The sequence below is a fragment of the Cynocephalus volans genome, chromosome 3 (genome assembly GCF_027409185.1).
Source record: "Cynocephalus volans isolate mCynVol1 chromosome 3, mCynVol1.pri, whole genome shotgun sequence".
Lineage (NCBI taxonomy): Eukaryota > Metazoa > Chordata > Mammalia > Dermoptera > Cynocephalidae > Cynocephalus > Cynocephalus volans.
The window spans coordinates 146,407,025-146,695,382 of record NC_084462.1 but is presented as its reverse complement, the minus strand read 5'-3'; the positions used below and the strand labels follow the sequence as shown (position 1 = coordinate 146,695,382).

General features: G+C 39.6%; 7 protein-coding genes across 10 annotated transcripts; 2 read left to right on the top strand and 5 right to left on the bottom strand.

Annotated features, from left to right (window-relative positions):
• Window positions 1-51,659: 51,659 nt before the first annotated feature.
• PPP1R36 (protein phosphatase 1 regulatory subunit 36) lies at window positions 51,660-82,206 on the bottom strand. The gene is made up of 11 exons (XM_063088420.1): window positions 82,135-82,206; window positions 81,231-81,295; window positions 74,760-74,846; window positions 74,134-74,231; window positions 73,971-74,037; window positions 72,019-72,117; window positions 69,661-69,795; window positions 53,171-53,213; window positions 52,671-52,849; window positions 52,391-52,582; window positions 51,660-51,846 (listed from the first exon to the last, which is right to left on the bottom strand). Exons 1-11 carry the CDS (start codon window positions 82,204-82,206, stop codon window positions 51,660-51,662), a joined length of 1,224 nt encoding a protein of 407 aa, XP_062944490.1.
• A 5,362-nt stretch (window positions 82,207-87,568) lies between these two features.
• On the bottom strand, window positions 87,569-90,101 carry HSPA2 (heat shock protein family A (Hsp70) member 2). The gene has a single exon (XM_063088984.1). The coding sequence runs from the start codon at window positions 89,964-89,966 to the stop codon at window positions 88,044-88,046; it is 1,923 nt and encodes a 640-aa protein (XP_062945054.1). The 5' UTR covers window positions 89,967-90,101; the 3' UTR covers window positions 87,569-88,043.
• A 6,559-nt stretch (window positions 90,102-96,660) lies between these two features.
• ZBTB1 (zinc finger and BTB domain containing 1) lies at window positions 96,661-120,182 on the bottom strand. Of its 2 annotated transcripts, XM_063090620.1 has the most exons (3): window positions 119,980-120,182; window positions 104,716-106,631; window positions 96,661-97,300 (listed from the first exon to the last, which is right to left on the bottom strand). In XM_063090620.1, exons 2-3 carry the CDS (start codon window positions 106,611-106,613, stop codon window positions 97,264-97,266), a joined length of 1,935 nt encoding a protein of 644 aa, XP_062946690.1. In that variant the 5' UTR covers window positions 106,614-106,631; window positions 119,980-120,182; the 3' UTR covers window positions 96,661-97,263. The 2 variants fall into 2 exon arrangements, with proteins under 2 accessions (XP_062946690.1, XP_062946689.1); XM_063090619.1 differs by lacking the exon at window positions 96,661-97,300 and having other exon boundaries at window positions 104,314-106,631.
• A 658-nt stretch (window positions 120,183-120,840) lies between these two features.
• ZBTB25 (zinc finger and BTB domain containing 25) lies at window positions 120,841-136,775 on the top strand. Of its 3 annotated transcripts, none has more exons than XM_063088849.1 (3): window positions 120,841-121,068; window positions 133,263-133,442; window positions 135,292-136,775. In XM_063088849.1, the coding sequence occupies exons 2-3, from the start codon at window positions 133,270-133,272 to the stop codon at window positions 136,424-136,426; spliced, it is 1,308 nt and encodes a 435-aa protein (XP_062944919.1). In that variant the 5' UTR covers window positions 120,841-121,068; window positions 133,263-133,269; the 3' UTR covers window positions 136,427-136,775. The 3 variants fall into 3 exon arrangements, with proteins under 3 accessions (XP_062944919.1, XP_062944921.1, XP_062944920.1); XM_063088851.1 differs by lacking the exon at window positions 120,841-121,068 and adding an exon at window positions 121,121-121,238; XM_063088850.1 differs by lacking the exon at window positions 120,841-121,068 and adding an exon at window positions 133,833-133,980 and having other exon boundaries at window positions 133,357-133,442.
• Window positions 136,776-154,634: 17,859 nt separating this feature from the next.
• Window positions 154,635-158,938, bottom strand: AKAP5 (A-kinase anchoring protein 5). Its single transcript, XM_063091698.1, has 2 exons — window positions 158,805-158,938; window positions 154,635-156,241 (listed from the first exon to the last, which is right to left on the bottom strand). The coding sequence occupies exon 2, from the start codon at window positions 155,968-155,970 to the stop codon at window positions 154,684-154,686; it is 1,287 nt and encodes a 428-aa protein (XP_062947768.1). The 5' UTR covers window positions 155,971-156,241; window positions 158,805-158,938; the 3' UTR covers window positions 154,635-154,683.
• A 4,276-nt stretch (window positions 158,939-163,214) lies between these two features.
• Window positions 163,215-221,694, bottom strand: MTHFD1 (methylenetetrahydrofolate dehydrogenase, cyclohydrolase and formyltetrahydrofolate synthetase 1). The gene is made up of 28 exons (XM_063088848.1): window positions 221,397-221,694; window positions 207,985-208,069; window positions 202,583-202,642; window positions 202,054-202,107; window positions 200,996-201,132; window positions 200,746-200,846; window positions 198,743-198,879; window positions 197,678-197,789; window positions 193,209-193,336; window positions 192,618-192,715; window positions 192,270-192,443; window positions 191,470-191,606; window positions 189,858-189,904; window positions 188,921-189,028; window positions 188,696-188,770; window positions 185,286-185,388; window positions 182,585-182,661; window positions 181,829-181,969; window positions 180,391-180,459; window positions 178,260-178,371; window positions 177,879-178,018; window positions 175,130-175,171; window positions 172,670-172,770; window positions 171,659-171,836; window positions 168,379-168,486; window positions 167,692-167,844; window positions 164,823-164,916; window positions 163,215-163,473 (listed from the first exon to the last, which is right to left on the bottom strand). The coding sequence occupies exons 1-27, from the start codon at window positions 221,435-221,437 to the stop codon at window positions 164,827-164,829; spliced, it is 2,808 nt and encodes a 935-aa protein (XP_062944918.1). The 5' UTR covers window positions 221,438-221,694; the 3' UTR covers window positions 163,215-163,473; window positions 164,823-164,826.
• A 729-nt stretch (window positions 221,695-222,423) lies between these two features.
• On the top strand, window positions 222,424-267,446 carry LOC134372765 (uncharacterized). The gene is made up of 9 exons (XM_063090139.1): window positions 222,424-222,657; window positions 228,105-228,243; window positions 236,241-236,369; window positions 254,220-254,476; window positions 255,664-255,799; window positions 258,497-258,724; window positions 259,539-259,757; window positions 262,528-262,663; window positions 267,292-267,446. Exons 2-9 carry the CDS (start codon window positions 228,106-228,108, stop codon window positions 267,444-267,446), a joined length of 1,398 nt encoding a protein of 465 aa, XP_062946209.1. The 5' UTR covers window positions 222,424-222,657; window position 228,105.
• Window positions 267,447-288,358: the final 20,912 nt, after the last annotated feature.

Sequence of the window (288,358 nt, the reverse complement as noted above, 5' to 3'; positions counted from 1 at the left end):
AATCTAGGGACCCACCTGTCCTCAGTGATTTCCTGAACAAGTGCTACAGGTCATGAGGCAGAGTAGGCCCCAAACCACACCCTCCAACATCTGGCTTGGACAGACGTCACTCCCCCTCTAAGTGGCAACGTACCCAGCCCCCCAGGGGTCTGGTCTTCCACATGCACCTCCAATCCTGGCCTGCCCACATTTTGAGGGAAACTGAAGACCAGCTTTGAGGAAGAAGATGGCCAGGCCTGGCTGCTTTCCAGGTCTTCCGAAGTGAGGAGATTTAACTGGGCCACCTCCGGATCCTGAGTCATGCCCTCTGGAGGCTGAGAGGAAATTCAATCAAGCCCCAGGCTGTTCAGGAAGAGATAGAAGCTAGTCCCAGCATGCCGCCACAAGTGACAGGAAGCCCAGACAGAGAAGCAAGGGCTCGGAGCCGGAGCTGTCCTTCATACTCAACGCTTTAACTCAGGAATCTGAATGCAGGCCAAAGAAAAGAATTCTGACCAGTGGCCGTTCCCAAAGACAACAGTACCCATGATGATGGTGACATGTTCTCAAAGCAGAGCAGCCAGAAGGGGACCTAGGAGGGTCCTAGTCATGAAGCTGGACAGCCAGCATTTTATACAATGAAAGTTGCTTATCCCCTTTAGACCATATGCGGGCAATGAAGGTGGCTGGATTCATGGACGGCTCACTACACGCTGGGCACCAGGCTGAGCTCCTTACGCACATTCATTACTTCATCCAATTCTTCTTTTTTTTGATGGCTGGCTGGTATGGGGGATCTGAGCCCTTGACCTTAGTGTTACAAGGCTGTACTCCAACCAACTGACCTAACCAGCCAACACCTCATCAAATTCTTTCTTTATTTATTTTTTTACAAAAAAATTATTTTAATCTAACAGACTGCAGTCAGGGTACTTTTTTCTCTTCAAAATTTAAAGCAGTGGACTCAGATAAGTCAATCCTTTCTTTTAAGCCAAAAGCACCTGAGAAACACAATTTGTTTCCAAATCCTCTGAAGTAGGTACATTGTTAGCTCCACTTTATAGATGAGGAAACTGAAACTTGGCCTTTGATGCCAGTCCAAGTATGTTGGATTTCAATGCCCATCCTCTTACCCACTTCCTTGTTATCCTGCATTCAAAGGCAGAGGGACTTTCTTCCACTTAATATTTGAGTGTGTCTTCCCCAAGCACAAAGACACACTCCTACATAACCACGGCACAACCATGACAATTAGAAAATTGACACCGATTCAATAATACTGTCTAATCCACAGACCCCATCCCAGTTTCATTGATTGCCTCAATTACATCGTTTACAGGTCCAGTGTCCAAACTGGGATCACAGGTTGCATTTAGTTGTCATGTCCCTTTAGTCTCCTTCAATCTACAATAGTTGCTCAGGCTTTCCTTTCCTTTTATGACCTTAACATTTCGAAGAGCTCAGGGATGTCCCTCAATTTGGATTGGTCTGATGCTTCCTTGCAGTTTACATATTTTTGGCAGGGGCACCTCAGGAGTGATGCTGTGCTTTTTTTCAGTACATCATACTAGGAGGCTCACGACAGTGATTTGTGTCATTACTGGTAGACACAGAGGGACTTTTAACCAAAGACTTGGAATCAGGAATCATTTATTGAGAAGAAAGACTGCAACAACTGGGAATTCTGGCCAGTTCAACATACCCTTTAATACACCATGACCAGTGGGCCAGCCCAGCAGATATCGGAGCCCAGTCTGCACGGGAGCAATGACATCCCTGGAAGTGTCTAAGGACAGAACAGGCTATGTTGCCAGAACTCCTCCCAGGGAGAGAACTGGAGTGGTTGGAAGGAATTCTTCAACAAGCACTTGGAGAGGAGGGTAAGACCCCACAGAGCACTCTCAAATAGGTGGGAGAGCAAGGAGCTGGATGCTGGGTTAGAAAAAAATTAAGCTGACATAGAAGAGGGAAGGAGAACAGGTAAGGTGTGAAAAAATGGGCCGGAGGACTTGAGAATAATGGGAGAAAGCAGCATCAAAGAGCTGAAAGTATTTGCTTCATGTACCTTTGTAGGTGTTTAAAAAATAAGTTTATTTACAATGTATTTTTCCACTGGACTTGGAGCCAAATAGCCCATGTTCATCCTTGATCATTGGGTTAATTCCTCAGTCTTGCTTGCTAATTTTCTCATCTGTAAAAAGAGGAGAAAAATACCTCACATTACAGCTGTAATGACTGGGTAAGACACCTAGCCATAAAGTCAGCTAATATTGATGGTAGGTCTGCTGCGTGGCACCACTGTTCTTCATGTTGGGGACACAGCAGAGAACAAAACAGAAAAGACTCCCTTTCCCCAGGGAGTTGAAATCCTGTGGAGCAGCCTTCCAGAGTGTTCTCTAAGCTGTCAGCACTGTGCACATTAGGAATTACTCTTATCCAAAGACAATGGTGAGTGTGACCCGTGTAGTACAGACAGGGAAACTAAGTCACGTAACTTACATAGTAAGAGGTTATGTAAGCAATGGTAGCACTGAGAAGAGAAGGAAGGCCATCTCCTAATTCTGTTCCGAGTCTGTCATCTGCGGAAGAAATGTGCCCATTTGAAAACCTACCATGGCTGATAAGAACAGAAAAGCTCTGGAAGAATATTCACCAGGCTTTTCAGGGGGCACTTTCACTTACAGGTGAATTTTGCACTTTTCCGTACTGTTTGCATATTTAACAGTCAACATTTATTATTAGTGTAATGATTTTTGTGATTTGAAAAAAGATAAGACTTATGGATTCAAATAGATCCACCGCAGGTGAGTCAGGAGCAGAGTCTGTGTAGTTTTGGGAGTGTGGGAGACAGCGTTCCTGTTGGGGAAACTTGCTCCCTGCACTTGGTCGTCAGCTCCCCTTTACCTGCTGACTGTCTCAGTCTCTTGCTGAAACCCACACCTTCCTTGCGTCTTCCCAAACACACACAAATGCTGGTGCATTCAAACAGGTACGTTTCAGTCCATCACGACTTCCAGTCGGATTTCTTTTTTTTTTTTCTTTGTTTCTTTTATTTTTATTTTTTGGCAGCTGGCTGGTACAGGGATCAAACCCTGGACCTTGGTGTTGTTATCAGCACCACACTCTACAAATTTCATTATTATTATTATTTTTTTTTTTTTAAAGATTATCGGTGAGGGGATCTTACCCCTTGACTTGGTGTTGTCAGCACCACGCTCTCCCAAGTGAGCCATGGGCCGGCCCTACAAATTTCATTATTAAGCAGCTACTTCCCTTCTCATTTTCTCATCTATCTCTTGCACTTTACGAGAGCCAATTTAACATGCCAAAAAAAATTAAAAAAATAAAATAAAATAAAAGTTTTTAACAGAAGCACAAAAAGCAAGCAACCTGCTTTAAAAAATTTTTTATTGCGGCAAAATACATATTTATCATTTTAACCATTCATAAGTGTACAATTCGGTGGCATTAAATGCATTCAAAATGTCTATAAATTGGCCTATTCTAGGTACCTCATATAAGTGGAATTACATAATATTTGTCCTTTTGTGTCTGGATTATTCCATTAAGCATAATGTCCATGTTTTAGCATATATCAAAGTTTCATTTTTTTTTTATGGCTGAATAATATTCCATTGTATGGATATACCACATTTTATCTATTCATCTGTTGATGGACATTTGGGTTGTTTCCATCATTTAGCTATTACAAATAATGCTGCTATGAACATTCGAGTACAAATATCTGTTCAAATCCCAGCTTTCATTTCTCTTGGGTATATACCCAGAAGTGGAATTTCTGGATCATACAGTAGTTCTATAATAAACCTTTTGAAGTAACTCGCTTCTGAGGATTAAAAAAAACCAATGAATATATTCTCTCACTTTATTCTGTGAAGGATTTGAGGTGCTTAGAAAAATACACACAATCAAAAGAGAGGAAGAGTTAAAGGAATCGGGGTAACAGGAAACAAAGGGAGCCTTCGGGTTAGTGCTTGGGCAGGGCAGATCTGCTCCATCAGCAAACAAGCTCATCCTTCTCTCCTCCTGGGGCACACTGCTAGCACTTTCCAAGGTCTGCTTCCTCTGCAGCTGATTCAGATTGCACCCGTTGGCTGAGCTGCCTCTCCAAGGGGACACTTCACGTGGGCTTCACTGCACCATGAACTTTGCAGAAGTTGGTTCCGTATCCTTAACCACACCATGTTTCTCATGGATTCACAGACCTCCGGCTGGGTGAGTCCTTAGAATGGTCTAGGGCGACCCTTTCAATTTCCAGATAAGGAAAGAAAGACTCAAAGGGGTTAAGTGTCCTGTGGAAAGACACAGAGCGTGTAAGTTAGCAGACCTGAAATTCAAACCCACGTGTCCTGCCAGCCTGGTTCCTCCGGGTTACCACCCCACCTCTTGTTCCCACATCTTGGCTTTCCTTGGCTTCAGCTGTGCAAATTTTTCTTATGTGGAAACATGCTGGCTGTACGAAATCATTATTTTTTCCTTCTTTTAAAACTGTTTCAATAATTATGCAGTTTCAAAATTCTGAAGGTTAAAAGTCCTGTTATGTGGTACTAAACAAGGTGGACATTAACTATGACATGGGAGAGATGTCACAAATCCTACTGCTGAAGCTTGAGCTGGTATTTATTTTAGAAAACTTTCCATTAGTTGGTTCCCCAAACAGGAGTGTTGCTTCCTGGTTTCTCTTGGTGGTTTTTAAATTTTTCCTTAAACGCTAGTATCCAGGTGAGACTATACACAATTCCAGCATAACTCGGCTTGGTGTTGACCAGATCTATTAACAAGCTATGATGGACCATGCAGCAGCCAAATGTTCACCCAGCTGTGGTCACGTCCAATGGCTCCCACTCCAGCTGGGTTCCTGTTTTGATGTTAACATGAACAGGGCTGATTGGTTTTATTTCTGTTCATTGATTTTTCTGACATATTTCAACCTTTCCTAAACTAACCACCCTCAAAGGCATTGCGACTTCCTCTCTTCTCTCCATGAGTCACCTAAAAGCACACTGGTGGTTTCCAGGACTTCCTCAGTGTCTCTCTACATGTGTCTGCTGTGCACTTCAGGCTTTCCATGGAAGAAGTCTGACAGATCTCTTCCCTTGACTTTAATTCAGTTCCATGAACGCTGGAGATGTGGTAGGGAGAGTGGTCGTGGACTCCAGACCGAGACTGGCCTGGTCCAAATCCCGGCTCTCACTTTGTAACCTCCAACAACTCACCTAACCTCTTTGTGACTCATTTTCTCATCTGAAAAATGGAGATGATAATCATATAACCAATCTCATAAGGTTACCGTGAGAATCATATAACCAATCTCATTAGGTTACCTATACCATGAGTTATAGGTATCAGCCCTGGGTTGTACTCAATAAATTATTGGCAAAATTCCTCCCTACTCCAAGACAGGCATTGCCAGGCTTTGGGGACATAAGGATAAATAAAGGACAGATCCTTCTTTCAAGAAGCTTACTCAGAGGAGAACATGCAAAAATACATGTAAAATAGTAGCAACATTACATAGTATTATCATGAACATTTTTATTCCAGATAGTACCATATCACTTTTGTGTTCCACAGGGAAACTTGTTGCTACAGTATTACCACTTACCACTGAACAGCAACATTATCCTCTAGAATTTGTTAAATGTCACCATTCATTAATTCACCAATATTTACTGAGCACCTGCCATATTCTAGTCACCATACTAGGCACTTAGGGTATTAATGCGATACAGACACAAAATGTTAATATGTCATTCTTCACAGCCTTCCCTCTCCCTACCCTTTCTGTGCCCCACTCAGGAGTGTCTGTGATTGCCCACCCGGTTCCTAGGGCTCCAAGGTAAAGAGGAGAGTTAAGACTTGAGAGAGTTCGACTGGATCTACGTAATTGAGGTAGAGAGTGGGTAACAGGAGAGATCTGAAGATTTGAGTAAGTTTGGAAGAAGAGAGATTTGGGGAAGCAGTTGCTGTGATGAGTGGGACTTTGGAGAAATTGATGAGTGAAGAGAAACTTTAGAACTTTTACTAGGCACTCGGCAGTGTAATTCCTTCCTCCTGTGCCTCTTCTAGAGACTTCAGTTTCTTCTCAGTGCTTTTGGATGTCACACTGGTGCTTCTTTTGCATATGTGGCCATGCTAAGGCTGGCTGTAGTGGCTTCCAAGAAGGCCCCCAATGACCTGGCTTCTTGGCATTCATGCTCTTATGTCATCACCTCCCACACTAAATAGGAATGAACAGTGTCATACTAGGATATTGCAGAAAGGAAATTGTGGAACTTCTGAGACTGTAATTTTCATTGTGGCTTCTACCTTGCTCTGTTGGATCACATGCTCTCAATAAGTCTGCTGCCATGCAGGGATGATACTCAAGCAGCCTTGTGCAGAAGTCCGTGTGGGCAAGAACTGAGCACAGCCACCCCCCCCACCCCCCGCCCCAACAGCCGGCCTCATTTGCCAGCCATGCGAGGGAGCCTTCTTAGGAGTAGACTCTGTAGCCCCTATCAAGAAGTGGATTCCTGAGCCAGAACTGCTCAATTAAGCCACTCCCAAATTCTTGAACTATGTGAAATTTAAAAAAAAAGAAAATGTTTGCTGTTATTTTAAATCTCTAAGTTTTGGAGTAATTTGTTATGCAGCAAAAGATTACTGAAACACTTGCCTTTAGGTGGCCAACTTTACTGAGGTCACCCAAATGTAATCTCAGTTTCCCAGGCCACCTCAGCTCATGGGCACAAAAGGGACACAACAAGAATAATACTCAGATTTCCCTGGCTCTTGCCTCTTCTGCAGAAGCGAGACCTGTACCTGCAATCTTGTGTGAATTTACCATTTTCTTCACCCCTGCAGGAAAAAAAAAGTGTGTTTGTGGGCTGGGAGAACGGGGATAGGTCTCACATGTTTATGAACCAGGCTGTTCTCCCCGGGTGCTGTTTTGCTGTCTCTCACTGGGTACTGCCTGTGCATTTCTAGATTCTACCATCTCCTGCCATGCACTAAGGTCTCCTGGGGCAAGACTTTCCCAATATTGCCTCTACAGAACTCACTGGATCAAAGCTGGGAGCTAATCTGTGATGAAGTGGCAGGAAGATGCTTCTCTCCTCTTCAGTGTGCTGCCCTTGCCCTAGAGGTTTACAGAGACTTTACTGATATGATTCAGTCTTTACTCACAACCATCTCTCCCCTTAGATCTTACCCATGTGTGCATGGGTTGGGCAGGGACAGAACTGAGTGACTTACATGTTGCTGTCAGGATTCTCACTCTCCTTTAGTGACCTAGACTTTGTTGCTAGGCCAGGCTCAATCTGGCTACAGGCAGCTCTAGGCTCACTTCACATCAGTCGGACCCCCCTAAGGAGGGAGAAAACTTCCTGCTCTAGAAGACATAACTCCCAGGGCAGAGCTCTAACTGGCTGGGCTTGGGTCTTATACCCACCTCCTGGGCCATAGTGAGGAGGAAGACAAGGGACTATGATAGGCAGCCCCACTAGGATCACACAGATTTCCCTGAAGGAAGGAGGCATGTGCTAACCCTCAAAGGTGGGTGGGTGGCTCGGGGTGGGGGATGCTGGCAGCAACAACAGCTTTCTGCTGCACTGCAGTTTCTAGGCCTGCCTCCAGCACTGGACCCCACAATCCTGGCCACTTGAGCCCATGGTCCCTGCCCGAGGAGCCTGCCGTCTCAGAGTCAGGTTCACATGCACCACCTTCTTTGACTCATCCCATGTGCCCCTTCCTCAGACTCTAGTTCCAGGGTTCAACTGTCATGACTTTTACACCTTCTTCATCATCTTCCTTCTAACTGTCCCCAAATGTTCCCCTCTGAGTTGCCTTTCCCTGTACCCCAATGTCTGTCCCTACTCTCGAAAAATAGGAAAAGGCATGCACAGATTCATCACCTGCAGCCTATTCCTCAGCTCTGTAAGTCAGCTGTAGTCATTTTAGGGCAAGATGCTCTGGAGCTCATGTTATCATTTTACATAAGGCAGGTATGGCAGCCTCGCCCTTCCTACCTCATCCCTTGACTTTGAGGTTAGCAGAAAATTGCTCTTTTCATGACCAGGGGAATCTTCTCTGCTGACAGCGACCTGTCTGCCACTGCTAATAATGCCTGATGATCGAATCTAGAAACCAACCCATCCTCGTGGGTTGTGACACTTCACTAGTGAGTGTCCCCACAGGATGCCTGACGACGTCCTTTGTGTGCAACAAGCCCTGCCATCTTCCTCAGGATGCCGAGGAGATGCATATCAATCTTGTGTGGGGGTCAGGTGGTTCTTCCAAGAGCAGGATGCCACAGGAGGAACTGAGCTTCTGACTGGGCAATGTTGTCATCGCCTCAAACAACATGAGGGAAGAGTGTGGCTGTATTAATGTGCTAGGGCTGCAATGACAATGTACCACCAATTGGGTGGCTTAGAACAACAGAAATTTATCACCTCACAGTTCTAAAGGCAAGAAGTTCAAAACCAAGGTGTCAGCAGGCCGGGCTCCCTCTGAAGGCTCTAGGGCAGGATCTGTTCCACGTGAACCAAATGTAATGTGTGGACCTTATTTAGATCTTGATACGAAAAGGTCAAACATAAAAAGATATTTTTTAAAAGTGATAGGGAAATTTTAAACACAGACTGGATATTAGACAAGATTATGGAGTTATTAATTTTATTAGCTATAATTCTATCAATGATATGGTATTTCTAAAGTTCTTATTTGTTAGAGATTGATATTGAAGTCTTTACAGGTGAAATGATATGCTATATAGTATTTGCTTTAAGACTCTACCATAGGGGTTGGCAAGCTTTTTCTGTAAAGGGCCAGACAGCAAATATGTTAGCCTTTGAAGGCCACGTGGTCTCTGTCACAATTACTCAGCCTTGCTGTTGTGAAGTGAAAACAGGTATAGACAATACATAAATAAATGGGCATGTCTATTGTCAAGGACAAAATAACAACAAATTTAAAGATCTCAATTGGCTTTATTGCAATTCTAGAATTGGACAACACTTCATTCCATAAAATAGAATAAGGGTTCCAATGAGCCGAACAGAGGAAGTTGGTTTTACAGACAGAAAAAAGCTGAAGAAGGCAGAAACAAAGAGCAAAATGCAAATGGGTCATTTCAAAGTTACTTTCCTTGTAAGGTGAGGACAGGGAGACAAAGCAATAGAAAAACAACTGATTGTTGAACACCAGGTTACTTCAGGCTGTCCTTGTGTGAGGATTAAAGCCGAGGGAACTTTGTCATCAGCCTGCTGAAGACTCAAACTGGCCTGTTTGGAAAATTGGCTGATCTCTCTTTCCTGATTTTGCAGAACATCAGACCACAACTTAGTTTAGGTTTGGTGATATGGAACTTAGCAGGGGTGACTCCATTTTGATTTTTATCTTTTTTTTTTTTTTTTGATGGCTGATCGGTTACAGGGACCATTTTGATTTTTAGTTTGGTTTTTTGGGGCTTAGTGCAGGATCTTAGTCCAAAACAATGGCCTCCTATAATTTTTACTTAACACTGTGTCCCAATAAAACTTTACTTACAGGAGGCAGGCTGAATTTGGCCTTTGGGGTTGTCATTTGCCAGCTCTACTGCAAAGAAAGAAAAGGGGCAGATAGGTGAAAAAGAAGGACAAAACGTTGACAGCTGTTGAAGCTGGATTGCAGGCACATCATGGTTCATTTCACTATTTTCTCTATTTTTGTGTATGTTTGAGTATTTCCATAATTAAAAAATTCAAGTTCTCTGAAGAGCTCTTTTTGCAGGAAAAGAGAACTCTTGGCCTTTGATCTCTCTCTTCATTGCCCTCACCTCTTTCACGACTGCCTGTCTTTTCTCAGGTCTGTTTCAGACGCCCGCTCACACGCACACTTTCACTTCAATATGCTTTCAATCAGAGTAAACTTCCTAGAATGCAGCAAAATTCTGCAGCAAATCTTTATGGTGCGGTCTCATATCACCTCCCAGGAGACTCAGGAGACTCACAGGCCCATTTCCTTTCAGGGTTTTATTCTCTTGTAAACACTTTTCCTAAAATGGAGATTCCAGTCTTCAGGGCTAAAGCACACCACGCTCAGGAAAGCACTGTTGTTTTCTTATTTCTTAGCAGGAAACAGGAATGTCCTAGGGAAGATGAGAAAATTACCAGAAAGCTCTGGTGAAGGGCTGGGAACATCGGCTGGAAGTTGGAATCTGGTCAGAACATCTGGGAGTTCAAAGAATAAAAATGTTAAGCTATTCATCAGACTCCATAAATTCTCTTAAAAGTAGATAATTATGAAACAGAGAGAAGACAACAGGGCATGTTGTCAGAGGAAAGGAATTGCATGCATCTCGCATAAAACTGCCCTGAGCGTGTAGGCTGACATAGGTCATATGTCATTTCAGATCCCGGGTGGAAGATGAACTAAAGAAAGAATAGCAATTGACCCTTCCTTTCCAGGTCCTTTGGGGTATGACAGGGGCAGCTGCAAAAGCTGGCCCTAACTTACCTTCCCCCTACAGGAACTGGATACTCTGTCTCTCCTCCATCAGCGTCAGCTCCGGTGCCTCTGTCCCTGCCTGGAAGGATCTAGCTCTTTCCTGTGACTTACTCAAGCTCCACCCTTCATTTGAGTTCCAGCTCTTGTCAAGGAAAAGAGGCCTTTCCTGACCACGCCAGCTCCTGGTAGCCACTCCTTATGAGCTTCTCCAGCACACTCTGAAGGGACCAGTCACTATCACATAATTGTGTATTCCCCTGTGTACCACCTAGGATAACTAATGCTGGCTGTTATAACAGGTGACCCCAAATTCTCAGTTGCATAACACAATAAAAGTTATTTTCACTCATGCACAATACAAAGTGGCCAGATAAACATTCCACATGCTCATTCAGGGTCCCCCAAGCTCTCTCCACTTTGCAGCTCCACCCTCTTCTAGGTCCTTGGAGTCCTTGTGATTTAGGTGGTAGACAAGGAAAGATAGCATGAGGAAAGTATACCCACTTCTTTTGTACAAAGTTATGTCTATGAGATTCATCCATATTGTGGTGTGGAGCAGTAGTTCATTCCCTTTCAATGCTTTTTAATTTTCTTTTGCATAACAGAAAGGACATTGTTGGGTGGGAGGTGGGCGAGGGAGGAGGGAGGGAGGTTTCGGTAATGGGCCACAATAATCAACCACATTGTATATCGACAAAATAAAATTTTAAAAAAAATTTTTTTCTTTTGCATGAGTATACTATGATTTATTTATCCATTCTACTGCTAAAGGGCATTGGGTTGTATTCAATGTTGGGCTATTATCAATAAAGCTATTATGAACCAGTCTTTTGGTGCACATATGTGTATGTTTCTGTTAGGTATGTACCTAGGAGTAAAACTGCTGGGTCAAAGGGCATACATATGTAAAGCTTTAGTAGATGTTGCCAAATAGTTTTCCAAAGTGATTATACAAAATAACATGCCCACAGCATTGTGTGAGACTTCCAGTTGTTCTATATCCTTGTTGACACTTGGTATTGTCTGTCTTTTTCATTTAGCCACTTGGTGTGGGTGAAGTAGTATCTGCTTGTGGTTTTAATTTGCATTTTCCTAATGACTAATGTTAGTGAGCATGCTTTTAATAGGCTCATTGACCACTTTGGTATTCTCTTTCGAGAATTTCCTTTCCAAATCTTTGGACTATTTTTCTATTGGGCAGTCTGTCTTTTTCTTATTGATTTGAAGAAGTTATTTATATATTCTAGATACAAATTCTTTGTCAATTATATGCATTGCAACTATATTCTGACACTCTGTAGCTTTCCTTTTTACTCTCTTCATGGTATTTTTGATAAACAGAAGTTTTAAATTTTAATGAAATATGTAGGATCAATCTTTTCCTTTACAGTTAGTACTTTCCATTTACTGTTAAACAAATCTTCGCCTACCCTAGGGTCATGAAGATATTCTGTGTTACCTTTTAAAAACTTTATTCTTTTGCCTTTTACATTTAGGTCTATGATTTATCTGTAACTTATTTTTATGTTTGGTATGATGTAGGGGTCAAGGTTCATTTCTTCCCGTTTGAATATCCAGTGGATCAGCACCACTTACTGAAAAGACCATCGTTTTCCCACAGCATTGCAATGGGACCTTTGTTACAAATCAGATGACTATATATGTGTAGGTCTATTTGGGGATTCTATTTTATTATTTCAGTCTATTTGACTATGCTTTTACTGATATCACATACTTTTAATTATGGTAGCTTAAAAATTAGTAATTTACATCCTCTATATTTGTTCTTCCTCTAGATTGTCTTTGCTATTCCTGGCACTTTGCATTTCAAAATTTGCATGTCAGTTTCTACATGTACATATGTAAGTCTGCTGGGATTTTGACTGTGATTGAACTGAATCTATAGATAAATTTTAGGAGTGTTAACAGCTTCACGGTATTCTTTCAACCACAGACATGGTATTTGTCTTTTTTTTTCTCCCTTCTGTAATTTTTCTTGGTAATGTTTTGAAGTTTTCTGTATAAAGGCCTTACCCATCTTTCCTTGTCTACTCCTATGTGGTGTGTTTTGGTGTTACTGATAATGGAATTGTTTTTTGAAATTTCACTTTCAAATTGCTTACTGTTGGTAAAAATAAATAGAATTGATTTTTATATACTCACCTTCTATCCAGTGATCTTGACACATGCATTTCTTAACCATTTTGACCACTTCCACAGTTTATTAGCCAGAACTAGTCACATGGCCAAACTGAAGTGAATACGAGGCTGGAAAGTTGAGTCTAAGTACATAGGAAGAAAACAAAAGGAATTTTAGTGGACACAGCAGATTCTTCTGACACTCTTCATTGAGATTTTAATGCCTATGGGTTTACCCTGTCACTTTGCTGTGCTATAAGGAGTTCTAAAGCTTTCCAGGGGTTTTTTTGTTTGTTTTTTTTGGTGGCTGGCCAATATGTGGATACGAATTCTTGCCCTTGGTGTTACAACACCACACTCTAACCAACTGAGCTAACTAGCTGGCCAGCCTTAAAGTTTTCCAGGTCTTAAGCCAGTGTTTAGCAAATTTATAATTTGAGGAGTCTTTCAGAATACTTCAATTTGAAAAAGATTGCATTTAAAGTTAAACTCTGGCGAACTGTGAGTCTAAAACTGCTCTAGGGCTGGCCAGTTGCTCACTTGGTTAGAGCATGGAGTTAGTCACACCAAGATCAAGGGTTTGGATCCCTGTATCAGCCAGCTACCAAAAAATAAAATAAAATAAAACTGCTCTAAAAAATGAATTCTATTAAAAATTTAAATTCCATCTTTGGATAATCATATGGTCCCAAGGTGATCATAAACACACAGGCAAAACATTGCCTTGAAACTACACGGTGGAATTCTGTCCACGGTGGACATAAAAATGATCCAAATTATGCTTGTTTCTGATTTTAGATAAGCATTGAAATAAAACACACACCGCACACATCCTAAAGAACAGGCAGGCCATACTCACGCCCCACCCCACCCCTCACTTAAATCATAACTACCCAAGCTGAAGTCACACATAAGCAAGCTATAACCTGCCAAAGCCAGTTGCTTTATCTTTTGGATGACCCAATTAAAATTTTTTGTTCTTGTAATGTTGCAATCTCGTATTTTGTTTAATTGCTGTTACAAAACACAAATAACTTACTTTCTTAATTAATCTAATTTGCTTATAAAATTACACAGCAGCTAAGCCCATGGTTCAGCCACTGAACTCTGATGGTCAGTGCTGGGCACTGATGAGTTCTGATTGGTTGAATTTGAAGGTGGACTTTAGTCTATCAACAATGCCCATTCATGAGAATACAAGAAACAATTAACTGCTTTTATAGTGATCAGATGTTCTCTTGTTTTGTGTTTTACATAGAACATAACTTTGCTTGTTTTGAGTAGATACCCGCAATGTTCAGTTCAATGGAGTCCAAAGATGGGATACTCTAAAACACGTCTCCCCCTAAACAACAGCTAAAACCACGTGCATACATCTTCACAGCATGTTTTGTGTAGATCACGCTTCTGTGAACAAAGGAGAGACTTGAGTGTGAATGTAGAGTTGCCCGTTCTCACATCAGGCTGGGAGGGTATTTGATGAAACCTATCAAGCTCTGAGGCTCAGGTACAATCCTGCAAGGGCTGGAACCTCAAAGGGGCAGTCATGGGCCCTGTGTTTCCGTCCAGAGGAGCTGCAGCCGGCTATGCTTCCTGCTCACTCCAAGTCTAACACCGAGAGGAAGCATGGGGACTGTCTGCGGAGTGACGATGGGAGTGACGATGGGCTCAGGAGGTCATTTCCTGGCTCTGCAGAACCTCATTCTCACTTCCTTTCACCTTCCCTCTTTTCTTCTGTCTCACTGCCTTGGCAGCTGTTTAGCTAAATGAGTTTCCTAACAGAGGCTCTTCTCACCTCTCACAGCCCCTCCTCCACTCCCCCCCCAACCCCCCAGCAGACAGGGCTTTTCCCTTAGACAGCCTTTCTAATTTTTGTTTGTTTTGTTTTGTTTCAATGTATTTCTTTCATGGTTTTTTTCCATGCACTGCTGAATCACATCGGTGGCTTCAGTTAAAATTCTAAGGCCAGGGCCGGCCCATGGCTCACTCGGGAGAGTGTGGTGCTGATAACACCAAGGCCACGGGTTCGGATCCCATATAGGGATGGCCGGTTAGCTCACTGGCTGAGCGTGGTGCTGACAACACCAAGTCAGTGGTTAAGATCCCCTTACCAGTCATCTTTCAAATAAATAAATAAATAAAATTCTAAGGCCAGAAATGGAAGTGCTGAAGGCAAGGGGTCCAGAAAAAACAAAAACAAACAAAAACCTTGCAGCCTTTCTCCTTCTCCAGTGTCAATTGTAGTTCTTCTGGGCACGTTCTGGTTAGTGGTATGCGGGGGTGTGTGTGTGATTTTGTTTGTTTGTGTGTGTGCTTTTGTTTTTCAGGAAAACTAGGATGGTCAAGCAGGATAAGCCTGGTAGAATGGAGAGAGTAGAGCTGGTACAGAATTTTCCCATGATCTGTGTCTCACTGAGGACTGAACCCCAGCCAAGAACAAAGAGGCTTATCTAGAAAACACTCTCTGACAAAGCATTAGGTTAATAATGAGTTAATGTGTTACTGCTTTTTTAGATTTCATTGAATTTTAGAACCAAATTAAGAATAGTAAGAGCCACTTTTTATTGAGCATTTACTATGTGCCAGATATTTTAATCCTTACAACAATCCTATGGGGTAGATATATTGAATCTAGGCTTGCCCCATGTCTCATAACTGGTAAGGGTGAAGCTAGGAAAAAGGACAGTTTTGCTCATCTGATCTAATGTTCTTTGGTTGTTCTTATTTCTACAGAGGCAATATAATCGTAGGACAAAATAGATCATTTCAGTAGGCAAGTACTGGAATTTTCATGTGATACAATTCTCTTAAAGGTTAAAAACAAGGTCTGGGTGGTTATCTCTATATTCTGGTCAGTTGAGTGACTCCTCCCTGGGGACCCTGGAAAAGGCAGCCACAGACCGTAGATCCTGTGTGCCTCTGCTCTGGTAGCTGAGGGAAGGTTTGAAATTGGTTTTGGCAGGCAGGGTCCGTTGACATTCTCAAAATGACCAGCAGGTGGCAGTGTTTCCCACACTGGCAGAGCCAACCAGCGTCTGCCGAGAGTCCTAGAGGAGATGAGAAGACAAATTTGATGGGGGCAGAAAGACCATACCGCCTGCCAGACATAATTTTTTTTTTTTTTTTTTTTTTTTTGTTTGTTTTTTTTTTTTTTTTTTTTTTTTTTTTCGTGACCGGCACTCAGCCAGTGAGTGCACCAGTCATTCTTATATAGGATCCGAACCCGCGGCGGGAGCGTTGCCGCGCTCCCAGCGCAGCACTCTACCAAGTGCTCCACGGGCTCGGCCCCAGACATAATTTTTAAAATTTGCCTTTTTATGCACTTTATTTTTGGAACATTTTAGTAAAAATAAGCAGGGCGGGCTTTAGTGAGAATGGTAGAAATAGGAGCAGGTGCCTCTTTCCCCACATGACACCACCTGCCCTTGGCTGCCCACGCCCCTCACTGTGATGCTCCCCACAGTTCTGTCCTTCCAGAAACACTCCCGGAAGGATTATTTCCAATCCCCAACTTCACCACTTGTCCCACCACTCTCCTCACCTACCTGTCAGTTTGCTGCCCCTTTTCTGGGAAGGCCAGCTCTGTGCACATCTGGTGAGCCTGCACAGCCTTGCAGCTCTGTCATTCTCAGCTGTGATTGTCCTGGAGAGCCAAGCACACTTCCAGGGAGACCGTGAGAAAGGCTGTCTGGCAGCAATTCTGGTACCCAAATGAGTAACTAAAAGCGGTGGCTGTTCGCTGTGAGGAAGACATCTCAGGACCAATGGAGACTCTGCCAGGTTTGTGCCTGCCTGTCCACTAGGCAGCTACTGCAAGTTCAACTATAAACAACAGTGAAAAGTGACTCCCCTCCCACCACAGCCTTCATGTAAATATTTTTCTACCATCTGTCACACAGCCTGAAGTTCTGGTATGGGCAATACACTTCTTTTGATCTTGAAAATTTTGAAAATTTTCAGAAGCTTCTTATTGAGAATGTAAATGTCTTGGCTTGGATGGGCATCAAACTGGGGTATAGGTACTGTGGAAATGGAGGAGGTTTGGTTCAGGAGATAAACATTGTTAAAACACTTTGGTAATTTTCCTAATGATAATCTAAAACATTTTTACCTGCAAAAATTGTATCAATTTTTAAGTTAATTAGAAAATTAAACATTCTTAGAAATTTTGTTTTTAGAGAAAGTCATTTTAAATAACATCTCCAAGTTTTAGTTGGAGGGGCAGGCATCAGGCAGGCAGGTGATATTACGAATTTGGGAAAAATTTTAAATATATCCAGACTTTAATCTGTTATCAGCTAACTTTAATCGGGATTATTAAATGCCTTTTGTGTGTTGTGTGGCATAATGGACACTATGTATATTGTTTAGTATAGGGCCATTTTATGAATAGAAAACTGACAGTGCAGTTAACTTGCCCCAGGTCACCAAACTTATAAGCAATAGCCAGGATTCAAGAACTTTCTGCTCATTACACTTGACCGCACTGCAGTTATTGCCAGAGTAAACCAACCTAACAAAACTTGGGTAACTGACTGGTTACTAGAACTCTCCAAAAGTCTCCTAATCTTTGTCCCTGGTCTTTATTGAAATGCAAAGACAGAATTCTTGTAGCCATTCCCCTGACTTCCTGACTTCACAAATGTTCCCATGGGAGAAATGCTGTACTTACGAGGATGTCATATCTCAGGACTGGTGTTCCAAGGTGGGGACTTCCACATGGCTTAGCAATGCAACACACTATTCACAAGGGGATTTGCTCAACCCTTGGGACACACAGTCACTACAGTTTAGCCCTGATTTGGACTGCATGGCCCTATTCTAGTTCTGCACATAGAACTCAGCAGTCTTTGCCGTGTTCTGCATGCATCTCCACAGCTCCTCCTACAAAATTGGGTACCCACTCACTTCTCCTGCTGACAGGAAGAGCACTCGAACTGTCCTGTGGCTCCAACTAGTGTAGGGGATGACAGGCATCAGCATGCTGGGTTTCATGTGATGACAAAGGAAATGTTGTTGTGCACTGCAAAGAGGCAGCTTGTCTGCGCTCAGGCCTCGGTGGTCAGGGTCAGCTCATTGCATTTGGATTCCATGGAATGGCAATGATACTTTTGAATATATATATAAAACTGCTGTGTTTTTCTTTATTAAATTATGATGCTCTGTGGCTCTCCACCCATTAATCAACAGGTTTCTATGCTTCAGGGAAAGGGAGATGCCTTTGAGAACAACCAGGTGATTGCTCAGCTTTAGCTGAACGTGTTTTTTGTTGTTGTTAATGCCTTGCAAGACAATAACAGTGAACACTGGTCTCTACTGCAGTGGGGTGAGCCCAAGACCATACAGTGGGGGGCAGCAAGAAAATATTAAAACTTCCATTTTCCCTTTTTATCTTATCCTTTAAAATGTTTATTTTGGATTGTGTTTCATAAAGCATAAAATAAATCAGTACAATATTAAATGTATATAGTTTTGAGGCTATACCATATATACATATATGTTACCATAAATATACATGGTATACAAATATATCAAACATATAATATGTACATGCTCAAAATTTTTTTATCATTAGGGATGATCAAACAATTGAGGCCACTGGGGCTGGCCCATTAGCTCATTTGGTTAGAGTGTGGTGCTGATGACATCAAGGTCAAGGGTTCAGATCCCCATACCAGCCAGCTGCCGTCCCCTCCCCCCGCCAAAAAATGAGGCCATTGATCTTGAAAGCAAGACTTTGTTTTAGGAGAAATTTTTTTTTACTAAATTCTAAAAGCTCCCTTTAACTACCAAAAGTATAGCTTAGGGCTAGCCCGTGGCTCTCTTGGGAGAGCGTGGTGCTAACGACACCAAGTCAAGGGTGGATCCCCTTACCAGTCATCCAATCAATCAATCAATCAATCAATCAATAATAAAATAAAATAAAAACAAAAGTTTAGCTTAGAGTTCTCTACACTGACTTTTACTACAAGCCATAGGTAGAAGATAACTTAAGGACCCCCTCCTCTAGGGAAAAACTAGTCCGCACGCATGTCCAGTGCGGGAAACTGGGAGAGAGAGGAAAAGAGAGACAAACACTGAGGGGACAAGTCCCACCTCCCGCAGGGGTAGGTTTAGGACACGCCTGTCAGGTAAGTTTAGGAGACTCCCAGAGCAGTGAGGCTCTTCCTTCTTTCCTCGGGCACCTCAGGAAAGGTCCATGTCCAACATGGGCACCTAGGTGGAAGGTGGGCTGCAGGGTGGTCTCCCAGAGCCTGAGCCCTGCTGTGGGAGTGCAGAGGCGGCTGAGGGTCCCCAGCCCCCAGGGAGGTGAGTCCTCAGAACCAGTGGATTGAAGAACATGGAGGGAGAATGAGAGGCCACAAAATGTGAACACCAAATGACCAGAGGGACCACGGATGCAGGGGCCAAGAGAGGTGAGACCAGCTTCACTCAGGTGAGCACTTGGCAGTACAGGATGTTCAGAGGCCAGACCAGACCAGCCACTGTGCAGTGAAGACAAGATGGACAGGCAGGAGGGTCCCAGACCCCCCACCCCTATGAGGACAGTGCACATCCCTTTCCATCCAGATGCTTCTACAGCTCGATACTATCTACTATGGGTTGAATTGTGCACCCTCCCCAGTTTATATGTTGAATTATTAACCTCCAGTACCTCAGAAGGTGACGTATTTGGAAACAGCGTCTTTGCAGATATAATTAGTTAAGATGAGATCATACTGGAGTAGGGCGAGCCCCTGATCCAATATGACTGGCGTCCTTATAAAAAGGAGAAATTTGGAGACAGATGCAAACAGGGAGAGCGCCCTGTGAAGAGTCACAGGAGGAAGATCGCCCTCTACAAGCCAACGAGAAAGACCTGGAACAGATCCTTTCCTCTCAGCCCTCAGAAGGAACCAATCCCACTGACACCTTAAACTCGAGTCTCTAGCCTCCAGAATTGTGAGACAATAAGTGTCTGTTGTCTAAGCCACGCAGTGTGTGGTCCTTTGTTACAGCAGCACTAGCAAACTCTTACACCATCTGAGCAAGGGCGGTGGGGAAACATCTAAAAGATTAGATCATTATTCAGGAGGGGCTGAGATAACCAGAAAGAGACTGTTCTAAACTAAACTAACATTAGCTCTCCTGAGTTACCCTTTGCCCCCACCAGAGGAAATAGAGGCTTAGAAGAATAGGCACAGACCAGCAAGGAAGGCTGCCCCCTCCTGCACAGCTGAGTGTACTGAATAAAATCTCAGCCCAGCTCTACTCAAATCTCACAGAGACATAGGGCCTACCCGGGCCTGCTGTCTCAGTGTGACCAGAGCCCACCCTCCTGGATATTTTATGGTTTCCAGGCTGGTCACTATCTTATAGTACTCATAGGTACTAGCTTCCTCAACTTCGCCTTAGTTCTAGTAGCAGGTTCCTAAGTTGTACACAGGAGCGGTGGCTGGTTTGTACCAGCCCACAAGAGCTGGCTGTTAAATTATCAGGAATTTTGTGAGCCCATTGTTAAACACAGCCATTATGGAAAATTGAATTATAAATACTTACAATCAAATAAATTATATATTTTTAAAAAGTCATTAATACTATCACTTCCTAATTATTTCACTATCACCTATTTTTTTAGGTTTTTTATATCTACCACATCTGTATGATGGAAATATATTTTTTTTTTTTTTGTCTTTTTGTGACCAGTAAGGGGATTGCAACCCTTGGTGTGGTGTCACCCACACTGCACTCAGCCAGTGAGCGCACTGGCCATCCCTATATAGGATCCGAACCCGCGGCAAGAGCACTGCTGTGCTCCCAAGCGCTGCACTCTCCCGAGTGCGCCACGGGCCGGCGCTGTGATGGAAATATTTTATAACGAATGGCTACTGTGTTTCTCTTCCCAATTCCATGTTCTCTGAAGTCAGGTTGGTAGCTTGAAATCGACAATAGTGGGAGTATTTACACTATGGAAATTGGTAACTGCTACATATCAGTCTCTCACCGCAAGGAGATACCAAGCAGAGCCAGTTGTTAAACGTTTATCAGCACACCACTGTGTATGTGCTGACTATGCTCTTTGTTCTGATAAAAGAGTAGATCAACTGAAAAAGCTTGAGAAACAACTACTGTCAGCTGTGCCCAGGTCTGGGATTTAAACCCTCAAGGACTGATAAGAACAAATCCAGTCTTTCACAGTTCCACAGAGGGAGACACCAGCAAGGCCTCTCACGTCTTCCCAGAGTTGGGGCAGGACACTAAGCAAACAGTTACTCACCTGGATACCTTTGTTTTCTCCCAATGCTGTTGAGTGACAGTGCTGAACAGGGAACCTCCAGCAGGTTTCCACCAACCATCTTTATTGCTGCAAAATACCCTGGAGTAACTCTTCATCCTGCTTCTGGAGCAAGAGAATGTGGGAATTCAAATGGGTCCTAGACCTCCAGGACTGAATCGTGGTACTCTGCGATCCATGGTGTGAATACCCCTCCTCCGCTAGCTAACGTGAGCAGAACTGAGTCCTTGGGGAGACTGCTCTCTATGTGTAGTGACAGGTGTAGAAATAGCAGGTGACCCTACTTCAGTGATAGGTGCCAGGCAAAAGTGTTTCAGGGACCACAGCGGTTAGAGTTTGGGGGCCTGAGGGCTGACCTGGGCTTGTTTCCTGCTCTACCAGTCACCAACTGTGTGGGGATCGTCTTTCCATGCCTGCATTTTCTCGTCTGTACAGTAGGCAAACAAGAGAGATTGTCAAAGGTTGAATGAGCAAGAGATAAAGATTTGAGTACTGTATGTATATTTCAGAGTTACAATGTTAACCAATGCAATACAGGGGAAAATAACAATTTAAATGTAAAGAAATGGGGTGGTCCACAGGGGTACTGACATATCTAAACCTTGGTCTATCAGAGCAGAACAGAAGTTAAGCACATTATTTAGAGGTGAAGAGGTAGCCCCCAAGAGCAGTAAAAACAGAACAAGTAAAAGTAGTTACCTTTAGGGTTTGGGACTCAAGGTGGGGAGACATGCTGCTGTTGGTTTTCATCGCTGGACTTTCCAAATTTTTTACTTTTTAATCCTGTTTATGTATTACCTTGATTCAATTTTTAAAAAAGAAAATAGCCGTGCATTATTTTAGCTAGATTTCTAACCTCTCTACCTCTTGAAAAGTTAGTTGATTGTATTTTGCTCCTTTCTCTGGGGCTGAGTTTACATGCCTTGCCATGGGGACGTTGGAAATAGTTTATTTTTACAGCTCCTGTGTTTCTGTATGTTTCTGTATCTTCTTTAAGTCTGTTTTGATTTATAAGATGTTGGCAAATCATTCCAAATAAAGCCTTCTTTTCTTGCAAAACATGGTAAAGAAATAGCAACGGCTGAGTCAGAGTTCGCAGCAAGTGCTTTCGACTCCGAAGTGCTAAGGTGGGCGGCAGGCAGTGTGGCCAGCCTGAGCGGCGCGTCGCCCACACTCAGCTGCGCCCGGCCCTGGCCTCAGAACCACACTGCCTCTCTCTTAGTCTCTTCTAGCAAACCCACCTCCCTCCCCTATTCCCACCTCAAGGCCAAACTGGCAATTTTAGACCCATTAACCTCAAGTTCACAGGCCTCTAATGGGTCTACAGCTAGGCTTTAGGGTACCCACAGACCCCCACAATTACATTTGCAATCAACCATGTGTTTTTCTGGGAGGAGTATCCAGACAGTGAAATAGGCCAGACACCATATTTCCTCTAGTCTTGCCTATCACCCCCAGCCAGAGCAGGCCTCGGCTGGGGACGCAAAGTAGCTAACAATGAGATAATAATAAAGTTAGACATATATCTCCCTACGGCTAAACAAGATCTCAGGGCCATCAGATGTTTGTCCCTCAATAAATGGCTTAAAATAATGTCAGTAACTACAATCTTGAGTTGTTTTGCAGAATGCTATTGTTACCAAACTCAGGTCCAGCTGCCCGCCCCAGAAGTCAAGTGGTTGGTGTTAGGAAAGCAGATGTATTCAGCTGAAGGAGATGGTAGGCTATCCCATCTCAAAGACTCAGGTTTACTGAGGGCTTTTATAAGGGGGCGCTGAGGAAATGGAATGTGGGAACTGAAAAGCAGGAGAGAAGGAGACGTGAGCTATGGGGGGTTTATGTCTTTGGGTCAGGTACGAAATCTGATCAAGGCCTCATCTGGTTTCTGTTCTCATCTTCGCTGTTATCTCAGGACCCTGCAAGATTTTGATTTGCCCCGGAGTAGAATCAGCTCAGCAGTCTTTTGCGTAGTTTTGCTTCGCAGAGCTCTGGTTGACTTGGCTGGTGCCCAAGGTCAGCTTCGAGTCATTTGGCCTCGATCACTTCTCAAAACTCTGCAAGTCTCAAAGAAAGAATTGTTAGCTTTGCAAAGTACTGCTTAGCTTCTCAGCCTTGTTTTTCTATTTAGCAAGCAAGATAAAGTCGGGATGGGAAGAAAGAGTGGAGAGAAAAAAAAATGTCCTTTTAAAAATCCCCCACCCCACCCCGCAGCCCAGGCGGTTTTAGGTCCCAACGCAGCTTCAGTCCTGCTCACTCGAATACTATCAACTAGGAGCTTGCTGTGAGGCATACATCCTCCAGACCTGAAGGAGTCAAGGAGAACATCGGTCAGGATGCCAGGGGTAATTGTGCTGACCTCACCCCAAACCGATCAACCAATCAGAGTTCCACAGAATTCCTGGGACACCCCCCACCCCACCCCAGGATCTTGCTCTATAAATGTTTGTGATTTTAAGCTACCAAGAGTACGAAGTCTTGACGCTCCTTTAGCTGCTTCATGCTCCTTTGATTGGCCACTCAAATAAATGCTGATCTTTATCATTGTAAACTTTGGCATGAGACATGTCTTAGTCATTTTGGTGACGGATGACAGTACCCTTTCAGTTCGGTAACAAGAGTCTTCAGATTTTCAGTCTCTAGGACCCTACAACTGAAAAGGTTTAGCTGTACGTAGGTCTCCAATACTCTTGACAAAGTGAATTAAGGTGGTTTTTAGACCTGTAGAAACAGCAGAGGCTGTGATTTTCTCCCTCTTATCATGCTTGTAATGTAGCATGGTGGCTAGGAACACCAACTCTGCTCAAACTACCTGGGTTTGAAGCCTTCCTTCCACACTAGCTGTGTGACCTTAGGCAAATGACTTAACTTCTCTGTGCCCTTGTTTTTCCAATTATAAAATGGGACAAATAACACTACCTACCTCACTGGCTTGTTGTGAGGTTTAAATGAGTTAATATAGGGAAACAGAACCTGGCACCAAGGCAGTTTTAGGTGGACTTTGACCCCTCCCTGGTGTAGACTGACAACTCGCAGTGGTCACGCTCAATGGCTAACTGTTTGGGTAACTTCTGTGTGCTTGGGGATGTTGCTGAACCACATCCTGAGGTCAGTGCAGTGCCTTAGGGGGCCCAAAATGCATAGATGACACCACAGAGATCCCCTGGAGAACAGCAGAACCTACCAAGGGTTGTGTGTGTGTAGGGGGACGTGATCGTGCCAGCTTCTGCACTGAGCACTGCCTCAGTTAGCCTCCTGGGGCTCCTTCCTCTGTTAAGCCTAGAAGGACTGTGCATCACTCTTCCCATCGTCATCTGTCTAACACACCGTCCTCTGCCCACTTGGCCAACATCCACTCATCTTTGTGACCACGGCCTCCCCATGTGACACACACTGCTCTTCCTTTGGGACCCCCTAGTGTTTACTGTTTACTGCAGGCCATGAGTGAGCTTCATGCATTAGTTCATTTATTCCACACAACAACCCCTATAATAAGCAGCAATGATTACAGACAAGGAAATTTAGGCTTAGAGAAATATTTAGAACTTGATCTGTCTGAGGCCAGCACCCACGCTTTTATCGACTTCTCTAGACTTCCTCTCTCTCTGATTCTGCCCAATTCCTGCAGCACTTTTTGGCCTTTCATTTGTTTAAAGTCTCCTATGACCTTCTTGAAGAAAGGGATATCTGATTCATTTCTGTATCCAAAGCCTCTATCACTGTGCCTGGCATATCGTGGGTGCTCGATAAATGCTAAATGGATGGTGTGATCTTGAATTCAGGCTTTGCAAAATTTTGTCATGGCTCTCCCCAGATTGCAAGGCTTCTAGCCTTGATCAGATGATTTGTAAACACTTAATGAATTCAATAAACAAATTATTTAGAGCCTACTATGTGGCAAGAACTGAGGACACAGCAGTGAACAAAACAGCAAAACCACCTGCCCTCTTGGAGCTTATATTCTCTTTTCCTTGAAGAAAGCTCCCCCTGGGAGTGCCATTCTGATGTCTCCTGCTGGGGAGTTACTGGTAAAGAGGATAGACATGTCCTCTTAGAGTTACAATCCAGATGAATAAATACATGAATATAAGTAGAAAGCTACTCCCATACTAAAATCAAAATGCAGCAGCTCCAGGCTCCCAGGCAGGTTGACAGCACAGGGCCTCTGTTTCAGGTGCACATTTTCCTGAGCAGCCCTTTTGGTCCGTGCTCCTCTGGGTTCACCATTCCCATATGCTGGGCTGCTGCTTCCTTCTCCTCCCTGCTCCTGAGCTGGGGGAAACGCCTGGGCAGGACCCATGACTCTCCTGTCTTGCCTGGGCTGTTGTTAACATGAGGATCAAAGAGGGAAAGTGCAGCCAGGGAGTGCAGGGCAGCAACGCCAGTGAGCTCAGGTGAGAGCTGGCTCTGTGTGGGCAGCAACTAGGACAGCCCAGGTCAAGTGCAAGGAAACACTGTAGAGGCTCTGACACTGACCAGGTACCACACATGTCCTTTGTGTTATTTTCCCTCCACGTACAGATTTTTAACCATGAAATCCCTCGTAGCTGTGGAAGGGTGGGAAGGTATAGTAAGTTACTTCAAAGACAATCTTGCTGTTGGATTATGAAGGATGCACACCAAAATTAGAGGGTGGGCCAATTCAGATCGTGACTCTCTCCTTCCAGTTGCCTCTCTGCCCACATCTACAGACGAAACAGAGCAGTCTGTTCATCTGACCTCGCACAACCCAAGAGAGTCTTGGTACCAATCTTCGGCATTTTCAGTAGCCCTTTCTGGGCTCTCTCCCACCCCCTCACCTTCCACACTGACTAGCCTTGGGTACACAGTGTGTCTACCTCTGTCGACCCCCCTCCCCCTCTCCCACCACCCCAGCCTCTGAAATTAGCAATTCTTACTTGAGTGACTATGAATGCTTGCTTTGGGTTACTTGGGTGGTCGTCGGGAGCTTCTTCACCCTCGGGAGTCCAGATGATCTTTTGATTTAGGGGTAGTCCTATAGCCTAACAGGGTTCTCTTACTTGTTCAAACCAGTTGAAGCATAAACTCCAGAAGAATTTCAGAGTAAAGGAGCAGCCCACAGCATCAATCCCTGAAAGTGCTCAGCTCACCCTTATTTTTATGCCGTGTGGATCGACTAGCTATGTCGTGCTTCCTCCCCACCTAGATAACTCTTCCTCGGTTTCTAAGATTTGGTTCAAATAGCTCCTCGTCTAGTTCTTCTTGGAGCCCTCCAGTCCACAGTGACCTCACATTGCTCTGACTTTGCAGAACTGTCACTATATACACGACAAATCTAGTTCTGTGCTGCTGTGTGTCTTCTCCTGGGTTGAGTACTGATGGGTTCTTTATTAGCTACATGGGTCTGTGCCGAGAATATGCTCGGAGAACATAGTATAGATGGTGAACTTCTTGGGGGCAGAAGGCAGGCCTCCACCTCTGTGAACCTCCACAGCCTCTAGGCATCTTGATGGGTGCTTGGTAGGTATGTACTTCCTTGTTGAGTGATGGATGATTAAAGGTGGAAACCGGCTCTGTCCTTTGATTCACTTTCCTGATAAGACAGGAAGGTAGGTGGCACTTTGGGGAGGGGCCTACACCTTGTCTACTCTTTGCCTGATGTGCTATTTCAGCCCAAACATAGGCTGAATAGAACCCCAGAAGAGTGGAAATTGCAGGGAAGGTCGTGCTTTTCTAGGCCCCATATAAAACATCCAACTACACTTCCATTCCTAGCTCGGAAACCACAACAGATGGAAGTCAGCGTGAGCAGTAATTAGAGGCTGAGGTAAGTGAACAGAGTCACCCATCAGTCCTGGGAAAACCTCATCAAAGGAAATCAGCCCAGAGAATAAAGGCTCCCTGGGTTTGTTTTGGAAGAAAGAATGGGGAATTGTGTCCTGGCTCCTACAAGTACAAGAGACTTGGCACTGGGTTGGCCCATCCGAATATTAAAACCAGTAATTATGTGTTGTGGGCAGGGCCAGCCTGGTACCTCAGTGCCACATTCATTTCCTGTGGTGGGTGGCAGGTCTGCAAGGAGCAGCGATGCCAAGTTTTCTCAGCTCTCTTCTCAGTGTGGGGTAGTTAGAATAAAGCCAAAGAGCACGGTCTGGAAACACAAAGCCAGCTACTGTGAAGACTGCTTGAGCAAGATGGGCCAGGTTTCAACCAAAAGGGCAAGTTCTTTAGGAGCAGTTAGCCAAGCCATGGAACATGCTCCAATGGTGGAACCAGTCCGGGTGAAAATGGACCTCCTGGATGAAGAGGCACTGAAGGCAGGGGAGGGTGAGGAAGCCTCCACTCAGAACTGGGACAGAGAACGGTTTGGCCGACTCCACTACCTATCCCAAGGACTACACAGGGACATCCAGGGATTTCTGAGCCCTGTGAAAGGTTCAGGGTCTTGATCCTGCCCTCTCCAGTGGCGTTGGCATCAGTGCCCTCCATCAAGAGAGATGGCTGCTTTCCCTTTGCCCCACCAAATCAACTAAAAAAATTAAAGACCTAATTCAGTAAAATTAGTCATTGGCTACCTTCACATATAGGAACTGTGGAAGTGGGAGGTACCAGGAGGATGTTGGGGTCCTCACCATTTTGGAGCTCAAGGAGGAAGATAACATTGGGGAGGTTTATATGTATACCTGTGTGTGTATATATGTACATACGCAGACATATGTATGCACAAAAAGAGTATATGTCACTTATTTAGTCATATTGTAAACAGTGGCAACAAGTATTTGTTTATACTCATAGAACCACTACCACAGTCAAGATACAGAATATTTCCATGACCCCAGATAATTCCTGACACCTTTTCTCAGTCAAGTCCCTCAATCTCCAGCTCTAGGAAACTGCCGATCGGCTTCCCAACACCATAGATTAGATTTGTTTTTCTAGTGTTTCAAATAAATGGAATCAAACAGTATGCATTACTTTTGTGTCTGTGTTTTTAAGGTCCGTCCATACTGTTTAGGTGTAAGTAGTTCATTCTCCTTGATTACTCAGTAGTATTTCATGGTATGGCTATACCACAGTTTATCCATTTACCTGCTGGTAGACATTTGGGTTGTTTCCAGTTTGGGGCAATTGTGAATAAAGCTACTATGAACAGGTCTTTGTATGTACATATGTCTTTATTTCTCTTGAGTAAATACCTAGGAATTGAGTTGCTAGATCATAAGGCATGTCTATGCTTAAATTTTTTTATATGTATGTATATAAAGTTAAAGTGTTTTTCAAAGTAGTTGTACCTTACTGGCCAGCCGCCAAACAAAACAAAACAAACACAAAGTGTTTGTCCCATTTTATGGTCCCATCAGTCATGTATGAGCATTCCAGTTCCTCCATACATTCACCAACACTTGCTATATCTAGTCTTTTTCATTTTAGCCATTCTGTTGGGTGTGTCATTATATAGAGTTCTAAATTCTGTTTTTTATTTAACATTAGATCATGAGTGTTCCCTGTGATATTAAATATTCTTTGTGAATGTCATTTTTTGCAGGTGCATTAACGATGCATTATATGGATGCACCATTCTTCAGTTAAGTAATTCCCTATGGTTGAGCACTTGGGTTGTTTGTAGTTTTCTCCATAAATAATGCTGTTAAAACATCTTTGTCAGAATAAGCAGTTATTTACTTAGGATAAATTACCCAAGTAATTCTTTCTTTTGGTATGAAAAATTATAAAAATACAGATAAGCAAAAAGAATAAAACCACCTATAATTTTACTACCTCGAGAAAACCATCACTAACATTTTGGGATATGTCCTTCCAGCCAACTAGATAATTAGCTAGTCATCTACAGTTTTTAGAGTCCATGTTCTTGTTCACTATGCTAAATTGCACATCAAAATAAGGTGTACATATGTGTGTGTGTATATATATATGCTATCTTCACACATACATACACACATGGATCGTAGTGGAATAAGAATATTTTTAAGGCTCTTGATACATATTACCCAGAGCTTATTTTTGGCATTTGGGTTCAGGGAGAAGGGCTTCTATCATTTCAATCTGTTCGGTGGCAGCTTTGGATGTTTCCAGTGGCAGGGGTCAGAACCTTGAGGATAATCCCCTGCAGATCTCAGGGAAGACTCTAGAGATGCTGTCTCTAAAATGGAGCCACAAGTGTCCCTAGGAGAAGCTGAATGTACAAAACTAGAAAGGGAGAAAACAAGCTGCCTCTTTCACAAACTCGCCTCCACAGAATTCTCTATAGAATACGCTATGGAATTCTTCCATTTCTGAGCTTTAGAAAGAATGTATCACTAGACACACTCTCTCTGGATCCAGGGAGGAATTTCCTAGATGCTGGGTGTGTTAAAAGTGAAGAACTGGATTGTGGGGACAGGCCCTGTATTAATCTGTTTCCATTGCTTATAACAAAATACATGGAACTGGGTGGTTTATAAGAAAAATGAAATTTATTGCTTACAGTTTCTGAGGCTAGGAAGTCCAAAGTCCAGGAAACATATCTGATGAAGGCTTTTTTTTTTTTTTTTTTTTTTTTTGTCGTTTTTTTTTCGTGACCGGCACTCAGCCAGTGAGTGCACTGGCCATTCCTATATAGGATCCGAACCCGCGGCGGGAGCGTCGCCACGCTCCCAGCGCAGCACTCTACCGAGTGCGCCACGGCTCGGCCCTGAAGGCTTTCTTTGACGGTGGCTTCAGTGACGGCAGGGAATCACACTGCAAAAAAAGGTGGAGCAGAGTAAGCAAGAGAGAGAAAGACAGACTCTCCTCTTCTTTTAAAGCCCTCAGAACCACGCCCCTGACCACCGTTATCAATCCATGCAGTTTGGCTCGGTCCTGCAATCCAATCACTTCTTCAAGGCTCCACCTTTCAATTACCGTAACAGGATTTCCCACCCTCTTAACAGTCACAGTGGGGGCTAAGTTTCTAATAGAAAAAACTTGGGGGACACACTCAAGCTTCAGTGAGCTTTGGGGGGACATAATTCAATCCACTAGGTCCCAACAGGCAAATGTCTCCAAGCCCCAGGCTGTTGGGACCTGGTAAATATATAAGGGTAGAAACCACCACTCTCAAGAGGGTAAAGAAGGAAAGAGAAAAACTTGGTTTTATGTTCATCTAGAAGTTGTAGGAGTGTACACTCAAGCACTTACTCTCTCGGCAAATGGGAGCCAAAATGTTGCTTTTATGCTTCCTATGCTCCAGAGACTGGATTAGGTGCTTTACGTGCAGTAGCCCCTTCAGTACTCACAGTGACCTTATGAAGTTGTTAGTATTAATACCCCAATTTTGTAGATGAGGAAATAAGAGACTGAGAGAGGTTAAATTACTTACTTGAGGTCACGCAGCTCATATGTGTGACCAGAGCCTCTCTGACCAGATCTATATTATGTGGACCCACAGAGCCTAGTAATTCCCAGTCCCTTCCCCTTCCCCCCATGTCACACAGCTCTCAGAACTTTGTTAATACTGTGCCCAGTAATTATACCTCTGCTCTCATTATATGCACATTTGCATCTACGGCTGATCACACAGGTGCTTTGGAAAGTATATGCACCGGGGTGTAAGGAATATGAGTGATTCTGCTGAGGCAACCAGGTGAGGGAGACAGCACTGTGTTGAGAAGAGAGCACTGGCCTGGGGATTCAAAGGGATGATTTCCAGCTTGAGATCTGCTGTCGAATGTCTAATGACCACGGGCAAGTCACTTAACCTCTCCGGGCCTCTGTTAGCTCACTGTGCAGGCACTGGCAGACCTTCTGCACTCACTTCCCTATTTGATCATGATTCACTGAGACCATGTATTGGAATATGGAGTCACTAAAGCCACTCAGCTGCTAGAGCAGACTGCCTGGATGGAATCCCAGCTCTACTTGCTGTCTGTGGGACCATAATAATTTCTTTAATTTTCTGTGCCTCAGTCCCTCCTTTGCAGAATGGATCTACCTCATACGGTTGCTGCAAGGATTAAAAAGATAATGTCTGGAACAGAAGAAGCAGTACACAAATATTATTATTACTATTAATAGCATGTAATCTATAATCATCATACCTAGGTTAGTTTTCCCTGTTGTCTAAACCCTGTTATGGCTGTCTCATCCATGATAATGGAATGAATTTCACGCATGTCTCTGGCTGTCTTCAGAAGTTTGCAACAGGGACAAGATACATGCTTGGTGCTGTTATTTGAAGGTGTTTAAACCCAGGGCCAGTGCAGCTGACTCCTGCTCATTGAGGAGAGAACTTTCTGCCTCTGGGTTCACTGAAAGGTGATTGAGTCACGGGCAAGATGCTCTCCCATAAATACCCAACATCAATATGATGTCTGGAATGAGATTCCATTGTGTGTGTGATTACAAAAATGCACCTGTGGTCTGAAACCAGGACAGAACCAGTGATGAAGGAAGCGGGCGAGAAGAAGGGGAAAGTGTCCTACAGACATTACCCATCTGCTCTTCATTTTAGAGACTGATGAGGGCACAGTGTCCTTGCTCTCGTATTTTAATAAAATCTCTCCAGTGGAACATTGCTTTATAACCTGCAGACAAACCACATGAATTGAAACCTGGTGGACTTTGTAAAATGTTAGCATTTTAGACTATTTTATTCAATTCAAAATATTTTCTAATTTCCCTTGTGATTTCTTCTTTGACCCATGAGATATTTAGAAGTGAGTTGCTTAATTTCCAACTATTAAGGGATTTTTCCAATATCTTTATTTTATTGATTTGTAGTTTAATTCCATTGTGGTCAAAGAAGATACTTTGATTTTAATTATTTTAAATTTGCTAAGGCTTGTTTATGGCCCAAATTATAGTGGGCAATATTCCATGTGCACTTGAAAAGAACGGGTATCTACTGTTGTGGGGTAGAATGTCCTATAAGCGTCATTTAGGTTAAGTTGGTTGATAGTTCCGTACAGGTCTTCTCTATGCTTACTATTTTTCTGTCTGCTTTGTCCATTTTTTCTATTGAAATCTCCATCTATAATTATGGATTTTTCTTTTTCTTCTTTCATCACTTTTTGTTTTATGTATTTTGAAGCTCTGTTGTTGGATACATATACATTTAGGATTGTTATGTCTTCTTGATAAATCTACTCCTTTATCCTTCTGTAATGTACCTCTTTTTACCCCTGGTAATATTCTTTGTTTTGACATCCACTCCAGCATTCTTTTGTTCAGAGTTAGCATGGTTTGTTCTTCTCCATCCTCTTACTTTTAATTTATGTGTCTTTAAAGTGTGTTTTTTATAGGCAGCTATATTTGGGTCAAGCTTTTTTATATTCAACTGGACAACCTCTGTCTTTTAATTTGGGTAGTTTAGACTATTTACATTTAATATAATTATTGGTATGTTGGATTTCAAGCTACCATTTTGCTAGTTGTTTTCATTTGTCATGTCTTTTCTTTGTTCTTTTTTTGTCTTCCCCTCTCTTCTTTTTTTTTAAATTGAGTGTTTTTATTATTCCATTTTAGTTCCACTTAAACCATTTTAACTGAAGGTGTTCCCATATATGATGAACCCAAATTAAAGATTCTTTTAACATATTGCCAGTTAGAAATCCATTTTTTTAAAATAAAAGAGTGTGAACTTTGAAGCCAATCAAACCTGTATTTGAAACCTGACTCTATCACTGACTGGTTGTGTGGCCTTTATCAACTAAACCTCTATAGGATTCAATTACCCCACTTGTAAAATTGGGATGGTCACTACTACTTTTTAAGAGTACCATGAGAATAAAAGGAAAAGTTTACTTAAAGCACTTAGCAAAGATCCAGAACATAATAAATGCTTAATTAATATTAGTTACTTTCATTTTAGTTATTTGTTTTCTATACAGCTCTGTTTCTTTTAAAAGGGCTTTGAACACTATCGAGGAGGCAAATGCTTGGCCTATTTATTATCACAGCTGTATCTTCACTCCTGAGCCTAGAGAAGATATTGCTAATCAATTATAGTGCTATTTCTAAATAAACTCAGATTTAATCTTTCATTCTTTTCCTTACTGTATTAGTTCGTTTGTGTTGCTATAACAGAAATATCTGAGACTGGCTTATTTATAAGGAAAAGAGGTTTATTTGGCTTATGATTCTGGGACAGCTGCATCTGGCATGGGCCTCAGGCTGCTTCTACTCATGGTGGAAAGTGGCAGGCTGCCAGTGGGTACAAGCAGATCACATGGCAAGAGGAAGCGAGAGAGAATGAGAGAGAGGAGGTGCCAGGGTCTTTTAAACAATCAGCTCTCACAGGAACTAATAGTGAGAACTCACTCACTACCCCTCCTCCCCCAGGGACAGCATTAATCCATTCATGAGGGATCTGCCTCCATGACTCAAACAGCTTCCAACACTGTCACATTGGAAATCAGATTTCCACATGAGTTTTGGGGGTACAGCACATCCAGACTCTGTCATTTACCTTTCCTTTCCTTCCTTCCTTCTTTTTTTGTCTTTTCTTTTTTTCTTTTTAGATGTTTAATCTTTCCCAGCATTGTGCGAATCAGTTGGAAATTGACCATAATATTAAACCTAGCTACCGCTAAGGGCTAACATATTAACCTACTTAAAGACTTTTTAATACATTCATCATTTTAATTGGGCTAAATCCCCTCTTCTTCTAACAACTTTTTACCGTATTCACTTATTTACCAAACTCTTCTCTAAAGACATTACAAAGGAAAACTTCAGTTTGTTCAGCTCCAATGATCCCAAATGCTGAATCAGTGAGGTTTTTATTTGGCATCTGTGAAACCAGACACCAAAGAAGAGAAGGGGATGAAAGAAGGGGAGTAGGCCAGAGGTCAGGGGCAGGGCCACAGGGCTGTCTCATCACATTCTCATTTTAGAACCTGACTCAAGCATGTAATGAGGGTGTGGTGCCTTGTGACAGGTACCAATATTCTTCCTGGGGCCTTGGGTATCACTTAGCTGTGGATGGACAAAGGACGATCTGTCCTTTGCTTTGAAAAAAAGCCTTGACTTTGTTCATAGGAAAGCCCTGAACACCATTCAGCTGCCTCTCCCCTCCTGTTAATAACACTGGGGCTGTTTGCCATTTCCAGAGGCTTGCTGGCGCCCAGGAACATACACGCAGCTTTGTGCCCTTGGGATCCTGAGCTTGCTGGGCCAGGACTAGCTTTGTCAGTGGCAGTGCTGTTACCCTCCTTGTAAGCCTGGCAGAGGCTGATTTACAATAGGATTCACTTCTCATTATTTATCAGCAAGAGAACAAACACTCTGCCTGAAGGGAAATTCAAAGAGATCCCCTAACCACTGCTCAGCCTGAATCTGCAGGGACACCTGGTGTCCTTAGCCTGCAGCTCGTCCTCCTCTGCCACCCTCCTTGTTCTCATTTCTTCCTATCATTCTGTCCAAATGTGTGAGAATGGTTATGCATACATACCTACACACACTCATCCCCAGACACCTTAGGATTCTCACTCACCGTTGTCACTGGGGCTTCTGAAATCTCTCTGCAAGGCAGAGGTACAACTTAAACCCACGGTCTCCAAGATCTTGTTGCCTCAAATACTGCCTCATGTTAATGTTCATCTGGGAATGTCATAGCTCTATGACAATATTATTTAGTTTAAAAAGTAATGGCAACAATAGCAGAAATTCCTCAAACATTAATGGAGCACCTACTTGCTACCTGCTTTCATACGTGGTCTCTCATTTCATCCTTACCACAGTCCTCCCAGCTGGGCATTATCAAGCCTTTCTTCAGAAAACATGAGTGCCAGTGAATGGTCCGCCCAGGGTAATGCAGATACCAAGTGGCCAAGCTCGGATTTGAACTCAGCCCTAGAATCTGACTCCAAATCCAGTGCTTGTTCAGCTATTGCTGATGCATAAAGAGGTACATTACTCCCCTAAGACCACAATTATAAAATGTGGATTTTTTTTGTATTGGAAGATGGAGTCATAACTTACATGAATAACCTCCTGACATAGAGAGCAGGAGAGGAACTGGAAGAGATCACCTAGTCCATCCCCAGCTTGCTTACTGACTGACACCAAGGCAGGACTGGGCCCTAGCAGAGCCAGGAAGCGTAGCTGGTGCAATCAGCCCCTGGAATGATGACCCCTGACCCCTCAGTGAGCTCCTGTTCCCTGTGCTACCACACTCTGCACTCCTGCCATCCTGAGTGCTGGTCCCTGGAAGACATTCTCACTCCCTGGACCACCTCAAAGCTCCACCTCCAGACCTGCTCTCCACTCTCCTGCCTTCTTTGAGGCTCACATCAGTGTTTGGGTTTCTGTGAGCCTTTGATGATTTCCCCAGGCAAAAATCTTCCATCAAGCTCTATGCTTCATAGCAATTTGCACCTGAAACATGGCATCCATCACATGGTATTAAAATGAACTATTTTGGGCCGGCCCGTTGCTCACTTGGGAGAGCATGGTGCTGATAACACCAAGGCCACTGGTTCGGATCCCTATATAGGGATGGCCGGTTAGCTCACTGGGTGAGCGTGGTGCTGACAACAAGTCAAGGGTTAAGATCCCATTACCAGTCATCTTTTTAAAAAAATAAAGATAAAATGAACTATTTTTGTCTCTTCTTTTTCTAGTTAGACTGTGAGGTCTCTTCTGGCACAGAACAAGAGTTGTTTGTCTTTCTAAGGGACTAACACAGGTCCTCAATAATGGTTAAACTGAATGGAATTTTATTTGAATTGAATTAAACTGGCTCACTGCCACAAAAATCAGGCATGAATATGTTCCATGGTATGTCATGAAGAATATTGGATAATATCTCTGTAATATCAAGAGGCCAAGAAACAAATATTCCCATGAGTCTAGTTCAGGTTCAAAATCCATGTGATTCAATGTGTGTACTTTGTGCAAGACAGCCACAGCTGGGTGCACATGATTTATAATTTTGTGATATAAAAATGTCATAGAATGAGGCAATTTTGAAATTATGACTAAAATATTGTGTCAGTGAGATGTTAAAAACACAGACACCATGTGTTGTTGACAGAGTTGACTCAAATTAGAACTATAAATTTAACCATAAGTTTGAGACAGCCTTTTAAATGTCTAGGAATAGACTACTCAAAGATCCTCTCCAGGGACCTATTGCAGAAGTTTTACCATCCTCAGTGATCAGCCAATAATCACACACTCCTTGGTGCTTTACATACATCATCTCATACCATCCTCCCCACAACCTTACAGACACTATTGAACTTTCTACGTCTCAGATGGGGAAACTGAGGCAGCTCGAGTTAAGTAAACTATCCAAGGCCTCATAGGTGGTAAGTGGGCGGAGCTGGGGTCTGAACCCAGGTAGACTGGCTCCGGAGCCCATACTCTGTATACCACCACGTAGCGTATACTAAGTACACCAGTCTGCCTCAAGCAAATACAACTTTAGATCTGGTGTAATCTAAATTATCACATATTTAGCTCTTGATTACCAGTCATGTCCTCTGTGGAAGAGAGAAAAAGATATTTAGCACTCTCCTTATTATCTCATTATGAGTACTTGAAGACAGATTTTAAGCTGTTTCTGAGTTTTCCTTCCATAGTTTAAATTTTTCCAATTAGTTTATAATTTCTCCAAGAGATCCCACTCTCCCATCTCTTAAGCCCCCCCCCCCCATTTTTCAGGGCACACTTTATTTTTTTGGATAGACCTCCCCAATTATAAAGCTCAAACCTGGATTAGAGGTTTCTTCAGTTCAGGCCTGCCCAGCACGTATGTGGGGAAAGGATTCTGGAGTTTTGCTTATCTTTTCCTCATTTACATTCCAGTATTATGTTCTTTTGTGTTGTTAGTACTACTCTAATGCTGACTACTTTGTACTTGTGACAAATTGCTGACTTTGAAGACTCCAGGGGTTTTGTTTTTGTTAACCGTAGCCCGTATAAGCCATTTCCCGGTTTGTATTTGTGGTATGGATCATTTTTAAAAAAAATTTGTCAAGGCCAATCTGAAAGGGTCATATTGAGTTTAGGTCTCTCTGTCTGGGATGTTAGCAGCTCCACCAAACACAAGATATTTGTTCTCAACTCTATCATGTGGGTCACTGAAGAAAATATTTATATAAACCTTTTTTTCCTGTAACTAGACTTTTCTGGCTCCCAGATAGCAACTTCCTCCATCCCAAGTGGTGAGCTGAGTTCACGTTTCAATTCTTTCCAAGAACTGCAGTTGATTATCTAAGTTTTATGCTGTCTTATGAAGAAACAATCAAGATTTATTTCCAAATCTGAAGAAATACTGATGTTTGGCCACTACTCAGTTCCTGGAGGACAACCAAAGTTGAATTTATTCTAAATACAGTAGGGACAGCAATGCTGTTTGGAAACAAAAGCCTGGCCTGGATATCTGGAACCTCCTGAGAGGGCTCTGCCTCTCATCCTGCTTCTAGACTGACAATCCTTTTAGTTATTACTAAGCAGAGAAAAATCACAATGTGGTAGCAAGCCAGGGCAACTATAAACTGAAGTACTAAAAGTCTTTAAACACAGATTTTTATATTGTTCATTTTATATCTTGTCTTCCAGAAAAGTCAAGACAGGACTTTTTTAGAAAAGGAAGTTCTGGGGCTTTTTGTTTGCCTTCATATTTGTATGTGGCGTGAACCGATGTATTCCTTATACCAATAAATCCCAGATCCAGCTGATGGTCAGAACCACCTGGGGGGCTTTGGAAAATGCATATGATCAACCCCTTCCTGAATCTCCATCATGGTGGTGGTGTTGAGAGGTGGGGGCAAGCATCTCTTTTTTAAAACCTCCTCAAATTGGTTAAATCAATTATGGTTAAATTTATGTAATGGAACACCAAGCAGCCATTTTAAAAGTGAAGTAAATCTAAATGTGCTGACATGGAAAGATCTCACATTAACCATACAGAATGTGTAGTATGTTTCCGTTTGACAGGCATTTGTCATGAGTATATACTTATATACTTACCATACACACACACACACACACACACACACACAACACACACTTATACACACAAACATACTGTATCCATTTAGCTGCTTCACCACTAGTTCACGATAGGTACCAGTCAAGTAGAAAGAATGCTTTGTAGTACCGGGGCACCTATGCCTGGAATAACCCCTTTAGATGACATTATAGGGAAGAGGGTCGCAGGGGAGGGACCAGGGCAACTGGGTTTCTGGGGGCTGGGGACAGTTTGTATTTACCAACTGACATGAAAGTATTTCAACATATTCACAAAGAGGTGAGATTTAGTCCTGCATTTATACACAGAAAACAATTCTGGAAGAATGGCCAAGAACCTGAAACTAACAGCCCATCCATCAACACTGGCTGATTTATGTGGAAAGAGAATTTACTGGGAAGATATTGGGCATGGTTACCAGGAAGCTTGGAAAATAGACAAGAATAAAGGGAGAGTGGACAACTAGTCAAAACCACCCTACTAAACCAGTTCCCTGCTGAGATTGTTCCTGGTCACTGGATGCCGCTGCTGTTACCACTGCCACTTGCAGACTTTGGAATAGCACTTAGCGAGTTGTTTTGTGACTGTTTAGACATGCATCTGCCTCTCCCACTGGACTGTGAGTGCATTGAGCATAGGCATGGCATTTTATTAATCTCTAGGTTTCCAGTCGCCACCCCAGTCCTTAGCACAGAGTGAGCAGAATGCTGAATGAAATACATGAACAAATAGAATTGGATTGCTAGATATTACATTAATGTAGGCAGAGAGAGTGAGAGCTATGTTTAGCTGTACATGTCACTTCTGAACCTCAAAAACGAAAAGGTGGACATGCTTCCTCATTCTCCATTCCTCCATTGACGGTTTGTCAGATGTGGCTGCAACCAAACATGTGGCTTGGGTTTCATGGTAGATTGGTTCTGCCTCTTTCTGTGAATTGAGCATTCTTTTTAGCAGAGTTTTTTTTAATAAAACTGTGGTTCCATGAAGTGATTATCTTAACATCAAATGTTAGATCCAGATGAAGCAGAACTAGGGGTTGGCTGATCTATCTCTATTGAGATTTTTGCTTTAACTTCCTATACATGTCAAAGAATGTCCAATAACATCTCTGTTCCTTTCCTTTTTTTTTTTTTCCATTTACTAGTTTATTGTAAAGGATATTACAAAGGACACAGATGAAGAGATGCATAGGGTGAGGTGTGGGGGAAGGAGGCATGGAGCCTCCACACCCTGCCTGGGTGTGCGCCCTCCAGGAACCTCCACATGCTCAGCTACCCAGAAACTGTCCAAATCCAGTTCTCTTGGGGTTTTATGGAGGCTTCATTACATAGGTGTGATTGGTTAAATCACTGGCCACTGGTGATCCACTTAACCTTTGGTCCCTCTCCCCTCTCCAGAGGTAGACATTCAATATTGATAGACATTCAATAGTTCTCTTGGAGCATAGAGAACTGAGCAAACAAAAAAGCAAAGAGTATTAATACCAAGAAAAACAAAACTATGTACAAAAAAGGGGATGTAATGATAGTACCTGACTTGGGTCATGGGGGAACAGTATTTTCATACTGGGGGAGGGAGCTTGTAAAGTAGCTAAATCCTCAATTACCAGAATAAGAAGTCAGTGGATAATGGGGAAAAAAAGCAGCATAGCAAATTATTTAGAAGTATATGAAGATAGATAACAGAAGCAGTGCCTAAGGGAGTTGAAATTGTTTCCTCTTGGGAGTGATGGGAGGTTGAGAAGCCGTGGGGCACAAGGCAACTGCTTTGCACATGAGGTCTTTGAGTGTTATTTCAGTTCTTAGAATATGTGTGTGTATCACTTTGGAAAAAGTAAAAATTAATTTTTCAGAAAAATAAAATAAAATAATTTTTTTTAAAAATAGGAAAAAAAAATAGTCATGATATAAACAAAGCAGAAGGTTTTTATTTTTGAGTATATACTATCCAACTAATACAATTCACTATAAAAGGCATAAGCTCAGAGAAATGAAAACTTATGTTCACAGGAAAACCTGTACATGAATGTGTGTAGAAGCTTTATTCGTAATAGTCCAAGACTGGAAAGAATCCAGATGTCCTTCAAAGGATGAATTAAACAAACCATGGTACATCACATCATGGAATACTACTCAACAATAAATGGTATCAAACTATTGTATATGCAGCAACCTGGATGAATTTCCAGAAAATTATGCTGAGTAAAAATGTCAATCCTAAAAAGTTACTTGCTATATGATTCCATGTATATAACAATCTTGAAATAAAATGTGAAGTGTGTGTGGCTATCCAAGGGCAACATTAGGGATTCTTGTGGCAATGGAATGTTCTTTTTTTTTTTTAAAAAGATGACTGGTAAGGGGATCTTAACCCTTGACTTGGTGTTGTCAGCACCACGCTCACCCAGTGAGCTAACCGGCCATCCCTATATGGGATCCGAACCCGTGGCCTTGGTGTTATCAGCACCACACTCTCCCGAGTGAGCCACGGGCCGGCCCGGAATGTTCTGAATCTTGACTGGATCACTATCAATATCCACTGTGAAACTGCACTATAATTTTGAAAAATGTGACCACTGGGAGAAACTGGATAAAGGGTTCACGGGATCTCTCTGCATTGTTTCTTAAAACTGCAATTATCTCAAAATAAAAAGTTTACTTAAAAGAAGAAACAAAATAAAAGGTATAAGCAATACAAACCTGTAAAAATAGAAAGTAAAGATCTGAGTGACCAAAACTCTAAGCTGTTGTGATTAAGTATTAAATTTATTTCTCTGCTTCCTTGCTGCAAAAGACAAAGAAGAAAACTTGATAGCTTACATATTGCTGTTCTCTGCTGAAAGTAATCACAGTAAATTTTTAGGAGAGACTATCTTTCCCTTAGCAGTCAATTCTGAAAGAGCAATGAACTTAGTCTTTAAATACAACCCACAGGGCACAAAACGAGGTCTACAGAGGCTTAAGCAGGCTCAGATCTCAGTTGCTGTTCATTTCAATGCTTCATGATCCATGACTTGGTTATAGGATCCTAGAAGAAAAAAGATACAACTTTCACGATGGTTCTTACACATAGTAGAATAGATGATCGCCCAGAAACTGTACCTTCAGGGAAATCAAAAAGACATTTCACAGTCCAGCTATGTCTTTCCTATGTAGTGTCTGAAAGTCCACCATTGGGAATGTACTTCTTTAGGTTAAGAATTTTTGCTATCTATAATTCTTTTAAAGAAAATTCAGGGACCCGGCATTGCTCAAGTGATGCACAAAGAAGGGTCCTCTGGGCACCTAAGAGCCCCAGGAAAACTTGGAAAAAGAGGGTCACACCTTCTGCTTCCCATTCAGGGCAGCCCCTGACCTGCACTTCCCATCCGACCCTCTTGCCTCCTCAAGGTCTCAGCTCCTACAAGAGTCCCCCCAGCCCCCCTCTCCTGCTTAGTCACTTTCCCCCTCCACTGGCTCATGTGTATCAGCCTACAGATGTGTTCTAGTATCTCCTATCTCTGGAAAGCCAAAAACCAAAACAGCCCAACAAAAACCCCACCTCCTTGACCCCACATCACCCCCAGCAACTGTGCCATTTCTTTCCTTCCCTTTACAGCAAGTCTTGCCTTGTCCGTAGTCTTGGTCTCTCTCCACTTTCTCACCAGCCCTTTCTCTACTTGATCCATTTCAAGAGGGCTTGTCTGGCTAGGCTAAGTCCTGGAATCTGGCTCACAGCACCAATTGTCCAGCTCTTAATCCTATTTGTGATGCCAATTGTAAAGCTAGGAGACCACAACTACGCCAGTTGTGGTGCTCTGGCTAGGCGACTATGCCAGTCGTCGAGCTCTTTTACCTGCTGGTAATCCTGCACCAACTGGGCTGACTGTCAAGTTAAGGCTGGGTCCCCAGACCCCTTACACGCAGGTCTATGAGCTAGGTAACCAGCCAAAACGGTCCTTGGAAGCTGCAGGTTGGGAAGCATGGCCATGCTGATGGCAGCTGCCCCAGGCAGTAAAAACCAGCCAAGGTGGCAGCGCGAGCAGGTGCACTAACTCCACCACACACACACAATGTTTACTGAACCACCCCCAACCAACCCTGAGGCAAAGGGAGCCTGATTAAATTATTCTTTTTTTCCAACGGGGCTCCTCACCTCTGAGCCTGCACAGGTGACCTTCATGTTCCCCTGTCTGATGGTCACTTCTCTGTTCTCATCTTACAGGTTCTCTCTGAGGCATTTCTACCCAGCTGCCCGCTCTCTACTTCCTGACACACTTTTTTCTGGCAGGACACCTCACACTTGGATTTCCTCTGACTTCTCTGGCTGTCAGCACATTCTGAAGTTGGTTTGCGTTGCTGGAGCACATAAGGGATTTGCTGCATATTGCTTGCTCCTCCTCTGCCCCTTCTAACATGTAAGGAGTCCTACGGCTGGGTCTTTTGTCTTTTCCTGCATTCTCTCCTTAAGTAATCTTATCCACTTCCATGGCCAGTTGCTTCCAAATCTACATTTCTAGGTCAAATCTCTCCTCAGAACTCCAAACCTATACAAAGGCCAACCCATCTCTATTTAGATGACTAATTGGCTTCTCAACTTACCAGTCCAAAACAGAAATTTGCCAAAAACCTTTCATCTGCTTTCCAACTGTGGGGAAAATAGAATAATTTAGTCAGGCTCCCTCGGCTCAGGTCTGGCTGGGGGGTCAAGCAGCACATTTCTTGTAAACAAATTGTGTGGGTGGAGTTAGTGTGCGTGTGCACCCATGTATCTTCTAGATATTGCTTTTGTGTGTTCTGCAGTTTGTGAAGCAGCAGTAGGGGCAGATCTGGCCTCTAACAATAGAGCATGTTTACTCTGCAGGCAGCTGCTCAATTTCAGTTTCTCATTGGACTTTGCCGGTAGCAGCTGAGTTTCTGAGTTTCTCTGTGCACTGCTTGGCTCATAGTGTTGTGTGTGCTGAATAAAGACTATTCCTTCTTCAACCAAGGCTCCAAGGACCTTTTTGTCCGGTTACCTAGTTCATAGACCTGCGTGTGAAGGGTTTGTCAATGGACAAGAGGGATCTGTGAGCACCAGAGACCCAGCTCTCGCTCTACAGCAACCCAATGAGTGTAAAATCCCAACAACAACAAAGCACAAATCCTCTTGTCCCTACTGACTCCCTGTCCTTCACCCGGATGGGCATGGACTGTGTCTGCCTTGTCATGGGGAATATTCTCAGGGCTCAGTGCAGTACATTGATTCTTGTTTGTGAAACAATAAACTAAAGATTTAGTAAGACAAACTTACAATTCTAGATTGGTAACAACACCTCTGTCCCTCAAGATCCCAAACTGAAAAGCCAACATCTACAACCACCACTCTTCCTGGTTTGCTGTGAGAAGTAATGGAAAAAAACATTGTCTAGTTCTAAAAACCCACACAATGGTTCTTTACTGGGCACCTGTTACCGTGTGAGTCCTGGGATGACGTTTTATTCTTTGTGTGCGATGTCACCAGACTTTTGAGTCCTCAAACAAATGCTCGATTTGTGCCTTCAGCTCTGCGTTAGCCTGTGGTTATCAGTGCATATTAACGGAGGTGTGTGGAGGAAAAGGGTGAGTGTGGGGAAGGAGGTAATTATTCCCAAGTTAAGCAACAGTACTGGATAGGAACAGCACAATTCCACAGAGGCAGCAGCTCAGAGAAGCCACAGGAAAGAAGACACTCCCCTGAAGGAGAAAGTAGGCTGAAAATCCACCCCCAGATCCACCTGAAGCCTTATTGCCCAGCTGCAGGCACAGTCTGAAATTGATCTGAGTGGTCTGAACACCTGAGGGCTTTACTGCATTTTGTTACTTCCTTTTTCATAAGAGTATATTTGGTTTTGTTTTAACATTTGCAAACTGCTTTGGTCTGTGTTTGCTGCAAAGTGAAAGAATGGGGGAGGAGGGTGCAGCGCTCGCCAGTCCACCAGCAGTCACACCCAGGTAATTTATGAGGACTTGATTCTGCTCATTTTTTCTCATCCTCCTTTCCATTATCTGCTTTTTTTTTTTTTTCCTTTTTCCATCTGTAAATATTTGTGCCTCTACAAAAGGTGGGGGGAAGGCTTAGAAAACCACAATAACATCATTATGCCTAACACGTCTGCCAATAATTTCTTAACATCAAACATCCCCTTAGCGTGAAATTTCCCTGATTATATTTTATACATTCACACACATAAAATTGGTTTGCTCAAATCAAGATCCAACAAGGTCCACGCATCGCGTTTGACTGATATGTCTCTTAAATCTTTTTTTTTTTTTTTGAGTTTTGAGAGCATTGTTTTCACAAGAGCCTTTTTTTATTCAAAATATTTTAACATTTACTTGTACATATTTGTGGGTTACAGCATGTTGTTTCAATACATGCATGTACTGCACAGTGACTCACGTAGAGTAGATAGCATAGTTTTGTACCCATTAGTTAGCTCTGGAGCCTATTTTATTTTTTCTTTTTTGGCGGCTGGCTGGTATAGGGATCTAAACCATTGATCGTGGGGTAACACCACCATGTTCTAACCAACTGAGCTAACCTTAAATCTCTTTTCTAACTGAAAGGTTCCCATTCCTTCTTTTTTCTACTTTGTTATTTGTTCAAGAAACTGGGTAATTTTTTTCTGTAGCTTTCTTCCTATTTTGAATTTTTCTGATTGTATCCCTACGATATTATTTAATATTGTTCCTCTTCCCGTGAATTTCCTCTAGATTGGATGTTACATTTAGAGGCTTAATCTGATAGAAGTTTTATTTTTTGGCAAGAATACTTCAGAGGTGGTGTTTTATGCTGCCATCTGGGGGCACATGATGCCCAGGTGTCTCTGGTGATTTCAGCTGTCACTGGTAAGCATTGCTGTTGGGAAAATAGAATAGTTTGGTCGGGGACCTCACCTCGGGTCCAGCTGGGGGTGTGGTTCAGCATTTTTGTAAGCAAATTGTGTGTGTGTGTGTGTGTGTGTGTGTGTGTGTGTGTGGAGTTAGTGCGCATGCACACTAATGTGTCTTTTTAGTTTTGTTGCTATTCTTGTGTTATTGAGAGAGAGAGAGAGAAAGAGAGAGAGAGAGTTTGGTGAAGCAGGCGGGCGGGCGTGGGCCTCAGGCATCCGCCCCGGGCGTCTGCCCTGGTGCAGCCATGCCTTCAAACCTATGGTTCCAGGGACTTTTTGGCCAGTTACCTAGCTCATAGACCTGCGTGAAGGGGTCTGGTGACCCAGCTTGGCGTGTGTGGGGTCTGGGGACCCAGCCTGACATGTGGAGGGTTTGTGATCCAGTCTGTGAATGGACTTTAGGGGTCTGGGAGCTCCAGACCCAGCCCTAGCTTTACAATCGGCCCAGTTGGTAATCCTACAGGATTACTAGTAGGTAAAAGAGCCTGACAACTGGCACGGTTGAGTAGCTTTACAATTGGTGTCATGAACAGGATTAAGAGCTAGACAATTGGTGATGTCAACAGGGTTGCAGACATCAGCCTTGGAAGCAAACTCCAATTGCCTAGAGCCATTATTCCATTAAGGTTTTGCAAAATGGTAATATTCTAGCTCTATCATTTCTTTTTCATTTATTACCTGGAATATATCTGTATTAGTCCTTTTTTTATGTTGCTATAATAGACTACCTGAGACTGGGTAATTTATAAAGAACAGAAGTTTATTGGCTTACAATTCTGGGACAGCTGAATCTGGCATGGGCCTCAGGCTGCTTCTACTCATGGCAGAAAGTGGCAGGCAGCCGGTGGGTACAAGCAGATCACATGGCGAGAGGAAGCAAGAGAGAGAGAGGAGGTGCCAGGGTCTTTTTAAACAACCAGCTCTCACAGGAACTAATAAAGCGAGAACTCACTCACTACCCCCACCCTCCAGGGAGAGCATTAATCAATTCATGAGGGATCCACCCCCATGACTCAAACAGCTCCCAACACTGCCATATTGGGGATCAGATTTCCACATGAGTTTTGGGGGGACAACACATCCAAACTCTGTCAATATCTATAAAGAGAATTTTCCCTCATCAACTATTTGAGTTGCCCTGAGGAACACCTTGAAAGAGAAATCATCGCCTGCCATTTTGAGTGTTGAGTGAAAAGGCAAAAGGGAAAAGAAGCAAAACTCAGATGAACCAGCTTTGCTAACTGGTAAGAGTGTTCCTCAAAGCATTGGTGCGAGAGTGATGGAGTGACCAATGGAAACGAGATGTGAGATCCTCCTGTCTGGTGTCCTCATTACTTCTGCATGGATAATTACGAGTTGGCCCTTAGTCTCCACCACACAATTTAGTCTTACCTGCATGCACTCCCATTCTATTACTGAGCTTTGTCCTGACTCCCCAGTTCAGCTCTGAGGGCAGAAAACCCACCTTATACTTCCTGAGTCCTCATAGACCTAGCAAGGAACTGAGCACTGAGTAGGCTATCAACAAATGACAGTTTGTAAATTCAAAGTGATAATTTATTTTATCATTATCATAATCATCCTCAAAAGCACTTTTGAAATGTCTGTGTGGTCACAGAGCTGGATGGAATGGCTTAGTTCCACCCCTCAGTAAGTCTTAAATCAATAATGGACAGTACCATCACAGATCGACGTGAAGCAGCCAGATATTGAACCAGCCCTAAATGAATACACAAAATACACAGATATCTTCCAGAGGTAATATATTACTGCCAAATTGCCTTCCAGAAGGCTCGCACCAGAGCATACTCCTGCCCCACACAATCAGTGTATGAGCATGCCTACTTCCCCGCCTACTTACCAACACTGGCATGATCATTTCTTTGAATCTTTGCCAATTCTGTAGGTGAAAATGGAATCACGTGTTCTAATTTATACTTCCAATTAGTAGTGAGAATAAATACCTCAGAATATTGGCCATTTGTGTTTCTCCTTTTGTGCTAATTACCTATCCATCCTTTTGCTCATAGGCATTGTGTTCCCTGTGTACACCTGGATGGGGGTGGGTGCTAAATGCCACCACTATACAAACAATCAGGAACACTTTTAAAAATATATACCTGTTATAAAAAAAAAAAGGAAATACATGTATGCAAAAAATGTTTAAAGAAAAATTATTCATAATCCTACTTCTCAGAGAGAACCATTGTTAATAATCTAGTTATTTCCTTCAAGATTTTCTATACATATGTTTTTTACACACATGGGATCTCACTAGATTCAGTTTTTTTGTAACCTGTTTTCTTCTTGGGAACCTTTGCGATCTCTGCAAAGAATGACAAATAAATAAGAAAAAGATAAATATAGAGTTTGTGAATAGAAAAATAAGCAAAAGATATATAAGAATAGGTTATTTCCAAAAGGAGAAGCACAAATGACCAATATAAACAGGTATTTCATCCTTAATGTTCATTGGAAATATAAATTAGAACAAACATATGATTTTTTTCATTATTACAGAATTGGCAAAGATTCAAAGAAATGCTAATGCACAGGGTTTGCAAGCGGTGAGGAAGTGAACATTCTCATCTCATGGATGAAGGTAATGTGCTTTGGGGCTAGCTAGCCTTCTGGGAAGAAATTTAACCCTAATAAGGTCTTAAGAATAAGTGTGCCCTTGGAAACACCAGTATCACTTTCAGCAGTTTATCTGAAGGAAATGACCAGTAATTTGAGTGACAATGTGTAAGTAAAAGAAAGTGGGGATTGGGCAGGAACAGTGTGTTATATTCATACCATAGAATACTGCATGGCAATTAAAATCATGTTGCAGAAGAGTATTCTCTGCAGAAGAGTATTCTCCCTACTGCAGGGAGAATGTTCACGATGTATTACCATGTGAAGGACGGCGGGTGCTGAAAAGGGGACACGGCATGACCCCTTTTTTGTTTGTACATATACGCACACAAATGACTGAAAAGAAATTCACCAAAACTTTAACCATAGCAAATTATTCTGGGTAATGAGATTATGAGTGTTTATTTTTTTTCTTTGTGCTTTTCTAAGGCTTTTGTGTTTGTTTTTCTAAGGTTTTTAACAACTTAACAAGTACTACTTGTGTAAAGTAGAGGAGACAATGTCATTAAAAAATTGTTTCTAAGAGAATTATGAGTTGGTTTGAGGCAACTCCAAATGGACATAAGAATTTGATTCTAAATAGCTCTAACATTCTGATGCTGACAGTGGGGGCTGGAGAGGTGACCACCACCCAAAGGTCCTACGCTTTATTGTGCCAGGTTTCAGTGTGGCTTGACCTCTCAGGGTGACGGCTGAGGCCCTCAGCCCCAGGGCATTTTCCTTTTGCTCTGCTTCATCCTCTCTCTGAGTTAGAGGTAGGAGAAGTAAAGGAAATGAGAAGAAATCATTCTGCACAAGGAGGAGGAGGGAGACTAAGGTGCAAAGGAAGTGGTCCCAGACACCAACCCCCTTGGCATGTGTTTAAGGCATCTACCTCAGGCAAAACCCCACAGAGAGAGTCACTAATATGTGCCCAAACTCAGAGACACAGAACAACTTTATGAACTTGCTGCCAGACAGAAGCAAAGCAGCCTGCAATACAGCAAGAGGAATATTCACCCCAGGCGCTCAGTGCCCTGAAGATGCTTTGTTTCTGCAGCCTGAAACTTGTTCAAAAGAAGGAAGAATGGTAACGGGGCCTGGAGGAGTTAAATTTACTTTTCTTTCTTGGTATAAATAAAAATTAGTTGGGAGATCAGAATGCCGTATGCCAAGTCCTAAATAGGATGATTTGTACAGTATCTATGATAGAAGTGAAGCCCAAAACAGATGTAAAGATGGAAATGACATGATTAGGCAGGTCGAATCTTAGAATAGGGTGATGGTTCAAATGTTACAGGACCCTGGAGTAGGAAGCCTTAAAACAAAGACCAAATAGAAATGAGTTCCGCAGCCACTGACAAAAGGTTAAGCAGAAAGACCCCATCTTTCCAGTCTAAGGGAGAAGTGCTCACTACCCACCCCGCCAGCAAACCCAACAAATCCAGCTCAACTGAACAAGGAAGGCCTCATGACCACCCAGTTTTCAGGTCTGAACCCTGTGAGGACCCCATGAAGCGTTCCCTGGGATTCTCCTCTCCGTCTTTACTATCCAGCCCCACACATCTTCAAGAGCCATCTCTATGCCCATCCATCCATCCCCAAACTTCACAGGCTCTCTCCTTTAATCCCTATAGCATTGTTTCTCTTTATTTCTTTTGCATGTGAATATCTAGTTGTCTCAGCACCATTTGCTGAAAAGACTATTTATCCCCATTGAACTGTCTTGGCACCCTTGTCAAAAATCAATTGACCATAAATATATGGGTTTATTTCTAGACTTTTGATCTATTCCATTCATCTAAATGTCTGTTCTTATGCAAGTACCACACAGTCTTGATTTCCAGAGCTTTGTAATAAGCTCTGAAATCAGAAAGTGTCCTCCAACCTAGATCTCTTTCAAGATTGTTTTGACTATCAGGGTCCCTTATATTTTCATATGAATTTTATGATCAGCTTGCCAATTTCTGCAAAAGAGTGAGCTGGGGTTTTGATAGGGATTGTGTAGAATATGTAGATTGATGTGGGGAACATTGCTTCCTCAATTCCCAACTCTTTAACTCCTGTGTGTCTTCAGGCCTCAGATTCAAATGTCAGTTCCTCAAGGATGATTTCCCCTTTCGTGACTATCCCCCCGCCCCACATCAGCAGCTCTCTGGTTATATATCCTCGTAGCCTTCTCTTCTTCTCTTTTGTAGCACTCAACATCACTGCAATTAGTTCATTATTTGAGTACTGTTTCACGTTTGTCTTCTCCCAAGATTGTCAGTTCCATGAGAGAGCAGGCTATTGTTTGTCCACACAGAATTCCCAGCACCTAACAGTGCCTAACACAGACTGGGGATATAATAATTGCAGAATGAAAAAAAATTAATTAATAAATGAAGTACACCAAAGCCTCACAGTTCAGAAAGGAGAGAAAGAAAAGCCTAGTAACAATAGTTACAAAAGTCTTACAATTCCCAGGCTTTAATTTTTAAAATACTAATCATAAAACCAAAGCCAAAACCAAAATAAAACCATGTCAACATATTCTAGATAAATATTTGTTATGACAGAGTACGTTATAACCAAATTCTCTACATAAATAAAAAGTCTAACAAGGGTTAACTGACAGTCCAGGATTTTGATTAAAACTTATCAGTTTTAACAGGAGTTGTAGCAGGAGTTGGCCTGGATAATATAGGATGAGAGACTGAAGACAGAATGCACGTGTTCAGCAGAAGCTGCCCCACATCATCAATAGGCTGGAACTGGTGATCTTCGGCTCTTGATATTAAATCTGGGACAGGTGACCAGCTTTTCTATGAAGCTAAATGCTAAAAGGATTTTGAAGTAGGATATACTTGTGGCCACAAAAAGGCAAATTCGGTCCAATTGTTTTAGGTGAGTATACTCCATCCCAGAACAGGAATTTTGAAATGATAATATTATGTAATGAGCAGCTCTGTATTCCATCTAGTGAACTGGCTTTATTAGTGATTCCTAACCTTAACTGTCTACCAAATTAACAGCCAACTCTCTCGCTAGCTGGACATTCAGGGCCCATCTGACCTTCCTGGTCCGCCTTCCTACTGACCCCAGTGCATACGCCGTGCTCTTATTGCTCCTCAGTCACAGGGCACACTTCCTCATCTCTGTACCTCTGCACATGTTCTTCCTCTAACTGCAAGTCTCCCTGCAGTGCCACCCAATCCCTTCAAAGGCAAAATCAAATAAGAACTCTCCTCGTCCCCTTTGGACATGATTACTCACTGCTCTGTCCTCAGGGTACTTTGTATTTACCTCTCTCATGGACTTTAACATACTCAATATTGTGTTGTGATTATGTTTGTATTTTATTTATCTTCTCTACCACACAGACCTGGAGGATATGGTCTTTGTCTTGATGATCTTTTTTTTCTACATAACTTTTGGGAAAATAGAATAATTTAATCAGGCCCCCTTGCCTTAATCCAGTTGGGGGTGGTGCGGCACATTCTTTGTAAATAAGTTGTGTGGGGGTGGAGTTAGTGCATATGCCCAGCGCCACCACCTTAGCTGGCGTTGACTGCTTTGGGTATCCGCCCTGCGTGGCCATGCTCTAGAACCTACAGCTCCAAGGATCTTTTTGCTGGTTACCTAGCTCATAGACCTGTGTGTGAGGGGTCTGGTGATCCAGCCTGGCCTGTGAAGGGTTTGTGACCCAGTGTGGACAATGGGCTTAGGGGGTCTGTGAGCTTGAGACCTAGCCCTAGCTCAACAGGTGGCCTAGTTGGCAGGATTACGGGCAGGTAACAGCTTGACAATAACCTAGCATAAGGCTTTGGATGGAGTAGGGCTTAATATATATTTATGTTAAATGAATAAATAAAAAAAAAGAATGAAACATATATGCTAAAAGAATCAGATATACTTTATATCCCGATGCCAATAGTAATGTATTTGTAGAAATAGATTTAATATTAAAAACATTTTAATTTGCCTTTTTGATTATGAAATTTTGTTTTCATATGTACCAAAGATGTTCTCCCATAAAGCAAAAATGAACTTAGAGATGAATAAACAGAATGTTTCTTCACTAGTCCACTAGAACACTGGCAAAATATTCTAATACATTACTCTAAATAGTCACATAGAAATCAAGGAAGTAAATAAGTAACAAAGAAAACTGCTAAAAACAGGAAAATAAGCTTTTCAAGAACTTTCTGGAAGTCTTTAAAAGTCTACTGTTGAACTTTTAACAAAATAATCTGAACAATTCTAAAAGCTTGATAATAACAACAAATATTAGCTCTCTATAAAGTGGTTAAGTCAAAGTAGTTTATTTCAAATACAGGGACTTCATTATAGAAATGGAATATACCAGATTATTTAGGGAATGTTGTTTGAGAGGAGAGTGTTCTCATGACTAAGTCCAGTGTGTCCTGAATCATCATGTTGTTTCTTTCTATCAGGGAAGGACGTCTCCCAGGTGGTTTCATGTTTTCTTCTGGTTCAAGGGGGAGAAGGGTATGGGGATTGAATAGACATCGAGGCTCCCCCAAGATGCCAACTCTGCAAAAAGAATTATTGGTATAGCTGAAGCAGTGAGGCCAAAGTTTGAAGTGCACAGTTGTGGTTGTGTGTGTGCATGTGTGTGAGTATATTAAAGATAAGACTGAAACACACACACATACACACACACACACACACTTTTTAAAGCTTTCCCTGTTTCCATGAACCACCACTGTGGTCTTACATATGGGCTCAAAAACTCAATCCACAGTAAGATTTTGTACTGGCCTTTCCCACATTTCCCAAAGACAATTCTTAAAATAGGAAACACTTCAGCCTTGAAAAGTTTGTTGCTCATTCCTCCAAACTAGAATGGTTTGGAGTCTAGCATAACTTTCTTGCAATTTTTTCTAGTCTTGAAGGGTGTACCTTGAGATGCTCTGGAAAGGAATCATGGAGAGATCAGGGTGGAGGTAGGAAGAAGGGGGCTTTCATCTTGGCTCAACTTTCTAGCAGAGGCATGGTGCCTGGGCCCATACGTCTCCGGACCTGACCCAGGAAGTGACACTCATGGCTCTCTTGTCTCCCTCCCTGGGCCACTTACACTGGCATGGGCACAGAGTCCAGACTTTCCATGTGCTTTTGCACCTGGGCTGGAAGTTTGAAGCCTGCTTGATGATACTTTTTCTCAGTGATGTTCTGAGCTTTTTCTCTGAGAGATGGCAGCAGAGTAGACATGACTGGAGAGCGCATGTTAATGGCTTTTTTAATCGCTGGGCGTTTTGCCATCATTCTCCTGTGGGGGGGGGGGGAGGTGACATTTAAGCCACACCATCCTGTTTCCTAGAAATGTCCTTGAGCTTAGGAAAGTCCAAAGTTCATACCTGAATTGTACAAAAGTCATGCGTTTCTTTTCCCCCCCTGATTCTTCATCTTCACGCTTCCTTCGAGGAATGTTGAACATATTGCTACGAAAGAGCCTCCCTACTTCTTCCTCAATTTCTGTGAAGTGTTGACGTCGGAAAACAATCCAAGCCACATATGTACAGAAGGTGTAAAAGGACTATAACGGAAAACATACAAGAATCACAATCCCCGGCTATAATATGAAAAACTCCCACCTGCCTATATAACACTGCTAAGTAAACACAAACCCAGATGACCCAGTTTCTCAATGTTCCTAAAAAGCTGTGCAAAATTGTACATGTACTCACCTTTGCAGGAGGAAAATCAGGTCACAGATTTAAGGTGTAGCATATAGCTTGTTAGCATCATTTTTAGAAAAGATATTCACTAAAATTAAGTGCCTGACATATGGCTATTGGTTATTGCTATACATCATGTTTCATTTCAAAGAGAAAAGCCCAAAACATAAGTGACTCACCTCAAAAAATTTCCAATCCTTTTGTGTATCTGATATTTTCTCCCTGCAAAATAATAAATTACAACTATAGGTCAAGAGGGAAGTTCAGTCTTTCAGTGATTTAGTCCATATCTTCCCCAAAAGGTAGGATCATTACCTGTGGCCCCAAGACCCTTTAGCTACATAAATACTATCAAAAGTCATTGATAAGGAGTCTCAATACCTTCTTCTTTAATTTTCTAGGTTACCCAGATCAAAATCTCTAGAGTGTTTGGTCGAAAGTTAATCAATACAAATTTAGAGTAAATGAGCCAGTGAGGCAATGTATTCTTCCCAGTGCTGCTGGTGATGTGAGTGTTGGGGAGGTAAGGAGAGTGGAAAGGTGGTAAAGAGGCAGTGTGATGTGTTAAGGAGGTATGGAAGCACAGAACTAGAGGGCAAGTCTAAAATGAAAAAAAAAAAAAAGAAATCTTAAACAATGGTTATGATTATTGAGTGCAAAAAGAAATAGAAACAAATTCGACAAAGGTCTGTGCCATGCAAGCAATAGACTGAGAAAAGTAGTGTGCTCTTCCTTCTGACTGAGGTAGATAAACTCAAGCCTTATTTCTTAAAGGCAGGCATTTGCCCAGCAGTCTTTGCAACAAAAGTTCAATGTTAAGGATACTGTATTGGCACCAGGCACCCTTAGTGAAGTTGGCCTCCTCTCCCAACACAGGTCATTCGATTCTGATTCCCAGCCTTAGGAAAGAAGGCAAAACTTGGGGAGGCCTTGAGAGCTGGCTGAGGGAGCTATGCACCTGCAGTCACTTGACTATTCATAGGGGCCAAGGCCAGACCCAGAGCACTTAAGGTTGATCCTGGTTTTGCTTCTGCTTTTGCTTGGACTTTCCTTGGAGTAGCTGTGACTCCTAGGATGGGCCTGGTACTGGGCTCTCCAGAACCATCCTGAACTCCCAGTCTAGTGAAGATGACCCAAACCCCTAAGGACCTCCAGCATTCTCACAGGGACTTTGTGGTCTGTATGGGCTCAAACTATCCCTCCATTTGGGGGATGAGGCTGAAGAGGTCGTTAAGCTTTTACTAGGGCTGCTCCTTTCCCTCCTGCTGACTTTCTTTATTATATATTCGTTTCCTCACATGCAAGTCTTAAAGAATTACACAATAGTAATTACCGCAAACATTTACTAAGTACAGACTATGTGCCAGGTACCACCCTAAGCCCTTTACATGTATTATCATATTTAGTCCTCGGAATATCCCTATGATGTAGTCAGCATTATTATTTTACTTTATACTTGAGGAAACTCAAGTTGAGACTGAAGCCCAATGATAAATGTTTAATTAGGGGCAGATCCTATACTAAAACTCAGGCCTGTCAGATATCCACATTTGTCCTCTTAACCAGAATGCGAGGGAAACAAGCTCATTCTTTAGAATAGTTTGCAGATAAAAATATTGAACAATAGAGTACAACAGAAACTTTCAGGGCAAGCCTCGGTGTTTTTTCTGTGTCACCTGAGGCCTCCACATGACAGGTGGGCTTTTAAGGAATTTCTGCCCTTCCAAGACCTCTGCCAGCTGAAACCAGAGACCATCCAGCCCCACCAAGCTGAAGCAGAAAACCAACCAAGCTCTGCTTTTGGAATACCAAGTCCGTTTGCATTCTGGGAGAAGGTTTAGAGCAGAACTCAGGTTAGCACAACCCAAACCAGCACCATCTTAGGAAGGTTTTGAAATGAGAGACTGCCCAGGAAACACACTCTTTTCCTTCTTTTCTTTCTTCTTTTTTTAGATATTAGAAAAGAAGGTAACATGAACCTCTTCCACCTTTCAAGTTGCCATAAACACTGAAACTCTTTCTTTCTTAAAGCCCTAAGCAAACTGATGTAGCCTGCACTGCAGAAATTAAGTACAGAATGTTGTGGGTTTCTTCCTTCCGTTCTGATTTAGCTCTGCATAGGTAATGGAAATGAGTCCAGGAAACAGATGCAGAGAATAAGTATTTGGGGACCTCCTAGTTTAAATCTCTGCTAATTCATCTCTTGCTGGTGAATTTTGAGTCACTTTTCTTTCCTTCTTTTTTGAATTATATAATGTTTATATTAAGTAGATAATACTTCAAATAAATTGATTATAAATTTAGAAATTTATTAATTAAAATAACAAAACTGAAGCCCAAAATATCCTCTGCAAATTGAAACAGGGTTTATAACAACACAGTCTGATAGAAATATAATGCAACGTAATTTTAAATTTTCTAGTAGCCACAGTAATAAGAAACAGGTGAAGTTAATTTTAATAATAAACTTATTTTATCCAAACCCCCCAAATATCATTTCTATAATCAATAGTTTTAAATTATTGAGATATTTTATGAATTTATTTTTTTTTTTTTTAGTTTTACTTCTCAATATACATTGTAGTTGATTTTCATGCCCCTTTACCTGCTCCTCTCCACACACACACTCCCACATCATATCTGTTCACTTGACTTAAATAGTTCAAGGAATTTTTGTGGTTATTTTCTTCTCCCCACCCAAAGATATTTTATGAATTTTAAAACTTTTTTGTACAGTGGTATTTTACACTTAACAGCATGTTTCAATTTGTACTAGCCACATTTCAAGTACTCAATAGCCACATGTGGCAAGTGGCCCCCAATGCTCGTCAGCAAAGACACTGTACATTCCACATTTCAGGGCACAATCCAAAGGAAAGAGGGGAAAGCCAGCCTGGTGGTAAATCCAGAGATTTTTAGTGACCTGTTATGATGCTTTCTTATTTCTTCTTGCTACCTTAGACTCTTAGCTCCAAATCAAGATGAGGAAAGTATATTATATTATTAGTCATTCCTAAAGGAATGCAAAGCCAACAGCTAGGGTTCTGGGCTGGGGGAAAAAATGTGTTCCTCACTTGCATTCTGCTGCTTTAGGTGAAACCAGGTTTAAATGAAGGTTAAGGCCTGCTTTATGCAAGAGAAGAGAGGTTTCAAAGGAATGTGTTTGTGGGAAGAGAAAGAGGCCTTGGAGTATGTGACCGGGACTGGGGGTGGGAGAGGAGGGCTTAAGGATGATTTATACACCTGAGTTTCAAAGAGACCCCCTTTCTCCCCACCTTCACCCCCACTGCCAGCCTCTTTGGTCACCCATCGGGTGACAGCTGCATAGAACAGAGGAAGAACAAATCCTAGGGCAGAGGTAGGGATGGAGCCAGAATTGGCCATAGATCTAATTCTATAGCAGCATGTGCCACAAAGGAGGTTTTAGTATCCATCCTGGAAAACACAGAGGACTTTTACTGAACATGTCAATCAAAATTTTGCCGAAGCTTTTGTGATATCAGGATTTCACAGGCATATCTAGAATAGAAAGTCATGTCCCACTTCTCAAGAGACATGAAAGCACCAAATTAATGGACCCCCATTGCTGATTCCACTGAAATCTTTAATTTAACCACACAGATACATAGCATAAGGTGTTGTCTTCGTCTGTTTTGCGTTGCTATAACAGAATACCACAGACTGGGTAATTTATAAAGAAATTTATTTCTGGCTGCCACCGCCACCAGAGGAGCAGCCGTCTATTGTCTTTCTCCGCAGCGAAAGTGTGGAGCTGCTCCGGCTCGGCCCGCAGGGGAGCCCCGGGAGCCGCAGGCCTCAGCTATTCTCATGTACCATTCCAGGCCTGTTTCTTCATTATAGAAGGGACAAGTTCACTAATATAAAAGCTGTGGCGGATCCTAAGATGGCGGTGGCTGCGGTGGTTGGCGCTGAGTAGCTGAGGTGGAAAAGGCGCCCACTGGGCCTCAGGCAGCAGGGAAACTTGTGGACCTTCCTCTTGCCGTCTCTTAAGGGAGGACTGCTGCTGGTGGCCGGTCGTGGGGGATGACCGCCACTTTGCCCTTGGCAGGAGAGGCTATCCCGTTTACAGGTAACAGCTTTGAAGTGTGGAGCAGGAAAAGAACTGTTTCTTAGCTGCAGTGGCCAGCTGCCCTATTCAGGATTTGAGGTTTCAGGCCGGCATAAAAGAAGATTCCTGGGAGTGCCCGAGCCGCGCCGCTGGACCGAGTGAGCAGCCCGAGGAGGTGGCGGCCAAGGACGGGGACGGCGATGACGCGGAGGCAGAGCGAGAGCCGCCTGGCCCAGCCCAGCCCCGTGAGTGACCCCCGGCCCGGCCCTGCTGGGGGGGGGGACGCCCGCCCAGCTTCCACCTGCCCCACCGGGCCACTCACCAGCCTCGGGGCTGCCTCCATTTTCTCAGGTGGTGGCGGCTCCCATCCGGCATGGCCAGGCCTGTCCTCCTCGCCTGGCTGGGCTCCTCACTGAGCCTTCCCACTTGCTTGCCCTGGCGCAGGGCTTCCTGGGGCCTGCAGGTCGGCCTCCCCTCCCACTCCCTCCGCGGTTCTCTGGTGGGGCTAGTGGCGTGGGGCATCCCTGGCCAGTGTCAGGAGGGCAAGGAAGTACAGGCTGGGCCGACTGTCACTCCACCGCACCCTGGGCTCCAGCCCGGTAAACTTCCTGTTACCAGGAGGCAGATACCATCTCTGCGGCCACCAGTTCGGAAAAACACCTAACCGATTTCTGGTTAGGAATAGTGTGGTCGGAGTGTTCACGAGTTCACTTGAACCTGCCGTAGAGCTGACTGCGGGCGGGCACAGGAGTCGGTCTGCGCCAGGGGGATTCAAAGGTGAACCGTGTGCTGCGGGCTCCTCCCCCGAGGAGCTCACGCTCTGGTGTGGGAGATAAGACAAGTACACAAATAACTGTGATACCAGGAGGAAGGTGATAAGTCCCGAGAAAGATCTACACAGTGCTATAAAGGCACCCAGAGCGACTGGTCGTCTGTGCCTACCAGAAACCTGGTAGACTTCCTGGGCGAGGCGGTGCCAAGCAGGGTCTTGAAGGCCCAGCTGATAGACGAGGGTTGCAGAAGACACGTCCCAGCCCAGCCCAGTGCGCAAAGAGCGGGTAGACATCTGGCTAGGGAAGCGGAGACTCGGCAGAAAACACACACCCTGCGGGGCCGCCATTGCGAGATCCAGCAGCCCAGCCTAGTGTGCACAGAGTGGGAGACGTCCGGCTAGGAAGGTGGAGACTCGACATAACCACACACCCTGAGGGGCCACCACTGCGTGATCCAGCAGCACGGGCAAGAGCGCACAGAACAGGGAGAAGTCCTGCACGGGAAGTGGAAGCTCAGCAAAGACCACACACTCTGCGGTACTGCCCCGTGATCCAGCAGCCCAGCAGAGTCCAAGCTGACCAGAGACGTGGCCCCCCGGAGAGGCCCAAGACCCAAGGCAACCACACACACAAGGCACTAGAGGCCACCTGAGCAGTCATGGAGGTAGCCATACCAAATTGGCAACCACAGCAACATCTTAGTTAGTCAATAGTCTCAAACCGGTGGACTGTAAAACCCCCTGCCACAATGAATAAACATCAAAAAAAAGATACCAGAAATACAAAAAATCAAGAAAGTACACCACCAAAAGTTAATAAATCTCAAACTCTAGATCCTATAGAACAAGAAGCCCTTGAAATGACTGACAAGGAATTTCGAGTGATAATTCTAAGGAAACTGAATGAGATACAAGAAAACTCAGCTAGACATCATGATGAAAGGAGGAAAAGTATACAGGACCTGAAAGAGGAAATGTACAAGGAAATCAATGTCCTGAAAAAAAATGTAGCAGAACTTGCCAAACTGAAGAAGTTATTCAGCGAAATAAAAAACACAACGGAGAGTTTAACCAGCAGGCTTGTTGAAGTTGAACAGAGAACCTCTGAACTTGAAGATGGGCTGTTTGAAATAACACAAGCAGACAAAAAGAAAGAAAAAAAAAATCAAAGACATTGAAGAAAATCTGAGAGAGATATCAGACAACCTTAAGCACTCAAATATCCGAGTCATAGGTATTCCAGAAGGGGAGGAAAACGGAGATTGCATTGAAAACATATTCAACAAAATAGTGGCAGAAAACTTCCCAGCTATAGGAAAAATCACAGATCTTCAGATCCAGGAAGCTCAACGATCTCCAAACATATTCAACCCAAAAAGGCCTTCTCCAAGACATGTTATAGTCAAATTGGCAAAACTCAGAGACAAAGAGAGAATCTTAAAAGCTGCAAGAGAGAAGCGTCAAATCACCTATAAGGGAGCCCCAGTCAGGCTAATATCAGACTTTTCATCACAAACCCTAAAAGCTAGAAAGGAATGGGATGATATTTTCAAAATACTAAAAGACAAAGACTGCCAGCCAAGAATACTCTACCCTGCAAGGCTATCCTTCCGAAATGAAGGGCAAATAGTATATTTCTCAGACAAACAAAAACTGCGGGAGTTCACTACCACACGACCACCCTTACAAGAAATCCTCAAGGGAGTACTGGGTTTGGTTCCTGAAAAATAACTACCACTGCCATAAAAACCCAAGAAAAATCAAAACCCACTAGTATAATAAAAATGGCATTTATGAAGCGAAAACAAACAAAAACGCTATCTACAACCTGAGGAACCAACAAACAAGAAACCAAACAGTAAATCAGAAAGCAAGGAACAAAAGACACCTAAGACAACCAAACAACCAATAAAATGCTAGGAATAAACCAACACCTTTTAATAACAACTCTTAATGTAAAAGGCTTAAATTCCCCAATCAAAAGACACAGACTGGCTGACTGGATCAAAAAGGAGGACCCAACTATATGCTGCCTACAAGAGACCCACCTCACCCATAAAGATTCACATAGACTAAGAGTGAAAGGATGCAAAAAGATATACCATGCAAACAGAAAAGAAAAACGAGCTGGAGTAGCTATTCTTATATCTGACAAAGTAGACTTAAACTAAAAACCATAAAAAGAGACAATGAGGGACACTACTTAATGATAAAAGGACTGATGCATCAAGAAGACATAACAATCATGAATATGTACGCACCCAATGTTGGAGCAGCCAGGTTTATAAAACAAACTCTATTAGACCTAAAGAAGGAAATAGACACTAATACCATAATAGCAGGGGACCTGAACACCCCACTGTCAATATTGGACAGATCATCTAGGCAAAGAATCAGTAGAGAAACACAAGATCTAAACAATACTCTAGACCAATTGGAATTGGCAGATATCTACAAAACATTCCATCCTACAACCTCAGAATATTCATTCTTCTCATCAGCACATGGATCATTCTCCAGGACAGATCCCATATTAGGTCACAAATCAAGTCTCAATAAATTCAAAAAAATTGGAATTATCCCATGTATTTTCTCAGACCACAATGGATTAAAACTAGAAATTAATAACAAACGAAACTCTGGAAACTATACAAACACATGGAAATTAAACAGCATTCTACTTAATGACATATGGGTCCAAGAAGAAATCAAGCAGGAAATCTAAAAATTTATTGAAACTAATGAAAATAATGATACATCATACCAAAACCTGTGGGATACTGCAAAAGCAGTATTAAGGCGGAAATTTATTGCATTAAATGCTCACCTCAGAAGAATGGAAAGATGGCAAGTGAACAACCTTACACTTCACCTTAAAGAACTAGAAAAACAAGAACAATCCAATCCTAAAGTTAGCAGACGGAAAGAAATCATTAACATCAGAGCAGAACTGAATGAAATTGAAAACCAAAAAACAATTCAAACGATCACTAAATCAAAAAGTTGGTTTTTTGAAAAGATAAATAAAATTAACAAACCATTAGCATGGCTAACAAAAAAAAGAAGAGAGAAGACTCAAATAACAAAAATTAGAAACGAAAAAGGCGATATTACAACTGATTCATCTGAAATACAAGGAATCATTCGAGACTACTATAAACAACTATACGCCAACAAATTTGAAAATCTGGAGGAAATGGATAAATTTCTGGACACACACAAGCTCCCAAAACTGAACCATGAAGATGTAGAAAATTTGAACAGACCAATAACAATAAAGGAGATTGAAGCTGTTATTAGAAGGCTCCCAACAAAGCAAAGCCCAGGACCAGATGAATTCACAGCAGAATTTTACCAAACATTCAAAGAGGAATTGACACCAATTCTTCACAAACTATTCCAAAAGATTGAAACAGACACAAATCTCCCAAACTCATTCTATGAAGCAAACATCATCCTGATACTAAAACTAGGTAAAGATATAACCAAAAAAGAAAACTACAGGCCGATATCCTTGATGAATATAGATGCAAAAATCCTCACTAAAATACTAGCAAACAGAATACAGCAACACATACGTAAAATTATTCACCACGATCAAGTGAGATTCATCCCAGGGATGCAAGGTTGGTTCAACATACGCAGATCAATAAATGTGATACACCATATTAATAAAGTCAAACACAAGGACCATATGATCATCTCTACAGATGCTGAAAAAGCATTTGATAAAATTCAGCACTCATTCATGACAAAGACCCTCTATAAGTTAGGTATAGGGGGAAAGTATCTCAACATAATTAAAGCCATATATGACAAACCCACTGCCAATATCATCCTGAATGGGGAAAAGCTGAAAGCTTTTCCTTTAAGAACAGGAACTAGACAAGGATGCCCACTCTCACCACTCCTACTCAACATAGTGTTGGAAGTACTAGCCAGAGCAATCAGAGAAGAGAAGGAAATAAAGGGCATCCAGATTGGAAAAGATGAAGTCAAGCTGTCCCTTTTTGCAGATGACATGATCCTATATATCAAACAGCCTAAAACCTCTACAAAAAAACTGTTGGAATTGATAAATGATTTCAGTACAGTAGTAGGATACAAAATCAACACACAAAAATCAGTAGCATATCTTCTCTCCAATAGTGAACATGCAGAACAAGAAATCAAGAAAGCCTGCCCATTTACAATAGCCACCAAAAAAATAAAATACTTAGGAATTGAGTTAACCAAGGATGTGAAAAATCTCTATAATGAGAACTACAAACCACTGCTGAGAGAAATTAGAGAGGATACAAGAAGATGGAAAGATATCCCATGCTCTTGGATTGGAAGAATCAACATAGTGAAAATGTCCATACTACCCAAAGTGATATACAAATTCAATGCAATCCCCATCAAAATTCCAAAGACATTTTTCTCAGAAATGGAAAGAACTATCCAGACATTTATATGGAACAATAAAAGACCACGCATAGCCAAAGCAATGCTGAGCAAAAAAAATAAAGCTGGAGGCCTTACACGACCCGACTTTAAGCTATACTACAAAGCTATAATAACCAAAACAGTATGGTACTGGCATAAAAACAAGACACACTGATCAATGGAATACAACAGAGAATCCAGAAATCAACCCACACACTTACTGCCATCTGATCTTTGACAAAGGCACCAAGCCTATTCACTGGGGAAGGGACTGCCTCTTCAGCAAATGGTGCTGGGATAACTGGATATCCATATGCAGGAGAATGAAACTAGACCCATACTTCTCACCATATACTAAAATCAACTCAAAATGGATTAAGGTTTTAAATATACACCCTGAAACAATAAAACTTCTTAAAGAAAACATAGGAGAAACACTTCAGGAAATAGGACTGGGCACAGACTTCATGAATACGACCCCAAAAGCACAGGCAACCAAAGGAAAAATAAACAAATGGGATTATATCAAACTAAAAAGCTTCTGCACAGCAAAAGAAACAATTAACAGAGTTAAAAGACAACCAACAGAGTGGAAGAAAATATTTGCAAAATATACATCTGACAAAGGATTAATATCAAGAATATATAAGGAACTCAAACAACTTTACAAGAAAAAAACAAGCAACCCAATTAAAAAATGGGCAAAAGAGCTAAGTAGGCATTTCTCTAAGGAAGATATACAAATGGCCAACAGACATATGCTCAACATCACTCAGCATCCGGGAAATGCAAATCAAAACCACACTGAGATACCATCTAACCCCAGTTAGTATGGCTAAAATCCTAAAGACTCTGAACGATAAATGCTGGCGAGGTTGCGGAGAAAAAGGAACTCTCATACATTGTTGGTGGGACTGCAAAATGGTGCAGCCTCTATGGAAAATGGTATGGAGGTTCCTCAAACAATTGCAGATAGGTCTACCATATGACCCAGCTATCCCACTGCTGGGAATATACCCAGAGGAATGGAAATCATCAAGTCGAAGGCATACCTGTTCCCCAATGTTCATTGCAGCACTCTTTACAATAGCCAAGAGTTGGAACCAGCCCAAATGTCCGTCATCGGATGAGTGGATACGGAAAATGTGGTACATCTACACAATGGAATACTACTCAGCTATAAAAACGAATGAAATACTGCCATTTGCAACAACATGGATGGACCTTGAGAGAATTATATTAAGTGAAACAAGTCAGGCACAGAAAGAGAAATACCACATGTTCTCACTCATTGGTAGGAGCTAAAAATTAATATATAAATTCACACACACACGCACACACAAAAAAAAAACCGGGGGGGGGGAGAAGATAAAACAACCACAATTACTTGAAGTTGATACGACAAGCAAACAGAAAGGACATTGTTGGGGGCGAGAGGGGGAGGGAGGAGGGAGGGAGGTTTTGGTGATGGGGAGCAATAATCAGCCACAATGTATATCGACAAAATAAAAATTTTTTAAAAAAAATAATAAATAAAATAAAATAAAAGCCATAAATGCAGCAAATTCACAAAATTGGAAAAAAATCATAATTTTTACTAATTAACCATTTGATACCCTCCTATAATAATTTTTTCCTACATTTTTTGCGCATACTCATGGATCTCTTCTTTGCATAGTGAAAATTTTCAGTATTAATTTTGGTAGCAGGAACAGAAAGCTAATTTAGTCTTTCCTCTGGCATGGTTGATCAAAATTTGTTTATTGCTATGAATAGGTTATGAAAGTTTCTAGCCTGGTCAGTTAGCTCAGTTGATTAGAGAGCGGTGATATAACCCTACACCAGTCAGACACCAAAATTGTATGTTTATTTATTTATTTGTTTCAGCTTCACAACTCATCATTAGCAATGTTACACAGACTGTTAGAATTGTGAGATTTCAGTAAACATCAGTCAAGTTTCTTTTGTATATGAGAGCCATTCATCTTTGTAAGTCAATGCTAGCTTTATTATAAATTTAAACCAGAATGTATTTTCCTATTTGGGGAAGATCCTGTGGAGTTTACATTATATTACAGCTGCATATAGAAAACAAAACAAAAAAAAAAAAAAGAAATTTATTTCTCACAGTTCTGGAGACGGGGAAGTCCTCTGGTAATGCCTTCTTGCTGCAACATCCCTTGGCAGATAGTGGCAGGCAAGAAAGCGCAAAGAGGAAGGAGCCAGAGGAACAGGGCTGAACTCATCCTTTTATCAGAAACTCTCTCCTGCGATAATGGCATTAATCCATTCATGAGGACAGAGCCCTTATGACTTAATTGCCTCTTAAATGTCCCACTTCTCAACACTGTTACATTGGGGATTAAGTTTCTGACACATGAACTTCGGGCAACACATTCAAACCACAGCATTCTGCCCATGGACCCCCAAATGTATATCCTTCTCACATGCAAAACACATTCATTCCATCCCAGTACTCCAAAGGTTTTAACATGTTCTAGCATCAACTCAAAAGTAGAAAGTCCAGAGACTCATCTAAATCAGATGTGAGTGAAACTCAAGCCATGATTCATCCTGAAGCAAATTTCCCTTCAGCTGTGAACCTATGAAATTAAACAAGTTACCTAATTCCAAAATACAGTGGTGGGACAGGCTAGGATTCCTTCTCCAGAAGGCAGAAATAGGCAAGTGTGTCCAAAACCCAACAGGGAAAAACCACATTAAGCTGTAAAGCTGGAGGATAATCTCCTTTGACTCCACATCCTGTATCCTGTGCATATTGGGGTGGGATGGGCCCCCAAGGAATCAGGCAGCCCCACCCGTAGGGCTTTACTGGGCTCAGTCCACCCAGCAGCTCTCACGGGTTGGAGCCTGCTGAGAGTTGCACACTGGAGTTGCAAGCTGGTTACCCTATAGTTCTGGGGTCTCTGAGGCAGCCCAACCCCACAGTTCTGCTAGGCATTACATCCTAGTGGGGGCTCTCTGCAGTCCAGAAAGAAAACCCCATGGCAGTTTTCTTTCTGGACTCCCAGACTGTCCAATCCATCCTTTGAAATCTAGGTGGAGGTTGCCATGGTCCAACAGTTTCTGCATTCTGCACACCTGCAGAGTGAGCACCATATGGACACTGCCAAGGTTTATGGTTTGCACCCTCCAGAGTGGTGGCCTGAGCTACACCTGGGTCTGCTTGAGCCACAGCTAGAGCAGCTGAGGAGTGGTACCCCGGGATGTGAGGAACAGACACTTGAGGAGGCACAGGGCAGCAAATACTGAGGTACCACAGGGGCACCTCTCTGAGACCTTGCCCTCAGGGTTCTGCTCTGGGCCTGTAATGGAAGGGGCAGCCTCGGAGATCTGTGAAATGCCTTTGGGGTTTTTCTCCCATAGTCTTGATGAATAGCACCTGGCTCCCTTCTATCCATGGTAATCTCTTTAACAAGTGGGTCACTTGGCTACAACCTTGCTTTTTTGCTCCTAGGCTTATCTTCTCACTCATTATATGTCAGGCTGCGAATTATTCAAATCTTTCTGCTCTGCTTCCCTTTTAGTTATAAATTCCATCTTTAAATAATCTCCCTGCTCGTATCTTAACAGCATGCAGTTAAAAGCAGCCACATAGCTCCTTCAATATTTTGCTTAGAAATTTCTTCCACCAGATATCTTAGTTAATTGCTCTTAAATTCCACCTTCCATAAAGCCCTTGGGCATGGACACGGTGCAGCAAAGTTCCTTGTGACTTTGTAACAAGGAAGACCTTTACTCCAATTTCTAATACGTTGTTCCTCATTTTCATCTAAGACCTCATCAGAATGGCCTTTACTGTCCGTATTTCTACTAACATTATGGTCATGACCACTTAAGTAATCCCTTAGAAGATTTAGGCTCTCCCTGCATCTCTCGTCTTCTGAGCCCTCACCAGAATTGCCCTTAACACTCCTTTCACAGTAATCTAGGCTTTATTAGCTTATTCCTCCAAATTTTTCCAGTTTTTACCTATTACCCAGTTCCAAAACCACTTCCATATTTTCAGGTATTTGTTATAGCAACAGCCCCACTCCCAGTATCAGTTTTCTGTCTTTGTTTGTTTTGTGTTGCCATATAGCAGAATTCCACAGACCGGGTAATTTATAAAAAATTTATTTCTCACAGTTCCGGAGGCTGGGAAGTCCAGTATCAAGGTACCAGCATCTTGAGGGTCTCTTGTTCATCATCCCTTGGTAGGTGGCAACAAGCAAGAAAGTGCAGAGAGGGAGAAGCAAGAGGAACAGGGCCAAACTCACCCTTTTGTCAGAAACTCACTCCTGCAATAACTCACTCACTCCAACAATAACAGCATTAACCATTCATGACCACAAAACTTAAAGATGCTCTGATGTTAGATGTGTTAGCTCAGGTCCTCTGAGAAGCAGACGCCAAGACAGAACAACACATTTCGCAGCTTTATTGGAGAAAATGACTATTACAGAAAATGAGGAGAGAGCTGGAGAAAGCAAGGAGAGCCATCACACCTCCTTGCAGGTGTGACCACTATGAGAGAAGAAAGACAGGAAGGACTGGGTAGGAAGAGTCTCAGACTGTAGCACAGCTCTAGGAAAGTTTCGTCTAGGCTAAAGGGGAGTCCTCGAGCCAAAGCCACTTGTCAGAGGAGTTTCATATCTGGTTGGAATGGGCCGGCTGCACTTAGACGTTGGCTGGAGACAGTCCATGGGGAGCATGGTGCAATGGACTGAATGTTTGTATTCACTCACAATTCATATGTTGAAATCCTAACCCACAATGTGATGGTATTAGGAGGTGAGGCCTTCACGAGTAATTAGGTCATGAAGGCAGAGACCTATGTATGGGATTAGTGCTCTTAGAAAAGGGACCCAGGGAGCTCTCTCTAGCCCTCTTTCTGCCATGTGAAGATACAATGAGAAGTAGGCAGTCTGCAACCTGGAAGAGGGCCCTCACCAGAACCTGACCATGCTGGTACCCTGATCTTAGACTTCCAGACTCCAGAACTGTTAGAAATATATTTCTGTTCTTTACAAGCCAACCAGTCTATGGTACTTTGTTATAGCAGCCCAAACTAAGACACATGGCCTCAATGCAAACCTGGTGGTGGATCCAGAGTGCAGCAGATCAGGCCACTGCTCAATTAAACTCCCTACAGTAGGAGATCTGAGTGGCACGTTTTCATGGTGCCACACTGGAAGATATAGCCAAACTTGTCCACTCTATAAAAGAACTGAACACAGTAGCAAAAACTTGAAAGAGCAGAACTGATGTAGTAGAATAAAGAATGAATGTTGCTAGGGATGCATTAAGAGCGTATTCTCAAATCATGATAAATCACACACGTGGTGAATTACAGAGATGGTGGACCTGGGAATTGATCAAGTACATCCACCACTATGGAAACAGGGGCACAAGATAAGAGAAATGCCCAACAATGCCAAGACATCACTAAAAAAATCTGTTGTGCTGGTGGGAAATCTTTGGTTTCCTGACTTGATGACTCCTTCACTAGCCTATACACTCTTGAAGACTACTTTTCTTGGACCCTAGCACTTTGGCACTATGACTACCACAGAGCAGGCACTCGATGTGTGCAGAATAAATCAAAGCAAAATATAAACTGTACAGTTCTGTGTTTAAAGCAGAAAAACTGGTCAATAAAGTTCAATAGGAATTCCCCAGATTGGGTTAAAATATTAGAAAAAAATCAACATCTAATAAACAAGAAATGTTACAGTAGAGAAAAAAATCACAAATATTACTGAAAAGCTAAATACTAGTAAAGAAAAAATGCCTTAGATTCATAGCTCATCTAACATGTTGTAGCACATGTCAAATGGATCAAAGATTAGCATTTTTTTAAAATCCTGTTTTTAAAAACTAAGAAAGAGGGGGGAGGGAAAAGGGAGGGAGGTTTTGGTGATGGGGAGCAATAATCAGCCACAATGTATATCGACAAAATAAAATTTAAAAAAATAATAAAAATAAAAATAAAAAATAAAAAAATAAAAATAAAAACTAAGAAAGAAAGGTAAATAGTTTAACCCAGGAATGGCAAGAACTTTTATGCAACTATTGAATAGCATCAGAAACAAGATGGACATGTTCAAATAAATAAAAATTTAAAACATTTTTCTAATGTGTTAAAACATTAATATCAAAAAGAGAGAAACACACCACACCAAAAAAAAAAAAAAAAAAAAAAAAAATGGCCAATCCTTGCTATGGGATATTAAAAAATTATACAAATTCCCAGTTTCAACTTGGTAATTGGTTAAAACTAAATGAACAGGTAATAAATTATTTTACACAGAAGAACACAGACTCCACAGTTCTAAAAGATATTCAAAGTCAAATAAAACATCTTTAAGTTTATATACACCATTAAAGTATCAAACATATTAAGGTAATAAAAATCTAATACTTTATCGTGGATGGTAATACAAAATGTTTTAAACTTTTTTGGAGAACGATCTGGCAATATTGTTCAGAAACATTATAAAACAGAAAAACTGAAACCACACAAATGTACACAAAAAGAATGGTTAATCAAATAGGTATATTACACAACAAATAACTATAGCTGTGATTCAAAGTGGTAAGTGAAATTATATAAGCAGAATAATACAAGGAAGTACATAGGAAATGTATACTACCAAAAAAATATATATGAACAACTGTGTAAGTATGCTCATTCACAAAGCTGATCTTTCAAAATGTGGGGAATGTAGAAAGATGCATCATGTACTGGCTTCTTTTCCTATCAAGTTTAAAAAGAAGTTCTGGCTGTGACCATGGTGTGGATATTGCCCCTGTTGTGAAACTACTCAGAGGAGATTTTGGGTTTTAGTACTGAAGCTTTCCAACCTGGGATCCCAAACTTTCCTGTAATGAGACTCCTTTTTAAATTTTAATTACAGTAGTGTAGAAATTATCATCCTAGGTAAAAATTATCTTCCCACAACAGTCATCTTATAACCCCCACCTCAGCAGCTCGTACTCAACAGCTGTTGCTGCAAAAGCAATGAAAGGGCAGGAAGACAGCCAGTTCCCCTATAGTGCTTGCTAGTCCATCACTCGTCCTCTGCCCTAGGCAGCCAAATGGCCCTTGTCTGGCAGCAGCAATCCTTTCTGGTTGAGGGCAAGATTCCACTGAGAGACCAAGTCATTTAACCCCAAGCAGTTTTTAAGTATCAGCTGAGGTTCTGGGATTCCTTAAATACTCACTTAGCTCTCTCAAAGGAGACATCAAAAGTGTTTGGGACAGATTCTCACCTGAGCCCAAATATTCTAGACAATAAACCACTTTCTCAAGGGTACCAAAAGTCAAACAGAAGCAACTTAAGGCTGTGGCTATACAAACAAGTGATGATCTGATGGAATCTTAAATGAATGCTTACTTTCCACAACACATGTGATGTTTATCAGGCATGCCCAAGCCCAGCACAAGGACACAGTACTGCTGCGCCAAGTATGTCTGTGCTGCTTCTAACTTACTTAAAACCAATTCCATCTCTTTCTTCTCTACGAGACCCCTGGGGGAGGAAAAAGGACAATTTGGATTAATTTTAGAAAATGCCTATATTTATTAGCAAAAGGTCAGAATTATAAACTATTTTGAAAGAAATACAAGTGAGTCAACACACTTCACTAACCAATTAGTACAGCTATGGCATAGGGAAATCCTCAAAGTTCCTTGATATTTAATCACTGGAATCAACATCTCAAGTTTATGGTAAATTTTCACTTTTTTGTAAATCCTTTATACTTTCTGCTATGTATCCTCAATTTTATATACAGGTAGCCCTACTTTATATAGAACAGCTCAACTAACAAATGATCTACACTGGTTGCTGAGGTAGCTAGCGGCCCATGGAGACTCTACCACCTCAGCTTCCCCTGGGTTCGCAGTGTTAACTAGTAAGCTTGGGGGCTCAATGTTTGAAAGTAGGCCTACTCTTAGTTCTGAGTTTAGTTGTGTTTGCTAAGGAGGTATTTGTGGGTTACTTACTCTGTGAATGTTGGCATCAATTATAATAACATTGCTTCCCTGTGAAAACACAGCCCCAATTCCAATTGAATTGTAAATGAAGTTTCTAAAAGACAACCTATTCTTAGATTACAGCTTGTCTGAAGCCTAATGTTTAAAGTATTTGCACTACAATATAGTAGTAAACAACATCGCTGACAACACATTCCAATGTACTGTTATTGAAAAGTGAAGTGTCACTAGATAGGAAATGAAACACATTCTAAACAGGGACAAATTACTGCCCCTTCTGATATCAACCACTAGACTGACAACAGGACATGAGGGGTAGTTTAAGGATAATATGGCTATTTCAAAGTACCAATCAATAATTTTAAGGCTTGGACTGGTTTAGTTTTTGTCATTCTGTAATTGATTCCTTCTAAAAAACAGTCTACCTTATACCACTGTGTTCAGTAAGTTTTAGTGCATTTTTACAATAACTAAGAAACCTTTTTCCTCTGTTATCTATTCCTATAAATTAAGAAATAAAACAAATCTCTTGGCTAGATTAGCAATAAGCCTCAGAATTAGAAGAGAAAATACCATACAAAATATCATAAGCTAAAGTGCCACCAAAGTCTAATAAATTTTTATTTGGGAATAGTAAGAATCCTCAAACCTACTAAGCCCATAGCTGACTTTAGCCCTTTTGCTTGCTACCGTAGAAACATGTCATGCTCTGGCCACCCTGAAATAACACTGACGTTTCATATTATGATGGCTTTAAAGGAGCAGCAGTGTTTGAATTATTTATTTGGTTCTTTATAAAACTGCTTTCCAGATATATTTATCTATCCATAAAATGTTTTTTAAACTACTTGACTGTATACAAGGGTTTTGCATTTTGAAAACATTCTGCAACAAGTTAATGACACTACCCAGCATCCCTAACAGCTAAATCATTGGGTTAGTTCCACATATACTGAGAAGGGAAGGCTGGGCACTTGGAAAGTTCCATGGCTTGTAAAAGGTCACCACGCCTGAGAGGCATTGTTCTGTTCTGGACTCTGAGTTCCCAGATTCTTGCCCTGGGTGTATATCTCTGAGCTGCCTCTGCCTGAAGCAGTTAAATTCTTTGTAAGTAGCCTAAGAAATCTCTGGTGTTTTCCTGTGATGTGGAATGTCATTTTGGCCAAATCTGTTAATTTCTTAAATTCTTAGGGTTTTTTAATTAGATGCTTACAAACCTCTTAACAAGAACTTTGTGAGCAGAAAAAACATACAAACATCTGTATCTGCACTGTTCATATGGCAACCAGTAGCCACTGTGGCTACTGAGCACTTAATGTGGCTAGTCTGAATTGAGATATGTTGCAATATAAAATAGGCAGCAGATTTCAAAGATTTGCTGCAAAAAAAGTAAAATATCTCATTAATAACTTCCTAATATTGATTACATGTTACTGGGTTAAATAAAATATGCTATTAAAATTAGTTTCACCTTTTTACATTTTTAAGATATGATACTAGAAAATTTAAAATCACATATATGGCTTTCATTATTGGTTACTGGACACTGTTGGTCTATATTAGTTAGAATATTTTGTTACTGCAATACCCAAATGAATTATTCAGTAAGTTTAAAGCTGGCAAACTCCTCCCATGTAAAATCTCTTAGTGCACCTCAAAAATTAAAAAATTTCCATCATCTCTTTACTCTAGAAAAAAGTTAGTTTTAATACTGGCAGTGATAAAACTCTAAAGCACACTACAATATCTTACTTACACCATATAGCTTTTGGGTTTCTTTTCCAAAGAGTTTTTTTCCAAGTAATGAGATAAATAGTACAATAATGCCATGAGGAAATTGTCAAGATTCTTATTCCTAAGGAGAGATTTGAAAAAAAAAGAAAAGAAATCAACACTAATTTATTTCAAATACATTTTCTCATAAAAAATATGAGCACACAAATAAGAATAAATAGAAATACATGTTATCAGGCCTATCACACAACTAATTTACCATTTAAAATTCCATCTACTATACTGATGAAGACATAAAAATCTGATTTTTGTAAATAATACTTTTGGGGAGGTCAGACACTAAATTCTTATAGTTTTGATTATTAATTTTCATTTTTAAAAAGTTATTATTATACAAGAAATATATTCCCATTGTTCAAAAAACGTACAGAAATGTCTCAAGTAAGAAGTTCTCTCCTCCCATCCCCTTGTCACCGTTCTATTCCCTAGTGGTAGCCGCTATTAAGAGTTTGGTATGAATCCTTCTTAAACTTTCTAAAGCATAGACAATAACTTATAACATCTTCCCTCACCAACATATATATATGTGCCTTAAAATTTTTTTCTGGTATTAAATGGGTAAAGGCTGTATACACATTTCTTCCCATCTTGCTTTTGTCGCTTATCTGTGTAGCACGGATCTCTTTCTGTGATACTATATATAGATTTTCCTCATTCTTTTAAACAGCGGAATAGAGTATTCTATACCTCATAGTTTAACTAGTCCTCTGTTGATGGATATTTAGGTCTTTTAATAATATTATAGACAGAAGTGAAATTGCTAGGACACAGTGAATGTGCATATTAAATTTTCATATGTCTTGCTCTCCAAAAATACTGCTCTGAGTTACAATGCTATCCCATTTGTTTTTAATTAGAAGTCATTACTTTCTTTCTAAATATCTTACAAGGCTTCTGTTGCCTTCTCTGTAGCCCTGAATGGAAATTCTTACTCTAGCATGCCTTCTTTAAATACACCTCGCAGGATAAGGTGACCATTACAGATTTTTTTTTTCTCAACATATTAATAACTACCTCTCTCAGGGTGGGTTCCCCCAGAAACAGACCCTGAGACAGATTTGAGAGTAAGTAGTTTATAGAGGAAGTGATCTCAGGAAACATTAATAGGAGAGTTGGGGAAATGAGACAGGAAAGGGAAGAAAGCCAACAAAGGGGGTGTTCACAAGTCATCACTGTGGACAGATGTACTTCAGTACTACAGGGACTCTGGGGGACAGTGTAGAAAGCATCTCGGAGTTATCCCAGCAGATGGAAGCTGGTCTATTTATCTACCAATTTCCTCTTAGCTGTGCTCCTAGCTTGCCTGTAGTCAGGCTGGGTGTGCTTCTGTGGTGGAATTAAGCCTTCAGGCAGAGAGACTTGCAAGTATGTGCCATAAGCAGCTTTCGTGGGGATTTGGGAGGGGTGCCAATAGTTTGGGTACCCAGCTCTCACCGAGCACTCACAAGTGCAGATTCTATGTGAAACACAGCCACACACGGCCATATAAAGGAGGCACTATTAATACCCAATTTTGTAGCTGAGGAAACTGAGGCTTAGAAAGGTCAAGAAACTTGCCTAGAGTCACACACCTAGTACTTGTTGGGGCTGCCAAATGTAACTAGTGCAGAAAACTGACCTCCAGTAAGTGGGTTTATCCTTTAGCTGTTATATAAATATATGCTGTCCATATGGGACTCTGACAACATACTCTTCATAACCCTTGCCCTGGGACTTTATCTAGGGCTCCCGTGACTTCTGGCTTTCTCTCCCAGACTCTTTGGTCTCAGTCTTTGAGGCTGAGTCCTGAGGTTGGCTTGCATAGAGCCAGCCTTATGCTCTTTTTCTAAAAATCAGATTTGTCATCCCTTATCAGATGGAATTACTGAAAAATAAAGGATAAAAGATCTAAAATGTCTCACAAGAATTACATACCTCATAAATGTTGTAAAAGAACAGATCCGCTGCATCTCAGTATCTTGAAGCAAAAGCAAGGCAACAACTGAAAGGAGAAAGATTGGACAATTGAACAAGGGACAAAAAGCTGCCTTGGAGGTCACAGCAGATGACACATAAGGACAAGGAAGCAGTTACTCACATTTAACATCATCCAGTGTAACGTTGCCCTGCTGACCTCGTTTCTCTAAGGCTTTAGTTGACTTATCATCTCTTGTAGCAGACCTTTTATCTGTCAACCTGTTTTTGGAATATAACAGTTTGTAATAGAGTTTTAAAAGGTTCTGGTTGTAATTAATCTATGCTGAGGCACATGAAACATTTACTATAAAGTAATGAGAGCCTGAATGTCACGTGTGGGTGTGTTTAATGTAAGATCATTTTGGAATGTATTTTTTTAAACATTATATTTACTATATTGGGGGAGGGAGGAATGCATACTGCCTGATATAAAATGTAAATACAAATTTCATACAAAATAGGTCATTTAAATCACCTATTTCTGGTGTAGCTACCATTTTCAGATTTTTAAAAAAACTATAAAAAGTTGAAAACTTGCTAGTAGCCAAGTTATCACAGGCATTCATTTATGGGGACTATTATAACTCCCACCATATCTCTGAAATAGTACATGCTGTTTCCTTAATGGATGTTTGCATTTCAACCTAGGACAATGGAAATGGTATCTTCCTTGAGTTTGTAAAGGCTTAAGCCATGCCACTGAGAGGTGCCATCAGCAACACTGGCATGATTGAGGAGTTAAGCTACCTGTCTGAAGCTGGGCCATCAACTTCAGCAAAGTGAACTGCTTTGCCTTTCTTTCCTTTTTCCTTGAGCTCTACAGAAGATGTAAAACTGCAATAGAAATGAGATAATTAGGAACTTAACCTTTTCCCGGGGGAAAACTAATCCTATCATAACCATAGCTCATGTAACCTTAGGACTAGCATAAATTATGAATGAAAGCTGAAGAAAATTTGAAGCACAGCAGTGTTCAATTCATGTATTTAAATGGAACAATGATCTAAAGAAAGATGAAAACTTTAGTCTTTATATTCAGCCTCTAACCATCAGCAGCCTCCAGAATACCACCATATACAAAACATTTCTATCTAAAAATCCCAGTCACTTCACAAGAAACAGAAAGCTCATGAAAGTTTGGTTTGATTGAGTACTTATTATGTGCCAAGTGCTTTTAAGCATGATCTCATTTAATGCTCATAGCAGCTCTATGAAGTTTATATTACTATTATCACCATTTTTACATATGAGAAAAATTGAAGCTTAGAAAGAGATTAAGTAACTTGACCAAGATCACATAGCAAGTGGCAAAGCCAGGGTTGGTGCCCAGGGTCTCTTAGCCACCAGGCAATCCTGCCTCCCAACCAGCCATCTCAGTATTCCCTGCTGTGGACTCTTCTAAAAGCCTTAACTATCTCTAGGAAGGTTTCAGGACCCATTATTTAACTCAGGGTTTCTTGACATGTTGTGCAAGCACTACTAAGCAATAATGGGTTTAACGAGGAACCACAATTAAGAAACAAATATACACTGAGGCCATACTATGTGTCAGGAATTGCTGTGACATTGAAAATCAGATGGTGTCTGGTTAGAGCCAATGCACAGACTCTCAGGAGTATCAGCAAATGCTATGAACAAAACAGAGAAAAGGATTCCTAAAGACCATTAGGATTTGGTTCCTGCCTCACAGAGAATGAATTTTCTGGGAGAAATATGGTATCTGCTGCAAATATCAGTTTGGTAGCCCATGTGGGTTATGGCTTTTATTTTTGTGCCTGAAAAAATGCCCCACTGATGACAACACAACCCAAAAGTTTAACCTCTGCCCAGTGTTATGTGTCTGTTAAGTGTAGATGTAGTAATAGAAGCACTTTCCCCTCAACTTTAGTCATTCTCTAAAGATAGATATCAGTCCTGTAGACCTTTATTATCTCATTGTTAAATCCCACAAAGAAATTATTTTAGAGAAATACCTCCCGTGGGAGTAATAACATTAGTCAGTTTGGTACTTCTTCCAAAGGTTTTTGCCAGCCTCCTGGCAATATTCATGTTGTGTAATAGGTTAGCTCCTAACAGCAGGTACATGATATCACCTCAAAGGAATGATTTTTTTGTATTTTTCCACCTTTTTTTTTTTTTTTAAGACCATATGTGTCAAGTTAGCCAGCAGATGATTTCTAAGTTTTTCATTCTTCTTGGTGTTCCTCTTATCATTGGTCTCCAAGGATTGGGTATTTATGAGGGAGGCTGTGCTAAAATACTGGGGGTGGGGATGGGCAAGATAAAGGAAATGGAAGGATACCAAATGTTGATAGTAGCTACCTCTAAAGAGGGGTGGGGGATCAGATGGGGAAGAGTGGTGAGATGGAGGTAAGAGATCTGTATTCCACATTCGTATATTTCTGCAGTATTTGAATTTTTTACAATAAGAATGTATTGATTCATTACCTCCATAATTAAAAAAAGAAAAGCAAAAAAAGCTGTTAGAGATATATAGGAAGAAATACTATGTGGCTGGGTACCTTGTATTGACAGATCATTTAGATAGCCTCTAACAAAATGCTCAAATCCCCCAAACATTCAGATATTTTCTAATGGCTCTTTGGAGCCCATTCTGTTTGCTGGATGTCCAATGCACAGACTTTTACCTCTTGTAATAATCTAATAATCTTAACACAGCCATCCTAAACAAGAATACAAAGTTGTCTTAAGGTTATTCCTTGGACCACCACAGTGTTTTGGCCACTTACAAGCATTGGCCATTACTTTCCTAACATGCTAAAGAAGTCTCAGGTCTTCCCGCTCTCTGCAGGGTTTCTCTTCTCAAGAAGATGAGAAAAGACAGAAACACCCGATCTAAGTTAATGTCAAAGGAAACTGCGTCTCCCACCCTTTTCTCAGTTCCATCCCTATAATTCAAAGTTTCTTTCTATACTAGTTTGCCTGAGATGCTTTGAGATGAGAAAGCCTTTAAATAAGGAATTTGAAAGGATACATTTGGGACTACCTAATAGATCAGGTCTATGAACTAAGTTGAGTGAACCTGGAGTTATAAAATCATAGAATTTTGGGGTTAGAGAACATCTAATAGGTCATTGAGTATAAGGTTGTCATTTTACTGATGAAGAACTAAGGCTTGGAGAGGCTGACCCACGTCCCAGTGGTTGAAATTGGTGGTGGGCAGTGCCTGCCCTTAGCCAATAGTCTGGCATTTACTGCCAAACTTCTAGACCTTATTCCCTGATCTCTGGACATGCCTTCTCTACTTCATGCTTGTTTGAGTGGTTTTCACTTGACTGAAGGCATTCTCTAGCTCAGCTGGGAAGACGGCTTTCACTCTGTCAGTGCCTTGCCATAGCTTTAAAGATAACCTATGCTCATAGTGCATTTGGAATCACTAAGAAGCAACATTAGTAATAATTGAAAATTGTTGATGACTGGATAAGGAAATTGTGGTATATATACACAATGGAATACTACTCAGCTATAAAAAAGAATGAAATTCTACCATTTGCGACAACCTGAATGAGCCTAGAGAAAATTATCCTAAGTGAAACAACCCAGGTACAGAAAGAAAAATACTGCATGTTCTCACTCATAACTGGGAGCTGAATCCATAAATAAACTAATGAACAATAAAGAGAGACACAGAGAGAAAGAAAGAAACAACAACCACAGTAACATGTTGAACTTTTAGAAAACTTAGAGGTGGGAAAGGGAGGAGAGGGAGAGGATGAGGGGGCTAATGAGGAATTGGTCATTGGACACAAAGAATGATTGCATATTGTCATGAAGAATAAGCTAACTGTACTGATCTAACCACCACACATTCCACAAAATTACTGAAAGTCAATGTTGTACCCGTGTATGTACAATAAAAAAAAAAAAAGAAAGAAAATTGTCGTTTTAACTGCACCTCTGATGGTTTCCAAACCACAGTCTGGGCAACTTTCTACCCTCCTACAGTCTCCAGTCTTTCCCTCAATCTGGCAACCCATTTAGAATCTGGTCCTTTCACAGACAGCATTTTGTTGATGTGCTTTCCTAATGACAACCTATCATGCCATTCCCCTTTGCCCTGAAATAAACAAGAAAAAAATTCATGTTTTCCCTCTAGAACTCATCATTTAAATGTAAAGGGCTGGACTACTCTTGGCTTCCACACAATTTAGAGCTCTTCAGTGGTTATCAGAGAGTCTTCTCTTAGGCCAAGATGAAACTTTGGAGTTTCTAGATATATAGCGTTTCCTTGGCTTTATGTCCTCAGGGGAGTCTCTGGCACTATGTCAGAGAGAAAAGCATGCCTGGTGGGCCAACCTAGATGTAACCTGTGAATAAAGGCATTCTATCTTTAAAAATAAGAAAGAAGTGGGCGTGCAAGCTGACGAACTATGCTGAACCCTCATTCACTACTCACAAAGCATTATTATTTCATTGTATAGACAAGAGAACTAAGAATTATCCAGGCTAAGTAACTTGACGAACAATAACCACCTGGCAAGTGGCAGAGGTAGGATTTAACCCAGGTCTCCCTTCAAACCATTCTCCACTGTCTTCCTTAACTTCTGATGGCAATGGGTTATCAGAACTTATTAACATTAGTGTCACTAAAGTTGGTATACAACCTCCACTGCTAAATTTGACTGGCTTAAAAAAAAAAACAAAAACATAATAGGTATCTTTCCCTGCCCATTACTCTGCCCATTTCTTGCATAGAGGTTATGGGTATCATGTTGTATTCTAATACAGTTATCCCCCTCAGGGTATGATGCGCAAAGGTAAGGCAAGACTCACCTTAATAGGGAGCCCTAGCTCCTACCCTTCCTGAAGGGTAAGGTTTCCTGTGCCATTCACCCAGAAAAGATGCCAGGAACTGCAAGCTGGTGAAGGTGAAAGGGAATCACCTTCTCTTAATCTGAACCTGAGAATACCTGGAAGTCTATGGACTCCTCTTGGCTGTGGCTGTAAAAATTGGCCTACCTGATGTGGAGGAAGACTAAAACCCTGAAAGAACTTTCAGGGTCTTAAGTTGATGGGATAGAACTTGAATGCCTCTCAGATCAAGCTGTTACTTTGCAAACCAGATTATCTGGATTCATGACACTCCATTTCCCTTCCCTCTCTTTGGCAGCAATTGCTTGGTCTCTTTCAAAAGCTCCTTTTAGAAGGCATGTTCCTTAAATGAGGGCCTTTCTCAGAGTTCCATCTGGTTGTTGTTCTCGTTTCCTCTGAGTAATTTCATCTACTTGACTAATACCAATAAGTCACAAATTTATATTTAAGGCTCAGATCTTTCTGCAGACTTATAAACTGACACCTCTACGTGCTGGACACCTTCACTTGGGCATCCTACAGGTACCTCAAACTCGGTACATACCTGTATTCCCTTCTCCCGTTTCCCCCATCTCAGCAAATGGGAACCACCATCCATCCAGGTGTCCAAGCCAGAAAATGGTGTCATCCTTGATTCCTCCACCTCCCTTAGCCCTCACGGCCCACTAATCACTAAGTTCTTTAATATCTCTTGTATCTGTCTACTTTCTTTCTCTTTCCAATGCTACCACCTTAATTTTAGCAACTATTAACTGTCAACTGAATTTGTGCAATTGCTTTTTATCTGATTCTCCTTGCCTCCAGTCTTGTCTCCCTCCAAACTATTTTCCATGCTTCAGCTGGTCATTTTTTTAAAGATGCAGTTCTAATCACAGCTTACACAGCTCCACCACAAAAGAGAAATCAAATCAAGCCTGAGAGACATATCCATGTAACCTTGTTATAGCAACCTTGAACACGTCACTGGTTTTCTTTTTATTCTGTACACAGAAGGACAATCCCAGCCACTCAATCACCCATCAGACACCTAGGAGTCAACCTAGACACCTACTTCTCCCTCTCCCTTCACATCCAGGCACCACCACTTTACCATTCTATCTGAACATCCTGTCAATTCCAGCTCTTCTTTTTTTTTTTTTTTTTTTTTTTGTGACCAGTAAGGGGATCGTAACCCTTGGCTTGGTGTCGTCTGCACCGCACTCAGCCAGTGAGTGCACCGGCCATCCCTATATAGGATCCGAACCCACGGCCTCCGCGCTCCCAGCGCCACACTCTCCTGAGTGAGCCACAGGGTCGGCCTTCCAGCTCTTATTTCTTAGTCCTTCCTCCTCCTCTGTTTTTACCAACATAGAGTTAATTCTGACTCTCACTTGTATAATTATCTGTAATCCTCCTACGAGCCTTCAAATTGGTACCCTTCCTGTAGTCCTCCTCTGCTTGAATCGAGCTGGTTTACTGAATATGCTCAATAAATATTTGTTGAGCACCTACTTTGTGAAGTTCTGTAGATGGCTCCAGGGACATGAAGATGAGTAAGACAATTCCTGACATTGAGGGGCTGATGGTCTAGTTGAGGGAGACAGTGTATACAATGCAAAGGGCTTTGGCATCAGACAAATCTTGGTTCAAACTGTCAGTTCTGCTTCTTCCTGGCTATATAACTTTGGTTCAGTTGTTTAATCTACCTGAGCTTTGTTTCTTCCTCTATAAAATGAGGATATTACTGCTCACTTTCCACAGCTGTTGTAAGAATTAGAAAAATATGCAAATGTCTGGCACATAATAGGTGCACAATAGAGAGCAGATAGTATTATTAATTCAAGTATACACTTTTAATAGTCAGCACTTTCTCAATGGAGAATAAAATTAGTTTTTTCTAATCTAATAATTCCACCTTGTAAAATTTACCATCTATTGCAGCAGGTGTAATATGGTCCCATTAATGTAAAACTGTGTTTCTATAATTCAAAAAGGCAATTTTATACAGTAGTTAAGAACATAGACTCTGAGTCAAACAGAACTATATTTAAATCACTTCAGTCACCTGTGAGCTGTGTGATTGGGCCAAATCATTTAGTTTTCCTCAAATCACTTAACCCTTTGAAACAGTTTCTTCCTTCTAAACTGGATTAACATGCAGCTGTTTCAAAGGGTTGGCAACTGATTACCATAGGGTCTGGTACATAGGAAGCAGCTGATAAGTGTTAACAGAAAGTGAGGTCTGAAAGGCTGTTCACCAAAATAGTTATCTCCAGATGGTGGGATTTCAGTGGGTATTTAGTTTATTCTTTAAACTCTTCTGAATTGCTTTAATCTTTTTTTTTTTAACCCCAAACCTATGTAGTTTTTATAAAAAAAAATCTAAAGAAGTTTTGTTAAAATTACCTTCTGAATTCAAGAGTTCTGGTTTCATCTTTCCAGTACCACATCCCTAATTGTAATCCCAATTGCTGTAAAATGAAATGATTGCAGCAAAAACAATTAAAAGTTCAATTTACAATCCACATGTTCCAATAAATCTTAAACAATAATTCCCACCAGTCACTCTTTAACTCTCTCCATTCAATAAAGATGTAGAATCTTAAAGTGTCTGAGTTGCAGCCAGGATTTTATCCTTCTTGATTGTTTCTAGGTGTGGAAGGAAGGAAAGAAGAAAAGGAGGGGAAGAGAAGGGGGAAATGGAGGAAGGAAACTCAACGTACCTCAAGGCTGATCATAGCAATTTACCGATTATTTGGAATTCCGACGACCACAAATTGATGCCAGGGCAGCCAGTCTTTCAGCTGAGTTAGACACGCACAACAGGAGAAGCTTGCTCTAACAGTGAGCCCGCCCTTCAGTGGCAGTCAGCAGAACACGTGCACCCTTTTGACGTAGTGGTGGATAGCAACCACCAGCCTTTCATCTCTTGGATCCTAACCAGAGCAGGACTGCTTCCAAACCCACAGCACAGCCATTTATTTTGCAACCAACCAATTAGGGGTGGTGAGGTGGGATTTCATAAATATCTAAACATCTGCTTAAGGAGCGAGAATTCAATGCTGACCTTTTACCGGATACACCTCTGTACTTTTGTTTTTATAGGCAAATATGCCCACATCTCTTTGAGAACCGCTGGCCCACGGCAAAGGCTGCGACCCGCCTCTGGAGGTGGGCGAGGGGCATAGCAAAGGGAAACGAGGGTGTCCGGGCCGCATCACGAAACCATTGGGCCTGCCCCCGCCGCCCGGAGGCAGCAGGACCCGCCTCCCACCGGCCCCCGGAGTGGGGCGACCAAGGCTGCACTCACATCCATCCCCGAAGGCGCCTGAAGGTCCAACCGCCTCCTTCTCCTCGAATAAAACTCGGGCGCCCGGAACATGGCCTCACCCGGGCAACCGCACCGCGTCGCTAGGCTACCGCCGACCACGGCAGAAGGCACCGGCGGGGGCGGGGGCGGGGGCGGGGACCGGGACCCTGTTTCCGCCGTGGACCGCGCGGGCGGCGGTCAGACCCCGGGCTTCTCTCGGGATCCCTGGTGCCCGGTGCACCTTCTTACAACCTTCGCTGTGGCAGCTTTCTGGCTTAATCACAGTAAGGCCGCCCAAGGCTTAATTCTTTAATGCATTCCAACAGTGAAGTAAACCACTTTACTGTTTCATTGCGATAACTAGATTCAGTCCTACATGGAAGATCCATTTGTCCAAACTTTAATGGTTAGCACTATTCAGTTTAGATGATAAGGTTGGAGCAAGGTTGATTTTCGCGGGTTTAGGAGAAGAAGCAATGTAGTCTAGTGGAAGAGAGCATGGGCACCGAAATAAGGTTTCCAAAACAGTTCTGCTGCTTAACTAGGGCAAGACAACTCTGACCCTGCTTCTGAAAATACCCAAATCAGGGGTTATGAGGACTTTTTAAGGAGTAATGTGTATAAAAGCAGCAGTGTTATTTTTTTTCTTTTTGGCAGCTGGCGGGTGTGGGGATCCGAACCCTTGACCTCAGTGTTATAACACCTCCTCTAATCAAATGAGCTAACCGACCGAACTACACCAGTCTTAATTAAGTACTCAAAATTATTGTTGTTCAAAACAGAGAAACTTGCTTTTTGTCAATGGGTATTCAATTGATATTTTTACATGTTTTAAATCATATGTCTTATAATTCTTGCTACTGAGTTGATATTCAGATTCTGGTTGATATTTTTTTCCTTCCAACACTGATATAAACAATGCTAGATGATGATGCAATATGATTGGAAATGCCTAATATATATTTTGCGTTTGTCTCTCCACAGTTTAATTAGCATAAGAAATGTCAATAAATAGTGATTAAATGAGGGTGCTTTAAAAAGTTCGTGGAAAAATTAAATTTAAAGATACTACGAATCTTTCCATAAACTTTTTGAAGTCCTCGTATACCCCCATAAACGTTAAAATTATGGCAATAAACATCCCACTGCTTCCCCTACCCCTACCCTCCCAGTCTTACTTGGTAACAAACACTGGTTACAAGGGTATAAAATTGTAATTGTCCAGGTTCATGTTCTACTCAATTGAGTCGGTTCTGGTAGCTGTTCAGGTGGACTCAGATTTATGGGACCCACCCATAAGCTGTCAGTGCTGGTTTGAAGCTGTGCACAAAGCTGGTTTGAAGCTACTAGAAGATGACTTGCTTGAAAAGTGAGAATATCCCAAATGCCAAGAGCTTTTCACCAAGCAGTGTATATAACTTGAGGTGGGGAGGAGAGGGTAATAATGAGGTGAAGCTCCAGAAAAGACAAAGATTAGTTCTCGTATTGAAAACTCAAAACAATATCTACTTAAATATTACAGAACAAGTTATTTCACATGTGCTAGAGGGGCATAATATTTAAAGGAAAACTTTCAGTGACTCTGAAGGGACCATCTTATACTTTTCTGTCACCTTACACTAACAAAAGGAGAAAGGAAAGATTGTTTTTATAGCTCTAAATCATTTATTCTAAAAAGTAACCCACTCATTTCCTAGGCTAGATTTTTCACCAATTAGGTTTACTTTTAAATGACATTAGAAACTCACAACCTAAACCGGGAATATAATTTTTACCTTTAAAGAAAAAAAAATTCATATCATAAAGTAACTTTGGATAAAGATATCTTCTAAATATTTAATAATTCCAAGTGTCCTGTGAGGGAAGTTTTTTTTTTTTTTTTTGTGCCTAATTAAGAGAAACTCTTCAAGGTCATATACCTATCTAACAGCATATAACATAGAACTAAGTTGTTTGTCTTGGATTTTAGGCTCAAGACATTAACTAAATATAATGCATGCTTATACTATGAAAAAGTCATATAATGGACAGATTTTCAGAGTGTTCTAATTTTACCTAATAAAATGAACGCTCCATGAAAGAAAATGGCAATGCTAAATTTTGAATTAGCAACTCCATTTTTGGTTACTTATTTACTCAACCTTCAATTCACAAACAACCTAATCTACACTCAAAGGGTGGTGGAAAGGGCCTATAACTTCTTGATTTGTTCTAAGGGAAAAACATTTCAACATTAAGTACCACCCTATTAAACTTCAGAAATGCATATACCCTAAAATATTTCCATTCCAAGAGCTACAACAAAAATAAATACTTACCTCTTTCTCTGAAAATTATTTTTCTACAAGGAATGAAGTTCTGTATCTAATTTCTAATTCTGTTTCCAATTCAATCAAAACATTTACTCAAACCTATTTATACATTACACAGAAACAACTGAATATTCTTGTTTCTTAATTTAAACATATGAGAGTACTTCAAAAAGTTCATGGAAAAAGATGGAATTACAAGATAATACTAATCTGTCCATGAACTTTTTGAAGATCCCTCAATACATTCCCTTTGGCAATTGTCTTGTGACACATGGATGTGAGATTTTAAAACTTCAATTCCAGTGTTCAGAAACAAGGGTAGTATGCCTCACAACACAATTTTTATAAACTACATTGAACTTAAAGTAGAAATGTCTTATGTACCCACTATTGAAACTTCATAAAAAACAGATCTTTTGATTTGATCTAGAGAACCAGGTTGTCTTTCTGTTTCAAATTATACATTAGTAAGTAAAGAAATTTTCATTAAGTCTCTGACATATTGAATGGGTAATCTATTAAATATCCTATTATATATATCAAGTTTAAAGATGTAAATATTAATATTTCCTAATGTACAAGTTTTAATGCATTTCCATTAAACACATCAATACTATAAAAAATTTAAAGTGAGCTCATATTGAAATTTCATACATCTTATATACTGTAAACAACCTGTTATGCCTTATTTTGACAGGTGTCTCAATTGCCCCAAAACAGGGACAACTATGTTAATCAGACATTCAGATAAGAATTTAAATGCCTGCTGAGAAATGTACTTTTTCAATTCCTTAACATTCTATCCCACTTTTTTTAGTCAACCACTAGTTCCAAGCATAACTCACTACTTTCAAGTGATGCTTAATTATTCCTTAAACTGTAATTTAGCCCGGTCCTAACATCAAAGTACTTTTTCCACTGTTATTTGACTCTGGCTGATCTAACATCTGCTAAGCAGTTCCCGGGGAGTTATCAGTTACGAGTTTCACCTGAGCCCTCAAATGGCTACTTTAGTGGCTTTACCTTAATAATATTCACATCTAGATAAATTTGAGAAGACAGAATTAAATAAAAAACACTCAAGAAGGGTAGAGTTTTACAAATTACTTTTCAAAATAACAGAAAATGAAGTATCTGTATAGATTGAGGTCAGGGGCCGGCCTGTGGCTCACTCGGGAGAGTGCGGTGCTGATAACACCAAGGCCACGGGTTCGGATCCCATATAGGGATGGCCAGTTAGCTCACTGGGTGAGCGTGGTGCTGACAACACCAAGACAAGGGTTAAGATCCCCTTACCAGTCATCTTTAAAAAAAAAAAAAAAAGAAAGAAAAGATAGATTGAGGTCAGTGTTACAGCAAGTTACCAGAGGTCATTTTCTAATACTTTGGAAACTAATCTCAAGTGAGGTCCAAAATGAGTCATACTAACACCAAATTGCACTTAAAATGCAATTACATTTTGAAGTTAGAGCAAGGGACAAACACTTGCAACAAATAAAGGACTAATAAAAGGGTAATAGAGGGGGCTGGTCCTTGGCTCACTTAGGAGAGTGTGGTGCTGATAACACCAAGGCCACGGGATCGGGATCGGATCCCTATATAGGAATGGCCGGTTAGCTCACTTGGGAGAGTGTGGTGCTGACAATACCAAGTCAAGGGTTAAGATCCCCTTAACAGTCATCTTTAAAAAAAAAAAAAAAAATCACTCTAAAGTTACAATTCACCTGATTCTATCAGTACCAAGGTAGCTTGTCAAACATTTGTGCAATGCTACCTGTAGTCCATGAAATGCCCTTATATGCTCCTTGCTGAAAACTTTCCACCAACATTTTTTTACTTTGAAGCGATTTCTTAATTGCCTATTTTATCTCCCTCCCCCAAACCAAGTGAAATTGGCTAAAAAAAAAAAAAAAAAAATCTTATTTGTACATAAGGGTCAATTCCTGTGTGAGAGGGTTATTACCAAAGCTCACTATTCTAAGGCTAACTTGTTCTCTAGTTTTTAAATAATTACTCATAGTATTACTTCAAAAATTAATCTCTTTTCATGATGCAGAAGAGTCCACGACTAAATTGAAAATATAGCTTCTATAATTCACTGTTCTCTTAAGAACATGAGGCAAATCTATATAATTTGGAAAGAGATACCAAAATGTCTGTGTGCAAAGAAAATATTGGGTTAACTATCCATTTTCCAATCACTTTTACTAAACTTCTTCCAAGTTCCCCTTAAAGAGAATATATCAGACCAAAGAAGTGCCATTCCACTAAAAAATATAAATGAACCTCTTTTATTAAAGTGTAAGCCCAGGATAGTGGATCTTCAAAGGGCTGCAATATTCCTTTCTGTAAAAATCTCAAATTGGGTATACAGGAAAATGGGCAAGTTGTGCATTAACAAAATACAGGACTATCTTACAGTTTGCCTTTTAAAAAATAAATCTATTGTAATGACTTAAGGCAGGTATTGAAAAAGTATTATGATCCTCAAAATCAGAAAAAAAATCCATTATCTTCCCCTACTCCCCCTACTACTCCCCCACCAAGTAATTATAACTGCTGGAAACACGTTCTCATTGAACCTGCCCATAAGCTCAGAAGTTGAGGTGCTTTGCTAGAAATTTAAAGTTAAAACAAGTTTGACCAAATTTGGACTCAATATTTAATTGCTTTAAAGCTTGCCTGCTGGTTCTTGTTTCAGGCACCCATGTCACATAAAGCGACTTGTTTCTATACTATCTCTGGCTATTATGAGAAGACAACTCTTACTCCAGCTTTTGTTACTTTAGAGAAAGAATCATTTTATACTTAACCCCAGAATATAACTCTTACATTCCTGGAATACTCAAGTCGATTTTCACTTGAACACTTAAGTCAAATCTTAGGAGTTCAGATACATTAGAAGACCCCAGTCAGGTTTCTGTATTAAAGGGAGGTCGGGGAGAGTTTACCCAGATTCTTCTCCCCTTAAATTGTTGGGTAATTCAAGACAGGAACCTCATCTGAGAATTAGACAAGATTAGGTTAGATAAATTTCACGTTGTACTACTATCTTAAAGACCAACATGGAGGAAAAATTGAAAACTCTAAGACAGTAATTTTGAGATCAATTTCAGCTTTACTTTAAATTTGCAGTTATGCATTTGTTTGTAAAAAGTATACCTGTCCTTAACATTACTGCAGTGTTCACTATAGTCTTAAAGTAGTACATAAAAATAAACAATTCAAACTTCTATATATCTTATTGTTAGCAAACTTCCAAAGGACAGGTGTGCAAACTTCAGGTTTCCCATCTCAAACAAATCTCCATGCACAAACTAAGTTAACCAAAAATGCTCGTCAGCAAACACGCAAAATGCATTAAAGATAAACCTCAAAGAATGTTTTTAAAAATCAAACTTTAGAACTAACGTTTTATAATTAAACTAAGTTATTGCACCTTTCTTTTCATATGCATACACCGGGCTAAAGATTTCCAACAACAGATCTCCTACTTGGCACAAGGCCATTTCAAAGAAGAAACAAAAACAAAAGTGGGGAAAAAGAAAAGGAGAGAAAGAGAAAGGAAAAAAGGTTTACGCTGACTCGAGTGCAACCTTAGTCCACTTCCTCGATGGTCGGTCCCCCGGAGGCTCCAGAACCACCGCCGCCGCCGCCGCCGCCGCGAGGACTGCCTTGGTAAAGTTTGCTGATGATGGGGTTGCACACTCTTTCGAGCTCTTTCTGCTTGTGTTCATACTCGTCTTTTTCTGCCATCTGGTTTCGGTCGAGCCAGTTGATCACCTCCTGACACTTGTCGATGATCTTGTTTTTGTCCTGCTCGCTAATCTTGCCCCTCAGTTTCTCATCTTCCACTGTCTGCTTGATGTTGTAGGTATACGACTCCACCGCATTTTTGGCCGCGACCCGGTCGCGATTAGCCTCATCTTCAGACTTGTACCGCTCCGCCTCCTGCACCATCCGGTCAATGTCATCCTTGCTCAGACGACCCTTGTCGTTGGTGATGGTGATTTTGTTTTCCTTACCGGTGCTCTTGTCGGCGGCGGTGACGTTAAGGATGCCATTGGCGTCGATGTCGAAGGTGACCTCGATCTGGGGGACCCCACGGGGCGCCGGGGGAATCCCGGTCAGGTCAAACTTGCCCAGCAGGTTATTGTCCTTGGTCATGGCCCGTTCGCCCTCGTACACCTGCACCAGCACGCTGCTCTGGTTGTCTGAGTAGGTGGTGAAGGTCTGCGTCTGCTTGGTAGGGATCGTGGTGTTTCTCTTGATGAGTGGGGTCATAACGCCGCCAGCCGTCTCGATGCCCAGCGACAAGGGGGTCACGTCGAGTAGAAGCAGGTCCTGCACGTTCTCTGACTTGTCCCCGATGAGGATGGCCGCCTGCACTGCGGCGCCATAGGCCACCGCCTCGTCGGGGTTGATGCTCTTGTTCAGCTCCTTGCCGTTGAAGAAATCCTGCAGCAGCTTCTGGATCTTGGGGATGCGGGTGGAGCCACCCACCAGCACGATCTCCTGGATCTGGCCCTTATCCAGCTTGGCGTCGCGCAGCGCCTTCTCCACCGGCTCCAGGGTCCCGCGGAAGAGGTCGGCGTTGAGCTCCTCGAAGCGGGCGCGGGTGATGGACGTGTAGAAGTCCATACCCTCATAGAGCGAGTCGATCTCGATGCTGGCCTGCGTGGACGAGCTCAAAGTGCGCTTGGCGCGCTCGCAGGCCGTGCGCAGCCGTCGCACTGCACGCTTGTTAGGCCCAATGTCCTTCTTGTGCTTGCGCTTGAACTCCTCCGCCAGGTGGCTCACCATGCGGTTGTCGAAGTCCTCGCCGCCCAGGTGCGTGTCGCCGGCTGTGGACTTCACCTCGAATATGCCGTCCTCGATGGTCAGGATGGACACGTCGAAGGTGCCGCCGCCCAGGTCAAAGATAAGGACGTTCTTCTCGCCGCCCGCGCAGCCCTTCTTGTCCAGGCCGTAGGCAATGGCCGCCGCCGTGGGCTCGTTGATGATACGCAGCACGTTGAGGCCGGTGATAGTACCTGCGTCCTTGGTGGCCTGGCGCTGCGAGTCGTTGAAGTAGGCCGGGACGGTGATGACCGCGCTCTGCACCTTGCCCCCCAGGTAGGCTTCCGCAATCTCCTTCATCTTAGTGAGGACCATGGAGGAGATCTCCTCCGGGAAGAAAGTCTTGGTCTCCCCCTTGTACTCCACCTGCACTTTGGGCTTGCCACCCTCGCTCACCACTCGGAACGGCCAGTGTTTCATGTCTGACTGCACCGTGGCGTCCTCGAACTTCCGTCCAATCAGCCTCTTGGCGTCGAAGATGGTGTTGGTGGGATTCATGGCCACCTGGTTCTTGGCGGCGTCGCCGATGAGGCGCTCGGTGTCGGTGAAGGCCACGTAACTGGGGGTGGTGCGGTTGCCCTGGTCGTTGGCGATGATCTCCACCTTGCCGTGTTGGAAGACCCCCACGCACGAGTAGGTCGTGCCCAGGTCGATGCCAATAGCTGGGCCGCGGGCAGACATACTGACTGAAAGACAGGCAAGCGACACTAAGACGAGAAAAGCAGAAAAAGAAAATCCGTGGCGTCAACTAACGGTCGCCTCGCACCTGACACAGCAAGTTCGACCACCGTCTGCCCACTTCCTCCAACCGGTTCCCGGCTCTTATAACCGCCTCCTGCCGCCTTCTGGAAACTCCCGGAGCCAATCCGCTCCCGGGACCGCCCACACAAACTCTTCTGGCACCGCCACAGGCTTGCCTGGGTCGGAGTGAGCGGTCCGTGGCCCAACAGATTTCAAGTTGGGCGAGAGGCGGGTCCCGGGTCCGCACTAGGAGACCGAGGGGCGGCCGTTATGCAAACGAGGCTCCTCCTAGATTCCCCGCAGTCGGGCCTCTGTGCCTCGCGCGCCGCCTGCTGGTCCGGGACGTTAGGCTCGCGCCTCACGGCCAGGTGTACGCTTTTTCGAGACCTTTGCCTTTCTTAAGGCGTGATTCGTCAACGTCTGTCGGATTGGCAGGGCACGCGACCAATGAACAGCGCGGACTCCCAAGTGGGGGTGGGGAAGGAAAAGATGGGGCGTGGCGCAGAGAGGAGGAGGGCAAGGGGACGCGGGTGAGGGGAACCTCTTAAGTTACTGGCTCAGTTCTTAAGACTTTCAATGCGGTTCAACGCCTGCTGTCTCCACTAACTCAGCACGCAGGGGCGGGGGAATTTCTTGTGAGTTGGTTGCCCCGAGAACAGACGGCCGGAACTGGATTTTTTCTTCCGTCCGCGCTGAGGGGACCCGGTGTTAGCTTGGCTGGGGCATGAGAGCTGCTGCTTTGGGCGGGGACAAAAAGAAATAAAATGACGTGCTTTTGGCGGGCGGCCTTCTGTAATTTTACACCGCGTGCTTCGCAGCGTCTCAGTGGGTGTGAGCGCTACAGAAAAACCGCATGGCGGACGGGGGACACCTGAGCCCCGGGAGAGGCCGAGCGTTTTCCCGCGCCGCGCGCGGGGAGGCTCCCGGGATGGGGATTTGGGAGTGGCCGCAGCTTGTCCTCCCAGGAGCCTACACTTAAACTCTGTCTACCTCACTTCTCCTTTTTCCTGCTTGTCCTGCTGCTGCTTGTTGTTTGGTGGCGGGTACAGGGTTCGAACCAGCCCTCTGCTGCTTTAAACTTATTGGTTTCGTCTCTCAGTTCTCGACGCTGCTTTCCTTATTTTCAGTTTCAAGTGCTTTAATCGCCGCTTTCAGCTGTTGACGGGAAAATCTGTAGATCAATGAAAACCCGCGTGTTGAAGCACCGTAATAACCCAGGCTCGCTCCCCGCACGATCCCCTCGCCCCCGGCGTGCCACACGCGATCGTGTTTGTGACCTAGTCCTGTTTGTGATGGAGCTCGACAGAACGAGATCATTATCTGTAGCTGTGCTGAAGTTAGGCTGGAGGCATCCAACTTCAGTGAGAGAAGGTAGATGAAAAGGAGCGCAAGCCGTTCTCCCATGTTTAACGGGAATAAGAGAAGAGGTCTGGAAAGTACTATGTGACACCAGGGAATAGGAGGTAGAAGAAGCAGGCTCCTATTAATGGGCTCCTGGAGGAAGACAAGAACCTGTAACAAAGGCAGCAATAACGTCACATCATGGGGGAAGCTGGGGACAGTCGTTCAGCCAACAAGCTTCAACAGGTACCAACTGTGAGAGTAGAAAGAAAGGTGAAATGGTCTGTCCTTAAGGGCCCGTCCGTTGTTCACTTGGGACAGAGTGGTGCGGATAACACCAAGGCCACGGGTTCGGATCCCATATAGGGATGGCCGGTTAGCTCACTCGGGAGAGCGTGGTGCTGACAACACCAAGTCAAGGGTTAAGATCCCCTTACCGGTCATCTTTCAAAGAAGAAGAAGAAGAAAGAAATGGTCTGTCCTTAAGAAGTAGAGAGTCTAATAAAGAGGTGAACATAATGGCGGAAGGCAGGTGCTATGGGAACGCAGGGGAGGGGCACACCCAGGTTGAGGGAAAAGTGTGTTGGTGAGGGCTTTCTGGAAGAGATGACATGCTCGAGCCAGGTGCTGAAGTTTGCCGGCAAACAGGGTAAGAAAGCCATTGTTTACATAGGTTGTAGTATGGGCTGTGTCACCTGAAGGGGAAGGGTACAGGCAAGAAATAGTCTCTTCAGGTGGACAGGATACATTTTTGTGCCATGGTCTTTTTCGGAGACTACGGGAGGGGAGAACCATCCTTTGAAGCAGCTAGTAGTATGTAGCCCTTATAAAAGTTGTGTGAGACAGTGCTGGAGAAAAGGTTTTGTCTGAGAAACACGAAAGTTATCTGTGACCAGAAAGTGATGCTGACAGAATTACATAAAGTCAATCAATGAACATTTAAGGATCTCACCTAGTTGTGTATGGAATTTCCTTTTTTTTTTTTTTTTAAGATGACCGGTAAGGGGATCTTAACCCCTGACTTGGTGTTGTCAGCACCACGCTCAGCCAGTGAGCCAACCAGCCATCCCTATATAGGGATCCGAACCCGTGGCCTTGGTGTTATCCGCACCACACTCTCCCCTGTGAGCCACAGGCCAGCCCCTGGAATTTCCAGTTTTTAAAAACACATTTGCTAATAATTCGTTAATGTCATCGGTTAAATAGTCCTGGTTTTAACCACAATTCCCATTCTGTTTTCCATGAAGTTGAAGAAAACATTTTGAAAGAGGAAACCTTTTGAAAGAAAATATAAGGAAAACAAGGATAAAACCAAAACGTTTCTAATTGACGCTGTCATAAATTGTGTGTACAGATCTCCTGATTTTATCCTTGGAAATTCTTATCTTTTCTGTACTTGCTTTGTTTCGTTTTGTTATTTAATGAAAAGGGAGTTAGTGGGTTGGATAACAATATAAATTCTTTGTAGAACTGATGATATGTGATTTAGAGATAGGTTCCCAGTTCAACTAAAAGAACTGTGAGAAACACAAACTCTTCAGATCTCTTGTATTCAGTAAGTACCTCAAGCAAAGTAAGATTACAAAGAAGCAAGCAGGCCAGGGTTCTCTCACACAAACACTAAAATTAGAGCTTCAGAGGGGAGAGGCTCTTTTGCATAGTAACTATGTCCTATCTCTGTGTACAGTTCTTACAAACAAATCTTGCAATCTGTCCACCACATTCATCTTTTAACACAGCCTTCTGAAATCTCAGTAGCAATTATAGTTGTATTTTCATTAATTATTTATATATTTTTCTGCTCTAACGTTTCACCTAGTAAATTGATGTTTTATGTTTCATACTTTAAATGGCATTCTGAGCTTTTCCCAAAAAGACACAGTATTTGCATTTTGATTTTACATGAAAGAAAATTTTGCAGTCATAGAGATTTATCACATACTGACTGTTCTTGGAATTTTTACATTTTCCTTATTTGTATTGATTTTTTAAAAATTTTGTTTTCTCTTTAATGATGGTGGCTCAGAATTCATTTAAAAACATAGTCCATTAAAAGTGACCAAATTAGCAAACTTATGATCAAATAATATCCATCAGTGCCATCAATGGTGTGGCAAAACAAGTAAACACTATCAGTGGGAACATAAAGTAATACAATCTTTCCGGAGGGCAGTGTGACAATATTTTTTCTTTACCTCGAATATGATCATAACCTTCATTTAGTATTACTCTTTGTGGGATTTATCCAAAGGAAATACAGTAATGGAAAATGTAGGCAGTATTATGTTAACAACAATAAAAAGGAAATGGCTTAAATATTCAACAATAAGAGAATAATGACATAATGGTACATGCATATGATGAATTATTATACAGGCATAAAAATTGTTGACAAGATTTTTGACACAGGAACATGTTCTTGATATAATTAAGTCAAAAAAGAAGATACAAGACTTTGGTGTCTCATCCTATATGGAGGATAATCTTATATATATGTAAAATGCATCAAAATTGGTTATCTCTAGATGATAGGATTATTAGTAATTTTTCTAAGTTTCCTTATTGTATTTTTACAATTGATTTAAAAAACTTGACTGTTAACATTGAGTTGAAACAAAGTTCATTGGTCCTATTACGTACATAGAAATTACTACTGACTTTTAACAAGTGAAATTTGTTTGGTAAACTATAAATATGAAGGTATTTCAGAATATTTTTAAAATCTAAAGACTTCAGTTCCACAAAGATTAAATGGTAGAAAAAAACAAGAGCTTTAATATATGTCAAATCCTCTCTAATTAGTTTCTAGCACCCAGAGGAGTACCTGGAATGCAGGAGTAATTCACTAGCTCAGTGTTTATTAAAAGTGACCCGAGGAACATTATTTAACAAAAAAACTGAAAATAATTTCATTTTTTTCCTGCATAAGAGGAAGGTCCTTTGCCTACCTCTTATATTTCTATACTGAATGACACTGCAGAGACCAAAAGTTGAAACAAAATCACATCTTAAAAATATTTGTACTGGAAGTACAAAGGTTAATAAGATGAAGTCTAAAACTACGTGCATGGGTATTAAATCTACCCTAAGGAGACTGACTGAGCAAGAACAAATTATCACAGAATTAGTAGGGAAAAAAAAAAACTTGTGGATTTTCCTGGAACACTCTAAATCTCCATCCAGGCACAACCGTCATAAGGGTTGTGGACTGTTTTGAGAAGGCAATGTTAGCTTATAATTTGAGGACCTTTGAGGTAACTGGAGTTCAACTAATTGTTATATTTAAGATCTTTATACTACCATTTTATAATTCTTTCAAATCACCCTATCCTAAAATATTTCTCTAGTCACCTGTCACCACATGAAAAAAATCACCATTTGTTTCTTTGAGTCTTAAAAAACCCAGTCTGTAAATTACAGCTAAATTGTAGATACACAGTAGTCTGGGGTAGGACTCTACTACACCTGGTATGGAAGGGTAAGAGACCTGAACCTGGAGGAAGGATTTTCCAGAAGAGAAGTGAATATGTGACAACAACATACAAATTGTGCGTACTTCATTTTTCACTAACCATAAGGATGGACCCTTGTGGAATAGTCTGAAATGATCTGGAAGAAGTGAGACTGTCCTGTACTTGGATAATCAGACTCAATATGCCATTATTGTTAATAATTAAATTCCTAAACTGAAAATAAACAGAATGAATTGTACTGACAAAGAAGTTATTTCTCTGAGTAGTAAATTGTTATTTTGAGGAATGAATTAACCCTCTGAAAGAGCTAAATATGCCATCAGTGGATTTTTATAAATCTTTTTATATTATGAGGAAACTCAATTAATTTGTTGCTATCTATGTTTGCCAAGAGATAGTACTTTTCCAAGCATTCTCCTATAATGAAAGAAATCAGGATTTGGCAACAAAAATGTTAGCTAATTCTCTTTGTGCACTTCTTAAGCTACTCAGGAACACCATAATTAGCTATTCAGATACTTTATTATTGTAATATTAGAGGATGGGAGAAGTTGATAACTTTTCAGACTAATAATTTTGTAAAAGAGCCAGTTTGAAAAAAATACAGTATAAATAGATATACAGACAGTTTAACTTCTGAACATAGAGGAGGAAATTTTATTAGGTAAAAGCAATGGATTAAAAAAATAACAAAAGTATTTTATGTAATCCAGTAATTCCATTTTATACTAATATACAGAAAATAATCACATTATAGAATGTATATCATTTATTATTGTAACTTATTACATTTGTAGTTAGTACATTCAAAATTTAAGACATTCTTCTTTAGTAAATCTAATTCCACCAAATCAAAAATTATTTAAGTCATTACTATATTGATCTGGCATCTTTAACTATTGGTAATATTCTTTTATCTTTTTTGTTTTCTATTTATTTTTAGAAGTCTGCAGTTCTATATGCTACTTCCTGTTCCTAAGAGATTAACTCCTGTGTTTTATAGATTCTAACACTTCTCTAGACTTATTTATTTTTATTAAAGCAACTGAATTCATATGTATTTGAACTCTTTAGTGGATTTCTCTTCTCCCTTCTCCCCCCTGTACCAACTATCATATTGTAATTAACTCTTTGATTTTCACTTAGTCTAATTATTAGAATGAATATTCAAGTTATCCTACTTTATAGCTCGGGTCTTTAAATGACAACTCTTGCATATACTATTAAGTATACTTTAAGTTAAATCTCTGTGCAACTCCTTATTAAAATATTTGAAGAAATAGGCATAAAAGTAAAGTAAGCATTTCTGAAAATATATAACATGATACTGCACAAGAAACAAAATAATAATAAGGAATTGGGTACATAGTTAACGAAAAGTGAAACTACAGGTATATTCACAGGAAATAAAATGGTTATACGATTCATATAGTTAAGAAATGTGTATATATATAAAAGCATTTTTAGCCAGATTAAAGTCTCACCAAACATTTAATTTCTCTGTGAAAAGTTCTTTTAAACATGTTAACTGTTGTTTCATTCAATAGGTTAAGTACTTCTATTTAAAAAGCTAAATTTTATCTTAAAATCTGAAGCTGAGAAGTATGGCATTGTACATTAATATGGAGAATAAATGTTTAACAGAAATTAATTCTGCCTTATTAGGTTACATTATTAAGTTCGGAAGAAAATAATGTCTTTGATTTGTGTAAATCTACCACTATTGAAGTAATACCACTTCTGTTCATCCTTCAAGTTACACATAAAAGGGAGCCTCATTAATATTAATAAGTGACTGGTATATAAAGTGAGAAAGGAGGAAGGGCAAGTGTTATTTTACAGTGAGTAATAACTAGATTATTTTGTTAAAACGTTGATCTTGAAGATTTTTTTGTGTACCCACTTCTTTTTACTTCTACTCTACAGATTTTTGGGTGTAACTTTTTAAATTGCCTAACTACATTTCATAATCTGTAAGCTATAATTCTGGTTATTTTAAGTTTAGAATTATATATGTGTTTATACAGGTATGTGATTATCTCTCTTTGTAATGTATTTACAGTAGCCTAGCAAGCCCTTTTATTTTAGAAAGGACTATTGGAGATAATTAGCATGTGAAGTTTCATTTTAGTGTAGCTTTAACCACTGATGTCATATGAATTTTCTAGTTACTTTTCTTTAGCAGATTTTCCACAAATACTAGGAGAGTCACTATGAATCAATTTTGTTACAACAAAGTGATTCCAAAGTGATCTTTACTGAGTTTTCTTGGATCTTTTCAACTGGAACTTTTGGGGTTGATGAAGTTTGTCAGGAAGACAGAAAAGATGGTGCCACTTCAGATCTGATATTCCTGGGTCTGCACTTAAAGATTATCTGCTGAAGATTGATTCTTCCCCATGTCCTCTCCAAATTCAGATCTTTCACTTCTCCAGAAGTTTAGAAGGCCCTATTTCACCACTGCCACACAGAAAAAGACAAAACTCAAGAAAAATAATATTACAAGTTGACTGCTCTACAAGATACAACATAATTGTTAGGTCAGAATTTCTTGGCTTTTAGCACTAGGCCAGCACACTGTTAACAGAACAGAGAATGGGAACAAAAGCATAGCTCCTAGTATTTGAATTTATTTAATTACTTCTCAAATGTAACTCAAACGGGCACCTTGTATTTTTGTTCTTGCATGGTCTGAGCTAGAACATGAGTAGGGCACATAAATATGTAACATAAAGACTTGGAGGTCAGACAGGTAGAGGAAAGTAGGAAGGAAGCAGTTAAAAAGTGTTTTCCTTCAAATAAAATAATTTTACCATGTACTGTAACTTGTTAATGGCAAATCTCTGATTGAAACATAGATCTAACAAATTTAATAGTTCATATTCTTTTTACTGAGTGTTGTCTGCCATTACACTAACACTGCTTTCTTCAAATGTTGTGTTGTACACTCTGCAAATGAAAATGAAGTACACACACACACACACACACAAAAAGGAGTTTTCCTTCAAATTCCTAGGTTCATAATTCTCCTAATTTGCCCCAGTGATTCTGGGTAAATTATATTTTTTTGCAGCAACGCATTGCCATAATAATAATGGCCTTTAATTTTTTTAAAAAGTAAATTGTCTTTTAAAATATTTTTTCCACATCAGGGAATATAAGCATTTGAAAGAAAAGGTGACTTTTGTAATCTGGATGATGTTTCTATCATCTAAAAAATGAGCTCTGCTGATTCTGATTGGTATAAGCAATTGGTTTAAGTAGAATAAAGACAACATAGAAACGTTTTTTAAAAAATTTTTTTAATAAAAGATGACCGGTAAAGGGATCTTTTTTTTTTTATGTTTTTTTTTACTTTTTAAAAATTGTATTAATTTTTTTGTGTGTGTGTGACCGGTAAGGGGATTGTAACCCTTGGCTTGGTGTCGTCCACACCGCGCTCAGCCAGTGAGCGCACCGGCCATAGGGATCTTAACCCTTGACTTGGTGTTGTCAGCACCACACTCTCCCAAGTGAGCCAACTGGCCATCCCTACATAGGGATCCGAACCGAACCCGTGGCCTTGGTGTTATCAACATCACACTCCCAAGTGAGCCAAGCCCTAAACAACGTAGTAACTTTTAAAGTAAAGCTTAAGTGGGGGCTCTATAAGCTCTAAGTATAGGCTCTATACTTCTATCCTTTTTCAAATTGGTAAACAGAGAATTATGCAAATTTTCTCATATAAAATTATTAATATTCCTAACTCTGAAATCAAAACATGTCTTAAATTTTTGCCATTCTTTGGTCCTACAATTTCCTGTCATCTCTTACTTAGTACAGTGATGGTTAGTACATTGATACAATTCAATTCAAGCCAACTATTGAATTGTAATCGTCATACCATCCTTTTTTGTCAGCACTTGAGTAGGGTAATTAAGTTATAATGGCTTCTTGCTCTCTAGTGATCTGTGGCGGATTTTAATAGAAAGGATGGACAATTCTGTCACTACTGATTGACCTCAATGATCTGGTTCTCTTAAATATAAGGGAACAAACTTAAACAGGATTTAAACTTCTTAATGCTAAATTCGACTAAGTACATGCATATAGATATGTAAGTGGTATTAAATTGATTCAAAATTAGCATAAATTTACATGCTGTTGTCATTTAGTTTATATTTATGTTCACCAATAGTCATTTATAGACACATTCTAATCCTTGCCATGGTATAAATGTGTAAGTAGCCAAATTTCATCTGGTTTTAGTGAGACTCTACTCAAGTAATATGACCTTGAGTTTGACAGAAAGCAGTGAAAGTGGGCCACTTAAATAATTATATAGACATTGTCCACAGAATCTTCACCATTTCATTCTTCTATTCCCACTTGAAAAATAGCATTTGGCAGATGGTAGACAGATCATTAAAGTAGTAGGATTAACACAGTAGTACAGAACGTGTTGTATTGAAATAAGGTAATAGATATATAAAGTTAAAATCATATTGATTGGGTGGGATTGTTTCACTTAAACCATTAAATAACTGTGTGTGTGTGTAAGTTTGCCGCTAGCTTAGTGTGGTTGTGCAGCTGTCTGTCACTTCTTAAAATTATTTTTCATTTCTGTTATGAGTAAGACTGTCTTTATAAGCTTACCCTGGAAATCCATAGATATTTTGAATAAAATAAAATAAACAGTAAATTGAATTATAAATCCCTAGAATAACCAACTTTTGTTTTAAAGCAAACTTAGGTTGCTCTATAAATCTTAATCAAATCAATCACAATATGGTAACTGGGAGGTAGGGGGGTAATTAGAAATGATGAATTTCTTATCCACATCATCTGTAAAGGCAAAAAAGAGAAAACTGGTTATTCTGTCGTTCTGCTTTTCTTGGGAACATTTATTTTCAAATGATTTGAGTCCTTCAAAACTCATCAGTCTCATAAACAATATAAGGAAATGGTGACTGGTGGGAGAGATTAAAACATAAAGTACATTAATAGGGAAAATAAAGGGGAAAAAAGTCACATAGAAATGTGGAAGTTGAATTCAAATTAATTTTTAAGTGAGCATCTACTATGGGCCCCCCAAAATGACTGACAATACCACTAAATGTTTTGTTTAAATCAAGAAAAATCAAAACATATATCAGCATTGAATATTTATGTCTAAAACATCATTATGAATGACCTATTTAAATAAAAAGTTTTGTTTTCTACTCATATATTTTCACATTACTCAACATGTTCACTATTACCACCAGCCACCTTACCAGGCACAACAGATGACAGATGAACAAGGAACACAGTCTCACAGGAGCCTTATCACATGTGTTCCTAGGCTGAAAAGCTCTTTTTTGTACTTCTTGGTAGGTAGAGTATGTAGCTTAGTGGTTAAGTATACACGTGTAGAAGTCAGAGGTCTAGGTTGAAAATCCAGCTCCAGTATATAGTTTATGTGATTTTAGGAAAAATACTCAATCTCTCTGAACTTCAATCCTCCGTCTGGAAAATCAGTATGCTACTTACCTCATCAGGTGGTGAGGGTTAATTAAAATTATGTATGTATAGCACTTTGCAAAGTATAGAGAGTGCTAAATAAATGGATGCTGGGATTACTAAGTGAGAGTCCTTGTATGAATGAATTGTGGGTTTCCAAATCTGGCATGTGGCTTAAAGTTCTAACACCAAATATAACTCTACTTGCTTCAGTTTCCTGGGATTCATCATATCACCCCCAATTTACTGCACCTCAGGTATAGGAGATATACTAGAAGGATATAGGAGAGATTCTACAAAGATGTATTCCTCCAGAGATTTTTGGTACGCTGCAGTCCTAGAAGTTGTTGATGCTAAGTTGTTGAAGCACTGGCATTTATCACTGAGAAGCATTTGTTACAAAGGAGATAAGCGTGGTGAGGAAAGCTGAAGAACTGATCAAAATGGATTAATGGCAAAAAAAAAAAATTAAAAATTTATTTCATGATAAAACCCAATTAAAATTAGGTATGTATATCAAATTTCTTTATTTTCAACTAAGTGTGCACATACACATTCAGGTTCTTTTCTTTTGGTACTGATTTAGCTTTTTGTTAACAACAATGACAAGTTTTATGTTTGATTTAAATACTATTATACTGGTTTGGGGGCGGGATTTTCCAGAGATCTATTAAATATGGAAGTTTCTTTACTGGTATAAAGGAATGAGTATTGTTTAACTAGGGAAAAAGTTGCCAACCACCACCAGCCTGTCTTTCTACTTTTTTAGAATATAAAAGTTAACATCTAAAGTAATTAATCATATCCTTGGCATGTTCATGATTGTCTCATTAGGTATTCTATAATTATAATCAAATTATTTTAATCTATACTCATCTATAATTTTCAAATATATTTTTATTCAACCTTTATATCCTGTTCATATTTTTTAAACTACAACAAAACATGATTTTCCATGTCTATTTTTCTTTTTAATTAGTGTTCTGACTGCCCTAGCAAACTGTCCTTATTTTAATAATTTTATTTTTATAAATAGCCCCTCTGGAGTCCTTTCTCCTAATTTGATATTTGTCTGTACTCAAACTGTTACTTTACATATTAAACATTTGCCTTGTACCATTCTACTCATGTGGGTTATTTCTCTGAATTTTTTTACTTTAAAAATAGGGGAGACAAATAAAAAACAAAACAAGAAAAAAAGACCAAAAAAATATGGGAGAGATTAAGACAAATTTCTGAGTTGTAATCTACTGCTGCCTTGGTTGTATTTGATTAATCTCTGAGAGTGTTAGTCCTATTTACTAAAGAATTACAGAACATCCAAGTTGCACTGTAATTGATGGCAAGCTTGTTAGGTGCTGACTCCATTCCTCTGGATTTCTTGCTGTTTAGAACAAAGGGGCTTTTAAGAAAAAGGGTCTCACTGTATTTTTGAGAAAGAGGAACAAGATTGCACTGTATCCATCTTGATTTTCCTTTCATTTTTAGGTTTGGGGCCTAAACACATAAGTTACAAAGGCAGGATGAGCAGGCATCTTCCTCAACCCTGATTCATAGCAATGAGTTACAGCTCCACCCAGGAGAGAAAGGAGATAAGAGGAAATTAGGGTGGAGTGGTGTTTTGGAGAGAGGTATTAGATTATTTTTCATTTTCTCTAATTTTAAAAGGCAAGTAGCCTGTAAATGAACTCTTTGCCTTGGTAAGGAAAAACGTACATACTAGAGAAGCCTATGTTTCACTGTACCTAGTTCTAAAAATGTGTGTCCTGTGTAACATGAAACTAGGAAAAAACATGAGGTGTGGCTTAGTGAGACTATAAACATCTCAATCACATATTAGAGATATGTTTAATGTTTTTATATTTGCTTGCTAATTGTTGGTTGTTAGTACATGTCAAAGCACTGAATTAAACCCTTTCTAATGGAATAGATAATCCTTTCTTCAAGAGTAATAGTATTTATTTATTTAAAAAGAAAATTTGGGGGGCAGCTGGCCAGTATGATGATCCGAATCCTTGATCTTGGGATTACATGGTGCTCTAACCAGCTGTACTAACTGGCCAGCCCAAGAATGGTTGTATTTAGAAAAAGCCTTGTTCTTTAATGTTAGGAAAGTTACTGCAACAGAAATGTTGGTGAGGGTCATGGAAAAACGTAATCCCAAAGAAAATTATGTCTATTAAGATACTATATAGTTTGGAAATTTGGTTTGAGTTGATATTATCTCTTTAAACTATTGTACTCTCTGATGGTCTCTGGGTTAGAACTTCAGTTTACCAGGTTCCTATCAGTAATACATACACCATATTTCATTTTAAGTTGCATTTCAGATTTAATTACTTGATAAGCTATTGTATCTACGACTAAGACGAATCACTTTTCCTGCTGTTAACTATGTGCCTTTAAAAAAATTCCTGACTTCTTATTTATCTTTTTGTATATTTCCCTGCCTCTCTCTACTTCCCATTATTTTTTAATTCTGTACTGGCTCCTGTACTATTCCTATCTTTACTTAACACTTTAATATATCCCCATAAATCTCTGAGCTCACACTGTGCTCTAATACTTCCAACTAAATCTGTACTAGCCAATGTTTGTCAGTTCTCTTGGCAACTTGTTTTTATGCAAATTGTATACAAAAATATGATTTGCATATTTAAAAAATATGATGTAAACAGAAAGAGCAATGCTATTAAATTACTGTTCATAATCACAAAATTATATTTTAAAATATAGGAGTTAATTAAATCTCTTTCATTATAAGAAGGGTATTACACTGCAAGTAACTCATATTAAAAAGCATCCTATTCAATAGATGTGTTTATGGTTGGGTCAGTTTTGCCAGTGTTTTAATTCACATGTAATTGACATAGAGCCTGTGTCAGCAACAACTAGCAATACTACTATTTTAACTGAAAAATGATAAACTGTTTGTATTTATATGTTCTGATTATTTTATAATCCTCAAATTTTATAGTCCTTTACAGAAAAATAGTAAAGCATGGTGATAAACTCAATTTGCCACAATACATTTTTTCCAATTCTTAGTATAAAACACAAGACATTTTTTTGTGCACTCTACTTTTATAGAACAACCAGATTTATAATTTATTTCTTTATTTTATTAAATTTATCAATATACATGGCAGCTTTCTCAAATCTCAAAGTTCCAAAAGTATGTAATTTTAAAGGTGAAAATCATTTTCCTTTAGGTGTCATATTCCTAGAGAGCTATTAAAATCTATTTATAAACAAAAATAATTGATAAACTAACACACTTCAGAAATCAGAATATTTTAAATTAAAATATTTTTAATGAATATAAAATATCTCTTTAATTAACTGTCATAGTTCAATTTAATATCACAAACAAAATGGCTTTATCCCACTAATTTCTCAAGTGGAGTAAGTCATTCGGATTTACACTTAATATAAGTTTTAAATGTGATTATTAAATGATAATATTTTTATCAGTTATAGGAAATATTCATTTATAAGAATTTCCTCAGGTCCACCAATCTTTTTAGGCCAAGTCTGAGCCCACGTCGACCTTAAAGTTTAGGTTCAGTGCACTTAACTTGCCTAATAAGCTTGTCAATTTAAGAATTCTAAGAATATTAATTTCACTGACAATAAGGGGGAATAAACAGTAGCTAACTCATTGTTCAACTGACAAAAATAAAAGCTAAAAGTGAGTGGGATACCTTCAAATTACTTTTAAAACTTTAAAAATTTAAACAGGAATGGCCAATGATGCTGAATTTAAAATTTCACAGGATAATTTTTTAAAAAGGAAAAAAAAAAAAAAAAAACCACGTAGAAATAGTGAAGTCATCACCTCATTGATAAAAAACTAAAGTTTAATAGTCATTGAAGGGGTAACAACCACTTGCAGTCTACATTTAAAAATATTTTTTAAGTATAGCTAAGAAAAAACTAAAAACAAAGAATTCTATTAGAAACAACAAAAATGATAAACATTTAACTCCTAAAGTGTAGATACTTAAGATCCTAAACAAAACATTAAAGGTGAAAGGGTTGAAACTTTTTCCAACAGTTCATCTTATAAAAGCAATTTCTAAGTAGCTCATATCCTTTGCTTTGGTGTTTTGTATGCTATCGACTAAACATTAGTACAGTAGAAAATCACTTAGGTTCTTTTCAAATGCTTGGCATTATAATGTGATCTCATATCTTTCCTCAAATTAAATTTTGCTCCACATATTCCACATGTATACAGATGAACATCCATATGCTGCTCCAACTGTTCATTATTTGGGAATATCTGAAAGCAGACCTGGCATATAGTCTCACCAGCAGATAAATGAGAAATCATATGCCGTACATGGTCATGTTTTCTGAAGTTTCCTTGATCACAAATGGAACAGACATACCTGGCCATGCCTTTGTGCATATCATTGTGCAGTCGCAACTGACGTTCTCTTAAAAACTGCTTTCCACATGTCTGACAGACAAACTGTTTCTCCTTAGTATGAACAGTATAATGTTCTCTTAAGTGACACCGCTGATAAAAGCCTTTTCCACATAGGTTACAGAAATGTTTTCGTCTGTGATCTCTTTCATTTTCTTCCATAATGGCATTCTTAAACATATCTTGATCTAGGCAGCTAGACATATGTTCAACTACTAGATTTTCAGTTTCAAAACGCTGGCCACAATTAGGACATCGAAAAGGACAGGCAGAATGTTTAAATAACTGCTTTTTTTGGATACTGTTTATTTGGTAATGATTGTCCCTAAAATCATCCAACATTTCAACAAACATATCTCTTATTTCAGACTGCTCATCAGTATTCTCTTCCATGTCCATTTTCTCTTCAGTACTTCCTAACCCATTCATTGTCAGATCTTGGGGTTCTCCACATCTTTGAGCATGTTCCTGAAGTTGTCTACCCTTGACAAGTATTTGTCCACATTTCCCACATGCACAGATATTTTCAATGTGTTTGGCTAAGTAATGAGATGACAGATCCTCCTCCGTTATTGTGAGTCCACACAGCTCACAAGAAGCATTTTCAGTATCCTCTTGTACTGGACTGCTGTTGTTAGCAGGCCTCATGTTTTCTAAACCACCTCTTTCATCAGCATTTATTGACATCCGAGGTTTTAGAGTTTTCCTACCACTTTTTTTAATGCCAACATCTTCTTCAACGTAATATCTATAAAATGGCTCTTCAGGTTCATCTTCTAATTCATCATTGTCAGTGGATTCATTACAGTCTTTATCAGTAACTTTAATAATGTTAAAGTCTTTCAGTTCATCTGTAGGAATGTCTTCTGGCTCCATCTTGATAATGATTCTTTTCCTCTCAGCAGCTCTGCTTTTTTCTTCACTGGCTATTTCAGACTCCACTGTGCTACTTTTTCTGCTTCCAGTGGTTGAGGCTGAATCATCAGCAGCCTGGCTCGTGTCTCCTCTGTATTTGTCCGTCTGTGCAGAAAATGTTTTGGAAGAATCCTTTTCACCAAATTCAGCTTTGATGTTACTATCTTTTCCATCTCTAATATCTACTATTCTGTGGTAAGATCTTGTGTTTTGGTATGAATGTCTGTTCGTACAGGTTAGCACATGCTCATCTAATAATTTTTCACAGCTAAAGCCAAATCCACAGCTATCACAGGTAAAACTCCGTCCAAAGCGTCGTGACACACGTTCTTTTGAAGTAGATAATTTGGACACAGAACTTTTTTTACATACATCAAATAGTGGTTCAGGAAAATTACCTAATTGTAAAGACTCTTCATCAGGCTCTCTATTGTGTGGTGTATTTACTGTTGAACTTGGCTCTGCACACCACCTGTTGGCCTCATTGCCATTTCTAGCCACAGTGTCTTCATACATTCTTACCCCAAATATCATTTTGCTGTTCTGTTTGCTGGAAGCAGAAGATGAACATTTTGAACTAGAACAATCTGCATCCTGTATGTCTTCTAAGCAGTCAGGAACATTGTACAGCTGTAGGTAGTTCATTGCCACTTTAAACTGTTCAAAACTGGAGGGAGCTGTCATAATTTTTCCTAAATACATAAATTGCAAAATGAGATCAAAACACTCGGCACTAATTTTCATGTTGCTGAGATTCAGTTGTGCAGTACTATGCTGATGGTTCATGAAAAACATTCTAAAATAGGAGCTACAGGCAGCTAGAACTGCTTTGTGTGCTTGAAAGTAAATGTCATCAATTGCAATACAACAGTCACAGAGAAAACCCCATTCCCTTTGGTTGTTTAGCTGCTGAAGGACGTAGCTGCTGTGGCTGGGCTTTGCCATCTTCTATTAATGAGAGACCTATGTAAAACAAAAATATTAAAGTCAGCCAAGATATCAGAAAAGCACTTGGAAAAAGAATAATTTTTATCATGATTTGACTTGTGTGACTTTGCTATTACAATCAAAGTATGAATAACTTTCTATTCTAATGTAGTGAAACTCAACATATACCTGAATCATTTTTTACATTTGAAGATACTCAGCCATGTATTTAGGTTTCTCATATTGAACAAAGGTGTCAAAAGCAAAAACCATAATTTTGGTTTTAATACAACTCTAGGGGAAAAAAAAGAATACTAAATTTGGAAGGAAAAAGATATTAATTTAGAAATACTTGGAGGGCTCACCAGTTAGCTCCCTTGTTTAAGAGTGTGGTGCTAATAACACCAAGGTCAGGGATTTAGGTACCCTTACCTGCCAGCCACACAAAAAATAAATAAATAAAATAAAAGTACTTGAAGGATATGAACAATGAAAGTAAATAGCAACTCAAACTGAAAGTTACTAACTAGATAGAGTATTAAAAACTTCTTAGATCACTGATATGAAGGAACTATTGCTCATTTTTTAAGTGTGATAAGGGTATTTTGGTTGTGTTAAAAAAGAGTCCTTTTAGATATACATACTGGAGTATTTATAGATGATATATGAGATACGCTTCAAAATAAATGGAGTGAGTGTGGGGCTATAGATGATACAAGATTGGCCGTGTGTTGATAACTATTGAAGCTGGGAGACAGGCATAATTCTATTTTCATTTATGTTTGAAATCATTTATGTTTGAAATTTTCCATAGAAAAAAAAATTCTATTTAAAAAACCTTACTAGATTATATGGAAATGGCACCAAACAAATAGGTTTGATTAATTCCTTTCTTTTATCTTGAATGACTGGAGAAGGAATAATTCTATAGAGTTAGACTATGTCTCACATTGCTTGGCATACACTTTAGCGTAAAAAGAAGCAGGGATTTATTTGGGAAGGAGGTATCTATTCTTAAACTATAAATTTTTCTTCCTTTTTTAAGTGTTAGGAAAAAAACATACAAAAGTAACACATGCTCATCGCAAAAATTCAAGCACAGAAGTATATGGAATAAAAACACACCTCAGGTCGCATAACTTTTCCCACAGGTAACCCCTCTAAACTCTCTGGATCTGTTTATATGCATACATACACAGTCAACATATTGAGTACCTACTATGTACTAGGCACATAGTTTCGCTATTTTTTGTGTTTTTTAACCTAAATTATATCACACTACACATATATCTTTCTGCAACTAGTTTTCTTCACTTAACAGCAATGGTGGACACTGTATTTTTAATGTAGAGAGTTGACTTTGAATAAAGGAGAGGAAAATACTAAAAGCACTAGAAGTCCTATCTGTTATATGATAAAGCTAAAATAAGATCCAATTTTAGCCTCAATTTTTAATCTGTATACATAAGGTTTCAGAATCTATCTTCTGCTTAAAAACAAGTTCCTAGGCAATTTGAATGAACTTAAAAAGAACATGTAACAAGCTATTCAGAGAAATAAAACGCTCATTCTTCAGTTCCAAAACTCTTCAATCCCTGCAGTAGTAATTAAGAGAGTATCTAAGTTTACTTACTTCTACTTGCTTTTTATCTGTTCCTCACAGATCAAATATGGATGACATACCCCTTTTCCTTACTACGTACAGGCCCATCCTGCCTCCTCCTTCCTATTTCCCTGCCTAAGGACATGGAGTTTCATAGCCAGGGATGTGGGTCTGATGAAATGAAGGTGGCTTATGATGAGACCTCCTGCCTTCTTCAAATTGCAACCACTGTACCTTTTTTGGAAGTAAGATCAAGTGTTTCAAGTACAAACAATATTTCAAACCTCTGTTACTCAAATATCTGTACTAAAACTGTGAGGAATCACTTTCAGCATGTACCTAAATACAAAATTCAATGTATACACAAATATAGTCATCAATGTGTTATTTATAATTTGAATTCAGCCTTATAGTAAGGGAGTTGTTAAGGAAACTAAGGTAAATCTACTCCCTAGAATCCACTGTCATGTGGCCTTTAAAAATTGTATTTATAAATGCAGACTATAGAAGTGGGAAAAATTTTCACAATGGGGAGTCAAATAAATAAGCAGTATACAAAATTATGTTACAATTGTAATAATATAAAACAAATCCAGACAACACCACCACAACCTCTTTCAAAAGGTGAAAAAAAAAAAAAGATGAAAAAAATACACAAAAATGTTGACCCAAGCCCACTTTAAGTAGCTTAAAAGTTCCAAGGACCCTTTCATATCTAAATGAAAAGCAGTTTTATGGTCAGCCACCAAAATTAATACATAGAAGACCAATATGACAGACACATCTGTAGCTATAGTCACAATTCAATTAAATTAGCAAAAATACATATACTCTGTGATAACAAAACACTAAAACAAATAAGAGCATCTATAGCATTTTAATGCACATGTATTCATTCAACAAACACTTATTAAGCACCTTTGGTGTACCAGGCACTGTATTAAGTACTGAGAGTCAGCAATAGCACAGGTACTCCGTAATCTCAAGGATACATTATTGAGGAGAATTTTGACTTTTTCTAAATTAGTGATTTCATTCAACATGCACTCATTAAAGGGCTCACTCTGGAAGAAGGCATCATGATGTATTGGAGAGAATAAGGACTCTGAATCAGACAGACCTGGGTTGGAATCCCACTGTCTCCATGTCTGTCTGTACTCCTATCTTCCCCTGATAGAGGTAGAAGCTGAACAAGTACTGTATCTAATTTTTAGTGCTAATGCTACAGCTTCTAGGCTGACTTAGAATTGTAGTTTTATGCAACACTATTAGGTGGATGTCCAAGTTCTGAGTAAAACTGATTTTAGGTAGAATAACTTTTAATAGCAATCATTCACACATTAGTACTCGCAACTCCATTCTTGTAACATCTCATTCAAAAAAGCTTTAAAAAGGCTAATATACCAAAAAAAGAAAAAAAGGTAGTGGAGGTCAAGAGTTTGGATCCCCATACCAGCCTGCTGCCAAAAAAAAAAAAAAAAAAAAAAAAGGTGGAGGGGTATGGGGCAGGAAAAGATGGATCTAAATTCCTGTGAAACTTTTAGCTTGTTATCTCTTGAAAATAATTTTTGCATTAAAATTTTTTATAATCACTTTTTTCTTTTCTCTTCATCCTTTCTACCCAAATTACATTCATTTTTATTAGTTAATGATTTTAAATTCCAAAAGAAATCTGCTCTTTTCAATTTTTTTACATCCTTAATCATGCAACCAAAAAAACCTAGTGTTCTTTTATGTTATAGTAAAGCTTGTAAGAAGTTTTAAATAAATAAAAGGATTGCTTATATTTCAGCTGTTCCTGTTTTTATGACTGAAATCTGCAATTGTTTTTGTTTGTGTTTCTAGCTGCATCGCTGGTACAAGTTTGTCACAACTAGAAGTCAAGCGCTGGGGCTGAGAGCAGAACCTTCAAAAGTGATTCAAAGGACTTAATGTCTTTTCGATAAGGATAACAGGCTATGCACCACCAGGTATTCCCATAAGGCTAAATGATACCCAGGGTGTAGTACTCCAGCAAGAATAAGGAGTTAGGTAATTCAAAACTTTTTACACTGAATTTTTAAAATTTTAGATAGAAAAAGTTTACCAGCTCATCTCAAATTCAGAAACAGCCACCAAGCACATTAAGCATATTAAGTAATTTAGACAGTCAGACTTTTAGAGCTTAGCAAGATCTAATCTATCCAACATTCTAATTTCACAGAAGGCAAAGATCTAGGGCTGCTAAACAATGTACCAGAGTATAGTTAGCTGTGGTAATGTACATAGTAGGACTACAGAACAAGGACTCCTGACCACCCAGACAGTATTAACCACATAAAATACTTCCTTGGTACTATGAGACGTGGCCTTCTGCAAAAAACACTCAGCCAAGGACTGGACACGAGTACTTATTACAGGGTTTATTGGCCAGGTGCTTTTTCACAAGTGAGTCCCCCATCTGAACTCTTTATCTGTAATGTGGTTTTATCTATACATCTCTATCTATAGGTAGTTTAATATCATAGCTGTGTTCCCTAAGTCATACTGTGTAAGCTAGTAAATTTCTCACTGACATAGTAAGATTTCAGAAATTTTTGCTCCATTGCTAAATCTCTTAAATTGGAAATAACAGTTTTGCTGGAAGTTTCTTTTGCTCCAGCCTTGGCCAAATGATAATTTAAGGGTCTATAAATAAGCATATAAAATGAATGAAGAAGTAACTTAAAGGAATTTTGAAGTGACTCCTTCTTTAAGGCAAATAATCACCCTCTAAATTGTGTCACAGAGTTGTATTACCAATGAAGCATTTGAAGATGATTTGCACAGCCTTAGTGAAAGTCTGGAGGAGAGCCTAGCATCAGATTCCCAATTCAGCACCCTAATCTCTGAACTACTTACAATTACCTTTGGATCTCAAAGGAGATTTAAGTATATACATTCATTTCCTTTTACCTATTTCTATGTCTTATATGATTGAATGTACGCATATGAATTTAATTTGAGGATTGTAGAATATCTTTTTAAAAAGTCTGGAATGTAATGATTCTTTCATATTTTAAAATCAGAGTATCAGAATGTATTGAACACCTACAATGTTCCTAACACCGGATAAAGCATTGAGGTGGAGGGTAGAGAAGGATGATGTACAATAGAGCTAATCATATGTTTGAAATTACATTTGAAACCAAGATACCAGAGGCTGGAAGGGGTTAGGGTTGGGGGGAACATTAGGAGTAAACTAATGGGGACAAAACTATGCTATCTACCCTAAGTGAATCATTGTGCTAGACATGCATGTATTGAAACAACACACTGTACCCCCCCAAATAAATATAAATAAAATTGATTTAGAAGAAACAAAGTGACCAGTGAATTCATTGTTAAAAAAAAAATTTGAAGCCAACAAAAAAATTTGAGATTAAGTGCTAAATTATATTGAATAAAGTTCAGCAAAAGTTTAGAAGAAAAGCATGAATTATACCAAAACAGTCGGCTTTAGGGAGGATGTAGGACTGAGTGAAGCCTTGATGAATGAGTAGAATAGAAAAAAAAAGAAAGCAAGGGGAAAGGCACTTCAGGTATTTGTATAAGTATGTATGTAAATAACTGGGGAGGGGTACACAGCAGCTTGGCTAGAAATATAATGGGAAGGAAGGTAGATTTGCTTTACCAGAAGGTAGAGTTTTAGCTGATAGGTGAAGGTTATGAAGGTAGGGTGAATGATAACCGTAATACAATAATAATACAAATAGCTAGCATTTGTTAATCCTTACTCTATGCAAATTTGTTAATCCTTACTAGGATCTATACTAGGCAAATGTATAGGCAGGACTGTGGTTTGAATGCGTCCCCCAAAATTCATGTGTTGGAAACATAATCCCCAATGCAACAGTGATGGGAGGTGGGGCCTAATAAGAGGTGATTAGGACATGAAGTCTCTCCACCCTCATAAACGTTTTTTTTTTTTTTTTCTTCCTGACAGCTCCCCCATACAGGGATCTAAACCCTTGACCTTGTTGTTATCAACACCACACTCTTCCAAATTAGCCACTGGCAAACCCATAAATGGATTAATGTCATTGTGGGAGTGGGTAAATATTGAAAGTGGGCTTGTTTTAAAAGTGATTTCAGCCCCTTCTTGCTCTCTTGCTCTCCTGTGCTCTCTTGTCCTTCCACTGCCCACCGTAGGATGATGCAGTAAGAAAGCCTTTACCAAATGTGGGCCCCTCCACCTTGAACTTCTCAGCCTCCAGAACTGTAAGAAATAAACATCTTTTCTTTATAAATTACCCAGACTGTGGCATTCCATTATAGCAACACAAACTGGACTATGACAAGGAGTTATCACATATACACTACACATATACATGTATGTATGCATGTATATATGTATACAACTTTAGCGCTTAATTATCATAACAAACTCTACAAAGTAGGTACTGTTATAAGACCCATTTTCCAGATTAAAAAACAGAGACATACAGGGCTGGCCGGTTAGCTCAGTTGGTTAGAGCGTGGTGCTGAAAACATCAGAGTCAGGGTTCAATCCCTATACTGGCCAGCCACCAACAAACAGAGGCAAACTTCCTAAGGCCACAAAAAGAGGACTTCTTGGGATTAGAACATAAGCACTAAGACTCTCAAACCCAAGATTATGCCTTGAAGATTTTTCCATCTATAAAAATAATGCCATATTGGCAAAATTCTTTCCTAGAATACTATTTTCCAAGGTATACAGTTCAGTCTCTAAAACTGATTAAATTCTTTAGGTTTTCTCCTTGAAACTTCCTGAAATAACCAGTTGTAGAGGCTCCTAAAGATAAAAGGTTTTATTTCAAGACACGTAAATGACAGACATGATCAAGTTTGAAAAATTTTATTCACTATTTAGACCAGACATTGTAGTTGGTTATTAGACTTCAAATTCAGTACTTAGTACAGGAAGTTCTGAAATTGGAACTTGCAACATATATTTCCACAGAAACAATGCTATAAATGGTAGCTCAGTTTTATGCTTACACCCTAAAGTCTTTTAAAACCATAATGCAGTTGTATATTAATCCTAAGAGTGCTGTAGTATTACTTGTACCAGTGCTGACAGAGATCTAAAGAGCAGCATGGTACAGCAGTGCCTACTATACTGAGCCCTCAAGGACAGGGACAAGGCTTAATGGCCTTTGTGTTCCTTTTGACTACCACACTCTTCCCACACAGTTGGCACTCAATGCATGTTTGTTAAATAAAAGAATTAAAAAAGAGCCCAAGAAGCAGATGCTGCTAGATTTCAGTACCAGCTCTACCACTATGAGGAAACTTCTTTACCTCTCTAAGCCTACTATTCTTATCCATAAAATCAGAATCATCATACTCCTCACAAGATTCTTGTATAAATTAGATGACAAATATTTCTTTGCCTTTTCAACCTAAGCACAATTGTTTAAAAATATTATCATTGTGAACAGTTTACAGAATTTTATGAAATGCTCAAGTTCAACCCACTGCTTTATAGACCAGAAAGCAAACTGAGGTTAAGTGATATGCTCAACGTCACATCCAGTTTTAGTGGCTGTCACGATAAGACATTGGTCTCCTTAATCCTAGTCTAGGGCTCGTCATACTACTCTAACTACAGCCCCCATGTACAGTACTACCTGGCTGTCCGTTTTCTCTTCTGCATCAATTATGTTTTGCCGAAATACAGAAACTGTTCAAATTTGCAAGGATTGTTTGTACCCACACTAAATGACTTTAAGACTGCTATGCTTCTGGAGACTGTGGTTTGTTGGTTGGTTAGTATTTTTCTGTCTCCTTGCTTGTCAAGCCAATAACTGTCACTTCTAAAAGGTGTGCTGATCTCCTGCCGCCCACAATTTCAATCTCTTACAGGTTGTGTAATCAGACAAAAACTCATTAGAAATGAATCTACATAATTATTTTTTCTGTAAGGACCTAGGGAAGGACTCTATGAGTAAAACATAAGATTTTAATTCCTGAACTTTGTTCAAAGTCAATGAAATTGCCTTCCTCTTTTGCTTCATGCCAAGGCAGTGGATAGCTGAGGTTGCCAAAATAGTGGCATCTGGAACATTCCTCTCTCCCTCCAGGAGTGGAGGAGGAAAAGTTTAATCCAGGCAGTCTACATTTTGACCTGTTCATAGTAAATAGGCAGCACAGCATCTTCTCACCACCAGAGGGCACTGTGTAAACAGTAGGCTCCTCTCAGCTAAAAGCAGTTTCACCAGGAAGTCACTTTTTGCACATTGCATTCATATTCTCAGGGTTCATTTTGTAGGACATCTATCTACTGCACAGCACTCATTCTGTGGACTCAGACTGGCACCCACCTAAAACTGTTCCTCCCCCTGTGTTCTGTCTCAGCTGCCACCCCTACGCACCAATCACCCAGGCTACTTCGGAGTCACCTAGAACTACTCCCTCATAATCAACTATTGTCTTGCCAATTTTCCTACTAAATATTTCTCAGATCTGCCCCTTTATTCCATCCCTACCTTCCCTACCCTCGTGAGGTCTTTATTATCACTCCTGAGTTATTACAGCAGGCTCCTTATCTGGTCCTTCAAATCCATCCTTCACTCTCAGATGATATATAAGAACAATCAGACCATATCATTTTCCTATGGTTTTCCTCACATATCCTCAGGCTAGAGTATAAACTCCTTAGTGAGGTATACAGAGGCCTCCATGTCCACCCATCTAGTCTTACATGTTTGGCTACTTCCTGCTTCGAACAACATAAAAACTGCCCCCCCCCCCACTTCCCCCATCTCCAATATACTTCATGTATTTCTTACCTCTAGTTTTATTCATGCTGATTGGTTCTTCCATCTGAACCTCCCACATATCATTTAAGAGTCAGTTTATCACCTCCTCCAGAAAGCCTTCTGTAAGCCTCCTTTCCCACTATTTTATGTTTTTATATTAGTGTATTACTCCTTATTTTGCACTTATTACATTATATTTTAATCATCAGAACAGTAACATAAAAGAGGCATTAAAACACAGACAGGGCTGGCCCTGGTTAGCTCAGTTGGTTAGAGCATGGTGTTGTAACACCAAGGTCAAAGGTTCAGATCCCCATATTGGCCAGCTGCTTTAAAAAAAAAAAAAAAAGAGCACAGACTAGCCAGGTCGACTGGGTTCAAATTCTGCCTCTGACACTTATTAAGTATATGACCTTGAGTGGGTTGCTTTCTCAATATCTGCCTCAATTCCTTCATCTAAGGTTTTGTAATCCTCCCTAGTTTTTAGGGTTATTGTGAGGCAGTGTCTGTCACAGAGTGAGTACTAAATAAGAATTGGCTACTATAATTATGTGTTGGTCCTCCACTAGATTGTGAGCAACCTGAAGGCAAGCACTTTGGCTCATTTGTTTCTCTGGAGTATAATAGGTATTCAGTGAATGCTGCTGAATGAATAACCGGTGAGGCAGCTCTTTATAGTTTTGGGAGGGATTACCAAGTTTCCTTCTTTCAGAAGATACTACACATTTTTAAAGTTTGTATTGTTTCCAATTTTGCGGCTTCAGTGTTCTTTGTGCTTACTTCTAACCAAAGTCCTGAAAACTTCACATTCATCTAACTAAAATTCAATGAAATAAAACCAATAAAAAGTATCAAAAAAGTATGTTCACAGGTATTGATATTCAACACTGTACCCCACAGATATGTACAACTGTGTTTCAATTAAAAATAAATTTTTAAAAAATTAAAATAGTGTTCACTCTATGAAGCTTAACTCAACTCTCTAAACCTTAAATCTATTTAAGATTTTCTCTTATCCCAAATCGCCTAACACAGCAAAAGGCTTCCTTCTTTCCACACATGCGGTTCCTTTTGCTTAGAACCTTTTCAGTGTTCAGCTCACACTCTCTTTGAGAAGTTCTTTCTGATCCCAGGGTGAAGAAAATGCCTCTCTTCTGTTCTGCCAAAATAGCCTATACATACAACTACAGGGTAACAAATTATGTATCATCCTAACTGGGATGCTATATCCATCACCACACTCAAGGCAGGTATTGTAATTACTTGGCTTCTCTGCTTTACCCTACACTCTTTGAGATCAGGACATTGTCTCAACATTATTGTAACCCCTGAGCCGCTAACAGTCTTTAGGTGCTATTTGATGAGTTTTTGAATGAATTAATGTCAAAATAGGCAAGTTTTATTTTGCTTATCAATTTTTTTACTTATTTCAATCATGGCAACTTTTACATAGTGGTTGAAAATTTCCAAAGTATTTTCCCATACATTATACAACCGATTCTCACAACCCTGAGATAGGTATTTTTATTATCCTCATTTTGTGAATGAAGAAACAGAATCAGTGGTTGATTTGCCCCAAACTGCTCATCTTGTAAGTAGAAGCTGGGACTCAAACTGTGACTCTTTTGATTTAAAACCCTAAGTTTCAGTTTTTTGTAAACTAGACAACATTCTTTCTGGGCATAACTGTTAAGAGAAGTGCCCCTTTGGAACATTCTAAGCCTCCCAGAGATATCCTTTTTCATGAATCTAAACAACTTTCATCATTCTCATACCACCCCATCTTATAGGCAGAATGCCTTGTCACTTCCCCATCTCCCCTTCCATCTGCTAACTCCCACTGTCCACCAGGGCATGCCCTAATACTGCAGACTTAAAGTGGGGATGGAGCTCTTCGGTTGTCTCTAAAAAGTGTTACATACATCTCACATAGACAACTAACAGAAAATCTGGGTGGTAATTCTCTAATTTTCAAATTTTCTTTTGAAAACAATTTTAAGTTTGAAGACAGAGTAGTATAAAAAACACCCATGTCCCCCAACAACCTCAAATAATCAATGTTGTGATTAAATTTCTATATACTATTTTGGGGCTTCGTTTTTAGAGTATCACCAATTTCTCCACAGCTCATTCTTTTTGAACGTACCCGGCTTAATAATAAGTGACTCTGTCCCATCACTAAGATCTCATGCCAAAATATAAGTATACTTAGAAATCTATCTTAAATATGTACCAAGATGCCAATTATGAGTGGCATTCAGGCCTGAGTCCCTGCCACCCCCTCCTCAATATCAGTCCCTTCCATGCCACACATGAATATAGCAGTAATTAAACCCCTTCTGTCCTCTAATTTCCTTTCCGTGATGTTCAGTATGTAACCTTTGGATACTGATCAAGAGGAACTCCCACCCCTCAGCACAGGGATATCTTGGCAGTGGTCTTCATGGCAAGTATAACATACTCCTTCCCAGCTATAAACTATGAAACTCTACAAATGTGAGGGTTTCGTTTTGTTTTAATGAGTTTGGCCAGTATACATCAATCCATCAGAGGCTGGACATCAGCATAAACATTAACAAAGTGTGAGAAAAAGCCTACTGAGGTAGAGTAAGTACTTTAAGGACAAACCTAAAATAGCAGCCCTGTTATATCAAAACTCTCCTGTCTATTACTTAATCATATAATTTTAAATCAGTCCAATGCAAAACACTCCCTTTTCCCTCTAACTGGCAGTTCTCACCCACCTGAGCAGTGAACAGAGAACACGAGCCCATGAATCACCACAGACCATCCCTAGGCAGGGTGAAGTACACACAGCAGTGCTCAACTGTTGCCTTCTCTTGTTTTAAACAAGGAATTGACTGTTTGCGGTGATTATCTCTGGGGAGTGGGAGTCAGTATGACTTTCATTTTTGTACTTTATGTACTTCAGTACAGGTTGAATTTTACAAAGAACATGGATATTATAAAAAATATTTCCATTTTGAGAAAAAAATAGACATGAATAAACTTTAACACAGTTCACACATGAATATAAGAACAAATAAAGTAACTTTATTTTACTGTTAAGAGCTACTAGCACAGTAAGAAAATATCAGGAGAAAATATTCTGTAGAGACCAAAGTGACCTCTCAAGCAGATGTTTCTCAAATATACCTCGATTTTTTGGAGGTCAACAGATTGTATTGTAAAAATAAAAATCCACGGAAATTTTTCTGCACTTCTATCCCAAATGGTTTCTTCCCCTTTGGGCCAGAGGTTAATAGAAAAAGGCTTAGTGCTTTTCCTGGCTAGAAAAGGACAGGTCTGAAAGCAGGCAATTTTTTTCTTCTGCACATTAGAAAGGGTAATGGTGCTGCAAAGAACACAGGGACACTCTTAAAAAGGTCCAGGAACTGACTCTTCCCCAGAGCCTGGCAAAAGAGGAGAATGAGGAAACAGTACAAAAATTTAGCAGTGTTAAAGCAAAAACACAAGGTCAAGAGCAAGTGGTCCTGGTTAAAATATGGTTTTTCTTTTCTCTGACAGTGAGGCACCTGCCCCTCTTCCCCCCAAAACCCAAAAAGAGTAGGCCATCATATTAGGGGTGGGAAGAATAGAAAGGCTTCAGGAAAGACTGCTCAACCTGAGTTATTAAATACCATGAAAATCTGGTCTTAATGGAGAAATCCTGTTTGTAAAACTAGCATAAGATGTTAACTAAAGGCTCTATTGCACACTTTTTTTTTTTTAAGAGGAGGAAGCCCTCCATCTTGTTCCCAAAGTCATTCAGTTATTATTGAGACTTTTAGATAGTCAGCAAGTGATTCAAAAGGAAAGTTTTGAGGATATGAGCAAAATGATGGCCAGCCATATTTACGCTTCATCTTTTTGTATCTCAATTTTCCCCATTTCTCCAGATATCCATTTGCACTGACAAAACTTCATAGAATCGAATATGTCAAAGACCGTGACTGCTTTGAAGTGATCATAAGAACTGCAGCCTTTACCAAATCTCCTTCAGAATGCCTAGAATTTTAACTCAAGAAACCGATTCTAAGTTGCCTCAAAATGCCTCCTGCCGTTTCTTGGGTTCGAGTGCCAAAGCGAAAACTTCCTGTCGTGTACCATATGGAAACGCACTTAGACCAGTGGAGAACCTGCGTTGTACCTACCACTCTGAAAGTCGACTTAGGAACATGATTGCACACACACAAATGTCCTATCCCCAGAACACATCAAGGACTTTCATCCACCTTTTCTTGTCGTGCCCAAATTGGAAAATACCATGTCAACTCTTCAGTATGTGCACTCGTTTGCTTAAGTAGAAAGGGAGACTGGGAGGGGTGGCTGAGCTCAGACCGATGCCTAGATACTGTGGTGATAACAAGTCCCGACCTACATCCAACACATTAACCGACACTAACAGAACTTCTAGTAAGCGCCCACCACTGGAAGCGAAAGCACTCGCGTCCCAGGAAACAGAAGATCTTTTCCACTGCAAATTCCCAAACCCACCACTTTTTACTGCACAAAAAGCGTGTGTGCCGGAGAGAGGGGGTGGGAAAGAGCGCAGCAAGAATTTGCACGGCTCTTACGCCTCCTCCCTCGGAGCGCGCCCAAGTCTGCGGCCTCGGGCTCCGGGACACTTCCCCTCCCACCCGCCGAGGAGCCGCAGCTGTAAGTTGAGCGAAGCGGGCTCTGGGCACGTCAATCAACCGGGTCCTCCCGCCTCCCGTCTACACCTCCCCTCCCCCCGGGGGGGGGGGCAGAAAAAGAAAAGGAAAAGAAGGTAACTAATTTGGGAACTAGCCCCCGCGGGGGCTTCGCCTCCGACCCAAGGAGGCCGCACGCCCGGGACCAGGCGCGCTGGCACGGAGCAGGCGGCTCAGCAGTCGCCCGTCGCCGGGTCCTCGCAGCGCCTCCGCCGCGCTCCGGCTCCCCGCACGGGTAGGCGCCGCTCCGTCCCCGCACTCCGCCAGGCCCGTGGCCCGGACCAAAGTTGCGCAGAAAAGCCCCACAACTGGCAAATACTCACCGGCCGCAGCAGGAACCTGGGCTGGGGAGATTTTAAGGAGTTTAAGGCAAATCAGCCGCGGGAAAGGCGGGCGGAGGCGAAAGGGCCGTAAGCTGCAGTGGCGGCGGCGTGCGGCGCTCGGGCTGGGCTGCGCGGAAAGGCTCTGGCTCTGCCAGGGACTGTGCTGCAACAAAGGACTTCCGCTGCCGCACAGCCGCGCCTGCCGCACCGCACTGAGCCGGCCCCGCTTACGCGGCGACTCCGGGTCTGCCCACCAGTTCGCTGCGGCGTCCGCCAGCCTTCCCCTCCCTCTCGCCCGCCCACCCACTCCGCCGCTGGCTGCTAGGGGCACCCGCGGTCGCCTGTTTGTTGCAACAAGTTTCTGCGTCGGGCTCCGAGGAGGCTGGCGCAACCCGCACCGCGGGGGCCGCCACGGCTGCGGCTTGACCACCCCTCTCGCCCCTCTCCCAAGGGTAGCCTTGGGACCTCCTCCTCCTGTTTGCACAGCTGGAGGTGACTGGGCTCCTCCCGACACCCCAAAGGCAGGCTGCTGCTTTCCCACTCCGTCCAGATGTCAGACCCCTGCCCCGCAGGGCCCAGCAGTTGTGCCCTCCCTCGCCGTACGCCCCGGGCGCTCTAAGGGCGCCGGCACCCTCGCCCTGTCCCGTCCACGTCCAATCTGTTCAGGGTCGGCCATTCCCGGCGCTCCCCCCACCCTGCCTTCCGTGGGCCTCCCGCTCTGGCCCTGAGTCACTTCCCCCGCCATGCCCCACCCCACCCGCCTCCCCACCCAGACTCCCGCGGCTCGGCCTCCCTGGCCCCGCGCCCTCACTCCTCTCCCGGCGAACACGCGGGCGCATGCCTCCCCACCCTCACCCCCACCCCAGAACTAAGGGGGTGCCCGTGCTTTGCACACCCTGGGGAAAGCCCCCGGGTCACGCGGTTGTGTAAGGAGTCTGTGACATTCAGGCTTATTCCCACTCTTCCGCCTACGGACGTAAGACTGAGGACCGTGGAGGCGCCGCCCGGAGTGCGGGCCGCTGAGGCGGGCGAGCGCGCGCACACGTACGCACGCACGCCCACCCGGCCCCATCGCCCCTCGGGCCCCAGGTACCAGGCGCGCGGTCACGTGTGCCCATCGCGGGGCCGCAGGCGCGGGAAGCCGCGCGAGAGCGGGCCGCGGGTTGCGTGAGCCGGCGCCGCCGCCGCGTGCCCGGCGCGTCGCTGGAGCCAGCCCCTCCCGCACGGAGGAGTAGGCCCGCCGCCGCGGCGGCGTCTGGGTAAGCGACGCGGCCCAGCCCTTGTGGGCTGCTCCAGGCTCAGTCCCTCCCGCCGCGAGCTGCCCGGGGCGGCGGCCTGCAGCTGCACCGGTCGCGGAACAGATGCAAGTAGCTGGGGAAAAGGGTGTTTTTGGTCTTTTTGAGATGGCAGGGCGCAGAAGGAAAATGGCAACCGCGAGTGAGCGCTGGGCCGAGGATGCCCAGAGCCGCCCTTCGCTGCTGGCCCGGCCGCCAGGGCCTGATGCAGGCGGGGGTGGCTCTCCGGGGAGCTGCAGAGGCATGGTGCACTACCCGCTGAGACCCCGCGCAGGAAGCCCCGACCGGCCTGCGGCGTCCCTCGAGCTGCCGGGCCAAGCCCTACCCTCTTGCAAGCGGGCGGGTCTCCAGGTGCAGGCTGCGAGGACGCTGCGGCCACTGTCTCTTCTCCCCACCCCCCTCAATTGTGATTACTCTTTTTCTAGGACAGGAAGACACTCCTCCCCCCTTTAGCTCATATCTTTAATTTTTTTTCAAATTATGTTGATCTCGTTCTGAGCAAATCTAATGTTTCTTTTTGAAGCTTGCCCCATCTTATCACCGTTTTTCCAAGCACTCATTTGGAGATATAAAGCTATCGTCATTGCTTAGGCAGCGCCTAATGCTGTACCTGGAACCTGACAGCAGCTAACGTTTTTCATAAATTAACGCCCGCATCCCCCCAAGGGATTAAATTTGGCATTCTTTCTCTTGAGACTCAAATTCTTTTGGCAGAGCTGTTGATTCTCTTACAGGATTATGTCAAGTGTGTAAAGTATTTCACTTTGGAATCTCAAATTTTAGAACTGAGAGAGGCCTTATAGAAAAAATCCAGTTCATCCTTTCCATTTTACTGATGAAGACACAGGGCTAAGGAGCGTGGTGTCGCTTGATTGAGGTCCTCCGCCTTTTGACAGCTAGACTCCAGGGCCCCAGACACCTTGGTCATTATGCTCTCTACCATATCAGGACTGCAGTGCCAGTTTAACCAACTCACTGTAGAGAATGTGTCGGCCAGAGGTGATTACACTTGATTCAGGTCATGGAGAAATCAGGCTTGGCCAGTGTGTGATGTCTCTGGAACAGTGAGGTTGGCATTTCTAGGTGGGATAGTCTGCCTATGTGTACTTTGGAACACCCCCCCCCCCCATTCATCCCTATTTTCTGCAAGAATAACCAACATTTGCAGCATTGTTTGCTTCCTTAGATTAAGGCATCATCAAAATCCTCTTTAGCAATCTGGAAATGTTTTAGTTATGGATATGTTATGAACCCATTCTCTGACATCTGCTCCTTAATAAGCAACAGAACACTGAACTGTTAGTTCTGATGGCTGGATGGTATTGGGAAAGCAGTGAAACATCAAGGTATGGTCAGCCAGAAAGTGGGATGACTTGTCACACCTTTTTGGCCCAGTCCTACCCTGAATGTCTTATTTGTATGTAGTGGAGATGGTTCTGCTTAAATTTGTTTGCTGTTTAAATTTGTACCTGCAGTGTGCCATGTCCCATACAAGATGCTTTCATAGGTAGATTTTGAATTCTTACCAAAAAGGAGGTGGCACTGTATCCATGGTACAAACGGTAGGTGCCTGAGGAAGCAAGCTCAGAGGATTTACTTGGCTACAGTGATGCAGTCTTTTGCAGTAGATTTAAGCCTAGATCACTTATCCTCTACGTCTAGTCGGTGATCTTTTGCATTATATCTTGCTGCTCCCACTTCAAGCCAGGAAGGGGATGAGAGAATGACTTGTGGCTGATTTATTGGCGCCTGTGGTTGCCCAGAGAGGCCAAGCAGGACTTTTAGCTGCCCTCTGTGCCTTAGAAAGTGGAGCTGTGTGCTTCCACCCTATCTCCTAAGGGGAATGCGAAGGAGCCACGCTGTCTAGCTGGGGAGGAGGGGCCCAAGTGCCTTGGCTGTAAAATATCCTGGCCAGGGCTGTGCTGGGAAGTGTTGCAAAATGCCCTCCCCACAACCGAACCAAAGGGATTTATTTGCTATGGTCCATAGGTAGGGCTTGACCAACTTGTCCATTTTAGTAACAGGGCCAGAGAAGAATTGGGGGTTTTATGTTATTGCTGGTTTTTTCCTTGTTTTAAAAAAAGCAGTGCAGGTGCTCTTATCTTGGTAAATTATAAAGTACTTCTACACCACTTCCTGTGTCCCCTTTCTGCTTAGTTATTCCAAATAACATGTGAGTGAACTTCAGTCTTTTGAGAGGAGAAGGCTAAGAAAAATCCTGCTTCCGTTTATAGTTACCAGCGCAGGCTGTGTAGTCAAACCTGGCTGTTTGCTCTCCACTTCATACCATTTGCCAGTTGTGTGTTCTAAGCCTAGGTTATTTTCTCATCCGTAAAATGGAAAGAAAAATAATACATTAATCACAGTGAGGATTAAAAGAGATAATGTATGTGGAGCACTTAGCACAAGGCCTTGCCTCTAATATTTACTCATTATAATAGTAGCCATTGAAAATAATCAGAACAGTATTATTCCCTCTAGGAAAGGGAAGGTATTGCTTTGAACCTGCTTAGGGAGAGTGGAGGAAGAGGAAAGAAAGTGTGTGAAGCAAACATCAGTTTCAGGATTACTGACTGAATTTATTTACTCTTCTGCTTTCCCTTTGCTAGCAGGAATTTTTCTTTCTTTTGCCTTATTTGGAGAAAAAGTGTTTATAGGGTTAATCAGTTATTTTTGAAATTTTTGTGTAGTTCATTTCTACCCTAGTTACAAATCAGTCATACATGAACATTTTGTTCCTTCTGAAAAACTCTAGGCACTTTAAGCAAGGAGTGTCATTAGCCCACATGGGTAATATGTTCGTGGGACTATAGTTCGGTGGCAAAGGAAGTATTGGCTCACCTCTGTTCAGAAGTTATAATCACTTTGGTGTGCACTGTACTCTAGGTCTGTACTAACATTGTTTTCCAACTTTCTCCTGTCCTTGGAGTATCTTGTTTTTTCCTTCAGAAATGCAGTCTTTATTTTTTTTTAATGGAGTAAGAAGAATATTTACCTTTTCTTTCGCAGGGTTCCGATTTTCTTTTAAGGTCAATTAACTATTTGCACTCACTGTTATTAGCATTCTTGTTTGCCTGGTGCTGTGGCTTTATCAGCCATCCCGCAATGTTGGTTAGATGAGGGTTAGAGATACAGAAGGCTGGCTGTATCTGCCAACAGGCAGGAGGCCCCAAAATAACATTTCCCTGTTCTGTTAAAGGTTTCTAGAGCATAACTGCTTTTCCTGTATCATCTACCACGTCTGCTTCTTACCCTCATCTCTAACATTTTCGGTAGATTTTCATAAGCAGATTTCTAGGAATATGGCATATTTTACTTCAAGCAGTTTTTCAGATTTAGAATTTCTATATCATTTTTAGATTATAAAAATAGGTATAATGGAGTATGAGAATAAATATTTCTTTTTCCTAAATACTTTCTAAAAAGAAGTCTGAAAATGTGTGTTCCCCGCCCTCCCCACCAATGCCCACCCCACTATTTGAGGAGCACTTTTGTTTATCTGGCCAATTTTTTAAAGTTACAATTGGAATTATAGCTATTGATGTTTGTTCATGTTCATTTAATGTCATCAGTATAATTCCCATACTTTGAACATTTTTTAGAGTGTTAAATAATTCTCTTGGGTTTCCTCTGTCGCCCACCCCCACCCCCGTTTTCTAAGGCAATGGTTCTTAACGGAGGTGTCATGAGAATCAGCCAGGGAGCTTTTTTTAAAAAAAAAGGATCTGTGCCTCACCCCCAGCAATTCTGTTTGGGTAGTCTAGGGTGGGACTCAGGTGTCAGTACAGCTCTGTGTACATGGTTTCACAAAATAGTAATGAGCCACTGCTCCAGGATAAAATGATTCTTACAAACATTCTTACATTCTCTAGGTAATCAAATGTCACACTTCCATTCTCATGTGAAAGAACCGTTAGAAAATTAGAATCACTGTGTAGTCTTTTATCATGTGGCACTTGGAATATTTTGCTGTTAACTTTGTATTTATAGCCATGAGTAAGTAGCTCAAAAAAGCTGTGCACATTCCTCTGCCAGTTTTCCTCTGGGACATCATTCTGGCTACCAGTTAACCAGTTTAACTAATACAATAGATTTTTCTAAGTAAAAATCAAAGATATTGAGTATCCAGCTAACTCTGAATTAAACAATTGTAGATACTAGTATAAATTTGTTCCATTTTAGTTTGAACTAATCCAGAGTTACTACAATCTAGAAAGTAAATAAGGTTTTTGTAGTCTCTTAAATATTAATGCTAAACCTATCATAATATAAATGTCACTTTGATAACAGTAAAGCTTCTTAAAATGTGGCACTCTTAAATTTAGTTTCCAGTATATTTACAATATAATAAAATGATAAATTATTTTTCTACAGCCTCTTAAAATTTCACATCTTAAAATTTCTACCTAATATTCTCAAATGTAACTTCTAAGACCTTTCAGTATGCATGGGAAACTTTGGCTGTTTCACATACTTGAGAAAATAAAATTGATAGTCAAAGAAATGATGAGCAAAGACTATAGAAAAAACCTAATTAATAATTCGGGAAGTAGATTATATTAGAAAATGTTATAATAACTTTGCAATGGATTGGAGCTATACACTCGATGTAAAATCTGGTTATGTTGCCTTAAAACATCAAAGTCTTCCTATTATTATGCAAACAAGTTTGAATGAACCTATTATGTTATTCATTTTTTTTTAACAGATCTAAATTTTTTTCATTTTATAAACTTGGAAAATTTACCCCCTTATTTGATTCAACATATTTGCAAAATCTGCCATCAATATATATGTTGAAAGTTGTAGCTGGGGTCTTTGAAGAAAGGGCATTGGGTTTAAGGTTAGACTTGAAGTAGTGCCAGCACCATTTAATAGCTGGTTGTCTGACTTTGGTTACCTTCCCTTTCTTCTCTGAGCCTGTGGTTCTGCAACCATGAGTTGGAGCTAATGGTACCTGCCCTGCTACCTCATAGGATCAAAAAAGAAAAGGGCAATGATACTCAAAGTGTGGTACAAGGACCCCCTGGAGGTTCCTGAAACCCTTTCCTGGAGTCTAGAAAGATCTCCCTTTTGCAAGACCAAATTCTCTATATAGTTGAACCAAAATAGCATATGGCAACAGACTGCAGAAGCAGGTAAAAGAATCCAGCTGTATTTCTTAAAGCCAGATATTAAAGAGGATTGCAAAATATAAAACAGTGCCACTCTTCTCACTTGTTTTTGAAAATGGCTATTTTTTAAGAAAAAAGGTGTATTATGTTAACATGTAGTGAGTTAACTATCGCTATTTTAAATAAATATTTTTAAATTTCTCACTTTTGATTTCTAATGTAGTGAATATTGATAAATATTATCTACATAAACAACTGCACTTTAAGAGTATAAGTGAATCTTGAGACCAAGACTTTTTAGAACTGCTGATAGAGGGTAAAGGCTGAGTAGTTCCTATTGGGACAATTCTCCTGCAGATAAAAACTATAAACTTGAAAAAAAGTTTTAAAAATTACTAGATGGCATTCAAGAGTTACAGAAACTAGAGTAAGGTCTGCAATTGGAAGAGGGAACAGCAGTAGATTCGTTTCCATTTTTATGGCTTTTAGCCTGCGGGAAGTCCCCAGTTGGTGACACTTTAGGGGATGGCTAAAACTAGTATAATAACTTGTAATCTCATTTGCTTGGAGAAAAGAGATAAAGAAAGAAACAACAATCACAATAATACGTTGAACTTTTAGAAGGAGAGAACAGAACTGTGGTTACCAGGATTGGAAAAGGGAAGGGGGAAGAGAAAAGGGAGGGGTAATGAGAAATTGGTTAACAGACACAAAGAATGATTACGTATTGTAATGATGAATAAGCTAACTATCCTGATTTGACTGTCACATATTGTATACAACTACTGATAGTCAACTTTGTACTCCACAGATATGTATAATCAATTATACTTCAATAAAAAGAAAAAGGAAGTTAATTAAGGGAAAAAAATGATACAGCTGGAAAGTAAGGGGTGTGGGGCTGGCTGGTTAGCTCAGTTTTGGTTAGAGCACAGCTCTATGACACCGAGGTCACAGGTTTGGATCCCCATACCAGCCAGCTGCCCCCTGCAAAAAAAGAAAGTGGGGGGCCGGCCCCGCAGGTTCGGATCCTATATAGGAATGGCCAGTGTGCTCACTGGCTGAGCACGGTGGGGGTGACACCAAGCTAAGGGTTGCAATCCCCTTACCGGTCACAAAAAGACAAAAAAAAAAAAAAAGAGTGGGGGGTGAAATCATATAAAGGATGTTGGGGTGGAAGAACCCCAAATACTATGTATAAACTCTGCTTGAATCTCTTGCCCACCGCTGAACTGTGCATGTGTGGAGCAACCTCCAAACATTACACCTAAGGCTAAAAAAACCAGATTTTAGCTACTGCCCACCATAGGGGAGGCAGAACTTGGAGTTTAAGTCTGGCCAAGTTAATTGTGTGCAGAAACAAAATAAAAGCATTAACATTCTTAGGAGGAATATCATAGAATCTAGAGTCTACTGTATTAATCACAATGTCTAGGATATAATCTGAAATGAATTTTCCTGAAGAAAACAGGAAACCATCACCCTAATCAATGGAGATCGGCCCCACGTTGCCCCAAGGGTTGGCTTTAGCAGAGATTTAAAGCAGCTATTATAACTATGCTCAGCAGTGTATAGCAAAATAAAGTTGTGTGTGTGAACAAATAGGAGATTTCAGCAGAGAAATAGAACTTTCACGAAGAATGATATGAAAATTTTAGACCTGTAAATGTAATGTCTGAAATGTTAAAAAATCTGACTGAATGGATTTAACAGATTAGGAATGACCTTGCAGTCAGATATTTTGCCCTGGGCCGGCCCGTGGCTCACTCGGGAGAGTGCGGTGCTGATAACGCCAAGGCCATGGGTTTGGATCCCATATAGGGATGGCCAGTTAGCTCACGTGGTGCTGACAACACCAAGTCAAGGGTTAAGATCCCCCTACCGGCCATCTTTAAAAAAAAAAAAAAGATATTTTGCCCTTGCTGCTTTTCTGAATTGTTGTCAGAGGTCACCCAGGAATCTCTTGGTCACCACACGTGGGGTGTTTATACTGGACCTCATCCCCTTGTTTCTCTTCAGTATTTTGCACCATTGCCACCTCTTTCCTCCAAGGTTCTTGCCTTTCTTTATCTCCCTTGTCCTCCCTCAAAGGCAATATGTTTTCTTATTTCTCCTCTTCTGTCTTATTGTGTCTTTTCCGTTTTCTAAGGATTCACTCTTAGCTTTTTTTTCCCCCTCTTTATTCTGCTTCATAGTCCCATCCACAGGTGGTGGCTTCAGCCTTGTCATTTCAAAGGCTTCCTCTCCTCTCTAACCCTACTCTCTTTAGAGCCCAGTCTTGCTTATTGTCTCCATTCATTACTAAACATTCCTACTCAGATGTCTTGGGATAGACACCTTGAACTCACTGTGTTCAAAATGAAACCTGTTTTACCAAGCCAGTTTCTATGACTTGCCGCTGGCATTCTGGGACCCTGCCTTCCTATCAATAACTAGGAGATGGCAGTTACTCTGCAGATGTGATCTGAAGGAATGCATGAATTCTTCCAGTTATCCACACTGGAATTCTGAGACTCATCTTTGACTCCTTCTCTGTGGCTGACCACATCAAATCTGCGTCTAAGTCATGCCAGTTCTATGTCTGGTGTATCTCTGGTATTCCTTCCTTCATTCTCATTGCTGTTACTTGGATATTTTCGTAGGCTCCTAGCCAGTCTTTCTTTCTTCATGTCTTTCCCTTGCTAATCTTTTTTATATGTTGCTACTAAAACAATCTTGACTCGCAGGCCTGATGATGGTAATAATAGCTGACTCGTATTTATTGAACATTTACTATGGGCCGCACTCTTACCTATTATATGCATTATCTTATTAAATCCATATAACAATCTGTGAGGTAGATACTGTCATCCATATTTCATAAGTGAAACTGAGGCCAGAAAATTAAGTGTCTTGTCAAGACAACTAGTAAATGGTAGAGCTGGAATTTTAAGCTGTCTGACTCTAGAGTCCAAACTAACTACTGTGCTATCTTCCCTCCCACAGAATAAGCAACCTATCATACTGTTCTTACTCAAACATCTTACATAGTTCATTTCAAACAAAACTGGCGTGCCTTTTAATTTTATACTCAGTACCCTCTGTGAGCTGACTCCCATCTCTGGTTTTTTCCTTCTGCTTACTCTTGTTTTTTCTGTGCCAAACTGCATTCTTCTTTTATTTAAATATTCATACCTCTCCCAGTTATTTTACTCATTCTGTTCTTTGCCTGTTCAGATAAGTTCAGTTCAAATACCTTATTTCCCATTGGGTCGCTTTGTATTTATCTGTCCCTCAAAGCATGTTCTCTGAGCTGCTCTTATGGCACTTACTGCATTTACTTCATATTGTAACTACTGTTTTATGTTTTGTTTTCTCTATTAGCCTATAATCTTGAGTGCAGCATCTGTGTCATTTTTTTTTCTTTCTTTTTTTTTTTTTTTTTTTTTTTTGTCTTTTTGGTGACCGGTAGGTACTCAGCCAGTGAGTGCACTGGCCAGTCCTATATAGGATCCGAGCCCGTGGCGGGAGCGTCGCTGCGCTCCCAGTGCCGCACTCTCCCGAGTGCGCCACGGGCTCAGCCCGTCCTTTTTTTTTTTCTGTCGCCATGCCTTGTACAATGTAAGCTTTCAAATATTTTTTCTTTATTAAATTTCTCTTCAAAAATATTATTTAATAACTGAATAATTTAACTGTTACTCATAGACCATTAACCACAAGATTTTTGCGTGTGGCTTTTTAGTGTGCTATTTCTAATTTCCATATGGTTCAATAGTTAATTATACTAATGCACAATATATAATAGGAAGATACTGGTGAAAATGTTTAAGAGCTAAAGGGTTTTTTTTTTTTTTTGAGACAGTTTATAAGGCTAGTTTAAGGTACTTTGAATCATTTCATTGATTTTAAGTTACACGTTTTTCACATACTGAAATTTTCAAAATAGAGTTTTGTTTTGCTTTGGTTTTTTATCTCCCTGTAAATTGATGGTGTTTTAGAATCAGAAAAATGTGGTAAATACAATAAATAGTGACTTTTGGCTAAATGGCCTCTTGAAATAATACCCACAATTTGCTATTATTAGAAGATAATACTTAGACTGTAATACAGAGTCTTAGAGTATAAAATCAAGTGTTTGTAGATTCTGTAATCTTGTTATTTCTTATTTTATTGCTGCTTGAAGTCTTTTAAAAATGAGATAGTAAGGGGTAGAGAGTTTTGTTTTTATTTTTTAATTGGGGAAGGAATCAGGGAAACTATTACGTTTGAATAAGTAGGGTTTAAAGATAATGTACGAGTCTGGCCAGTTAGCTCAGTTGGTTAGAGCATGGTGTTATAATAACACCAAGGTCAAGGGTTCAGATCCCTGGACCGGCCAGATACTAAAAAAATAAAGAAAAGAAAAGTAATGCATGAATGTCGAGTTAAAAGAATCAAGTTGCAGGATTCCTAAAGTACAATATTATTTACATAAAATTTTAAAACATGCAAAACGATACTCTACCTTGTTAAGGGATATATGAGTACACTGATGCAGCAAGAATGTGACAATGTACAAGAGAGTCATAACACAAAATTCAGGACGATGGTTACCTTTGAGGTAAGATGGGTGAGAGGATAGGATGAGGGAGAGATGCCAGGGGGTCTCTACCATGTTGGGAATGTTTATTTTCTAAGCTGAGTACTGCGTGGGTGGTTATTTGTTACATTGTTTTCTGTATGAACTTTTCTCTGTGAAGTATTTTATAATTTTTAAAAATGAGGGGAAAAGGAATACACATAGATGTGTATTTATATTAAATGTCAATAAAAAGTTTTTCTAAGTTCAGACAGTATAGTTCCCCACCCACCCTTGATTCCCTACTACTTAGTTTCCCTCCCAGAAGCGAACATTTTACTGGTTTGTTTGAACCTTTCCAGAGTTGTGTACAGAAACAAGAATACGTTTATGTGTAAACTCCTCTCCCATCTTTAAAATGACCACTCCACTCCTTTTACATGAACACTGTGCCTTTTTCATTTACTGTTATCTTGGAGATTATTCCATATCAGTACACTAAATATGTAGTTTTAATAAAAATAGATTTTCTCTTTTATCAGTAAGAATTGCTATCATCTTTACCAGTAATATTCTAGACTTGACTTGCTAATAAGCATAAATATTTGTTTTGCTGTGTCACCTTTGCTTAACCAACAGGAAATTTGAGTTTCTCCCTGATTCCCCTTTCCAGATACTCCTAAGGCTTCCCATGGTGTCTTTTTGTGTAATCCTTGTGTTCCCTAGGCTCCTCCAGTGTGTGGGTCATGTTCCCTCTGGGAGGTGGGGAGGAGGGAAATTTGGGTTCTGGAGCTGAGTTGCCTGGATTTGAATCCCCTGCCACTTACTAGCAGTGTGACATTGGGTGAATTACTTGACTCTCAGTGTTGATTCAGCTTCTTCATCTGTAAGAGGCATTTAGTATTCCCTTTCCTGTAGAGTTGTATTGAGAATTAAATGAGTGAAAAGTGCCTGACAGATAGGAAGCACTATAAAATGTTAGCTATTTTTATTGTGTTATCGATCACTCAGCTATCTGTTGCCCAAGCTACTGCCAACTTCCAGGCAGCTAACCCCATACTCCACCACTAACCTCCCTAGACCTTGGTCTCTGGCTAGTGAGGAAACCTCATTCTCTTTTTCAAGATCTGCTCTTTCAGAGGATATTCTCCTAGCCTCCCAGTGATGTCCTCTATGCTACAGTCTCCTTCTCCCTAAAGCACCAGGGCTTTCTGTATAGCTAGGGTGGAGAAGGTGGTGAAGTACAGCCTCCCTCCTGTCTTGAACCACCACACTTCTGAATGTCCTTGCTGCTCATGGTAGGCCTCTCAGCCAGAATTTTTCTGCAATTCTTCCTCATTCAGGATTTTCCCCATGAGCCCCAGTTGTCCCATCCTACCTCGTATTTCCTTGGGGAACCTATATGCTTGTATGTGTCTGAATCCAGTTGAGTTCAGGGTTTAGGTTCTTTCTTATGAGGCTCCTGGGCCCCATATAAATCAGGAGATGTGGCTTGACATCTATTTTAAGGGCTCCTGAACTTACTGCGACTAATAAGTCCCCCAAACATTTTTAGATAGTTGGGAAGCTGGTGTCCCCTGAGCACCAGAGGATCCCTAAGAAGCAGTGATAGCTCTGGCCCAGCCAGGATACCCCTGTTATGTTATTAACATTTATAGCTAACATTTGAATAGCACTTTCCATTACAATATGATTTTTACATAAGGTATCTCATTTAACTCTGAGACAGGGAGCAGTATCTCGTTTCCATTTTTCCAGTGAGGAAACTGAGCATTAGAAACATTGTTGGTCACATAGATGGAAAAGGAGAGGCCTTTCTTTCACTAGTGTCACTCACACCCAGCTACCTTCTTTATTTATTTTATTTTTTAATTTTTTTTTAAAGATGACCGGTAAGGGGATCTTAACCCTTGGCTTGGTGTTGTCAGCACTGTGCTCAGCCAGTGAGTGAACCGGCCATCCCTATATAGGGATCCGAACCTGTGGCCTTGGTGTTATCAGCACCACACTCTCCCAAGTGAGCCACGGGCCGGCCCCTCCAGCTACCTTCTTTAAAAAGGGCAATATTTTACAGTCAGCAGAGTTTATATGAATCGTTATAATGTGGGGATTTAATGTTACCTAGGTTTGTGGTGAAATGACCAGTATTGAAAACTGCTGAATAATTTCATTTAAATTTAGGTCTCATTGATACTCTGTAGACAGTTTATGTGGACTGTAGCCAATTTTGTTTAAAAAGAATGTGTGTGTATATACACACACACACACACACACACACACACATGCACATATATACACACATACATATATATATATTTATGTTGTCCTTTTTCTCAGAGACATAATGGACACTGGTAGCCATAGCCTTGTCCTTCTGCAGCAGCTGAACATGCAGCGAGAATTTGGTTTTCTGTGTGATTGCACAGTTGCTATTGGAGATGTTTACTTCAAAGCCCATAGAGCGGTGCTTGCTGCATTTTCTAACTATTTCAAGATGATATTTATTCACCAAACAAGGTAAGGATGTGTTTTTGTAAATCAGAGGAATTTTTAGTATTATGATATGTGCATAGGAGCTGTATTAAAAGATTTTGGGGATTCTTTGTTAATGGGGTTACTCTAAGAAAAAAAATTATAATAATTTTTTGTACATCAGTAACTAAATTCTGTGTGAGATCCATGGTAGAAGAATGAAAACAATAATAGCTAAAATTTATTGAATTTTAGCTTCAGATCAATCTCCTCTGAGAGTGTGATTTGTTTCGGCTTTTGAAGTGCCTGTTCTGTGCCAGGCACAATGCTAAACTAAACCCAGGACATACAAAGGTGGCAGGCCTACTATATAGAGCAACTAAAAATCCTCAGTTAATAGAACTCTGTGCTGATATTTACAAAACCCTACCACAGACCATGTAAGTGGGTGGGTCAGAACCAAGAGTGAAATCCAAGAGAGGAAGAGGAAATCCTGAGATATCAGGACTAAAGAAGTGGATTGCCAACATTCTGACACCCAGTGCATTCTGATGCATTGACATAAACTTCTGCTTCAGGGAAGGTAAGTCCATTGACTGATTCCATTGTTCCTTGATATCCAGCACTTCTCTCAGGTTGTCTCTGTCCTAAATTTTTTTTTTTTTTTTTTTTTTTTGAGGCAGTTGGTCTGTACGGGGATCTAAACCTCTTGACCTTGGTGTTAATCAGCATCATGCTGTAACCAAGTGAGCTAACCAGCCAGCTCTTTAACCTGGTTTTGCAGGGATTTTTCTGATTTCTTCTTTCATGGTTATTTCTGTCTATTACCTGAATTCTACATTTGTATGTAAAACCCACATATTGGGTTTGGGGTTATGTTAAAGCTTTTCAAAGTTATACCTATATTAATTTCTGTTTTAAAGAATAGATATATTAATATATTTAGGAAGCCAAATAAGGTTAACATAATTTAAATTGTAAATATTACCAATTTCAGTAAACTCTTTTTTAAAATTTCAGATATTTTTATTGTGGTATTATACGTATAAACATAAAATTTGCCATTTTAATTTTTAATTATACAATTCAGTAGCAGTAATTATATTCATAATGTTGTGCAACCATCACCACTATTTTCACAATTTTTTCATTCCTCAAACAGAAGTGCTACCCATTAAGCAGTAGCTCCCCATCCCCACCTCCTCAGCCCGCGATAATCTCTAATCTACTTTCTATCTCTATGAATTTGCCTATTGCAGATATTTCATATAAATGGCATCATACAATCTTTGCCCATTTGTGTCTGGCTTATTTTACTTAGCATAATGTTTTCAGGATTCATCCATGTTGTAGCATATATCAAAACTTTATTCCTTTTTATGGCTGAATAATATTCCATTGTATGTATATGCCATTTTTTTTATCCATTCAACTTTTGATAGGCACCTAGGTTGTTTCTATCTTTTGGCTATTGTGAATAATGCCACAGTGAACATTGGCACACAGGTATCTGAGTTCCTCTTTTCAGTCCTTTTGGTTATATATTCAATAGACTGTTAAATTCCTTAAGAGTCGGGTAGTTACTTTATTTATCATTTTTCTACCTGCCGGCACCTAATATAGTGCATATCACCCAGGAGTCACCGATTAATGTTCAACTAATCAGCCTATCTGTGTTTCCTAACTTTAGGAAAGTTGATTAAATACATGAAGATTTGTCGCTGGGCTGTACAACTGGTATAAAATGAAAGTTTAAGCTTTCATTGCTGTTTCATCAAGGATTGCTAAGTTTGAACTTCTTAGGAAGAAATTACTTTAGCCTAAGACTGTTGTTAACTAAAAGGCAAACTAAATTGTGTTTCATTTCATGTGGATCTGTTTTTGTTTTTAACAGTGAATGTATAAAAATACAACCAACTGACATCCAACCCGACATATTCAGCTATTTGTTGCACATTATGTACACGGGGAAAGGGCCAAAACAGATTGTGGATCATAGTCGTTTGGAGGAAGGGATTCGATTTCTTCACGCTGACTACCTTTCTCACATTGCAACTGAAATGAATCAAGTGTTCTCACCAGAGACAGTGCAGTCCTCAAATTTGTATGGCATTCAGATCTCAACGACCCAAAAAACAGCTGTCAAACAAGGGCTGGAGGTCAAAGAAGCTCCTTCCAATCACAGTGGAAACAGAGTTCCTCCCCAGGGTGACCACCCCCAGTTGCAGCTCTCTCTTGCTATTGGGCTAGATGATGGCACTGCAGACCAGCAGAGGGCCCATCCTGCTACCCAGGCTTTGGAGGAACACCAGAAGCCCCCAGTGTCCATCAAGCAGGAGAGATGTGACCCAGAATCTGTGATCTCCCAACGCCACCTCTCACCCTCATCAGAGGTGACAGGCCCCACTTTTACCGAAAACAGTATCAAAATACACTTATGCCATTACTGTGGGGAACGTTTTGATTCTCGTAGTAACCTAAGACAACATCTCCATACCCATGTGTCTGGATCGCTCCCATTTGGTGTTCCTGCTTCCATTCTGGAAAGTAATGACCTTGGTGAAGTGCATCCATTAAATGAAAATAGCGAAGCTCTTGAATGTCGCAGGCTCAGCTCCTTCATTGTCAAGGAGAATGAACAGCAGACTGACCACTCAAACCGGGGTACCACGGAGCCTTTGCAGATCAGTCAAGTGTCTTTGATCTCTAAGGATACAGAGCCAGTAGAACTAAACTGTAATTTTTCTTTTTCAAGGAAAAGAAAAATCAGCTGTACCATCTGTGGTCAAAAATTTCTTCGAAAGAGCCAATTGCTGGAACACATGTATACACACAAAGGTAAATCTTACAGATATAACCGATGCCAAAGGTTTGGTAATGCATTGGCCCAGAGATTTCACCCATATTGTGACAACTGGTCTGCTGTCCCCCTGAAAAGTTCTCGCTTGTCTCAAGAACACATAGATTTGCCTTGTGCCTTAGAGTCAGAGCCCACACAAGAAAATGCGGACACCATCCTAGTCGAGTAGCAGCTTCTCCTTCAGAATTTTATACCAGTCCTGAAAAAGGAAATTCACATGGCAGTTTTTATTCATAATTATTTTCTTCCTCAAATTCTGTTGACTTTCTTTCTTTACAACTTTTCCAGTGTTAAGGTTGTATATATTATGTTTTCTTATAAGACATATTAATACGTGCTATTAAAATGTAACTTTCGGGGGGAGGGAAAAATATATAGCCTTCAATCAGTGCTGGTCACTATTCATAAATCATAATTTAGAAATCAGAAATTAATGTAGAGATATGGAAACTTTATAGAGTGAATAGTTATTTATAGAATTTCTAAGTTTTTCCAGGTTGTGGAATCAGTAAAATCAAATTGAATATGTAGTAAATTAAATGTTTTAAGGAATATTCTGAACTATCACTTTTGGCTTATGTTTCATTTGAATTAAGCCCCTTTTAGGATTATTTTAAAATATTTTCTGCTATATAGAAAATAAAAAGTTATTTTAATGTGTAACTATATGGTTTAATGTATAAAAATGTGTTTTAAGACATAGCTATACCAAATCATGAGTAGTTTTAAAATGACTTTTTATTTACCAGCTTTGCAGCATCTTACATGGCTTTTATTTTTTAACATTGAGTATACCTCATTTTTAATGAAAAATATTTCACCTAAAAGAAAGAAAGAAGAGTCAGAGAGACATAAAAAAATTGTAAAGAGAGAAACAGTAAGGCATATGCACATAGATAAGCACACAGAGAGAGATTCAGATAGATAGATCTACATTGACTAACATCCCAGGGTTGTTACCTTAATCTAGAATGTTTTCTTAGAGACCTTAAGAGAAATTAGAGATTTTTATGACCAGAGGTTTACGTGAGTTTAAAAAGGAAAATGATAAAATACAAATCTTTCTACCCTTAATGTCAGAGGATTTTGTAGGCTTTCTGGATTGACATTAATTTTCTAAACATCACTTGAAAAAGCAATTTTTTGGTGCTACAGTTTGCACTTTTTTCTGTTTCATAAAACCAGCAAGGTGGGTATGATGTTCTAGCACTGTGTATAGAATCCATGATAGTAGCTTTCCCTCTGTGAATAAACTTAACTCTCTTTTATAATGATGATGCTTAGAAAGCTAAAATCCCAGAAAAATTAAAGCTGATTGAATAAATGATAGATTTGCCTGCTCTAGGTAACTGGGAAATAGCTGGTCAAACTCTATCACAAAGGATAGATCTGAATTGTTTCTGAAATGTTTAATCTTCAAATGCTAGATAGGGGCCGAGCCCGTGGCGCACTCGGGAGAGTGCGGCGCTGGGAGTGCGGCGACATTCCCGCCGCGGGTTCGGATCCTACATAGGAATGGCCGGTGCACTCACTGGCTGAGTACCGGTCACGAAAAAGACAAAAAAAAAAAAAAAAAAAAAAAAAAAAAAAAAAAAATGCTAGATAGTCAGGGATAACAAAAGAGAGGCGCTCCAAAACAGCTTCGTCTTTTTTTGTATGCTGACCTGTTGTTAAATTCTAAGCCTCACAGACATTTGAAAACATCTAATAAATTTGGTTTCTGAGGCTTAGAATTTAACTGCATACAAAAACTCTTTGAGCTCCCTCCTGGTTAAACACTTCTGAGGACATTTCCTGACACACTCAATAGCATCAGTGTTGTCAGAAGGGAGCTCAAAGAGTAATCCAGCAAATTCTAAGAACACAAAGGTTTTCTCTTGGTAAACTGAGTTTAGGTGAATTACAAAGTGATAAGTTTTCTTGAGGGCTGAATGAAGAAAACTACTGGGCACTGTCTAAGACAGTTGAGTGCCCACCTTAGACAAGCAAGTAAAGCCTCCTAGGGTCAAAATTGATGTGTACTGAGAGCAAAATCTAACTAGCTATTGGTAAGATCAATTGTATTGGAGTGCTTAAAACAAAGGTATTGCTCTTTAGAGTGAGACTTCATCTAATCTTAAGCTTTTTTCTACCAATTCTCTTAAGCAATTATTCACACTTCTACTGCCCTCAAAGATTTCATGTCATGGGAACAACACAAATACAGTCATGTGCCACGTAATGGCCAATGTTGGATACAATGGTGGTCTCAAGATTATAATGGAGATGAAAAATTCCCATCACCTAATGATGTTGTAGCGATAGTAACATCATTGTGCAATTATTTTATTTTTTTATAAATGTGGTGTAGCCTAAGTGTACAGTGTTTATAAAGTCTATAGTAGTGTATAGTAAGTAATGTCCTAGACATTCACATTAACTCACCACTCACTTTCCAACTCACCCAGAGCAACTTCCAATCCTGCAAACTCCATTTGTGTGGTTAAATGCCCTGTACAGTGTACCGTTTTTTAAAAATCATTTATACCATATTTTTACTGTATCTTTTCTTTTTTATTCAAATTTTAATTTTTAAAATTTATTTTATCAATATGCAATGTAGTTGATTTTGGTGTCCCGTTACCAATTACTGTAACTTTTCTCTGTTTAGATATGCAAATACCATTGTGTTACAATTGCCTACAGTACTTAGTACAGTAACATGCCATTTAGATTTATAACCTAGGAGCAATGGGCTATACATTGCTCAGGTGTGTAGTAGGCTATACTGTCTGGGTTTGTGTAAGTACATTCTATGATGTTTGTACAACAACAAAATCACCTGATGATGCATTTCTTAGAAAGTATCTTTGTCATTAAATGATGCGTGATTAACATTGATTTTATGTATTTTAGGCTATTCAGAATATATTCCCCAGCCTTCTTCGAATAAAATTTTATTGTTATCATTAAGATAATTTTTCTGATTTTTCTCCTCTTTATTCTTCCCTACTTGCCCAGTCATTAGCTCTTAACACAGGATGTCCTTGTGTAGTTAAAGGGTGGGAGTAGAGATGTGTTTGGGGGTAAGGCATGAGTCAATTCAGGACAGAGTCTGGAGAAATGGCAAGAATTTGCTTGTGATTGATCGGCCAAGACAGAAGTAATTTAAAGCAGAAATATACCTACATTTGTTGAGTGTTAAGAAAACAGTGGTTAACTTTTTCTATTCCTACTCATAGAATTCCTTTTTAGTATTAGGAATTCAGAGCCAATGCTCCTTTCTTAGTCATCATAACATTCTCTTTTTTAGGAAGTGGGGAAAATGTCAACTTAATTTTACAGAAAAAAATCCCAAAAGCTGAATTCCAGAGAGTCAATGAAGAGTGGTATGGGATTGACTCCAGTTTTATATTTTTTATTTATTCTACAGGCATTTTTAAAAGTCTCTGTCATATGCCTAACACTGTGCCTTGAGAGTTACTTTTTTTTGAAGACACGATTCCTCACTAAGAAAATCTACTTTGTATTTTACAAGTTTTTCCATCATCTGCAAAAATGGAGGTATACCCTCAGCCAGTATCTAATAATATAGCATAGTTTGCATAATGATTACCAAGCTTAAAACTGTAAATGCCATATGCACTTTCGTCAGTGTATCAGGCAAATACAGCACAGACATTTCCTCCTCGGATCAGCTTAAAATTTTCCCTTCTTTCCAGATCCTACGTATAGTTGTTTTCTAGAGAAAAATAGAGACGGTTTCAGTACTTGTCCCTATTTGTTTATCATCAGAACTCAGTATCAAGTAAGTGTAGTCTGCCTTATAAGAAAACCAAAATTTCATGATTTATAACTCTTAAGAATGATACTTCTTGCTCTGACTTTCTGATATCCCATCTATAAAGTGGGTATAAACAATGCTTCCCTCACAGGGGAGTTGTATTTGTATTAAAATTGTGTTAAGGGGCCAGTCCATGGCTCACTTGAGAGAGTGCAGTGCTGATAACACCAAGGCCACGGGTTTGGATCCCTATATGGGGATGGCTGGTTAACTCGCTTGGGGGAGTGTGGTACTGACAATACCAAGTCAAGGGTTAAGATCCCCTTACCGGTCATCTTTAAAAAAAAAAAAAATTGTGTTAAGACCTCTCTGTATTGTTGGTAAAAACCCAACCGTATAAAGAAAACTACATTTCTTTTGTGCTAAACCTATTAACTTCAGAATTTCAACCTGTAAATTCTAGAATGTCTTAGAAGCAGACGTGTACAATTTAATATTCAACAATTAATTGAAAAAACTTTTTAAGTACTCTAGGCTTGACACTTGCTAGAATTCCTGTTCTACAGTAGTTTAATCATCCGTATTTCTCTTTAGCCTTCAGCAAAAAGGATATTAGTTCTTTGGCATTATTGGGAATAAAACCTTGCCAATTTCAGCTTTACTGAAGGATCCCCCAATCATATTGTGTACACACAGGAAAAGGAACAAAAACAATGAAGAAATCTTATTTTAATTTCTTTGATGTAGGTGATCTAAATAGTAGATGGAACAGGAAGTGGAATGAAGATAACAACATACAATTCATTAACGTTCTTTTTAAATAGTATTGGAAAAGTCTTCACTGAAAACTGAAGAAAATACTTATTAATCATGGAAAAAGATGACATTCTGGAAAATGCATAATTCCATTAAAGTTCATTTGTACAGACAAATTCTTGATGTTGTAACTCAAATCCTTAATAAGTACCAACTTTTTATAGTTCATGTGAAGAGTTTTCATAATGTAATTTGTATCTTTGTATGTTTTAAACTAAATGTGGGTTTTTAGAATTTTATTATGATTAATTTTTAAATTCTTATGAATTAAATCTGTAACTGATTATTTTCTGCTGTACTTCTGTGTTTTTATGGTTGGACTTTTGAAAATCGATGAGATTACATACTCCCAGGACTGGATGTCTTAAATTCAAGGAGTCACACACTGATTTTTGTCTTCAAGACCTGGAAGAATCCATTGTGCTTCAGTGTGTATCTGTGCCCCACTTGACTACTTAGTAGATATTGCTCCAGTGCAGTTGACATTAACTGTTACCAGCTTCTCTATTTTGTGCCAAATAAAGTCATTTAGTCAAAATAGATCAAATATACACTTAAAATACTTTAAAAGAAATATGGATTACAAAAACTTGTACAATAAAAAAGGCCCACTGAAGAAATCTTCAAAGTACAAGTAACACAGCAAATACAGGAGACTGATGTCAATAATACATTGTATGAAAAGACTCTCATATCTAATGTACTGGGAATTTGCTTCAGAAGCATTCTTTAAGAAAGTTTTGTACCCTCTAATTGGAATGGAAACAATGTACTTCATGTATTTTATCAAGACAAATAAATTAATGTGACTTAGTCATAAACAAAACCTTTTATTAGCTCAGCTTATAGAATGTGTTCTTATTTTACAGCAGCGTCTACCAAATGTTGTATTTCTAGTGTTGAGGTAAGTAGTCTCTGTGCTGGGTAACATTTTGGAGGTTACTGTGGATTGACTGTCCCATCTAAACTCACTGAAGCTTAAGTTGTGTCTCCCAGAGTTCCAGGTACTGAAAACTTGCACCCCACTGTGACAATGTTGAAAGGGTGGGAAATCCCATTATGGTAATCAGAAGGTGGGGACTTGTAGAGGTGCTTAGACTCCAGGACCTTGCCATAGTGGATGGATTAATAATGGTGGTCACAGGCGTACTTTTGAGGGTTTTAAAAGGAGAGCACGTGAGAGTCTCTCTCTGCTCCACCATTTTGTAATGTGATACCCTGCAATCACTGAAGTCATCACCAAAAAAAGCCTTCACCAGATGTGTTCCCTGAACTTTAAACTTCCAGCCCCTGAAACTATAAGCAGTAAATTTCATTTTCTTGTAAATCATCCAATTCCAGGTATTGTGTTATAAGTAACAGAAACAGACTATACAGAAAGTTGGTACTAGAAACAGGGTGCTGCTTATAACAAATACTTGAAAATGTGGAAATGGCTTTGGAAGTGGGTGCCGAGGAGAGGTCAGAAGAATTTGGAGAAAGTGGCTAGAAAAAGCCTAGATGCTGGTAAAAGTTTTGAAGACAGGAAAACGAAGGACAGTTTGGAATGTTTTAAAGACTGGTTAAATGTTGGTTACCAGAATGCTTATGGAAATGTGTACCGTATAGGCCATTCTAAGGAGGTCTCAGAAATATAAGAGTTTATTGGAAACTGGGGCAAAGATCACCCTTGCTATGAACTGTCAAGGAACTCGGCTGCATTCTGTTCATGCCCAAAAGCTTTATGTAATGTGGAAGTTCCAGGTGCTGACCCAGGGTATTTGGTGGAAGAAATTTCTAAGCAGCAAAGCATTGAGGAAGCTGTGTGGCTACTTGTAACAGCCTACGCTGAGTTATGGCAGCAAAGGCATGACACAAAGCCAGAATTTAAAAGGGAAGCAGAGCATAAAGATTTGGAAAATTTGCAGCCCAGCCATGTGGTAGAGAAGCAGAGTGCACTTTCAGGAGAAAAATGCAGTGGTGCTTAAATATTAGTACAAAAGAAAGGGGTTATTGTAAGAAGCGGGGAAAGTCCCTGAAGGCATTGCAGAATCCTCTGGGGCCAGCCCTTGCATTACAGGCCCAGAGACCTAGGAAGACAGAATGGCCTTGGGGAACTGGCCTGAGGCACCCTCCATGGGCTCGATGCTCAGGGCTACCTCAGGAAGCTGCTTCTAACAACAGCACCCCAGCTGCTTTGGCTGCTCCAGCCATGGCTAAATTGACACCAGGTGTGGCTGGACTCACAACTTTGAAAAATACAAACTAGAAGACTTGGCGTTGTCCACACAGTGTTAAGTCTGCAGACCGGCAGAATACCAGTGCTGTGGAGGCTAGGGAGCCTCCACCCCAATTTCAAAGCATGTATGGGAAAGCCTGGGGGCCCCGGAAGAAATCTGTCACAGGGGCAGATTCACTGCATAGAGCCTTTGCTAGAGCAATGCCGAGTGGAAACGTGCAGTCAGAGTTGCAGCAGAGAAACCCCATCAGCACAGTGCCTAGTGGAGCCATGGGAGTGGGACTGCCATGAAAACCCCAGAACTGGGGGGCTACCAGTATGCATCGTCAGCCTGCAAGAGCTAAAGCATGGCTGAAGACCAGTAAAGCCATAGGAGTGGAGCTGCCTGAGGACTTGGGGACCCAACCCCCACAGCACCATGCAGAGGACATCAAACTTGGAGTCAAGGTACATGATTCTCCAGCTTTGAGATTTAATTTCTGCCCTGCTGGGTTTCATACTTGTTTGGGACCTGTTAAACCTTTCTTTTGGCTTATTTCTCTCTTTTTGAATTGGAATATGTACCCTATGCTTGTCCCACCATTGTGTCTTGGAAGTAGAAAACTCACTCTGATTTCGCACATGGGACTTTGAGCTTTGGACTTTTGAGGTGAAACAAGTTAAACTGGGGATGAAATGAAAGTATTTGTATGTGAAAAAGACATGAGTTTTGGGGGTCGGGGGTGGAATGCCATGGATTGAATGTTCCCCCCGAACTCACTGAAGCTTAAATTGTGTTCCCCAAAGTTCCAGGTATTGGAAACTTGGCCTTCACTGTAACAGCGTTGAAAGGGTAGGAAATCCTATTATGGTAATCAAAAGATGGGACCTTGAAGAGGTGATTAGACTCGAGGACCATGCCGTAGTAAATGGGTTAATAATGATGGTCAGGCGCACGGTTCTGAGGGGTTTAAAAGTAGAGCACATGAGAGTCAGTCTCTCTCTCTCTCTCTCTTCTCTCCACCATTTTGCATTGTGATACCCTGCCTTCACTGAAGTCATCACCAAAGAAAGCCTTCACCAGATGTGTTCTCTGAACTTTGGACTTTCAGCCTCTGAAACTATAAGCAATAAATTTCATTTTCTTATAAATCACCCAGTTCCAGGTATTGTGTTATAAGCAACAGAAACGGACTGCTACAGAGGTTTGATACAAAAATGCATCAGTAGGCCCAATTCTTATCAGCCATAATCTGTGTTAACAGAAAATTGGTGTCCTGATCAACAAGAGTGGATTAGTTGGGATTAATCAGGATTCTCCAGAGAAAAAGAAACAACAGGGGACACACACACACACACACACACACACACACACACACACACACACACGCTCACTTCAAAAACTTCATGTGGAAAAATATAATATGAATCTTTGCATGAACTGGAAGTGCCCTTGTATATAGAGAGATTTATTATAAGGAATTGGCTAGTGCAATTATGGAGGATGATAAGTCCGGAGATCTGTAGATTGTAAGCTGGAGAGCCAGGGGAGCCAGTGATGTACTTCCAGTCTGAGCCCCAAGGCCTGAGAACCAGGAGAGCTAGTGGTATAAGTTCCATCCGAAAGGTAGCAGGCTTGAGACCCAAGCAGAGCGTATGTTTCAGTTTGAGTTCAAAGGCAGGAAGAGACTGATATCAGTTCAAGCAGTCAGGCAGGAGAAGGTACACTTTTTGTTCTACTCAGGCCTTGAACTGATTAATGAGGGCTACTCATCTCAGGGAGGGTAGTCTGATTTACTCTAGTCTACTGATTCAAATGTTAACCTCATCCCAAAACACCCTGACAGACACCCAGAATAATGTTTGACTAAATATCTGGGCACTCTATGTTCCAGTCAAGTGGAAACATAAAATTAGCCATCACACAAGGCTATCCCTCTCATCATAGGGACATTGGCGGTGTAAAGATGTTTTTGGTTGTCACAACTGGGTGAGGATGGGGGAGCTTGCTACTGGCATCTAGTGGGTAGAGGCCAGGGATGCCACTGACATGTCATAATGCAGTGGACATCCTCCCCACAGCAAAGACTCACCCAGCTCAGAATGTCAGTAGACCTGAGGCTGACCAACCCTGCCAGGTTTTTTAACCCTAAAAGCTTAAAGTAAGTTTTGTGATGGCTGTCAGTAATTAAAAGATACAAAAAAAACCCTTAATTTGGGGATTTCTATGCCAGTCATTTTTGGAGTTAATATTATTCTGGTGGAGTGTGAAATGTGTTAGTTTAGAATAAATTCTGTGTATTATTCTTTATCCCAGCTTTAAAAGATAAAAAATGTGATTATTAAAAATCAGAGATGTATTAACCAGAAAACAGTTTAAATCTATTCGTGTAATGTTTGAACTAAATAAATGTGTCTGGAAAGAGGTCTCCATGAAATTAAAATGTGATCTTGGGTTATAATTTGTGTAAATTTTTAATTTGGCCAAAAGGTGGCACTAATGTACCTTTTAAAACTCTACGTCATACTCAACATTCAACATTGCTATTCACTTAATTCACTATTTGATGCTTAGCTACTTTTGGATCTTGCTATCTAGAGTTAAGACTAACAAGAATTTTCCTAAAACTTCATAATATATTAGGTAGTGCAATGTCTTGACATACCTTTTTGATCAAGATGCCTCTGATTTACATATAAATATATTGTATCAGCAGATAACTTGTAAAAATAACCCATTGCAATTGTTATATTGAGCGTTTCTTACAAACTTTGCAAGTCATTAACAGGAAGGCGTTGGAATGTTAGTCCTATCATACTGGCTCTTCTAATCAGGCATCAAGCTCTTTTTTTTTTTTTTTTTTTTTTTTTTTTTGTCTTTTTCGTGACCGGCACTCAGCCAGTGAGTGCAGCGGCCATTCCTATATAGGATCCGAACCCGCGGCGGGAGCGTCGCTGCGCTCCCAGCGCCGCACTCACCCGAGTGCGCCACGGTCTCGGCCCCAAGCTCATTTTTGACGTTTTGCCTGGTCAAGAGATAAATCCAAGGACATTTGAGTAGATACTCCCTTGTTTGTTTCTTGCTTCTTGTTTCTTTTCTTCACATTCACAACCTGTGAGGTAGGCCAGTATACTATTTTCTGAAATTTACTTTTTCAACTACGGTTCAACAACAGACTTTATACAATGGTGTTCTCTGTATTCCTTTCCTCCCTCATTTCCTCCAACCAATTCCATTCTCTGAGTAAACTGAGACCTCGTTTCTCTTTAATAGAGCTCACTTACCTTTAACTCTTCTTGCCTTCCAATACTAAGTGAACACAATCTGCCACCCCCAACTCCCCACCCCCACCACCATTTCTGCTTGCACCATTATTATTGATATTATCCTAGGACTTGTACCTGATCACCAATTGCTTCTCATAAGTTTACTTTACAGCTGATGAGCCAACTTGGAAAACAAGGCCACTTTCTCTCAGATAAATTCTTTTCCGATGTTTATACAAAGTAGAGACTTTGTTGAAACAGTTTGGTGACATTGTATCAAAATAATAGAAGTAAAGTATCCCTTAAGCTATTAGAACACCATGGTGCTGTTCAGGTCAGAAGTCAAGGAATGGCAGTACACCCAGAAGGATTCTTTGTACAACTGAATTGGTCTCCGTTCTCCTGGGAACAGGAGGAGAGGCTTATGCAGGAAGAAGGCCTGAAAGCCATAGTTGTCATATCTTGTCTGGTCTATGTTATTAATGAGTTTCAGGAAGATCCATGTCAGATTTGAATGTGCCAAGCAGGCCTTTGAGGAGTGAGAGCTTGTGAATTTAGCTCTGCCACATTTTTCTGTAGTGGAAGCCATACAATACTTAGTCCAAACTATATGTAATAAAAAAATTTTTGGAAATGGCATTTACAGTAACTGCCTTGTAGGCAGGAAAATCTAAAGAAACTGTGGTAGTTCTATAGAAAATAAAGGCACACTTGTTACTTTTGGAAGGAGAAAACACAACATTTGCAAAAGCAAGGAGAAAGGTTTTAAAATGAAAACCAAAGATTCCAGGGGAGTGAGTCTCAGAATGTTCTTACTGGACCAGTTCTCATTTCCCAGCATTGCTCTTTTTTCACATGTGTGCAAAGTCTAGTGCTGTGAACTCAGTGGTTCTTGTACCCTCTTTCTATCACAATATTTTAAAGTGTGGAAGGAAAAGCACGTAAAGGGAAGACTGCTTTTTTATCTTGAACACCTGTTTTACTGTTAACATCACCACAGTTTCGTAGATCTCTCAAACTCTAGTGGCTGTGCTCAGAGCCACCATGATGGCCATGCAGATTATGCACAATACAGTATTAGGGGGTGCCACTCATCAAATGAATGCTACTAGAGCTGGGCTGTGCAGTTTGCAAAGGTGTGCATGGCAGCCCTGCCTTTCCTTACCCTGGTTAAACAATGGGTTTGAGAAGCCTTTATTTTGAATTTCTGCAGCAAATAACAGTATTCACTGATTCAGTCAGGGAATTATATTAGAGTAAAATACACAGGTGGTATGGAAATCAGAGTAAGATTTAAAATTAATTCCCCTTAGTTGACACACTATGTGTTTGTCAAAATTTGTAGAACTGTGCACTAAAAAGGGTGGATTTTACTATATGTAAATTATACCTTAATGTAAAAAAGATTAATACCAGTCAGGTAAATAAAATAAAGTCTTAGAGCTTACTGAACCATAATGTCATTATTCACTATTAATCCTTCAGGAAAAACACATCAGTCAGATATTGAGGGTATAGAGGAAACCCAGAAAATTAAAGAGATAATTCTAAGCAAATTCACCCTGGAATTACTGATGAGGTTATTTGTGGCACATTTGGGTAAAAGATCAGAAAGTCAGTTGACTTTTTCACCTGAATTGAGTAGTGACCCTTTGGTTTTGGTATTCTATACATCTCAGCTTTGCAGAGTAAAGCTCTAACTTGGTCATTCTGTCAGGAGGAAGGGAATACTCCCATTCTGGATGACTGGTTTAGAGAGAAGTAAAACTAAAGTTCTTATGCTGCAAATAACTCTTCTACATGGAACCTCTGCCCTGTAATTTATGTATGAGGATATTTGATTAATTAGCACACGCATGCCCGTAGCTGCCTTAGTTGTGATGGTGATAGATCACAGATGCGGTCCAGAGACCCACTTGTAGCCAGAGACCAAACCTCCTTGTAACCTGAAGATACAGATGTCAAAATGGGGATTTGGGAATAAAAGGTTTGGATACAAGGGTGCAAATGACTGCAGCTGCTTTGGTGTCACCCTGTGCTCCCCATCACCCAAGAGTACAGAAACAGAAGGCATGGATTTTATCGTCACAAGTGTAGCTGTGGAAAGTGTATATGAAAGGCTTAAACCCTGGCCCATGATTGCACTGTCATAAAGATCAGGGCTGAAAGTCCTTCCAAGTTTAGCCTCAAAGCGAGTGGTGGGGAGAATGCATCTGGTTTTGCTAATGTGGAAAAACTGCTGGACACTGCCACCCTTGTTATGATGGGTTGGGATTTACAGAGACAGTTTAAGACTGGAAGTTTGTCAGGTTAGGAGCTACTGCACCATTCTCTCCTCACCTAGGTTTTCCTTTATTGTTCACGGTGCCTCAGCTTTGCTGAGGATTTTCTGTGAATGTGGAGTGTACACATGTACAATCACAGATATGCTCACTGTTTTTCCTAACCTCGGGAACTTAACCCCCAGTAAGCTTAAACTTTCAGGAAGAAAGAAAAAGAAGAAAAGTAGGTATTCATGAAGGGGTTGGGGACTCCAGACTTCTGCATTAAAGGTAGATCTAAAAAGGGATTGGCAGAATTGACTGTGGGGATAAGTTTCACAAAATGTAGTATAATTTTTTACCAGAAAGATGTGATTTAATAAAGCTTTTAAAAATTCTGCAAACCGTGGAATGTTAAATACTCTATGTATAGTATTTGCACGTTAATAAGAAATCTTGCTTTGGAACCAGGTTTTGTTTTAGGACTCTAAAGGCACTATCAACTTTTAAATTGGTCCCAAGATTTGGAAAGTACAGTCGTGGAAAGTACAATTATCATTGGGCTGTGCTTAAAAAGAAAAACAAGAGTTGTTAACGTTAGCAGAATGAAATCAGTGCCTTGGTAAACACGGAACTTTTGAAACACCCAGTTTTAGCAGGTACCATCTGAATAATTTAAGCATTTTCACACCAAGATTGTCTAATTATTTGAAAAACCATAAAGATTATTAACAATCCATAGGCTAATATAATGCAGAAAAAAACAACAACTAATGAGTATGTTTTTGTCAAATGCATAGATGGCATCAACTTCAGAACTGCCATTTAGGTTGAACTAGTTCAGTGTTCTGGGTGTTTATATCTCTCTTGCTGGAGGTGGACTCTTTTAGGCATGTCATTGTAAAGTCTGTCCAATACCCAATCAGCAAAGTAGAACTTTTGGTAGTGCAAACTCAGTAGTTTCATCAGTGTGATCTTTATAGTTTAAGGAAATGAACATAATTTACCCACATTTCTTTTAAATGATTTAGATAAATATGAGCCAATATAACATTTATTCTGTATTCATAATCAGTACATAAATTAATTCAGCTTGAAACTTTCTTATACAGAGTATTATTACTTTAATATAAGCATCTGATCAACAGTAATGTTACTAATTTTAATGAGAAATACAAAATGGAAGTTTTACTTTCATAATAGCTCATCCACTTAACATTTTTACAGACAAAGAACTACTATAAATATGTAACATTATGCAAGCTTCTGCACCTAGTCACAAATCAGGACGAATATACTGTTTACTTAAACTGAATGCTTTCAAACTGCTGCTGTATTCTCACCACCACCTTCCACACACCAGTCAAAATGAATTGCTCTCTCTTTATACCCCCTACATGGCACTCATGCTGCCGCTTTGACTTTGGCTCTTTGCCTTAACCCTGCCCCAGTTCCTGTTGTCACTGCTCCGTAGCTTGTGTTCCTGGAGGATAGGTAGCCTGTCCCCGTTATCAAACGGTGTTTAGCATGTGTTATGCCTAACACGTGTTAAATCAAATTGAATTTAATCAGGACACCTACATTTTATGTAGCTTCCTTCTAATACATTTTAATAACTAAACAATCATTACAAAAAAATTGTTTTCAAAAATGTACCATAAAATGTACTATGGATTGAAAATTTGAATTCTGTATAATAAGAAACTTCACATTACACAATAAAACATCATAGGAATTTGAACCTAAAGAACTCTAAACCTTAAATGAGGATTTTAAAAAATGCAGAAATGGGAGGCAGAAAAGTCAAATTCTGATGTACTGAGTATCAGGTAAAATTAGAAAGTAGACTTTTACATATTTCAATAAAGTTGACTTTATTAAAAGGAACTTTTCAAACAATGGGATTCTAAAGCCTAACAATTATTTTAAAATTCTTCTACAAACTCCTAAAAAAAATTCTTAACTGTGCAAAATAAGGCAACTCGAAATTAGAAATTTATGGATGCAATTAACTCTGGATTGCATGCAGAAGCCACATTTGACCAGTAGCCTCTCATGACCCATATCTGTAAAAGCTTTTAGCAAAAAGCCTATTCACATATACTGGTAAAATAACAATCTCTCAAAAGTAAATAGGAGAGGGCCGGCCCATGGCTCACTCGGGAGAGTGTGGTGCTGAGAACACCAAGGCCCCGGGTTCGGATCCCATATACGGATGGCCGGTTCGCTCACTGGCTGAGCGTGGTGCTCACAACACCAAGTCAAGGGTTAAGATCCCCTTACCGGTCATCTTTAAAAAAAAAAAAAAAAAAAAAAGTAAATAGGAGAGTTTTTAAGACTCCACTAACTAGTAGACAAATTAAGAACATCACAGACTTTGAGCTGTCATTTATATTACCTTGAAACAAAATTATGCAGACAGCTTTTCTGATGAACTCCATTTGTGCCACATGCTTTTTATTCCTTAAAGTGGAGGAGGTGGCAGGGAACATAATTTCTGTTTTAAAGTTCTTTTGTTTTCTGCTACCTTTACTTAAATGTTACTGAGTACTATTTTTATATCCTATAAAGTGCTTTGAAAAAATGTTAATAATGCTACATAAAATAAAGAGGAATTTTCATATTCAATGGGTTGTGAGAAGCAAGTGAATAATACTTGACTTTTAAACCGGGGAAGATAATACGGTGAAAAAATTAACAAGAACCCAGTAAACTCCCCCAGCCTTGTAAAATTCTGAGTTCAAAGAGAAACTGAATCTTAGCTAATAAATAAATGTTCATTAAAAGCAGCATTTGTACCACAGCAAATTTAATCAATGTAGTGTTCTTAAATTTAAGCCCTTTAAGCGATCATTTTAATGTTAAAAAGTAAATGTAAATTCAATCAGAACCTATGAGTGTACTTCAAAAAGTTCATGGATTCATATTATCTTTTAGTTCAATTTTTCGACGAAGTTTTTGAAGTACCCTTGTATTTATATTCACTTAATGTTTGCATATACAGTCAAACTGCTTAAAATAAATACTATTATAATAAAAATATTTTATGAGAGAGTTCTAAGCCATCTGATTACTGCTTATTTCTATAATAACAAAACAATGCAGATCACCTTAGAATTCACTGTAATAGGGGCTGGCCTGTGGCTCACTCGGGAGAGTGCGGTGCTGATAACACCAAGGCTCCGGGTTTGGATCCCATATAGGGATGGCTGGTTTGCTCACTGGGTGAGCGTGGTGCTGACAACACCAGGTCAAGGGTTAAGATCCCCTTACCGGTCATCTTTAAAAAAAAAAAAAAAAAGAATTCACTGTAATAGGATTTCACCGTGTAGCAGATATAATTAGATTGAGACCAATTAATTTCTGGATTCCTTTTTCAAACTGAAATCCTACTTATTTAATTCACCAGATATTTTCAATAGAAAATATTGAGAAGAAACCACCTAAGAATGACTGCAGAAAGAGTATACATCTCATCACAAAAACAATCAATCATAATACAATATAACCAAAAATGTATATCAAACCACAGTGGGGGGGAAAAAATAAATAAACCTAGGACTAGTTAGATAAAATTTTACTTTTTTTTTTTTTTTTTTTTTTTTTTTGTCGTTTTTCGTGACCGGCACTCAGCCAGTGAGTGCACTGGTCAGTCCTATATAGGATTCGAACCCGCGGCGGGAGCATCGCCGCGCTGCCAGCGCAGCACTCTACCAAGTGCGCCACGGGCTCGGCCCTAAAATTTTACTTTCTTAACCAAAAAAACTCATTACACATATTTACCTTGTATGTTTTTTAAAATCCCAAATAAATATGCCTACACCTTCCAGAATATTTTCAATAACTGGTAAGTGCTGTACTTTTTGCTCATTCATCAGAGATTACTAAAAAGTTACAATGCAAGTATATTGGCTTGTAGCCGTCCTTATAGTAAATGAAGACAGGATTCCTCAAAACTCTGTAAAATGAGGCCGGCCCCATGGGTCACTCGGAAGAGTGCTGCGCTGGTAGCGCTGAGGCCGCGGGTTTGGATCCTGTATAGGGATGGCTGGTGCGCTCACTGGCTGTGTGTGGTGCAGACCACACTGTGCCGAGGGTTGCGATCCCCTTACCAGTCAAAAAAAAGAAAAGGAAAAAAAAAAAAAAAAACTCTGTAAAATGCACCAACCTTAATCAGGTTTTTAAAACTGTTCACTTTTACACATGATATTTGCTGGTAGCTGCCCACGTCCATTAGCACCACATATAGTGAATTAAAAAGAGTATTTTTAGAGAGGATGACTTAGCAGTCTTTTTTTAAAAAATGTTTTAAAATTATACAATTAAATTGATTTCTTGGGTCATGTGTTTCAAAAGACCCTTTTTTCCTCTTCCTTCATTGAAGAATTTTCCCCCCAAGATTATAAACATGTGAAGGTAGGAAAATCTGTGGGAAATATTTTTGCATGTTGGCAAAGAAACTTGCTAATAATATCCAGTATTTGGTTCAATTCCTAAGTCAGATTAGTTTCTTCTGTAAGAGGTCTCAATATGTGTAGAAAGAAACAAAGATGATTGTATAAGACAAATTAGCACATACTTTCCATATGCAATCCATAAACAATGCAATAACTCACACAGATAATTTAAAATCATCTAACATACATTCTTTCCTCCAAGATGAAGCTCTTTAACAAATACCTTACAACTCACATTGCATCTACTGTCATTGCTACATATGTTTCAAGGAGTAACACCATCACTCAGTTTAGACAATCAAGGATTACACAATATGAACCCTAACCTGTGAGGTAGGGAAGTGATGACCACTTCACACAAGAAAAGATTGAAGTAGAATTGCTTTTTCAAAAAATATGGCAATCATTGGTGAGATCAGATGCTCCCCTTTAAATAACTGGGAAAAAATGCAAATAAGCCCTTATTTTTGTAAGGTATTAGCTGGAAAGAAAATAGTAATGAAAAAGTTAATTTTCAATATCCATGTAAGATGCTTTTTACTGGTTTTTCTCAACACAGACATAATGAATGAAAGAATATTGACATTTAAAATGTAATGTTCTTTAGCAAAAACTTCACTTTCTATTCAACTGTATACATGGCTCATTCTCAGCCAAGAACACATAATATTTTCATTAAATTAATATGATTTTCTAGGACCTTTACTGCCAGGCTGGCCTTGGGTCCACTCTCCCCTCTTTGATGAGAGGTTGATGAATACAGTTCTTAGAGAGGTACTTCTGCTAGATGAATCCTGTGTTATCTGTGATTTGTTACTTGGGAAGTTTCCCTTCTCCTGGATGAAAAATAATATTCCCTTCATTTTGTTTTTCTTGTTTTTTTTGTTTTTAACTTTTCAGCAGAAAGAGCCCATGCAGGAATGGATATATACAGTTTTGTTGAGGCAGAAGGAAGATGGAGAGGGATAATGCACTCCCTGTTTCCATGCTTTTGCAGGTGGTAACTATTTGCCTGTTTGAAGGAATTTTGAATGGCTTTTGTAAGGGACTTCATTCAGCAAGTCTAGAAAACCACTCACGTTTAATTCCAGTATGCATATTCTACATACTGTCTGCTGAAATTGGTAAAATGCAATATATTTTTTGAGGTAAGACTACTGCTTAGGAGTGTAACAACTACAAATCACACATCCACAAAAATAGCTCACCTTATTCACTATTTTAAACAACATAAAAGTGCACCGTAAAAAAAAAGTTTTTGAAAACTGAATGTGATGTTAACCTATACACAGAGTGGAACTATCAAAAGGAAACCAGACTTTGTGACATCAGAGGACATTAAAGATCTTATGGCATCCCGTAAGTGCTCAATAAATACATCTTCCTTCACCAAAGCACTCCAATCGCCACATGTCATTTTAGCAACTCCCTACATATCACTTCACATAGCAATCTGTGCTGACTAACTCCAGTCTGGAAGTGACTGCATTTCAGTGGTAGAAAGAGTTTATAAAACTTGATTTATTCTTTAGCAGTTCTGGGTTGGAACTGCACTTTTAAATTCCATGGGTAATAAATCCCTCATTTGTTACTGAGTAAGAAATGCCACAAATGAGTAAAATAATTCATCAAGTTTTATTTTCCTCCAATGATCTGTAAATTAATTCACTGTAGAAGATTGTTTATTTTATTATCATCAGAGACCATTTCATTAACCAGCTGTTCTATAGACAACTGGATAGCATTCTTCACGAGTGAAGAAGCTGTTTCTATTAAGAGTGTTTCGTATTGTTCTGAAGTTCTACCCTCAAAACCACTGTCATTAGAAAAAAACTCTACTTGCTCATTTTCGATTGAAATTAAGAATTGCTTAGGGACATTTTTAGATTTCTTAACATCAAATTCACTGATTTCAGTGTCTGTAATAATAATAGCAATTGGCTCCATTTTTTTGCTTTCTTCCAATTTGGGTTTCTCTGCATTGATCCCATTTTCTTTAACATCTGGTTCCTGGCTCAGTTCAGTTTCTTTTGGCTTATTCGATTCAGCTACAATCTCTCTACTTTCATAGTCTTTCCAATTTGGTCCATGTTCTAGGATACTGCTACTGGTTTCTTCCACAGTTTGCTGATCTGGGATTGCAGGTGAAGGAGAAACATCAGAAATCACTGGTTGCTGATGGTCTGTTTCTGAAATTTTAAGTGGGCTTGCTTGCTGAGGTTGAACATCTTGTTTTACCTCAATTGTTTCAGATTCTTTTTCAAGGATTAGAATTCCTGTTTGAATAGCAGAATGCCCATTATCTAATCCAAGTTCTACTGAAATCACATTCTCTCCAGAAGTTATGCTGTAGTTCACATTTGATTCACAGACCTCATCACCATCTTTCTGTGAGATGCCTTCAGTGAGTTCCTGGGCCCACTTAGCCTTTGTCGCCTGATCATTTGATTGGGTCTGAGCTTGTCTATCCAAACTTTCAGCCTCTCCCTGGACTTTGATGCTGCAGTCTGAGTCTTCTGTAATTTTGGAATGATAACCCCTTTTTGCCCCTCTTGAAAATTTTATGCAGGGAATCTTAAGTCTGGATTTTGTCTTTTTCTTCGAAAGATCCACATCCTCAGCATTTACTTCACTTTGTACTTCAGCTTCAAGTGCCTTTTGCTTCTTTGAAGAATCTGACCTTTTCCTGCCTGTTACAAGACGTCTGATTGAGGCCCAGGCCCCTCCTGGGGGCTGTGGCTGATCAGAAGCTCCTGCTTCTGGGGGACACTTCCTTGCCACATCCGCAGCTTCAGAGCCAGCTTTGGGCTTCAGTGCTTTGACGGCTTTCTTTCTTCTCTTGAAGCAAAGCATGGATGCTTTTTCCTCCTGCCTCTCATCCTGAAGACTAACTTCTGCTGATCTCTTCTCATCCTTGCTTTCTACTTGAATTTCAGAAACCGTGGTCTCCATTTTTACACTACACTCTTTCACTCTCTAGAAAGCTATATTCTCTCTTCCTTAGCAGCCTTTTGTGACAAAAAGGTGGACAAAAATATCACAGTAAATAAAATTTTTTTCAGGTGTATGTGTATTCATTCTTTTCATCTTACTACATACAGATGTTTTAGGTGTTTTCTCTAGTATATGAATGCCTAGTTTCTCTATTGCTTGTAGTTTCTCTCTTTAATTTCTTCATGAAAGCCCTTTACTGGATAAATTTTTTCTTTATTTAAAGATCAACCTGATGAGAGAAAACAGAGTGGTATTTTATTTCGCCATGAGCCTATTACTTTCTATAGAGACTCTTTCGGTTGAATGTGTAAGTTTCTACTAGGCATGTTTTCCATATAACAATTTACTGAAATGACTGGAAAATAAAAATTGGGGGTTATTTTTGTCCTATTAAAAAGATTTCAATGTGAATTATTTTGTTCTATTTTCATTGTGAAAACTTCATTTTAGATTACTCTGCAAGTCTGATATTATCAATGCTTTAGTTGTGCTATCTTTACAAATTGTTTATGACTCTAAGTTGCAAGTTTAGCAAACAAACAATATCAAAAAACCCCACAATGAATGGCAGGATGAGAAGCAAGCTAATATAATTTTTATCATATGCAATAAAGGATTCTGAAGCTGCAAAGGAATTTAGAGATTATCTGAGATTATTTAAATTCAGCCAGATGACAAAATTGAGCTCCAGAGGGGGCATTTGGCTTGCTGAAAGCCATACAGCTAGATAAGGCCATAGCCAGAGTTAGATCTAGAGACTTTGACTTTCTAGTGTTCTTTCCCTTATAACACAAGGTTTCTGTTCTAAAAATGTATGTTCCATCAAGGAGGTGCTACTTTTCATATATACTCTTAGGAAAATTTAACATTACTGTCATCCTCAACTCTTAAATTAGTTGTATAATTTTGACATTTTCATTTAAGTGTCTGCTGTTCATACCTTTCCACCATAATGTGGACATAGGTGGAGGTCACTAGGAGTTGATAATAATAATAGCTGACATTCATTGAGCAACTCTTGTGTATTAGGCAGTGCTAAGCACTTTTACATACATGTCTAATCCTCACCACAATATTACAAAATGCATAAGGTGGTGGTATCACCATCTACAGATAAAGCAACTTGCCTGAGATTTCAAAGCTACGAGGCAATAGAGCTCAGATTCAGCCCGACTGCCTGTTTCTGAAGCCTATGCTCTGAAACTGGGCTTTAAGAGTTTCATCAGAATTGTTCAGAGATACTAATCTGCAATAGATCCATTAATTAAAAATTCTTAAAGTGGTTTAATGGTATTTAATTAACCATAATGCAGCCCATAAACTCACAATTGGACCAACTCTAGCCTGGGTTCTTGCCATATTAAAACCAAGCTTTTGAAATTCTTTATATTTTATTTCCTTGGTTCTGAAAAGCCAAATATAAATTGACAAGCTATGCAATTGGCAAACCGATTAGTTACGTATAAATATAAAGGCATATTGAGAAATTAATCCACAGAATGGAATGACAGCACCAATGAATGGAGATAGATGTGAGGTGATTATCTAGCAAAATTCTATGAATTTTAATTGATGAATGTCCTAAAATAAGCAAAGGGACTCTTTCCTCATATTCTTTTTATGTAAATCCTTCACTGAAGTTTCATTTGGTTAGCCCTTAATTCTATGGACTGTAGAAGGAACTGAAACCCTGAAAATCAGTTTATGATCTAAGTAAATATTCCCTTAGGAATATTTATGGGTGTATGGATACTTCATATGGGTGTTGCATACTTCATGCCTCTATCAGAAAGATAAAGTCATTCAAGAACAATGATGGAACTAAAATATGAACATTTTACAGGGTCTCTTCTCAATGCTTCAATGAACACTGGGATCTCAGCTCATTATAACTCTGTTTAAGTCTTCTTACCTCTTGAGAGTTCTCAGCACCTTAGCATTTTAATTAAGCAGAGGATGTATTACTAATAGAGATAATGAAATTAGATCATGTTTGGGAGTGTATCATTTGAAACTAACCCAGATCGCCCAAACACAATTGCTTGAGAAGCTCACTTGAATGTATTTCACTGTAGAAATACATACCGAAACTGAAAAGGGGGGAAAGAATGCAGTTTGTAGATATAAAAACTTTGCAGAATGTTAGACTGCAATGATTTGCCCTGAACCTGCAAGGGTAGCTTTATTGCTTCAGGAAATCTTAAAGTCCCTGCTGTCATTTCCTGATAGAGTTGCAAGCTTAATGCCACAGAAAACACCACCTTTCCTTTCTCCCTTGAGCATCAAAGAGCAACCACGACCTGAGGAAAGCAGTCACTCTTTCCCAGCACCAGATATGGACCCATGAAGCTTCCTCCTGGAGGAAGGAATCTCTCATTCTGGCTTGATGCCCCTTATGGCAGGAGACAGAGCGCAGGATAAAGTACTCAAAAAGGAAAATGCCGGGGGCGTGAAACAGATAACCCAGCTTCAAGCTCTCTCCAAAATTATCATGGCCAGGAACCCAAAATCACATTTTCCCAAAAAGGATAAAGAAGGAAAAAAGCCTTCGGCAACCCATCCTTCTAAGACGAGCTGTAAAGCGAAGAGGGTAGGAGGGCAGACCTGACGAGGGTCGCCCCACCTGGAGATTCCCACGGACAAACGACCTCCCGGGTTGTTACTCCCGGCCATCGGGCCCGGATCCCCCGTGTCCAGCTGGCACCTCCTGCCCACCCCGCCGCCCAGGCGGTCAGCGCCCTGGACACTGCCCGGGACCCTCCCCAGCAGCCTCCTCGTACCACCTCACTTACCGAGGGCGCCGGGCTTCCTGGCCAGCCCTGCTCCCGAGGTCGGGGCACGCTCCGGGGCCCGGCGCCCAGGCAGCCGGGGAGTCACGGTCGCACCCGGAGCGAGCAGCCCTCTGCAGAGACCGCGGCGGGGCTGCGCCCCCTTCCCAGCCGCTGGGGGACCGACAGCCGGCGGCGCCAATGCCCTCCGAGAAGGCGGGCGGGGGGCGGGGCCAGAGCCGGGGGCGGGGCGGCGGGAAGGGCCGACTGGGGGAGGAGGGGGGCGGGGAACAGGGGACCTGCCACGTGAGAGCGGATCTCCCGGTCCTAGTCAGGGGCGCGAGTGCCCGCTGCGGATCGCAGCAGGGTAAGGGCAGGGGGACCACCGAGAGAGAGAGCCGGGAGATGGGGAGGGGGCGAGGGTAATGAACCCCGCGCTTTCTCCGGCGCAAATTAGCAAGATCCGGTTTTAAATTATAGGCATTCCCATTACAACCCTCCACCCCCACCCCAGAATATGTAAAGACGGAGCAGATATCACATTTTAAAACAGGATTCAACACTGTGCATACAGTAGTGAGGTCTCCTTTGTTTGGAGAGAAAATTACATATATGAATCGAAATAGAAAGAAACAAAATTTTCCCAGGAGTGGGTTTGAAGGTGATTCATTACTAAACAGGCTCTCAGACTTTTGTCTCCCTCTAGGAATAAGGTCGAAACGATGCATACAGAACTCCGTGACCTGCAGGAACAACTGCATACATGACTACAACTTGAGAAGGGCACAGGAGCCCAGCTCCACCTATCTTTTATACCTTACATATTTCCAAAAATAAGTTGAGGTAGTCATGGGTTGGGATCTCCGTACTGGCCAGTAGTAAGTAAAGCAAGTAAAGTAAATAAGTAAGTAACTAAGTATAGTAAGTAACTAAGTAAAGTAAGTAAAGTACATAGATAGATGATAGATAGATAGGTAGTTTACAAGTTGCCCATGTTTCCCTTCAGGACATTCCTAGATGCCCACTTAACTTCGACTCTCTCAATTAAGCAGGGTGAACAGGAGTGGACATTCCTCATAATTCCAGGCCCAATCACAGCAAAGAGTATGGACACCATCTACCTTCCTACCTGATCGGCAAGCTTGTGTATTTTCATGCATTTTATGAGCCTTTATCTAAACAAGTTGCTAGCCATAGTGAAAAGCACCAGTATTTATTTGTACACATGAAGCATTAATGTATGCCCAATGAAAGGTGTTGCTACAAGAGCTTAGGGTGACTTGCTTTGGATTTAATATTACCTAGGAGGGCATTATTTAACTCCAGCTGTGAGGTCCAGGAAGATTCTTCATAATTCCAACCTCCTCCACAGGCCCCTCCCAGCACAGCATCCAGATGAAGAGCCTGGTAAAGTGGAGTGAAGAACCACTGAAAAGCAGCTGCACTTACCTCCTTTCTTCAATAGGATCATGATCTTTGGGGTGGGTAAATCTCAGGTATCCAATTTTAGATGTTTTTCCAGGAATATATTTCACCTTTGTAAGATTCTCTGGCTTCCACCACGACTTATTAAGGAAAGAGCTCTGGGACACAAGAGCAAAGCCAAATCTAAGTTGTCAAGATCTTTAATTTACAGATAAAAGTTGAGACAAAAACTGTAAAACAGGAAAATACATAAGCATCTAGTTTAGTTGTAATTAAGAATTTGATTTAGTTTTGTTCATTTGGCAAACACAAGTCTGTGAAAAAGTCCTTTGTATCCCCATATGGATTGCTAACCATGCTTGCTGCCAGTTTTGAACTTTAAACAAACCAAAATAAATTCATGCCATTCAAAAGCAATTGAGATGATGTTACTCATTGAGATTCAAGGATCTAGCAGACCTGGGAGTTTGCAACTTTCAGGCAAAAAATAAGATGAGCTTATCTAGATAGCTGTCTTAGAAAACAGTGAGAAATGATCAAGGTACAGGTTAAAACAATAAAGGCCACATTAATGACTGGTAGATCTTATTTCACTTGCTTTTCTAAAAAAAAAAAAAAAGAAAAAAACCAACCAAACAAAAACTAGTGAAAGGGAACTGAAAGGCAGTCTGAGGTATGAGGTGAACTTATTTTGTATTCGAAGGGCAAATTAAGACAGATTTCTTTAAGGTGTATTACAAAAATTTACCCCCGACCTGTACCACACGCTCAGTCACTCACACACAGTATAGTACTATAAATAAAATACTGCACTGTGCGTTTTCCTTAGGATATGACTAGAACCTGATGCCATATCTGTCTTTAAAAAATGTATCCAGTACGTCACACATGAAAGAAATCTGTCATCCCTGAACTCACGTAAGTGACAGTTAAGACTGTTTAAGATATTATCTGTACATCTACTACTCTATTAGTAGCTTTTCATTATATAATAGGAAATAGGCTATAAATATCTCTACAATCTGATGAGAAATTATCCTACCTACAGCTTATCTTGTTAATATCACCAGATACAGTGTGCCAATAAAATAGCTTACATATTTATCTGAACATTACTGATCATACCATTTCTCCTATTCTGATCTCTATCCTCCCACCACCTGGGCCTGTAGCTTCCAAAAATGACTTATAACTCCTTGTTAATAATTCTCACATTTCAGAGACCTTCTGGGAATAAGCCCTCCAACCCCCTTCCCTGGTAAACCATTAAATGAAACTGTTGCTCCAGTTTTCTAGTGGTTTGATGTGTTTGTGGGCACCATGAGGTTTGCACAAAGCCAACACAAACTCAACAATAATTCTGTTGCAATCTGCTTTACTTGGCAGCACATAAATGCTGCTGTCTCTCTTTTGAATTGAATGTATGTACAAGGGTACTTCAAAAAGTTTGTGGAAAAATAGAATTGAAAGATAGTACAAATCTATGAACTTTTTTTTTTTTTTTTGACTGGTAAGGGGATTGCAACCCTCGGCACGGTGTGGTCTGCACCACGCTCAGCCAGTGAGCGCACTGGCCATCCCTATATAGGATCTGAACCTGCGGCCTCAGTGCTACCAGCGCCACACTCTCCCGAGTGAGCCACAGGGCCGGCCCCATGAACTTTTTGAAGTACATCTTCAATGCACTGCAACAGTCTCTGAGGAACAGATCAGAAAAAGTGCAATCTGTTTATCAGTATTATTACTGCATTAGAGCTTTGTTTATCATCTTTGGCTTATAAATCTCCATTTACCCTCTCCCAATTGTGTTCACTGTTACTACCAGTATTGAGGATTTAAACCCACGTGGCTTTTGGTGATACAGGAAGCCTAAAGCCTTAAAGATGATCTTTAAGTCACCATGTCTGATGAGACTGCTTCCTTCTCTTGTCTACAAACTGAATTTCCAGCACATCCCATTCCAGATGAGGTTTTATGGGACATTTAAAAAATATATCAGAAACAATGAACTCTGTGCAAACAGGGCCCAAATGATGCTTTGGAACAGTGACTGTCAACATTATTGAGTGTTTGCTTAACTTCACAAACACCCTCACGAAGAAGGTACCAACAGTGCTCTTATTTGCAAGGTGCAGACGTGGAGGCAGAGAGGTGGGTGAGGCTCTGCATGGTAGACCTGGGGCTCTACACTTGCGACCACTTTGCCATATGCTTCCCAAAGCACTGTCATCATTTCTTTGAACCTTAAAACTGACTATAATACAACACTGATGCAAACCCAGGGGATTAAAAATAAAAATAATAATAAAACCAAGGACACCAGGAAAAATACTGCGCTGCCAACATCAGCAGTGTCTAGCATTGGCATCAGTGGGGATGCAACGTGCTCTGGAAGGATCCAATGCAGGAAGACAAGGGGAAAAAAGGAAGGAAAAAAATGGAAGAGGAAGAACAGAGAAGATAAATAACAAGAAGAGAAGGGAAAATATTTTAGAAAAAAAAAATTTTGTGGGGAAAGGTAGAGCCCAGGCACATAGTAGAAGCTCAATAAGTAAATATTTGCTAAACCAACAGAGAAGAAAGGGCTAACCTGAGGTTAGTACTATGTGACCTTCCTTCTTGAGGATTTTAAAAGTAAAAGGTGGTAAAGCTGTGACAGAAATGGGAATTCCAGGGAAGTTCAGGACAAAACCGTATAAGCAGTTCTTCCTCAGAGACAGAGAGAGAAAAGAAAATCAACAATATAGAAAAGTATAAAATAAAAATGCAAGTCCTCCTTCATACCCTACTTCTACCCCAACCCTCAGGACATTTCCTGAATTATGTGTCCTCCCAGAAATACACAAGCACGCACATGTTTTCCCCTTTAAACATAACAGTATTATAAAGTACATACTGCAACTTGCTTCTTCAGCCTCAGGGGTCTGCTGGGCAAATGGGCTCAAATAGGATGGCAGAGTTATTGCAGCACAGTCTATTGATGCTGCAACATACATTTCAACACCAAGATAGCAAAATTATTTCCTTTTATTCTGTGGAACTCCACTAAGGTAAATAGACATGTGCATGATTTATGTTAACTGATACATGGTGATGAGAATTAAGGCTGAAGAAAGGCTTCTGGGGAAATTCCCAGTATTTATTTCAGAAGATCTAGATCTTCGGGGTAGGGGCTGATTTCTCTTGATTTCCCCACACTTCTTAACTTCACAGTGGGCCTGAATAGATACTGGCCAAACTTTCAAAGTAGTTCTTGGAGAAGGATGATCTGGAATGAAAAACAAACAAGAGATAAATGTCTTCTCTAAGCACTTCAATGTTTCTTCTTCCCTTCCACACTGCACCATCACCCACTCACACTGCCGAAGCCATTAATGTTTACACCCTCTCCCACCACCAACTCTTCTAGGGTCTTTCCGTAAATGGACTTGAGAATAATGCACGGCATTTACATGATGGCTATGTGAATACTGTTTAAGACCAGACCAAGCAGTGAGCCAGGCTGCACTTCCAGCATCACCTATATCCTCATGAAGAACAGTGTCCCCCTAGCATCAAGCTCAGTTTCTCTTCTTACCATCTTTATTGTCACTTAAATAATCGCTACAGTTTGCTTCCACCTGGACCTTTACTTTCTCGAACAATGCAAGAGCTTTTGTTTGTATTATGACCTTTGGATACCCTGGTCTTTTCTAGCTCTTTCTAGTCTTTCTCAAGCTCCCCTGCCCCCTGTTCCACATTGGGTTGGTAACACAGTCATTTGCAGTTGTCAGAACTCCCCTTCATTACTGTCCAAATCAGGATTCAGTTTCTCAAAACCCATGTCTTCCTTTTTTCTTGGTTTCTTGCTGAAGTACATTTCTAAATAATTTCCTGGGAAGAGATGTGGGGGTGGCACTTTTGCATGTCTGAAAACGTCCAGATAAATTTGGCTGGCTGTAAACACAGGTTGAAAGTCATCTTTCCTTGTGAACTTGGAGGACATCCCACCATTGTCTAAAAGCCTTATTGCTGGTAAGAAGACAGGTGTTTAGTCTAATCCTCATTTTTTCATAGGCAAACCATTTTTTCCTTCTCTGGAGAAGAATGTTTAGGATATTCATGTCTGATGTTTTTGAAATTTCAGTTGGATGTGTCTAACAATGGCTCATTCGTTGTGATGAGTACTTGAGGCCCTTTCACCTATGTCCCCAAGAACTCCTGGATTGATCCTATTTCCTTCTCTTTCTTACTTTCTGAGACATTTACTCAATTCTTGCCTTTTGTCTATTCAGAGTATACAGACCGTCAACTGTTCCTGACCTGTAATGTTTCAACTCTGAACCCCGAGACTCCTGGGCTCCAGCAGGGGAAGCTTAGCCTCCTCTACAGTCCCTTCATAGTCCATTAGATGCAGCTCTCTCCCCTACACTGTCAACCTCTGGTGAGCCATGCTCTTTCTCCCAAAATGTACTGAAATGCAAGTATTCCGTTCACTGGTTATTGCCAACTCACTCCTATCCCATTTCCACTCAGTGAAGTGTGAAAAGAAATGTTTTGGAAGCATTAGAATTTTAGTTTTCTTAGCTTTTGTTTTTGCCTGTAATTCATAAAAAAGCACAACTCTTAATAACTTACCTGTTTAGAACAGTCCATTCACTTGTTCAGTTTCAGGATCCAAATCGATATCATAAAAACAGGGCCGGGTAGGTAGTCCAGGCATTGTGCTCATCTAGGGTATAAAATAGTGTTAAAAATAAAGTGATCTTTTCTTCCACCTTCCCCTCAGACAGAAAGTCCCAGGCACAAAAATACAACATCATTTTATAGATGTCAATAAAGTGGACACTCTTCTTGCTACATATTAAAAACCCAAGTCACTGATCCTGTTATGAATTCAAAGAGAAACCCTCATGTCCTTCTGCAAACTAAATACCAGACTTCACTGTTGCCTTCACTACTGATAGTTGTAACAAGATGCAGCAGGAGGTGCTTCCATCCTACAATGGCAGGTGCTGGGGAGGCTGTGAGTCACTCATCACCTCAGCTCACACTTCATAGGACCAAAAGGAGGCGCAGGGCTTGTCTGCTCTTACATTTTACTTCAATGAGTGTTGCACAGACACCTATGTGATTTTTGCTTTAGCAACATGACATTAGGAATTAGTATCCTTTAACTTGGTCCAAGACATTTCTGTACATAATCTAGATGGTTTTATAATCACTATTCTTACTGGTTCAGTATGGCCTTCTAAAACTAAACTTGTAATGGTTATGAATTATATTTGCACTTCCTTCTGATCTAAAGACTTGGCTTTGACAAATAACTGCTTGGATACAAATTCTTATGGCTTATAAGTGAAGTCTCAGCATATTTTTATCTGTAACAATGTCCTGTACAATGAATACACACGAGTTCTAAATCAGATCCAGGCAGGAAAACAGCTTAGGCTGAACTTCTGAAACTTAACTGTAAAAAGGTTATAAAAATGATATGTCATCTTTGTAACACAAAACATCAATACTTTAGAAAACCTAATTCTGACATTTGAGGGCCAATGAATACTCCCCAAAGCCTACTATAAGGATCTGACAACTGGTTTCTATTCTTGTATTCTGTAAGAGATAAGGAAGAACAAGTGCTGGGTTTGGGGACCAGTAGGGGAAAAAGGATTCGTCTTCAGACCTAGCAGAAAAACTTGAAAGTGACATTATAAAGATAGGGGGTTCAAATCCCTGTACCAGCCAGCCACCAAAAAAAAAAAGAAAGAAAGAAAGAAAGAAAAGAAAAGAAAGAAAGAAAAAGATAAAGACATTACCCATTGATACAGACATGTACATGCAGAAAACTCTAAAAATGGTTCCCAAAACAGTGATCAGTAGGATTTTCTCTATTTTTATTCCTTCCCAAAGAGGATTTTTTCCCCCTAAACATTGGTCATCGATAATCATAAAATACCAAAAAAAAAAAAAAAAGAAATAAAAAGAAAAAAGAAAAGACTATGTGTATACACACATATGAACCTACATATAAAACTCTGAAAAGAAGCCATCATACTTTGAATTCATATATAAAATACTCTTCCTCTGAGCCCCATATAGGCCCCAACAGCAACCAGGAAGTATTAGAATAGTGATTAAGCCATCTGATTTTATGTAGAAACATATTGGTCCCAGTTAAAGTTGAAGGCCTCTGAGGCATACTCCGTTCCAAATGACAAAGTCTTGAGCTGGGCAGGCCGTGTCTCTCTCTGAACTATATATAGGCAGACTATCACAGGCCAGACCACATCCGGATTGGCTTTCATCTCTACAGTTACCCCTTTGCACTCAGACATCAAAAGTGACAACACAGAGTACAGCTACCATTCTTTCAGCTGGCAGTTGCTGACAATTTTTCCAGAAAGAACACGTTTCTGCCATATTCAAGGTGCTGGGTAAATGGTTTAACATTCCTACTAAAGGGGAATTTCCACAAATCCCAGAGTCTGGTGAACATCATGACAAGGCTACATCTCCTGCTCTCTAGAGTGGCTGAGGGGGCACTGGTGTGTGGGACCGTGGGCTGCCTACTGTCATTATAAACTGAGGTTGCCCCACGCTGCAAGCTGAGGACAGCAGGGCTCACACCTTTCATAACCTGCCCAAGAACAAAGGTGAAAACTAGATTTGGCTCCAGTGTCATACACTTTCAACTACATAATGCTACCTCCTAGAACCTTCTCACTATACTGAAAGAATGATATAGCTGCAAAAGGAGATCTATTGGTTTATTTTTATTGTGTGTTGGTTTGGTTTAATATTTCAATGCTACATTGCATGTAGCTATAGGATACTGGGCAAACTGAGGGGGAAACCTGAGTACAGGATCAATGTTAACTGTGGGACAATGTTAGTCCAAACTATGAATATGTCCTTGAGCATCCCTCCACTTCCCTATCAGTATCTTCCTCTCTTACGATGCATACAATCTATAAGATAAGAAATCACTGGACAACTCACTCACTTCAAAGTATAAATAAGTAACCTCACCTTTCATATCTACAGGATTCATTTCCATATTAATGGGGAAATTCCTTACTGAAGAACAATGGACCCCCTGAATTTCAGGCTTAAGCTCCAGGCCTGTCAGCAAGTCCCTGGAGGTATGGAGCCTCTGTTCCTACCTCCTAAGGCTGCTGGGAGAACTGAGGTGACCTGTGTATGGCACAAACACTGGTTGTGATTATGTATCAGCACTACCCCAGCCTACCTAGTTAGGCCTATCCTAGATTCAGTCAAGGGCCCTGGGAAACAGAATTTTTTATTCAGTAGAAATAGTAATGGCATCATACTTGAATTGACACCAAGATGGTTCACAGCAAGAGGGTTAATCATAAAAGACCCAACTCCAACATTCTCCTCGGCAGTATACTCTAATCATTTGGCATTTGCTTGATGGCTTCAGCAATACATGTAAGACAAGAAATGCAGATAAACAAGCTCCTCTCTTACAGCACTCACTTACCGTTCCTACTAAAGGGTACAGAAAACCAGCCCCGACGCTGGCGCGGATGTCGCGAATGGGCAGAACGAAGCCCGTAGGCACGCCTTTTAGCTCTGGGTTGTGAGACAAGGACAAGTGTGTTTTGGCCATGCAGATAGGTAGATTCCCGAAGCCCTGGAGAAAGAGGGGAATGGAGGTAAGACAAATGGAAGCGGACAATGCAACAAAGAACATTATATTCCTTGTAATGTTGATTTCAAGGATTCTTTAATTTATTTGAAACATCACACTCCCTTTATACCCATCTCTACCTCACTGTCCTCCAGCTTAGTTATTATAGACAAAAAAATACATAAAAATGAGTACAACCATATTCCACAAGTGGGCATTTTATTTCTATCTATATACCCAATTAAAAATAATAGTTTGGAATAGACATGAGAATAAAACTGGAGAGCTTCTCAATATTTTAGTAAGACATTCCATATAACCTCATGGCTTTTTTCGATATAGTCATACACCACTTAAGGGTAAAGAAAGAACTTGGGATTGGACCACCTAATCCAAACCCAGTATTTCGGAGGAGAGAAGCCAGCCATCCAAAGAAGCAAAGTAGTGAGTGCTCTGCAGGGTTGGGAGTACTCAGGGATTTTGACTACAAGGCCTGTTTTGTAAAGAGTTGAAAGAACAAACCAACCAAACACCTACCTGCTTTGTGTAGACTTCAGCTTTGTGCTGAGCTTCGGGGAGCAGTTCAATGTCATCTGCCCCATAGATCTTCTGTGCAATGATCCTGATTTTATCCTCCACTGTGAGCTAATGCACAAGAAAGAGAATGGGAGATCATGACTGAATATATGTGAGGATTTAACCAGGACATGGCCACATTCCAGGTCTGAGTCCCCAGAAGGGCCAGAAAATGTTATCTATATACATATATAGATATGCAAACAGTTTGAGGATTATTGGGTTAGAAACATTTTCTTTTAATACCAAGCCCCATATTTTATAAGTGAAAAATGTCCGACAGAGCTAAAGTTACTATATCTCTCTATATAGATATAGTTATGTATATACAGTCAATATTTATATATATTAAGTGAAGTTTTAAGTATATACTTATGTAGATATAAACATATATAAGTGTATATATATTTAAAAATCTCACTAGGTACATCAGAAACAATTTTGCTGACTACCCAAGAATAACTATTTCTTCATAAATAAGAAGTAGATGTTCTAATCCTGGAGGTGGGTCTTGTCAAAACAAGTGGGGATACTGTTTATGAAATAAGACAACCAATATCCAACCACAAAACCTCTAGTTAGTATATGAGAGGCAGATGCTACACTTAACACAACATACTGATTGTCAATTTCTGTTACTTGGAAACAAAATCAGCTGAGTATTAAAAAAATAACCCAGTGACTTATATGATCAACAAGCATTGGGAGTGTCGTGAAAAGATCTGCCTTCTGTGGCACTTAAAGCCAACAGTGCAGCAGCCCTAATGAGGGCCTCAGGCCCATTGGCTGTTTCATCCAGGCCAAAGCTTTCAGGGGAAGTGGAGCCTGACTTCTTAAATGCTGCTGCAGCCCAGCTCAGGGCACTCAGACTCAGGGACACAGCATAGGGAGAGGTTGCCTAAAGGAAGTGGGAAGGAAAGCTACTCACAGGTAACTGGGATGAGCAAGTTCCTAAAATTACAATTTTTCTGGCTCTGTATTCCCTAGCAACTAAGACTAAAAGAACATATCGGGCAAGTTTTCTTTTGGTTTTTGATTGTTTTTACATCCATGTAACTTTCTATATTTGCTTTTGAAAACTTTTTTTTTGGCTGCTGGCAGGTACAGGATTCTGAACCTTGACCTAGGTGTTATAACACCATCACTCTAAGGTTTTGTTTTTTGAAAGGAGCAATAATCTATCTATAGAAATAAAAATTCCCCTTTGAGCTAAATAGGGATAATTTATGAAGGTACTATGTATAGTAGACACAAAGTGAATTTTTTTTTTTTTTTTTTTTTGTCTTTTTCGTGACCGGCGCTCAGCCAGTGAGTGCACCGGCCATTCCTATATAGGATCCGAACCCGCGGCAGGAGCGTCGCTGTGCTCCCAGCGCTGCACTCTCCCGAGTGCGCCACGGGCTTGGCCCCACAAAGTGAATATTTAATAATGGTTTTATGAAGATGTAACACATATTACTTTCACATGCATGTTATAACTGGAGCTCTATAAATGCCAAGGCACATTCAGAACTTCTGAAGCAAAAGCACTTTGTTTTTTTTTTTTGTTTGTTTGTTTGTTTTAAAAGATGACCGGTAAGGGGATCTTAACCCTTGACTTGGTGTTGTCAGTACCACGCTCAGCCAGTGAGCTAACCAGCCATCCCTATATAGGATCCGAACCCGCGGCCTTGGTGTTGTCAGCACCACACTCTCCCGAGTGAGCCACGCGCTGGCCCTAGCAAAAGCACTTTGATTGAGGGGTGCTTTAAGATTAGCAGATGCTGAATAAGACAAAAAATGGCAGCCTCCTGTTTGTGAGAACAAAGAAAAGTTCCAGGTAGAAAAGGGGACATAATGTCCTTACTACCCCACTTCTTCCAGGCCTCCTGCTGGCCTTCAGGGACTGAGGTTCCTGACTTAGGTGCTCTGGATGAGGGCTTGGAGAAGGTGCCTATAAATGCTTTGCATTGTGTGCAAATTTGAGTTTAGGTCATTCTCTAAAAAGATGATTGGTTGTACAGATTTTCAAACCAGTCTAAAAAAGCAAAACTCAACAGGAGAATGTTAATGTCAATAGGAGACTGTTAATTAACTGTCCGTGAACTATATCTGCAAGGGGCAAAGAGAAACAAGCAAACAAGTTAAAAGGCAAGAGTAACAACAGGGTTTCTTCCTTCCACCTTTTTATGGCTATTTTTGAAAGTCTATGATGATCTTTTTTTTTTTTTTTGACCGGTAAGGGGATCGTAACCCTTGGCACGGTGTCGTCTGCACCACGCTCAACCAGTGAGCACACCGGCCATCCCTATATAGGATCTGAACCCGAGGCCTTGGCGCTACCAGCGCCGCACTCTCCCGAGTGAGCCACGGGTCGGCCCTATGATTGATTATCTTTTAAAAACCAAGCCAAAAACCAGCCTAGAGAATACAAGAAAAATTAACTACAACATACATCCCACGTTCCTAACAAAGTTTCCAGCTGTTGTGGACATGCTACTTAATGTCTAATCACATCCTGAAATACAGGGACAGAGAACTGAAAACAAAATACAACCCTATAGTAAGAACAACGTTTCTCGAACTAACTTTATTGTATCATAGAATAAGCAGGGCAAATGTAATTTAATTTACTCAGCAATGGAAAAAACGATGAAGTATGCCGAGGTACTTTGGTTTTGTACCTGAGGACTTCTCTGAACTTGAGGTAGAGCTTTATCAGGAAGTGAGCTTGGGAGCACACTTCTTTCTCCTATTACTGAGAAGTGATCAGAAATTTTTTCTGAGCCTGATGTAGCCTTTTGCCAATTTTTTCTTTTTTCGTTTTTTTTGCAGGGGGGACTGGCTGGTATGGGGATCCAAACCCTCCACCTTGGTGTTACAAGGCTGCACTAGCCCTTTGTCAATTTGCTACAACATGGTTGGTGCCTTGGTTAAAGGCTATAGTTAATCACACACTTGATTCTACATGTAACCCACTCTTCTGCCAGCAAAAGGGCCTGTACTATGAGCCTTCTCAAGACTTGGGATGCGAGCCAAACTCCCTGGGTATTCTTGCCTGGACCCCCTACTTTGTAAGTAAGCAGCAACCTGCGTTTATAAGAAAGCTGTCTAGAGCTGAGAGTCCAGGCTGTGCCCGTGTAACCCACCTATGAGGGAATCAAACCACGAGGTTGAGGCTGCTAAATACAAAGCTCTAAACAGAAACCTCACTGAGCCTTTTTTTTTTTTTTTTTTTTTTTGCATACAGCAAGTCACCCACCTTGAGGTCGTAAAGAAGTTGGAAGCTGCTGGGCGCCTGTGCTGCTCTCTGGACAGCCTGAGCCAGGGCTAAGGCACCCTTGCCCCCTTCTGCCCAGTGAGTGCACTTCACAGCATCAAAAGCCCCATGTTCTCTGGCAAGATGGCGGATGAGGTCCAGCTCAGCCTCTGTATCTGTCCTATAAAGGCAGCAATTCATGTTAAAGCATGGAAGATGGCTGGAGAGGACAGAAACCGTCTTCTTTTTTCCATTAAAATCCATATGAATTATCCACTGATAAGTGGACACTAATCGAGTAATACTGCCTGGGTTTGAATCTCAGCTCCACAGCAAATCAGCTGGGTCACTTTGCCAGTTACTTAATCTTTATGTGCCTCAATTGCTACATGGGCAAAATGGGAATACTCATAGCACTTATTTCATTGGGATGTCATGAGGCTTAGATGGTAAATATGTAAAGTACTTGGAATATTCCAGCACACCATCAGGAATCAATAAATACTAGCTCTTAAAAATTTTGCTTCCCATTCCACTGTGGTGAGGCTATTAAAACAAAACACAAACCAGTACTACAATACTTAAACAACCCACACAAATTCTTGCATGAACATTTCCAGCTCAATATGTTCAACTCTTTGTCAAGACAACTTCCCACCAGACCTAGTAAAAGAATGCAACACCATGGGCCTATGATCTTTTGTTAGCACAAAAGGCCTCTAAAGACCAAAATAGAACATTTAACTTCAGCCCTGTGTGTTATCCACTTCACCCAGTGGAAAAGAAGGGGGTCCAGAGAGCCAAATCTAACTTCCGGACCCTCTGTGGGTGAGGTGGTGGGTTTGCTGTGATGCACACGGTGCCTGCCATATCGCAGGCTAAACCACAGGCAATAATCAATAGCAATAACTGCAGAACAAAATGAAGCTAAAAACAGTGCTGTACAATCAGCTCCAGGAGATGTTTTCTGACCATTTTCCACATGCCCCGTTTTCTCTTACACTCTGCACTTACTTGAACGCGTTCACAGCCACTACCACTGGAACTCCAAACATTCTGGCATTTTCAATTTGTTTCTTCAAGTTACTGAAGCCTTTTTCAACCAGCTCCAGGTTCTGTAAAAACAACAGTGAACGACCTGTGAGATCACAGAAAGCAGAGCTGAAAACAGTTTAGATTCTTCTTAAAAGGGAAACTGCCTCCTGGAGCCAGTAGCCACTGGCTGTCCGGACAAGAAGGCAAGCCAACAAGAGAGAAGGTCCACTGATGCACTTCTTACACCATGGCTAGTGGACGCCATGGAGGACAGCTTACAACACTGGCCATTTTGAAAACAAGAGAGCTGGCATATTTGCTGTCATTACACCATTTCTTATTTGCTGTCTGAAGGGAATTAGTTGTTCCTACATAAATTATATTTACAACCTGTATGTTTATAGACTTTATGTACTTATATGGTACAATGACTCTACTCAGTGCTGCACAGACCCTTCTTCCATCTGAAGACAGAGCCTAACACTGTGCCTGGCACAAAAGAGGCATTTGTAATACAGCTGCCATAAATACTATCAGAGAACATGAAATAATCAGTGATGCTTTCAGAGGTTTTAATGAACTTAACCATGAACCTTCACTAGAGCCAACAGATAAGATAAATGCTATCATCTTTAAGAACCAAATACTATGAAATCTAAAGGGAAATTTAAAGGGAAACATACCTTTAAATATGTTTACTGCAGCACTGCTTGCAGTATTGGAAAATTGTGAACATGAACCTCCAGGAGAGGATTGGGCCAATGAATTATGATATATACACTCAATAAATACTTATTACGCAGATGTTATGAAAAGTGAGACCAATATGTATTAATGCAGAACCTTTCCAAGATTTACTAAAGTTGCAAAACCATGGAGAGCTTAATTAATTCCACTTTTGGATTAACACAAAAACACGTGTATAATTCATGAAATTTTAAAAAATGTTGACAAATATGCAGCAAACTCTTAAGGGGACTCAAATTACATATATTCTTGTAATGTTTAAATTTTTTTATAACATATATTACTATTAGAAGCTTAAAAATACATTATTTTAAAAATAAAAATATTATAGTTTTAAATAAAATACATACACTGGATCATGAGCAAAACCCAGAAATAATAGTGCTTGGTTTGTAGATCCCAAAAACAGCAGAAAAAATGGGTATGTTAAAGGTAGAAAACAACTAGCATCATTAGAAATGTGATTTACGCTTTCTTTTTCCCCTTTAATAATTAAAAACTGAGATTAGGATTTATTTGATATTCTAAAGAGTACTGCTAATTCTTTACCTCTAGTCACATGAAAACCAATTAGTATGTAAGACTGATTGAGAACAGTTTTAAATAAGTAGAATTTCTTAAATGAAGACGCCAGCTGGGCCAGTTAGGGGCAGTCACTGTAATTAGATACAGGAAAGGCTGCGGGTGGCAGGAGGGCCAGAACTGTGAATTCCCCTCCTACGCGTGAATCAGACAAATGACCATAAAAGGCAAATCATAACTCAGAAGACAGGCAGACTCAAGGCACCTACAACTTCTTTCTAGCTGATTTTGAAATACTTCATTTGAGACCTGAACAGTGACCTTGTATTGCTTCATAATTTAAAAGCCTCTTTAAAAAGGCAGAAAACATTTAATTAATGGTGATACCAGCTGACCTTGCCATCTTATCCTAGGTCCTGACTCTCATGTAACTAGCTCTAGAGGTGTTTCTTTGATGGTAAATGATATAAATATGAAAAGATTTGAGCTCACAAGTGTTCTTTTGGGCTCTTGCTTGATGCTATAAACCAAGTCATCTTATAGAAGCTTTGCCTAGAAAAACAATCAGGATCCTGACCACATCTTGGTCCTTTAAAATGGATGTATATCTGCATAGGAAAAGGCATTTTCATAAAGGTCCCTACTTGCTTCTGATTGAATGACGTTTGGGACCACCAGCCAATGCCGGCAAGATAATGGAAATTTCCTTCCATTAGTCTAGGGCAGGGTTTCTCAACCTCAGCACTACTGGCATTTTGAGCTGGCTAATTCTTTGTTGTGAGGTGCTATCCTGTGTGTTGTAGGATATTTAACAGCATCCCTGGCTTCTACCTGCTAGGTGCCCGTAGCATTCTCTACCCCAGCTCTAACAACCAAAAATGTCTCTAGACATTGCCAAATATCCCCTGGGGGCAGAATTGCCCTGTTAAGAACCAACCTCTGGGTTAGGGCAGTGGTTGACTGATATCCAATGTGGGGCAATTCTGTTTTGTTATTTACTCATTGAACACAATCTTCAGCACCCTGCACTCCCTGGAGCAACCCTGGATCCCTGGAGCAACCCTGGATCATGGTGATATCCCCATTTACTTCCACATGGGCCAGGAGGAGAAAGGCTGATTCAGGGTATGGTGCTGTCTGGGACAATTAATTAGAAATAATCGAAGTTACCTCCTCTATGTAAGCCTTGGGAAGAGGCAGTCCAGCAGTAACCTGGAAAGAGAGGAAACAAAGTCAGAGGCATTTTCTATTTTCAATTAGATTCTAGCTTAAAATTGTCATGTGTTAAAAATAGAAGGCTGCATGCTTGGAGGGATATAGGGCAGTGTAAGGGTGTTTGCTGCCCTAAGGATTTGGCCATGCGCCAGCCATACAGCACAGAACAAGATGACTGCTTGGAGAAGAGTGGGAGGCCTTCGTGACCTGACTTAAGGAAGTGAGAAGGGACAGATCTGACTGCAGAGGTGGACAGGGATGTGTTCTAGGCAGGCGTGATGCACTCAGCCAGTGAAGGACACGCAGTGGGCGTGGAAGTAAAGGGAGTGTCGGGGAAAAGGCAGCTGTTCACCCTGCAAAAGTCACCCTGAAGTGTCCCTCAACAAAGTCTGTGATGAGGTCTGTGATGGTTTCATGAGCTGGTCCACAGAACCAAACCTCGCCTTGGTGGAGCTGAACTGTAGAGCAGGAACAATACAAAGATGAGGGGAAACAGGATTTTCTTCCTCTGTTGTAGAGTATTCTTAAGGTGTCTGAACATTTAAGAATAAATTCAATGTATGGAGGCTCCTGGTGCCTCACGTCCTGATCTGTGTGGTGGCTCAGCCCTGCTGCATCCACAGGGATGAGCAAGGGGGTGAAGGTGCCGACTCCACAGACCCCACTGTGGGCAGTGGACAGTGAGGAAGAAGCCTCCAGCCAGGTTCTCTCTCATTCCATAGGGAGATTGTGCTGTTCCAGGTTCCAGCTCCAGAAGGGGCCATGGGGAGGCAGGGTGGAAAGCAGGGACCTTACACATAGCTTCCCGTCTGCGAGGCAATGTGAGGAGCAGTCTGGCTCCTTGACAGAGCTATATGTGCAAAGACCTCCTCTCAGTGCTGCCCAGGTTAAAACCCAGCATCATCATTTTTTAGATGATGAGGTCAGGAGGAAGGAAGGAAAGGAGGCACAGTGGTGTACAGATGAGTGGGGCGGGGGTGCAAGAGAGAAATGTGGGTTATGATCAGAAAGAAATGGGGAGTCTATCATGCACTATTAGCAGAAAGGGGTGTCCTGGGTCAAGAGAGCCTTTGGTATCTTGGTGCCACTAAGACTGGAGAGGGGTTGGGGCTGTGTTACAGCAGTGTTCTCATAGTGTTGTCTCGGGACCTAACCCTCAGGGGGTCTGCAAGGTCAAAGCTGTTTCCATAATAGTGCTAAGATGGTATGGCCCCTTTCCCTCTCTTTTTCTCATTGAGTGTACAGTGGCCTTTTCCAAAGGTTATGTGACATGATATCACAACAGATCAAATGCAGAAGATGATAATCCAGCTGTCTTCAATGAAGACAGATGCAGACAAGATCTGAAAAATGTACAATGCCTAAATTTTGTTTTGGGAAGCATAATAAATCTTCATTTAAAAAAAATGTTCTTTGGGGCCGGCCTGTGGCTCACTCGGGAGAGTGTGGTGCTGACAACACCAAGGCCACAGGTTCGGATCCCATATAGGGATGGCCAGTTAGCTCACTGGGTGAGCGTGGTGCTGACAACACCAAGCCAAGGGTTAAGATCCCCTTACGGTCATCTTTAAAAAAAAAAAAAAAAAAAGTTCTTTATATTTATACATAACTCAGTTTAAATTTCTAATATAATAAATATCAATAACTATAAGCCGCATAAACTCTTTTAGGCCCTCAATAATTTTTAAGAGTGTAAAGAGGTTCTGAGGCCAAAACGCTTGAGAACTGACATATCAGAAAAAATCCTGATCGCTACACTAAGGTACATTGATTTTATTCTGTAGGTGAGAGAGCTCTTCTTTCCTAAGTTACAATACAAGCTCTTGGGGAATAAGAATTTAATACTTCAAATAATTTCTGAAAACTAGCACCATATTTTTACATGCAGGTGCTGAAGAAAATGTGTTAAAATACTAGGGCAAAAAGTGCAAGTCCTAAGCAGTAGGAATTCAGAAAAATACAAAATTCAGGTTGGAGCTGAAGATAAGCTAGCTCTGTTTCTCGCTATTACCCGGTGCAGTCTCGAGCAGATCGACCATTCTCCTCCTGCCCTCACTGTCCTTTCTCCTTCCTCCTACTCCAGCCTGCTAGTGGCCCTGTCGAGCAAGGATGACTCAAGAAGCGGCTGGCCTCTGTCTCAGCTAAATGGTTTGGTTGGCTGCCAGTGCCACTATTTAGAGGGAAAATGGGATTCAGATTTTAAAAGAAGAGTCTGAACATAAAGGAATATTTTTGCAGGAATAGCCAAGCGCATGTCCTTGGAAGGGTTCAGATATCATCAGATGTTTTCCTCAGAAAGGTAGGCCATGAAGCTAGTGTGGACCCTCTTAAAATACAGAGAGCTGAGGGCCGGCCCGTGGCTCACTCGGGAGAGTGCGGTGCTGATAACACCAAGGCCACGGGTTCGGATCCCATATACGGATGGCCGGTTCGCTCACTGGCTGAGCGTGGTGCTGACAACACCAAGTCAAGGGTTAAGATCCCCTTACCGGTCATCTTCTAAAAAAAAAAATGCCAAGAGCTGACAGTGCCTATGAGCAATAAGGCGGCCAGCACAAGAGCTGTCTGACTATCGTTGCTTTTGGCACCCTATTAATCACAAGGATAAGAGCGGCTTCATGAAGAAGTAGGTACATGTCATCTAACTTCCTTTCAGCCTTCAGAACATTGGGATAATCAGACTCTTCCAACCCTTGACCCTCACCGTGGGGCCGCCTCCGTGCATTTTAAGAGCCCGGACAGTGGCAACAAGCACCACCACGTGAGGGCGGAGACCAGAATACCGGCATTTGATGTTAAAAAACTTTTCCATTCCAATGTCTGCTCCGAATCCTGCTTCAGTCACTGTGAGGAAAGAAAAAAGCAACTGTAAGAATGCCTTTCCAGGGCCGGCCCGTGGCTCACTCGGGAGAGTGGGTGCTGATAACACCAAGGCCCCAGGTTTGGATCCCATATAGGAATGACCAGTTTGCTCACTGGCTGAGTGTGGTGGTGACAACACCAAGTCAAGGGTTAAGAGCCCCTTACCGGTCATCTTTAAAAAAAAAAAAAAAATTCTATTCACTGATTTTGTAAAAATACGCACCTACAAACCCTTCAGCGCCAACAAGCTTGAGTGCAACCCGGTCAGCAATGATAGAGGAATTCCCATGTGCGATGTTAGCAAATGGTCCAGCATGAACAAACACCGGGGTGCCCTGTGGAAACCGAGACATCAAGAGTGAAGCTGTCAATCCTGCTTCAAAGTTGGATCACACAGTCAAGGGTATGTAATTTAGTTAGAATCCTAAAGAAAAAGACTTCCCAGAGGGAAAATACAAAGCCATCTCTTTTATTTCAGTCGTGTCCAGTCACAACTGTGAGAAAGAATGGGTAGAAAGAGATAAGCAGGTGGAGGATTGTCTCTGACTCCCCAAAGAAAGTGTGCTTTATTAAGCTATACTACAAAGCTATAATAACCAAAACAGTATGGTACTGGCATAAAAACAGACACACTGACCAATGGAATAGAATAGAGAAACCAGAAATCAACCCACACACTTACTGCCATCTGATCTTTGACAAAGGCACCAAGCCTATTCACTGGGTAAGGGACTGCCTCTTCAGCAAATGGTGCTGGGATAACTGGATATCCATATGCAGGAGAATGAAACTAGATCCATACCTCTCACCGTATACTAAAATCAACTCAAAATGGATTAAGGATTTAAATATACACCCTGAAACAATAAAACTTCTTAAAGAAAACATAGGAGAAACACTTCAGGAAATAGGACTGGGCACAGACTTCATGAATACGACCCCAAAAGCACGGGCAACCAAAGGAAAAATAAACAAATGGGATTATATCAAACTAAAAAGCTTCTGCACAGCAAAAGAAACAATTAACAGAGTTAAAAGACAACCAACAGAGTGGGAGAAAATATTTGCAAAATATACATCTGACAAAGGATTAATATCCAGAATATATAAGGAACTCAAACAACTTTACAAGAAGAAAACAAGCAACCCAATTAAAAAATGGGCAAAAGAGCTAAGTAGGCATTTCTCTAAGGAAGATATACAAATGGCCAACAGACATATGAAAAAATGCTCAACATAACTCAGCATCCGGGAAATGCAAATCAAAACCACATTGAGATACCATCTAACCCCTGTTAGGATGGCTAAAATCCAAAAGACTATGAACGATAAATGCTGGCGAGGCTGCGGAGAAAAAGGAACTCTCATACATTGTTGGTGGGACTGCAAAATGGTGCAGCCTCTATGGAAAATGGTATGGAGGTTCCTCAAACAATTGCAGATAGATCTACCATACGACCCAGCTATCCCACTGTTGGGAATATACCCAGAGGAATGGAAATCATCAAGTCGAAGGTATACCTGTTCCCCAGTGTTTATCGCAGCACTCTTTACAATAGCCAAGAGTTGGAACCAGCCCAAATGCCCATCATCAGATGAGTGGATACGGAAAATGTGGTACATCTACACAATGGAATACTACTCAGCTATAAAAACGAATGAAATACTGCCATTTGCAACAACATGGATGGACCTTGAGAGAATTATATTAAGTGAAACAAGTCAGGCACAGAAAGAGAAATACCACATGTTCTCACTTATTGGAGGGAGCTAAAAATTAATATATAAATTCACACACACACACACACACACACACACACACACACACACACACACACACACACACACAAACCGGCGGGCGGGAAGAAGATATAACAACCACAATTATTTGAAGTTGATACAACAAGCAAACAGAAAGGACATTGTTGGGGGGGAGGGGGGGAGGGAGAAGGGAGGGAGGTTTTGGTGATGGGAGCAATAATCAGCTACAATGTATATCGACAAAATAAAATTAAAAAAAAAAAAAAAACATATGTAAGAAACCATGTATGATAATATTAAGCTTGTAGGACCTCTTTAACTACTAGGTATCTCTTCTAATAATTTCACATCTCCTTTGATATCTAGCATGTCAGTCTTTTTAGTATCTTCCAATCTGCAAACACTTGTATGAATTCCAAAAAAATGCTTATTATTCACTGTGATCTTGAAGCATTAATGTCACAATTATGACCTACAATTAAAAAGTAAATATTGTTTTAAAAAAAAAAAAAAAAAGAAAGTGTGCTTTATACCTACTCTGCTCTGATTGTCAAAAACCAGTGCAGGAAGGCAGGAGGAGTTACTCTGCTCACCTCTAATGTCTGCATGAGATTGGGCTTGATTGCATCCTTCATAAGCACTGTCAACGCACCGCTCACCCCCTACAAAACAAATATATGAAGTGTCAACTCCTACCAGCAAAAAACCCAACCTTCTGAAAACAACATTCAACATTCTAGGTCTTCCCTTTGTAGCCATCTTGGACCAATTAGTACATTCACCTGAACTGGATCATCTATTCATTTTTGCTTTGGATACACTATGAAGTTTCCAGTTATTTTAAGCAGAAAAAACAAACAGAATGAAAATGACATTCACATACAACTTCTGGAAAAACATGTAATTCTGTCAACAAGTATCTCAATCAAGCTCTGCTGCTGATTCATGTGGGGAACACATTTTAGACTAGTCTACAGCATGGAAATGCGAGTTCATGGAGTACTAAGTTATTTGTAACTTTGTATCTGGACAAAAATGACCATAAACCATATTTAATGTGTTTCCCAAAACCGAAACTAAAATATAACCCAGGAGTTCAATACCAGCTCTTAAATATGATGTCCCTCTTTTAAGCCTATCCGATCCTAGCTGATAAAACCAGTAACAAAGAATGGTTTCCGTTTATATTCAATTTTAATGAGTTTCTAAATTTAAGGTCTGTATGTTAAAATTTAAAACACATATTAACCAAAAACAAACAAACAAACAAACAAAAAAACACATATTAACCTATTAATTGTGAAAATGGGAAGTTCATATCTTGCCCCTTTTCTGAATTCATCTGCCATACCACTAATCACAGGCCAACTATTTTGGTGTGTATCAACACAAACAAGCTTTTAAAAAATTAATCTATAAGAATTCTCCTGTCAAACCTCATATGACCACACAGACAGTTCAGAAATAACCCTGAGATGGAGAACTAGCTTAGTAGGACCATCAGACAAACTGACTAATGAGTTATTCCACATGTAGTCATCAGTGTGGATGTGGTAGCCGACAAGCCTCATGAAAAGAGGTCTCTGTGCAGGAAGCCAGGCGTCATCGTGAAGGGCCAGGGTGGAACTCCAGGCTCAGCTACTAAGGGCCTCACAGGACTCCTAATATTCTTTGCAAACTGAAGTCATACACCTGCACTTAGAGATGCTCACAGGATGAAGATGTTACTCAAGTCAGCTGGAACTTGCGGTCTATTACTGGAGCATACCACCTATTATTCACTATGTAGTACTTCCTTCAAATTTCATGGTTATCTTTTTTTTTTTTTTTCCTTTCTTTTTTTAGCAGCTGGCCAGTACAGGGATTGAACCCTGGATCTTGGTGATAATTATCTTGTGCAAAGTCGGTTAAATTGATGAGTTAATTGCAATATGTTAAGTACAGCATAACTTTTGTTATCAGTAACCACCGAGAGACCCCAGGACAATGGACACAGATGTGTCACAAAGCCTGGGGAGCCTGGGCGCTCACCAGATCTTCAGCACTGATGGGCTCCCCTTTCTTGCTGGATGCCACCACCATTCTGCCCAGTCTCTCTCTCATGTCTTCTAGAGAACTGGTGAGAGCCAGGACAGCCATGATTTCACTGGCCACAGAGATATCAAACTGGGTCTGTGGGCAGGGAAAAGAGACAACAGCAAAAACCTTGTGTTAAACCAGAAGCATGAATTGTGAAAATAATCCTTTTTCTGAGGCTTAAACAAATAGCTTAAAATTAAACATAATTTTACACAAAAAACAATAAAAATAATCCTCCAACAGCAAAAATTTGTAATTAATTATTCCAAGACTTTGAGTTGTCAATTTTTAAAAATAAATGTTCTAGTAGAACCATTAAGCTATTTTATCCCTATGAAGGCAGCTTGTAATCACATAGTTATGGTTTCCCTAACATACAAGGCAACAATACGGCAGCTCTTACACCCAAGAGACGTACTGCAAATGGCTACAATAAAAAAGCAATTTTAATTAATTTATATGCAAGGATTTTTCACTTGGGGCTCTCCACCTCCAGGAAAAAATGCTGGGGGAAAAACGCACAGGTGACACATGGGATTTATTGCAAAAGCTGTCAGGAGTGCTCAATACCACACCTACTCCCTTCCATTTTAAAAAGGAGAAGGCAGAACAACACCTGGCAGTATCAGTCGTATGGGAGAGGATGGAGGAGGAGAGAAGCCGCAAGATCTAGTTCACACGAACTAATTTACTTGGAGAGACAGTTACCGTCCGTGTGTGCCCTTTCTCCGTTGGAGCTTGTCCAATTGTGATCTTCCTCAGGAATCTATCATTGGTATCCAGCACTACAGTAGAATGGGAAGATACAGAACAATTATTAGTAAAAGGACCATAAAGTTAAAGAAAGCAGCAGAGTTTTAAAGCAACAAGGCTAATTTAATGACTGTCTATTAATATTTGATTACAACACTGATGACAAAGCTAGAACATGGGTTCAAGTTTTAAAAAACGATATTCACGTACCATAAATGTACAGGAATTATTTTTAAAGCAAAGCAATGTGGCGTGGCTTGGTTTTATTCCATCTGGAGAATTCAAACAATAAACTAGAAATCTGGAACCTATTTTAAAACATATTCCATGTTACAAGAAAAACAGAGCAGTCCACATTTTTTCAAAAGGCCAAGGTTTGTGTTGTTGCTCTGTGGGATGACCCACTAACCTTACACCGTCCTGAGAAACACACAAGCCATAAACTCAGGGCAAGTGCAAATGCCTTTTGAAACATGCCAGGTAACAGGCATGGTATTTCCTTTAGCTCCTTATAAGAAGTCATTTCTATTCTGATGATGGAGTATCTATCTAGTCGTAAAACCTTGGAAAACATGGTAAAGATCAACCAATTAACCAATCTTAATCCCATCTCCCAGGACTAACTACTGCTAACATTTTAGTGTATTCCCAATTTTGGTTTTTATATGCACAGTATAATAGGAAATATATTTATTCTTTGTCTTGGGTTGCTAGCACACAAGGCTCCAAGAGCCCTTGGAATTTCAAGGGTGATAGGAATGTCTTGTTATTCATAACAAACCCCTTTTGATCATACCTGAGTTTATGCTAAAGAGGTACCTTAGGGTCAGTCCCCTAGACAGCCTCAGGAGGGGCGTGGCCACCAAAACGACCAAGGGATTAGAGGGTTGGAACTTTCAGCCCCACCCACAAACCACTGGGAAAGGGACCAAGGGATGAAGATTAAGCTCTATAAAAACTCTTGAACCACAAGGTCTGATGAGCCTCTAGAGTGGCGAACACATCAAGGTGCTGGGAGGGTGACGCACCCAAGGCATCTCTTCCATCTGGCTGTCCCTGAGTTGTATCCTTTGTAATAAACTGGTAAACATAAGTCACGTTTCCCTGAGTTCTGTGCGTCGTTCTAGCAAATGATCGATCCTGAGGAGGGGGTTGTGGGAATCTACAATTTATAGCCAGTGGTCAGAAGCATACATGACAACCTGGACTTGGGATAGGTGTCTGAAGTGGTGATAGTCTTGTGGACAGAGGCCTCAACCTGAGGGATCTGCTCCAGACAGTGTCAGAATTAAGTTGTAGGACACCCAGTCAGTATCCACTGGAGAGCTAAAATGAATTGTTGGAGGAAAAACCTACACATCTGGCGTCAGAAGTGAAGCACTGAGCGTAGTGTGAGCATAGCAAGGAAACCAGAGTTTGCATGTCAGTACAAAATGCCAAACAGTAACAACAAAACACAAATGAACAACGATGCAAAAACCAGTTCATACTCTGTACGGGTCAAAGAAGAGAAGCATATATAAGGCACTTGATAACACACCAAATCATTTTCCATAAAGACTGTAATAATTTAAACACCAAGAGCAGTGCCTCATACGGCACTCAGAGACACACCACACTTGATAAGTGAAGGATGTAATGTGTTGTTGGAGCCAACACAGTTTTCAAAAAAATATAATATCACGTTGCTTGCAACTAATTTTTCTGTATAAAATAGTCAGTCAATAGGTATGATCCATTTTTTCCTTGTCTGCTTCTACTTAGAAAGCATGAATTAGACACAAAGCAAAGGAATGAGATACTAAATTTTCAAAATGGATCTTTAGCTTATTCCTTATAAAATATTACACCATTTGTCTAAAGCTATTGAAGCAAAGGAAGAGAAATGCCAGTGTGGTTTTAGATATTAAGTGTAATCTTAAAAATGCCGTTAGCTAGTGATAGTTACTGAGCCAATGAAGATTACAAAAAACAGTCAATAAATTGCCTTTAGCTGCACTCTGCTCAACTGAATGAAACTTCCTTCTCAGCAGTGATACAGGCTAGATGGATAAACTGTTAGTACAAAATAAAATTCTAAGCCACACTAGCTCTCCATAGAGAAAAGCATGGCAGTGAAGCCAGGCAACTTGCTCACTAAACTGCTAAGTATTTAAACCTTGAAGAGTAACCTAATGTGTTACAAGCGAATTTAATAAAATGAGGTAAAAAATGATTAGGCAAGCTAGAGAGCTACAAGAAAAATCAAGTCACTTATGCCAGACAAGAGTTCTGAGAATAAAGGGCACACACGATTCAAGAAGTGATTAAACTAATTTCTCACTTCATGACACCAAAACTTTTTTCATAAAATGAAACTTGCAAAATGTTACTTTTGGTTTAAGAACTTCCTTGAAAACACCCTCATTTGAATCAACACTGTATAGACAGCAAAATGATCAACAAATCCAACAAAGGGAGATTTGATTACAGCTAATAAGAAGAGATACTGATAGGGGTGGTAAGAAAAACAAATAATGTCACCATCTTGGTCATGCCTTAACCATGAAAATACCAACACCCAAGTTTCTGGACCTCACATTTTAACAGCTCTTCTGGAGGGTATGGGGTGTGCAGTATAACCAAAACAAATGGAGCCTGTATACTGCTGTGGTACCTCTTTGCCAAGTTATGGTTTCTGCATCAATGTCCAATCTTGCAAATCTGTTTATCTCTTCATCTGTTAGTGTGGTAGGGTCAGTCTTTTCAATTCCTAGTCTCTAAAGAGGTAGGAAAATTAGAACATAAAATAAAACAAAACAAACTGAAGCATAATAAATTTAAAAAAAATTTTTTTAACCCTTGTCTCATGATAGGGTCCCCTCTAGGAAATGCAAACCATCTTAAATTCAGAAAGGAAAACTATAATCCCTTGGCTAAACCTGGTGTTATTTCCTACTCACACATGTACAAAGGTATTATTAATGTGTTTGTCACTATAACTGAGCATCAGAGGAATTTTCCTAAACCTTGCCCTAAATAAGCACAGTGACCAAGAAGTGTTGCAAGACACATATGCACTTTTTAAATTCATCAAACCCAAATATATTGAAAGAAAAAGCAATGGGCAAAGCTTTTTCAATCAGACAATCAAGAAGCCCAATTCAAATGAAATTTTAGGAAGGACAGAAATAAATACAAATCAGTAAAGATCAATGTAAATCACTTTTATATGCTTTTTATGTGGTGCTATACTTTTGCTGACTTCTTACAGTTCCAAAAGACACAAAAAGGGTTTCTATTTTCCTCCTCACAGAATTTGGAAATTTTATTTATTTATAATGTATGCCCAAGTAATATCCTGAAATGGAAAATGTTTATAAAATATGTTCCCCTTTTCTTCTAACTCATGGTAGTTCTGAGTGGGTCACAGCAAGCCCTACTCTTCCCATAGTTCCTTTTTTTATTTTTAATTTTAATTTTTAATTTTTTTGGCAGCTGGACAGTATGGGGATCTGAACTTGTGACCTCGGAGTTATCAGCACCATGTTCTAACCAAGTGAGCTAACTCCAGCCCCATAGTTCCTTTCTTGTGCTATGAGGACCTGTTTTGAAACTGCGGATACGTTTCAAAGTTGGCCGCTGGCTGCCCTATCCAATAGCCCCACAAGCCTGACAGGACGTTGTTTACAGGAGCCAGCAAAACCCTTGATCACTATGCTAAGAACCTGCTGCTGACAACCACTCTTGAGTGAGCGCCATGGGGCATCAGTGATAACACCGCAACAGAGGATGCCTGGGGACACAAGAACAGGAGACCTAGGTTCCAGTTCTAACTGCAAATGGTAACGTAGCCTCGGGCAAGCCTCTTGGTTTAAAATTCTAGAGCCTTTTTTTTTTTTTTCTATCACTGATTGGTGTGAGCTAAAATTCAGGAGCTTTTTAAAGGATCATACAGCCTAACCCCTCCCCACAACTGACAGAAAGTTCCATTAGCAAAGGTAAGATTAGAAGTCTCCTGCTCTCCGGCCGAGCCGTGGCGCACTCGGAAGAGTGCAGCGCTGCGCCGCGGGTTCGGATCCTATATAGGAATGGCCGGTGCACTCACTGGCTGAGTGCCGGTCACGAAAAAGACAAAAAAAAAAAAAAAAAAAAAAAAAAAAAAAAAAAAGAAGTCTCCTGCTCTTTTCATGGTAAATTGCTGCCTCGCAGAACACAACTCTGTTGTAAGTAATAGTTAATTATCTGAATAATAGTCAATTTATCTGATGTTAGGATGAGAGGGGAGAAGGTTGAGAAAACAAAATAAGGTAAGGACACAAAAATCAACTACAATGTATATTGAGAAGTTAAAATAAAACAAACAAACAAACCAAAAAACCAAAATAAGGTAGGGAATATTAAATTGCTTAAAAGTTAGCTGTCCTCAAAAAAAAAAGTTGTTCTCAAAATAATGCACATACATATAGTGACAGAATTGTAAAGCAAGTTGAGCAAAATGTAAACAATTAATGCATCTGGATAAAGGGAAGCTCCAAGTCCTATTCTTGCAGCATCAAAATATAAAAATTAAAAATTAAAAATAAAGTAGAACCATTATTGATAATAAGCAGCACACACCACTGAATGCTTACATGCGCCATGCTGTCTAAAGAACATATGTATAACATTTCTTTCCATACTTCTTCAGTAAAGTAATACATGAATATATTTTTGAATTTTATTTTTAAAAGTCTCTTGTGCTATTCCTTCACAGTCACACCCTCCCTCAACCCACAGCCTTTCGTACCCACTGATGTGTTCTCCATCACTATAGTTTTGTCCTATTGAGAATGTCATATAAATGGAAGCATACAGTATACAGCCTTTTGAGACAAGCTTCTTTCACTCAGCATAATGCCTTCGAGAGTCATCTAAGTTGTTGTACGTATCAATAGCTCACTTCTTTTTAACCCTGGATGTACCAAAGTTTGTTTATACATTGCATCCATTGAAGGACATTTAGATCGCCACTTTTGGGAGATTACTAATAGAGCTGCTAAAAACATTCACATGTTGGTTTTTTTGGAGAATATAGTTTTTAATTTCTCTTAGGTAAATACCCAGGAGTGGGATTTCTGGGTCATGTGGTATATAATGTATGCTTAATGACTATAGATTTGTTATAGGAATTCAAATAAAATACAGAGGTAACTATTCTTCTAACTGTTTGACACAGTCCTTAATCTATGCAGAGCAAGTAATATTATCCCCATTTTACAGACAAGTAAACTGAGACACAAGTCATATAAAAAATTTGCTTAAAGTCCCAATGATTCAAACTCCAAAAGCTGCTATGCTGCCATGACGGCATATTGACTGTCATCCATGTTATAAAGAAAGTGTCAGTTTTCTTCTTAGCTGAGAGCAGGTTGTCAGTGCTCTATTTAATCCAGGACTAACCACTTATAATTTACAAATAAATGAGAAATAACCACTTATAATTTACAGATAAATGAGAAATAACCTCTACCACCAATCCTTGTGATGGATATCATCACCTTAAGACTATGAATGCTAGGCAATTATGTTTTAGCCGATGTCTAAGACGGCAGCGGGTGGACGGGAGGAATACCCAAAATGGCTGTGGAGAGTTTCAGGTCCCCAGAACAGCACATTTTCCGAGAATCACAAACCCCCCACCCCCTTCTTCCTTACCACCACATCCCCTTCCCACACGCGCGAATTTCTCCACCTATAGAAAAATCCCAACTCAGCTTAAACCCCGCTCGCTTCCCTCCCCTTCCTTCTTAGCCAATAGCAACAGTCCAGCTCAGCCTGACTGGATATAAAAGGCCCACCCCGACTCTCCCTGCTGCTGCTGCCACTTCTGAGAGGGCAGCTCGCTTGTTCATTTTGCCTGCCTAATACACTTTGGTTGAGTCCCTGTCTCCTGGTGTGTTTCTTTTACACTCGGGCCGGGGTTTTTTCCTTTCAACAACTATTGATGTAACTTGATCCAAAATAGGCTACTCTAAGGAGAATTTTACCTCCCTGTCAATTACCAAATTTCACACAATATCAAAAATAAAGAAGGAAAAAGCTTACCCGTAATCTTCGGATCTGGATATCAGAGAACTTTCTCACTCCATTCACTGATGGTACCAAACGATTAAAGAGAGCCTTAAAGAACAGGAGGAAAAGGGTTTTTAAATGAGAGGAACCCCACTGCCTTACTACCTACACCATCAGCACCCAGGGGACCAACACTAATTGGGGTGCTTCAGCCCTTTCGAAAGTGTTCATGCGGTTCATGAGGCCTCAGCATACTACCTTGTCTGTCTGGGTAAGTTCATGGAATATCCGGGCATCGATGGCAGCAGCAACGAGGTTATTAGCTGCAGTGATGGCGTGGATGTCACCAGTGAGGTGGAGATTAAACTGCAAAAGAACAGAAGTCACATCTGTTTCCAAGGTGCTCTGAATCTTTCCAACAGTCATTCTATTGTCACCAAATCAATCCCTATGTTAAAGCCAATGGAATACTGATGGCATCACAGCTATCAGAAACACACCCAATACAGGGAGCTCTTGAAAACATAAATGACTATTCATTCTCAGAAGAAACTCCTCTAAAACAAAGAATTTGCAGTTTTCCCTAAACAACATGTCCAGAGAACACAACCCCACACCACTAGAATCAACAGCAACACTGGATTACAGAGGACACACTCACATCTTTTATTTTTATTTTTATTATTTTTTTTAAAGACTGGTAAGGGGATCTTAACCCTTGACTTGGTGTTGTCAGCACCACGCTCACCCAGTGAGCTAACTGGCCATCCCTATATGGGATCTGAACCCGCGGCCTTGGTGTTATCAGCACCACACTCTCCTGAGTGAGCCATGGGCCAGCCCACATTCACGTCTTTTAAACAGTGAGCAAGAAGGAGCACCAGAGCAGCGCTAACTCTATGTCTAGACACTGTTCCCATTTCTGCATTTAGTACTCTGGGTTCACTGTGCGTTGGTGCTTCCCATTATCACACTTCATCAGATAACTTGCTTAAAATGATTATTCCCACCGAAAGGCCAGACTTCAGAACCAAGCTATGTCACAAGTCTACTAATTATGATGTTTTTTCCTTACATGTTGCTTCTGCTGAGAAACAAGTCATTTGCCCACAAACAGCTCTACAAAAATGGTTAATCTCTGGGGGAAAAAGCTGTAATAAAGGGTCCAAGTCAGCCAAATCCTGGAATACTTTACCTCTTCCATAGGGATAACCTGGGAGTAGCCACCTCCTGCAGCGCCACCTAGAGGATAGGTTGGGGGGGTCTCATGTTAAGCATGCTTCTCCATGACTTGGAAATCAAATATGTAAAAGCAAATCGATTTCTTTACTAAGCATATTATTTATTTACTTTTAAAAAATAATTTGGACTAAGTTAATCAAGTGTTTTCTAATTTTCTTTTAGCACGGCAAAACACTTGATTTTGTTCATGCTGAATAGTCTCTCAATTGAAATCTGAGTCTAAATGACAAAACCATGAACACATATGTACCTACTCATTATCTTTAGGAAAAGGTTCCCTGTGATTCCTAACATTTGTTAAAACACCCAGCTGACAGTTACATAAAGGCAAACCTATTCAATTTCCTACTCTCATAAAGCTACTCTGGTTTTTAAAAAGGAATATTTAAGATACATACACCTAACACAAACAAAGACTACAATTCCTCCAAAGTAGAAGACATATTCTAGAAAACAGCCTAATCACTAGATTTTTGCTGGCCCATTTGGATTATTAACCAAAGGCCAGTCAAAAATGTCTAGATTACCACATTATTAGTGGAATAAATGTCAGTTTGAGGTATAGATTTTGTTTTTGTGAGGCAGAGACCACACAATGAGGCAATCTGCAATAAGAGGAAAAGAAGAATAATAGGTATAATAGATTCAATAAGCAGAACAAGGGAAAAGGCTCCTTCTGAAGTTGAAAGGGGGTTGTTAAGACAAGCTCAAAGTAGAACTAAGTCAGCATGTTTATAAAACAGACAGAAGGGCAAAGGTGTACCCCAGGTCAACATTTGCAGTAATTGCTAGAACAAGCAGAATGTGATACCCTGTCACCAAGCAAATGAGAAAGTTAACTCTAAGAACCCATTATAATTAATAAAATAACTTTAATTAAAAGAGCCTATTTGCAGTACTACAGCAATCAAAATCTGAAGATAAAGTATGACTACTGATGTCATGTTTTCATCCAGCCAGAAGAAGAAACACTGTGTTGATGGTAGTGATTTAGCACTTGAAATAGACTGGGGGTTCGGGGGCACTCTAGCACTTAATAATGATGCCTTTGACCAAGTTACCTCTGAAGTCCTGGTTGCTGCTATTGTAAAATGTTGATAATACTATCTCAAATTGGAGGATAAAATAAAATAATATGCATAAATTGCTTGGCACAATACGTGGCACAAAGCATATACTCAATAAGGGTAGGCTTTTCATTCCCCACAGGTTAAAACACCTGTAGGGTTTGTCTTTCTCTTTAGAATGTCAGCATGGTAATCAGTAGCTATGATTACCTTTATTGTTACTGTGACAGTTAACTATTAGGGTCAAATAAAAGAACCTCCAGCTACACATTACCCATCCCAGAGAATCCCTGTGGAGTGTCAGAGAACGACAGCAGGAGCTAGGGTGACCAACAAAAGCCTTCTCCAAAAGCACTACTCTAGTGGGGTGTGAGGAGGACATTCATGGTGTCTACATGAGTTGAAGACCCCATCAGTGCTTGTGGGTGAAGTGGGCCTGGGAGGAATGAAGGAGAGGCAAGTGCCCTCTGGCCACCCAGGATCCAGCCCCACTCCTACCTTTTATTCCAAAGGTGGGGCCCTGGGAAGGCTGTCGCACACATGCAAAAACGTTTTGATAAAGATGGGCACCGAGGGCTTGCACCAGCCCGATGGTGGTTGTGCTTTTCCCTTCTCCCAGGGGCGTTGGAGTTATTCTTCAAGACGAAAGCAAAAGAAGAGAAGGTTTACTTATAGAATTAAGTTGATCTATATCACTAAATCAGACCTAGCAGACCCTAGAGAATGACTTTTAATCTAAATAATAAAAAAGACAAAAGCCCGGAAAGAGATCTTTTCCAAGAGTCTTGGTTGTAATTTCCAAAAAACTTTAAATTAAAAAAAAAAAAAAAAAAAAGACTGCTGTACTTTTGCTCTCCTCACTGTAAAGAGGAAATATACTTTACTTTATATAGAGAGACACTGCTATAATTTTAATTTCTCAATTTAAAGTCTCAAAAACTAGCTTTTATATATAACTTAGCTCAGCAATAAAAATGAATGTTTAGTAGATCTATTGAATTAATTAATTTGGGGTTAAAAAAAGGTGATTCCATCTGAAGACCAGGTTATAAGACTGAACTCTTCCACCTACTGGATGGATAACCTTGACCAATCTTCTCATCTCTGAAGCATTATAATCTACTCTTATCTACCTTACAGGGTTGCTGTAAGGATCAAATGAGATCAATATGTGTGACAATGCTAAAACCAAATTAAAAGCACCTCCAGAAATATGCGCTAAGTGCAAATGCAACTCCTGGTAATAATAATCAGGATTAAAATTAAGATTTGATTGGCAAAATGAATAAAAATCATACCCGGTCACCACCACATATTTCCCATCGGGCTGGTGCTTCAGGCGCTCTAGCGCTGACAGCAGAACTTTGGCTTTTGTTTGACCATACATTTCTACCTCTCCGGAGAGCAGACCAATTTCTCGAGCCAGGTTCCCAATGGGCTTCGGTTTGCAAGATCGTGATATATCAATGTCACTTTAAAAACATAGCAAATAGGTATCAATCTTTATTCACTGAATTTAATTAATCCCACACTAATTGATGACCCCTCACACCCCCACTACTGATGGTACTTTCAGAGGGAGCTCACATGTACCCACAGTATCCAACAATTCACAAAGTTTTGAATCAGTAAAATTTTGAGTTTACCTTGGAACAGGAGTCTTGAGGTTAAGCTTGTTATACTGAATCGCCCACTTTCCTGGATTAAATTTCTCCAGGAAATGCTTTGCACTCTCTACTGTGCTCTAAACAAAACGACATGAGTGAAACTTAAAAGAGGTGATTATTTTAACCCCCACCTCAGTTCCAAGCCCCAGGTCACTCCAGTTCAATCACAAAATGAACTGGTTCCTGCTCCACATATTAACGTGCCTCAATTCTAAGCAAGACTCTACAGGCACCTACAAGGCTTTGGGGCTGCTTGCCTCTCCCCATATCAGCTGGGGTGTGTTATAAAGGACAAGCAAACCCAAAGAGACCTAGCTAAGTCAGTGTATTTTCACTTTTCTTTTTTGGAAGTTATTATATTCCAAAGGAAATTAGAATTCTGCCGTCCCTGCTTCTTCTCTACTAATGCGACTGGTACCATTTCTCTGTTCTTCCATTCCCTTTTTGTCCTCAACAGATTCACATCTTTACTTAACTTCTGAGTGGGTTTTATGACATTTCTACTTGAGGAGAAAAGCAGGATTCTATCAGCTTTTCAGAAATATTACAGGAACTTTTATTCACAAGTACCTGCATTAGCATTGCAACTGTCATGGGCCCGATGCCACCGGGAACAGGAGTGATAAAGCCTGCCCTCTCTTTGGCCTCGTCATATGCCACATCACCCACGACTTTTCTCCCATTTGGTTTTGTATCATCTGGTCAAAGGGAAAAAAATCAAAGTAAAGTCTGAGAATTCCAATCTTGGTGTTTATTTTTAAGTTAAGCGATCAATTATGACAGTTTGTTCCAAAAATTAAGTAGAATTTTAGGGTATGTTAATCCCATCAGGCTCAAGTGTCTACTTTACTTAAAAGCTATGAGATGACAAGTGTTTGCTATCTCCTATGGAGAAAATTATTTTACCTGAAAAAATTCACAAGATGCTTAAGTGGTTTTTCAGCATCTGGAGAATCCTTTTGTAGTCTCTCAGGAGGCAAATAAAATACCAACCATTTTTAATTCTTAAAACCATCTACCCAGTATATAATGAGCACCTTTTAAAATGGTAATTTGCCAAGGCCTACAAAAGAATTTTTTTGGGTGCACAAAGCTCCAACTATGTCACAGCTGCAAGATACCGTTTCTACAGCAACTGTCAGCATTTTGTAAGCTACATGTGTGAGCTGGAGGAACAATTCAGCATCCAGTTCCAAAGACAAGCACCTACTTAAATGTATGCTAAAGGCAGAGAGTATAATTACACTTCCCTTAAAAGGATACAAGAACACTACAAATCTTACCAGCAAAGAATAGCTATTCAAGAGAACAAAACCCAACGAGGCATCATTGCTCATGCACACAAAGAACATCCTACACTTGGCTTCAGTGCATATCCATGAGGGGCTGGGGACAAGCCTAGACCTTGAAGCAACCCAGCTTCAGAGGCAGGATCGGGTAGAGTCTTAGCCATATCACCACTTCTCTCTCATTGGATCTCCACAACTGAGAGAGGAAGCTTCAGGAAGTAGGCAGAAAGCCAGAATTAAGAGACCCAGGCTCTAGGGTCAGCTCTTCTACTAACTGTTAGTCCTTAGCTGCTATGGGCTCTATGTTCCTCTGAAGTCCAAAGATGCAAAGAAGGATTAACACTACACATCTCACAAGTTCGCTCAGAACCAAATGAGAAAATGTGCAATTCTTAAAACTGAAAAAGCATTCTCCAAACATAAGGGTTTCTCTTCCCACCCTAGATATGCATGATGCATATTTTCCATACATACTAGAAGGAGCTGGTGGACACAAGTCCTCGGGATAGTTTCAGGTTTTTACAAGATTATGAAGCAGCAAACTATGGCACATTTCCTTTTAAATACTATAAAGTCATTTCAAAATGCCAAGCAAATATAGTAGTTCCCCCTTATCTGTGGTTTCTTTTTCCGCAATCTCAGTTATGCACTGTCAAACACGGTCCAAAAATAGGTGAGTACAGTACAATAAGACATTTTAGGAGACAGAGAGGGGCCACATTCACATAACTTTTATTATAGTATATTGTTATAATTGCTCTACTTTATTATTAGTTATTGTTGTTAATCTCTTACTGTGCCTAACTTATAAATTGCACTTTATCACAGGTATGTATGCACAGGAAGAAACAGTACATACAGGGTACAGTACTATCTGAGGTTTCAGCATTCCACTGGGGATCTTGGAATGTATCCCCCACAGATTAGGGGGAACTACTGTGTGGTTATGGTTTTGCCCTCCGTACAAGTTTCAACAGTCTAACACCAGTTAGCTTAAAAACCCCATGCATCTTTTTCTATTTGTTAATGTTCTTCCATAGATAGGAAACATATATCAATTGCTGTACAACTAAATGCTGCACTGGATGAGCTCAGTTTTGCTAACTGAACACTATCAGGGTTTATTTGAGTCCCTGCTGATGTATGTACAGTGTTCCATAGAGAGTATGATGTGGTCAGTGGAAAAAATGACCATTTCTCTACTTAAGTACATGGCTTCAGTAACTGACAAACATTTTGTTTATCTACCCTCAGCCCTAGAATTTCTCTTTCATTGGGAAATTACATGTACAAAATTCAGTTTAACATCTAGCTGAGCCTTAACACCTTGACACTTAATTTGGGTCCCCTAATAACAGAGGCCAGTACAGAAGCCACTACACTGGATAGGCAGAGACTGGATTGGGGTAGGGTGTGGAATCCATTCCTTCTTTCTATAACCCTTCCAAATAAAACACTATTAATCTAGCCCTTCTCTAATTATCTTTAGTAAACCAAGCAGGAAAAATACTTTTATGTGTTTCTCTGGTCAATACCTTCTGCTCTGCACTTGAATCTTAAGAAATATTCCTTCTTTAAAAAAAACATACAAACTTTAATTCATTCTTAATTTGGCAAATGACTTATAATGTTATCCCTCAGTGGACCATGCAAATGATTTAAATGGTCAAAATATGAACCAAGAAGGTGCCCAGTTGCTTCTAAAATGAATACTTGCAAAGAATAGTCTTTAGTTCCTGCAGCCCACTCACTGGTGTGTAACACAGTGATTCTGCCATCCTTAGGGAACAGTAACATCCAGCCTTATTGATATTTATTTGTCTATATGCCCAGGATCAATAAAAACATTGTTGGCCAGGAGGGAAGATATTACTTTGATTTTATTGATATTTTACCACTATGTGAGGAACCAACATGAACAGGATGGCAAGTTTTGTGTTTAAGTCAACATTTCACATCTATCTCCAAGACCCAGGTTTTTCTTCTCCATCTCTCTCATCTAATCCAAAAAATGCCAAAGTAGAAATATCACAAAGAAGATATAAAGTTTAAACAGAATGAGCTTGAAGGTCATACTGCAAGTATTCAACGTGAGGAACTGTAGGAAAGCAATTTCTTTATCGCCCATTAGATAATTACACTACAAGAAAACGAGTGATCAATCATGAGCTACTGTCTTAAAAGCATGGTAGGGAGAGTAGGAGGGAGGTTAAAAACAGTGAAAACTTGACAGTGACTAATGTTTCTGGCAGCTCAGTGTCTACATTTCATTTAACTCAAGATGGAAGGGAGAAAAAAGATTATTATTGCTATAATTCCCTTCAACAATTCAACAGCTGTGAGTGCTAGTAATCAGAAGGCAGAAAGCTGGCCCTGGCACCACAGAGACCACTGCCCATGAGGAATAGACTCTCTAGCGAGGACAGCACAGGACACCAAACATGAGACACATATGATACGAGAAATACCAAGTTCTATGGGGGAGGAGAGAAGAGATCATCCCTGCTTGAGGGGAAATCAGACAAGGTTTGGAAGGAGGAATGAACATTACAGACGGAGAGAAGGTGGGAAGGAAGTGGTTGAAAGTAAAGTTCACAGTGGGGTCTCATTCACTTGTGAGCCCAAGGCCTGGCATTGTGCTTGATGCATAGAAGTAGTTGCTCAATTAAAGACTGCTCCTTTCTTAAATTTACGAGGTATGCATAGAAGTATTTGCTGTACAATTCTTTGAAATTTTATGTTTGAAAAGAACAGCCTGCTCTACTAAGGATGCAGGCATGGGAGCTGCAAAGGACAAACATAGCATGTGCAGGGGAGGGAAAGTGGTCCAGTTCATGACAGCTTAAGACAGGTCTGCACAAGGTGCAAATGAGATAAAAGGATGCAGCGGTCGCGAAACCAGTGTGAGGCTAAGGAGTATGGCAAGTACTGTGGGAGGAAGAGCTCACAGGTCCATGCCGGAAGGTGAACAAGGCAAGGCAAGAGTATGCGGATAGATCTGAGTGGGAATCAGCTGATGGGAGGGACACCAGGAAGAAATGCAGAGCAGTCCATTCAGCTGGTGACACTGAGACAGAGAAGAGAGGAAACAGTTCTTAGTACTTAAAAACTCATCCAATATAGAGAATGAACGGGAGGGAAGCTAAAAGGTTTCAGACCTGAGGGAGGAAGAATGGTGGCATCATTAACCAAAAAAGGGGAGGGAGGAGTAGCTTGGGGATGAGGATGCCAAGTAGAGTTTTGGACTTGATTCAAAGGCCGAATCCATTCTCTCTGCCTAGAAAAAAGCCCGGGTCAAGCACCTTCCTTGTAAAGCCTCCTAGAGAACTCCTGGAAGAATGGGTCCCTCTTCTGGACTCCCACAACACTTTGCAACGATTACACTATATTTTAAATCCATCCGTTACCTTTGTTAAAATAAAGCGTGATCTCTACATGAAGATAAACTGGTATCTCCCTCCCACCCTTTCTCCCACTCTCTCCCTGGCAAAGTCATCTAGTCATCTTGGGAGCTGTACAGCACAGTGACTAAAATCACAGGCTCTGACACCAGGCAGGTCTGCCTGAGAGTGGCAACTGTCACATTCACTAACTGTGTGCACCCTCAAGCAAGTCAATCTCTCTAAGCCTTAGCACTTCGAGCATAAAATGAGACAAATGGTTCTCTCTCCAGCTTCATTTGATAACCTAGACATAATCTTCTAACTGGCCCTCTACCAAAAACCACTGTCCTCCTCCGGCATCACTCACCTGGGACATAATTGATTCCACAGTCAATGACTATGGCCCCAGGTTTGATCCACTCCCCTTTCACCAATTCAGGCCGACCAACTGCAACCACCACGATGTCACCTTTATTTACCTAGGGAAAGGGGACTCAGACTTCAGAAATTAAATAATGAAACACACACCAAAAGATCTAGAAGTGGAAAGGATGCCCCTGAGCTTTGTATTAAATTCTTAATTGTCATCAGCTACTTCCTAAGACATTGGGTTAGGGCTCAAATACAAGCCATATGCTGTGTCTGAAGCCCTTCACATGCTGTGCTTATTCCTACATGTGCCAGAAAGATACCCTTTCACTAGGCCAAACCTGCAGGGCAGAGGGAGCACAGGCTTGGAGCCACAGCCCAGGACAATGTCCCTGGATGACAGAGTGCCCGAAGACTGCTCCCTGTCCTACAGAAGTGGGTTCTACCACCTTCTGCAGAACACTGCTATGGGAGGATTAAGAGAAGGTGCTGCGCCTCTCTGCTGCTCTCTCTCTGCAAAGTGCAGTGTCTTAACTTAAGAGACTTAAGAGACTCTTTAAGAACTGCACTGTCAACAGGGATGTGTACATGTGAGCATTCTTGGGCTCAGGAATAATCTGATGCGGGGGTCAAGAATAAGCTGCCATGGATGTCATGGGACCACTGCCCACAACCTCCTCTGGAGCACCCCACCTCTGAGGCCACCACTGTGATGCATATGGGACTTGGCTGCCAGGGGCCAATCTGAGTGCCTATACTGCTAATTCCTATCTACCACTAGGCAGACAGGGGGAGAAAGTATATGGTTAAAATAAACTCTGTATAAACTTGGGCAACATTTTAATTTGAATTTGTTTCTTCATCTTGTAAAATGAGACAAGAATCATACAATTGTTATAGGGATTATATGAGATAATGAAGGTAAAGTACATGGCAGTGCCTGGCACTTAAATGTTAGCTACTCTCAATATGGGAAGAGAACAGCTCCCACCCCCTCCCACACACACACAAGAACACACACACGCACAGAGAACACTTTCTCCTCTAATCAGAACTCCCCTACCTCCTCGTCCAGATTGGCAGTCTTGGAGTGGCAGGTGGTCACTGTGGCATTGTTCCACAGAAGCAAGTCATGCATTGGGGCACCGACTATTTTACTGCGCCCAACCACCACAGCATGCCTTCCAGCGATCTGCACCCCTGAAAAAAAGCCAACAGGCATCAGAGTTGGAAGAAAAAAGCTGTCTTCCTTCGCACACCACCTATATGGAAAAATTCAGAACAAGTGTACAAAAACAGACTCAGCATCAAACAGAAACCTTCCTAAAAACATTCCTTCTTTGGCAATAATATTCTCAACTCTAGGGTTTCAGCTATAATTTGGGATTTGTACATGTGTCCTTCTTGCTGTGCATTTTTGAGAGCAACTTAAGCCAAGATCCATTCATTGAGTCATAGGGGAGTGGGAAGAAAACCTATACTCAAAGAAAAAAGAAAGCCTGAGGTACAGCTAAACAGCCATATAGAAGAAGACCTCAGATTAAATTACACGGGAAACACAGTTAAATAGGGTGTATATAACATGGTAGAGAAAAGTAAAGGAAATTAGATTAGTATCAGTAATTCTTTCCAACTTTGGTAATTTTATTTATATAGTTCCTCATCCAAATTTCTCTTTTTGCTTAGGGCCTGAGCCATAAGGTTGTTTGCAGGGAAGGGATAAAGGGGAAATTTAACTGTAGTAGGATGCTTTCTTTTTGTTTATCCAGTACCCCTTCTTCTGGCAATATACCAATGTCCTTTTAGGACTGACTCATACTTTACTCAGTAGGGATGGCTTGGGTGGGCACCCAATAGCGGATGAAGGACCATATTTCATCTGCTGGCTGATGAGATCCAGTCCTATGACTGTTAGGCATAAGGATGGAACATGGTTGGAGCTGCTTGGGACCACCAAATGGAGCCTGAGAATGAACTGCCCACACAAAAAAAGCAGAGGTAAGGTCCTGAGGACTCCACCTAAGTGCCTTTACCCGGTCAAAGCAGTGGACCCTTGCTTAAGGCAGTTTGAGTTTAAATTATGCTTCTTGCATAAAATAAATTTTATTAGAAAAAGGTAAGTTCTTATATAATGTTAACATCATGAACATCTAGTAGTAAAGATCTCAAAGCTTGAAGTGTTTAAAAGGTAACTTACTGTCCTTTTGAGGATTCAGCAGAAGACTTGAAGCTGCATTAAGGCAAATGGTAGCTTCATAATCAATAAGAGGAAGTGAGAAGCCTACAGCTACTGTAGTTCATGGGATTTTTTTTTTTTTTTCTTAATCAAGTTGTAATACATTATTTGCTACATATGCTGAAGAATATATATTTAGTTTAGGATTGAACTATAATAGCTGTCCCAAGGCTTACGATTTGACATTTTCTTGCCAACCACAGAAAATTTTCATGTATGCTGTTCAAAATTTTCCCTTTGAAACTTCTGATCTACTTTTTTTTTTGGTGGCTGGACATGATCTACTTCTTTTCAACAGGACGCACCTCCTTGTAAAAAATAACCTCTGCTAAAGTTATTCATAATGAAACTAAAATACCAAGGTGCTAACTAAATGACGGGACAATACAACCAACTGTTCAAGAGATGCATTTCCAGCCATCTGTCTAGTCCTAGAACTACTATGGAGAGTCAGTGCCCATTTCAGGGATGGGTTTTTTTTACTTTGTACCCTTGTAGACTATCTGAATTCTTATTACCATATAGGTTATTTTTTCAGTTATTTGAACTTAAATGACTCTGAGTTCAAATCTGGGTTCTGCTATATCTTGGACAAGTTACTCAATCTCTCTGAGCCTATTTTCTTAGCTGTTGAACAGTAATAGAACCTACTGCATAGGGCTGTTGAGAAAATTAAGTGAGAATTTAGGTAATGCCGCTAGTAGACAGGCTCTTCTGCCAATCGAATCAATTTATTTATGGCCCACAGTGTACCTCCTCCAGACTTCCACGCATCAAGACCAGGCTCCAAGAAGTGGAGCTTTCTTGTTGTTTGGTTGGTTTGTTTTTACCTGTCTTTTTGATGAGTTCCAAACATCCTCTAGGCGTACAAGGAATGAAACAGTCATTTAGGTCACCTCTAGCAAGTTTTCCAGCATTGATACTAGTCAATCTAAAACAACAAAAGTGATGAAAATACAGAGGAAATAAAGGTAATTAGGTGTCTTTACTCTTTAAAAGCAAATATGCTGTCTTCCCAAAATAGAAATATATTATAAATGGAATTATGGAATGTGAAATAGGAAGCCAAGCCACACTCACCCATCCACATCTTTTTCAGGTGCAAGAGCATTGACCACTGTTTCTGTGTTCATGGGATTCTCTGAATCTAAAGGTAGCTGTACTATGAACCCATGTACTGTGGAGTCTTCATTCAAAGACATGATGTGCTTTAACACCTAAAAGTAATACCACGTGTAATTTGTATATCACATGGAAATCAAAAGGGGGAGAAACACTTTCAAAGGCAAAAAAATCCAGTTGTCCCATTTTCCCCCAAGAGTTTAATTATAGTTCTCTCAGAATGTATCTCTGCCTTGAATACTGAGAGCAACTGTACTTTAACACAGAATGTATCCGCCCCAGTGTCTGGTAAGCAATCCATCAAATAAAAGAGCTGAGAACTTTAAAACTTATTACTGCAATAGTAATATCCATGTTACAATCATCCAAATCAAGATCCAGAGCAGCAACATCCAATAATCTTTTCTGCGATGACAGAAACGTTCCATAATTTGTACCTTACAATACAATGGCAGTTATTGAATACTTGATGTGGCTAGTACGACTGAGGAATTTTTAATTTTATTTCATTTTAATTAAATTTAAGTAGTCTCATGGGGCTAGTGGCTACCATACTGAACAGTACAGATAAAGAATTTTTCCACGACCTCCGAAAGTTCCTTTTTCCTCCTGCCCCTTTACAGTTTAATCCCCTACCTACAAACAACCACGGTTGTAACTTGAATCACCACTGATCTGTTCTGCCAATTCTTGAACATCATATAAATGGAACATATATTTGGTTTTTAAAATGCAGATAGTCACAGGCTAAGTAACCATTTTAATGAACACCACAGATGACTCATAAGCGAAGGGTGCTGCAATCGCACTTTGAGTACCAAACGTCCCTACCCTAGGACTGCACCATTTACTCTGACTATTTTCAAAGATTTTCTGGAAGTGGGGACTGGAAAGAAAAAATTACCTGGAGGTCTTGCATATGCTAAATGTGTCAGTCCCCAAAGTTCCGCTAAAACAAAAACCACAGAGGAACGCACTTCAGCTGCCCTCTGAACAATCCATTCATAACAGCTCACCTCATGTTCTGTGGCCGTTCTTGGTAACTTAATGTGAGTGGCTTTGATCCCAATCTGCAAAAGTATACATTAAAAACAGGTAAACGGCAAGAGAACTTGAGATAAGGGCCCATTTCTTTTACAGATATGACTAAAACAAACCAGGAGGTATTAGTCACCATTGCAGCCTTGTATATTCTGAAGAATCAGTCCGTCATCTCAACCCTCATCTTAGCCCTGAAAAATTAGTCCCTCATCTTGACCCATTCATCATTCACTTGTTAATTGTCAACATTGCACTTCAGCAGTTTCATGTCCGTTATTCCTGCTCTTTGGGAGGGAAATCATTGATGAGAAAACAAATATTCAAGGTCAAACCAGAGGCCACAGCTCTAAGTTACCTACTTCTGACTTGCAAAACAGATAAACTTAATGTTTGCTGTGGGTGATAAAAGTTTTTATGGGGAGGGGCACAAAGGGCAAGGGGTAACCGACAGAACCCGGGATAGAGGTGGGGGAAGGGGGGGGGCACCGCTGTTCTAGGCTTTACCTCTTCAGCAGCCTTCAGCTTCATATTTATGTAAAGGTTGGAATCATCTCTGTCGCCAACCTAGAATAATAAATACATGCAAATCAGACAATTAGGGAAGGGCCGAGTGAACAGAAAACCTTCTGCGATTTCAGTTTTAATAAAAGAAATGTTTAATCATGTGACTCTTATTGCAGAGAATTTCTCCAGGAGAATAAGAGGAGAATAAGAAGGTTGTAGTGCCCTAGATGTGAACAGAGGTGGTGTTACAGCCTCTCCCCGAAACAAGGCCTGCCTGATTCCCACTGAAAAAGCCAAAAGAAAAGCAAAAGCAGGGGACATCTGCATCTGTATTGGAAACTAAGTAAGGGTGCTACAGGCCTACTAGAAACATGTGAAATTTCTGCTGACATGCCAGAACAGGGCACAGCACATAGGGCTGACAAGTTGTCATCTGGCAAGAAAAACACCTGAGAGGCAGGAGCAGCTGAGGGCACATTCTGCACTCTCTCCCCCACACCCAGGGGCAATGGAAAGCTCTTGTGCCCAGCCACACAGAGAAGGGAAAACTGGAATGGGGAGGGGACCTCATTCTAGCTTACACAGAACAGATACCCAAGCAAGGTAAAGGCAGCCTGTGGCCCTCAAGACAGAGAGGGAGGTGTGGCCCACAAGGCAAATCTTTGGAACCAGCACGCTGTGTCTCACTGTGTCCCCTGCGTTTCTTTAATCACAAACATATTTATCATTTTTTATTAGAACGATTCATCTGTAAAATTTTATTTTACAAATATTTTCCAATGCTCCAGTGGTTGACATCTTTCCTTTTCAAGGCTGAAATACATCACTATAAGTTTGGTTTCTCCCAAAATTGCAGAGGGCATTGCAGAGGGAAATGTGATAGGTCCCTCGATATAAGATAACTGAAGCACGGCTCCTTTTAACTGAACCAAGGCAGAGACAGAAGCTGGCCTTTGTAATACAGCATTTCCAGACCTTGTTATATTGTTGCTATTACTGGACCGCTACCCTCAGATCTCAGGGGCACAGCCTGAATCTTCACTATGGTTGTCTCTTACACAGATACTTTTCAGTATTGCAGTGCTAATTTGAATTTCAAGAGAACCAAATGAGTCCTCTGAGGGGAATTTGACTTTTTTACAGGTTATTTGTACCTAAGTGCATTAATTGCTTCCTGTAGGGGCTTCCATGTTTCCTCTTTGGTCATTTTCTGTATATATGTTCTTTGCCCCTAACACCCAACCTTCACTGATTGGGTTACCAGAGTTGATATACTCTGGGATTTTTAGATCAAAGTAGGAAAGAAGTAGAACTGAATACAAAAGTATTATTTTTTATATTTTCATTCATATTTATACCTAAATTAGTTATTTAGACTTAACTCTGAGATTAAATAGTTTTATTACTCATTGCCACTCCTTTTTAAACTACAATTTCTCTGTTCTGGAGTTTATCTTCATTCATATCTCCGGTCACTTTTCCAGGAAAGGAATGCAGACATTTTCTAAACCTATGCGTATCTGAAAATATTTTTCTGCTGTCCCTTGTACTTGAGGGACCTTGGCTGATTTGGAATGACAACAAAGATGTCATTCCTTCGGAGATGCTATCTTCGGCAACTAATGTTACAAAGAGAAGTCAAAGTCTTTTGTTGTTGTTGCTCCTTTACACGTAACTGTATTATGTCTGTATATTCTGAATGAATTTTCCTAAAACTACAGAACTACCACCAGTTGCAAAAAGAAAACTTAATAGTTATAGATACATCAAAGTTTTATTGTAATCCTAATGCAGAGGAAAAGACCTCTAGGGAGCCAATTCAAAGATCCATTCTTAGTATGGACATTTTATAGAGGAAAATGGTTACATAATCATTGATAGACTAGATGCAAAAAGAATATTTAGTTAAACAATAGATGTTTGACTGGTGGTCAAGTGGATGGGTGGAAGACTGGTTTCCCAGAAAAAATCTTAATTCCATTGCAGTTTATCAAGAAAATACTTAAGCACTTTGTCAGGAATGCTATTTTCTTTCTTGAAGGCGGTAGTGCATTACATCATCCAAAAAAAGGTCCTATTCCAGAACAGGTTAGGACAATTTTTTAAAAAAATCAGGAGCCAAGCTGTTTCTGTAAAGGGCCAGACAGTATATATTTTAGGATTTGCTGGCCACATACCCTGGCACAGCTGCTACCATCTGTCTTACAACCAGGGCAGCATTTGGACATGGACCATGGTTTACCAATCCCTATTTTATACCACAAAGTACATTGGATATTGGCCTAGTCATTAATTTTTCTTTCTGTTTCAGGAACCTTTCACAGATCTTCAGGACAGTCAGTTTATTAATTTTATTGTTTCTGACCATGTATTTTGTGAGGACTGAATGAGTTAGTATACATAAAGCACTCTGAATAGATCCTGTTAGGAAGCAAGTGTTAGCTATTATATTATCAATAATTAAAGTATTTTATGTGCTAAGAGATATAGTCTCATTTGTATCTCTTATAATGAAAAGTCAAGTCTAAATTTCCTATAAATATTCAGTTATTTGGGAAGTAACTCATCCATTTTTTAAAAATTCTAATTATTTTGGTACAGGGATTGAACGCTGGATCCTTGTGTTATCAGCACATGCTCTAACCAACTGAGCTAACCAGCCAGCCCCCCAAAACTCCAACTTCTAAGTATACACTTGGGCCAGATCATGAATGTCCTTGGATGTAGTGGACATCTATTTTAAACACAAGAAAAAAAAGAACATGTCCTAATATTGCTAAGAAAAGGTTTACAGAAACAGATTTCTTGCCTATGACATTTACTCTTAACTCTTAGTGATTTGCAAAAAAAAAAAAAAAGGAAAACCTATTACAGCAGAGAACACACCAAGCATAGATCAACAGGCCTTCTGTGCTTTTCTTCTCCGCTAATGCCACCCTTGTGGGGTGGGGAGGCGATATTTAAGCACAATTCACTCTGAAATTCTTGATGAACAAGGGACAGAAAGTTAGCAAGGGATTAAATGATGTATGTGGAGACACACATGTTAGAGAGACTGTGAGGCAGGGAAACCAGCATTTCTGAGGGAGTTTGAAATGAGAGCTATGTATGAGTTTCCTGTCATCCAAATCAACCCTTTGAACATTCATTCGTATATTTGTCCCTACAAATATTTATTGAGGGGCTGGACGGTTAGTTCACTCAGTAGAGCATGGTGCTGATAACACGAAGGTTAAGGATTCGGATCCCCACACTGGCCAGCTGCCAAAAAACAAACAAAAAGATAAGTTACTGGCTTACCAGATGAAATTGCCTAGGGCAATGGTTCTCAAAGGGTGGCCCACACACTCTTGGGGGACTCCAAGACCCTTTCAAAAGATCTGTGGGGGCCAAACTATTTTCATACTACTACTATGATGGTGGTGTTTGCCTTTTTCATCATGTTGACATCTGTACAGATGGCACAAAGGTAAAGGTGGGTAAGGCTGCTGGCAACTTAGCACAAATCAAAACAATGGCACCAAACTATACTAGATGTCAAGGTATCCTTCACTGCCACTGTTGGGAAAATAGAATAATTTAATCAGGTCCCCTCACCTGCCCGTAGGATTGGGGGTGGTGCGGCGCACTCTTTGTAAATAAGTTGTGTGGGGGTGGAGTTAGTGTGCCTGGTGTTGATTGCCTCAGGCATCTGCCACACACATAGCCATCAGCCATCTACGGCTCTGAGGACCTGTTTGCCAGTTACCTAGCTCATAGACCTGTGTGTGAGGGGTCTGGTGACCCAGCCTGGCATGTGAAGTGTTTGTGACCCAGTCTGTGAATGGGCTTAAGGGGTCTGTGAGCTCCAGACCCAGCCCTAACTCTACAAATAGCCCAGTTGGCAGGATTATGGGCAGGTAAAAGAGCGCAACAATTGGTGTCATTGGCAGGATTCCAATATTAACCTAGCCCAACAGCCAAACACTCTCAGTAAGAATAGATATCAGTTCCACTTAGTAATGCCCTTGGTGAGGCAGTACAACTTATTATTTTATTAAACCTTGACCCCTGAGTACATGTATTTTTAAATATTCTACATAAAGAATTGGGAAGCACTCATAAAGCACTTGTGCTGCATACGGAAGTACAGTGTTTGTCACTAAGAAAAACACTTGTGCTTTTTTGCCTTGCAAGCTGAACTAGATGCATTTTTATACAGAACACCATCTTTACTTGAAAGAACAATGGACAAACAATCATTATTCAGGCTGAGTATTTGGGAAATATTTTCTCAAAAATGAATAAAGTGAATCTGGTACTTCAAAGAAAACAACTAACTGTATTTGTTGCCAATGATAAAATTTGAGTTTTCAAGCAAAATCTAGAACATTTTATCCACCCCTGTGAGCTTGACAGTTTCTCAATACTTAAAGACTTTTCTGAGAGCTTGTTGGTGATATTAATGATTGTGACTTTTTTATATTGCATAATGAAATATGTTAACATTTGGAAGATCTGCATAATTCAGTGAACTATTATTTTTCCAAATGAGGAACAAAGGATGTTACAAAACCATGCATGGGTAAATATCTATTCCAACTGTAACATTTTGATGTAACAAAGTATGCAAGTACAAAAAGATGTGACAAAGTGTTAAAGTTCACTGATAGAGTTTCAGATTCCATATTGCAACGAACCTTTTAAAACTTTACTTACACTCCTTTACTTTGATACTACTGGTGCTGTATCAAAGAAAAATATCCACAATTATCTAGGGAGACTATTAAAAATTATTCCCTTTTACCACTACACATCTGTACAAGGCCAGATTTTCTTCATATATTTCAATCAAGACAGCATACAGCAAGAGACTGAATGCAGCAGCAGATAGGAATCCAGTTCTGTTCTATTAAGACACAGTAAAGAGTCATGCAAAAATGTAAAATAATGCCTCTCTTCTCACCAAATTTTGCTTTCAAAAAGTTATTTTTCTATAAAAATGTTATTTATGTTCGTATATAATGAAGCTTACTATTGGCATCTTTAAATAAATAAATATTTTAAAAACTTCTTAGTTTTACTTTCCAATATGGTAAACATTAATGAGTAAATTTGTATTTGGAAAAAAAAGAAAAAGCTCCTCAAGGTCTTAGGTTTTTAAGAGTGTAAAGGGGTCCTACTAAGACCAAGATTTAAGAGACACTGGCCTTAGGGAAAGGGTATCCACCAAGAAAAGCAGAGTTAGAAGTTTAGCTGAAGAGGGGGAGCCTGCAAAGGGAAACTGAAAAGGTATGAGGTTTCATGAAAGAAAAAAAGAAAAAAAAAAAAACCCGAAGGCAAGGCCTGAAGTGCATGTTGTCTGAAGTACTGTTGAGAGATGGACTAAGGAGGACATCAAAGGAAATATACTGTCATAATACCTGTAAAATTGCCAGGCCTGGTATGAAACCAGGTACTTGCTCCTTCATTTCTGTGACCTGGTTCTTCAGTTTCTCCCTTATTTGCCTAGACATAAAGGAAAGGTTGGAGTTAACAATGTTCTAAGCACAAATAAGTAATTTGGATTATTACACGAATTTCTCTTTTAAGTTAAAAACACCTTTGCTGAATGGACATTATGTGGTGTAGTACGTACCATGAACTTCCCATCAATTTTCCAAGCCTCACGTAGATATGAATCTTTTCTAACTCCTACTGACACGAACTGGGCCATGGGGTGTGGGGATAGTTAGTATAAAATGTATTAGTTGATGGCACTTAAAATCATATAGCAAATAAAATAAAAATTGGACCAACACTTCTGGGAGGTGACGATTCTCATCTTTTTCAGCATCTCTAGGTACTGTCATGAAAAAAAATTTTCAGGAAAGAACTCAAGCTCACAATTTTAGCTCAACCTACCCTGGTAATACAACTACAGGGAATACACATTAGGCTAAATGACAAATCAATGAAATCCACTCCAAATTCAATATGAACTTACAAATTCTATTCTAACTCATAAGTGAATTTTCCTTACAAAGAATTTAACAGAAGATTAAAAATATAACCTCTTGTGAAACTAAGATAATCAATTTACCAACAAATGAAGGTACTTCAAAAAGTTAATGGAAAGACTGATATTATCTTTCAATTCTATTTTCCCATGAACTTTTCAAATTACCCTCATATAACTTCTTAAGAATTCAGTAGGACATCAAGTAAATTAAACTACATACACAAAATACTCAAAATAGCTCAATCTTGCCCAGTTATGATATACAGTACAGGCTTTGACTTGAACAGGATCTGTCTCTCTTGGAAAACCAGTTTTGCCATTTACCTTTCTTCATCTTACTATCCAACCACACTTGATATACAAATATACATCGACATTCACATGCATCTCTTCCCTCATTCTAATTTGCTTACTCCCAGCTCTACTTCAAACTTAACAAAAAACTGACATAAACAGGCACAGGAGTCACAAGAAAGAGATTATCTGGATTGGCCTAGTAAACATCAAGAATGTTGAATAGTACAAGAAGTCATACTCAAGACTTCCAAATTTTATTTCTAGTTAGTGACCTTGTTTTTTCAAATCAACATTCTATACAATAATATAGTTCAAAAGAAGGGTAAATATAGACTACTGGATTTTTTTTTTTTTTTAATTGGGATTTGATCTGGACACGAGCCACAGTTCTGCTCTGAGACAAGAGAACAGGGAAATCCTGGAACTGCCCAGTAGTTCCAGACTTAGCTGCTTCCCTGAATGACAATCAGATGTGATGCCTGGACAGTGCAGAAGTCTCCACCGGGACAGTCAAGTTCCCAGACTCACCTCTCTCCTTCCAGCACCCCCTCCCTCCAACCATTATATTGACACAAAGGACTGTAAGTGCTTTAGAACAGAAGACTCAAACAATAGCACAAGCAGAAAGCGTCTGTCAGTGCTCTGCCAGAAAAGGGCTAGGCAAAGGTTTCTAATAGTTCTCCTTAACCCCCCATCTCAACCCAAGCAAAACCCATGAAGTAACATTAGCAGCACAACAGAAAACTGGCTCAAATAGAAATACAGCAAGAACCAACATATCTGAGACTCTCAATAACCTTGTGAGGTAGGCAAGGTAGGAGAGGCTTTCTTTTGCCCATTCACAGATATAGAAACAGACTCAAAGCAGGCATGTGACTTTCCCAAGGCCCATAAGCCAAACGAAGAGCAAGTGCAAAGGCCCCAAGTGGGTAAATGAGGTCCCATTAGAAACTGGAAGCAGTAACCAGATCAGGTAGACTGTTTTCATTCTGAATTTGATGAGAAGCCAGTAAAGGATCAGACTTACATTTTTAAAGGAGTATTCTGGTGATGAATTGAGAACACACTGTAGGGAGAAAGGTGAAAAGCAAGACAACTGCAATTGCAAAAGTCTAGGCCAGAGATGACGGTGGCTTGGACTATGGTGACTTGGATTACAGTGTCACAGTAAACTGGTAAGAAGTGGCTGAATTCTAGACCTATTAACATGAAGCACAGAGAAAATGCCAGGCTACCAATGACTCTGAGCTTTTGGGGGTTGGGAAATGGAACTGAAAAGATGGACAATTACAATTTTTTTTTCAAAGATGACCAGTAAGGGGATCATAACCTTTGACTTGGTGTTGTCAGCACCACGCTCACCCAGTGAGCTGACCGGCCATCCCTATATGGGATCCAAACCCATGGCCTTGGTGTTATCAGCAACAGACTCTCCTGAGTGAGCCACAGGCTAGCCCCAATTACAAATATTTTAAGGCATCAGATTTCATACCGATAAAATAAATCTATTTACCAAATCTTATAAGGATTCTAAAATAAGTAAGCATTTGAGACCTGAAGAAGGGAGTCAGGGGAAAAATAAAAATAATACTAATACCCAGCAGGTAGCAAGCTATAGGAACCCAGGACAACAGTGGGTATTGGTGGAAAATGTTGTTTCAGCCCAGTAGGTTAAGAACAAAGAAAAAAATGTTCCATATTTTCTGTCCATCCATTTGAATGAGCATGTTTGCAATTTCTTTTTTTCTAAAAAATGATTATAGCTTGAGACCAGTTATATGACTCTCTTAAATGCTTCCTAAGAAAAAGGATTATTTTTAAAGTTGCATTGGCAACGGTATTCTTCCAATTGGAAATATTTGTTTAAAAGCTAACATGCAGGCTCTTTTATAGAACATGACCAGAACAGCAATAAGAGACATTTAAAAATGCACATAAACCACAATCAGCAAATACTAGACAATCCAGAACACTAAAGCAACAGGCAGAAAGTTTTCTGCTGTGGTGAGGGGGAAAACAAAACAAAACAAAAAAACCCTAAAAAACAAGACAGTTGCAATCAGGCCTGCATAAATCCCTTAAAATATTTTCCCTGCATTGGTTTTCTAGCTTGGCCATTAATAGAAGAACCCTAAGATGAAAAGAGAATAATGAAAGCCAACTATCAGCTATGCCAGAAGTTAAACTATAAAAGAAAAACATGGAGAGAAAAAGCTAACACTCCCTCATCTGCCTTTTAGGTTCATAAAACTGTGATGAATTAAGTGGTGGAAAAGCCGTTAACTTTTACAGCTCATAATTTCCAGGAAGTTTAAATGCTGTAACCAAACAACTTTTTTTTTTTTTTTTTTCCTAAAAGATGACCGGTAAGGGGATCTTAACCCTTGACTTGATGTTGTCTCTCCCAAAAGATTCACACTCTCCCAAATGAGCCATGGGCCGGCCCCCAAAGAACTTTCTAAGCATTAAGATTTTCTAAATCATCAGAAACTTCCTTGAGTTGGTAGATATGTCCCATTTCTATCCATGGCCCAGGAGTTACACACAAAATGAGGCCAAAATAGGCATCTGGAGAAACACTCGTGATTCCTTAAGAGTAGAACTACACATACCAGAGTCACACCATCCTCTACTGATACTCTCTAAAGTCTAAGGGAAGACATACCTCAATCTCTGCATAGGAGAAAACACTCTATGTACTAGAGTGTTAATGAAAGAAGTAAGAAAAAGTAGCAGAAACCATTAAAGTCTCCCCGGTCTTGATGGATAGATAGTAGTAAAATAACCATAGCCAATTAGATATGATATAAAAAGCACAAACATAAATAGATACAAATGTAGTTTTAACTAAGTTGCTACTGGCATCTAGTGGGGAGGGTTTAGGGATGCAACTAAACATCCTACGATGCACAGAGCTCCCCACAACAAAGAATTTTCCAGCCCAAATGTTAAGAGTACCCACTATTAACTTTAAAAGGTTGAGGAACTCTGCTATAGGGCAAAAAAATGTAATGTTTGTGGTTATCTTTTCTTTATAATGTATAGAAATCAAGGGCTGCCCCATGGCTCACTGGGGAGAGTGTGGTGCTGATAACACCTAGGCCATAAGTTTGGATCCCTATATAGGATGGCTGGTTAACTCACTTGGGAGAATGTGGTGCTGAGAACACCAAGTCAAGGGTTAAGATCCTCTTACCAATCATCTTTTAGATAGATAGATAGATAGATAGATAGATAGATAGATAGATAGATAGATAAATAGATAGATAAATAAGGTATAGAAATCAAGGTGGTAATCATTTATAACTCTAAATTTTTAAAAAATCTCTATGAACAAGAGTCATTTGCATTACTGTACTATCAGTTTTGTCCATGTTAACTTCACCCAAATACAGTTGTAAAATTGCCTAGTCAATAAAAGTCAAAGGTGCATACCCCTATAGAACCCAACTACCCCTGGAGAGTCCTAGTCATAGCTTGACACCACTAAATAGTCACCCAGTCATCTCTTTTGCCCAAAGTCTGGTTTTTTTTGGTTTTTGGCTCTGGCTGTTACAAGGATTGAACCCTTGACCTTGGTGTTATTAGCACCATGCTCTAACCAACTGAGCTAACTGGCCAGCCCTGCCCAAAGGCTTATACCATTACAGTTGGCCCTCCATATCCATGGGTTCCACATCAGTGGACTCAACCAACCAAGGATCAAAATATATTCAGAAAAAAAACCCAAACTGCATCTATAGTGAACATGTACAGGCTTTTTTTCCTTGTCATTATTCCCTAAACAATAAAGTATAACAACTATTTACACAGCATATACATTCAAGTATACAGGAGCATGTATACAGGTTATAGGCAAATACTGTGGTTATATGCCATTTTACGTCAGGCACTTGAACATCTCCAGATTTTGGTATCTGCAGAAAGTCCTGGAACCAATCTCCCACAGATACCGAGGGACAACTGTATCCCTGACAAAGTCTGTTACAAATTCCAACTCATTCTCTTTAACGTGATGGCTCAATTTTGAATCTTTGACATTTTATGACAGAATGAAAGCTTTGCTGATATACGAGGGTATTTCAGAAAGTTCATGGAAAGATTCACATTACCTTTTAATTCTATTTTTTTCCTTTCTTTTTTTTGGTGGCTAGCCGGTACAGAGATCAAACCCTGGACCTTGGTGTTATCAGCACCACACTCTAACCAACAGAGCTAACTGACCAGCCCTGATTCTATTTTCCACAAACTTTTTGAAGTACCTTCGTATAACCTAACAAGGACATTTCAACAGAAGCTGTATGGTACACGAAGGAGGTGGCAAATGGTATTTAGCCACATGACTAAGAAATATACATGATAAAAGTAAAGCTGCTGTTAAACAACAAAAATGCTGAAATGTAGCATAAACAACAAAAACGCTGAAATGAAGCACAAACTTAATTCTCAAAAGGTACATGAAAAACACCTTCAGTAACTGATCAAAGAAAAAGCAAGAACATTCATCTTCAAAATATAGGGCTTTTTCTAAACAAGGAAACACATTTATGCCCCCCACCACAAAAAAGTAGATTATTATAAGATTTTAACAATGCAGTATGACAAATGTTTTATTTAATTTGTTTTATTTCCATTTTATTTGTTGCTTTATTTCATTTGTTCATTACAACTTTTATATTGCTAAAAATACTTCAAAAAATTTAAAAATTTTAATATGTAGTTTCCTGTAAAAATAATTGTGACTGTGAGGCCACCTAGTGTTCTGAGGAATATGTATATTTCAAATTCCTATTAATTTAAGTCAAGTTAATTGACTAAATTACCTTCCAGTTGAAAGAAAATTGATTGTTTTCGCATATCACTAATATAGCAAAAGCTACATTATTTCAGTATACAGAACAGTGAACTGATAATAGTACAGTAAAAATTATTATAATGTAACCCAAATATTTACTAAACCTGATAGGTACCTCAGATACATATTTGAAAGCCTAATGTAAAGAAATTATTTTATGCTTCATTGAAAATTTATAACGTAAAGTTCTTCCATCCAATTCTCTCTAACTCTAAAAGACTTAAGAAAGGAAAGGTAAATTGCCTGATATGTATGACATAAAAATAACTCAAAATGGTATAAAATTTTAACGAAACCTCTAACTCTCAGTGAGGGTGAAGGCCATCATTGATTCACATACACAATGATACAATAACTACTTATTTCAAGCATCTAGATGAGGGTTTCTCAATCTCAGCACTATTGACATTTGGGCCAGATAATTCTTTGTTGTGAGGGGCTGTCCTATACATTGTAGGATACTTAGCAGCATCCCTGGCTCTTAGATGCCAATAGCTCACAACCCCTTCCCTCCCCATATGACAACCAAAAAGTCTTAAGATACGTCCGAATGCCCTGAGGTTTAGGGAGGGAAGAACTGCCCCTATTTGAGAACCACTGATCCACAGGAACAAATGGAACTAGGGAAGCAGGTTGAACAGGTCAAGAAAGGCTTCATAAAAATGTAGAATTTAAAAAGTGTATTATAAATTCATTAGAGAAAAGTCACAAAGAGAAAAAGCATCTCTGGAATCCTGGTGCATACAACCTGAACAATGATTCATGAACAATGTGGTCCCACCTCCCCAACCACACCCCACCCCAGGAGGTTGGGGACGGGGGGCAGCATCTACTCAGATCCAACAAATTGGTGACATTAAGAATACAGTATTGCTAAAGTTTCCATCTCTTCAAAAAGTCGGTTATCCAGAATTTATGCATAATTACAGACATAAATGTGTTGGGAAGTAATCCAATTTTTAAAAATGATTTTGCAAGCCAAACAAAACATTTGGCCTCTAGGCCACTATTTTGTCACCTTCTGCTGGTAGCAAGAGTTATAAGACAAGGTGGCTCTGAGTATGAGGATCTATAAGAAGCTGTGCCCAACTATATGCCAACAACGGAGAGTTGTTGCCAATGGGTCTGCCAGCGAAGGCCTAACTTTAAGAATTCGTCTCACTATTTGAGGACTATCTAATCACAGATCTCGCAATTAGAGCTGATTATGGCTCCAATGAACAGTTCTAAGTCCCTGTAGGCCTCTGGACCATCATGCAAGGGGAATGTGGAAGACTAAGGGTCTCCACTTGAAGGGGAAGAGCAGACCAAGAGCTCATAATGAAAAAAACCTCACAAAGACCCAGCTTTTCTGTTTTTATTTTTATTTTTTTATTTACTCATTTTTTTTTTTTTTTTTTTAAAAGATGACCGGTAAGGGGATCTTAACCCTTGACTTGGTGTCAGCACCACGCTCAGCCAATGAGCGAACCGGCCATCCGTATATGGGATCCGAACCCGGGGCCTTGGTGTTATCAGCACCGCACTCTACCGAGTGAGCCACGGGCCGGCCCTACTCATTTTTTTTTTAAAGATGACCAGTAAGGGGATCTTAACCCTTGACTTGATGTTGTCAGCACCACGCTCTCCAAAGTGAGCTGACCAGCCATCCCTATATAGGGATCCGAACCCGTGGCCTTGGTGTTATCAGCACCACACTCTCCCAAGTGAGCCACGGGCCAGCACCAGCTTTTCTGTTTTTAGAGAAGACTAAAGGAAAATCTTAGGTAGACAGGGCTTAGGTCTAAAAGGCTGCTTACTAAATAAAGAGAGACTAATTCTTGGGCACCAAAACCCAAAGGAATGATCGTTTATCATATTAAGTCATGCAAGGGAATGAAGATAAGTTCCTCCCAGTCTCAGACAAAACCTTTCACAGATATGCCCCCTTATCTCCTGAGACTAATCAAGCACCAGTGACCCAAAGCTGTACCACTCCTGCCCAGGCTTGTGGTGAAGAACTTTTCATCATGGAGAAAAAAAAGAAAAAAAAACTTAGCCAACAAAGGAAGAAGATTTGACTTGTCTGTAACCAGTCTAAATTGGACTATAACCTCAAAAATGACTCTGAAGAGAATCATTTCAGGTGCTTCACAGATTGATTGGTTGATTCCTCTCCCAACAGTGGAAAGGCCTCAGGGAGAACCAAAGTCCTGATTTCTCTTGGTGGTGGATAAAAGTTTGCAATTCCTTGTAGCAATCAAGTGATAAGCCCTTGCTAAGAAAGGAAAATATTACGCCTCTGCCAGTAGCCCTGAACACTAAGACAAGCCACTTTGCTTCTGGCTGAAGTTTCATGGAGGGGTGGCCTGGTGGCTGAGGAATCCTGACGGTGGTACAGTTAACCACCCACTCCTTCAAGTTCAAAGTTTTACAGGGTGCCAGGAGCCCTGTTTTTGGAAATTATCAAGAGAAGAAACTGCACAGTGCAGGGATAATGGTGGCCTTCTGCACTGTGGATCAGATGTCAGAGGGCACAGTTGTAACTACAGTAGCATACAGGCTTGATCTGAGAGCCTTATGCATTCTTTCTATGCTCTCAGCAACCTCAGGAAGTAGACAGTTATCATCATCCCCAATGTGCCGAGGAAAGTGAAGCTGACTAACTTTCCCAGTTAGTCACACAAGCGGTCCTCACCCACTAACATCTGTCCTATCAACCTCTACCCAAGTCAATCAGAGGACAGAGGAGCCATTTTCCTCAGCTCCAGGGACCCTCGTCCAGGCCAGGCCATCCTGACACCCTCCTTCCAGAATGTTCTTCATGCAAATGGGGGTTATGATAGGGGACTATATACCCCTGCTCAAAGCCCCACTGTCCAAATCCTAAATTGCCTGATCCCAACCCTCCTGAGGGATGAGGACAGACACTTACTCAGAGGCCACCCCACCAATCAGGAGCTTTGCTAATGCCATGACCACTGTAGTTGGCTGCCAGCTCTGGACTTGGCCACACTCTAGCTGCAACATGCCCAATTGCCTGGCTGGGTAGCCTCTTTAAGACCAGGAAAAAGGTCCCATCTCCCGGAAAATCCCACCTGGCCCCAAGGCAGTTATTTACTAACTGGTGAGGTCAAAGGTCCATGACACAGGCTGGGTTTTTGGTCAGGGACCCTCTTCCCCATAACATTGGCAGGCTCATGGACCCACCACCTTCAAATCTTTGCCCATAGGTCACTTTTACAAAGAATATTACCTTGACTCCCATATTAAAAATTGCAACCCCCACACCTCATTCCTGTCTCTCTCCCCTGCTCTGGTTTTCTCTTTGGTGCTTCTCACCACTTCACATGCTGTTTCACCTATTTTACCATCTATCTCTACCATCAGTATGCAAACTCCAGAAGAGTAGGGATTTGGGCTATTTTGTTCACTGTCAGAGTCTCAGGGCTTTGAAGATTGCTTGGCATAGAAGAGGCACCCAGATATTTGTTGAATAAGTGGAAAAATATCCAGAAAGGATACACACTTGTCTCTAACCCTCAGACTTCCTTCCAGTTGTCAAATTCAGGGTGCAATCTTGGAACTCCCTGTAAGGGAGAAATGGGACTGTTACTTCCAGAGGGAGATAATTTGGTAACTAGATCCATCAGGTAAGTATCTGGATTTCCCACAGCATAGAGAGAAAGCACGCAGAGAAGGAGTCTGGAATACTGAATTTTGACAGTGTCCTGGCTCTGAGGAAGAAATAAAAGAAGAATAAAAGTAAAGGTGGACAAAAGTCAGGGATGGCATTCTTGGCACAGTGAGAAATGTAGCAGTGAGAAGAAAACTGCTATAAAGAAAAAGATGAGTTTATGAAATCCCTTTAAGCAGGTAGTGAATGCCTGACAGAGTGAAAAACACCATGTACTGGGTGAAGAACTTGGTTCTAGTTGAGCCTCTGCCATTAATCAGCCTAGTAACCCATGGCCGAGTCATATCACTTTTCTGGCCTCAACTATTTCCTCATCTGCAGGATGGGATGTAATGAGTGGACTGGATTTTGGAGAAATTCTGACTGTGGAACTCACAACCTGCTCCATCCTTCCTTCCTACAAGGAAGAGATTTTATAACTCAAACACTACATTTTGGGAACAAAATTAATCTTGAGGAAGAAACTGTTCAGGGCACTTGAAGGCTTGCAAATTTGTCCCCAGAGAGGCCCAACAGTTGTTGGCAACCAAGGAAGTGATCTGTAAACTTAGGGAATGAGGAATCCTTTTTCCAGACTCCAGGATCCCTGGCGACAATGAAAAAAACTCACTTACTTTTCCTCTCTAGTGTGTCCTTGGTCTAGAAAAGAGGAAAGATGGGAACACCCTGCCCAGAGCCTCCACCTGTAGCTCAACCTGTTCAAGCTGTAAGAATCACCTTCTTGCTCAGGATTCCCCCAGGGCCATGGCCCAAGGGTCAGCTGCCTGCTGCAGCCTCAGCACACAGGAGCTGATAGGAGTGTGCTACCCCATGAGCCAGGCAAGCCGTCTCCCCTTCCAGGGCTCCCACCCTCTGAAGAATTGTAAGCACTGTATACAAGCTCCTGGAGTTAAGCTCTCTAGGAAGGTCAAAGTTTCAAGAAAGAGCCACCTTTTGAACACATGAAAGAAAAATATTCTGTAAGCACAAAGGGGCCTTGGTCTTAATATTCCTTAATGAACTGCATTGGTTGGAACTGGCTGTTCACCAACAGGAAGGACAATGTAAAACGTTACCTAAGTTAACTCTGAGTAGGCTAGAGAGAGACCCTTCAAATACCTGGAAGTCTTTTCCAGAAAATGCTTTCAATATCTATGGCCAAATCACTGACATCCCAATCTTCAATGATGAAAACTGGATTTAGATTTAAGGCTTTAGATTTAGATTAGTGGTCTCAAACTTCAAGATGCACTAGACTCATGGAAAGAGCTTTTTAAAACTTTTTTAAAAATTGAGACCAGTGGTATATTGCTAACAATTCCAATTAAATCAGTATGGTATGGGCACCAAGCACTGATATTTTTCAAAAGCTTCCTATGAGTGTAAATTGGTAAAACAACCTTGGAAAGACTGGCAATGTCTACCAAAACTGATCATAGGCATGTCCTATTACCCCACAATTCTATTCTTAGGCATACACCTGACAGAAATGTGTATAGTATACTTTCCACCAAAAGACATGTAAAAAAGTGCTCACAGCATCATTATTCGTAATCACCAAAAACTGGAAATCCAAATGTTCATAGATAGGTAAATAGTGGCATACAGTAGAATACAATACAGCAATGAGAGAATATATTCAACATGGAATAAACTCAGAAACACAATGTTGATTGGAAGAAACCAGACACAAAGACTTATACTGTATGATGCCATTTATATAAAGTTATAAAAAGCAAAACTAAGCTATAGTGTTAGAAGTCAGGATAGATGGCTGATATGTTAGAAGTCAGGATAGAGCACCGGCTGGTTAAAGCACAGCCTTATGAACATCAAGGTCACAGGTTCGGATCCCAGTACTGTCCAGCCACCAAAAAAATAAAAGTCAAGATAGTGATTACCTTTCTAGGGGGTTGGTTACAAGATAGAGGTGAGAAAGCAACTTCTGCAGTGCCAATAATACCATATCTTGATCTGGGTGCTGGATACACAGATATGTTCAGTTGTGAAAAATTCATTGAGAGGTATACTTATGATAGGTACACTTTTTTGGTATGTATTCATATTAAAATAAAAATAAAAAACAAAAACAAAAGGTTTCTAAGTGATTTTAATATGCAGGTAATGTTGATAAATATTAAAATGGATATCAAGGCACCTACCATGGTCAAAAAGATAATGAATCAATCATTCGTGTATACACTAACTAATTACTGATCATTAATATAGCTAACATGGATTAAACATTTATGTGTCAGCAACAATTCTAAATGCTTCTCTGTTAGGAACTCATTTAATTCTCCTAACAACCCAATGGCCTAGATATTATCTTTATTTTACATTTGAGGAAATTGGTTGTTGTGGCTGAAAATCTGGGGTTCCTCCTCACCAATGTGGATAATTCATCACCATCTAATTTACATCTCACCATCTTAGTCCACCACCTCTACCTTCCAGGAAACAATCATTTTGCTCCGGGTAGGTTTCAAGCACCAATGACTTTATAATTCACTCAAAAATCTCCATTATACTGACAAAGTCAGGGTTTACAGGACAATTACTGTTGCCAGCCACAGCAGTTACAAAATAACTGATTATGTCAAAGGTCCCAAGAGCAACCTCAGTTAAGTTCACACAGAACAGTCTGCCTTCTTTCTACCCTAAATCACCTCCCAGACAAAAGGCAGCTGGTGTTATTTCCTGGGAGTAAACTTGTCAACCATATCCACTATTTAAAGCATTCAGGTTTCCTGCAGAGGTAGAACAGGCAAAGGTCAAATGGAATGCAGAAAACTGTCAGGACTCAGGAGCCAAACTAGAAGATATGTAACTCCAGGGCCAGGACAGAGAGATGGTGTTAGAGTGGAGAATGACATTGAAGAGAAAGGAAAAATTTCCTAAATTCCACTTAGCAAATGTTAAGACTCTGATCTTATACCAGTTACCAGAGTCTGGAAAGGGTAAGAGGGAGAGGGGATAATGAGAGGTTGGTCAACGGATACAAAAGTTTAGCTAGATAGGAGGAATAATATCTAGTGTTCTACAGCACTGTAGGGTGACTATAATTAACAACTTATTCTATACTTTCAGTTAGCCAGAAGAGAGGATTTTCAATGTTCCCAACACAAAGAAATGATACCATGTTTGAGGTTTGGGGGGAAAAAAATTAGTGGTTGCCAGGGATTTAGCGGAGGAAAGAGGAAAGAAGGCATGAATAGGTGGAGCACAGAGGATTTTTAGGGCAACTAAACTATTCTGTATGATACTGTGATGATGAATACATGACATTATATATATGGCAAAACCTATAGATCTGTACAATACAAAGAGGGAACCCTAATGTAAAACTGAGTTAATAATAATATATCAATGTTGGGTCATAATTGTAACAAATGTACCAAACTAATGTAACATGTTAATAATAGGAGAAACTGTGGGTGGATGAGTGGAGGTGTTTATGGGAACTACCTGTATTATCCGCTCAATTTCTCTGTAAGCCTAAAACTTCTGTAAAAATAAAGTCTATTACTTAGAAGGGAAAAAGATTTAAGAGTAGTGGGAAAAGCTATGGGCTGGAAGGAGACCCTCTGTCACTAATCAGCCTTGTAATCCTGTCAAGTCTTGTCATTTCCCCATTATATGAGAAAAGGAGTACAACTCAATTTCTGAGTTCTGACTACGGTGGTTCAGACAGCCCCAAATACCCTTTCTCCTGGCAGAATACCGCCAGCAACTGCACTTTCGGGAGCAGAGTCAGGACGGGAATTGTCGCAGAAGCACAAGAGCCAGAGGCCACAACCACCAGGCGGCACACCTGCAAACGCAGATTGTGTCCGGGGTCTCTTTCTTCTGCTGCAGGGGACCGATCTTCAGGTGTTCCCGGCTAGGACCATGTCCTCCCTACTCGCTCAGCCAGCCTGACTTCCGCTACAAGTGTCCCTCCCGCAAAAAATACGGGTCCGTGGGACCCTGCTCAGAGCTCTTGCCTGCAACCCAACCCACCCTAACAGCAATGACAGGTGCTTACGTGGAGACCACCTTCCCGTTCAGGACTTCCGCCGGCGCCATGGCCCCAATTAGTCCGCTGCTCCGGATGAAGACTACCAAAGTCGAGGTTCCACTCCCTCCGCAGCAGCGCGCTACAGCCCAACCCACGTGCTTAGGGACTGCCAAAGGGGAATACGCTACTGCGCCTGCGCCGTTCCCCTCTCGCGCCACCGGCGAGGAGGCGCTTGCGCGGCCTTGAAGGTCGTGGGTCCCTTAACTACCAAAGAGTGGAGGGGTCCAGGGGCTGCAGAAGGAAAGACAAGAAAATCCGTGATGACTGGCTAGCGGAAATGATTGGCTGGTGGTAGCAACCGGTCCAGATGGAAAGCCCTCTGAAGAGTGAGCTGCAACTTTCTCCGAGCCTTGGTTCCAGCCAATCAGGGAGCGGAGAAGGAGGCCGGGACCGGGTCGGGCGGTCTCGCGGGAAGACAGTTTCGCTGGCGCGGGAAGCGCGTCTCCGCGACCCGCCCGGACTCCGAGGACGCGTTGCTACGGGCCGAGGGAGCCCGCCTTCCCCGGAGCGTTCTGGGTGGGGGCGTGGTGTGGGCGCTGGACTGGACAGCAGATGTTGGACCTGGGAGTGTGGGGCGGCTTCAGACTTTCTCACATCCCGATTCTGACTCGGAGAGTCTGGGATAGCGCCCATAGCTGTGCTTTTAAAATCTCCTCAGGTGAGCGGGCCTCTTAGCTCATTTGAGAGAACGTGGTGCTGAGAACACCAAGGTCAAGGGTTCGGATCCCCATGTGGGCCGGCCGCCAAAAATAAAATAAAATCTCCTCAGGTGAGCCTGATGTTCAGCCAAGGTTGAAGCATCAGCCCGCTGCACCCCCACTGAACTGGAAGGGGTGTCGCAGCTGGAGCGCGCGTGGCTCCCTCGGTGTCTGGGCCCCCTCGAGGTTTTCCAGGCTTAGGGAGGGCCGGCAGTTTGGCGAGTCTAGGTTGTGCCTGCTCCCCTGCAGCAAACCAGGGGATGGAGAACGGACGCGGGCCTTCCGTAACCTGGAAGCCAGTTGACCATCAAGGCGAACACTCCCTCCCCGTAGGCGTCCACCCTGGAGAAGAAATGGGATTAGGCCTTTGCTTGGGGAGCCTGACATGACAGGAGGACTGACGTAGCTGGGGTGTTGGCGAGGATCAGTCCGCTAATTTGCTTTCTCTGGCGGAGGAACCCGGCTCAGGTCACAGCCATCCCAACCTAGTTCTGAAGATAAGTTGTTGTGGTCACTTAGGACTTGACCAGGTATGTGGGCTTCTTTTATAAGCTGTTTTTTAGAGAGGCATGTTTAAACTAATGATAGAACTCATCTACTGAACTTGGTTTTTTAAAATTTTGTGAGCTTTTGGTGTATGACTTTTGCCTCGTCCCTAAATTCTGAGGATGTTTTACAGTGTCCCCATATATGGAATTAGAGAATCTCTTTTGTTTTATTAAACAGTTTTATTGAGGTATAACCTACATACCATAAAATTCACCAATTTTAAGTGTGAAAACTATCACCATAATAGAATTAGGAAATTTTTCATGACTTTTTTTTTCCCCTGGTATTTGCTTCTACTTTACTGCTCTTGAGGTTTGCACAAGGGGACACGTTAGAGGCAAAAATTTAGTAATGTAATGATATAATAATAATACAATGGTAATATAAGAATCTCTGAACACATACCTTCATGTTGTACCTGAACAAATGAAATTAAGAAAATTGAACCATATGTTTCTGGTAAGTTGCAGGTAGTGAATCTTTTGTGTCTTATAATACCAAATATATATTTAAACCTGTTTAACAGATGGAGAAATAGACTGAAGGATAACTTGTCCAATGCTGCATAACTGTGCATGGGATAGGCCCCAGCCTGGATCTTCATCTCTAAATCTATTGCTTTAGCGATTTCAACAGGCTGGTGTTCAGCTATAATATCTACATATGACCTATAAATTTATTAATTCATTGAGCAAATAATTATTGAGTGCCCCTAGTGAACCAGATATGGTAGGGAACTGTTCCTGCCCTCAGCTCATATTCTGGTGGGGGAGATAATGACCAATTAAAGACATATATAGTCTACTTTTAGAGACTGAGACTTGCTATTTTTTAAAAAATAGGAAGGCTAAGAGGATAAAGAGTTATCTTGGGAGGTGGGAGAGTGTTTTAGAAATGTAGTAAGAGGTTTCTCCAGATATCTGAGTTGAGCAGAAACCTGAATGAAGAGTGGAACTTGGAGTGTAAGAGAGAGAAAGCAAGGATTTGGTTTGAGCATCTGGAAAGGTGGAATTGCCATTCATTCAGTTGAAATAAGGTAACACTGTGGACGGACCAGGTTTTGGGGATAAGAAATGAATTCAGTTTTAGATGTTTTTAGATGCTGCTCAGATATCCAAGTGGAGATATCGTGTTTAAATCTGTGAAATTGGATAAGATTCCACCAAAGGAATCTGTATAGGTAGAGAGGACCAAGGACTAGACCCCTTCGATGTTTAGAATTCAAGGAGATGAGGAGGAACCAGAAGTGAAGATTGAAAAGGAGAATCCAGTTTGTTATGAGGAAAACCAGAAGAGCATGCTGCCTTAGAAGACAAATGAAGAATGTCTTTCATGGAACAAGGGGTAATTAATTCTTCAAATGTTGTTGATTGGTCAAATAAGATAAAGACTGAGAATCCACGGATAATAGACAGACAATATTTTTACTTACATGCTTATAATGGCAGTTGCTAGAAAAAAGTGTGTATCCTTTTTTCAGAGGCTCCAATTTTACAACCTTTTTGAGGAGTAATTTGATATTTATCAAAAATTTATGTGTGCTTTCTTTGACCTTGTAATTTCACTTCTAGGAGTTTATTCTAGAGTAATATTTACACATAAAGATATGTATAGAAGTGTTCATCACAACATTGACATCTTTAGTAAACAGTCAAATCTTTGTGAGGATAGATGCAATTGTTAAGAGAACAGTGGAAATATATGTGTAGATAGGTAAGATACCTTTCACACATTGTTAAATGATGAAGTTTGTCTAATAAAATGTATAATATGATTTAATTTATGTTAATATATCCAAAAAAGGCCTTTGATTACACTATCAAAAGATGCCCCCTCATTTACCTCCCCTCTACTGTCACATTAACCTATTTTATTCACAGCAGTTACCACTATCTAAAATGATTTTCTGGCCAGCCACCAAAAAATAAAAAATAAAATGATTTTTTTTAGGCGCTGGCTGGCTTACTTGGTTAAAGCATGGTGCTGATAACACCAAGGTCAACGGGAATGAATCCCCATACTGGCTAGCTGCCCCCCCCAAAATAAATAAAATGATTAAAAAAAATACATTTGTTTACTATCTCTGTTTTCCCACCAGAATGTAAGCTTTATAAGAGATCGCCTATCTTTTCATACTTACATACCCACTGTTTGGGGATGAATTTTTAAAATCTTGTTTTAGAGGATAAAATTTTTTTTTCACACCAAAAAGGCCCAAAATGTGATTTTCACATTTGCTGTAGTGTGAAAATCACGTTTTGGGCATTTGTTTTGTGAAATTCTTGGAACAGGTCAGATTTTGTACTCCAATACATATAGCAATCAAGGGAAAAGTACTTTCAGAGAAGGGGAAATGATAATTCCATCTACTAATCCTAAAGAATGATTTGCCTGAAAAACTCAGATTCTAATTCTAGGGAAATAATTTTATAGCAGAGAAGGTATGTCCCAAATACGTATTCTTGATACCAGAATTACTAGGAATATCCTTCAAATATTATCTAATCTTCAAAGAATACTGATACCCTGATTCCACTCCAATTTCTGACCTAAGGGTAAAACCAAAGTGTAAATATTTTTTAAAAGCTTTACAGGTAATTCTAATATGAATTTAGAGCTGAGAATGACTGCCCAGTGTTTTTATTTATATATGATAAAAATGAGGCAGGAAGAAATTAAGTTATATTCATAGGATTGACAGTAATAGATATTAACTAAGCCAGGAAAATAAGAAATATTACCTTTTCTCCTCTAAAACATGACTTTAAAAATTACATCCCCAAATAGTATGTAAGTATGAAAAGACAGGAAATCTATTATAAAGCTTATATTCTGGTGGGAAAAGACAGATAGTAAACAAATATAGTTTTAAACACTTTGTCTTTTCTCTTAATTAATTAGAGAAATAAAGAACCACAGGTCTTACTGTATCACTTTAGTAGGTCCCTTTTCCTTCCTCGTACATCTGTGATGTGTTCACCTAGCAACAGCTTTAATGTGCAAACATTCTACTGGCAAATAGCCCAGAGCAGCCACTCATATTGGACAATTCATGTCTTTTCTGGGAATTGACTTTGGATTTGGAATTTTCTCTTCTGCCTGGTAATGGTAAAAATTTATGCTTTTCAGGGCCGGCCTGTGGCTCACTTGGGATAGTATGGTGCTGATAACACCAATGCCAAGGGTTCAGATCCCTACATATGGATGGCCATTTAGCTTACTTGGGGGAGTGTGGTGCTGACAACACCAAGTCAAGGGTTAAGATCCCCTTACCGGTCATCTATAAAAAAAAAAAAAAAATTTATGCTTTTCACTTTCTGCTAAATGAAGCGTAGCATACTATATCTTCTGAGTGTGTAAAAATAGAATAGTCATGCACAAACATAACAAAACATAATAATCGTGTTATATGGGTATATTTTGTTAATTTTTACTTTTAGACTCCTAATATATTTTTATTATATTTTACAAGGTTAGTTTGGGAGCATAGTACTATAATCATCTATATAAGTTAACTTCATATTAAGTTTTTTTTTTTTCCTGTTGGGTTCTTTCATTGTTCGATCTGTATTTTTTGTGCTTGGTATGGGATGATAAAGATAAACCAGAAAGAGATCCAGCTTTAGGTACCTTTAATGTAGAGAGGAGGTGGGATTTTTACATAATCCTATATTGAATAAGGTAACAGTCAAAAGAAAAGTACTATATAGATCATATACTATAAGAGGTAGGAAAAATTACCTTCACCTTCTGGGAATCAAAAGCTCCCTGGAGGAGATTGTTCTTGAGCTGATACTGAAGGATTTATATTTTCATCCTTCTGGAGATGTATTTTGGCCCACACAGTAGCTTTTTTCTTAAAAGCAGTATGAGTGAAACTCATTAAGTAAAGTCATTTTGAATAGAACACAAGATTCGTAAAATGGTAAGGAAATAAAAATAAAAGTAAAGGATGAAATTCTTAAGAACTTTGTTTCCAGTATCATTCTCATTCTAAGACTGAGGAGCAGTTTATTCTCCCATTTCATCCACCAAAACTTAAGTTCTTCTTTGACTCTCTTCTATGGCTCTTAGGAAAGGAATTGATATACTAATGATCTTAGGTATCAAATAATGAAAATGAGGAAGAGACGAACGTCTCATTAGATATATTATACTTCAATACCAATACATCTGGAATGAATTAATAGAGGAATTTCCAAGCATATTTCATGGCTAGTGAAGAAAGCAAGGCCGTTATGCTTTTTGTTCCACCTTCTTCAAATCACATAACCTTTATTTTTTTCCTCCTCTTATGAAAATTCCTGTTTGATTCTGAGACTATTTGATTTTCTGCAAGATACCACTCAGCAAAGGAAACATATACCCCACTCATTTGCAGCCCCTCCAGTGCACAGTTTCTAAATGCCACTTTTTTTTTTTCAGACTATATTCCCTGATCTTAAAGAAGAAATCCCTATCCTACTGATTGATAAAACATAAGGACATTAATTTGGAAGATGCCTTTCCTCTATTTCTTCTGATTTCACTTTTTTCTTTTTTCTTTCGGTTGCTGGCCAGTATGGGGATCTGAACCCGAACCCGTAACTTTGGTGTGACAAGGCTGTGCTCTAACCAACTGAACTAACCAGCCAGCCCAATTTGACTTTAGAAAAGAATGATAGTAGGGCCAGCCCGTGGCTCACTCGGGAGAGTGTGGTGCTGATAACACCAAGGCCGTGGGTTCGGATCCCATATAGGGATGGCCGGTTAGCTCAATGGTTGAGCACAGTGCTGACAACACTAATTCAAGGGTTAAGATCCCCTTACCGGTCATCTTTTCAAAAAAAAAAGAAAAGAATGATAGTATATGGACTTGAACTGGGTAGGGAAAATGGATTTAAGGCAGTAGTGACATTCTTGGGTAATTGAATATATAAAAATTATAATGTGAGGTTACATTTTACATTCCTTTGGGGTAGAAATAGAAAGAGCACTATGAGCTATCACATGCTACGTTAACTCTTGTTTGACTTTTTATCTTTTGGATGAATCTTGAGGTATATAGTTAGCATTTCTGATAGGCTGAGAAACTGAAAATGAAGGACATGTGCAAATCAGGTATCTAAAGATATGATTCACAAGTAGCACTGATGTATGATATTATAAGTGAATATATGTATATTAACAGGCTGCTTCAACCAGTTACCATCTAAACAATGTTTTCATGCTTTCTTGAAGCCAGATCTGCCTTGTCTCCAAGCGCCAGGTTCAGCAGGCAGCTGCTTCTGATGTCTAGCTAAGCACTGAGGATCTGAAGTGGAACCTTTCAGAAGACATTGCTGTTGGCACTGGGCAGACCACAGCATCTCTTCCTGACTGCGAATTCCCCTTGGAAGCACCTTGAGTCATCATTACTAGATCTGTTTCATGCTTTTTGTATCTCCAGCATGTTGGGCCCTTTCCAGTTTTTGAACCACACAGATCCAGGAAGGCTTGCTACTAGCCAAACCAAAGGGCCCCATGAGGCTAAGCCATCAGAAGTCAGGCATCTGTCTGCTCACAGATCTCGGAAAACTAACCAAGTGGTGAGTTGTACTCTGGCATTTATTTTTTCCCTATTCTCAGAAGGTCAGGGTTAAACAATCTCATGTACAGCTGAGTGGTAGAAGAGAGAGAAAGTCCAGTTCTATTTGCCCACTTGCCTGTGTTACTGCCCTTAGCATCTTTGTTGGTGAATGATTCAAGAGATGATGTCAAATGTTCTTCCACTTCTTGTTTCCTGGCTTGACTCTACAACAAGGAGTGGTGAAACATCTAAATCTAATGGAACTTCAAATGGGTTTTATTTATTTTCGCCATTTTGGTGGTTCTGACATTTCACTAAGACCCACAATCCCAAAGCAATATAAAAACAGGCTGTAAAGGGCCTTGGAGTTAATTTCTTATTTTTTAAAATTTTTATTAGCATATTCATTGTTACAAATCATACTTATTCTTTATGACCCTTATCCAGTAGCTCCCCTTCCCCCTCCCCCTCCCTCCTCTAATAACCTTAGATTTGTTCTCTCCATCTGATTAACTGTTCTTCTGTTGGTTTGTTGCCTAGATGATCTGTCCAGTACTGAGAAAGGTGTGATCAAGTCCTCCCCTATTATCGTAAATCAGATGCTGCTTTTATTACTCTGGAGTGTGTTTTGTGGAACTCTTTTTTTTTTTTTCTTTTTTTCTTTTTTGGTTTCTGCTGGTGCCTCTCCTTATGTCAATGAAGTTGAGAGTCTGGTGTACCATCTGCACAGTGGCTTCGACTGCTGCTATAGAGACTAGCAGCTTTTGGGCAGCCATGGCAATTACAGTGGCTTTGGAGGGCTACCCGCATAAAAATGGTGTTTTTGGTGTGCTCTTTACCTGGTTGCAACTGGGTTCAACTTCCCCCACCTCCATTCCTCATGACCCCAGTGGGGCCCAGGGCGGTGGCAGCAGCGTGCCTAGTTGCAGCTGGGTTCGGTTTCCCCCAGCTCCATGCCTCAGGCCCCTGGTGGGGCCCTGGGACAGTGGCAGCAGCTTGCCTACTTGTGGCTGGGTTTGGCTTCCCCTGGCTTCACACCTCAGGGCCCGAGCAGGTCCCTGGGGCAGTGGCAGCAGCTTGCCTAGTTGCAGCTGGATTCAGCTTCCCTTGGCTCTATGCCTCATTCTAAGATGTTGTTGCAGAGCAGTTGGGGGGGGGGTGAGAAGGAGGAGGGAAGGGGGAGGAGAAATAGGGTGGAAAGATGGGGAGGAAGGAGCGTGATTGAGGCCTATGGCCCCCCACCATTCTGGCAGGGGAGACCAGGGTGCTACCAGTCGTGGCTCAGTGGTCATCTCTGGGCTGGTTGTGGATGTCGGAGTGGCATGGCTGAGGCCCTTGGTCCTCTACTGCCCCAGATCAGGAGCCCAGGGCACTACCAGTGGCAGCTCAGTGGTCATCACTGGGCTGGTTGCAGATGTCAGGGGGGCATGGCTGAGGCCCTTGGTCCCCCACTGCCCTGGCTCAGGACCCAGGTCACTTCCTGCTGCAGCTCGGTGGTTGTCTCTGGGCTGGTTGTGGATGTCGGGAGGCCATGGGTGAGTCCCTTGGCCCTCTCCACTCCCTGGCTTGGGAGCCCAGGGGCTTCCGGTCCTTCTAGGTTTTATAGGTGTTCTTTGGTGATGTTAGACCTTTACAAGTTAATATCAAACTTTGTCTCTGATCTGTGGCTATTTTGTTTTTTCTTTCAGTTCTGTGTTGGATTATTTGCTGTTCCCACCATTTAAGCTCTGCACTAAAATTAATTTGTTGTCCTTTGCTTACTTCTAAAATGGAGGAACTTCCTGTGGGGACCAGCACTTGAGCCCTGTAGTTGAACTAAGCTAAATTGCTTCATTGCTGCTGATTCCCTGGGGAAGGCTTTTTGTGCAGCTAAAGTTTTAATGTTTGACCCTGTATGTACTTCCAGGTCTCGTGAGGTCTGGTACACCCAGGTTGCATGGAAACTCTGGTCTGGGCCTGAGTCTTTTCAGTAAACTGCATCCCCTGCAGTTCTATATTCCTGACCAGTCTCCACTGAGTGGTACTGCGCTGATTGAGGACAGATCAGCTGTCCAAGCTGTACCCCAGTGTTCCCCCGTGGGCCTGTCTCCCCAACTGCCCGCACTCCACCAATGCTTCCCATAGGATGGGCCTTGCGCATGTCCCTTGTGATGACTCACTGGCCTCTGAGTGGTTCCTTTTTTCTGTTGTCTGGCTCCTTGCTTGTATGTGGGTCCATGGGGTCAAGGCCCTCTTCCCCCTTGCTGCCTCCAAGCAACTTCATAGGAAGAGCACAGCTGAGGCTTTTGCCAGCTCTTGCTCTGTGTGCTCACCAGCTCCAGCCTTAAAGCAGCTGGGGCTTGAAATGGTGGGAGCAATCCTTTCTCTCATCGTGGTTTCTCCTGCCTTCATGCACTCTGTAGGTCTCTCCTCTTCCCCTGAGCTCTAGCAGCCCCAGCTTGGCTATAGTTGCTTTTTAATAGTTGTAAATTGGTTGATTTGTGGGAGGGAGTGACTCTGGGGACTGTCTATTCTGCCATCTTGACCAGAAGCCGGAGTTAATTTTAACCAACCCCTTCACTTTGCAGATAAGGAAACTGAATTCCATTATCTTTCTAGTGCACCATATTACCACCTTGGTCTATAGCCTTGTTTTATTAGGGCTAGAAACTAATGAGAATCTTTCCGAAAATTAAATATCCTCTTGGATCAGATGATGTCCCTTCCACTGGTATTTTTAAGACCAGTAGGAAGAACCACTCAGTCTTTAGTTTAGGGCTCCTAGGAGATGAAATCTGAGCTGGGGTTAAGAAGAATGGGGGATTAGGGAAATGTTTTATTTTCTCCCCCTAAAGGCTTTAAATGAGAATGTCAAGGCTGCTTGCTATGTTAAAAGTAGATAATACTATGTAAAAGGACAGTGTTCTTCTATCTTTAGTAGTTGAACTCCTTTCAAGTACATAAATGCTCATGAATCCCTCCAGGAATTTAAAAAATTATTTTGCCATTTTGCATGGAGTATGATAACACTATAAAAACATATACCAGTACTATAACGTTATAAAGTTTATACTAATAAAGTAATTGTAACCTTATTTTCAACTGGTCATCATTTAACTATGAACTTTATTTTAAATCAATTATAAATAAGATCGAGTTTACAACAAGTTAATTTTAAAATAACATTTTATGTTTTCTTTGGGATCAAGTATAAAAATCTAGATAGAGTTCTAACTATAATACAGCATCATAAAATTGCTCTTGTCATCTGATAGCATTCTTATATTTTGTGATTTTAAAAGTCAATTGGGGGGCTGGCTGGTTAGTTCAGCTGGTTAGAGTGCAGCCTTGTAACACAAGGTCAAGGGTTCAGTTCCCCATACCAGCAAGCCACCAAAAAAAAAAAAAGTCAGTTGGATTGTGTTTGGAAATTTTATTTTTGTATTTAATTCCAAACACAATAAAAGTACAGCGACTAATATAACATCTATCCTTTGATTTCATTCCTGCTCTTGGGATGGATGATTTAAAAATTTTTAACAAGTAGGGTCAGACATCAGCCAGTAAGAATCTTTGCCACACCTAGCACTGGGGCAGTCCCTGAAGCCCCTACTGTTGAGCATTAGCTGCCTTGGTTACTGCAGTGTAGGGGAGGTGAGGGATCCCATGGTCGGGAGTGGTGAGAGATGGGGGTGTCAAGGCAGTTGCTATTACAAACCCATAAGAAAGTATTATTTGACCATCTTGCACCATTTTTTTTTTCTTTTTCAAGGATGATAATTATTCTCAACTAGGTGTATAGACCTTGATTTTGATAAATGTAGTATATGCGTGTTAACTGCATTGAGTCCATAACAAACTATATTTATATATCATAATTTTTATACATTTAAATTTTTTCTTATGTAAACAAGCAGTGAGTAGTATCCTTATACAGCATGCCTTCTTGTCCATATTTTAAACTTTGAGATAAGGAAATTTTTCAAGCTGTATTTAAAAGTACTTGTCTACAAAAAATAAATTGCAGGTTGAATGTTTCTTATTTTTATAAATTAAAAGCTAAATTTGATATTTGTTATTATTTTTTCTTTTCTGATTGGTATTTGAAATCTTAGTGATATTGTGATGTACTAAATAAGATATTTAGGACATCTTAATCAATTTATTCTTTTGTTTTGGATCTCAAGCACACTATCAAGTTAATCATACTTAGTTCATTATCACCATTCTGTGCAAAGCCCCTTTCATTTTATTTTTTCATCATCATTTCCATTTCTGTCTTATCTCAATTTAATATATTTGATATATGTCTTTCAATATATACATCTTTTTAAAATATATAGTTTTGTGTATTGGTTTATTTTTAAGAATATGTCATACACAGAAAAGTATAAAGTATATACAAACAGATTTGATTAAAAAAACAAGTACCTATAAGCCTACCACCCAACTTCATAGAACTTTACCAGTACCTTAGAAACTTCTTGTGTGCCCCTTCCTGATTGAATTCCTTTTCTTGCACCTAAAATTGAAAATAGTGTATATTTTGAATTTTTGTGTATGTTAATTATTCCCTTGCTTCTCTTTCTAGTTTTATATGATATATATCCTTAATTGATATTATTTAACTTTATCTTGTTTAAAAATTTATATGAATGGAAAAGTTTATACTGTTTTTATCCTTTCTAACTTGGTTCTTTGTTTAGCAAGATCTGTGTTGATGTATGTGCACTTATTAATAATTTTCATCGTTTGTAGTATGCTATCTCAGGAATATACCATAAGTTATTCATCCATGGGCTGGCCCGTGGCTCACTCGGGAGAGTGTGGTTCTGATAACACCAAGGCCATGGGTTCGGATCCCATATAGGGATGGCCAATTAGCTCACTGGCTGAGCGTGGTGCTGACAACACCAAGTCAAGGGTTAAGATCTCCTTACCAGTTATCTTTAAAAAAAAAAAAAAGTTATTCATTCATTAAACTATTATTTGACATATGGGTTGATTTGGTTTTTTGATTTTTTGAATAATGTTGATAATCTTTGCTTTTAACTAGAAAATTTAGTCCATTTACATTTATTAATAATACTGATTATTTGGATATATTTCTACAATCTTTTTTTTTTTTTTTTTGATGGCTGGACAGTACGGGGATCCAACCTTGGTGTACTATTTTAACATGCATTCTATTTGTCCCTTTATCCCCTTTCTGTCATGCCAGAAACTGATTATTTTTTTGTTGTGTTGTGTTGTATTTGTTTTCTTTTTCTCATTCCAGTTATTCCTTTACTCCTAGTTTAGAAGTTATATGCTTTGTGGCTATTGTTTTAGCGGTTATAATACATTTTATTATTTTAACTAATACATTTATTATTTAAATAATACATTTTATTATTTTAATATTTTATTATTTTTTTTATTATTATCTAAGTATATACTTATCAAAATTAACTAAATCTTTGTTACTCCTGAGAAATCTGGAGATGTTATAGTGCTTTAAGCTATTTTTCTCTTCTTAATGTATTTGCATCTTTATTGTCTTGTGTTGGTTATATTCTTTATTTTCAACCCCAGAAATTAGATTTTTAAAATTAACTGATGCTTATTTAGATATACCCACACAATTGCTACTATTTTGTTCCCTATTCTTGTATCTCAGACTTTGTAAGTTCATTTTTCTTATGTATGAAGTGAATCCTTTAGAACTTTTTAAAAGTGAGGGCCTATTGGTGATAAACTCAATTTTTGTTTGTCTAAAATGTCTTTATTCTACTCTTATTCTTAAAATATAATTTTCTTTGGTATAAAATTCTAGCTGACATTTACCATATTTCCTTTATTTTAAGAAATATAATAACACCAAGGTCATGGGTTTGAATCCCCAGACTGGCCAGCCACCAAAAGAGAAAAAAGAAAATAAAAGAAACACTATTATTTTATGCACTATTATAAAATTTTAAAGAATGTTTACTGCTGAAGGATTCATAAATGAATAGTTTAATATGCATCCCAATTGCAGAGATATGTAAATGTGAAAATTTGTTCCTCTTAGAATTGATGAAAGATGATGTATTTTTCTTTCTACATTGTAGATATTATTCTGTTTTCTAGCTTTTGTGTTACTGCTGAGAACTCATTCACCAGTCTGTTATTTATTTGTAATTATCTTTCTTTTTCCATTGTCTGCTTTTAACCTCACTTTCTTTGATGTTCTTCAGTTTTATTATGAGTGCGTAAGTAAGGAATTCGTTTTATTTATTTTCTGTGGAATCTACTAGACCACTTAGATTGGTATTTTTCAACAATTATGTTAAATTCTCAAACATTATTTCTTCAAATATTGCCTCTTCCCCATTCTCTAAATTATATTTTTCTTGGATTCCAATTAGACATGTTAGACCTTCTCATTTTAATCTCTGTCTTTAAACTCTCCTTTACATTTACCATGTATTTTTCACTACATGCTTCTCTCTTGTAATTTCTTCAGATATAAGTTTATGCATTCTTCAGCTGGGTCTGATCTGCTTCTTTAATATGCCCATACAATTTTCAAATTAAAATTATTATACTTTTCATTTCTAGAAGTTTTGTTTGGTTATTTTTTCAATATTTTTATTCTTTGTGGTCTCTTGTAATTTACTCATATTTTCAAAGTTCTCTTTTATTTCTTTAAATATTCAAACATAGTTATTTTGTATTCTCTTGTGCAAGTGCTTATTCCTAGTATTTTGGTAGGCATGAAATTAATTCTAAAACCTGATAACTTTAGAAAAATATGTTTTGTTTCTTTAGTACATTAAGCATTTATACACATTTTAGTGATTTAGGTTAAAGCATTTTTCTTTGTTTCACTTTAATCAACAGACTTTGTCTTTACCAAAACTTATACTAGTTATAATTTAGAATATTGCACACCCTTTTGACAACAGGGGGAGATACCATAATACAGATAAATACTCCTTAATTTTTACCCTCAGTGTAGATATGAGAAAAACACAAAATTAATATTGATCTACTGAAATCTGATTTTTAAAAAATTATTTTGTGAGGCACAGAAAGAGAAATACTGCATGTTCTCACTCATAAGTGGGAACTAAAAACCAATCAATCAATCAATAATAAATTGAACTTTCTGAAGGAGAGAGCAGAACTGTGGTTATGAGATGCAGAAAAAGGGAAGTGGGGGATAGTAAGGCTAGCTAATGGACACAAAACAGTTAGATAGGAAACATAAGTTCTATTGGTGTACAGTCACACCAGGCATCTATAATTAACAATAATTTACTGTATATTGTCAAATTGCTAGAAGAGAAGAGACCAAATGTCCTCATCACAAATAAATGATTAAGATTATAATGAAGAATATGCTAATTACCCTGATTTGATCATCATATTATGTACATACATTGAAATTCAACTTTGTACCCCACAAATATGTACAATCAATATGTTTCAATAAAACAATTTATTTTGTGCATAGGAGTCAATTTGTAACCAAAAAATTGAACAAGTACTGGTGAATCTTTCATCAGTGACTTAATAGTTCAAATTTTTATAAGCTTAAACTTTTTTTTTTGATGGCTGGCCAGTACAGGAATCTGAACCCTTGAACTTGGTGTTGTAACACCATGCTCTAACTAACTGAGCTAACTGGCCAGCTCCTCAAGTTTCTATAAAGTTTTTATTAGATGTGAATTAAAATTTCCCCAGGCATTTTATGTGTGTTTACTTGATTCCTATACTCTCAGAAATTGTGTCTATTTAGATGTGCTGCATTTATTTATGGCTAGTGTTATAAGTTGTAGGGTAAGTAATAATTTTTAGAAAAAATGTAAAGTAGCCTTTTAGGCCAACATGTTACTTGCTATTTTCCTGGAACCTATTGCATTTGTTAGTGTAGCACCTCAAAATGAATATTTTGAAGTTATATTCTGTATATTTAGAACTACTTATTTGTGTTTGTGTGGGCTCGAACGTTGTGGGTTTTGATCCATAGGGTGTATATTTAGTTAATTAATTTACAATTTCTCTTTGTAGGCTTGTTTTGATCCACCTCTTGAAGTGGTTCCCACCAGGAACCCAATCATGTACAACAGAAAGGCAGCTGACCCAGTCCACCCTGACCTGGCTGGTTTGTTGGTGAAAAACAAGAATCTTTTAGCTGAGGTATATGGATTATCTGAAAACAAAGCACTATGGGAAATTATATCCTCTGTAAAAGTAGGAAGAGAAACATCCTGATAAAGGGCTTAAAATATTATCTTAACTCAGGTTTGCTTTTTTCTCAATATTGAACTCTCTCATCAGTGAGGATCACCAGTTTAGATCCAAATCTGTCTTTAGCCAGAGAACTGCCTTGTTCTTACATAGTTAAGTGCTTTTGAGTTGATGTCCAAATGCTTGGAGTATTAGAACATTGCTTATGAACTAGCATGCTCAACATTTATGTAATAATAATAATAATCAGTTATAAGTATTAAACATTTTTAATGGAAAGGATGAGTTCCTATTTTCAATATACCACCAAATAGCAAATATTCACTGGTTTTATTTAATATTTAAAGACATCTGAGTGACATCAATGGATTAAAAAAAAAGAAATCACAGTTGTAGGAAATGCCTTGACTTACACTCTCTGTGATTAAGAGTAGAGAGTGCTTATAGAAATGCTTTAATTGACCTAATGAGTTGTCTAGAGTAATCTTGGCATGATGGAAAAATATGTGTCCCTTTAATTTTGTGGAAAATTCTCTGAGAGGGAGTAGGAGTGTGTATGTGGAATATGGTAGATATAGAGAGACAGTCACCTACTTGGCAAATAGCAAGAAATTAGAATCAATGTGAATCACAATAAATGGAAGAGAGTCTGAAAGTATCTTTAGTACAAATTTTAAGTTACAAAGAAAAATTATATAGGATTTGGCAAATCATTTTGTTTTAGAGAACTGTATGGCTTAAAGGAATCCCAGCAGATCTGAGGAAGAGAAACTATCACCGTAGGCCCTCTATTTAAGGCTGGAGCTACTTAGTCCAATACAGTAGCCATGAGCCAGAAGTGATTATTAAGCACTGGGAATTTAGCTGCTCCAAATAGCAATGTGCTGTAAGTATAAAATACACACTATATTTCAAAAACTTAGTACAAAAAAATAAAGAATGTAAGCTATTTTATTAATAAATTTTATATTGGTTACATGTTGAAATGAAGACATTTGGGATCTATTGGTTTAAATAAAAAGTATATTATTAAAATTTTTTAAAGGTTTACACATTTTTGTAACAAATTTGATTAGCTCACTCAGTGAAGTGTGGTGCTAATAAAACCAAGGTCAAGGGTTCAGATCCCCATGCTGGCCAGCCCCCCACTCCCCACAAAAATTCTTTAGTTGAGCCGAATTATTCTCGGTATATTTGTTGTGAGAGACGGTCTTATAGATAATTATTCTTAGAAGCTCAAAGGCCATTGTCATTGTTAAGGGCACTATGATGTGGCTGTTTATATCTGTATTGCCTCCATGGTTACCTTTAAGTAAAATGTTGAGAATGTTTAAACTTGGGGGCACTGACTAGCCCTTTGAATAAGTAGCTATCTATAGTAGCAGTATTAGTTTGTTAGTGCTGCCATAAAAAAGTACCACACACCGTAGCTTAAATAACAGAAGTTTATTTTCTCACAGTTCTGGAGGCTAGAATACTGAGACAAGTTGTTAGCAGAGTTTTTTTCTGAGTCCTCTTTCCTTGGCTTATTTGGCCATCTTCTCCCTTCATTTTCACATGGTCTTCCCTCTGTAACTGTGTCTGTCTAAATTTCCTCCTCTTAAGAGAACACAGAATATTGGATTAGGGCCGACCCTAACGATCTTGTTTTAACTTAATTACCTTCTTAAATAGTCTATTCTCAAATACAGTCACATTCTGAGGTACTGGGAGTTAGGACTTCAATATACAAATTTTGTGGGGGACTCAACTCAGCCCATAACAATACCCTTATTCCTTGCAGCCTCTTTTCTGCCCAGGACCATATTAAAGTTCCTGTCTGTTACCTCATCTATCAATAGCCTGATTCCAGGTTTCATTTAAATATAAGTATAGATAAAGATATTGTATTAGGCCATCTCTGTTGCTTATAACAAAATATCTGAAACTGGGTAATGTATAAAGAAATGCAATTCATTTCTTACAGTTGGTAGGCTGGGAAGTCCAGGGGTCACATATGGTAAAGCCTTATTGGTAGGTGGTGACTCCTCACAGCAACACAGGGTGTCACATGACAAAATGGCTGAGCAAGAAAGTTAAACTTCTCAGTTGATCTCCTTTTAAAGCCATTAGAACCATGCCCATTACTCCATGAATGGATCAATCCATTCATGAGGACACAGTCCTTGCAATCTAATCACCCCTTTAAGGCCCCACTTTTCAATTACCATAATAGGATTCCCCACCCTCTTAACATTATTACAGTGGAAATTAAGTTCCAATATATGGAACTTTGGAGGACACATTTAGCCATAACATTCTATCCCTGTCCCCCAAAGTTTATGTCCTTCTCACAGGTAAATACATTCATTTCAGCCTCAAAGTCTTAACTTGTTTCAACTCAAAAGTCTAAAGTCTCATCTGTGAAATCAAACAAGTTATCTACTTCCAAGATACAATGGGGGAACAAGCATAGGGTACATATTCCCATTCAAAAAGGTAGAAATAGTCCAAAAGAATAGGGTAACAGGTCCCAAACAAGTTTGAAACCCAGCAGGACAGGCATTAAATCTTAAAGCTGGTAAGTCATGTACCTTGACTCCATGTTTGGCATCCTCTGCACACTGGTGTAGGGGTAGGGTCCCAAGTCCTCAAGCAGTCCTGCTGTTATGGGTTTCCTAGGTTTAGGCCATGCTTTAGTTCTTCCAGGCTGGTGTTCAACTCTGGTAGCTCTACAAGTCTGGGGTCTCCATGGCAGTCCCATTCCCATGGCTCCACTAGGCATGGCCCTGGTGAGAGTTCTCTGCTGCAACTCTGACCCTGTCACCTCACACCCCCAGGGTGTCGGAGATGTAAAGGATTACTCAAAGCCCATTTCTTCTGAGCAGTGAGAAACCCTGAAGGGGATAATTTCTAGGAACCCTTGAGAGAGGCATTCCTCCTCAGGAAATTAACACCAAACTGGGGTTCTTTCTCAGTATTTATTCTCCAGGCCAGAAAGTTACAGAAAAGAAACATAGGTGAAGTTATGGCTAAGTATAGTTTAACAATAGAAGCTGGTAACATCAGTGAAATAACGAAGTGACATTCCATAATGCAGTTTGTAAAAAGTTAAGTTGGTCCACCAACAAAAGCTTGTTTTTAGCAAACACTTTCTTTCCCTACAGCAATTTCTTTAGTATGTTTATATAATAATCAAGGAACTTTCTTAACATATCAATCAGTAGGTTAACCTGTACCGAGGGCATCTGTCCTTGAGCCAGCAATTTTGCTGCGTTACAATTCTTTATCTACAACAGAGACTTTAGCCTAGGGAAATTTTCCTGTCTTTTGCAAGCTTAACATTTCTATGTGTGATTTTAAAAAGTTAGGCTAAACCTGAAACTACAAGGCTTTGGAGGCTAGGCCCTGTGAAATACATTTGCTTTATTAATGTTAGTGCTCTCTGTATGACTCCATATTTCCACTCATCATTGCTCTAGAAAAGCTCTCTGCAGTGACTCCACCTCTGTGACAGATCTCTTCCTGGGCCCCCAGGCTTTTCCATGCATCCTTTGAAATCAGAGTGGAACAGCTTTGACATTCTGCAAGCTTGCATATTTAAACTATGTGGATGCTGCCAAGGTTTCCAGGTTGTATCTTCCAAAGTAGCCATTCTAGCCACACCTGGGGCCAATTTAGCCACAGCTGGAGCTGCTATAGAAGCTGTGGTATGGGAGCGACATTCGGAGGGGGCCACAGGCAGCAAGCCCACAGAGGGTGCCTCAGGCCTGTTACCCAGAACTATTCTGTCTCCCTAGGCCTTTGGTCCTGGGATGGGATGGACAGCCTCAAAGATCCCTGAAATGCCTTCAAGGTCTTTCTTCCATTCTCTTGATCCCTTCCTTATGTACTAATCTCCTTAGCAAAAAGTCAAATACAAACTCACTTGGTTTCCTCTCTCAGACTTTCTTACTTTTTATGTAGGCAGGCTGAGAGTTTTCCAATTTTTTACCTTCTGCTTCCCTTTTAATGATAGATTCTGCCTTTACTTCATGTCTTTTCTGTCATAACTCAGCATAGGCTGTTTGAGCTTCGTGAATGCTTTGCTGCTTAGAAATTTCTTCTACCAAATACCCTAGGTCAGCACCTTGAAGTTCCATATTCCATAAAACTTTTGGGCATGAACAGAATGCAGCCAAGTTCTGTGCCAGTTCATAACAAGGGTGATCTGTGCCCTAGTTTCCAATAAGCTCATCCTTATCTCTATCTGAGACCTTCTTAGAATGGTCTTTATAGTCCATATTTTTATCAGTATTCTGGTTACCACTGTTTAACCAGTCTCTAAGATGTTCTAAACTTTCCATGGTCTCCTTGTTTTTTAAACTCTCACCAGCATCTAGGCTTTTTCTAGTCTGCTCCTCTAAATTCTTCCAGCCTCTACCTTACGTAGTTCCAAAGCTACTTCCACATTTTAGGTTTTTATTGTTATAAGCAACACCTCACTTCTAAGTACCAACTTTCTGTATTAGTCTGTTTCTGTTACTTAAAACAGAAATACCTGAAACTGGGTAATTTGTAAAGAAACAATATTTATTGCTTATATTTTCAGAGGCTGAGAAGCCCAAAGTCCAGGAAACACATCCGGTGAGGGCCTTTTCCTGGTGTTGACTCTATAGCAATGCATACACAGTCCTCAAAATCTAGTCACCTCTTTAAGACCCTACCTTCCGATTACCAAAATAGGATTTTCCACCCTCTTAACACTATTATAGTGGGGATTATGTTCCAATATGTGAAACTTTGGGGGCCACTGTTGTAGATTGGATGCCCTTCCAACCTCATTGATGCTTAATCCCCATTGTTAACTGTTGAGGGTTGGAAATCCTATTATGGTGATTGAAAAGGGGGGCCTTGAAGAGGTGAATAGAATGCAGGACTGTGCAGTAGCAAATGGAGTAATCATGGTGGTCAGGAACATGGTTCTGAGGGCTTTAAAAGGAGAGTGAATGAGGAGGTTGGTCTCCTGCTCTCCCTGCTCCACCATTTTCTGCCATGTGATATGCCTGGATCACTGTTGCCACCATCAAGACCCTCACCAGATGTGTTCCCTGGACTTTGGACTTCCAGCCTCCAAAACTGTAAGTAATAAGTTTAGTTTTCTTTATAAATCACCCAGTTCCAGGTATTTTGTTATAAGCAACAGAAACGGACTGACACAGACACATTTACCCATAACAGATATATAGATAAATACATATATTTCTTACCATTTTATTTATGCCAATGAATTCCTCTTGTAGCATAGAGAAGTGAATAGAGTTTAAATTTAAATGGAGCTTATATAGACATAATAAATCTTATGACACCTTTGAGCAATTTCTTTGCATTTTTTAAAATTAAAAAAAAATTTTTTTGGCAATTTGCCAGTGCAGGGATCTTAATCCTTGACCTTAGTGTTACAACAGTACTGAGCTAACCAGCCAGCCCAAGAGATTTCTTACATTTGTATTTTCTTTCAGAAAAATGTGATGTCAATCCCTGAAAGTTGTAGCAATTTTATTAGGGGTAGCATTATTCTTCTCCTCTACATTATAACTTACTATTAATACTAAGGAGTTTGGAATTTTTGATAATTCAGATTTGGATTAGATTAAGGTTTATGTCTATGCATAATTCATTAAAAACCTTTTAAACCAAATTGTCAAAAAAGATTCCATGTACCTTGTTTAAAGTAAATACGTAAGCTGGTTTTAAGAATTTAAAGGTATTTTTTAAAAGCAACTCTATGTACATAAATAATTTGCTAATTAAAATTTTTAAAATCTATTTGTCAAAGCAGATATCTAAAAGGCTCTTCAATATCTCATTTTGACTTAGTTTTAGATACCCTATATATTAAAAAGTATTCTGTAGCTCCTATTGTTGGCATTTTCTGAATTTAATAAAAATTAGTGACAGTTATTCAATGGCTTCCTGTGTTAAAGTTATTTAAAAAAAAAAAAAGTTTAGTGATTTCAGTGGAATACCTGAGTTTCAGCATGAGTCATCTTTCCCCTTTATAATAACCTGTTATTGAATCCCACAAGAACACAGTTGTCTTGATCAGGCAGTTTTTCTTTTCACTGCATGCATTTAAATTTTTTTGTTATAATTAACTTTATCTCTTTGTGCTACATACCAAATAATTATCATGTGTTTCTGCCCAATTATGGACAAACAGGTGCAAGAGAGCTATATCTGAGGAGAGCTAGATATAGAAGGGATAAATATTAACCTATTCAGTTGGTGATTGTGTTCTCTGGTTTAAGCAACATGATATTGAGCTAAACTCTCGCACAGTGCTAGGTAGGCAGCAGTAGTAATAAATATGAGTTAAAACAATCTGAAAAATGTCACATATAATGTGTATAATAAGTCCTAGTATCATAAATTTAAATTAAATTTAATGTGTTTTGCTGGTACTTTTTAGTTTGCTTTTTATGGAAACTTTTATTTGCAGGTAAGATGTTTTTCTTGCCATAGTGTAGAAATAAGGCAAATAGTAGAAACCTAGTAGGTGCAGCTACATCTGGAAGGGGTAAATGGAAGCAATATAAATTTTGCAGCTAAAGAAAAATACATCCAAACCAATTATTATCATTGTAATTAAAATTTTTCTTGTGATAATTGCAGATTCACTTGCAGTTGTAAGAAATAACACATAGAGATTCTTTGCATACTTTGCCCAGTTTCTCCCAATGGTAAAATTTTGCAAAATTATAGTACAGTGTCACTTAAATATTGACATTTGATATAATCCACTGATTGATTCAGATTTCCCCAGTTTTACTTGTACTCATTTGTGTGTTTGTGTATTAAGTTCCATGTAAGTAGTTAAGATTCTGGAAAGTTCCAACATCACAATTCTTCAGGTTGCCCTTATATATCCACACCCAATTCCTTTCCATTCCCAACTCATGGCAACCACTAATCTTTCCTCTATTCTAAAATGTTGTCATTTTTGAAATGGTGTGTACTCAAGAAGCTAAACATAGAGTTATCATATGACCCAGTGATTCCATTCCTACATACTTAAGAGAATTGAAAACATATTCACATAAAAACTTGTTCATGAATGTTCATAGTAGCATTATTCATAAAGCCAAAAGGTATATACAACTCAAATGTCCATCAGCTGATGAGTGGATAAGCAAAATATGTTATATCCATACAGTAAAATATTATTCAGCCATAAAAAGGAATTAAGTACTAATACATGATATAATGTGGGAGAACCTTGAAAATATTACGCTAAGTTAAAAAAAGGCCATATGTGATCTCATTCATATGTATGCTTCCATTCATATGAAACGTCCAGAATACGTAAATTCATAGAGTTAGAAGGTAGATTAGTGGCTGCCAGGAGCTGGAAGGACAGGGGAGAGGGGAATAACTACTAATGGGTATAAAGGTTTCTTTTGGGGACGATGAAAATGTTCTGGAATTAGATAGTAGTGATGGTTGCACAACTTGTAAATATACTAAAAACTACTGAATTGTACATTTTAAAAGGCTGAATTTTATGTGAATTAGATCTCAATTTAAACAGTGGGAAAAAAACCCCAATCCAATATGGCTGCACAACTCTGTGAATATACTAAAAAATACTCAACTATTTACCTTAACTGGGTAAATTTATGAATTATATCTCAATGCAGGGAGAGTCACTAGAACTGACCAAAGAAAAGGATAGGATGTCTCTCTCCACAAAGCCCATTCCAGGGTGACAGAGGAGGCATCTGCTCTATGATGATATTGGGGGACCTGAACATACCTTTTGGCATTGGACAGATCATCTAGGCAACAAATCAACAGAATAACCATTACTCTTTCAGAGGGAGAGACGAAATCTGGGGTTGTCAGTGGTGGGAGAGAGGAGGGAGATGGGGATGGGGGGAGATTGGACAAGGGGCATAAAGAATAAGTACAATTTGTAACAATATACATACTAGTAATTTTGATTTGATCATCATATGTCAACATTGAATTCCAAAAATATGTATAATCAACTATGATTCAATTTTTTTAAAATGTTATATAAATAGAATCAATACATTTTTAACATTTTGGGATTGGTTTTTCATGCAGCATAATTTCCTGGAGATTTGTCCAAGTTGTGTGTAATCACAAATTTGATCCTTTTTTTAAACTGAATATTATTACATGGTACACATGTGCTACAGTTTGTTCAACCATTCACCTATTGACAGGTATCTGGGTTATTTCCAGTTTTTTAAAGCTGCTTTGAACATCAAGGTACAAGTTTTTATGTGAACATAATTTTTCATTTCTCTGAGAGTGTGCCCAAGATTACAATAGCTGAGTCATATGGTAATTGCATAATCAGTTTTATAAGTGCCAAACTGTTTTTCAGAGTAGCTGTATTATTTCACATTCCTACCAGCAATGTATAAGTGATCCAGTTTCTCTACATCCTTACCTGCATTTGGCAATTTCACTATTTTGTATTTTAGACATTATAATAATTGTGTGGTGGTTTCTAATTATGGCTTTAATTTGCATTTCCCTAATGGCTGATGATGGTGAACATATTTTTATGTGCTTATTTGCTATCCTCATATCCGTTTTTGTAAACTTTATATTCAAGTTTTTTGCCTGTTTTCTAATTGGATTGTTTTCTGACAGTTTAGAGAATTCTGTAGATATTCCAGTTCCAAGTCCTTTGCTGACAATTTTTATCAGCAAGCTATATCTCAATTTTGGGCATAGCCTAAATTTAACTAAGTCCTGAACATGTTTCTAGTTCGTTATCTCCAAGTACAACATCAAACTCTTTAAAGTTTGGGTTTCTTTAACGTAAAAAATAATCCAGGAGTGTTTTAAAATCTTTGAGTTTGCAAATAACTGGTCATGAGAAGAAAGTAAAAAACTAGAACTAGCAAGTCCACTGGAAGACAAATTGACAAAGTTTGGTCATTAAAAGGAAGATTAAAGTGGATCCAGAAATCAGTGTTTGTCTAGTCTTCCACATGACTTTGAGATTCATGCTATCTTAGGTACCTTTCAAAAAACCTGTACCTAATATTATCCTAAAACAGGATAACTAAAAATGAGATTTTAAAACACAATTCTTTTATCATAGTATAGGGAATTGGGGCCACTGCATCACACAACTCCCAGGGATATTATCTATATGGCATATTAGGTGAATGGTGACCATTGTACTGACCTCCTGACTTACTGGTTAAGGTAATGAAGGTAATGCTGAAGGACCTGAGCAATTACTGTGATTATCAGAGGATGGGATGCATAATAATTTTGATAGGAATAGAGTCGTTTTTTTTTTTCCTTCCCCTGCCTCCCAGGAATACAGTTTTAACTCATTTGTTTAGGTTCTGCTGTGTATAAAGTATGAAGATAAGGCCCTTGGGAGGGAAGGACAGAAAAAGAAATGAACCATGATTCTCATTCACAAGAAAATTAGAAAGTAGGGAGATAGACATAAACAATAAAGTGAAATATTAGATAAACTCCATGAAGATAGGCTTTTTGGAGGTAGTGGCAGTTAATGTACACCTTGAAGGAGATAAAGAGTTTTACAGGGGTTGAAGAGGGGCATGAGATTGTAAAAGTGTGCTGGAGCAAGTGGAGTAGCCAGAATAACATGCTGTATGAGTCAGTAGTCAATGGGGAATCATCACAGGGTTTTAAAGAATATAGTAAGATCTGAGATGACAACTATCGGCAGAATTAGACATCCTTTGTATTCTTGGACCATCCTGTTCGTACCACTATCATTGAACTTATTATGGTATATATTCTAATTATTTATTTTTAGATTGGTCTCCCTAGGGAGCTGGGAAAATATTGTGAATTATTAACCTTCTTTGGATCCCCAGAGCCTAGCACATGGCTGGAATGCAGAAGATATTAAAGCCTTGTTTGTCAAATAAATGAAAATGAAACGGTTCAAAGAGGTGCTAGACTGAAGGCAGGTAGACCAAGTAACTGTCCTGTAACAGTGTATGAAATGGACAGTGAGGCCTTGAAACAGGACAAAGGCATCAGGCATGGGAAGAAAGGGGTAGATAATGAAAGACATAGTAGAGGTAACATTAGTGACTTGAGGAGGAGAAAGAAAAAGAGTGACTCAAAAATGACTGTTGTACTAACAGTTTTTAAAGATATATAAATAAATTTTAAGCTTTCCATTTTTAAATATTTGATCTTGTTATTAAAAGGTGTTTTCTAGACAGATCTTTCATAGAACATTTAACCCATTACTTTAAGTAAATTAATTTGTGATTGAATAGGTAGGTCTTAAAACAGGATGTGATTTGCAATATCAGACTTTGGGATAAAGAAAATCATGTATTTTGATAATAAATAAAAACTGATAAATTAATGTTTGGAAGGAAGGAGTGGAAATGCTCAAAAAATGCTTCTTTTATAGCTCCTTCACAATTGCTAAGACAAGAAGTAAAAAGTTTCAGTTGTGTGAAAAGTAAGAAGGGAAAATTTGACTCTAGAGTGTAGCCCAAGTTAAAAAATTTTATTATTTATTATTTTTTTTATCTCAACATTTGTACATCTTTGTGGGATACAGAGTATTGTTTCAATACATAATATACTGCACAGTGATTCACTTATGGTAGACAGCATCGTTTTGTTCCCATTAGTCCACCCTAAGTTAAAAATTTTGAAAGCATTTCATTATCAATCAGTGACACTGAGTTCTCTTAACTAATCACTTTATCCCTTTTCTCTAAGGAGAATTCACTAAATATATTATTTCACTGAGTTGCACTCCATTCTAAGCAGTTTTAATTTAATGATGCTGTGATTTTTTAAAGGACTTCTGTCCTCACTGTTTCTGACTGCAAAACTGATTTCTTTTAAGAATTTTGCCAGAATGTCCTAAAAAACCCAGCTTCAGACTATAAGCCATTTACTATTTCCATTTCTTCTATGATAGGAGGCTGTAATAATCCTATGAAAATTGTTTAAGGATCAAGACTATAGAGCAGCTTTTAATATACATATTTTGGGGGAAATGGGAGATGTCCAGGAAATGAAATTAAGATGCATGCTAAGTGATGAAGTCAGTGCAAGCCTGGAAGGCTATGGGGCTGGCCATGATGTATTCATTGAGTTTCAGAGAATCTTCCTCCCTGGGAAGCTTCATCTGCCTTTCAAACTGTAAGATGCATTAAAAAAAAAGCACATTTACATTTTTTATGTACGTTTAAAGAAAAATCCCTACAATAAAGAATTTGTCAAATCCAGTTTAGCACTTACTCCTTAATACCAGCAAAACACTTCCAGAAAGGTTTTATAGATATAGATGTAGATATTTTAAATGTTGCTTATTTATGTATGATGTGTGTGCAGGTTGACTAGCTTGCCTTAAACTTTTTAATGCCTTTCTCTGTATTGTCATATTGTCATTGCATATCTCTGTAAATGTCAATGACTGAAAATGAATCATCACATTGACTTACTTATTTTAGCTTGTTTATTGCCATCTGATCTTAACAAAACAGAATTTAAAAGTAGAACATGTTTGCTGTTGTTGGTGATCACGAACACTTCTCCTGAGGCATTTGTTTTTATTTTCATAATAAAAAAGCAACAAAATAATGTAAAAAAAGTGATTCTAAAGATGGTAGTTGCTATGGTTTGAATGTGTCCCTCCAAAATTCATGTTGAAACTTAATCCCCAGTGCAATAGTATTAAAAGATGATTGCCTTTAGAAGGTGATTAGGCCATAAGGGCTAATCATGGATGATCCTTCATGAATGGGATCAGTGCCTTTATAAAAGGACCTGAGGGAGCAAGTTTGTCTCTTCCACCCTTTCTGCCATGTAAGGACACAACAGCAAGGCACAATCTTGGAAGCAGAGAGCAAGCCCTCACCAGACACCAAATCTGCTTGCACCTTGATCTTGAGACTCCCAGCTTCCAGAACTAAAAAATTCCATAAATAAATTTCTGTTCTTTATAAATTACCCAGTTTAAGGTATTTTGTTATAGCAGCACAAATGAACTAAGACAGAAATTGGTACTGAGAGGGAGGTGCTACTATAACAAATACCTAAAAATGTGGCTTTGGATCTGGGGAATAGATAGAGAGGCAGGAACAGTTTTGAAGGGAATGCTAGAAAAATCCTATATTGTTATGGACAGAGCATTAAGGGCATTTCTGGTGAGGGCTCAGAGGAGGAGAGCTGTAGGGAGATCTTCTTAGAGATTACTTAAGTGATTATAAATTGAATGTTGCTAGAAATATAGACAGTAAAGGCCATTCTGATGAGGTCTCAGATGGAAATGAGGAACAAGGTATTAGAAACTGAAAAAAGGACACTCTTGTTATAAGGTGGCAAAGAACTTGGCTCATTTGTATCCATGTCCTAATGCTTTTAGAAGGTAGAACTAACTCATGAGTGATATGATAGGATATCTGGTGGGAGAAATCTAAGCAAAGTGTTGAAAGAACTGCATGGCTTCTCTTGACTGCTTAGAGTAAAATTTGAGAAGAGAGAAATAAAGCCAAAATTTATAATCAAAAGGGAAGCAGAAGTTAAAGATTTGGAAAATTCTTATTCAGGCCAGGTTATAAAGAATGAGAAAACATGTGTAGGAGAGAACGCCAAGAGTGTGGTGAGTGAGTGTTTGATAAGGATATTAGTCTGGTTAGAAGAAAGCCAGATGCTATTCATCAAGACAATGGAAGAATGACCCTGAAGAAATTTCAGAGATCATCAAGGCTGCCACACCCTTCACAGGCCCAGAGTGCCAAGGCTTAAGGGACAGAACTATGTTAAAAGAGGGACCTTAGGCAACCATAGGACCTCAGCACCTATTGCCCTGCACTGCCTTAAGTCTCTGCTCCTCACATTCATGTGCAGTGCTCCTCAGCCACCCCAGGCATTGCTCAAGGGGTCCCAGATATGGCTTGGACCACGCCTCTGCAAGGCAGTGAACCTTGGTGGTATCCATGTGGTGCTAACTCTGTAGGCACACAGAGTTCACAAGCTGTGGAGGCATGGCTACCTCCACCTAGATTTCAAAGGATGTCTCAGACAGCCTTGGGAGCCAGACAGAAAATTGCCACAGAGAAAGGACCATCACAGAGAGTGCCCACTTGGACAATGCCTAGTAAAGCCATGTGGGCAGAGCCACTCCAGAGCTCCCGAGAACTTCAGAGCTATAATTCCAATCTGGGAGAACTGCAGGCATGCAACTCCAATGCATGAGAGCTGCTGTGTGGGATGCACCCAGAAAAGCCATGGGGGTGGGGTCCCCTGGAGCCTTGGAGGCCCAACCTCACCCTAGGGTATCCAGAAGGCAGGACATGGAATCAAGGAAGTTTATTCTCAAGCCTCAGGATTTAATGTTGTTTGCCTTATTGAGTTTTAGACTAACTTGGTACCTCTTATGCCTTTCTTTTTTCCTATTTCTTACTTTTGAAATGAGAATGTCTAGCCTATACCTGTCCCACCATTGTATTTTGGAAATACATAACTTGTTTGATTGCACAGGTTCAAAGTTGGTGGGGAAATTTGCCTCTGAATCATACCTTGAGTCTCACCTATGTCTGATTTAGATTATATTTAGGTAAGACGTTGGACTTAGACTTTAAAATTGATGCTGGAACAAGTGAAGAATTTTGAGTCTCTTGGGATAGAATGAATATATTTTGTATGTAAGAAGATATGAATTTGGGAGGGCCAGGAACAGAATGCTGTGGTTTGAATGTTTGCATCCCTCTAAAATTCATATTAAAACTTAATCCCCAGTGCAACAGTATTAAGAGGTGGATGCCCTTAGGAAGTGATTAGGCCATGTGGGCTCTCCCCTCATGGATGGAATTAGTGCCTTTATAAAAGGGCTTCAGAAAGTGAGTTCCTTCCTTCTAACCTTCCACCATGTGAGGACACATAAAAAAGGTGCATTCTTGGAAGAAAAGAGCAATCCCTTACCAGATGGAGAATCTGATGGCATCTTGATCTTGGACTTCCCAGCCTCCAGAACTGTGAGAAATAAATTTCTGTTCTTTATAAATTGTCCAGTCTAAGGTATTTTGTTATAGCAGTATAAACAAAGACAATGGTACTATTTATTGAAAAAACATAAGGAAGACAATGGTACTATTTATTGAAAAAACATAAGGAAGAATTACTTATCGGTGGTTGGTACTGGAGAAAAATCTAAATGTTTGCATTGTGTATTTGAATACACTGGTTGATCTATGTGGAAATTGATACAAGTAACTACAAAGTTAGATCTGGGATCCAGGAGTAAAGTCAGGACAAAGAGGATGATTTAGCTTCACCTCTGCATATGGCATCTCCATGCTGTGGTGTCAAAGGGCATTGTTTCAAGAAAGTACAGAAAAAAAGAGGGAAGCTAAGAGTGGCACCTTAAGAATGTCCAAGGCAGAAGATTATACAAATTTGAGGGTCCACTGTAAGAAAGGGGAAACAATATTACAATATAAAATTAGGTATGAATTCTCATTCTAAATAAATATCTATTTAGAGTAAAAGAAGAAATCATAACAACTTATGAAGTTTAAAAGTTGACAAATATGTCAAGAATTGAGAGGAGTAATTCATAGTCTCCAGGCTCTGTAATGTCAATCCATGATTCTCGTCTACTGCTCACATACTTCCAGGGCTGGGGGATGCAGGACACATTCACTTCTCAATATTACTTCTGGGCCTACAGCTTCATGGCATAGTGCTATGTAAGTGCAAGGGGAATAGCAGTACCATTTCTGGAAGCCATTCTTACACTGAGATTCCTAGCAGTACCTTAACTATACACGGAAGTTTTCCCACTAAGTCCATTTCTGTGTAGCTGCAACATAATTCTTCATAGCCAAATACCAAAATGACTGTGACCACCAAGTGCTACGTCACATGAAGAAAGCATGACAGAGTATATCAAAATGGAACTAGACAAGGGTCTTTCCAATTGCAGTTAAAATCTTAATTTGCAAATTCTACAAAAGCATGACTGTGAACACATTGCTAGGGCCCCTCCCTGGGCCTTGGAAGGGGCCCATGCAAGGGAAAATCCCTGAAGTTTAAGCTTCATTAGTTTCATGGTAAATCTTCTAGTAGTAGATGACTGAAAAGAAGTAATCAGTGAGGAAGAGAAAAGGAGACGTCAGTTTCATGTAAGTCAAGGAAGAAAAAGTTGTGAAGAGGGGTGAATCAGTCTTGGATTCACTGTGGAAAACAGAAACCATTCCAAGTATTTCAAGTAGAAAATGATTTAATACAGAGAATTATGTGTATACATATGATTGGAAAATGTGTGTTGTAGTCAGGGCCAGCACTGGATGGATGCATGAGTTCAAGACACATCACTATAAATGATATCCTGAAGTCAGAAAGTTGCTGCTACTGCCATTGAGCCTTTAAGGCATAGCCACAACTACCTCTTAACCTCCACAAAGCTGGTAACTAGATAATGGAATGTTTTTTTCTGGCCCTTTCCTTGACCTTTCTCACCAGCTGAAATAACAGTGGGAAGATGGCCTCTTCCTCTCCTCTATTCTAAATTTCACGGGAATTCATCTTTTTGGTGCAGTCCAATTTACATATAACATGGTTCTCAAAGTGTGGTGTCCCAGACCAGCAACATTAACATCAGCTGGGGACTTGGTAGAAATATGAATTCTGAGGTCCCACACCATTTAGAAACTCTGCAGGTAGGCCTAACTGTTCTTTAACAAACCCTCCAAAGTTTGAGAACCATTGGCATAGACAATCCCAGCTTTCATAAGGGAGTCTGGAAAATAACAATTTTATCTCTAGTTCTGCAGTACGAGAAGGCATCATGGGAGTAGGAATGGCTATGGAGTGCCAGTGACCAAATCCAGCAAAAGTGAATGGTTGGTGGTGTCAAGTGCTTCAGTGACATGTGGCATATGATGGCAAGGAATTTTTGAATCTGGCAATTAGAAGATCATTGGTGACTTCTGAGAGAAGTTTCCACAGTGGGGTGTAAAGGATGAGAGATGAAATGATTTTAAAATCGAATTGTAGTGGATTAAGAGTGAACACAGAGGACTCTTAGAATCAGTGTAGCTGTGTAACAAAGGGGAGAAATAAATGGGTTTTTAGCCTGAGCTCAAATCTTGCACTTCATGACCTTGTCTGTGCTCTCTGCCACCCCAGCTTCATTTCAGATAGCTCAGTTGCTTCTGCAGCTAATTAAAGAAGTTTGTGGAGTACTTTGGGATGACTTAACTAAAAGTTCCAAGGGAGCATAAACTTCAATTTAAACAAACTTCAAACACTTGCATCTTACAGTATACCTACAAGTTTTTTCAGGGCCCATATGAGGGACCTTCAACAATTTCATGAAAAAGATTTGTATTGTCTTTCAATTCCATTTTTCCACAGACTTTTTGAAGTACACACATATGTGCCAGACACCATGCTAGGCCCTTAATATATGTTATCTTTAATCTTTATAGCCACCATGTAAGGTGGGTAAGAAAAATTTAGCTGATTTGCCAGTGGCCACAGTCTGTCTTGTCGCTCTGAAGTTTGAGATCTTTCCACCATGCCATACTTCCTTGATCTATAAATTCTTTGGACTCACTGAAACATGTTTTAATAGCCATGTAATTTCCAAAAAGACATGAAGGTATGTTTTGAGTGAGAACATAGAAGTTTCAATTCATTGTTATAATTTCTGAGAATTTTTTAGATATAGAAAAAAAGTGCCTTATATACATACTGGACTAAAAATTTAGTTTGAAATAATTGGTCTTTAAACAGCCTTTGCTGCTAGAAAATATAGCATTTCTATTTAATGCAATTTTTTTCAATAATAAAATGTTCCCGGATTTTTTTCTGATTATAAAGCTAATGATGTTTTACAATGTCAAGTATAACCAAATTTGTCTCTTTTTTTGTACTACTCTTACTAGTTCTCAGGATCACATGTAGCCTATTAAGAAATTTCAACTTACAAATTAAAGTAAAAGTTAATAGTTAATGGACTCCTGAATGTTAACAGTAGCTCACTTTTCCTTCAACTAGTAAAACTTTTTCACTTATCAGAAGATCAGAGATTTAAAAATGCTACCCAAAGATGAACAAATCACTTCACAGCAGCTGCACCCCCTCCCCATCTCACCTCTAACCCCTCCGATCCTTTTTGGTCTCTTCCTTGTACAGCAGCCTGGGCTGCCTGTCTTGTGTTGCTTCCCCTCCCACAAGACATCACTCTTGCTTCTTTTCATAACATTATGATCTCTTCTTTCCTTTATTTGCATTAAAATATGCTCCTTTTCCTAACCCCTCCATTTCTCTGATCAGCACAAATAAGGCTTGGGGAGCTGGCTGGTTAGCTCAGTTGCTTAGGGCATGGTGTTACAACACCAGTGTCAAAGGTTTGGATCCCCTCACTGGCCAGCTGCCAAAAAAAAAAAAAAAATAGAAGAGAGGCCTGTGAACACACACTCTCCTTTCAACCCATCATAAAGCAAAACATTTAGGGCCAAAGCACCAAGTATTTCTTTTTTCTCTGGTAGGAATTACAAAATCCATTATTGGTATGATTTACTCTAGTAATAAGACTTAAATAACTCTAATGTTGATGAGAGTAAAATCACTTATTCCAAACCCTATGTGCCAATCGTGTTTTATTTTTTCAATTTTATTTTAAAATGTAATATTAACACTGGAATATACTGTTAAGAGTAGATTTAAAAGGCTTCATTTTTATTTTATAAATACCCATAATGATTTAAGATCACAAAGTTTTTTAAACCAAAATTATAAATGATTTTAGCATTTTATCTTTCTCATTAGCTAAGAAATCTTCACAACAAACTTTTCATAAAAGAAACTTCACTGCGAGAGATGAAGACTGAGCTAGAAAGTTACAAAGAAAATAATTTGCAACAGTCATTCCAGATAAAGTCCCTGAAAGATAATATCAAGGATTTACAGGAACTTATTGCTTCTCTAACCAGAATTAAGTCTTTGAAAAACACCAATATTCGGAGTCTTGAAAAAGGCAACTGCGATCTAACTGAACAAATTATAGAACTAGAAAACCACTTAAGGTAGGGAATTTTCTAGTTTATTTTCAAACATGTCTTTTGTCATAAGCTTGCAAATAGTATATGAACTCCAAATTCTTGATTGATCACAGAATTTAGATGTAGTAGAATTTCACTTAATATCTGACCCAGTACTATTACATTTTTCAAAAATTATTTTGTATTGAGATATAAATCACGTACCATAAGATTCACCCTTTTAAAGTGTATATATTCAGTGGTTGTACAACAGTCATAACTATCTAATTTCAGGACATTTTCATCACCTTCAAAACAGGGCTACAATTACAGGTATGTTAGACCTTTTGAGTGTGTCTTACATGTGCCTGATACAGTTTTTAGAATTAAAATGTTTTCTTTAGATAATTTGATTAATTTCTTTCTTTTCTTTTCTTTTTCTTTTTTTGTCTTTTTTGTGACCGGTACTCAGCCAGTGAATGCACCGGCCATTCCTATATAGGATCCGAACCCGCGGCGGGAGCGTAGCTGCGCTCCCAGCGCCGCACTCTCCCGAGTGCGCCACAGGCTCGGCCCTTGATTAATTTCTTTTAAACTGATTTAAGTCCATGAATTCTTTAGAGTCCAATTCTTAGACAGAAGAGGCATAAAGACATGGAAGATGGACTAAAACTTTAACCTAGCTTCTGGGTAGAAAATATTATCAATACCTAGTAATTGGTAGTCAAAACAATAATGAATTAATAATTGCTTATATCTAAGCTTTTACATGTGCTATTCTCTATTGCTGTATCATTATTTCTAATTCCGTTTCCCTTCATTGAATCCTAATTGAAGATCCCATTCAGGTATTGTTAAAATAGGAGAACTTGTATCCATGTGGAACCTTCTGATTTTCACAATATTACCATTAGTGGCAGGCAGATATTCATACCCAAATTTCACCTTTAAAAGGATGTTTTCAAAATTGGCCTCCCTCAGGGGAACTACTACAGGACTTAACACTGGAGTGCTGGATGGTTTTTCTCTCCATTTCTCTACCATTTCTAGTCTCTCCCTAGAAATATTTGAATAGCTGCACAGCTCTTTTCATAAAAAAAATACATTTTTACTTGATATACATATTTAATATATTTTAAATAGGAGATATTTCTTTTTATTATTTTTAATTAAATTTCAAAAATTGGTTGAGTTGGTTTCATGATATTGTTACCTACTAATATTTTACACAGAGTACATCTGGTGGAAAGAGAAAAGGCTGAGCAAAAAGCAGACCTTTTGGAGAAAAAGTTATCAGGTGCTAGAAGATTCACCTCTTTTATGAACATGAAAGGACAAGAAGATTCCTTAGATATTTTCATGATGAAGGTGAGAACAAATTTTGATTTCTGAAGAAATTGGATTTTTATAACTGTGTTACTCCAGGAGATAATGGGAAATGTTGAGTAGTTTGTTGGTCCTCTTCTTAATGGAGGATTATAGGAAGCAGTACAGCATGGTGAATTGGAAGACTTTCTGATGTATGGAGAGAAAGTGCAAGGAGGATCTGGAGGTCTCTGTGATACTGAAAAAAAAGTTAGAGGGAATAAGACTGGGAGAGGGAACCACACTGGGAGAAGTGTGGTTAGAGAGTGAAATATTGGAGTTCTAAATCTCTAGTGTGGATTAGTTCCTGTTGCTTTCAAAATCTGGGTTTGTGGATCTGGATGTAGGTGGTTGAAGAGAGGTATAGGTGAAAGTTATTGAAACTGATGCACAGGAATCACAAAGCTAATTTGTTTGGTGGGTCATCAACATTGGCCATTGATGTCTAGAATTATGGTATGAGTTGGGTTTAAAAGAAGGACGTGAGAGTGGTTTCTAAAAGACAGTGATTTATAGGATGAGTAAAAGATATTACAAAAGTCTGGTACAGGAGCATGGGGGACAGACTTGTCAAGGAAGTGGTGAAAGTTTATTGTGATATTCTTAGACTATCACAGCTTATTATATAGTCTGAATGTAAAACAAGGTCCTACATGACCCAATTAATATGAGAAGCCCTGTTTAAAAAAATTCAGCAACTACAGTCATGTGCTACATAATGACAGTCAACAGACCACACATAGGTGGTCCCATAAGATTATAATGGAGCTGAAAAATTTCTATCACCTAGTGATGTCGTAGCCCTTGTGAAGTCCTGGAGCAATGCATTACCTTTTCTATGTTTAAATTCATAAATACTTGCCATTGTGTTACAATTGCCTACAGTTTTCAGTACAGTAGCATGTTGTTTAGGTTTATAGCCTAGGAGCAAGAGGCTATACCATATAGCCTACATGTGTAGAAGGCTATACCATCTAAGCAAACAGAAAGGACATTGTTGGGGGGGAGGGGGGAGGGAGAAGGGAGGGAGGTTTTGGTGATGGGGAGCAATAATCAGCCACAATGTATATCGACAAAATAAAATTTTAAAAATAAATAAATAAATAAATTAAAAAAGAAGGCTATACCATCTAGGTTTATGTAAGTTATCTATTAACTTTATGATGTTTGTGCAACCATGAAATCTCCTAATGATACATTTCTCAAAAGGTATCCTCCCCACTACACACCGTTAAGCCATGCATGACTGTAGTTTCAAAGTACAGTCCTCCTTGGGTATCTGTAGAAAATTGGTTCCAGGACCCCTGTGAATGGGGTTTTAGTGATATAAACCCATCGTTACTTCAACAATTCTAGCTCTTCTTCTGTTTCTTAGTTTCGTATGACAAAAAGCCCAGAAACTGAACTTGCTTACTCAATTCCCAAAGCTGAAGGTGGCAGGAAGGTGGGAAGAATGTTAGGTAGAATTTATAAAGGTAGAATTCTCCTGTGCGATGTGGGGGAAAGGAGAAGTACAAGCATTATCTTTTTTTTTTTTTCCTGTTGTATTTATAATGGAAGCAGGATGATTACAGGAACACAATGGAAAGGTTGGGGGAAAGAAATATGACTTCTTTCACTTATACTTTCACATTATTAAGGTTGTTATTATTAAATTATATTCTAATAATCATAATTTTTAATGAAAAAATCCATTTCCCTGTCAACTTTTTACTTAATGGTCTTAGCATTCATTGTTGATCCTTGCCTGAATCATTTATTTCATTGGGAGTTGCAAAACGCCAATTTTTCAATTTCTAACATTTTTTCTACATTTATTTATTTATTTATTTTTGGTGGTTGCTTAGTACGGGTATCCAAACCCTTGACCTTGGTGTTGTCAGCACCATGATCAACCAACTGAGCCAAATGGCCAGTTCCCTTCTGTATTTATTAGCTCAAATTTTCCTGTAAAGAGTTTACCCTTATTATCTGGGGCTGTTTGGTTAACAGCTTCTCTAAGCTAATTTTTCTTTGTTCTCAAAGCAGTTTCTCCATACCGTCATTTCAATACCTTTTGCTGTTCTAGTTTGCTCTTTTGAATATGCTTTAGCCTCTCTTGTGACTCTTTTAACTTTTTCTTTCTATTGAGGGTCTTTTCTTCTGAAGCTTAGTGCTTTGATTACTGTATTTTCCATGCACATTTTCAACATCATTGAGATATAGTTTTCCTTAACTTCCTTTTTTCATTTAACTATAATATTACAAAATTTTCTTAATAAATATTTTTGAAAATAATTTCTAGGAAATGTATACTTTGTCATAAATAATTTATTCTTTTTTGACATTTGCAGTTTTTATTTTTTCATGTTATGAATAATGTTGTAAAGAATATCTTTGTGCATGAATCTTTATCCAAATATTTGATTATTTCCTTATAATACATTCCTAGAAAAGTTAAACTAATCTATGCTACTACTTGGTGCTTATAAAATTGTCTATTTAACTGTACCCTTGGTGCACTGACTCATCACTTCTACTGTTATATTTTATTTTCCTGATTATTTTAATAATGCATATTTATGGTGAAAAAATATTTTACTTATACAAGTATTGTTAAACCTGCAGTTTTTTAGTCTAGAGTAGATATGGTATTATGCTAGTGTAGAACAACATCTTAAAGCACAGTTCTTTATTTCAATACTGTTGATTTCTGCAAAGGAAAACTCCAGGACTAAGAATTCCCAAATAGATGAGCACAGCAAGAAGTTCAAAGAGCTAGAGAAAGACAACACACAACAAATACTATTAAATATTTGGCAGAATTTGCAGATTGCTACAACACCAAGATTGGAAGAGAAAATTCGGAAGCTTCAGAAACAGCTGAGTGATTTGAAATTGTCAAATAAAAATATGAAAACTCAACTGACAAGAGTAAATGTCCTTAAAGTAAGTAAAAGGAAGTGAGGCTTTCAAAAATTCACTTAAGCGTTGGTCCATTACTATTTTAGCTACATGTTTCTCATTAAACTTTTAAAAAATTAATATTAAAATTATCTTACATACATACAAAAGTATATATAATTACTTATAAAAAACATATAGAATAATAAAATCAGATGCCTGCGAATCCACTACTCATTTTAAGAAACAGAATATTACTAATCCCATTGAAGTCACCATTCCTGTTCCTCAAAGGTAACTGGTATTCTAAATGTTATGATTATAAAATCTTTTGCTTTTTTAGTTTTACTTTAGTCTCTTACTGGGGTAACAGTTAAAAGTTCTATTCATTTTTTTTGCTCTTCTTTCGACCTTCTCCCTATCAAATTTCAGTTATACTATTTCAAATGTAAATTATGCCAAATATGCACAAAATAATTGATCAACTGATATGCCAGTTTTTTTTTCTTTTTAAAATTATGATATGCTAGTTTATCAGCAATATTTCTCTTACTGAAGAGCCAACTATTTTCTTTGTTTCCATATTTGATTCATATAGGCTGTAAGACCTTTGAAAACATGGAAAATGTGTTTAAATCCCAAGTGCTCAGTTTATAAAAGTGCTAAGTGAATGTTGGTTATTGATGAGTATGATGGTGGAGAAATGTCCTCTTAGTTCAGAAATTGTGGAATATTTTTTCCGTTCCATATATCTGTCTATTCAAAAATTTAAAAAACTAAAAAGAAGCCTGAGTTATCATGCCTGTCTGCTGTTTACAAGAGATCTAATCACAGTCATCTCCCTCATACTCTCTCACAGGACAAAACAATTGAAAAGCTCAGGCAATCTATAAGAAAAATGGAAACAATGAAAGAGAAGGCAGTTATGAAAACAGACAACTTGAAAACTACATTAGACTGTGCAGAGCAAGAGGCAAGATCAGGCAAAGAGAGGGCCCATGAAATGCTAGACGCTATCACTCCTAAACTCTCCACAGCAAAGAGAACACTTGAAGAAGTATCAGGACAAGAACAAGAGGTTGTGTTTTTTTCTTTCTTATTATTATGTTAAGGTTAAATTAGTTGAAGTGATACGCACTCACCTAAACTAACTTAGATAAAAGGGAATGTATTGGCTTTATGGAATCAAAGATGTTGAACAACCTAACCTCTGGGAGGACAGAGATGCACCTGGGCCCCAAGATGAGCACCTGGAACCTAACAAGGCCTTTCTCACCACCTCTTCTTGTTATCTATGTGTCAGCTTGTCTGACAGCCAGCTGGTTTTCTCCATATGACAGTAAACATGGCCACTGACAACTATGGAGTTTTATATTTAGTTTCTGCGACAAGAGAGAGAATCCCAAGAAAGGGTTTTATTGGCCCAGTTTAGGTCAAGTGATTATCCTGTGTGAATCCATGGCTAGGGATGGGATGTATGATTATTTTAGCTTAGGTTTGCTTACACATCCTCTGATTTATCAGAATATTTATCTGAGTTATCAGGAGGGTAGGGTCATGTGAGAGAATGAAAGCTCAAAGGAAACCATGTGTGTCACTTTCTGTGTCAGTTCCTAGGAGAATAGCACAGTGCTTCTACACGTGCTTAGATTTTCACAATACTTTTATAAAGCAAGTATTTCAAGAGAATTTTTTAAGGGCTAGCTAATCATTTTGGGCAATTGTTAAATTATTATATCACACCTCCATATATGAGTACTTCAAAAAGTTTGTGGAAAAATAGAATTAGAAAATAATGGGAATCTTTCCGTGATCTTTTTGAAGTACCCTCATATTAGTTGCTTAAAAATTTGAAACTTCAACCAGTTACCTTAAGATATGTTAACATAAAATCATGATATTAACATTTTTTCTTTTATTTCTAACTTTTGCATGTTCACTTTCTTGGCTGTTTTTATTCCTCTTTTGAGTGCCCCTTATTTTATTTTCAGTCAAATCTCTTCTCCTTTGGGCACCCTGTATTTCACTCTTCATTTCTGAGAGGATTTTGTGTTGTTCTTGCCTGAGTTTAATTATCATATTTTCCTTATCCATTAGACATTTTGACCATCTTTTTCGTCTGTTTCTATTCTGAATTACAGTCATCCTTTGGTATCCACAGAGTTTGTTTCTAGGACCCCTGCTGATACCAAAATCCAGGGATGCTCAAGTCCCTGATTTAAGGTGGCTTAGTATTTGCAAATTACCTATGTATATCCTCCTATATACTTTAAATTGTCTCTAGATTACTTATAATACCTAATACAATGTAAATGCTATGTAAATAGTTGTTATACTGTATTGTTTTTTTATTTGTATTTTTTTATTGTTGCATTGTTATTTATTTTTCAAATATTTTTGATCTATAGTTGGTTGAATCCACAGATGCAGAACCTGTGGATATGGAGGGTCCAGTGTATTACATTTCTGATTCAAAAATGAAGGTGTTTCCCTCTGCCCATGTCTGCAAATTCTTGGTTAATTGGTATTAAATTCGTATCAGGGTGTTGTGTCAAGTATGCTTCATATGTTTCATGGCTGTTTGGGAAGGAGTATTTTCATCACCTGACCAGTTTGGATGATGCTACCTTTCTATTTTCTTCTTAATTTTATATCGATATAATTTGCCATTTATCTATTCACTTTTAAATTCCTTTAATTGCCCTGGTCTTCTGATGTATTTCTACTTTAGGGTAGCTGAAGGCAGGGTTTAGATACTAGATTTCTTAACTCAATACTACCCTCTTCTGGTGGTATACTGAATGCAGTTGCTAAAGTTGACTAGATCAAGCCTTTTATTTTGGAGGTGGTGTTTTACGTGATGTCTGATTCTGCAATAATATCTTACTTATATAAGTCCCTTAGTTTCTGCTACTAGTTTTTTTTTTTCTCTTTCCTTTCTGCCCAGCCTCCAAGGAATACCTCACCCTTCCAAGTACCTCCTTCTACCCTCAGAAACCTTGCTCTCCAGAACTGCTATTTCTGGTCTCATGTGCTTCCACCTTCTTGTTTTTCCTTCTCCACTTGCCAGTGTTCTGATCCACTGGGTCTCAGATTTGTTCTCAGTATTTCTCCATTTATGAACTGTCCCGTTTCTGGGGGTAAGGTTGTCTGTGTTCTACACCACTGGAAACTACCTGTACCCTCCTCTGAAGCCACCTCTGCTGGTTTAGGATACTGATTTCCCCACTCATATACAAATTGAAGTATGATAGTCTCTAGCTATATTATAGGCATGATTTATAGGTGGTTTTTATTTGTTCTCCTTGCTGATCATTGGAGCATGGGTGGAGTATTTAGGGTACTCCTATCATATAGCAAATTAGAAGTCCAAAAAGTAATTATCTTATGGATGAAAAATAACAAAACAAGCAGCAATAAAATTAGGTTTAGTCTACAAAAGTGTAAAAATAAGAAAAAATCTTAAAATTCAAAGGAAATTTTAAATAAAGAATTCTTGTAACAGAAGAGACCATTTTTGGGGGGCCTGCCTGTGGCTTACTCGGGAGAGTGCGGTGCTGATAACACCAAGGCCACGGGTTGGAATCCTACATAGGGATGGCCAGTTGGCTCACTGGCCGAGCGTGGTGCTGACAACACCAAGCCAAGGGTTGAGATCCCCTTACCCAGCATCTTGAAAAAAAAAAAAAGAGAACATTTTTCCAGCTTAAAAATACTGTTTGTGGAAATCGTTACATTTAATGAAGAATGTTTAATAAGACCTAATTTCTAGTACCAATTTCATTATATGTAATAAATGGGTGACCCAAACTAATGACATATCTTTATTTGTGTGGTGGTCTTTGTAGCTTACTGACTTTCGAGAAACTATATTGAAGATATTGGGATTTAACATGAAAACAGCAGACAAGGAAATCATCAATCAGCCAAAGCTTATTATACATGTTTATGAAATATCTAACGAATCAAAGATTGCTTCTGATTGTGAGACTAGACAGGATAATGAATAAAGTTCTGCCTTTTCATTGCTGCCAACAAGAATTCAGCAGATACGGATGTTTCCTACACCATCTTGAACATGGCTACATGATGAATAAAATGCATTGGAAATTTTTCACATAAGTCTGTTCTCTCCTATGATGTTTGGCATTTAACTTTTCTTTGTAATAACCTTGTTCTGTAACATTATTTACGGTCTAGTCTGGATTGTTACTTATAATATATAATAATTATCTAATTTAATTATTAACTGTATTTTAAACAGGATATTAGAAACTTACATTCTTGGCTGGAATATTTATATCCATAGTTAACAGCCTTTTTCTAGAATAAAAACTTTATTGGATATATGCTCCCCCTTAGGAATCCAGGTAAAGTTATATTCTATAGATTGAATCTATCTTATTTGATTAAATGAGAGTATGAAAATCAGATATGAAATATTGAGGGGTAGGAGGGTCATTGAGAATTCTTGTAAATGTGCAATAGTGTGTATTGTGTTTTTTATTTTCCTAGTATTTAATAGTCTGCCAGCATTGTCCTAATGATAGGCTGATATCTAAATTAATGGGCTACTTTTTAAATAGTATAATTTCTAATTTATTGAATTTAAAATAGGAAACTCCTCACCTTTCAAGTTTTATTTATTTATTTATTTAATTTTGGGGGGTGGGTGGGCAGCTGGCCAGTATGGGGACCAAGGTAGTTTTAGGTTTACCCAAGATGTCCTCTGTGGGATCAGGACAGAATCTGGACAGGCCTGTGGGACTCAATGCCTGCTGTGGTCATTTAAAAGGGTCTCCTGTTGGGTTTAGTTTCACGGAGCTCTTCAGCGTGGGAGGGATCAGGTTGTTTTAAATTTTACAGAAGTAGCACTTTGAAACAAAATGATTATCTTGAATACTCATTCAGGGAAAAAATGAAAATCATTCCACTTCTAAATGGTCACCCTCATGATTCCCAAACTGTGTGCCAAGATACCCAGGTATTCTGCAGGGATCTCAGCATGCATGAAATATTTCAGATTATAAAGAGAAACGCTGTGATATTTGACAGCTGTCAGAAAAGTACATGAATACTAGCTCCAAGTAGTTTATAATTTCAACATTAGAACATTCTTTGTATTAGTTCATTTTCTGTTGCTGATAACACGATACCTGAAACTGGATAACATATAAGAAAATGAAATTTGGGCCGGCCCGTGGCTCACTCGGGAGAGTGTGGTGCTGAGAACACCAAGGCCCCGGGTTCGGATCCCATATACGGATGGCCGGTTCGCTCACTGGCTGAGCGTGGTGCTCACAACACCAAGTCAAGGGTTAAGATCCCCTTACCGGTCATCTTTTAAAAAAAAAAAAAAAAAGAAAATGAAATTTATTTCTTACAGATTTGGAGGCTGGGAAGTCCAAGGTCCAGCGGGCACATCTGGTGAGGGCCTTCTTCTTGGTGGGAACTCTCTGCAGAGTCCCTAGGCAACGTTACATTATGACATGGCAAAAATGGCAAGAGCAAGTTCAAAGATCTCCTTATAAAGCCACCAGTCCACACCATGATAATCCATTAAACCGTTAATTCATTATTCCATGAATAAGTCAATCCACTCATGAGAGTGTAGTCCTCATGATCCAATCACCTCTTAAAGTTTAAAGACCCCACTATTCAACACTGCCATATTGGGAATCAAACTCCCACATGAGCTTTGGAGGTGGCAAACATTCAGACCATAGGGCTTTTCATTCCTTTTGATGACATTATCTTTGCAATGAAAGATATGTCAATGAAAACTGCCCAGGGCTTCTGAGGACTTGTAAATTTGTTAACGAGTGAGGCCTAGCTGTCCTGCAACCATGGGGAAAGAGGCACTCTCTCCTGACTCCAGAATCCCTGCTGCAATGTAAGAGACTCACCTTTCCTCTCAAGAGTGTCCTTGGCCTAGTAAAAGAGGAAAGGTGGGGGACACCCTGCCCAGAGCCTCTACTTGCAGCCCAGCCTGCTAAGAACCATATATATCTTGTTCAGGATTCCCCCAGGGCTATAGCCCAAAGGTCAGTTGCCTGCCATCATCTTAGCACACGGGAGCTGGTAGCACTGTGCTACCCCATGAGCCAGGCAGGCCATCTCCCCCTACCAGAGTACCCATCTGTATTAGTCCATTTCTGTTGCTTATAACAAAATACTTGGAACTGAGTAATTTATAAGAAAATGAAATTTATTGCTTAGTTTTGTAGGCTGGGAAGTCCAAAGTCCAGGGAACACTTATGGTGAGGGCCTTCTTTGATGGTGGCTTTACAGCAGTGCAGGGATCTCTCATGGTAGAAAATGGTGGAGCAGAGAGAGAGACTCTCGTGTGATCTCCTTATAAAGCCCTGAGAACCATGCCCCCTGACTACCATTATTAATCCATTTGCTACAGCATGATCCTATAATCTAATCACCTCTTTAAGGCCCCACCTTTCAATTACTATAATAGGATTTCCCACCTTCTTTATACTGTCACATTGGGGACTAAGTTTTGTGGGGACATCAATCCACAGCACCTTCTCTGAGGAAATGTGAGCACTACCAGTTCCTAGAATGAAGCTCTCCATGACAGTCAAGGTGCTAAGGTGTGGCAGTATCTGAAAAAACCACATTCTGAGCACATTAAACATCTTCTGTAAGTACAAAGAGGCCTTAGTTAGTGTTAGCAGGAACTTGATTGTTCAACCATGGGGCAATGTAAAAGGTTAGCTGTGTTAACTTTGAGCAGGCAGGGGAGAGAAACCCTTTAAGTACCTGAAACAGTCTTTTCTAGAAATACTTTCAGTCCTGATGACCAAATAAATCACTGCCATGCTCTTCTTCAGTAATTGGATTTGGATTTAAGGCTTTAGAGAAGTGGTTCTCAGTCTTCTAAATGCATCAGAATCACCTGATGAACTTAAAAAAAATTTTTTTTGGCTCCTGGCCAGTATGTGAATCCAAACCCTAGAACTTGGTATTATAATACTGTGCTCTAACCAACTGAGCTAACCAGAAAGATTACAGTTCAGTTACTGTGGTATAGAGCTGATGTATGGATATTTTTTCAAAGCTCCCCAAATGTATAAATTGATAAAATTACTTTGGAAAACTGGCAGTGTATTAGTTTCTTGTTGCTGTATAAAATATTATCACAAATTTTGTAGCTGAAACAATACAAATTTATTATCTTACAGTTCTGGAGGTCTCACTGGACTAAAATCAAGGTGTCAGCAGGGCTGTGTTCCTTCTGGAAAGGGGAGAATCTGTTTCCTTGCCTTTTCCAACTCATAGAGGTTGCCCATGTTCTCGGCTCATTGCCTCCTTCCCCCATCTTCAAAGCTAGGAATGCCAGGTTGGCTCAGTCTTTCCCACATTACTATTTCTCTGGTTCTCCTCCTCTTGCCTCTCTCATCCCCACTAAAGGGCCCCTGTGATTAAACTGGACCCGCCTGGACAATTCAGAGTGATCTTCCTATCTTAAGGTCATCTGATTAGCAACTTTAACTCCCTCTGTAACCTTAATCCCCACTCCCACCCCCCCCTTTTTATCCTGGCTCCTTGCCTCACACCACATTAATTCCCTTTTGCCATGTAACTTAATGTACTCGGAGGTCCGGGGATTAGGACATGGACATTTTTCAAGAGCCATTACTCTGCCTACCATAGTTAACATCCACTAAAATTGAACACATGCATGTCTTATGAACATGCAATTCCATTCCTACATATACACATAATAGAAACGTGTATATTTTATTAAAAGACATTTACAAGATTATTCATGGCAGCATTGTTCATAATTGCCCCCAAAAGGAAACTACCCAAATGATCAATAGTAGTGTAAGCATGGCAACCAGATCCATTAGTTAAGCACTGAGATCTCTTTTGGGATTGAACAGGAAGAGGTCAACGGAAATACTGAATTTTCTTAGGGGCCAAACTAGCCACTAGGGCCAGGACTAGGGAGATGACGAATAGAGAAAAGCATGGGTTGAGGAAAAAGGGCAAATTTACGGGGTTCCACTAAGCAAGTGGTTGAGACTCTAACGTGGACACAGAAGAAAAACAACACATTACAAGTAAGGGAACACTAATTAAAATAAATGTGAATTTCTCATAATAAAGCACAGAAGCCAGAAGACAATGGAAGAATAATTTTAAAGTGCTAAAAGAAAAGTACTGTCAGTACAGAATTCTAAATCCAGTGAAGGTATCCTTCAGGAATGAAGATGAAACAAAAGATGAAGAAAAGCTAAAAGAATTTGCCAACGGCAGTGGAAACCTTCTTTACTAGCCTCACAATTTTTCTGTAAACCTAAAATTGTTCTATAATTTTAAAATATATATATTGTTTTCAAAAAAGACTCAAACATGGTGGGAAAAGCAGTGGGCTGTAAGGAGACCTTGGTTCTTGTTGAAAATCTGTCACTAACCAGCCTTGTAACCCTTGATCAAGTCCTGGCACCTCTCTGAACTCGAATTTTCTTTCTCTTAAAATTAGGAAATATGGCCTGGATTTCTGCGTTCTCAATGTGGGGTTTCAGGTAGCCCCAAGTACTCTGGCAGAAACATTTTTTTGGTCAGATAAAGGAGCTTGTTGGCCCGGATAGACAGGAGCCGGGAGCACAACTACCAAACACATTCTGTCCGTGGCCCCATTCTTCAGCTGCAAGGCGCCTGTCTTCAGGAGTGGCAGGCTGAGCTCAGTCTCCTCCCACACCGCAACCCTACTCAGAGCCCTCGCCTGCAGTCCGACACACCTTAACCGCCAGTACGGCTGCTTGCGCGGAGACCACCTTCCTGTGAAGGACTCCGTTTCAGAATTCCCACTGTAGACCCAGCGAAATTTCTCCGCAGAAGCTCCTGACAGCCCAACCCACGCGCTTAGAGAAACCCAGGGAGCCCGCCCTACTGCGCATGCGCCCCGCTGAACGGTGCTGCACGTGCGCCAATCGGTGGGGAAAAGTAAATGGGTGGGGCAATTAAACGTGGAGAGTTGGCGGGAGAGGACGGAGAAAACGTGGAGGAAGTCTGTGATGACTGGCTGGCAGAAATGATTGGTTGGTGGAAAAGGCTAGTCCGGGGAGCGCCTTTTTACGGGCAGGGAAAGTCCTCTTTAGACTGAGCTGCAACAGACTTCGGAATCCGGGTCTTGGTTCCAGCCAATCAGGGAGCGGAGGAGGGCGGGACCGGATCGGGCGGTCTCGCGGGAAGACAGTTTCGCCGGCGCGGGAAGCGCGTCTCCGCGACCCCGCCCGGGCTCCGAGGACGCGTTGCTACGGGCCGAGGGCGCCCGCCTTTCCCCGGAGCGTTCTGGGTGGGGGCGTGGTGTGGGCGCCGACTGGACAGCCGATGTTGGACCTGGGAGTGTGGGGCGGCTTCCGACTTTCTCACGTCCCGATTCTGACTCGGAGAGTCTGGGATAGCGCCCATAGCTGTGCTTTTAAAATCTCCTCAGGTGAGCTGGCCTCTTAGCTCATTTGAGAGAACGTGGTGCTGAGAACACCAAGATCAAGGGTTCGGATCCCCATGTGGGCCGGCCGCCAAAAATAAAAAATAAAATAAAATCTCCTCAGGTGAGCCTGATGTTCAGCCAAGGTTGAAGCATCAGCCCCCTGCACCCCCACTGAACTGGAAGGGGTGTCGCAGCTGGAGCGCGCGTGGCTCCCTCGGGGTCTGGGCCCCCTCGAGGTTTTCCAGGCTTAGGGAGGGCCGGCAGTTTGGCGGGTCTAGGTTGTGCCTGCTCCCCTGCAGCAAACCAGGGGATGGAGAACGGACGCGGGCCTTCCGTAACCTGGAAGCCAGTTGACCATCAAGGCGAACACTCCCTCCCCGTAGGCGTCCACCCTGGAGAAGAAATGGGATTAGGCCTTTGCTTGGGGAGCCTGACATGACAGGAGGACTGACGTAGCTGGGGTGTTGGCGAGGATCAGTCCGCTAATTTGCTTTCTCTGGCGGAGGAACCCGGCTCAGGTCACAGCCATCCCAACCTAGTTCTGAAGATAAGTTGTTCTGGTCACTTAGGACTTGACCAGGTATCTGGGCTTCTTCTATAAGCTCTTTCTTTAGGGTGAACTATTTCAATGGCAGAGTTCATTTATTGCACTGGTTCGTTTTAGTTTATTTTGGGGCTTTTGGTACTTTATTTCAAAATTCTGACGATATTTTATAGTAGCTTCATGTGGAATTAGAGGATCTTTTGTTTCATTAACAGTTTTATTGAGGTACAATTTACATACCATAAAATTCACGCATTTAAGTGTATGATTAAGTGATTTTTGTGCAACCATCACCATAATGGAATTAGGGAATCTTTGACGATTTTTTTTTCTGGTAATTGCCATTACCATTCTCAAAATTTGCACAAGTGGACATTTGAGGGATACAATGTAACATAGAACCTCTGAAAATGTACACTTAAATTGTGTGATACCTGAGCAAGTGAAATTAAGAGGGGAATTGAAGCAGATGTTCTGGTAAATTGCAGGGAATGAAACTTTTGAGTCTTGTTTATTACTAAATAGATATTGTCCATTTCAACTGTCTTGTATGTTGAGGAATATGGCATAAACCCTATCTTACAGATGAGGAGATGGACTTTGAAGGATAAGTTGTCTAAAGTTTCATAGCTGTGGTTGGCTGAGGCCCCCAACCTGGATGCTTATTTTTAAATTTGTTGCCTTTGCCATCTCAACAGCCTGGTTTTCAACTATAGTATCTATGTGTGTGTGACCTGTACAGTCCATTCATTCACTGAGTAAGTTCTTGAGTGGCCACTGTGTGCCAACAACACTGTTCTGGATGCTAGAGATACCCTAGTGAATCAGATATGGTAGTGAACTCTTCCTGCCCTCAGCTCATCTGGTAGGAGAGATAAGGATCAATTAGAGAAATTTTAATTTTAGAAATTTGAGACATGCTATTTTTAGAGATTGAAACATGCTATTCTTTAAAAATAGGCAAGCTAACAGGATTGGGAGTGGTGGTGGGAGGCAGGATCTGACTTGAAAGAAATCTTAATGAAGAGAAGAAGTTGGGGTGTAAAGAGAAAAAGAGGAAGCAAGCGTGTGGTTTGAGCAACTGGAAAGATGGAGTTGCTATATACTGAGTTGAAACAAGGTGACATTGTGGAAGGACAGAGTTTTAGGGGTAAGATCATGAATTCAGCTTTAGATGTTTCTAGATACCTCACCTCTTAGACACCCAAGTGGAGATATGGCATTTAAATCCATGAAGTTGGATGGAATACTACCAAGGGAATAGGTTCAGGTAGAGAGAGGACCAAGGACTGATCCCTAGTGTTAAACTTCTCACTGTGTAACGGAGATGAAAAAAGGATTATTCAAAGCACCATGAATGCGATGAGAAGCCCGAAGGGTCTGTACCCCAGCACCTCCCCTGTTAGAAGGAGAAAACTGAGTACAGCCCTGATTCAAAGTTAGTTTCTGTTTTTATTGTAAAGACAAGGGAGTTTCACAAGAAAATTCAGTTGATTCAGTCATTACAAAAGGACACAAGGACATGGGCAGTGTTACAAAAGTTATCTATGGCTAAGTATAGCTTAGCAATGGAAACTAGTAACATCAGTAAAATGAACAATGTGACATTCCAAAGTACAATTCGTGAAAAGCTAAGTTGGTCAAACTGGCTCATTATCTAAAACATAACCTCTCCTTAAGCAAAAGTTACATTCTTATGATAAAATCTGAGTACAATTATCTCTAAAATTTCACCCAACAGACAGCTTGCCCCTAGCAAACATTTTTTTCACATCTTTCCCTTCAGCAATTCTTAAAATCTCTTAACAGAATCAGTATGACAACCACCAGTTAGCTCTAAAATCATTAAAGTATACAATCCCATACCTAAGCAGTGATTAGAGTTGATTAGATGGGCGGTCGCCCCCCGGCTGTAGGCTATGGCTTACTAACAGAGGGCTTTTGCCCCATATATGTATTTACCTAAAAACCCTATTCTAAAAATCAAATGAGAATCAACATTATTTAATTAGAATTGATTAAATGGGGTTTTGCCATGCTATCTGTAGACTTTGGCCTCCTACCTGAGGGCTTTTGCCCCATAACCCTATTCTAAAATCAAATGAGTATCAAAATTTCTAACCCTCCACACCTAGGACATTTCAATGTTTAGAATTCAAGGAGATGAGGAGCAACCAGAAGGGAAGATTGAAAAGGAGAGTCCAGTGTGTTAGGAAAACCACAGAGTATACTAACTTCGGAGACAAATGAAGAATATGTTTTGTGGAAGAAGGGGTAATTAACTATGTTAAATGTTATAGATTGATCAGGGCTGGTAGGTTAGCTCAGTTAGAGGAGGTGTTGTAACACCAAGGTCAGGGATTCAGATCCTCTTACTGGCCAGCTACCAAAAAAAAAAAAAAAAAAAGTTACAGATTGAGCAAATAAAACGAAAACTGAGAATGGCCCATTTTAATGAGAATAGAAATATATAAAAATCTCTTGATACAAAGTTTATACTTGCAGTTAGTGCAGAACTATTTTCTCCTTTTTATGGAAGTATACATTTTTGCAACCTTTTTGAAGGGCAGTTTGATATTATTTACAGTTTAAATGTGAGCTTCCTTTGAGCAAGTAATTTCACTTGTGGGAGTTTGTCCTACAGAAATATTTATACATGAACACACATATATAGATATAAAAGTGTTTATCACAGCATTGTTTACCATTATAAAAAATACGAATTTCCATCAAAATGAATGCAGTTGTTAAAGGGAAGATATAAATGTATAGATATGGAAGATAGCTGCTGTAGACTGAATTGTGTCCCCCCAAAATTCAGATGTTGAAGCCCTAACCCCCAACATGATGGTATTTGGAGGTGGAGCCTTTGGGAAGTAATTAACTTTAGAGAAGGTCATGAGGGTAGGGTGCCTATGATGGCATTAGTGTCCTTATAAGAAGAGAGACCGTAGGAAGACACAGTGTGAAGGCGGCCATCTGCATGCTAGAAAGAGAGCCCTCACCAGGAATGGAATTGGCTGACACTTTGATCTTGGACATTCTAGGCTCCAGAACTGTGAGAAATAAATGTCTGTTGCTGCAGGCCATCCAGTCTGGTATTTTGTTATAGCAACCCAAGCTAAGACAGATAACCTTGTTAAATGATAAAGTCAGGTTATTTAATAGATAACCTAGATATCTAATGTATAGTATAATCCCATCTATCTTAATATATCACAAGAGGCCTTTCTAGTTATACTATGAAAAATTATTCTCTTATTTACCATATTAGTCCATTTCTGTTGCTTATAACAAAATACCTAGAACTGGGTAGTTTATAAAAAAACAATAATTATTGCTTACAGTTTCAGAGGTTGGGAAGTCCACAGTCCAGGGAACACATCTGGTGAGATGACTACAGCAAAGGAGGTTGTCACATGATGAGAATGGTGGAGTTGGAGCAGAAAGAGAGAGTTAACTCCTCATTCCTTCTTTTAAAGCCCACAGAACTACAACCATGACCACCATTAAACCATCAATGGATTAATCCATTAACTTAGGCATGGTCCTCACAATCTAATCACCTCTTCAAGGTTTCACCTTTCAATTATCATAATAGGATTTCCTGCCCTTAACAATTACAGTGGGGATTAAGCTTCACTGAGTTTGGGGGGACATTCAGTCCACTACATTTACCCTCTCCGATCACTATTGCATTACCCTATTCTATTTGCAGCACTTATCACTATCTAAAAGTACTTTATTAATTTTTATACTTGTTTGCTATCTTTCTCGTACCAGTAAATAAGAGTTTTGCCTCTCTTGTTCATCTTTATATCCCCTGTGCTGGGGGATATAATTTTTAATCACACTTTAGGAAAAAAAAACCCACACAAACAATATTACTGTGGTTGTTTTAAAATAAGACCACAAATTATTTGAAACTCTTTCCTTCAAAAGGTGATGGCTATACTGCCATTTGCAACAACATGGATGGACCTTGAGAGAATTATATTAAGTGAAACAAGTCAGGCACAGAAAGAGAAATACCACATGTTCTCACTTATTGGTGGGAGCTAAAAATGAATATATAAATTCACACACACACACACACACACACACACACACACACACACACAAAAGGGATGGGGGGGGAGAAGATATAACAACCACAATTACTTGAAGTTGATACGACAAGCAAACAGAAAGGACATTGTTGGGGGGAAGGGGGGGAGGGAGGAGGGAGGGAGGTTTTGGTGATGGGGAGCAATAATCAGCCACAGTGTATATTGACAAAATAAAATTAAAAAAAAAAAAAAAAGGTGATGGCTAATTTCCCTCCTTTTGAAAGAGGGTTGGACTTTAGTGACTTGCTTCCAGTGAACAGAATATGGCAGAAGTGGAGGTAGTCAATAGGTCATAACTTCCTCCTTGTTCTATCTCTTGGATCATTCATGCTGTGGTAATCCTGCTGCCATGTTGTGAGGACATATCAAGCAGTGCTATGGAAAGGCCCATATGGTGAGAAACTAAGGCCTACCCCAATAGGCGGGGGAACTGAGGCCTTCTGTCAATATTCATGTGAGTGAGCCACCTTAGAAGTGGGCTTTTCAGCCCCAGTTAATCCTTCAGATGACTTCATCTCCAAGCTACAAGTTGACAGCAATGTCACAGGGAGGCCCTGAGCCAGATCCCTCAATAAACCCACTCTTGAATTCCTACTAGATAGTACATGTTTACTGTCATAGCCACTAAGTTTTGGTGGTAGAATGAGACTGTGAACACACTCTGCTTTAGGACACATCACAAAGCAAAACAATTATAACCTAAAGTAGCAAGTATTAATGTTCTTTTCCACTAGGAATTATAGAATTCATTGTTGGTACAATTTACTCCTTTGAAATAGTGAAACAGTTTTAATGTTCATGAGAATAAAATCACATATTCCAAACTATATGTGATAATTTTATTTTTGGTGGCTGGCTGGTAAGGGGATTTGAACACTTGACCTGATGTTATTTTTAAGATGTATTAAACACTGGAATACACAACTGGATTTGAAAGGTTTGACTTTAATATATAATTATAGATAAATTAAATACCCATCATGATAAAATATTAATGTTTTAAAAATTCATAATTATAAATAATTTTTAAAACCCTTCCTCTTTAGGTAAGGAATCTTCAAAACAAACTTATAAAGGAAATTTCGTTGCAAAAGTTGAAGTGTGAATTGAAAAGCTACAAAGAAAATAATGCCCAATAGCCATCCCAGATAAGGTCCCTAAATTTGATATCAAGGGCTAGAGGGGCATATTGCATCTTTAATCAAAATAAGTCTTTGAAAAACACGAATATTCAGAGTCTTGAATAAGGCAAGTGGGATTTAAAGGAATGAATTATAAAACTAAGGTAGGGAATTTTCTTTTTATTTTCAAACACATCTCTCATCATAAGCTTTATGAACTCCATGCTTCCAATTGATCACAGAGTTTAAATCTCACACAATTTCACTTATTGCCTGATCTAACATGATTACAGTTTTTTATTCTAAGACTTGTGGTTATTTTATCAATATGTATGGAAAGGAGATATTTGATCATATACTCTTATTGATAGCAGTCATTCATTTTTCCTCTTATAAGGGTAAAATTTGAGAAAGCCACAAAATATGAAAAGCTTTTCTATCTAGTTTTAAGTTCTATTGTAGACCATTTCTATTCTATGTTGTTTACTATATGTCAGGCCAATTAATTGCTTTCATTTTCTTTTCAGGTTTTCATTTCCCAAGTCACTTTTTTTTATTAACATATTCATTGTTATAAATCATACTTATTCATTATGTCCCTTATCCAATCTCTCCCCTTCCCCCTCCCTCTTCCTCCTCTCCTTTCCTTTTCCCTATTCTTCTCCCCCTCTCCCCTATAATAACCATAGATTTGTTCTTTCCATCTGATAGCTTAACTGTTCCTCTGTTGGTTTGTTGCCTAGATGATCTGTCCAGTACTGAGACAGGTGTGATCAAATCCTCCAAGTCACTTTAAAAAAGAAAACATAAGAGTCTGAAACTAAAGTAGGAAACATATTTACTCAAATAGAGATTAAACTCAATGGAAGCAACGAGAGATCAATGTGGTGTGTGTGTGCGTGTTTCTGGTTGTGCAGACATTGTTTAAAACAAAATGGCTGAAAAGTTAAAGTCAAAAAGTAATTAAAAGCAATTTATCAACCATAGCCATAGCTGGATATATAACAGCTGACCAGGCATAGCAAATTCTTTATTGCAGTTTTGAATAAGACTACAGAGTGAGCCTGTAGGGACCTTTGGTTTTTGTCCTTAGAGCTAAAACATGGGTGACTGGCACACTGTGATTTTTTCTCCCAATATTTCATCATTCTTCCAGTGTTGGAAAACAGAGAGAAGGATTTGAAGCAGTTCTTATAGAGCAGACTCGGGAAGAGACTATACAAAGGATTCTTTCTAGGCCATATCTGGCTCCCAGCCCTTAGCTGTCCTCTCCTTGCAGGGCAGGCTAAACTGACTGAGATTTTTAGGCCCAGACTTCTTGCTTATTTTATAAATTACAGAGAAAAGTATGTCAAAATACTTATTTATGTTTATGAATTCTGCTGTTTATTTAGTTCTGTCAACATTTACTTTTTAATTTTTGAAGCTATTTGCAAAATTTAGGATTTTTAGGATTTTTTTATCTTTTATTAAATTTAGGATTTTTTAATAAATTTAGGATTTTTATCTTTCTATCAAATTGCTCCTTTTATAATTATGAAACCTCAACCTTTATTTCATGTAATATTTCTTGCCTTACAGTGTGCTTTGTCTGGTATTAACATTGCTAAACCACATTTCTTTCAGTTAGTGTTTGCATGGTATATCTTTTTCCATTCTTTATTTTCAACCTTCCTGTGTCATTATATTTAAAGTTTGTCTCTTGTAAGCAGCGTATAGTTAAGTTTTGTTTTTTAATTCAGTCTTATCATCTTTGTCTTTTAATTGGAATGTTTAGGCTATTTGCAGTCAATGTAAACTCTGATAATCATTAGATTTAAGACTACCATACTCGTATTGCTACTTACTGTCTCTTTTTCCTATCTGTTCATTGTTCCTGTGATGGTTAATTTTATATATCAACTTGGCTGGACCATGGTGCCCAGATAGGGAGGGATAAAAGAAAGCAGTACAGCATGGTTGACTGGAAGGCTTTCTTCCCTTCTGATTTATGGATAGAAAATACAAGTAGGGCTTGAAGGTCTCTGTGATACTGGAGAGAAGGTATAGGGGGGATAGGACTGTGAGAGAGCTGAGAGTTGAGTATGGTTAGAGAATGAAATATTGGAGTTTTAAATTTCTGGTGTGGAGCAATCCCTGCTGATGGCAAAATCCAGTGTTATTTTTGGATCTGGGTGTAGGTGGTTGAAGTTGGGTACAGGCAGTCATGTGCTGGTAACCCAGCTCTCAAAAAGCATCCTAATTTGTAGCATTTGTTGATTTTTGTGTTATAAATACTCCACTATGGCTAATTTCAAGCTACCAACATAATGTCAGTGAGTGTGGAATTAGAAAAGGTGTAAATAATTAGTTCTTAGGAGCTGAAATGAGCTGGCTTCAACAACACATCACTGAGTATAGATGAAAGTCATGGGAATTAAATAGGCATATGAATCACAAAGCTATATAGTTGGATGGGTCATCTACTGTGGCCACTGAAATCTAGAATTATGTCATGAGTTAATAGAGAAGAATGTGAGCCATGTCCCCAAATCTTCATTGAGTGAAGGAGAGCTGGGGAATAGTCAGTAGATAAGAATTCAAAAGAAGAGAAGAAGGTTTTATAGAAGACTATTGGGGGAAAACATTGTCAAGGAAGTAGTTCTTTAAATGCCTTCAACTATAACAGCTTGTTTATGTAATAAGTGTGTAAAGCAAGTCTACATGATCCAATTTATGTGTGGAGTTCTATTTATAAAAGAATGGTTCAGTAGTCAAAAGCAATTCTAATCTTAATTTGCCTCTTTCAGGCAATAAAGAGATTAAATATCTATAATTCACAGTAACGTTTTCCATTTTCCTCACTTTTCTCACTCTCTCATATCCTAAAACCTCTCTCTTTTGCCTTATTCTCAATTCTCTTTAAAAACTCTCCCAGATCCAAAGGTTATGCAGCTCAGAATTTCTCTTCCCCTACTTTTTTCTGCCTCTTTTTTTCTAGATTCTTTCAGATACAAATTCATTTCTTTGATAATTTTTCTCTCTTCTTATTTCCTAGTTTTACTTGACAAAAGTCCAGAAATTGAACTTGCTTACTCAGATCCCAGAGCTGCATAAAAGGACAGAAAATCTTGGATGATATGGAATGGAAACAGAAGGTACTATTTCCTTTTGTTAAGTAACAGGATTTCACTTACGGTTAAAATGATTGGTCAGGGGTAGGCAAGGAACCAGAATTCTCATATGTTGCTTGTGGGAGGTTAAGTTGGTACAACCAGTTTGAAAATATGTTTGGCAATAACTCCTAAAACTAAATATATATCTACCCCATGACTCAGCAATTCCACTCCATCAACAGTAAAACGTAATGAAGATAGCTATTAATTAGGTTTCAATATGTTAGTGAAATCTGCTACATTGTAATCTCTATAGAGATCTGTAATTTTTCAACCTCTGTTCTCTTAAAACATTACTTTCTACAAACTAAAATCTCCCTTTTGTGTATCAGATCTCTTTTTTTAAATCGATTTTTAAATGTCAAATCTTAATACTCTTCCCTTAGCATTCATTTATTTACTGATTTATTGTCACTACAATGTCACTATAAACAACTGATTAAAACAAACAAAAATAAACATAACTGATAACTGTCAGGAGGTTTTTTTTTTTCTTTTTCTATATAAAATGGAAATTTAGATGCTTACAGAGCAAGTGAAGCAGCTGCATTGTCTTTATGAAGAACTGTTTGCCACTCATTCCAAGGTGAATAAAGTATAGGGAACAAAAAAGACCCTTGAAATATCTGGAAAGAAAAATTACTTTCAACAATTTTTTTCAAGAAAAATTAGACTTCAGAAAAAGGCTTTCCTGAATTATAGGAGTTACTTTGGGCAATAAAATTGATCATATATTATTTTAATATTAATCACTTTACTTAATGTAGAAAGCTGATAAAACTATTTAAGATTGGAAAAATAAGGAAAATACCTGTAAAGCCTTAAAGCTATGCTTCTGATTTTACCCAAAAGCCTACTCTTTTCTCTATTTCCCTTTTTTCCACTGTGCACATATGTGATATTTCTTGTGAATGTGTCTGTATGTAATTCTTAATGTATGAATATCTACAGGGAAAGGAATTCAAAGGAATGACACTTTAATGGTGGAATTTTAGGCAGTGTGTTAACTGCATATGATGAGTACTGGGAAGGGGTTTTTCATGATATCCTTTAATAATTACTGTGTAGATCATTGCCCTTCTACTTTTTCTTTCCTTGCATATGGAAGGACAGTCATTGCTAAAATGGGAGGGAAGTAGCAAGATGTAGTATCATTTATTTTCTGGAAATCCTGATATTGTTTTACTACCTCCTCACAGAACTGCATGTTTTACCCAAACTTAAGTTAAACTGTTTTGAAAATTGTTATAACCTCTTATTTCACATTCACTCACTCATTTGCTCTCTGTATTTATCTATTGCTGCATAACAAATTACCCTCAAACCTAGCAGCTTAAAACAACAAAAATTTATTATTTCATACAGTTTCTATGGTCTGGAGCAGCTTAGTTGGGCTGGTTGGTTCTTGCAAGGTGGCAGTCACTGTGTTGGCTGGGGATGCAATCATCTGAAGGCTTGGCTGGGCTAGAGAATCTGCTTCTAAGCTCACTCATGTGGCTGTTCAGGAGGCCTCAGGTCCTCATCACTGGGGCCTCTCCATAGGGCTACACACACCATTGCAGCTAGCTTTCACAAGATCAGGCAACCACAGATAGATAGATAGAGAGGTACATAGGTAGATAGATAGAGCAAGCCATTAATATAACGTGGAAGCTATAGTGTCTTTTATAACCTAATCTTATAAGTTACATACCATCACTTCTGCCATATTATATTAGTCAAACCAACCAACCTAGTACAGTGTGGTTGGGGACTACATAAGGGTACCAGGAGGTGCAGATCACTGATGGCCATCCTGAAGGCTGGCTATTGCACTCACTCTTTTTACTCATTCACTGACTGATTTAGTCATTCATTCATTCAATACTTATTGATCAACCATGGGTTTTAAAAACATATAGCACTTAATGAAGTAAGGTCAATGATATAAATTTAAAGATAAATACATAGAATTAAAAGATAGAATTTAAAGATAAATACATTGTCTCATCTAGCTTCTACCTCTGCCCTTGAATATGTATATGGAAATAATGCATTGAATAGTTTGTCTATGCAAATAAAATCCTTTATTAAATTTTCTAAAGAATGTATGAAGGAACACTTGCTTACCACAGTGCTTAAAACCATGCTGAAGCATTTGAAGAAAACAATAACAATTTTCCCCAAATTTCTCTCTGCATATCTCACCTCAGTAACCAATGTTACTATCACCATGGTCATGGAAATGTATATGCATATATATATATATGGATAGTGGTGTTATTACAAAACTAGAATCATTCTAATAAAAATATTCTGCTTCCTCTACTTAATAGTGCCTCATGGCTATATGTTAAGTCAAAAGATATAGACATAACTATTCCCTTAATAACTGTATATTATTCTACAGTATGTATACATCTTAATTTATTCAACCATTTCCCTACTGATGAACAATAGAATTATTTCCTGTTTTTTTGGTCACTACAAATAGTGTAAAAATAAGTATCCTTCTACATATATCTTTCCACATTGGTGCTTTTATCTCTATGGGATTAAGTTCCAAATACACTTTCGTGGGGTCACGGTATATGAGTATTTTAAATTTTAATAGCCATTGCCAAATTACTACTTGCAAAAATATAGAAGCAGCTTATTAAGAGTGTGTCATTTCTCTTCACACCCTAGCTAGCATTGAATGCTGTCATTCTTTTTTTGTTTTTGTTCGTTGTTTTGTTAGAATGGTAACAATGGCACCTCACTGTTACTTTAATCTACATTTTCCTGACTACTAGTGCGTAAGCATATTTTCATATGCCTGTTGACCACTTGGCTTTCCTCTACTATGAATTGCCTCCCTTCTTCCCATAATTTGGAACTTAAATGCAGAAGGTTGCACTAATCAAACTCCTTAATTCATGTCTCATCATTTTGGGACATGAATGGTCCACTTCTTATTTAATGTTTATTTTTTTGGTTCCATTTCCCACTTCCATTCCCTATGCCCATAGGCAATCAGTTGAATGTGTTTATAGATATCCTTTTGTTTATGAGGTTAAAAAAATTTTTTTGAGATATTTACATTCAATAAAATTCACTCATTTTTAAGTACCACAATTCAATGATTCTTAGAAAATTTACACAGTTGTGGAAACACCACCACAGTCTAGTTTTAGAACATATCCGTCACCCCATAAAGATCTCTTTTGCCCATATTCAATCAATGCTCCTTCTAAAAAGATCTCTTTTACTTATATGCAAACAATGCTCCCTCTCACCACTTGCACCAGGCCAACACGAATCTGCTTTCTGTCTCTATAGATTTGACTTTTCTGGACATTTCATAAAAATAAATGACTAAAATATCTAGTCTTTTGCATCTGTTTTCTTTTAGTTAACATTTTTTTAAAAGTTTATCCATGTTGTAGCATGCTATCAGTATTTTACTTTTTATTAATAGTATTCCATTGTGTGGATATACCATATTTATTTATTTTTTTTTTAAAGATGATTGGTAAGGGGATCTTAACCCTTGACTTGGTGTTGTCAGCACCATGCTCTCCCAAGTGAGCTAACTGGCCTTCCCTATATAGGGATCTGAACCCATGGCCTTGGTGTTATCAGCACCACATTCTCCCAAGTGAGCCATGGGCTGGCCCCTTTTTTATTTTTTGAAGGATATTGTGTGTAGAACTGGTGTGAACTCTTCTTTAAACATTTGATAGAATTCTCCAGTGAAATCATCCAGACCTGGAGATTTCTTTTTTGGGAAGTTTTAAAATTATCAACTCAATTTCTTTAATAGTTATAGGGCAATTAAGATGATCTATTTAATATTGGGTGATTGTGGTAGTTTGTGTGTTTTAACAAATTGGTCCTTTTTATTTAAATTGTTAAGTTTATGTGTATAGAGTTATTCACTGTATTCCCTACTTATTTTTTAGACACCTCCAGGGTCTGTAGTGATATCCTGTTTTATTCCTAATACTGGCAATTTGTGTCTTCTCTCTTTTTTGCTGTAACAGTCTTGCTAGAGATTTGTCAATTTTATTGATCTTTTCAAAGAAACTGCTCTCTATTTCATTGTTTTTCTCTATTTAATTGAATTTTGTTCTTATTTTTTTTTATTTCCTTCTTTCTGCTTGCTTTGGGTTTATTTTTTTCTTATTTTTCTAGATTCTTGAGGAGGGAGCTTAGGTTATTGATTTAAGACTTTTCCTCTTTACTAAGGCCTGCATTTAATACTATCAATTTCCCTCTTAGCAATGCTTTAGCTGTGTCCCACAAGTGTTGATATGTTTTATTTTTATTTTCATTTAGTTCCATGTATTTTTTATTTCCCTTGAGACTTCCTCTTTGACCCATGTATTATTTAAAAGAAATTTCTTAGTTTCCAAGTGATTGAAGATTTTCTTGTTATCTTTCTGTTATTTCTAGTTTGATTCTATTGTGGTCAGAGATCACATTCTATTTGATTTCAGTTCTTTTAAATGTTTTGAGATTTGTTTTATGGTTCAAGTTATGGTCTGTCTTAGTATATCTGCCGTGGGTGCTTGAAAAATAATTGTGAATTCGGCTATAGTTGGGTGGAGCATTCAATAAATGTCTATTAGATTTTTGTTTATGATGGTGTTGTTGAGTTCTTCTATATCCTAGTTCTATCATTGAGAAGGGGTGCTGAAGCCAACAGTAATTATGGATTTGTCTATTTTTCCTTTCAGTTTTATCAGTGTTTGCTTCACATGTTTTTTTTTTCTGAAAGAGAAATTTAATGTAAATGCATATATTAATAAAAAAGAAAGATCTCAAATCTACAGTCACCTTTGCACCTTAAGAAAGAAGAAAATGAAGAGCAGTCTACCCCAGACCTAGCAAAGGAAGTCCATAATAAAAATTAGATCGTAGATAAAAGAAGTAGAAAATAGAAAAAAGAAATAGAGAAAATCAATGAAACCAAAAGTTGATACTTTGAGATCCACAAAATTGACAGACCTTTACCTAGATGGACTAAGAAAAAAGAGAGAAGACTCAAATAACTAAAATCAGAAAAAAAGAGGGGTCATTACAACCAAATTTACAGAAGTCAGAAGAGTTATGAGAATACTATGAATAATTGTTGGTCAACAAATTGGATCATCTAGATATAAATTCCTAGAAACACACCACCTACCAAGACTGAATTATGAAAAAAACAGAGTTTGAACAGAACTGTAACTAGTAAGATGAGTGATTATCATTTTTTGGATTCATGATGCAGGACTCCCTTAAGGATTTCTTGCAGGGCTGATTGTGTGGTGGTGAACGCCCACATTTTTGTTAATTTCTTTGTTTGTCTGTCTCAAAAACACTATTTCTCCCTTATTTCTGAAGGAAAGCCTTGCTGGGTATAGTATTCTTGGCTGGCAGTTTGGTTTTTTTTAAAACTATTTATGTTTTGAATATATCATCTCATTTTCTTCTGGCTGGTAGAGTTCCTGTTGGTAAGTCTGCTATTAGTCTGATAGGGGCTCCGCTATAAGTGACTGAACACTTTTCTCTTGCTTCTTTTAAGATTCTCTCTTTGTCATTGAGCTTTGCCAGTTTGACTATAATGTGTCCCGGAGAGGATCTACTTGGGTGGAATCTGTTTGGGAATCTTTGAGTTTCTTGGATATGAAGGTCTGTGTCTCTCCCTATACCTGTGAAGTTTTCCATTATTATTTCATTGAACAGGTTTTCCATGAGTTTTCCATTCTCCTCCCTTTCTGGAACACCCATGATTCGAATGTGTGTGCTTAAGGTTATCTGCTAGCTCTCTTAGATTTTCTTCATTTTTTAAATTATTTTTTCTCTTCTTTTCTTTCTTTCTTTCTTTCTTTGGTCCACATGGGTTATTTTGAAAAGACTAACTTCAAGATCAGAAATTCTTCTGCTTGTTCTAGCCTGCTGCTTAAACTCTTGGTTGTGTTTTTTATTTTACTGAGTGAGTCTTTCAGTTCCATGAGTTTTGCTACATTCTTTTTTAAGCTATTAATCTCTTTGTAAATTTTCTCCTGCATGTCCTGGATTTTTTTTTTTCTCATTTCATTATGTTGTCTAACTGAGTCTTCTCATATGTTAATGTGTTTTCTTAAGATTGTTGTTTGAGATTCCTTTTCAGTAATTTCAAGGGTTTCCTGCTCTACAGGGTCTGGTATTTGAGAATTACTGTATTCTTTTGGTGGTGTCATATATTCTTGGATTTTCTAGTATCTCTACATCGATGTCTGGTCATCTGGTAGAGCAGTTGCTTCTTCTGTTACTCTGGAGTGGGCTCTGAGGAGAGAAAGTCCTCTTTCTTTTCTGGTCTCTGCTGGTGACTGTACTTGGGTCAATGCAGTCAAGTGTCTGGTGGGCTGCCTGCATGGTTGCTGTGACTACAGCTGTGGTGTCAAGCTACTTTTGCAGCACTTGTGGCTGTGGCAGTGGCTGTGGTGGGTCATCTGTGTGGAAGTGGTATTTTTGGCATGCTCCTTGCCTACTTCTGGGCAGCAGATGCTGCCTTTGGCTCCTGTCTTAGGGCCCTGGGTGTGCTCTGCTGCTTGCCTGCTTCTGGTGGAGTGGGCTGCTCTTGGCTTCTGCTCTAGGACCTGGAATGTGCTCTGCTGCTTGCCTGTTCTTGCTTTATATATTTTGTAGCACTGTTACTTGGTGTATATATGTTTGAGATTGCTGTATCTTCTTGGAGGATTGACCATTATTATATGATGTCCTTCTCTGTTTCCAGTAATTTGCTCTGAATTTTATAACACTAATATAGCCACTCCTGCTTTCCATTGATTAATGTTTGCATAATATACCTTTTTACATCCTTTTACAGTCAAATTGCTTGTATTATTATTTGAAGTGAGTTTCTTGTACATATCATGTAGTTGGTCACATTTTAAAATCTACTCTGCCCACTTCTGTCTAATAATTCATGTATTTAGACCATTTACATTTAATGTAATCATTGATATATTACAGCTTAAGTCTTCCTTTTGTTTTTCATTTTCTGTTGGTTTTCTCTCTTTTTAATTTCTGGTTTTTTTTCTGACTTCCTCTTGACTACTTGAACATTTTTTGCAATTCCATTTTGATTTTGTATAGTTTTTTGAGTGTATTTCTTTATAGTATAGGTTTTTAGTGGTTGCTTTATTTATTTTTATATATGTGACTTATCACAGTGTACTGATAGCACTGTTTTATCAGCTTGAGTGAAGTAGAATTCTTACCTCTCATTATGTCCCTTTACTCTACCCTGTTTATATTATAATTTAAAAACTATTTTCCGATATATAGGCTGTTCGATATATAGGATCGAACAGCCTAAAACCTCTACAAAAAAACTGTTGGAATTGATAAATGATTTCAGCACAGTAGCAGGATACAAAATCAACACACAAAAATCCGTAGCATTTCTTTTCTCCAATAGTGAACATGCAAAAGAGAAATCAAGAAAGCCTGCCCATTTACAATAGCCACCAAAAAAATAAAATACTTAGGAATTGAGTTAACCAAGGAGGTGAAAAATCTCTATAATGAGAACTACAAACCACTGCTGAGAGAAATTAGAGAGGATACAAGAAGATGGAAAGATATCCCATGCTCTTGGATTGGAAGAATCAACATAGTGAAAATGTCCATACTACCCAAAGTGATATACAAATTCAATGCAATCCCCATCAAAATTCCAAAGACATTTTTCTCAGAAATGGAAAGAACTATCCAGACATTTATATGGAACAATAAAAGACCACGCATAGCCAAAGCAATGCTGAGCAAAAAAAATAAAGCTGGAGGCATAACACTACCTGACTTTAAGCTATACTACAAAGCTATAATAACCAAAACAGTATGGTACTGGCATAAAAACAGACACACTGACCAATGGAATAGAATAGAGAATCCAGAAATCAACCCACACACTTACTGCCAGCTGATCTTTGACAAAGGCACCAAGCCTATTCACTGGGGAAGGGACTGCCTCTTCAGCAAATGGTGCTGGGATAACTGGATATCGATATGCAGGAGAATGAAACTAGATCCATACCTCTCACCGTATACTAAAATCAACTCAAAATGGATTAAGGATTTAAATATACACCCTGAAACAATAAAACTTCTTAAAGAAAACATAGGAGAAACACTTCAGGAAATAGGACTGGGCACAGACTTCATGAATACGACCCCAAAAGCACGGGCAACCAAAGGAAAAATAAACAAATGGGATTATATCAAACTAAAAAGCTTCTGCACAGCAAAAGAAACAATTAAAAGAGTTAAAAGACAACCAACAGAGTGGGAGAAAATATTTGCAAAATATATATCTGACAAAGGATTAATATCCAGAATATATAAGGAACTCAAACAACTTTACAAGAAGAAAACAAGCAACCCAATTAAAAAATGGGCAAAAGAGCTAAGTAGGCATTTCTCTAAGGAAGATATTCAAATGGCCAACAGACATATGAAAAAATGCTCAACATCGCTCAGCATCCGGGAAATGCAAATCAAAACCACATTGAGATACCATCTAACCCCAGTTAGGATGGCTAAAATCCAAAAGACTATGAACGATAAATGCTGGCGAGGCTGCGGAGAAAAAGGAACTCTCATACATTGTTGGTGGGACTGCAAAATGGTGCAGCCTCTATGGAAAATGGTACGGAGGTTCCTCAAACAATTGCAGATAGATCTACCATACGACCCAGCCATCCCACTGTTGGGAATATACCCAGAGGAATGGAAATCATCAAGTCGAAGGTATACCTGTTTCCCAATGTTTATCGCAGCACTCTTTACAATAGCCAAGAGTTGGAACCAGCCCAAATGCCCATCATCAGATGAGTGGATACGGAAAATGTGGTACATCTACACAATGGAATACTACTCAGCTATAAAAACAAATGAAATACTGCCATTTGCAACAACATGGATGGACCTTGAGAGAATTATATTAAGTGAAACAAGTCAGGCACAGAAAGAGAAATACCACATGTTCTCACTTATTGGTGGGAGCTAAAAATTAATATATAAATTCACACACACACACACACACACACACACACACAGACACACACACACACACACACACACACAAACCGGGGGGGGGGAAGGAGATATAACAACCACAATTATTTGAAGTTGATACGACAAGCAAACAGAAAGGACATTGTTGGGGGGAGGGGGGGAGGGAGAAGGGAGGGAGGTCTTGGTGATGGGGAGCAATAATCAGCCACAATGTATATCGACAAATTAAAATTAAAAAATAATAATAATAAAAAAAATAAAAAAATAAAAATAAAAACTATTTTCCGTTTATATGTTTAGAACCACAATACAGTGATAATTTTTGCTTCAACCATCAAACATAATTCAGAAAATTCAAGAGGAAAAGAAAAGCCTATTGTATTTATTCGTATTTTTGCTTATTATGTTCTTTCTTTCTTGTGATATTCCAAGGTTCCTTCTCTTATTATTTCCTTTCTGTTTAGAGAACTTCCTTTAGCCATTTTTATAGGGTAAGTGTACTGGTGACAAATTCTCTTTTCCTTTATATGAGAATGTCTTGATTTCCTCTTTATTACTGAAGGATATTTTTGCTGGATATATGATTCTGGGTTGAAAGTACCTTTCTTTCAGCACCTGAAAAATTTATGCCACTTTCTTCTGTTCGCCATGATTCTTGATGTGAAATCCTATGTCATTCAAATTGTTCTTCTCCTAGAGTAAAGATGTTTGTTTTATCTGTTTGTTTCAATGTCTTTTCTTTGTTTTTGGCTTTCAGAAATTTAATTATGATGTATGTTTCATAATGTATGTTGCATAGGTTTCTTTGATTTTATTCTGGTTGGGATTCACTCATCTTCTTGAACCTGTAGGTTTATATCTCTTGTCAAATTAGAGAAGTTTTTGGCCATTATTTGTTCAAGTAATTTTTTAGTTCTTTCCTCTTTCTTCTCTCCTTCTGTAACTCCAATGATATGAAAGTTAGATCATTTGTTATAGTCCCACAGGTCCCTGAGGCTATGTTAATTTTTTGTAGTCTATTTTCCCTCTTTTGTTCAGATTATGTAATTCCTTTTGTTCTGTCTTCCAGTTCAGATTTTTTCCTCTGTCCCTTCCATTCTGCTGTTGAGCAGAATATGAATATGTAGAAATATTTTAAATATTAGAGCAGACTAGTTCTATAATAGTGAAAGACTTTTCCTAATTTTATTTAAGTAGATATTTGTACATAAAAGTATATTGACAGATAAAATATGGGGGTACTTGAAAAGATTCATGGAAAGATTCATATTATCTTTCAATTCTATTTTTCCTGACTTAACAGGTAAAATTAAGTAGAAGAGAGACATTGCAAGCAAGGAGTAAAATGTGCTTTCAGACAATGACTTTAATAGTTAAATAGTCTTCAACTCTTTTTGATAAGAATGTCACTTTCATTTCTCATAGATAAATTAATTAGCCTAGTAATCTAAAATAAATGGTCTGATTTTGTGGGTTAACATTTTGAAATTATTTCCATGTAGTCAGAGAGTGACCATATCACAAATACACTTCTTCTACAGAATAAATATAAATGTTTGCCCAAGATAAAGTTCATGTCCTATTTTTTCCTAGTAATTTTTTCCCTCTGTGTTCACAGAGCTTTATACTGGTGTTTTTATAAATAATGTCAACACCCAGGATTGGTATTTGTTTTACAACATAGGTGTGAGCCTTCTTTTAAGTCTCTAATGTTAATCACCATTGATTGTATCACTATGCAATGACCAGTAGAGAATGTAGCAGCTAGGAAAAAATGTTGTAGGCTCTTAAAATGTAAAGCAAAATTGTTCTTCCAGCAGTGAATCAAACTATAGGTTCTGAAATGTCTAGAAGCCCAAACACGAATTTAAGTTAGAGTTTTATAAAGTAATATAAGTTCTCCTCCTAATACATTTTAATATAATATTCTTTAGTATGACTTAATACCTGCTAAGCCTGTAGGGCTCCATAATTATTTTGAAATCAACCCCTAAGTCAATATCCTTTCTCTGTAATTTTAGCATCCTTAAATTTTCTAAGCACAGTTGTAAGTTGAAATGATTTTAGAGAACTGTGAACAAAAATCTAATACAAAAAAAATGGCTTCATTTTGCAAGGAAGGGCATACTAGGTAATTGACAGAGAATGACAAGGAAGTAGAAGGAGGTCAGACAGATTGGATTGATAAGTATTCTGAATGCACTTTAAATGAGATTTTGAAATCAATATGTCATCTTTGTTGCATCTAATAGAATTTTTAAGGACACAGGCAAGATGGAAAGAT

What these genes read in the sequence shown, in the direction of transcription:
- PPP1R36 (XM_063088420.1), bottom strand. Translation starts at nt 82,206, where the DNA reads ATGTTCCGGGCGCCCGAGTTTTATTCGAGGAGAAGGAGGCGGTTGGAC. An exon ending in TACACTGGATGATGTTAAAT is followed by an intron (nt 74,038 to 74,133) that starts GTGAGTAACTGC and finishes TTCTCCTTTCAG; the next exon opens with TTGTTGCCTTGCTTTTGCTT. An exon ending in AGGATTGGAAATTTTTTGAG is followed by an intron (nt 52,850 to 53,170) that starts GTGAGTCACTTA and finishes TTTCCGTTATAG; the next exon opens with TCCTTTTACACCTTCTGTAC.
- ZBTB1 (XM_063090619.1), bottom strand. Translation starts at nt 106,613, where the DNA reads ATGGCAAAGCCCAGCCACAGCAGCTACGTCCTTCAGCAGCTAAACAAC.
- ZBTB25 (XM_063088849.1), top strand. Translation starts at nt 133,270, where the DNA reads ATGGACACTGGTAGCCATAGCCTTGTCCTTCTGCAGCAGCTGAACATG. An exon ending in ATATTTATTCACCAAACAAG is followed by an intron (nt 133,443 to 135,291) that starts GTAAGGATGTGT and finishes TGTTTTTAACAG; the next exon opens with TGAATGTATAAAAATACAAC.
- HSPA2 (XM_063088984.1), bottom strand. Translation starts at nt 89,966, where the DNA reads ATGTCTGCCCGCGGCCCAGCTATTGGCATCGACCTGGGCACGACCTAC.
- AKAP5 (XM_063091698.1), bottom strand. Translation starts at nt 155,970, where the DNA reads ATGGAGACCACGGTTTCTGAAATTCAAGTAGAAAGCAAGGATGAGAAG.
- LOC134372765 (XM_063090139.1), top strand. Translation starts at nt 228,106, where the DNA reads ATGTTGGGCCCTTTCCAGTTTTTGAACCACACAGATCCAGGAAGGCTT. An exon ending in ACAAGAATCTTTTAGCTGAG is followed by an intron (nt 236,370 to 254,219) that starts GTATATGGATTA and finishes CTTTCTCATTAG; the next exon opens with CTAAGAAATCTTCACAACAA. An exon ending in ATCAAAGATTGCTTCTGATT is followed by an intron (nt 262,664 to 267,291) that starts GTGAGACTAGAC and finishes TGGCCCGGATAG; the next exon opens with ACAGGAGCCGGGAGCACAAC.
- MTHFD1 (XM_063088848.1), bottom strand. Translation starts at nt 221,437, where the DNA reads ATGGCGCCGGCGGAAGTCCTGAACGGGAAGGTGGTCTCCAC. An exon ending in TGGAATCAATTATGTCCCAG is followed by an intron (nt 193,337 to 197,677) that starts GTGAGTGATGCC and finishes CCCTTTGACCAG; the next exon opens with ATGATACAAAACCAAATGGG. An exon ending in CCAAGGCTTACATAGAGGAG is followed by an intron (nt 172,771 to 175,129) that starts GTAACTTCGATT and finishes TTGTTTTTACAG; the next exon opens with AACCTGGAGCTGGTTGAAAA.